Below are 288,358 nucleotides of genomic sequence, written 5' to 3' on the forward strand. Positions count from 1 at the left end.
TACATGTATTTGTAGTGGTGAAGTAGAAAAATGTATTTTATCGCCACCAGAGGCAGAAAGCGTTTAACCGCATGCAGCCCACAATCGCTGAATCTGAAAAGTCTAAGAGTCACATTAAAAGCATCTAATCAGTAATTTCATACTCCACAGTGACACTGTCTCTAAAGTCATATATCATATGGTTATGATAATGTGCACAAAATATAATCCCATACTTCATGTATTAATAACAGTTGCCTTATATTTGTTTACATCTTTGCGTATCAGGGAGAACATTCAGCGCCTCACCAATCACCCATGAATTTAATTCATGTGACCGTGTTTAGATTTTAATGGCAGCAGAGCTCAGAAAGCTCAAACGTGTGTTGTGTTCACTGGTGACCACCAGGTGGCGACAAATATCTATACAGGTGTTGTTACTCACGACAGATCCAATATACACTGAGTATATAATATTAAACTTGTATCATATCTCTCTGTTCAAACACGTCTGTCTCACAGCAGCTCCTCACCACTGACGTACTCACTGAATGCCTCATCCACTCATCTGTTTCTAACATCACCCCGCGGTCCCCTCATTGTTGGACTGTGGTTTGGGAAGTTGTGTTGGGTGGATGTGACAGGTGAGGGGGCGTCGCTGATCTGAAACACCCTCCCACCCTCAGATTTACCTTCATCCATCACCCTCCCTGGCACGCTGACACGCCCCCTCTCCAGCTCTTATGGATATGTGTGTTTGTGTGGGCTAACCCACTGTCCTTCCCTTATGGAGATCTGAAAGTATATGTATGCGCTCTCAACAACGGGTTCATTTATATTTCATGCAACGTTTAAATTAAGTGAAGGACAAGACATAATAGCTGCAGTGTTAACAAATAAATAAATTTCCTTGCAGCTTTGAGTGTGATTCTCCCAGTTTGTTCTGAATAGTCTCAATATTTTAGTTATTTACTAATAAAGCTATTCATTGAAGTGGATATAATTAACAACAACAAAAAAAAAAATCGATGTTTAAAAAAATAGCAAGAAAAGTATCCTTCAAAGGATGCCTTGACATTTTGTCCAAGTGTATACTGTTTCATATATTCCATGTTTTACATTTCTACTTTATTTCTCTATTCATCATCAGAAAAATAAAATAATAATCTGTGTTCTCTTGGAAAGAAAGTTGGTTTAGGAGTTTCAAAAACAGGTAATGTCAAACTTCTTAATGCTGCATGTTAAAGAACAACTCAAAACTATATATATAAAAAAAGAAAACCTTTAAAGATGGAAGGTGTAAACAAACCATATGTTCACATGTCAGCAGAGACGCCACTCAAACTCCGATGAATGAAGGTTTGCAGCGAGAAAAAAACACATCAGTACAAACAATGCTTGAAACAGAGGAGAAAATGAGCAGCTGCGTGTTTTAATTGACGGTGCAGTCTCAGTCACATCTCCACATGTCAACATGTTCTCATGAACACACGGCTGGCCATGACAGGAAGTATAGAAGATGGGACAAATGGCAGCTTGTTGGTTTGCAAGAGGCCACATGCTTTGTTTTGGCAGTGGGACGTGCAGATCAGGTGTGCAGGTAATGTGCTGCAGGTGAGCAGCAACACCTTCATTTAATCAATTAACTCCACAGACTCCTTCCTCTTCCCCGTTCCTCTTACTTTCCCCTGCTCTCTGTTGCAGTCGTCCCAATTGCAGGTCTTTTACCTTTCTAAATATATCTTTGCTATGAGCGGTTCTGCCTTCCCCACCCCCACCATCCATTGATTCTCCTCTGGCGTTGATCTGAAATCCACTATCTTTGTGTGTGATTGTGTGGGCTTCAGTATGAGAGTATATGTGAGCCTTTCCAGTTGCGTGTAGGTGTGTAGGCCTATATATGCACACAAACCTGATGTTTGTTTGTTTGTGTGTGTGTGTGTGTTTCAGATTGAGTAAATTTATTTTTTGTTTTGCTTTTGGACATTCATAGTGTCCCTTTGGTTTTGCTCTGAAGCTCAGAAATGTGAATGTAAATCCTGAGAGTCTTTAGACTCTTTCTGCTCTGCTCGTATTTTCTTCTTTTAGCAGGACACTGCTTCAAATCAATTAGAGTATTATAAATGTGAGCTGCCCAAATCTCGGTAGCTCCTTTAAAAGAGCTACTGGAGCCAACAGGATTTTAATCTAACAGTCAAATCCCATATCTCCTCCTGTTTTAATTATAATATTTATAATTTGAAGCACAAACAGAATGTGTGTTTAAGAGTGTTTACCAGGATATTAAATTATTCAGCAGAAATGACAGTATGATGTATATCTTTGGAGAATGCAAACATCATTTTCATGAAACAGAGTAACACAGCATGTGACTCAGAGCACCTTTTACTGCCATGGCCAGTTTGAATTCACCCTTCAGCTCTTTTGTCCTGTGCTGGAAAAAAAAAGAGCCCGTCCTTGTGTGTTTGCAGGCCGTCAACCTCTGATGGATTAAAGAAGACATGGGCGGGGAATGGGAGGAATTCCCCCCCTCGCTCTTGCCCACCCCTCCTTGTTGGGGATATTGAGAAGAGACTGAAGGCTGAAATTAATTTTTACCCTTTCCACAGTCCTCACCTCAGTCTTGTCCGAGAGACGATCGATGCCAAGGAAATATAGTTCTGATATATGCTGCTGCCAGTGGGGCCTGATTTATGTCTGCTCTACTGTGGACACGCTGGGTGCACTTGTGCTGGTGCCAAATTTCCTAAAAAAAAAAGTAGAGTGATTAGGGAAATCAATTGGAAATGCAGATTGTTTCTTTGTGCTCCTGCTTTTCTTAGAGTCGACTCAGGGTGTAGATTCATGGTGTGGATGGATTACAGGAGGAGCTCATATTTAGTGATAACACACTGCAGGTGCTGTTTTACGTTTGACATTCATTCTACTTCCTAAAACTCTTCATGGGGCCTCAGCACAGATTTCAGGACTCATTTTTCCTCTCTGCAGATGAAAACACTGGCCGACATTCAGTTTCTCAATGAACAACAAATGGAGATACGAGGCTGTGGTTTGGTTCAGTTCCAGTTCCATCATTACCTACTGATGTGTGAGCGGGAAGTCACGACATAATCTCTCAGAAAGCAGTTATTGTTGTAAATCTTTTATTGACGGTGTCTTTGTTGGCGGTGACAGCTGTTCATTTCAGGCTGTCTTTGACACTTTAAAGATTCTATTTAAAATGTCAGGTGATCAATAAAGCATGCATAAATCACAGCGCATCAAAACGACGGCAGGAAGCTGAACTGAAAACGTGAAATTAACATAAATGAAAGACACGACTTCTGTCTCTGGGAAAGGGTTGAGGTGAAATAAATGGAACGTAAGGTGTGTGCAAATAGTGTGCGTTTGTCAAAATGTGATTTTTTTTTTTTTACCTTCCTTTTAACTTTTAAAATTAAACTAAATAGAAAGTCCACCACAGTGTGTAATTATTGTCCTCCTCATTGATACGTGTTTATTATGAAGCAGTCCCACACTGCGTGCTGTATGACTCAGTAATCGCTGCCAGTTGAGTAAAGCACCTCAGTCTGGGATTGAACCTATTCCTTCTGCACAGCAGGTATGAGGAAGTACCGTACTGAATGAAAAGGTAGTTTGAAACGATTGGGTGGAAGTTGCATTTAACATTTAGTTAACGGGGTGGAGGCGGAGACCTTCGGAGAATATCGACAAAGCTGTATGTACAGATGTTCACATTATTTGAAATATATTGCTGGAATTTGCGATCAGAAATTCAGTTAACTGAAATCCTCTCATTCACAAACTTCCTGTTTGGCTCCAAAATCTATACAACACACAGTTAAGCAATCTATTGTAAGCTAATTTAAAAAGACTGCAATTTGCAGAATGCAATTATCATGTACAGCCATCATCAACCGTTATGCTGAGATGAGGGAATCATAATAGGCTCTATAATTTCACAATTGAATTCACCTAATTTCAAATCTGTTTATCATTGTCTATTCAGTTTTGTCTGTAATTCAATTAGTGTTTTTGCAATAATTGTGACAAAGTGGAGTTTTCTTTTGGGTAATTACATTATTCCAGTCTGGAAGACTGCAGTCATTTCACAGGACAGCAGTCCTCACTTCTTACATCCCAGATGGGTTCAGAAGGGATGACTTTGTGATTGACACAACTTTAGTGAACATGACTCTCTCCTGATAATAAGTGGGGCTTTGAATAGATCATTCAAATTAAAGGAGGTGTTGGTGATGTGTTGGGTCACACTGAATCTCCAGTTTCCCAGTTTAAATGCTCCGTTTTATAGATTCTTCTGGTGTGAGGAGCTCTCCGGGAGAGTTTCTTCAGGAAGATATCCTCTCATTAGGTTATCTGACGATGTTGGTGAAGAGTTCTGTGTAACCTGTCGCTCCAAATCTCCCACAGCTGAGATCTGTTTTCTGTAAAGTCCACAGCGAAGCATTCGCAGTGTTTTCATACCATTCAGTGACTCCTTCCTTATTAGAAGAGATTAATCCCATTAGGATAGAGATATTCTAACAGAGCATACATTTGATTACTCACAATAACTTAGTATTGATTTGCAGTGTCGTTTCCCTTTATGGGCCCAGGTGGTCCCAGACCTCCTGCTGGTCGAGTCTTCAGGCTCATCTCTGCCTGCTCTGTTACAATATGGTGAAGGATTACTCATCTGACCATGTCACATTTATCCCACATCTCCAATGATCAGTTTTCACTATTTAACTTGCAAATGTTTTGTTTTTGTACCTTTGCTTTTGTAGCTTTTGACAGGAATGTATTTTCATTTTATTTATGTTTTATTCGTTTCGCTATTGTTCTTTTTTTTAATTGTTTTTATCGAGTCTAGCTTTCTTTAATTGTTTGTTTCATTTTTGTTGTGTATTCTTAACTTTTATACATTTGAATGTCCTCTAAGCACTCTGGAGCTACAACCATCTTCATCTTGCTTTCCTTGAACTTCAACACATGTGAATATAGCTGTTTGGTCACTTTTGTTCTCTTAGCGTTGTAGCAGCTATGTGTGCTTTCTCAGCCTGATTACTAACCAACCTGTTTATTCAAATACCTCTCAGTCTGGGTTAAGTTAAAATGTTGGGATATTCATTCAGGGGTTAGATATTCATTTCTATGACAGCAACAGGAAAAACAGCTGACTGACAGTGAAGACATCCCCAGGCTTTGATTGGTGTGGTTTAGCTCATGTTTTTCTAAAAACCCTCGTGCTGCCTGCATGTTTGCAGGGTTCGCATCATCTGTTTTGCTTCTCGTATAATTTAACAGTTGGATTGTGGTTGCATCTTCTTCACAAATAGTCTTTCCTTTGAACCAGTTATGTTAGCTAACATTACCGCCATCATGTTTCTGAGTGGAGAATTCTGTTAACTGGTCGAGCAGCTAAATCAACTTCTGAAGAAGATCCTGTTTATTTTATTTGTTCAGTTGTTCAATTTGTGGATTTATTCTTATTTTCATCATGAAATTGAATTCATCAATGACTATTTTTCATTTATATTTAATTCATATGTAAGTGCAGCTTTTTGCTTTTTGCACTGTAACAACCAACAACACCAGGACTGGTGATTTGGATTTTACAGATTGTTTGGTGGGTTACAGATGGTCATCCAACTGGTTTCTACTGAAATTAAATATGCTTCAATCCCTATAACTTCACCATGAAGGGTCCACACTGCTGGGAGACACATTGTGTTTGTGTGTGTAACGACAGACCGAGGGAAGAGGTAATTGTAATGAAGTGACCAGGTGTTGAGCGTAGGATGCAGGATGCAGGAAGGATGGCAGCTGTTTGTCCTGGGTTCAAGCTTCCTTCTGCACGTCTGTGCGATGAGCATCCTTCTACATCCTGGAGGATCATCGGATCCTGCTTCCTCTCTTCCAAACACCAAGCAGGAAACGGAAGTCGTCTGTTTCAGACATTGTGTGTCCATACTGCTAATTGAAACTATAAATGGTAGGCAGGAGGACACTTTTCACAATTAACTCAGCCTCACAAGGCACTTCCTGTTTGTTAGTTAACTCAGGATTAAATGAATGACATCAGCTTTTCAGACCAGTCGTATTCACATGGGAAACACAACGAATCCCTCCAATCATTTTCTAGAGAAAGAAAAGAAAAAACTGAATAAAATGAGCTCTATGAAAGGTATTAAATTCCATAATAGATCGTCTTCCCACCACAGAGGTGCTATGTAGGGGGATGCACAAATAAATCAATACAACAAAGTGGGCTGTGCAGGGAAGGGAGACAGCAGGCTGAAATATTAACCAAGCACCATAGGAACAAAAGCCAAAGCCTATGAAATAGAGAATCCATTACGGACAAGGCTAGAGTTGTCTGTGGAATTGGATTCAGTAACAGGAAAGAGGGGGCGTAACACCCGTTCACCGGTTTTATTGAGAACTCATTGCACGGCAAAATTGAGAAGCCATTGGTATCGATCAGCAACTGTAGAGACGAGAACACGGCCTTTGAAAACAGGTTACATACGCTGAAGTTATGTTTTTCTGTTCTCCTCAGCTGTTAGATGGAAAACACACTTCCTCACACGCTTTAAAAAAATCTTTATAATCCCACATCCAAAGTTTATCTCTTTTTAAATTCAGTTGCATCTTTTTCCTTTAAAAGTTCTTTCATTTTCTCACCTTTTTATATTTCAGCCAAGTTTCATATTTTACTGTGCTGCTAAGGGTGTCTGCAAGTTCCCAATTAGAGCAAAATCTGAGGTCTAAATCTGAGTGACAGGACGACTGACCTTGTTAAAACTAACTCAAATATATACAACATAATTTAAAAGAGCTCTGCAGTTTAGACACTTCTCCAGGACAATATTCTGGATATATCAGCATTAATTTTTCACATAACCTTGGGATATGATATTATTTACACCACCTGCATACTGTATATGGCTCTAATTTTAAAACTTAATTGTCTGATATCTTCCTCCTTATTTTCCTAAGTAATAGTTCGATACTAATGTGAAAGTGTCTCGCATTGGTTCGCCTGTTGGTTTGAGTGAGTTCTGGCTGAAAGACAATCTTAAATAAATTAAATAAAAAGGTTTTACTTTAGAAAGTAAATGTTAGTTGTCAGACAACCTTCCTGTTTTATTGTAGTTCCTGGATGACACATTAATAAGGTGATCTTTAAAACATGTAACCGTTTCATGATCCTTTAAAGGCTTTGAGTATGATTTTTTGTTTCAGTAAACACTAACAGGATGTCAGTTCATATGCACACCACTCCAGCTCACACCCCTCCTCTCCACCCAGATACACTATCTTCGCCTCTCCTCTGGTCCCCTGTTATTCTGTCCCTCTTCAGACACCTGAGCCCCCCTTCGTAATAAATTTGGAAATCCCCAGCCACAGGTAGTGCCGACACAGCTCTTCTGAGAGCGCCTGAATACAAGAGTCGGTCTTGTAAAGTTATATCGCCGGCAGAGATGGAAGGTGAGCGGGAAGGAGAGCGCGTCAGAGATGAAATGAGATGGGACGGCGGAGGGTGATTGGAGGGTAGCGTTGTTGCTGAGGTCAGGCAGAACTCTCATTCCCTGGATTTACACCCATATGATGCTTGCACTACAGTGTAGAGCAGGATTTGTGGCTGCACTCCTGAAATCCATTTTCTCCTTCTGAGTCTGCAAACTGCATGGACACAGACCTTCATTTACCTCGGTCTGATATATACATCCCCATATTGTTACAGCATTTCCTTATATATTCTTTGAATGTGTCCAAACACAATTACACAACCAAATTTTCTCTGTTGAAGAATAACATTCATTATTCTTCCTTGTGTCTCTTACGTACAAAGCCAATTAATTGTGCACAAATATTTAGTTTTTTTTTATACTGTATGTCAACTGATGTGATGACACAATGCGCGCCATGTCACATAGTGTTCTCTTTTTGTTTTTCTGTATTTCATTTTCACAAAATAGAGAAGCAGTTATTACCTTGACGCAAACTGAAACATGATCACAGCAAACTATCAAGACACCAGTAGAAATATTTGTTTTTTATTATTTGATTGCGAAGAAATTTTCCATTGACAGATTTTCTATACAATGCAGATAAACTGCAAGAAAACCAATCGATGACTATACATAAGCACATACACTGAGCCTAACATATTTTTAGTGGATTGTCAAATACCTACAAAAACAGTAAACATATTTAGACATGTAGTTGTAAAAATGTGTAAAACTTCACAATAAAATCAAATAGAGAGTCAAAATGAATCATCCGCTACCAGGATGAAACCGCTGTAAAGCTCAGAGTACAGAGAGGCAGCTGTTATCACTTCAAGATGAGAGTTTCAGGGATGTCAGACTAAGATGCCGATGCTAACAACAGCATCGTCGCTCTTCATGAGAATAAAAGTTGTTTTACATGACTCATATTTGAAAATACAGTGTGAAGACTAATCCAGGATCAACCACAGTGGATGAGCTGTGTCATATCACTGCATAGACCTCATCAAGCAGATGCCATTCACAAAATACTTTTGAACTTTTTTTTTATATATAATTGTGTGTGTGTGTGTGTGTGTGTGTGTGTGTGTGTGTGTGTGTGTGTGTGTGTGTGTGTGTGTGTGTGTATGTGTGTGTGTGTGTGTGTGTGCATACAGCCAGTGAGTAATTAAATCAGATTCTGTGGAAATGATAGTCAGGCTAAATTGTTGTTTTCCCTGGTGTTTCCACAAAGCCGTGGTTCCACATTTAACGAGGGGGAGGTATTAAACAATGTGTGCCAACAACAACAAAGCCTTCCACCTCCGTTCACCTACTGTCTACGGTGTGAGCTGGTCTTTCAGCCTGGCTTCTCGGGGTTCGCCACAGAAGTACAGCTACAGAAACGTGCTCTGAATACCGCCACGTGGATCGCTGCAGACAGAAATACAGACATATACAGCCGAGTGCTGAAGCAAGAGATGCATTTTAAAATAAAATAGGATTTCTACAGAAACACTTTAAAGGAAATTCAAGATTCCAGGTAGATAGAGACATATTGTTTTTGGTTGCCAGGAAGTGTTCCTAGCAGCCAAGGTATTGTTTTCATTATTCTTTTAAGGCTCTCAAGGCTCTTGTATAAGGTTGATCAGGGAAATATGATGGTCAAAGCATCTACATATGTATAGTAATGTATCAAATGATAATATGACCATGGCAATGCAAAGAGATAAACCTACAGAGACTTACCAGCTGAATCTGCAGCTCTCCTCAGCTTTACGGAGCTTTTTAATGATTTTTGGCTCGTTGTTTCTCTGTCCAGCCCACAGCAACGCTGTTAACAATCACCGCTCGCACAGCATCAGCCTTGGCAGCAAACAAAAGCTGCATGAACTCACTTTACACAATGCTCAGCAGTAAACAGCCGACAGACCCAGTTACAGACTGGTTGGACAGACACAGTGGAGCATAAAGCAGGGAGGAGCCATATATATTGTTCAGGGGTTTACTGAGACCAAAAACAACGCTAAAAGCAAATAAATAATGGATTATATATGCCAGGGGTCTAAAAGGTCAGATTAATATCTGTGTGATATCACCAATATCAGCCTGATTATACCATAACTCCAAAGATGTGGGTGTCGGGAGCAAAACTGGATGTTGGGCACAACTGATGATTGATTTAGACGACTTATATTGTCCTCAGTCTTCCTTCAGATTGCATCAATTGTTTACATCATTTTTTACTTCTTGATGACATCATGCGGGTGGTGAAGGATGACAAGTTATGATCGGTCGAGACTGTCCTCCTCCAAAAAACATCCCCATAGGTCTTTAGTGCCAACAGCTCATTATGACCCACAGTCATGTTTAGAAGTTTAATGATTGCTGGCAGTTTTGACAAATTGGCATAAAAATATAATTTCCTGTAACTGTTTAAATGCACAATGACTAAAGACTTCATCACTTTGCCTAAGATGCAAGTTGTGATAAAGATACTGGACACACTTTTTGAAAACATGGTATAAAGTTGAGCCAACGCATGTTTAAATCCCAAATCACAGTAACAGATGATACAAATTTCCATAGTTCCCCCTTAAAGCTTTTAAATTAATGCACTCGTGCTTTATTAAGAGCGACGCGGCACACGCTACATCTGAATGACAATGCTGAGGCCATGTGTTAGTCCATCTGGCCGGGATCCACAGCCACACAGCACCACGCTTTGACTCCTTTAAATAAAATCATAGTCCTCATCTGACAAGGCCCTATATACAAACAGGGGTCACCCTCCAGCACCCCTCCCCCCTTTTTGTCAGACGGCTCTTTTCTTCATTGCTGTCTGGGTCCCAGTTATACGGCTGTGCCGGGGTCACTTCACTTACATTTCCATTCATTTCAGGAGACTAATTGTAATTTTGCCGGGCAACATGGCGACACATATCCATCACAAGTCAATTCATGTCCAACCGAGTCTGTGTTTTTCACAAATCAGGTGAAGAATCGGCCAATGGGGTGAGATCATGTCAGCTGAGTGCAATGCAAGCCAGTTTGTTCCACAAGGTGCGATGGAAACAAAGGAAATTATCAGGAAAGATCTCACAGTATATTAGTTGAACTTGCTTTGAACTCGGTTTCATAATTGATTTGAGAGTAAATCGCTTTCCTTTCAGCATCCTGTTCACCGTATTGGCAGAGTGAGTACTGAGTGTGGGGATTTCTGGTAATTTCAGAGCTTTCATGAGGGATTTCCTTAACATTTAAATAACTTAGGGCTGCATTTAAAATAATTTAAATTGCTCCCTTTTTATGGTACATTGTTGGTGGTCTGACTGGTTTATGACCATGTGAAATAAACACAGTAAGAGGGTCTTTGTGCAGAGGGACACATTGTCTTTGGGATCTGGAGATATGAGGAGATTAGATAAGAAGCTAACAGAGCTGCAGAATGAACTGTGTCTCACTGTAGTATAAACAGCCCTCTGCAGGTCAGATGAGATATGCACCCTCAAATATGCTCCATCTATTATCATGATGTCCAATTACAAAGTCATCAGATCAAAGTTTGCATGAGTCCTCCGGTCTTGCTATTGTTGAGACAGTCACCCCGTCTCTAGCTGACGTCAACCATTTGTGTTTCATTTAAGTATTTTACCATTAAAACCGTTAACTAGAACACAGTAAAGATGTGTGAGTCACACACATTATACATCAGTCAGTGCTCAAGTGAGTTCAAACCTGCCTTTATCCTAAGTGTGAGTGCTTCTAACAGCCTGACTTGCATGTGTGTGTGTGTGTGTGTGTGTGTGTGTGTGTGTGTGTGTGTGTGTGTATGTGTGTGTGTGTGTGTATGTATGCAGTGGTGGTGAACTGTATTCACTGTGTCCTTGAAAGAGACCGAGGGGGCGTAGCTGTGCAGCTCGGACAGCTCTCCCCTGGGTGCCGGGGGTCATCTTCCATGTCTATACCGTTTTTATCATCACTTCATAGCCAGGTTAGTTGTGTCAATGTTTTAGCAGTTATAATACTGTAAAAAGGAGATACTCTTAAGTCTACAAAGTTATTGGATGATTATATTTTATATTTTGGCTGCATTATTTCCAGTTTACAATAATGGCTACGCTACTTTGACAACACATGACGGTGTTTTTTCTCTCTCTCAGGCTACATACAGATTGCCGACCTCTGATTGGTGGAAGATGTATCTGCACATTTTCCAGGTTAAAAGCAAAGTTTCTAATTATCTCTACGTATATTTTGATTTAAGATAAACTGCAACTTTATCAGGTGATAAATTATTTCATTGCAGCAAAAGGGAAAAGTATCAGTGAGTGAAAGCGTGATTTTAATGTCATTAAAAGACTGATATTGCGATGCACAGAGCATTTCTAATAAAAAAAATTAAAAAAAACTTTGTAAAGGCTGATTTTGTAATACTGCGTCATTTGTCGAAAACGGCATTTGACTTTTTTTTTTTTTGGTTTGTTTTTCTCAATCAATAACATCTAACATGATTTGTGTACTCTCACCCCCCATTTACATCCACTTCTGCAATCAAGCTAAACTCAGCTATGATCTGACCTTTGAAAATATGTTCCTGCAGCTGCTTTAACTTGATGCTCGTCCTGGACTGTGACCACGTTTAAGACGTACTTAAGACTTAGGTGTTATTCGTACTTGCCTGTTTCGACTTTGGCGGCACAACCTGAGAGTCGTGACTTGCAAAACAATGACTTGTGTCTCTTTGAAAAAGAACAGGCTCCCGTAAAGTTTTACACTCCAACACCAGATGACATTTATGTGACGGAATGGCAAATGTAATTGCCTGCCTGTGACTGTAGCTTCACCTGCCTTCGTGTTAGTAGCTTGTTTCTCCTTCGTGCCGTCACTCCCCTTCCTGTATGAGGACTGATGGATCATCCAGAAGCTGATCACAGGCACTGACTCCACTTTGAGGCAATCAATCAAAGTCTCTGTTATTCTTGTCTTTCTCCTCCCACCCCACCACCCTCCAACCTCCAACCCCCAACCCCTCCTTCACTGAGCAGGTTTTATGTGAATGTGGAAGTGAAATAAATGAGTGCTGTGCAGACGTGACAGCTACACGTGAACAAACAAACAACCCCAATGTATGTGTTTAGAGGAGGAGAGCAGCAGTGAAATGGAGATTAGATGATTGCACTGACAGACATGTTTCATCTGTTTCATGTTCAACTGTCTCTTTTAAATACATTGAATGTTTCATGATTGACATCGAAACTTTGACGCTCTGCCATTATAAATTCCATCAGCTGATTCTTGAGTTCATACATCACTTGTGATTGCTGCTGTATACTTCTACTCCTCTACAGTTCAGAGGAAGTATTGTAACTTTTATTTTGCTGCATTCACTTCTCATGGTATTTTGCGGACTAACATTTTTCAAACCTATTATGAGAATATAAAATATGATCCACTGTAAACCGTGTAACATTATTTAAATAAGGGCCGGATTTTTTTTAAGTGTAAAACAAAATTGAGTGACGTAATAGAATAAATGTTTTAGCACTAATACAATGAAAAGTGTTTTTCCAGAGCATAATCTAAAAGATAGAATCCTCAGAGTCCAGACACTGGTGGTGGTGAAGTTGAGATACTTCATTTGAGACTCCTTGGACATCCAAAGGGTGAGGTAGTTGTGATGAGATGGATTGAACATTGGAGGGTCTGAAAAGGCAGAAAGATGTAATTACAAAGATATTTAAAGAACAGGATCTGCCTGGTTTGACGTCTCAGGCAGAAAGATCATTGGACAAATGTAATTATGTCCAAATTGTGAGTTTAATTATTTTGACTGCATGGGAAAACAGAAGTGATGGAGACGATAGAATAGCAGGAATAGCTAGTACAGTATGACACTAGAGCGTGTGAGACACTCGTCAGTCCACTAAAGGACACAGTGTCAGTGTAACGTTTATCCTCGTCTCGCACTGTCAACCTGGCTCGAAGAAGGAGGCCGTGTGTTGAAGGTCAGGTGACAAAGTATAAAAGTGATCCAGTAATTAGGTCAGATGGTTGCGTGGATCACACACAGGAAGCCACGGGTTTGAGTCCGTGAGAAAGCAACATGGATTTCTGAAAATAAATCTCTCCACCCATTTGGTGGCTCAACCCAACTAGGTTTGGGAAAACCAAACCATGTAGGCGAGCCAAAAATGTGACACAGACACAGTATGCTGTTTGGACTAATAGGCTAATGACACACTTTGGTGTGACACTGGGTTGGACTGGCACACATTTACCCATAAAGACAGAATGTGAGGGACCAGATCATCCTTACTGAACGTACCTGGGCTTCGTATAGAGTCGGTCAGATCAAAATCAAAAGCCAGCTAAAGCATTAATATGCTGCTTACATGTGAGTGCATTTAATAATTCTGAAATAACATAACACGAGGAGTACAATACTTACTCACATCTACTCCAGAAACAGTTTGAATATAGGACTTTTACGTGAAATGGAGTATTTTGAAATTGTAGTGTTTTTACTTTAATTAAAGTGAAATATGTCAATACATCTTCCACCCCCTGAACCATTTTCTCTAGGTTATAGGTTGAATGTTTTGTCAGTTTTAACTTTCAAGAGATTAAATGCATAATGAAGAAAGAAAGTGTAGAACTGAAAGAATATCAGAGGAATTAGAAAAGAGCATCCACTTTGTAAAGAGGGAGCTAATGATGTTCTGCATATGTGGAAGAGTGTAATGAAGGCCTGCAGAGAGGAGCTACATTTTAAATATCACTCTGAATGAATTCGTTGTTCGAGTCTTCATTTTAAGAGCACAATCATTCGACAATTTCGTAGCATTTTGTTGCAATTCATTTGTGAGAGTCGGGACAGTCATTCTGTTATTTCTCTTATCTGCCTCCCTGATAGTCTTCTTGAAGAAAAATGTTGGGGAATGGCTGTTGCTGGGCTATCACAAGTAGCTTATCAGTGCTGCATTGAATTGAAATGAACCACGGTGCCACATCCATAAATAAAGACACAGGGCTCCCAGCATGCTCTTTGATTGTGGCTTGTTTGAAGGAGCCTGAAGGGTTAATGCCTTTCGCACACGATGGCCAAAGGAAAGGTGGGGAAAGGTCATTCCCTTTTGATGGCAGCTCATCAGCTGGTCTCTGCAGTAGTACACACACAGGTCACGCACACACACACACACACACACACACACACACACACACACACACACACACACACACACACACACACACACACACACACACACACACACGCACACAGTACACATGCAGCAGATGAAAGCAGAATTAAATGTGTTCAAACATTGTCACCTTTCAATTATTGACTGTTGAGATTTGTAACCACAATGTTCATCGGATGTCGATGAGGTTTGGGTTTTTATATTTTTTTAGGTTGGCTTGTACAATATTTGAAACACTGTCAAATTATTAACAGATAACTTAAAAAAAAAAAATCCCAACCACACAATTACATAAAGAGGAATTGGCAGCAGATAGAAGAACAAAGAACCTTGACTTACTCCACTGTGAATAGATGGATGTAAAGAAATGAACACACTATTTCACCTTTATTTATTTTATCCATATTTTATTATTTTATGAAATGCAAATGTTATTATAGTGCACTAAGCTAACTCCTCATCTGCAGTATGCACATATTAGAAAAGTAAAACAGCACATTTCTATTCAAATTAAATAAGTGCAATTTTTTCCCCCAGTGGACAGGCCCACTTGTTGGACTTGCAGTCACCAGGTAACAGCCAATTTGTTATTCATGAAAAGCCACTTGTATAAAGCCGCCCTCAGCTGCAGCAGCAGCAGCTAAATTGGCCAATTACACTAATGGAAGACCATCTCTTTGTTCACAACGGCCATATTGGCTGCGGTGGAGGTGATGGTGGTGGGAATGTGTGGGAGGTAAAAAACTAAAGAAAACAAATGCACGTCTACACACAGACACACACACATAGCAATTTTATTGATGTCTGTGTTGGAAGGAGGCCTCCATTATAGCTCCAGAAGGGTCGAAGATTGGCCTAAATTACTGTTCGTGTGTTTGAAGTGCTCTGGCTGCAGCAGTAGTTTGGAGGGACGCTGGAGGTTCAGATGAAGTGCAAATGTCACTGAAACAGCTGGAGAGGGCTAATGATGCTAGCAGGGATTGCTACCTCCATCAGTGCATCTCTCGCGTGACTCGGGTAAAACTTGGAGGCAATCATCTGGAATTAACACCCGTAGCTCTTTGGGTCGACTGCACAGCTCCCAATGTTTATTTTTCCTTACCTGAATTTTTTATTTTCCCTTTTTAAAGAAACCTATCTTACCCTTATCTCTGTATTCATGCTGTGTGGTAGCCCCCGTGTTCCTGCTACATCAGAGTATTTTGCAGTTATTAACATGGTAATGATTAGTGAAGGTCTCCACAGGCAGCTACACTGTTTTTTAATCACAGTAGAGGGAAAGTAAATAAAAAGCTACCTGCTGGTGAGAGATGCTCCGCTGGGATATATAGAGCTTCTGTGTGCGCATGTCCTTGTGAATTTAATTTCTTATACATTTTATTTAATACACAAAAACATGTTGCAATATACGTTTGTTTGGGACCGTTTCTGTCCATACAGAAATGACACTCATATTAAAAGTTTGGGAAACATGTTTGTAAGTCTGAGTGTGCAGTATCTCAGCAACTGACTCGTTAGTCATCAGTTTCCATCCTCACCACAGTACACCACATATGGCAGAACATAATTGGCAACATTCACCTCTTGACCTGTACATAGATGCTGACATTTAATTGCTGTTAGAACTACGACCTTAACGAGCATGTAATACGGAGGTACATGTTCATGTCTCGTGTAAACAAAATGAAAGCAAGGAATTTTAGGGAAAAACCCAGCCCATCAAGTTTAGTTGCTTTCTGTCCTTCAGGGTCTAAATAAAGAAATTACAATTATAGAACAGTTTCGCCACACTCGTCATGATGTTTTGTAGTTGGCAAAGCGTACCGACGGGCCTCGTGTGACAACTGTTCTCTTCATTATCATTCCCCGCTCATATCGGTTTATTATCATCCCAGAGTTGTGATGGTGATTGACGCACAGCCGCGGTGAAGTCCAGGCCTCTGGTTTTATGGTTATTGCTGCACAGCAGATGAAATCCAATTGATGCAATGAAATCAAATTAAGCTGGCTACATCTGGATATGCTAATTTCAACTGGTCTGCTACTAAATCTAATTCTTTCCCAAAGGTCATTCTTTTGACATGCCCGTAGCATGTTAACATACATTTCTCCAGTGGCCCCCTGAGGACATCTTTGTGGGAAGTCATTTGGCGAAGCTGTGAGTTTTTATTGGCTAAATTTCAACTAAACACAATTACAACCTGGTTTTGGTAATTGAATGACACAAACAGCAGCTCGGTGTATATCAGATTGTGGTCTCACATATGGCAGCATTGTCTAATACATTTTTTTGCACCTGCTGACATGCATGAAAAGCCAGATACACTATTTCTCTCTCGAGCCAAATTTCCACAATATAATTAAATTCATCAACAAATGTGATACACAAATACACTGTGATATGCACTTTGTATTTCCCACATGCTTATCTTGGCCTAAGAATTGAAATTGAGATTGAAAATAAATATAATATTCTGTGCACATATGGACACATACTGTACATACAAATACAGGACATGCACCCCCATCCTTTTCATTCAAAGGCAGCCTGGTCAGGATTCAGCAGCCTGAGATCTGCTGCAGGCCGCAGTCACAATCCATCCCCCTTCAGGAGAGACAGGCAGAGAAGAGGCGACGAGCAGGCCCAGTAAGAATGAAATATTAATGCTTTCTCTCTTGGTCGCTGGCCTTACAAGGTCATCTGCTCACTTTTCATTGTTGGAAAACAGGCTGACGGCTGAGGCAATTGAAACTGAAGAGATTTCCACCTTGTCTTCACACAAATTAAACCGAGGAAGCCATGACTCTTTGTTGCGTGACCTCGGCACACATTGTTACCTGGAGGGACGGAGGGAGGGGAAGGGACGGACACAGAGAGAGAAGGAGGAGGATGTGTGCTTCCAGACAGGGGAGAGCTTTACCTTCATTTATTTGCTTCCATGTACCTGCGACACGTCATGCTGTCATACAAGCGTGTTGTTGTATGAGGTGTTCCTGTCTTTGTGCGTGTCTGTGTGTTTTATGTGAATTGTCTGCCTAATGTTGAAGGACATACACAATCAATAGAAGAAATCAATGTTGCATGAAGGCTGGAAGGAAGACAGTTTCTCAGGTCCTCCTATTTTTGTCTGCTATACACACACATGCACACACATACATACATACATACATACATATATGTGCATGTACAGTACAGCTACATATGCAAGGTTTCAAAGCAGCACAGTGGTACACAAACTGCTGTTCTGTTTCTGTGAGGATGCTCGCATTTGCATTCATATCAAACTACAACGATTTCCTCTCATTTCTGTTCCACAATCCTTTAATCTTCCCTCTCTGTGTGCACACAGAAAAATAAGCCCAAACCAACAGCTGATTACAGCAGAGGGAACCTGTGTTCACTGCTTTATACTTCCAGCAGTGATGTATGCAGCAGTACAGCACAGAGGCTATTCACACACAAGATGACAGTATGTAGTAAGTAGTAGTAGTAGGTGACAGTATGGGGGTATTATTCCAACTATATTATTTTCAAATGCATGTTCAGAGTCATGAAAAGTGTGCACACACTGGAGGTATGTGTGTATTCAGATTGGTGTGTAAAAGGAACTGTTATGTGTACACAAATTTATAAATGTGTTCACACATTGTAAACGTGCATAATTTAAAATTAGAAGGCTGCTTTCACTTCGATCAAATCAGATTTTTAGGCGTGGGCCTTCGAGCGTGATTTGTGAAATCACAAATAGCCTGGAAATAAATCCCGGTCCAATTCATGTATGCAAGTTGAATTAGAAGTATTAGTTATTTTGTGTCCGACAGTTATATTTGCATATCCATATTTACATGTTCATAGATTCTGGGATTTTTAAAGAGTGAAAAGGAGAAGATTTCCCCATATTTACTAGAGAATTGATTTCTCTACTGTGGAAAAAGCACATCAGACACAAATTGTTGTTGAAAGTAGAACACTTTATATGCATCTGATATACATGTATGGTGGGGGTCTCTTAATTCTTACTGTTGGTATGAATGTCACTCGGCTATCCTTTTGCGTGACTTTTGCTACACTTCTGTTGTGCTTGAAATCTGTGTGTCTGTTTGTCTGCAGCTGAGGAGTCTCTTTGGCCTTTGCTGCAAAGAAACATCTGTGAGGTCACAGATTCATGTACACATTTACACATTTAAAGTTACTTTTGTGCATTCACAAATCTCAGCAGACATCACATTTCATGTTTGAAGATTTCTTTACACATCCACAAATTTGAGAACATGCATACAGATTGAGATGTACTGTAATTTCATAAATCTTCATACTCATTTGCAAGTAATAGTCCTACAATAATACCCCCATGGACAGGATTAGCTAACAAGCAGCCAACACAAAGCATATTGTTACACTCAAGGCTTAACTAATTATGGAGGACGAATTAGAATGAATATAATACTCATTTAAAATGAAGAACAAAGAGTTTGAAACACGCTGGACTTTGTGAATATACTTTGTTACTTCCCTGCTAGTTTTAAAACATTTATGTTAATTTGATTGTTCAGATCATGCAGTTAGAGCCAGTACTTTCGGCATCTGTCGGATGTATAACCGGCCGCACCTCAACTATGCTTCTAAGATGGACTTTTTTTTGTTGTCACTTTGTTAATGTCGGCTTTGAAACTTAGATCTGAGCCTAAGATTACACCAAGAGTTGTACAAAAATTAATTTAATTAAATTAATTAATTAATTGATTAAAATTAATTTAATTTAATTAAAAAAATGTGTCTGATGTGGTCTTACCCACGGAGTTAGCTGCCCAAGATCATTTTATATGATTTTTCTTTTTGTTTTGGGGCCGACGAGGAGGATTTCTGTTTTATCCTTGTTTCATTTTAGTAAATTATTGCTCATCCATGTATTTATTGCTAGAAGACATTCAGTGATGGAGCGCATAGCTGCATCATCATTTGGTTCAGAGGCGATGTACAGTTGTGTATCATGTGCATAACTATGAAAGCAAACTCTCTCTAACGCTCTCTCATGACGGAATGAGTATGCGTTGGAATCATATGTGTGCTTTAGGGAGCGGCCACTTGAAATGATAATGTTTGATGTTTTGGGCCTCTCTTCATGTGGGTACACTCTCATTCGTGCAGAAGCTTGTGGGAAATGAGTTAAAAAATTCCAACGTCTTGTATTGTGAGAATCTCCACACCTGGATCTGGATTCAGACGAAATACTAATTACTATTTGTCTTTTGGACTAAGTTTTCACCCAGTTTCCCTGAAATCTGTTGTTAGGTTATTGTTTTTTTGAGATATCACGCTGACCAGCAAATATAAATGGAACCAAAAGCATAAGCTTCCTGCAGGGGTAACAAAATGAGACATGGAGGACTTGGAGCTGACCATCAAGGCGATCTGCTTGTGTTTTGTGCCTCTTTTCCAGCACAGTGCTCAAAAATGTGTTGTGTATGGAAATATAACGCCTGATGCATGTTACATTCAAAACCCAATTTATTTGACAAATTCATGAATCTAAGCTGGCCGTCATGTGCACGTTTGAGCTGTGTGCATTCCAGAGCTGAGCTGAAAAACAGGACAATAATGACACCCACCAACATGTAAATGTGCTGTAAACAGCAGGGGTTGATGAGAGGAGACCGATTACTAGATACTAGATGAGAAAAACATGTCGTAATGTCAGTGTGCTCCCTCAAATAACAACGTTTTTCTTCCAACCTACAGTGAAAAAACACTGTAGGTTGGGAACAAAGGAAACAGCTTTGTCCTCTGTCTGTTTAGGAGAATCTAAAATGTGAAAGGGCGCCTTTTCTCGTTGGCTTTAATGATTCTCCAGTTGATACTGTGAAAACTGTTGATAGAGAAGTCTTTGCCTTGCTGAAGCATGGCACCGTTTGAGCTCTATTACATTTGGCACATGAAGAAACAAGGTTTTGTCTCGATAGAATCATTAATGACTTCACACAATGGCATCTGTAAAAACGAGGCTTTGAGTGCCTCACTCCTTTCTGTTGCACAAAATAGTCTGTTTCAGCATTGCTCCAATATTTTTCTGTTTGCATGAACTGAAGTGCAGATTGAGTTCATTTTGGCTGAGTCATTTGTAGAGAAACAGCCGAGAAAACAAAGCTTCTAACATCTGATGAGGTGACAACTAGGAGGCTTTTTCAAGTTTACGATAACATCAGTGGCCTTTTGTGTTGCTGAGCTCTTCAGTTTTCTGCATTTCCTGACAAATGATACTGAAAAGCCTACTTTGACTCCCACGTAATTAACACGGTTTTACAGCACCAGCCTTCAATATTCCAAACCATTTCAGGCACTGTGCCCGTGCAATTTTAGACCGACATAAGCGGAGGCGGTGAGGGGAAGAGCTTTGTGCGACGGCTCTCTGATGTTTTGCGTAGAGATTTATGGAGCTTCATTAGATTTAGCTGGTGTACATATTGTGTGAAAATGGGATGTTTAATGAGCCTTCCTTAAAGACAACGACATTCGCCTTGTCTCAGTCCTGTCTCAACAATCAGCCCCCAACTGCACATGACATCTTCTTTGTTGGACATTTATTTTGTTTGATCTTGTTAATTATCTGGATTTTTTTTTTCTTCTTCCTACAGTTCTGAACAATTAGCTGAAAGGGATTGAATTTCTTGGTGTCAGAAAATGAAATTAAGAAGCACAATGGCTTGCTGTTACAGTACATGACAGCAGGAGCTGCTGTGAGCTGACCGATTTGTCGCCTGATGGGATCCAAAGGCATTTGAATTCCCTCAAAAGGTAGGAATTCATGCGTTTGGAAAATGGACACCGACATTTGATAAGAAAACATCCAAGATTTTGATGACACAAAGACAAAACCCCAAAGACAGCCGCACCACTGATATGATTGTCAAGCTAGTTTCTGTAAAAAAAAAACCTAAATTGCAGCAACCACCCTGGTAAACGAGTGAATACCAGTTTAACTGCATTAAAGCCTCATTCCACAGCACAAATTATCCATTTGATATCATAAATATCCCCAAATCTGCTGAATAGGCTCAAATATAAGAAATGAAGCACTATACGTTTTTGTTGCACTGTAATCACCACACCCAGATAGTGTATGACCTGTATGATCAGGCCTGCCGACAGCACAGGAGCTGGGTAGCAATCAGGAACTTGTTCAGGGTCACCCGAGTAGGGCAGATGTATCCTGACACAAGGATTGAACACAGGTTACCAAGACTAACAGGGCAGGAAGTATAGGAGTCAACAGCACGACTCAGAAACACAGCTTTGGTTAACAGATTTTACTGAAAACAGTTCAGAAAAACCACAGGCGACAGTGTCGAGGGAATAATCCAAAAGGCAGGGTCAAAAAAAAACTTTCCAGAAATCAATCCACTCAGGCAGAAGTACAGGCAAGGGGCACGCAAAGACAGATGCAAAGAGACAAAAACTCAGGTCGTACACTAACAAACGCCCAGAAAGGAAACGCTGGAGCGGAGAGCTATGAACTGCAACAAACTGGCAAAGAAGTGAGAAGAGAAACAGGTAAATATACACAGGAGGACAGAGCGACGATAGGACGCAGGTGGAAACAACCAGAGCGAGGCGGACAATCACAGAAGGCGGGAAAACCCAGGGACCAGAAGTGAAGTGACCTGAAATGACACAAGATGTAAGTACCAAAATAAAACAGGAAATAGAAACAGACAATTGCGAAATAAGAGAGAAAAAAACGTAACAGACAGGACGAGATGTGACAAAGAAAACCTCCAGGACACATTGTTGTCCTTTACACTGTCTGTTGTCTCGATTTATTGTCACTGCAGCAGCTCCAGATTCGTATCAGTAGAAACATCACTGGGAGCCGGGAAGTTTTAAAATCAAGGAGGATTTAATGTTGGACATTACATTGAATGGAGGTCACATCTAATGTGTTCAGATATGGCCAATATGGCCCTCATAATTTCAGGTGGTTCTGAAACCAACAAAAATAAAACTTAAAACTAAGGGAAACATTTTTCTGCTCTATTAAGTTATTTAATAACTGCAGTGGCATTGTTTGGCATGTAAGTTAATTACATCACAAGATGTATAAGTCAGTAACCACTTTATTAAAGCAGGAGGTTTAATTATCCAGTAGGTCTAAATTATTCAGGTCCTGTGTGCAGTTCATCTGGTTAATTATGTTAAGATCTTGTTTACCTGCACACTCCTATAAACAACAAAATAATAATAAAACTAATAATAATAATACATGAATGAGTGATTTGAATGGATTCACACTGATCAAATGCTTTCACAAGTGTAAATTATCATGCAACATGTTCAGGATGGGATGCATCAATGTTCCCATCTGCACATGACTGCTTTGTTTTTTTCACCTTATATTGACCACTTGAAGGAACTGCACTCCTAGTGAGATGGTAGCATATATGATGTTCATGCTGGCAGTGGGATAACACAGGGAAGCCACACACCAAACCTGCAGCCACAGAAGTTCTTGTGAAACAAGAGAGAAAACAAAGAGGAGGAGGTGGTGTTGTGAAAAAGATAATTGCATCTTTTAATTGAACCCCTGGAGAACTGAAATGCTCGGAGGGTGATTGGAATCAAATCCTCCTCTGCCTTTGTTTCCTCCCCATTCCTAAAACTGGAGCAATGCACTCTGGGAAGGGATCCTGTAAGAGCATGAATGGTAAATCCAGAGCTGCACCTCCATTACTTTGCCCTCTGCATTGTGTTCACACCTCTCATGTCTTCGTTCTCTCTCCTATCTCGTCACATGTGTGCCTCCCTTTGTTGTTGCTTGTCTGCTCTGTCATGTCGATCCATTGTGGAGCAACAAGTCAAACTGCCTCTTCGCATTCTCTTCTACTTTTTTTTTTTGTCTCTTCCTTTCTCCCCTCCCCGGTGTTTCCTTCCCCCTCACCTCATGCTGTCTCCTTCCTCAGTTCAGGCCTAATTAGGGAGATTCCTCTCTGATCAATAGACCCTCCCTGTGGGAGCACGAGGCAACCGCCGCGAGTGACGACATGTGTGTGTGTGTGCGTGCACAGATGCATGCAGAGTGGCGTGTCAGGGGTTACATACCTGCTTGGCAAACACATATTGTATGCATGCACATGCCTTTGTTTTTGACAAATATCCTGCTTTTAACTGCAACTGAATTTTTAGGTATACAAGATCGCTCTGTTCCTCAACGGATTGTCTACACTATGAACCAGATGGTTAGATGTTTGTTATACAGACTTGTGCTGAGACTGCAGAATATTCTCATGTTAGCATTTTTGGGGAATTATGGTTATTGAACTTTATTGGAGCACTTGAGAGAGAAAGAACTACCTTATAATGATGCAGCAATAAGGCCAAGATGTGATAATTGACATTTTGCTGAATAATCAATCAATCGTTTGCTTGGTCCAACTCAACATACTGATGTGCTTCATGCTGGCACAGAACAATTTAGACCAACAAGTTTGGCTGTTGAATTATACAAATATACGTGTTTTCTTCAAGTATAGGAATGCTTGGAACTTATGTAGCTCCAAATAAATGATTCTATCCCAAAACAAAGCCTGCCATTCTCTCTATATCCATAATTAACAATACATTTGTGCTAATATCCCTTTTTAAAACTGACAAGGGACAAATTCTCCCTCAAGGTCACAGCAGTATATTAAAATTTAATCGCAGTCATACACAGATTTAAAGTGAACAGTGAGGGGAATTAAGCAGCGAAGGAAAATCATAAAAGGGAGGCTGAATCTAATGAGTCAGGAGTGAATGATGTGAACGTGTTTATGTGCCACTGATGTGGGAGCAGAGGGCCCACGGCCACGGAGGGCCATCTGGGACTCCGAATTTGACAATTACACTCAGCACTGTGGCCACAGGCACATTCCCTTCGGTGCTGTCAAAGAATATATGTGTGTGTGTGTGTGTGTGTGTGTGTGTGTGTGTGTGTGTGTGTGTGTGTGTGTGTGTGTGGCTCTTGTCGTCTGTTTCTTCACAAAAAAATCCCTCGTAATCTTGCTGAAAAACAACAGCCAATTAAAATAACTGCAATCTGTATACATAAGCCTCAGCCAATTCATCCAGGGAGCCTTCTCAAAGTACAGGGATTCAATATGCAATGTGTTTGGGTTTGGCTGTGAGTAAGCATTAGCTTTGCACGGCGTTGGGGAGACAAAGCTGCAGAAAGTAGCCACTGCACACAGACTCCAGAGATCTTCAGTCCCCAACGACTCATTAGTTATTCCACCAGTAGAATACATTTAGCCCCCACTCAGTTAATGAGCAGGGTGAGACACACTTTCGGTTATTCATCATGAAACTTTGGCATTAGATTGGTGAATATCATGCATCCGTATTGCAATTTTAGGCTGTGACTTTTTTCTATCTGTAATTTCTTGGTGAATTTGTTGCTGGAGACCAGATATGGCAGCACATCACCAGATCAAACATGTATTGACTTAATATGTAATCTGGTTATTACCATCACATATAATACACACTTTTAGCCCCATCTCATCCCAACCATTTGTGTGCTCCACCTGTGTGTGTGTGTGTGTGTGTGTGTGTGTGTGTGTGTGTGTGTGTGTGTGTGTGAGCTGCTATCTCTGTGCTCTGCCGTCTTTAGGCTGATAACGACCCTGCCTGAGGGGAGTACACCATTGTTTATGTTATTTATGAGCTTCTTTTAATTGGGCTGAGAGTAGTGAGGCTCAGTCAGAGGTGGGCTTCTGTTGGATTAAGCACAGTACATTGTCAGTACTGCAGGCTGTGTGGAGGGTGAGCCTTTAATTAATGGAATTTATTTTAGTGTTGCAGCCAGGTTAGATGCACGATATTACAGTTCATGAGGACCAGCTGACTGTGGGTCATCAACCCAATCAGTCGCCTTAGCGGCTCCTTTTTATATGAACCCTACGTACTAAATCATTTGCTCATTTCAGCGGCTTAATGATTGCATGCGTGGATGTCTCTATTACAGAAAGGGTCACGTACAAGGCCTTACCTTGGCTACACACGTGCCTTGAATCAATACCAGTGAATGAATAAATACCAGTATCTCAGTTCATTTAGACGTTTTATCAGAGCCCTGCTTTCATTCCACATTCTTGCCACGTCTTTCAACACGGGGGAAATTAATATCATAAACCTCCAAAGTCAGCATGAAAGCACTATCATAACTCAACACTTACGAGTTGGTTTCCCCAGTAAAATATATTCTCAAAGAGAAACGGTTAGTTCTTTAGTCTTTAGACAATAGAAGTGTAACAATTAGTCAATTCATTAGTCAGTCGATACATCAATTCACAGAAAAGTAATCATTGGGAATCGATTAAGTCTTCTGTCAATCAAAAACTCCAGCCACTCTCTGGATGCAGCTTCTCCACAGTGAGGCGTTTTCCTTTATTTTATAGCACTGTTCATTGAAATGTCTTTAGCTTTTGGACATTTGGTCAGACACAAAACATTAGACTCTTTGAACATGTGATGAAATGCTGGCTTAATTTGTAGATGTCAGATGCAGGCCTCAATGGAGGGAAATACAGAATATATTGTCTTCCGGTTACTTACCGATCTTTAGTAAACGGATGAATGCTTACAGTTTTTCTGTTTTAATTTTGTATACTTGTATAACCACTCAGTTGGTCTGCATGACTTGTCTGCTTATTTGTGCAATATAATGCTATTTCTTGTTGTCTTTCACTAAGAATGCTTAAAGTATATATAATCCATATATGTAAATACATCACGGTGCATTAAATAGCAGTGACAACGTGAAAGGGGTCATTCACACTGAGCTTTATCACTTGAATTATTTACAGAGCAGGAAATGCAACAAAATAAGTGTTGTAGATTTGGATCTGATCCTTTGTAACTGAACCACTTCCACACTACTGTCGTCGCTTTCCTGTTTGGAAGAAGCCGCTCCACTGCGGAGCTGCTCTAAGACATGCTTGTTGCTCTGCGTAAATTAGACACAATGTGAATTTGTATCATATTAGAAATATACCGATATTATCATGATTACATTATTGAACACCCCTTACAGTGATATTTGAAAAAAAAAAATTAAAACAGCTGGAACTCATACTTCAGCTGTACTAACACACCTTTTCTGTCTATGAATAAATATCAAAGTGAAGGTGAAACTTGCAACCAACCACCAACAAAGTTATCAGTTTTCGTAAATTAATACTTATCACAGGACATGACGTTATATCAAAGAATAATTCTTTACTCTGGCAGAAAGTATTCCCATGCCTTGCTTTTACATTTCTGTATATTATACTTATATATTTAGATAATTCCAAGCAGTTGTACAAGATGAGGATTGAAAGCCGATCCATGGTGTCCTTGCTGTGAGAGCAGCTTTGAGCACAGAGAGCAGATTTTTACAGTTTGATGTTTGATGTGTTCCCTCGTGTTTCTTTTCTCAAATCTTCCAAACAACTCTGTACAGTATATACAGGAAGACAAAGCTTATTACTTTCTTCATGTGGTGTGTCATCTGTTGGCAAGCACACCGTTGGGGATTTTGTCCATTTTGCTTTCTCTGACAAATTAAAATGACCCCCTATGAAGAAGATTCAATATGACAAAGAAAAAAATGAAGTAGCTCCATTTTTTTTCCAACTTTATGAATCAAGCGATGGCCCCCGTCACATTTATCTTGTGACCCTTGGGTGCCTCCCAACCCTCTCTCGAAGCTCATTCACAGGCAATGAATTCCAGAGGCTTCATCAGTTGTTACTTACCAGAGGAATTACATCATTGTTTGCAATCTGAGATGTCACATTCAGCACAGCGGATTGAGTTTGCTCACCCAGCCTTGTTTTGGATATCTAAATGGAGGACAGCTCCGCAGACGCAGCCAGTCACTTCCTAATGAGCTGTTGGCAGACCGGCTCTGTCTCGCCTGTCCAGAAAGAAAACAGTGGCAGATAATTGGCCAATTTCATAGCTGGGATGTTTTCTCTGACTGCAGATTCTGTGAATTAACGAGCTGACCATCACAATATCATGGGTCAGTTCAGACGAAAACAAAGAGACAGAAACTGATGATGCACTACAAAGCTAATGAGGCCTGCAATTAGCAGAGGGAGCTTGGCATTGTCCCAGTCAGCTCTGACAGAGTCCGACAGGAGCTGCGCTGGCTGTTTGACTGCATCAAGAGTCAGCTGGTGTTACTCGAGAGACAGAGAATAAGAGTTTGTTTGTTTGTTTTATACCTATTAAATATATGCATTTCAATTATTGCAAACTCTTAACAGTTTGTTGCACATGATGGACACAACAGCTGAGTCTTTAATGTATTCAGTTCTGAAAAACTAGCACTACATGTAAAATTGTCAAATAAAAACAAAGTAAAATAATAACACACAAAGAAAGCGTTCTGGTGTGCTTTAAATTTGGAAACGGTTTCAAGGTTACTTTGACAGCCTGTAGCAGCGGTGAGTGTTGGCTTTGTTTCAGTTAGGAGCTGGTGACTGACAGCAAGTGATTCAATGAGTGGTGGCTCTGCTCTAAATCAATGAGTTGCTGCAGTGATAGACTGTTTCATCCCTTGAAATGACACAAGGTTTCACTCACATCTTTGCGGTATCTAACTTTGCTATATGTGGTTATGTATTTAATGTTTAACTTATTTCCTTGTCTTGTGAATGTGTTGGTTGAAATCTGCCTGTCACACTCGGTGTATGCATGACAGGTTTTAGCGTTGTTCGAGGTCAGGTGTTAACATATGAACTGCTTTTTGTCAGAGCCGTACGAGGTACCTCTGCAGCATGTTTGGAATATTTAATTCTGTTCTTTAATGCTACTAGTTTGAATAGTGCTGGTGGGGGTATGAAACAGAATGAGCTGGCCGCTGGGCAGCTGCTACTGTGCAGCACACTGACTCAGTGAACCTGAGGCTTCAGAATGAACTGCACAAGGTCAAAGTGATCTTTCACCAAGCAAATCTCAAGGCAACCGTTTTCTTTATACCCCACACACAAGTTACATTGGAGCACCCCCACCCCACCTCCCCCCTTTGTTCAGACCTGCACAACAAGTTACCATACAATTTAAATTCAGTGTCCATCAGTTTTCACTGGATGCTCTCTAAATGTCTGAAATCGTCTGTATGGAAACAGCTTTCAAACATGTTTTGGATTTGAAAAACAAATACTGCTGACATTTTGTTGACTTTCTACAATAAAAAAAAAAAAACACACAACAGTATTCATGGAACAATTTCTCACCAATCCATGTTTCACCCGGGTCAGCTTTTTAAACTCCCACTGCTGTGTTCCTCTTCAATGCCACATTGGAAAAACAACTCTCAAGATGTATCTCATCTCAGCAGAGACCGTCCATTGAAGCAAACATTCAATGAAGGTTCATTTGCAATTCTCTTCGCCCACGCAACTTGGCCTCCGTGCAGCGAACGCTCTCAGGACTTGTTCACAGTTTGCCCTGCCATTTTTATTCCATCCTGCCGCAGTGTGAAGTGGGAACGATAAGAAGGAGAATTGCAGTCGTTGCATGCCGACACTCAAAACCTCCTCTTAATTCCACTTCCAGCAAATCAACGTTTATCTCTGTTTATCATCCATCTGCCGGCAGATGTACATTTTACAGTTGACACTGACCTTACTTTGTGGAGAAGCATGCAGAGGCTCCTTTTCCTTCCATTAGTTTTAAAAAACAGTGCATACGAGTCCTGTTTCAGTCCTGTTTTGTGCTCTTTCGAGTACTTATGGCTTTTTAGGCGTCACAAAGCACTTTGAGTGGACACAACTGAAGAATCTGCTTTGACAAGTTAAGTGTACTGTTGATGTAAGTGTATGTGTGGTTTTGATGATGATAAAAACAGCCTGTGATGCTTGATAGCCAGGTAGTAACTCAAAGTTTTGAAGTGACAAGGAAGGTTTTGGAAAAAACTAATTTCAATCTTGATCTCATCTTGTATTCCTCGTTATGAAACAAACAGTTTGTGGGTCTGCATCACAATGAGGATACATTTAATTGGAAAGTCCTCATCAAATTCTAATATCATTGTATATCTGGCATTCTGCAATCATTCTCAGATGGTTCTCTCTGTAGTTTCATTTCCTTTTATTAAAACCAATTCCTAGGATCAGCTATTCTAATTCTCAAACTTGAATCCTTTTACAGTGAAAGTTAGACCTCGGGTTCTTTATGACAGTAATAAATACCAAATATAAATATATTTAAATCATGAAATCAACACAAGAAAAACTTTAATTTAAGCTTAAAATATTCATTTGGATTTCTGTGAAAACCTCTAAATGCCTGTCTGCTGCAGAGATGAACCTCGTCTGGCCTGTGGAACTGGATGTGTATACTCTGTAATGACCATAGCCACAGGACTGAGGAAGAGATAACAGAGTGGAAATAATGTGCAACAACAGTTGCATGAACAGCTGTAAGGTTGATTCATATCAGTTGTTGAGTTGTCGTTGTTTACTGAGGCCGCTCTCAGCTCCGTTCAAAGCTCCACACAACAACAGGTATGAGTTGCTTCCTCCAGACTGCATTCAGGCCTTTGCTCTTTGGCCTGCCCACCTGTTCCAGAGCTCCGTCAAACAGGTGTGCAGGCCACTTACTGCTCTGATAGCCCATTACACACAGTCTGTTTAACAACTGCAAATGGGTCATTACCTGCATTAGCTCTTTGTCAGCTCATGTCTTGACACGTGTTGCTGAGTCAGTGCTGCTGTGCATGGTGGGCCTTCCTATCTGAGGACAGTTGCTCCCGACAAGTGGAAACTCCAGGTCCCTTCAAATAACTAAACAATTAAAACAGACTTATATAATAACTTCTAACGAATCCAAAGGGGGTCGAAATCATTTCTCTGTACGGCATTTGTAATACAGAAATAATGTGCAGGATAATTATTTGATGGTATTTTCCAAAATTAGAGTTTAGCGAGTTCATCTTGAGCCAGACTAATGAAGTAAAAACTAAAGTGCGTTATCAGGCAGCACAGAGCCGTCGCTCTTCAGTCGTTCTTTTGCACAAAGACACAATGAGTAAACATCTTATAAATTGATGTTCATTTTTAAGGGTAAATAGTTAATGTCCACAGCTCAATGTGAAGAAGACAAAGATTATGACAACAGGAAAAAAACCCTAACTTTTCCATTGACGAAGAACATGTATAAGTGGTGAACAGCTTCTGCCTACTGGGATCAATTTTTAACAACCAAGAATCCAGCAGTCAAGAGAAGCGTCAGTCAGCAGGGCAGTAATGGAGGAGCTGGACCTTTTCGTGGCTCAACGTGCAATTTTGGTGTCATTGTCAACCTTATGATTCAGTTAATCATATAAAGATTAACATGACTCTTCTCTATTGAATTGGATGTGAATGACACAGTAGCTAATCTCAGCCATAAAATATAAAAGGCACTTGGGAAACTGCACGTGAACTGCATTTAAATGACACATAAACAGGTATGACTGTGACACTGTGTCATTTACTCACTAAATATTAAGGCAATTTATGCACGGAAGTTTAGGCCATTTAATTAATGATTGGAAAGTAAATTAGGCCCACTCAAAGCTCCCGATTCAATTCATTCATTAACACCACAACATCAGTGACCTTTGGAGCACATTGCTCTTTATCAGTGTTGTTAATAAATGAATTTCATCGGGAGCTTTAAGTGTCCGTAGTTCACTTTTTCTCATTCATCAACATCGTTTGAGCACCTGATTTCAGTATTAAATGAGTGTTTTTGTTCACTTTGACATTTAATCAATGGCAGTGTTTGGCATTGATTAAATGTTTATTTTTCATTAAACCGCTTCCTCTACTGGGAACTCGCCTAATACCAGGGGAAGAGCCATTTATAATATTAGTTACCTCTTCACGAGCTGATTTAACGTCATCCGCCCATAGAGGATGACTAGCAGTACCATAAATTAGGTGAGTACGAGCCTAAACCTGCAGTGTAAAGTTCAGCTGACGATGGTGGTCTGTTCCTTCTTCAGCCATTATGAAACTGACAATACATAACACATTAAAGGGAATGAGAGAAAGTAATTTGATTGGCCATGACTGAAGTCAGCTGTGACACAGCGTTTATCTGTGCCACAGATGATCCTGTGTTTGTGTTCACCAAATTAACAAAAATGTCGGCCACGCCTACATGCTCTCCCAGCGCACAGGACTTAAACCTGCGTTTGCGTTGTGTCGCAATTCACGACAATAAAGTCCATCATGAGAAGAACCAATTCATAAAAAAAACGAATAGCTAAAGGAAAAATAACAAGAGGTCAACCAGAACCCAGATAGATGGATTGACAGTAATTATTGCTGCACCTCACATGTGTAGCTGCAGCTGAACATCTTATATTAAAAAAGGCTTATAAGCTGCATTTAGCTCTGTTTGCTAAAAAACGGATTAGGACCCAAACTCATCACACCACTGTTATAACTCCTTTTCAGTTTTTGTATTTCTTGCGTGCACCGCAGATGTACACACACACACACACACATGCACACACGCACACACACACGCACACACGTACACACACACACACACACACACACACACACACACACACACACACACACACACACACACACACACGCACGCACACACACACACACACACACACACACACACACACACACACACACACACACCTACAATTGAAAACAAATAAAGACGTGCACACAGAAATAAGCATGTACATGATGTTGAATTTAAGTTGTTGTGATCCCAAACGTGTATGAAGAATATTCATTTTGTTATTGTTCACATAAAAGAAGCTTATTCAGCTGGTTTGGCTGGAGCTCAGCTTTGTGAATAAATGTTACTGAACATGAGTAGCTCTCGGACGCTTATATTTTGTCAAAGTAGAGATAATAAATGTCAGTGGTCCTTCCTCTGTCCTTCAACTGTCTGCTTTGGAAGCATCAGGGTTGCTGTTTTCCATCAACAACATTGGACAACAATGCAAAACATGAGACACACTTCCCCGAGGGGACGATGTCAGACCATGCCGGCAACACTCATTGTTACGCTTTATGTGTTAAACCTCCTGCTCCCCCTTTCACTCTCAAACATAACCATTATTCAGCCCTCATGGTCCAACCTTGCGTGCGATCCCGTGATAGCCTTCATTCACCCAAACTTCAACCCAGCTGACTCCCTCAGAGCGATGGGCAGGGGGGGCCTTTGTCTTCTGATCATCCAAAAAGCCACAACACTCGGCAAGGTCTGCCTTTGGAAGTAACCGTCACCAGTGTATTGCAGGCTGAACGTTGTCCCTGGGGTCACTGCGTGTCCCCGGTCATGCTGGAGGTGTCATAAATAAAGAGAGACAGTGAGAGGGATAGAGAACAATGAATCCCCCCTTTTGCCTGCTTCCAGCTCTGTCTCTCCTCCCCGTCAGCCAACAGGGACGTTGTAAATCAGAGGGCAGGGGTGGGGAGAAACCTGAGCCGAGAGCAAGGGAGTAAGGCAAGGAGACATTAAAGTGGGAACCTGGCTCCCTGGGAGCCTGGCCATTCCTGTCATCATTAGGGAGCGTGGGAGACAAAGGCAGGAAGAGATGATGATGAGACATGGAGGGAAGGGTGGGTGGACACTCGGAGCTGGACGTATACAATGAAAACAGCAAACAAGAAAACGTGTAGGTCCTCCTGTGCTTTCTGTGTCACTCCTGCAAGTCATAAATCCAGGTTGGGTAGGTTTATTTCTGACAGCGCTGCTGCACAGGGACAAAGGTAATCCGGCAATAATTTTCAGCGAACAAGGGATTTTGATTTCTACCCCGTCAGGGAGGAAGAAAGCCGAAATCATCTGTGAAGGGCTTTCTTCTAGTGCAGAGCTGCCTAACCCACAGCCAAGTAATGTCCTTGCACTCACAGGGATAAAGCCATCTCTGACAATGATGGAAAAAAAGGAATTGCTGATGGAGAGGGAAGAGTCTGAAGTGAGGCAGTGATGAAAGGGATAAGACAGAGTGTGTGTGTTGTGTGTGTGTGTGTGTGTGTGTGTGTGTGTGTGTGTGTGTGTGTGTGTGTGTGTGTGTGTGTGATGACTGAATAGTTTCACCTTTGTGTCTTTGTGTCTCTGTGAAACACTGTGCTCCCATTCCCATTCAAGCCACACTCATAAAGTAAAATTAATGTGTGCTACAAATTCAATTATCCAGACCATAATTATTGCTTTATATTTATTTAACCTTTAACTCCTAAATCCATGGCTGGTTTCTGAAACACTGAATGCGTTTTGCTGTTAGTGCTACAGCACTTAGTTATTTATTATTCATTATTATTTCATATTTTTTTTACAATACATACAAAAATAAAATGGGTGTTGGTTGCCTCAACTTTTTATTTTTCTCCTGCTGCTGCAGCAGCTGAGGGCCAAAGTTCTCCACAGACTAAATGTTTGAGATCTTCTTGCTAGGTTGGAAGTTATGAACTGGAAAATGACGTGTGCATTAATAGCAGCAGAGTCATGGCAGCTGAGGTTACTATTTGAGATTAGCACATTAAATAAGAAGTTTCTTAACAGTTGTCCTATTAATTTATTATTGTGACACAGTTTGTTTTTAAAGTCTGTCCTGACATTGATTAAATGTGCAAACTCATTACTGTCCATCAAAATTATATATATTTTTTTTACTAGAAAAAATATGCTAGTGCCTGAAGGTGACTTAAGTAACTCTCCACAATTGTGTTTATTCCCGGATCTTTGAATATTAAAATTCTCCCCGCCTCTATCTCCATCCAGCCTCTGCAGTCTGCCTGCAGCTCGATAATCTGGAAAGCCGTCCCTCATAAATTGATGGGATTGGTTCCTTCAATATGTGACATATAAAAACCCTGGCTGTCTGAATCTGTGTATTTTAAGCTGTCAAACTATCACTGGCAGCACAGTGGTGCAGTGGTTAGCGTTGTCGCCTCACAGCGAAAAGGTTCTGGGTTCAAATCCGGGCCTTTCTGTGGTGAGTTTGCATGTTCTCCCTGTCCTGCGTGGGTTCTCTCCGGTACTCCGGCTTCCTCCCACCATCCAAAAAACATGCACCTCAAGTTAATTGGTGGTTCTACAAATGTCCATTAGGTGTGAATGAGAGATTGAATGGTCTTTGTTTCCATCTGTCTCTCTGTGTCCCTGTGATGGACTGGCAATCTGTCCAGGTGAACCCTGCCTTCACCCAAAGTGAGCTGGGATAGGCTCCGCCCTCCCGTAAAGCAGCTATAGATAATGGATGGATGGAAACTATCACTGCAATTCCAAAGCAGAAATGCTCAGCCATGTTGTGGACTATTTATTTGACTTATGACATTGATTGGAGCACATTGGAAAAACACAACTTTGATATGTTAACAAGATAAAAGGAAAAGTACTTTTACTGAGAGGGATCTTTACATGATCACGTTCATAAATTGGACATAAATTGGACAAAAAGTTCTTCATTATCAGCAGGTTCAGGTATACCTTCATGTCTCAAGCTTTTACCACCAAAACCCTCCAAAATCACAGAAAATGCTGCTCTGAATGAACCTGACACTCAGATGCTGCAGTTATACTGTAGTGATAAACAATGCCAATATAATAACAACCTTCTTCAATCATTATTTATTCACAATAAGAATCAGACAACAGTGTCTTCAAAAATTAAAAATAAAAAAAACACTATTCATTATCACTTGCATCAAGTATACCATTAAAACCAAAACGTATATACTTCAGGTTGCCCGCAGCCTTATAGAAGATTTTTAAATGATTGTATTGTAGTTTGTTGGTTTTTTTTAATCATTTTTAACATCTAACCAGCAGGATACTGTTAAAGAAAAAATGTTGGCAGAATAACAAGGATCTGAGGGATTAATAGAGTTAAATTAATGGATAGTACAGAGTGTAACAGGTATTCATGGGTTGAAAGTACATCCTCTGACATCCAGCTGCACTGGTACAATGCAACTAATGAAAGAAGACAGGCGGAAAAGAAAGACTGAACAAAAAAATCTGCAATCCATAGGCACTAAAGGTTTTACATTAAACCTCCCTGATACACCCCCAAACTGTTTTTTTTTGTTGATATATGCTGCTTTGATGCTCTCCTGTTCATACAGGCGGTGAAGGTAGGTCAGCGTTACCCTGCTCTTGCTGACATTGATCACTTTCCCTCTGGGCTCAGGTATCTCTCTTTGCCCCTCTCAGAGGTAACTAAGCCTTGTGGAATGTGTCGTGCCCCTCTGCCTGACCCCTGTGAGTGTTTGGACTTGGCTTTCACCCATCATCTCACATTTTCCCCTTGAGGTAGTGAGGCTTAACCCTCACAGCCTATGAAGAGGGTTGAGGAGAAAAGGCAGTTCACTGGACTCTTTACATTTGCTCACCAAAGAGGGGAGGGTGTCATGAAGGAAAGCGCCGAGAGGCATGGAGTCCAGTGCCATGTAAAAAGAGAAAGCTCCGTGCAGGACCTTTAGAGCTCATTCAAACTGGAGCTGCAGTGGAGCTTCTGTGGGACTACTGAGAAATCACCCTGCATTTGTGGATTTTCAGCACTGCTGTTGGTTAATTTGATAAATCTGTTGAAGGTGTGTGGATCTCAAGGTTTCACAGGTTTGATTAGGAAATACTTGACCTAATTAGCTAACAAATCAAAGCAGAAACAACTATCCAATGTACTTGTAATTTATTGCTCATGTTTCATGCTTGTTTCACATTTTCAGAGCATAGTTTCTCCTTCGGACCAATCTGTTTTCTATATATTGAACAACCATAAACCGTCAACTGTAAGTCAAGTTACGGCTGCAGGGCTTAAAACTGGCTCAAACTACTACACCTCTAATTTTGGTACTTCCACTCGAACAGTGAACTGAGCAAAGTGGTCCAAATCCAAATTATTATCAGAAGTCACCTCACAAATAAATACCAGATAACGAATGTATTTTATATTCCACATCATAAAATTATCCAAATCATTTTCTTTTCATCTGCTTTTTCATACCATATTCAACATCAACACCATCTGCTAGCTAGACATGTTTTAGTATGTAATGGCTGTTATAAATGTCATGCCTCTTCACCATCTTTTTTTTGTTTTGTTTTTTGGTGCTACTTTCTCCCCTCTCTTCCTTTTTCACTCCGAGAGCCTTTCTTTTGAATGTGGGACACATTGCAATCTAAAAAATGTCATCATCATCAGCAGCAGCAGCAGCAGCAGCAGCAGGGTAATAGGCTAGAGATAGCTCTTCCTTTTCTTCTCTGTGAAGTCTGTATGTCGGTATACAGCTGAACACTATTCAGCTGTCCACCAAGCAAACTGTGTCCTAGCAGACAGAAATGTGATATTTCCATCAGTGCTGGGTCTACATTGGTGTGCACTACTTCCAGGAGCTAACCTCCCACTCTAATTATTACAAAATTCTCCTCACCATTTGGTTTTTAAACCAAACTATCTGCCAGTCATACAGTTAAAATTGCTTTAAGCAGTTTAGCTGAAGACTGTTCTCCCCTTAAAACTTACTGTAGTTCTGGAAACTCGCTGTTAGAGACCATTCAGTACTAGAAACCCATAGTCTCAACTCAACCTGACACTGATACCAGCTCTCATACAGACCTGCATCCCTCCGTACATGCCCGAGTGCAGTTCTATGCCCAAAAATATCAAAGAGATGGTTTGGAATATTCAAGGCTCATCAGATTTGTTAATGTGCAAGAGTCCCAGTAGAAGTCCTGCTCGATAGTCTGTTTGGTTGCTGAATGAGGCTTTATCTGCACTATGAATCACTGACCATGTGTTAAACTCATCTGTCATGAGAGATTGAGAGTTGGGTTATTTTGAAATAGTTGCATATGTATGACAATTATTCTTAAGAAACATGCCTGTAATTGTAAGTCGGCTGATGTCGTTATGACCAATGCAACAAGTGCAACAGCAGCTTACGCTCAGGCATCACTGGCCTTCCACACAACTGTTCGTCACTAAGGAAACAAACACAAAAACAACAATGTTTTTTAACTTGTAGATATTTTGTCAGAGCCGAGTCCACAAGCAGCTGTGATCACTGCAGTCTGAACCCAGAGTGGCCTGAATTACACTAACCTTTCCCTTTCTTTTGTTTTCCTGAATTTCACTCATCTTTCACAAGGACATTTAAATATATTTATACATAAAAAACATAATTTAATTTGTCATTGAACCCTTGTACTAAAGACTGCTATATGTGCAGTAAGTATCATATTATATTTTACCATCTCCCATTGAAAGGACAATATCTCCTCTGTTAGTGTTATTTTGGTTTATTAGATCAATATACAATACTTACAAAAAAGCTAGTCATGTATATTCGTAGTGTGCTTACTTTCCCCTTTCCAATTTGCCAGACACAACAGCTCTGTCCTGGAAATATAATGGGCTATTTTGCATCAAGCACAGCTAAAGTAATAACAGAATATTAGCTTACCTCTCAGCAGGAGTCCGATGAGATTGGGGTCAAATTCAATGCAGGAGACAAAGCTTCTGCCATTTTCTGTTTGCAATCAATGTCTGAAACATAGCATTGTCTGATTTGTGTGAGATAATTGTTCCCTAGGAGTCGATAAGACAAAACAATAGTATGCAATGTTAAATTGCATCAGGATGAAATCTCCTCTCTGATTTCAGCCTCAGCGATCATCTTTTTTCTGTATTCCATGTGCCTTCATCACATCTTGAGAATGTCAGTAAACTTTTCCGCAGAATTCTTGATGAAAACTTGTCATACATTTCATTCCTTAAAACCAGTCTACAAGGCTTTACATGAATAAACTCATATGCAAATTAAATAATCACAATTACTTTAACATATGGAAATCCTACATATTTTATTGGATGAATGCCTTTTTTTTCCCCTTCTTGTCAGTGGCATTCCTTGTGTTCCTACAGAAAATACAGCATCTCAGGCACTCCCACTAACTGCTAGGCTTGAATGGCTCTTGTCACACTATAATGGCTTGTATGAAAGGCCAGGGCTGCCTGTTAGCGCCAGGTGAGAGCAGGAACGGAGCCGGAGGAGCTTGTCTATGGAGCAGGGACAATTTTGTTCAGGCTCTCCAGCAGCTTTGTCAGGGTGTGTGTGTGTGTTGGTGTGTTGGTGTGTGTGTGGGGGGGAGGGTGTGTGTGTGTGTGTGTGGGGGGGGGGGGGGGGGGCATAATTGCAGCCACCACTCACCCCCAACCCCACCTCCATCTCTCCTGAGCCTCAGTGCAGACTGGGAGAATAGGAAGAGTCATTTCATCTCGGAGGAAACAAATGGATGGGAGCTGTGTGGTGTGGGGAAACGCAGGAGGCTGAATTACAGAGCAGCACAGTGCGGCGGCCAGCTGGGAGCTCCGACCCTCCGTACTGACATCGTACTGACATCACTGGGAGCCTGACAGGAAGTCTATTTCAAACAAGGTGCACATCTTCTGCCGAAAACTATGGGGAGTGGACTCAGTAACATGACGTCCTGCACAATGTTATACAATCCAGTACTGCAACCATGCAATAAATACTATCTTTGTGATTATATTGCCCAGTAAACAAACAAAGATAATTGTGTCACAGTTGTGCTCTGGACCAATTATTCTGTTGGACCTATTATGTGCCAGCAACAGTTTCAAGCAAACACAACATTGGCTTTAAAAATGTCCATAGAGTTGAATCCATACCTCTTTGTCATGGTCTGAACAGAAACTGAAGTCCAGACTTTAAAAAGAAAAAGAAAGCGCCTTAAATAAAACACTTATATACCTGTGAGATGAAATAGGCTGCCTTCCAAAGTGACCCTGGTCGCCCTCCTCAGTGGGTCAGGTTTGGATTGATTTACACACAGATCCACTTGTTTAGATAAACAGTGCAGTCCTACAGAGGAGGAACGGTTGCGGTTGCACAGACAGATGCCTGTGCACCCAAGCAACCCTACTTCTGATCTACAGCTGTTTACAGAAAGGTAATTGCGACCTTTGCCTTCACTTCTGACAGTAATTACTACAACAAGTCCTCCAAACAAAAAAACAAAACATCTCCTTTCTCACTGCCTTCTCTAATGACACAAGGAAGCATTCTCTGATCTGACTGCCCTTTCAGTATTTATCAACACCAGTACACAGTTTCTACAATAAATCATGACCATGAAGTATACATTTAATGGTTAGATTTTAAAAGATTTGCTTTACAGAAAGAACATCAATGCTGACTGTTGGAAGAAAATAGGAAGTAAGCTTTTTTTAGCTGATGCAGGAAAGTAATAAAACCGAAATCAAATTAATATTTGACCTGATGACCCTGGTCTCAATGCAGTTACAAGCACAAAGATGGAGAAAGGAAGCAGTGAATAAGAGGAAATTGTAGAAGCTTTGAAGTTGCTTGCAGAGTCAAATAGCAGTGAAGCCTCTGTCTGACATTTACATTCAGCACTGAAAGCCCACCACAATATAATCAGCCAGAAGCTTATATTCCACAGCTATCAAGACCAAAAACACATTACTGAAAGTTCCTCTCATTCATTTTTCTTCCTCAAACCCAAAATGTTCAGTATAAAAACTTAGTTCAGAGTTTGTAAATCCCATGAAAATTGTTGGCTTTTTTGATATATTTCAGCAGGCAAACATTTGATCCTGTGTGATACAGAGCCGACAGCTTTTCCAATCATTTACTAAACAATTTGTAATTAGTTACAAATTACTTCTGTCAACAGTAATTTAATTATTGTACCTTTGCATATTCACAAAAGTAACTTTTGCATTATTTTTATACGTCTGCTTCATATATCTGCATTGTTATTTTAGTTCAGTTTAGTTTAGCCTGCCTTCCTGCGCTGGATCGCTGAGGGTCTCTCAGCGGATGCAGAGGCAGATACAGAGGTGTTGATTAGTTGTTAACTTGCCCCTCTATTTCTCGGGTGTAGGGAGGGCAGCTTCGCTTTCTAATGCACTCACCAGCTTCCTCACGGGTCCTACTGCCTGGGCCTCTTCAAGTAACGTCTTGGAGGCTTTTTGCACAATTTTCCAGTCTCTTACATCATTGTGTTAAAATCCTTATCTAGTTTTCTGTGCAAAATTTCATTAGTTGCGAGATGTTCCAGGTTTTCTCGCCCCACCTCAGGGAAACTGGAGAAAGAGTAAGAGTTGTGCCTGATGTGTTGATGCTGAGAGATCCGTCAACTGATTCCGATGTTCTCACTGGTCAGGTTGAATGTTCATGACCAGACAACATGTCTCCCAGGTTAGTGGGAAATATCCGGGTGTTTGTGGTTCTTGGAGACTTCTTTTTACATCAAATGATCTGCTCTACGGGGGAGTTTGCTGAGCAGTCAGTCCCGGATAAATCGGAGGTCATTTGACAGACTCATTGGCTTCCACAACCTTCTTTCTCAAGGCCTTGGAGAGCTTTATAGATGTTGACATGACGACACCACACACTTTAATAGTAAAGACAACATTGGACCTTAAATGTCAGAGGTTTGAATAGAACAGGTTCCACCTCAATCAACCACAAAGAGAGTCCACGTGTTAGTTTTTACAGAACTGCTAGGAATTAGTGTCCTAAAAAAAAGGAAACCTCATGAAGCACATGTCATCTATGTTAACACAGCCATCTTTGTTGAGAGTGTGGAGTAACTCAATTGCTTGAATGTATTCCAAAGTGCACTGAAGCTCCTAAAGCTTAGTGCTTAAACACATGCAGGATTCCTTCATGTCCTCATCACCCTGGAAAGTCAAAAGACAGCCAAGCCTCAAAATGAAAAATTATGGTCAGACGTCCAAAATAATCACTTTTATCATCCATTTAAGTCCCCTGTCATAAAACGGTTTCTGTTGTTGGAAACCCACTCAACTGCTGTCTTCAGACAGACGTCCATACGGTGTGAGTGCCAAACCTTATCCCCACTCATTACAAAATACAATCAGTGTAGGAAACCAGTTGAATGGTTAAACCCTAGTAGATAGACAAGAGCTTAATGTCGCCTTTGACACTCCAATCTGCCCTTCTCATCATGATGTGTGGTGGCAAACAGACGGGGACGCCCCAGCCCACTCTGTCTTCATACACCCATATCAATTCGTACATTTGCAGAGAGGGTAGGGGGGAAACAGAGGGCGCGTCTCGCTTCACAGACCCAAAATTAATAGGGGGCCTCTCATTATGGAGAAATAGGAAAGACAAAGAGGTCTCTGAGAAGACGGGAGGGAGCGATAGAGGTGGCTTCTCTTATAATGAGACGGGAGGAGAGGGTGTGAAGGAAGCAGGGAGAAATTAGATGATAAATGTGAAAGAGAACAGTCTGAATTGCAGTCCGCTGAATCTCTCCCTCATATTTCCTTGTTCTCATACTTTGGGACTGAATCCAAACTGAGGGAAGCCAGCAAGAGAAACAGGAAATTAGTTGCCCCCTTAATAGCAGTACTGCTTTACCGCCTCCCCCCTTTTATTTTCTTCCTCTTTTTTCCCTCCATCCCTCTGGGAGGTTGGGTAACAGCCAATCTCATTGAAAGGCAGATCAATAAAGAGATATATTGTCATCTCAGAGCGCCACCCTCTTAATCAATTAATCTATAATAGAATCCATTCACCGGAGCCTCTTAAAGGGCCCGTCCTCCCATTACCAGCTATGGGTCAAAAAAGGTGCAGACATATGGGGGTCTCATTATTAGTAATGGAGGAGAAAACTGGAATAGGTTCAGATGCCTGGCTATAGATACAGGTGATATTCATTTAATGGATGTTCAAGGAAACAGTGCTCATTTCACCGAGAATAAATCGACTTGCCGAGCAATACTTCCATGCTCTGCTGCATGTAGGGACACATGCATTAGGCCGCATGAGACTCTGAAACTGTACAGGGTGCTTACTGCACAGTATGCTGTTGATGCTATCTTAATACGCTGTTATTTTTTCCCTCAAGCCTTCGCAATGGTGTTGCAGTGGCTATAACCACACAATGAACTTTCCAGCACGGTCAGCCATGCGGGGATTGGATACTTCTCACAACGAACATTCACTGTTAACAAAGCAGTGTACGAGGTGTGAACCAGACCTCAAACTTGGTGCAGCTAAAAAGCAATATTTGACGTATTTGCACATTTCATTGTGTGCGCTTAACAAATTAATTCATTGAAGGCTAATCTTTGACTTCAACAGCCATGAGCACACATCTCTGCGGGACTTTTGTCCGCCCTAAACTTTATCTGCTCTAATTGTAAGCATGCAAAATTACCTCTTGAATACTCCCAACGATATCGGAGCTGCCATCAGTGTTGTTCATACATGTTAACGGTGATTTATAGCCAGGAAGGAAGTGTTTCTAGCAAAGGATGTTGGCTGTTCCTCGTTGGGCAGAACAGTACATCGTTTCATTTTAAGTACAAAAGAATCTTGTTAGCCGTCCTCCACTGAACAAGACAACCTTTGTTTGTTCTGGTTTTTCTTTTTTAGATTGGAGGCTATATTTTATTGCTCCCTCTATATTCCATCTTCACGCTGATTTACATTAATGAGTGTTTGATTTCTGTTTCTGTTTCTTTGGCTTTATACTCCCATTTGTTCATTTTAGTCAATTCTACATTTTAAGAAAATATCTATCATGTTTTTTATTCTTTACATAGTGAATATGTTCACCGTATAATGTTAATTTGCCACCGGGTTACACCGCTGTGGTGCACAGTACAGTACGTGACGTGTTGCTTCAAAACACATAATGGAAGCTTTTGTTCTTGTGCTGGATGGTCACCTTTTAGAAGAGAACACATCCACTACAAATCATCTCTACACACAGTTACAGGTTATTTTCAAACCAGTAGAGAACAAATTAAATGTGTCCTTTTTCATTTAATGAATACATCCAAGGTCACAAGTTGCTCCATCCTCAGAGGAGAGGAGGTGAGCCACATCTATAACTAACCCTGGATAGGAAATAGCACTGTTAGTTCACGAATTGTGGATCACCAGTTTTGACCGACACATGCTGCTAAGAGAAGGATATCTTGAAACGAAATACTAATCTTCTTGAATGAGTTTGTTTTCAGAGAAGCTTGAAGCTCCTGTAACCACCACATTTTTTTAAAGCACATATTAAAAAGTGCTTCATGCTGTTAAGTGCAAGACATATTTATTTTCCTTAAAATTATAAAGCAATTATACTGTGATTTCTGCACAAGGAATATTAGACAAGTGGCAAATAATAAAATGAATAAGCAGCTTTGTAAAATGAGGACTGTCTCATCTTGATTTAATAACACAAACGCTTTCATTTGATTTCCTCCTTTGATAATTTTGGAGCCGATATGCAGAGTGAGATGTGTGTAATAAATCCAAATGGCATTCTGAGTCACTCATATTGTCTCCATTGCAACTGGGAGTTGATTTCTGAGGAAAAGTGGACGCATGATATTTTTCTTTCTTTCCATGACGCCATTTAATCAACTCTAAACACTGGAATAATGAAATTGCTGGTCGTAGCGGTGCAGCCAGCAAAGAGAAATAAGCAATCCAGGGGGCATGCATACATCATAGTCTCAATTCACTTACGGTCATTTGTTTATTTATGAACAGAGGCTCCGTTGCCAAGTGCTTAAAGCAGCGATCAGGAGTTTTGTTGAAAATGTTTTATGTTAAATGAGCTCTCAGTGGATTCCTGGTATTTAACAGAAGTTATTGTTCAAGCATGCAGTGTATTTATCAGCTGGTAAAGCTTTCAAATACATATGTCTCTGTCATTGTTTCAGCAAAGAATGTATCCTCTGACTCCTTTAGAATAAAAATACTGACGCCTGATTCATCTTTTTTGAATTCCAGAGACTTAGCTCAAACATGTGTATGAAAGATGAGGCCATAGCTTTGGAAATGAAAACTCTATGACCACACAAACGTTTTCCATTAGTTTGACTCCATAGATCATCGAGGTTGTCTTTACCTATGCTGCCAGGAAATATTTTAATGTTGGCATTTTCCAAAAGCTGTCCCTGGAGACCTTTACAGTACATTCAAATGCATTGCAAAAAAACACCTCATAAAACCAGACCTTTGTGTGTGGAGAGGGCATAATTCTATGATCTATGGCTCAGCTGCAAGTGTGTTGCACAGCAGCGATCCACACTGATGGGCCGCCATTGTAATTCAGAACCTAATGTGGATAATTAGTCTAAATTCATGGAGTGCTTGATTCCACTGACAGCTACGCCAAATGTTTGACGAAGGCACCAAAGTAGCAGCATCAGTCACAGACGAGCGGAAATGCATTTAGTGGAGGGCCTCATCATGTTTTATTCAATCACAGAGTGATGCTCAATTAATCAGTTTCTGCAATTAAATTAAACATGTACATGCATAAAACATGAAAGAAATATCAGGGGTGTTTAAGTGCTGCTCGGTCCTCGTTCCTGCTAAAGCAAAGCAGAGAATTTATTCTCAGTCCTCCAACCGGCTCTGTGACTGTAGTGATGTGGAATTATTTCTATTTCTCCCAGAGCTGAGATCAGTGGGACAAACAATGTGTTGAGGCTCATCTTAGTATGCACTGCCTGGCGCATACCACCACCCAATGCATTTCTATAAATGTCAAGAGCTGTGTGTTTACTAGATCTGTCTGAACCCTAATATTTATTCAGCTCAACAGCACTCTACCCAATCATGCCTTATTGCTTCATTGCAGGATTGTGGCTCTTGCTATGTCAAGTCTCATTGGCTGCAGTTTGCCGTATCTCCTGACACATGTAATATTGCTTTTCGCTTTCCATCAAGTGCAGGCAGAGCCTGTGCCCAGATAAATAGTGACATTTCGCAGTGGTGTGTGAGGTTTGTTTGTGTCTCTTAGTGCCCGAGTCATTTCCATTGCCTGATTTGTATACATAGCACCACAGTCGGTACGATCAAAGGTCTTTCACATGTAAGACAAATTTGCATTAGGAATCATACCACTGCCAACATAATTTATGCCTCTATGGTGAGATTACAGCTTTGAGATAAATGTTGACATTTGCACCACATCGCATATTGTGACTTCAATAAAAAAAGGGGATGTGTGCAAAATTATTTACGTAGAATCTTTACATTAATTTGATGCAAATGATCAGACAGTATTCCATCAGCCATTGGTGATGGGAATAGTTGAATATAGTATAGCATGATATAGTACAGTATATAGTAGTTATGGTGTCTGTAATATTACCCACTAAAACTGGGGAACTTTTGCAACATTAAAGATAAGTTAACATTGAGTTAAATTAGAGTCACTGAATGTGAATTTAAGGTAAAAAACGTTTGGGTAAATTGAAACAAATAAAAACTAAAATAATAAGATAATATAAACTGTAATCTATTTGTTTAAAATTACAATTGAAAAGTATCACCGCCATTACATTTAATAGTTACAGTGTGCGGTGTGCTCTGACTTCAACATCATGATTTTATTGATTACATCTGTGCAACAACAACAACTGATTAGGAATCATCTGTAGGTTATTTTGAGTTTAGATAAAATAAGATACTATATACTTTAGCACATAAACTAAATAAGACCAATAAAGTACCAAATAGGATCATCTTTAAAAAGCCTTGGTTTCAGTGGACATGTGCGTTGATGTTGAGTGCACTGGCCCTTTAAGAGAGTGGCGCTGGGATGTGAAGTTAGATCAAATTAAAAAAAAAGAGTAAACCGGAAGTGTGGTGAGGGCGCCTTCAATATGCAGCTACAGTAGGCTGCCACAATGGAAACAAAACAAAACAAAGACAAACAAAACATAAAACGAAGATAAACAAAAAACTAAACAACAAACAAACAAATAAAACTAACCAAAACAAAAGCAAAAAAGAGCAGAACTACAGATTAACAATAACTCCAATCATTATTGGTAAAAAAATAGATATAAACAATGCGTACCTTTATCTCATCACATAGAATAATAACGCCCAATTCACTACTCAAAAAATCTTGGATTTGATCTGATGTATTAAATAATAAATCACTGTGAATGTTTAATCAACATTATTTTAAAAACGGTGGCCTTTCGGGAATCTGAACAATAACAACAAAAGGTAGGTTAACATCCTCAGAAGACAAAACCTCTCCGAGACACGTGATAGAAGTGGTAGATGAAATAAAGTTGTGTTCCTGCCCAGACAGTCACTGGTACAAATATTACCCTCTAAAATGTGTTGCTTACATTTATTCATTTATAAATCGGGCACACGTTGGTTTATCATAGTTTTATTTTGAAAACAGAACCGGAAACCATCCATGCTACTGCGGCGGCTCTGACTCTGGTGTGTTTGGTCTCCGGGTCCGCGTTGTTTTGTGATGAGGCTCATAATTCATTCCCAGTAACGGAGCGGAGCGACGGGCAGCAGCCGGACAGAATAAAACGGGGTGTTTCACAAAGTGGACTTTTCCTCCGAGCGCGATGCCCTCGTGCACTCTGGGACCGCTTCACTCTCGGAGGAAACCGGTGTGAACATTTCTCTGTGATATTCATGTGAAATCGGGAGAGAACGGGACTCGGTGACCGGGCGCTGCCTGCCAGTCACCGCCGCCTCTCCGCTCGTCACCTGCGGCTTGCTTTTTACGGACTACCGGCGGGACGAGACGCAGACTTTTGGAGCCGGTGCTGAGGGGAAAGTTGCTGTGTGGGATGTTTGAACTTCGGCTTTAAATCTACAGCGGCTGAGATGCTGCCTGTGGAGTTTGATGCTGGCTGCGGAGATTTCATCCCATAGAGTGGAGGTCATTTGCTCCGTTTGGATACATCACTGCTGCTGGACAGCTCGGCTCATAAACTGAAGACTGTGACCAACCTTATCTACCTATGAAAAGTCGGAGTGGAGCCTATAATGGAGTACCGCCCGGCTCTGGTTCCCCTCCTGATTTTGTTTGCACTCACAACTTTGACATATGGTAAGTTTGATTTGGCATGCTGCTGGATGTTTTGGGTTATGCTTGCACAGATGGAGCCTGTGTGCTTCTTAGTGGCTCCCAAACAAGGTCTCATAAAACTCCCCAGATCTCTGACCATCATGGAAACGAGAAGAAATCAATCTGATTTGTATTTAAAAAAAAAAAAGTTTCATACAGTATCCCTTCTTACATACAATATATCAATCAAAGAACCCTTCAGGAACCCCCTGCATTTGTGCATAACTGACTAATCCTCATGGATGATGTCATTTAAAAGGCCACTTAAACCAGCAGACAACAGAGTAGCCCATATGCAGCTTAACTGTGTGACTTGCCCAAGGGACGTTAGATTCACACCAGCATCTGCTCCCCACAGTAAAAAAAAAAAAAGAAAAAGAAGAGTGTGATTCAAGCCTGTTCATTTATCTCTATTATCAGGCCCATTAGGTGAAGACATGTATTCGGGACAATGCAACCGTGAAACATAAACATTCAGTTTCTATTCACTGATAGGGTGTACTGTAAGTGAGCATGGCAGGGTTGAGAGTTCAATTCCCACTGTTGGCAGCAGTGCTAAAATATGCATGATATGTTTTGACTGAAAGGAGTTTTAGATAAAAGCTTTCAGCAGCTGCTGCATGTTAAATGTAAAACTGCTTCTATGTGTTTGCATTCTTGTGTAGATTTGTGGCAGTGAGCAGAGACAAAACAAGAGATGCTTGATGAGGCCCAGTTTCCTTGAGTTTAGCCTTCACTGAATCCCTTGAAACACACGTCCAACTCACAATATTGGCTTTTGTTGTTTAATTGTTTTTACATTCAAAGACATGCATGAGCCGCTTTTAATTTCAGCTGCTACTTTGTGCACATCATCAGCTAGAGTGAGACTCTTTCTTGTTGACAGAAACACCTCTGAGATGATGACAACCTGCCTAAATGGTCTGGAAGCTGGATCCTCAGATCCACCATCAATCACACATGTAGAACTGGTAAATCGCAGCCATTTGGCTACGGGCTCGTACCTACGTCTTTGTGTTCAGCACAGACAAAACCCCCGACTGTGATGTACAAAAGCAATCTTTTTGATGCAAGTGGGATGATATAGTTTGTGACAGTATGGTGTCTTTGGGCTCGGCCCCAGTGCTGAGGCTCCTTTTTACAAGGCTGTAAACATTGGCTGTGAACCCAGAGCATATGAACTCAGCATCTGTGAAAGTGCTCCTTCAGTGACTCCAGATGCTCCTCTGGGACTACAAAGGCTGGATTAAAGCTACTTATTTTCACTTTAGCAAAAGACAGTGACTTATAAAAAACTTTCTGCTTTTAGACACGATACTTTTTTATTTGTTGAAATTTATATTTAAATGTGTCTATGTGTCACTTTCTGACAGTTATCTAGTTACGCGGATTAAAGGCAGAAGAAGCCTCAGATCAGGATAAGCACGGATATGTTGGCAAAATAAATGGGATGAAATGAGCCTTACACAATGTGATGAGAAGAAATCAAGCCTCATGCTTCATCCCTTTCCTCTTCACATCTGAAGGGCCCATTCATGAGGAGCCAGAGTCACGTTTCAGGATTCTGGTCTTCAGACTGTTTGTCCAGTAAGGTGACACGGGAGTGTGCCACTCATGTCCATCACTATCCGTCAACACGGCGCTCTCCCCAACGGCTGTCAACGGGCCTCGTGTTTGCCATGCGCTTTACTGAAGTGACTTCAAGGCAGTGGTTGCAAACAGCTGCCTTGTTGTCTCCTGTTTGTCCCCAAACAGACCAGTAACCAGATCAAATGGCCCCGGACCAAACCGTGATACCCACACTGTAATTGCAGTGTGAGCATACAGCTCCATATCCGTCAGGGAGGGAAGTGCTGCGAGGTGTAATGTGGCTCAAATAGCACAATTACCAAGACGTCTCATTGTTTAAAGGCCTTTCTTCTGGTGCAGGCAGTCGTGCGTTTGCACGAGGCATTTCAGACACGCTGTCATCCACGGTGACTTAAGGTGGAGGAGGCTGGACGGGCTTTAATGGATTGGTCAGGGACAGCTTGACAGTTATATTTCAGAGTTATTGCTGCTGCTGGGATTGCACTGAGACTTTCCAGTAACTGTTTGGTCTTTTTTTTTTTTTTTTTTTTAACTTGGGGTACAAATATGCCAATGGGGAGTTTTATTTAAAATTAACAAACTATAACCATAAAAGAAACATGAGGTGTGAAGATGAGTAGCATCAGTGTTGAATGTAACGCACGGATGGATGAGAAATGTGTGTGCAAGTGATGGAGGTGAAAGGTAAAGTCAACCCAACCAAAGCAGGAGATGTGGAGCCTCGGAGAGAAAAACACAATGAAACCAGGCTGGTGTTTGTAGCTCAGGTGGAGGCCTACACAGGTGCTGCCACTTGACCTTACCGACCCTCCATGACTGCAAACTCAAGCAGGAAGAGGCCACTGCAGCCACAGCAGGTAGAAAGGAAGGGGTCCTAACAATCGTGAATTCCATTTAAAAAAATGTCTTTCTGGGAACAATGTCACAGATAATCCATGGACCTGTTTAAAGGAGGCTCTCTGGTAGAAAGTAGTTTCTATTAAACATGATTAAATAAGACAACAGTGTTTCTAGAAAGAAATATCTGCATTTATTTTGGTGGTGGCAGTAATGAAGGCTCATCATCAACACAATTAACCACAATGGAAAAGGTTAATGCACATTTGTTACTTATTTCACTGTTATAGTCGTCTCCATGAAGCTCCACGTGCAGATGGCTCATCACAGCACAGCAACGTACTGTCGTTCAGGTTTTAGCTGTCGACATATTGACATGTCCATTTTCTTTTCCTGCCGAGGGACAGAAAACACACAGAAACCTTTGTAGTCCTTTTTGAGAAGAAACACGCACTCACACACCGAGCGTACCTTCCTCCTCCCCCACCTGCCTGCCCATCTGTTCTTTACTGATCAATTAGGCTGTCAATAGCTTTGGTATGATACATTGAAATGAGCGATGGTATACGTCCTGGAAAGCATTCACGGTACAAGAGCGTCCTAATTTACTCTGACTGAAAAATAAGGCTCAGACGTCAGGGCGAGGAGCTAAACATCCTCTTCCTCTCATCTCAGAATCATCATCTCAGCAGCGTTAGTCACGCGTGCAAATTTCCTTTTGAAGCTTAGTTGCCTATTTCTGCCTTTAAAAAATAAAACCATTGTCTCTGGACTGCTAAATTTAGAAAAAAGATGGTAGTTGAGCAATATTTCTGCACGCTTGTCACTGAACAAAAATGATAATACAGTTTCACCGTCCCATATATTCATTACACAAGATCTGATGACGACCCATAATGCATTATTAACAACGTATTTGTGCATTCAGCTGTTGTAAATGAAGAAAAAACATGCACCGCCTTTTCCTCTGTCTAAAAGAAACCTCGTCTTTTCACTGCATCTGCAAACCGAGGCTTGCAATTCATCTCTTCTAGGTTATACCTCATATCTGCACATTCCTACCACAGAGGGCCAATAACACAGGATGGGGCACCAGACACTTCTCCACTGGGCATCAAGGAAAAGGGACCAAATGGGCAGGAACTCTATTTAGCAGCGGGTGCTGACAGAACAAGTCAGCTCACCCCTCGTCGGAAAGGTCTCAAGTGTGAGTGCCTGAGGGGCCCGATACAATCCGGCCTGAGCCTCCCACCTCGGGCTGCAGACAGATGGATGGCCCCGACATTAGTTCCAGTGATTTTAGGAGTGCTGACCTCTCCATTGCTGGTCATAATACTGAAATAGACTTGGAAAGAGGCGAACCGGGGGCCGCTGCCGTCTCACTTTAATGAAGTCTCAATCACAGAGCACGAGGTTTTTGTGCTGCATAAGAGTGTGGGATAATCCAGCCGGTAATTGGACAGTCTGCTGGCAAAGGTGTTGTTTTGTGAAGCATGAACAGAATCAATATTAGAATCGTTTTGGTCTCCCAGTGGAAGAATTTTCTTTGCTGTCATTGGCGGAGGATTAAAGTGATTGGAAAAAAAAGTGACATGCAAAAATTCCCATGCTGTGTCAAAATGTCGCTGTCAAACGTTGACCGCATCACTCTGACAACTTCATCCCCGGAGAGGCCTCTCGCTGCTGTGCATCCTCTCTGCCCACAGAAATGGGACACATCCGTGAAGTCTACAACGCCTTCAAAGAAGCTTTTGTGTGGGAGAGAGATGTGGTATAAAAGGGAAAATGTGTATGTCATGATATACAGTAGATAATATCACATGGGGATGAGTTTGTGACTGTGCACAAAATCTTAAGCGTTACGAGGCACAATGGATGATAATTTCCCCTCAACTGGACTAAAATACATGAAACGAGGTTTACAAAAGTCTGTAATCCATCACAGTTGTTAAATAATATATCTGTGGTACATCCCAGATGTTTAAACACATGGGTTTGTGCGCAGGTTTTGCAGTATAAACACAATGTTTGAGCCTCACTAAACATTATAAATGGACTGCAGAGCTACTGCAGGTACGGGGGAAGAGTTGTCTGCTGTGTTATGTGTTTCTGTGTTGTTTCATTTTGAATTAGTCACCTCTGGTAAGAATTGAACTCAGAAGGTGAATGGAATCAGCATGAACAGGTTAAACATTTCATATCATCCTAATTATATCTGGAGAAACACTTGTTCACAAATGGAGAATACTTATGATTTACCAGCATTTGTTTGCTTTGTTATTAACTGAACTTCAACAACCTGTCCTGGTTTCCTCAGTGTTTGACCACCATCAAACACAAGCATGTGGTTTTCATCAGGTGGACTTTTGAGACTGAGATCATGTTGTTTACCTTGAATTGATTGTTCACCAACTTTTCTTCAATGCAGTTTGAAGCAGCAACAACACTCTGCGGCAGAATCAAAAGAAGAAATGCTTCAGCTCCAGCTGTCACTGCTGTGACTTTGTCGGCGGGTTGGATATATTTGTGAGAGTCTGGCACTTGAAAGCGCAGCATGGGAAAGAGCCAAATGATAATGGATCGTTTTCGGGACCGGCGTATCAAGGTGATGCAGTTCGGAGGGATTTTGACAGTCTAGTCGGTGATTTAATGGCTGGCTTCCGAGCGGACGGGGACAGCTCTTTTTTTGGGGAAAGTGACAGTCACTGAGTACCTGTTATTGTGTGATGGGAGTGTTGATGCACAAGAGTGACGTGTGGATAAGAGGCGGTTAGTGCGTCTCTTCGGCTGTTTGTTCTCTGTTGTAGCGTCTCAGTTTGATGATTGACAGGTCTGCCCGATGGTATTAAAGAAACAAGACTTACTTGACGAGTCAATCGGAGCGCCTTCTCTTCTTGTTATCTTATGACGAGCAACTCACCTCAAAAAACTCCAAAGCATTAATTTGGAGAAGTGACAGCAGCTGGATTAGAATCCATCTCCTAAACTTCCCCTTTTCATCAGTCTCTCTTCTTTGTGACTTAATTAGACGTCAGAACCATTGTTTCCTGAAATATCTGCAACAATATGTGAAGGGCGGATTTATCTACTTTTCTCTTTCATGGTAATATTATCACACTCATAAATAAGAAGTCTTTCACTACTGCAGTTAGACATTCTCAGTGTTTCACATATAATTGGAGAACATTCCCATTTCTGTATCATTATCTAGTCTCGTTAGAATGCCAGCAGTGTGTCATGATGAAACATGATCAATGAAACATTATATTTAGTACAGGCACGCTGTACTGGATCATTCAGCTGGAAGAAAAGGACCGAGCAGCCCGTCAGTGAGCTGAATTTCTCAGAGCTCTCTTGTCACTGTTCATTGTTGAACCCTCAAACCCAAATTATAGGTCTCCCCATCGACATTATTTCAAGTTTAAGTTATGAATGGAAAATGAGCTTAATTTTCAACTCCAACAAGCAATAGAAGACATACAAATACCCCATAGTTTAAATTTTTTTTTTTTTTTATGGTATCTCCAGTTTCTTTCGAGTTATGGACTCTGTTCAGGAAGTCCCCGTCTCGACCCCTTCCTCCCTTGGAGGGCCGTGTATGATGTATGTGGTCAGACGGATAGGAGCAGATAGCAGCCGGCACAACTAATAGGAGCTAATCTTGAAATATGCAGCTGTGGGACAGGAAACCGATGGCATTTCCCCACCGCTGTGTTCGGCCACCCGCAACCAGCGTTGTACCAGTCCTGGCGCCCCTCGAGGATTCTCCCCCTGACATGAGTGAGAGAGCAAATATACTGCGCCTTCACTGGTGAACGCTAATAGACTGATAATTAGTGATGATAAATAATCCACATACATCATCACCATACAGCCTTAATAGAGATAATTTTTCCATCTTTAACTTCTCTCTTGAAAGAAGAATCACTACAGCCAGTATCTCCTCTTCATCCCTGCGGTATTTTCCCCTCTAGTTCTTGTCTCTTCTCACTCTCATCACACTGGGCACTTTCAGCAAAATTGAATGAAGAGTGAGAGTCCAGTCGCCAAATACAGTTGCTGTTCTCTCGTTTTTTTTTACAGCCTCTCCGAAACACCCCTCGGTGGAGTCAGTGGAGAAAATCAATGCTTGTTACTGGCGGGTTACTGGAACTCACACTGACAACTCTTGGCAGCATCTGTGATAACTTGAGGGATGTTGGACTGCTTGAATTTAAGTCCTCAGGATTGCTGTTGCATTCAAAGTTCTCTTAAATGTTCAAACATAAGAATCGTTAAGCTGAACCATCCTCCGCATTATCAATGTTGATATTTGATGTTTTACAGAAACCAATACTTGATTATTCAAACCAGAATGTGGTGCAGAATCTTGAGGAAAGTGCATTTCAAAGTCAAAGGAAACTGTTGAAATCTCCACGTCAAAGGGACACATTGCTGCCCCCTCTGACTTGTTTCTGGAATTGGAATTAAATCAAAGCTTAATCAACTCCCAAGCCTCTCGGCCATGTTTTACCATTAGGGACTGTTTTGTCTAAAAGTGGCCTTGAAGACTCAACTGTCTGTTCCTGTTGGACCAGAAAAGGCGCCACTGTTTGCTCTCTATCAACAGCAAGCTGCTTCTGCATTGTCAATGTGCCCAAACATTTAGCCAAACCTCATTTCAGCAAGAGGCCCGACTCAGAGGGAGCGTGAAACACAGTTGTTAGTGGAAAGGGCATTTTTTTTGGAGCTGCCGTGGGAGTTTGGATCTTTGTGCTCACAGTTTCCATGATCCCTGCTTCTCAACGAAAAGAGCAGACAGAAGCAGCTTCGAGCTGTTCACGGCCCCAAGAGAGACAAGATAAAAACACCCCATTTCCTTTTCCAAAGTTGACCCTACCCATTTAAATGCTTAGCGTCAACACAAGCTCAATTAAGGAGGTTGTCTCTTTATGGCCGGTACTTTGTATTCACATGCAAGTGTCTCATTTTGTTTCCCCCACAGGGTCAAAGAGTAGGAGGCTGCAGAGAAAACACTCCAGTCTGCCTCCCTCACCGCTGCCAATTTAACTTTGAATGCACATTTGCAAATCAATTCCTGTGGCTTTGCTGAAAATGGAGAGAGAAGGAGGAGGAGGCAACAAAGCTGTAAAACAACAAATTCTGCAAGAGGGAAGCCAACCCGCTAAAAAGAATTGCAGATGAAGGAGGAATAGGAAGAGCAAATTTGTGTGATTTTCTTTGATCGCCATTATCTGCCCTTCTCTTCTCTCCTCTGTTCCTTCTTTAAAAGATTATAACGCTCCCTCCTCTGTTCACCAGCTGCAGGTACTTTATTTCTGTTGTACTGGAATTTCAGCTTAAAGAGACTTTTTTTCACCATTAACAGCTGTCCTTTAAAATAAGGATGTGTGTGTGTGTGTGTGTGTGTGTGTGTGTGTGTGTGTGTGTGTGTGTGTGTGTGTGTGTGTGTGTGTGTGTGTGTGTCGGGGAGAGGGGGGGGGGGGTTATCTTGAGTGGTCTGTGAGGGTTAGCTCAGCTTAGCCTTAATTTTTTTGTTGCTAAGCCAGAGCATGGCTTAATCTTTCTACTTCACCACAACTCACCACAGATTGATAAGAAGTAGAGCTTTTGATGTATTGCAGTACTTTGATTTATTTTTAAGTCCTTCACATGGAAATGAAAGACATTTCTCACCCTGTCTGGGTTGGAAGACTTGATAGGGCTGAAGTGCCATCCATGTTTTATGTCCTTCTCCCTGTGGGCTGTGGTGAACCAGATATTTTGATCCTACGTGTGATGACACAGTGGTGGAATGAAGCTAAGTACGATCACTCGTGTCCTGTACTAGCAAATACAGGTCCGAGGTATTTCCCTACCTACGTGAATTTTCAGCCTTTTTTAAATTTTTTGTTATTCTTTAATAGGTTTGATTTATTGATAGTAACTTGGATCATTGTGATGGTAACTTTGTGTTGTAGAGAACTGTGATAACATCGTCTCGCCATTTTATATTTTTTGGTGACCCAAACAGTTAATCAATTAATTAAGAAAATAATCAGCCGATTGATCGTGATGGAAATAATCATTAGTTGCAGCCACCAACAAAATAATTGAAAACTAGGCGCGCCTTCTTATATAATAGTATGTCGACATGCAACCCAGGATCACGTCACAGTAAACCAGTCAGTCCACTACAGGACAGACAGGTATCCTCTACAGGACACTGTATCCTCTACAGGACAGACAGGTATCCTCTACAGGACAGACAGGTATCCTCTACAGGACACTGTATCCTCTACAGGACAGACAGGTGTCCTCTACAGGACACTGTATCCTCTAATGGACAGACAGGTGTCCTCTATAGGACACTATCCTCTAATGGACTGATGAGTGTATTTCACGATTTCATGGGATACCACTGTGGCACAAAGGCCATTCTCTGCACATCTCCTTATCGTAGTTAAACACTTTTAAATGATGATTTTCAGTGGGCTTTTAGGACTTTTAACGGAGTATTTGTACAGTCTAGAAGAAGTAAAGGGTCTGAATTCTTCCTCCACTTCTGCATGTATGGCTTGTGTGAGCCGGTTGGGTTGTCTCGGGGTTGAGCTGCATGTTGGACTTCCTGCAGTGAGACAGTTGGTGAGCAGGTGTGAGGATCTGTGTTGACCTGAGGATTCAGCCTTGTACAAATGTCAGATAAAATGAGCAACCTTTCTCTCCTCTGAGGTTTAATGGCAGTAGGACAACCAGCTTCCAGGTGCGTTACTTCCACCCACTTCACTGGAGAGTGGAACTGTAGATTGGCAGGGAAAATAAAAAGACTTTCCGTGATGTCTTTCTACCACATCCCCTGATGTTATATTGTGTTTTCCATCATTTTAATACTGATGGTAATTCTCAAATGTATTCATCATACATGTTGCAATCTATCGGTACGTGTTTGACATTTTCCACTTCAGTAGTGTGTTTTCTACGAGAGTGCTTGGCTGTTGTGTTGGATGTTGACTTGTATTTCTCGTTGGGATGAGTAATGACCACCTTCTGCCCTGTATTCTACCAACGCCTCCATCTTTTTGAACACTGTAAATACTTCAGTTAAGTCCCCGCATTCCTCAGAGGTTTTGTATGTTGTTTAACGATAGTTTAAACCTCTGCTTTACTTAATAGAACTTGTGTCAGTGAACTGTAGCTTCAGTGATTGTTTAGCTGATATGTCTTCCTTCTCATTTCCACTCCTTTATAATGCACCCTGAAAAACTATTTTTATGAAAAACTCTTGAAATATTTAATACACAGTATCCTGCCTGCATGACAACTTTCTAGATTTAATGCTTGAAAGCACCAACGAGCTATCAGAAGCCATGACGACACGTTGGTTTTAGATATTCTTTTCCACCCATTATTCCGAGTAACTCGGCTGTGTGCACCGCTAGATGGTCTGATATTCTCCACAAATAAGTACCCTTCCTGGATTTATTGCATGAGTCAAACCATGATCTGATCATTACACCATCTGTGTTTGGAAAATACTGTCAGAGCCTGAAATGCAGTCTGGGAAAGATGCAGAGGTGAATGCATATTTACATTCAGAGCTGATAGGTGCAGAAAAAGGGTCTAACAGCCTGTCACCTAAAGCAAACAGCTTGTCAAGTGAAATTATGTTGGAATGAACTTTTCTCAGCTCTCTGTATATCAAATCAAAAGATCTACATGATAACATCTCTTGTACCTCATGACTTTTTTCTTAAAGTGCTCTGTTTTTGTTTCAACTTTCGTTTCTTCTGATTACCTGTCAAGGCATTTTGTCTCAGACAGCAGCATCATGAGCACATCTGAAATCACATACTCCACACGAGTTGACAGTCACTCAGTTGACCTGTGACTTCTTGGCAGGGGAGTATTTCTGGATAATTGGAGTGGAACTATTTTAGCGTCAGAAGATGCTGCAATTTCAACCCTTCTCAGCGGGAGTAACTTTAAATGCAGGTCTAATTTAGTATCAGAACAAAAAAACGTTGAAAATTTCTCTATTTTAGGACTTTTTTTTAAAGATGATCTTCACAATCACAAGAATTGATATCCCTCTGCTTCATGTCTTGAAAGATGTCAACAGTCTGAAACCTCCTTTCAAATCAATCTACAGCCTCTTTCTTGTACCATTTCAATGCAAGCCAAGAGTACTGGATAGATATGTTTCAGCTACTCGATGCCTTTTCATTGGGAGTAAAGCTGCTTACGACCGAGAACCCACATGTGTGTTTGTGTTGGAGGAAGGCTGCGGCCCGACAGGATTGAGGCTGGGAATCAACCGCAGATATCTGGCAGTGGTCCTCTGGACTTGGTTTATTAGCAGGACACACCAAGTCACTTGTTCTTGTACTAAATGAGAAAAGGTTCCGCCTCAGCACTTTGCCATTTTCCATTATAGAGAGGACATTGCAGCAGGACTACTGGCTCCCTGTGGCTGTTTCGTTCCAATATTTCTTATTCAGATTTTGTGCCATACACACTATTTCTCTGTCACCCTCTCAGGGTCTATTCTCTCCTCCTCCCCTTTTCTCCTGGTGAAACCACTTTGAAGTTGTTTGACAGTAATGTGTTCTGTGTTTGCATTTGTCCTGAAGTTTACATACATTCTAAATACAGTGCACCCCACATGAGTCTTTTTGATTTGGAGTCCTGAGTTTAAACTCATCATACACTGAACTCCGCTTTACTTTCCTGGAAGAACCAGCCTCATAATTACTACAGGAGGAAATCAAGTGTGTATTGTTTTGAGAGATGTAACATCATTGGTGTTAATGTCTGCTAATGTTGACATGAAAGGCTGCTTCTATATGGACATATTAGTACAGAGCTACTTTGAGATCAGTAAATGTAACATGGCAGATATTTGCATCAGCTTGCAGTCTTTCAACCATCAGTTACAAAGAAAATGAAATGATAAATGGTTTGCACTTATAGCGCTTTATCACCTCAGTGCTCTCAAAGCGCCTTACAGTTTGCCTCCCATTCACCCACTCACACACATTCACACACCACTGGCGGCTGACCTGCCATGCAAGGTGCTCGCCTACCATTGGGAGGCTTCAATGCCTGGCCCAAGGACACTTAGCATTGTTTGCAGGAAGAAACAGGCATCAAACCATCGACATTTTGATTGAGTGAGTTTTGAAAAGTGCAATGCAGGAAAAGGAACCTTTTCAAGAACTTATTTCCCAAACCTGCATCTCCATCAGATGAACCAAGATCTTAATGAAGCTGGGGAGGGAGAGTTTCACCCCCCACAGAATTCCTCAGTCAGGTTCCCTTGAAGGTTCAAGGATTTTGAGGGCGGAGTTCGCAGTGCTGAATGCGGCTGATGGGTCGAACATGCTCGAGTTTTTTTACAACATTCATTTACATTCAGTATTTTGTTGACATGTTGCTCTGTTTTAGTTTGTGGCTGATATTTATCAGGGTAGAGCAGCCCAAGAGATTTTACTGCTGATGCACCGATGCCAAAGTCCAGACTTTGTTGTTTGTTTGCAGAATATGAAATTCAGAGGGAACTTGAGAAAGCTGCACTTATAATGGAACATTTTATATCATCATCTTCTAAATAAGCACCCGGGAAATCAAAATTCCTGGAATATAAAGGGACTATTTGAAGAAGACAATTTTCCTGCCATTAGTGTAGCAGAACAACACTGCAGAAAGTTCAGCCCATGATAACCCCTGCTATTAATAATTCTGTGCTTTACCAGTGAGTCATATAAACATTGTACAGTTTCACATCTATTTTCTGCATCAGTGGAATATAGATTGAACATGTTTCATCTCCCACATTGACTTGGAGTTTCTCCCGTAGGTGTTCATTTGGGCTGCTGGGATCTGGTGACTGTAAAGCTTCAAGTAGTCTGATATTCTTTTTTTAGAAGACGTGACACTCCTTATGTTTTCACTTTAATTGGTCACAAATCTGTAAGTTCGTACTGTGAAAAATTACACACTGGTCCTTTAAACATAAAAACATTTTCAGCAATTGGATCTGCCAGGGAAATCTCACACAAATCACACAGGTGCTGTCTTTTGGCTCGGTGACGTATGCAGTAACTCACCATTCCTTGTCAAACAGAATCTGTGTCTCTCCTCCAGCATCCCGGTGGCTTCATTAACTCGCATGCATCCATCCGGCTGTAGTGCACCATGGGCAGGAGCTAATAGGTCCTTAGAGGGTCCAGACATTCCTATTAGAAACCCTTCTGAAGACAACCAGTCAGACTCTCCAGACTCCAGCTGTCCATTTAACCTGACTGAGTTCATCTTTTCCAGCCTCGCCCTTATCTGTTACACACATCTACTTTCACTTTGAGCTCAGTATCTTGGGATTACTGTCCATTTTAGAAATTTAAATATGGTTGAGCTGCACCAGCGTAGTCAGTTTCTATCATCATACAGACCTGTACCTTTGCAGTAGTACAGCCTGCTGCAAAGATCAGTATCATCACAGTATAGATCCCTACATTCACACATTGATCATAATTCTTACATTTTCGTATCACACGTCATACTCTTGCATCATTTTGGATGTAGCTTTTTTTCCCTTCCCCTCAACCGAACTGTACATCTGTGACATCCCAGATTAAGATAGCAGAGCATTTCTACCTGTAGAAAACTGTAGCTGCAAGAGCGTTTCATCAGGTCTACATTTCCGTGGATGCAGAGGATGCATATCATGTTTAAGAGCCGGTGTTCAGCGGTTGCCACCCGGGTGTTCTTGTGATATTTAGCTCAGTCCCACTCGGTGGTCTCGTCCTCTTTAAAAGCCTTTACTTTACATTTCCACATGGCTTGTTCCAACCAGCTTGTACTGTAAAATTTATGAGTCAGCTCTTAAAGGCTCTGTCCTGCTGAGCTCTCACTACAGACCCCCCCCATCTCCCCTCCAAATACCTCCAGCCAGACAGGCTCAGTTCAGCCATGATACATATGCTACGTTAAAGCTATTAGATGGGCTGTCTGTAGCTGTAGCTCCGAGACCTTGAGGGTGGAGAGGCACTTAACAAAATGACAACTGTTTTCACTTTTTATTCCTCATGAGAGCAGCCTTGTCAAAATATTGCTCTTATTTTATTTATTTTTAGAAATAAATCAAATAAAATGTTTTTTTCTGGTAGTGCTGTGCTGTACATTTTCATAGATAATTGTAGAGATTAGGGTTCGAGGTCCAAGGACCAAAGATGGCACCTAATGTATATTGTCTTTTATTTATGTGGCACCGTGCTTGGAATGGCCTCCATGAATGTTGACAGTACAGCTAATATACAGACACGTAAAATGTTTAGATTATTATCCATCATGGGGCACCAGCAGGAAAGTCTCTGATTGGTCCAAAATAAAAATATCTTTAGCTGCGAGAAAAACAGTGCATTATGACCCTGAGTTCAACATCATGGAGTCAGTCCGGGGTTACATGAAGAGACACACGACACTGAGACAGACTCAGAAGAACCAAGTGTTCTGGAGATCAGGTTCTGTTAAGTACCTTAAAAACTGTAAGCAAGTGTAAGAAAACTGGTTATAATGCAGCCTCTCGAATAAGGGAATGATTTGGATATTTGTGATGCATCTACTTCCTTTTTTAACATCTCAGAGACTAATTATGAGTGATTAATAAAAAAAACAACTTAAATGAATCAGTAATGAAAATAATTACGTCAAAAGGAGCACACAAAGTATTATTTTTTTAATTTGAATCTGGCTCAAACTTTGTATACACAAAAACTGATTTGTATGTAAAGCCCCAACACATCATTGATGACAGTATTCTGACTCTACAACTGTGATAGTCAGCCGCTGGTGGTATTTGGTACTCGGAAACTTTACATCTGACACCTTAATCTGGACCTGCTTCGTGATCAGATCCATTTCAGTTTTGATGGTAAATGTATATTATTATTATTATCTACTCTTAAAGACTCAACACATGCTGCTGTAGATTTTTACTTTTTTTTGTTTTGTTTGACACAAAAATGAGAGGGAATTGCAGTGATGGGTTTGTGGTGTTGATAGCTGTGAAATATAACTGTAGGCATTTTTGTATCTTGTGATGTGCTTCCAGTACTTGAAAGTAGGAGTTGTAGTCAGGCAGAAGCCCAGCTGATATTTGATTCCAACTTCAAAGTCTCTGTACCATTTCCTCCTATTCAGAGCTTCCTACTTCTCCATCTTTGTGAATCTAATTGCATTAAGAGCAGGGCCATCAGACGGTACTCTATATCCTCATCAGAGGAAAGCACTTCAGTGGAGTTCTTAAACCCCCAAAACTTTATAGCGGATTTGTTACTTTGAGGGCAGGAATTTTGGCGGCTTTTCTTATCAGGAAAGTCTGAACCTTTGAATTCCTTCTTATTCAAGCACCTGTAGGATGAACCATTACAACCATTTTCTTATGTCGGGCCTGCACCACAGAACACAAGTGGCTTTCCTGGTCACCTCCTGGAGGTTGGAGATTTATCCAAACTGCAACAGACTTTTGTTTCTTCATCTACCGGTTCACTTGGAGCTCCATTCACTTTAAAAAAAAATATTTTTATTAGTCTTCTTTGTTAAAGAAAAAAACAAAACTACTGTGGTTTTCCAATTCTAAATTATGTTTAGTTGCTTTTTAGACATAACCTGTTAAAGCGAGTGTTTTGTAAATAGTCTGGACTTGTATAGCATATTTTTACATTAGTGGTCTCAAAGTGCTTTAGCGTTTGCCTCCCATTCACAACCAATGTTGGCAGAGCTTCCATTGATGGTGCTCGCTTGCCTCAGAGCAACTTGGGGTTCAGTGTCTCTCCCACAGACTGGATATAAAAGTGTTCGTAGCTACTGGCTCTGAAAAATTAGGCTGATACAGAAGTGCCTTAAGCTGTGCCACTACAGGTTGGCTCCACAAACACTCCGGCTCTGTAAATTCAATAACATTTCTCCACAAAATACTTCGGTGTTGTTAGCTAAAGTCACTCCTTCTTATTAGTTTTCTGGAGGTCCATCTGAAAATAATCCCTCATTTATTAGAAAAGAAGATTCAAGAAGACCTGTGATGAAGGTGCTGGAGAGGCTGGTCTTGACACACCTCAGGCCGCTGGTGAAATCTTCACTGGACCTGCTGCAATTTGCGTACCAGCCTCATGTGGGAGTGGACGATGCCATCATCTACCTGCTGCAACGAGCTCAGTCTCACCTGGATGGAACCGGTGACTCTGTGAGAATCACTTTCTTTGATTTCTCCAGTGCATTCAACGCCATCCAACCACTGCTGCTGAGTGAGAAGCTGCGGGTGGAGGGGGTGGACACGTCCACCGTCTCCTGGATCAATGACTACCTGACAGGCAGACCACAGTTTGTCCATCTGGGCAGTGTGCTGTCTGATACAGTGGTCAGTGGTATTGGAGCTCCTCAGGGAACTGTTCTGTCTCCTTCCTGTTCACCTTCTACACAACTGACTTCCAGAACAACTCAGAGTCAAGACATCTGCAGAAGTTCTCTGATGACTCTGCAGTGGACAGTGTATAAGGGATGGACGGGAGGAGGAGTCAGTGGTCGGTGTATAAGGGATGGACGGGAGGAGGAGTCAGTGGACGGTGTATAAGGGATGGACGGGAGGAGGAGTACAGGGCAGTAGTGGAGGACTTTGTGGAGTGGGGGGGAAGAAATCACCTCCTCCTGAACGTGGCCAAGACCAGAGAGATGGTGGTCGACTTCAGGAGGAAGACGACGGCTCCACAACCGCTGAGAGTTCTGGGAGAGGAGGTGGACATGGTTGAGGAGTACAAGTACCTGGTGTCTCCATGACAACAGACTGAACTGGAAGACCAACATCAACGCTGTCTACAAGAAGGGGATGAGTCGACTCTTTTTCTTGAGGAAACTTCGATCCTTCAATGTGTGCAGCCAGATGTTGGAGATGTTCTACCATCTGTTGTGGCCAGTGCACTGTACTTCGCTGTGGTCTGCTGGGGGAGCAGCATTGGAGCCGGTGACACCAACAGACTTAACAAACTGGTTAAGAAGGCCGGCTCCATTATTGGCTGCAAACTGGACAGTCTGGAAAAGGTGGTGGAGAGGAGGACGCTGAACAAACTATTATCCATATTGGATAATCCTGTCCACCCTCTCCACCACCTGCTTCAGGGACAGAGGAGGACATTCTCCAAAAGATTCCTCCAGCTCCGCTGTCACAAGGACAGATACAGGAGATCATTCCTGATACAGGAGATCATTCCAGATACAGGAGATCATTCCAGATACAGGAGATCATTCCTGATATAGGAGATCATTCCAGATACAGGAGATCATTCCAGATACAGGAGATCATTCCTGCCGACCGCAATAAGACTGTACAATAACTCACCTCTGGCAAAATCCATCACACAACAATAACACTGTTGACTGTGTTTCTTGGTTGTTTGTATATAATATATATAGATATATACTGTATTGTATATACTGTGCATTTTATATTTAATATTTTTTACTGCTATTTTACTGCTATTTTATTGCTTTTCTATTATTCTATTATTATCTTATTGCTTCTGTATGCTGCTGTAGCGAAAAAATTTCCCCTCGGGGATTAATAAAGTAACTACCTAACCTACCTGTTTTTGGGGGCATGTCTGTTTGATTGACAGGCCTGTGGTGCAGTCAGGTTACAGCTATCGGTGGGCGGGACATAGTATCGTCAGGTTTCCAATCAGATTAGTCAGATCCACCGCTGGCTCCTCCCCCAGCTTGTCCAGATATGGTCACTTCCTGCTCCAAACCGCTCCGAACTAGCAAGATGGTGACGAACAGAATCTGAACTGGAGGCTTCATAATGGCTCAATGAAGCCAACGGGTGATGTTGTTGGTTGCCGGTTGGTCTTTCCCAAGGACGCACATGGACAGGAGGAAGCGGAAATCGAACCATCAACCTTTCAATCAGTGGGCAACCTGCTCTATCATCTGACCCACAGCTGCCCATTAAGTCCCTGCTTTAACTGAGCAATGAGTTATTCTACAACGAAAGCATCACAGGAGTGAAACAGAACTCCTGCAATGCTAAACTCTGTGTAATATTGGAGGTCTAAAAGTCCAAAACAGTGAACAACAATCCAACAATTCATGTTTTCTGTCTCCCTGTGACATGCTCAACTGCTTCCGCCAATCTCCTGTTGCGAATGTTCTGAAAGCACAAAGCTGAGTAATACAGCCCTGTATGGCACTGCTAAATGCTGCAGTACCGTGACAGTGAGAAATGGTTTTACTTGAGAAACAGCAGGACTTGCCAGTTGAGTGGGAAGGCAAGACGAATCAGAAATACACTCATGAATGCTGCAACAATCATCACTGGAACAAAACTGAAAAACACTGACAAGGCGCATCTCCTGTCGTTGTTCTTTCATTTGCTCTCCAGGGGGAACTTTCACTTGTGCCTCACGGTGCTTGACTTTGTGTTATTGCTTTTCATACATAATTGTACCGCCAACATGCTGTCATTCAAATTGGAGGAGGAAAGATAGAAGGTGGGGGTGGAGAGAAAAAAGTAATTTTAGTGCTTGGCAAAAATCCTGTGGGAATAACCCCAACTCCATCTCCGTCTGCTTCTGTCTTCCAATCACTTTCTGAAGAGCTGTGTGCAGAACAGTGGACAGAAACACAATACATTTACCATGATTAGTAGTTAACAACAACATTGCACCATGTAGAGCTCTGTAAACCGTTCACAAAACCTATTTAAAGGCTTTGAGTATTTTCTCAAAAGTGAAGTAGATGGCTGTATGTTTTTGATATCTTAATAGTTCTGTAGTTTTGTCAGTCATCAGCTTGTGATCTGCAGTTCTACACATTTACTTCTCGCATGCTTCCCCTCCATTGCCGGGGAATCTGGTTTTAGTTTCATAGATGCAGGATTTCAGAGCATGCCATTTCACACGTCCTCTTGATTTATACTTTGAATGTAACTGTTGAGCAATTACATGACGTGCTCATTTCACACAGCCATGCTGTCAGTGATAAAACAATGTGTTTTCCTGCAGCCCTTCACGCACACAGCTCAAGAGGGTTGGAAATAGAGCCACTAAGTGTGTTTTTGTAAGTTGTGTCGCCCACTTGCCTTTTGTGTTTCATGGCCAGAACTTAAAAAAAAAAAAAAGGCTCTGGATTTTTACGCTCGGTGTTTATGATGGTCCTCACCCTTTCCACACTCTTTACATCCAGAGCCTGGGAACTATCCAAATATGTCACGCTCACACGGTCCAATGTTCAGTTTATATAAAGGTGCTTGGAATGATGTTTCTGCATCGTTTGGCATTATTGACTGAGCAGATACTGAGCTTTTTATAACACTGTTAATTCTGCATATATAGGTAGGTAGGTTTAGGTTTGCTGTAATTATAACCTGAATTTCACTCCTATTGCTGCCACTAAATACTCATATTCAAAAATTATTGTAGCACCATCATTATAACGAAATCCACCACAAATGGGTTCCCAATGATAAACACAATCTTAACCCTTTCTCTCCCATGTGGTGTTGTTTTGTCCTCCAGGATCCCGACCCAGGTTGGAGGATGCTGCTCCTCGGGTCGTAGAGCATCCGTCGGACTTGATTGTGTCGAAGGGCGAGCCGGCCACCCTCAACTGTAAGGCCGAGGGACGGCCGACTCCAATGGTGGAATGGTACAAAGACGGCGAGCGGGTCGAGACGGATCGTGAGGACCCTCGTTCCCACCGGATGTTGTTACCCAGTGGCTCCCTCTTCTTCCTGAGAATTGTACATGGACGGCGGAGCAAACCTGATGAGGGCGTCTACGTGTGTGTGGCGCGTAACTACCTGGGCGAGGCGGTCAGTCGCAACGCATCGCTGGAAGTGGCAAGTAAGTCTCATTGATTTTTATTTTTTGCGAGAATGGCTCAGCTGCTTGGTCATGTGTGATGATATGAATGATTGAAAAGTCAGAAAGTGAATTCTGTACTAATAAAGGTGCAATCGGCAGTTTACATGAGACACTACAATGGTAGAGAAGGAAAAAAGTTGATCCCATTAGAATCCCTGTTTTCATGATCAGCCAGTAGGCACTGAGAATGAGGGTGATTCAAAATATATATAAGTATATGACTATGTAATGTAAGTAGACTGAAATGTGGTACATGAAGGCGTTTCACACTTTAGAGGCTTCACAGTTCCCAGAAATGCAGAGCTGCAGAGAAAAATCACCCACAAAGAAAACAAAAGAGCACGAGAGTCACTGACATACAAGTCTGTGTCAGTCAGAGAAGGTAGTAGAGATCGTCCACTGCTTGTTCACATAACAGGTGTGAAACATCACGCAGTGTGAGAATGAAATCAGAGATAGAGTTCAAGAGTAATAACATGATCTGCACTATAGAAGCTGAGCGGTGCAGAGGCAGCTTCAAAGACTCTGGTCTCTTATCATCGCCTTCACTCGCCTGAGTTAGCTCGAGACGCCACCCCTGACCTTGGTGTCAGATCTCCTGGCAGCTTTCACCCTGAGGCCCCCCAGCCCCCACCTCCCACCCCTCACCCTGCTCTCCAGACTCCGACGCCGCGTCCTATCTCCTCTTGCTCCACAGAGCCCGGACTCTGCCACGCTGTGACCGGGCCTCTGCGACCGAGCCTGTTAATGTAGATGGATGACAGCTCGCTCCAGCAGCAGAGATAACAGTTGTCGCCACCGGACAGGGAAGCTGAAAAAACTGTCTTGCAGGGAGGGGACGAAAGGCCACTGTTAGTTGGCAGCTTCTCACTAGCAGATGTTAGTTCCTTAAAATACAACAAACTCCTGTCAGATGAGGTTCCATCAGACACCTTTTGATTATTTTTTTGTCTTCTCCATAGCAGGGCTGCTTGTGAACAGTAGCTTCGGTGTAATGTAGACAGGGCCAATTAAATGTTGGCTGCTATGAGTCCATTACCCTTTAGTTCTAAAAAGATCCCTGTTAAGTTTAACTTTGTTTTGACAGCAGTAGCAGGTACTTTTATATAAATACAAATATATCTGGGGTATAATTTGTAAAAGTAATTCATAATTTAAAGTAATTAAATGTAGTGAATATGTACTGATCATGATATTGATATCAATAACCAGGTCATACAGGTGAAATACTAAGGAGACAATGAACTTTTGCCTTTGTTATCTTTGCTTATCTTTTGGACACTTTGGACAGAACTGAGTCTTGACAGAACGCTGCCAGCAGCTTTTGCAGGAACACCAGTGAGAGATAAAAACATTTGCTCTAATCCATTCACTCTGGCCTCCCTGAATATTGCCCAGCCTTTAAAACTGAAATCATCTCAGGAATCTCTCATCGTGCTAACACAAACCAGCTGAATGTGCTAAAAGGAACTCCATTCCCAGTAAAAATCGGTGAAACTCGAGACTCTTGTCGAGCACCTTGCGGTCAGGCGTCACATTTTCCTGAAAGGTTTCAGCTCCAAACTTAATAATCAGGCAGAATCTCTCCTGATCGCCTCCTCAGAAAAAAACAGCCCGTGAATCATTATCCATCCCAGCTGGGACCTGTGCAGCTCGCCCGTCACTTTACCTCAAAACGTTCCTCTAGCAGGATGAAGAACGACCTTTCACCTCAGCGTTGCTCTGTTTCGGTATCAACATGAGGAGCTGCAGGGGATTTGACGTACAAGCCGTATGTGGGAACCAGGCGAGCAGAATAGGTGGAGGTGTTGTGAATCACAGAGCTGCTTATGAAAAAGAGCAAAGGAATGGAGCAGCGATAGATGCCAAACATTTCTCGCTCCCCATGAATAATCCCTAATGTTTTTCTCTACAGTTTCTTTGCTCTGTGCTAGTTTTGAGCTCTCCTTTTGAGTTACAGAGACACTCTCCTCTTAATTTGTGATGGGTAGTGCTTAACTAAAACCAAGGACACATTATTTATATTACTTTTGCTGGCACCCTTGAGATATATCTGGCAGCTGCTGCAGGTAACCACAGACTGTAAGCTCCTTTGTAGCCCAACACTGACAGAATGTGAAATACGGCTCTGTTAGGTTGTGCAGGGTCATGTTTGCAGTCAAAAGGGATTCTTTTTAATACCAGTGGACTTTCAGTCTGCAAGGTCATCAGCTCATCAGTCCATCCATGTTTCTGTTTCAGTTTGTCCAGCTTTCTCTCTCAATGCTGCGGTCTATGGGAAGGTGACATTTTCTGCAGCTGTCTGTAAACAAACACACACAGGGACACAAACTTGGCAAACAATAGTTGCTTTCACAGATATGAATCCCTAATCCATGCTGGTAGAAGAAAAACTGTGTGCCTGTCAACACAACCACACTTTTGGAGTATTGCCTCCAGAGAGAGTCAGAGAGAGAGGTTATATAGAACAAACAGTGGCCGGTGCCAAAGCCGAGCCGGTGCCAGCTCCTTCCAGCCCCCTCTGCATGGCACCAATGCGGCCGGAGATAAAGCCAGAGGCACATAAGTCGGCCCCGGGCTGCCAGGGGGCTCAGCATGGCACCAGGGAGGCACAAGATGGCACTTTGTGGCATGGTGTCACTTTGCTCCCCAGCCTGTGACTTGGAATCACTGGGGGCAAACTGAGAAGGCGCTGCACTGTGTTGGTGTGTATATTTGGTATCGGCGTGGGAGCCAACGCAGTGGGAATGGTGGAAGGTTCAGGAGGTTTAACCCCTCACAGTCCATCTGCTGCAGGCGGAGAGGCGTGGAAGGTGATGAAGGCCACTGGGCTGCAGTATGAATGAACTAGCAGAATTGTCCAGTGCTGACAAACATGGAAGTGATTCATTTTCTAGTGTTTTACGTTCGTCTGAATGTTTGTGTATTTACCGAGAGGGGGCAGAGCTTTCCCCATGTTGAATTGAAGCAACAGCCCTTCATATTATCTGTAGTTTAAACATTTTTGATTTTAGCTTTAAAGCGTTACGCCGTCTTAAATATATCTTTTGAAAGTTTGACATCCTGTTAAGGTTTAAAAGATGGTTGTGAAATTTAGATTCCTCACTGACATAGAATATCTGCTGAACTCGGCTTGAATTCAGTCTACAATTCCTCTCCTCCCATTGGATGATTGATTACTGCAATAAAACAACATGCAGTAGTGTTACATGATGCAGAGGTTAGACCTGTTGCCAATGCAAGATTATAAGAAAAAAATGAGGAACAATCTAGAGATCATGAATGTCATGAATGAACATTTTTGGCATTCTTTGAGAGGGTAGTTTTTGTGGACCAACATGTTGGACAGACAGACCAAGAGACCAACTTCAAAATGGTGCAATTCCCCAAAAAATGAACAAAACATAATTTTGTAGGTAAACATCCTTCGAAAGGTGACCTTTGAAAAGGTGTCTTGTAAATCATGAACATCGCTTAAGGGAAGTAATATGCAAAATATTTAGTAGAAAACAATTAATCTCTTTGCACTTAAATCTATAAAGTATTCTGAGAAGTTGCCAGAAGTCTTGGTTGTAAAGAGAGAGGCCATTCTCTCTTTTTTTCTGGATTGTTCCAGTAATTCTTTTGTCTGCTGTGTACTGGCAGATGTTCCTTTCTAAGCATTCATACACTGACAATTGTGCACTCAATCACTGAGGGATAACTTAGGGACGGTTCTGTAGTTACCTGAATAATAGTTTAGTCTTATTAATGATGATATATTTAATGCATTTTTAAGGAATTGTCTTTTCAAGCATCAGCAGATGTAGCTTAGCTCCTGATGTGATGTACAGTAGCTAGTGATAAAGTGGTTCTGCACTTTTAGAACAATGTTTTAAGATAGATGGCTTTTACATGGTACTAAATATTAAAGGAGAGCAGGCAGAAAATCACATCACACTAACTTTGTGAGCTGTTATTTTGTTGTAGAATCAAAAGGGAATGGAAAACACAAACTGATGCAGAGTTTCATCAGATAATTTAATTTCTGTAAGTCTAGCTGTCATCCAGCAATAACCCTAAACATTTCTTCGTTTTCTTCCTTTGCCCTTTTCAGCCTGTATGTTACATTTCGTTACATTAAGAACAGATCCGACATCTCTTCACTGAGTATTTCTGTCCAAAATATGCGACGTGCTCCTCAATCCTATTCGATTTCACGCCTTAAAAGAGATTCTTTGATCCTGAAAATGTGGCGTACACATTTGCTTGCCAGGCGCAGAGGCCAATTCATGTCAGATGCATAAAAGTCAGTCAGGCACAATGGACCTAACAGGCCAGACAGCCATGGGTGGGGATTTGACATTCAGAGGGACTTGCCAGAGCTCCTGGCGGCTTTTTCTTTGAGTGTTTTACACCTCTGACGTTTTTATTATGCCTGCTACGTCTCTAGCGCCTGGCTTTATGGCTCATGAATATTCACGCTGACAGGGGAGGGGAAGAGGTGCTTTTTTTTAAAGGTGGTGGGGGTGGAGCAAAAGGAATTTCAAGTAAATCTGACTGGGGTAACCTCTCGGGGGGTTTTGAAGCCCCCAAACCAACTCACAACGCATTTTTAAAGGTTGTTTGGAGGTCAAGCCTCCGAGGTTCAGGAAAGCAGCTGCCGAGTGGAACTCAGTAAACGAACAGGTGAAGATGTAATGAAACGCTTGTCTTCCTCTGGGTTTGTGTGAATTTCCTGTGTGTGCCTCTGAGTGTGCGTGCGTAAGTCTTTGTAATGGTCGTCTGGACCAGTTTTCTCACCCGTAGTAATCCCAGACACCGGTGTGGGAGAAACAGCTGACGAGCCCTCTCATCAGCTAGATCCTCCTTTCTCTTTCTGTCGCTCTCTCTCTCTCTCTCTCTCTCTCTCTCTCTCTCTCTCTCTCTCTCTCTCTCTCTCTCTCTCTCTCTCTCTCTGTCTCACACACACACACACACAAACACAGACACACACACACACACGCACACTCACACACACACACACACACACACACACACACACACACACACACACTCCTGTCATACTGGTTTTGATCACTGTGCCCCTCTGCAGAAAAATGCATTTCAGGGTTTAGGGATTTGGAAATGAGAAAAGGATTTGGGGGGTTAGGAAAGAGTTCTGGTAGGAGAAAAGTTTAGGTTGGGTGGCTCTGATGGAGGAGATAAAGTGAGCCCCCCCCCCCCCCCCCCACACACACACACACACACACACACACACACACCTCCTCCTCCTGCCCCTCGTCCCTTGCTGCCTGTGCTGTCCTGGAGCTGCCCTCTGTCCCTGTTATTAACCTCAGTGATCTGGACCCATATGGTCTGTTATAGGAGCTCTGCAGGGCGCGCTGTCACACAGCGCAGTGCAGTCACGCTGCTCGGTGCATCTCTGCAGCCGGGACACATACAGCTAAGTGACGACTGACCTGTGATCAGTCTCTGTTTACAGCTGAGGTCACTGCTGCTCCAAACATCAGACAGAAAATAGGTTTTTGAATGAAGCTGTCATGCCACTGAATCAGTAACTTAATGTCACGCCACCGTATCAAACTTTTACCAAGGGAGAAATAATGTCTCTTAATGTGATGAAGGCAAAATGAAGCTGCTGCCTTCACTGTTCCTATTAGCATAAACTGAATGACTGTTAAAAGCCTTAAGCTCTTAACAACAGTTGACGTATTGTGAATGAGCCTTTCTTTAGCTGTTAGCCCACTTTGAAAGAGCTGATATTGTCTGTTCAGCTATTTTGAGATTCTATCAGTTTGTCTATTGACCTGTTAAGGATACAATGCTTTGTCAGAGTCTGTCGGGAAGAAGAAGAGGCTCTTGACCTGCTGAGGTCTAAAATTGAAAATGTAATTGTTTGATGCTTGTCAGCAAAAAGACATCTCATCCTGCAATGAGGTGATTCTGTGGGCAGCAGTCTTTGTATTATTATGTGTATTTGCTCTTTGTGTTTGCTTCTTGCAGATAAGGGAAGTGGACATTAGTTGTAAACAAGTGCCGTCTTGTCATGATAGGACACCAGAATCAGATATTGCATGAGTTAAAATGACAACAAAGAATATTTCGGCATTGATCTGTGAGTAGAGTACACATCCCTGTTGTCGAGTTTTACATTCAGGCCTCCCAGCGTCTCACTGTGCGTCCACAGCAGCATGCCGATGTTTTCCACCCTCATGTCTGAGGCACTTTGTCCAGTCAGATCTATTTGTCAAGGCAGCTACTGTCAGGTCTTATTTTACGGCGATCTCCTGCTCAGGTGCCTTCTGAACAAATCTGCTTCTCACCAGCTGAGATACTGAATGGATATCAGGATACGTGCAGCACATACTGCCCATGAATCAGTTTGTATTCAGCACACTGAGTGAGAGATACAGTAACTCGTTCACCTCTCCCCCTGAACTCTGCAGCAGTGACTCTCTCAGCTGCTTGATGATAATAAGCTCCTCCTGGATGTGTTTGTGTGTGTGTGCATCTGTGTGAGCTCTGAGGTGTGTTCATGCTTCACTAATAGGATTGCAGGTCCCGGCCTCGTGGAGGACAGAGCTGCTGGTGATTCTGATCTCAGAGAGGGGGATCAGATGGCCGGAGTGAGGCCACGGGCCTCTGGCTTAACCCCCTCTGTATGATCCGGCCGTCTGCCGGTCATTGAGCCAGACCCACCAGCCAAACCCTCCTCCAGAGGATAGCCATGAATTAATTAGACCATACTAAAGGCGAGTGCGACCAGCGTGTGTTTGTGTGTGTGTCATAAAGAGTCATCCTCCCGGCTTTTGTCCCACCGACAAAAGCAGAAGGATGAGGGGTTAGGGTGGGTGGTGGGGGGTGGTTTGGGTGGGGGAGGCATTGACAACAGGTGGTGTGAGGAAGAGCATTAACCTCCTCCCCCTCTTTAACGGCAGTGTAGCACAGGGGCCACGGGGCCACGGAGAACAATAAAGGCCCCTTGCTCGAACTGTTGGGTCCAATCACGCCCCATTATCTGTCTGTGCTGCTGATCACACACACACCGTCACACACACCAGACCCCGGCCTCACACACACCGTCACACACACCAGACCCCGGCCTCACACACACCGTCACACACACCAGACCCCGGCCTCACACACACCGTCACACACACCAGACCCCGGCCTCTGCTACATCACTGTGCTAATGGTTGTCTGAAGCTTCTCCTGTGTACTATCGTATCTTTATTTATAGACTCATACTCAAATATATATGAGGTTACTTCTGCAGGGAGCTGCAGTTTGTGATGTTGTTGTATTAGATTGTATTCACGCACCTGCCCTGCAGTGGGGGCGGGACCAGCGATATAGGGATGTAACATCAAACCTTTTAGAATAAAAGTAAATTTGAAATACAGATTTTTATTTCTGTCGACAGTAAGTCTGAATGCATTTTATGAATATCTATGTATTTTTTATGTTTCGATAAAGAAGTTACTTAATTGGGAGTCATTAATCAAGGTGTTACAGGCTGCAAATGATCTCGTTTGGGCTCATTGAGGCAATAATACAGTGTGTGTGTGTGTGTGTGTGTGTGTGTGTGTGTGTGTGTGTGTGTGTGTGTGTGTGTGTGTGTGTGTTGTCTTGTTTCTGGATACAGATTTAGAAAACAAAATTAGAATCAGATTTATTGCCAAGTAAGTTTTCACATGCAGAGAATTTGTCACAGTGTAACGTTGCATAACAATCAAGCCATAAAGAGCAAGAGTTAAAATAAACACGTAACTGTACAAAGTGAGAAAAATACAAAACACTAACTTTACACTAACAGTAACTTACTCCAGTGTGTCAGGCTGCATGCTACAAGATTTTCCTCTAAAGTGAACTTGCATGTGTCTGAGCTGCCGTCTCAGTGTGGCCGGATGTTTCACTGCACAGAGGCAGAAGCTGAACGAGGAGAAGACTGCTATGCTTTTTTCAGTCCTTTGCGGCAGCACCCCTACTGCACCAATGCAGCAGGCTCATTGAAATGAATGAGGAGCCTGTGTTTTTTAATGTGCTCCTAATGTCGGTCTGAATGAGTCAGTGGGGGGTTGAGGGTCCAACGTGATAAAACACAACCAGTACTGAAGAAAGTAGAACAAAAAGGAGGAACGACAGCTCTAATGAGATGCAACAGTGAATGTCGCACAAATATCAGACACAACAATGATGGAGAGAAGAAGGTGTGGTATGAACACAAACATGCAGAGGGGATAGCTGGAAACAAGACCTTCAGTTCATCACAAATAACATGAAGCAGGATCCATCTGGGGAGTTCCAGGCATCATTCATGACAGACAGTGAGTACGAGAGCCCAACACAATCGATGTCTGGTTCAAACAAATCAATCGAACGCAATCAGAGCATTATTGCAGAGCAGAAGAGGAGGATATTACAGCAGCAGAGGGAGAAGCCGCTGATTGCCAGTCTTGTTACAAAGCAGGAAAATCAGTGCACAAGTGGATGTTAGAGCCCCAAATGGAGGATTTGAGGAATCAGAACGATCTTCTATCAATGTTTTCAGGTCTTTGGGCAGAGCATTGTAGTAACTGATCCAGTGAGGGGAGTGATTGGCAAAATCATCGTGTTTATTGAACAACAGATTGTGGTTATTTATGAGCTCCTCCTATTTAATGGGCAGCTCAGTGAAGAGTAGCTGAGGGACATTTGACTATGTTAACCGGACATTTTGTTCATATCACTGGTCAACCTCATTTAACTACCGTACAATCCAATTTATTATGTTCCAATTTATTGCGTTCGTAGGAAAACTCAGTTGAGCCATGAGACGACAAATGCCAATTCATGTGAAATTAATTTTAATCGTTGTGTAAGCCATTCTGCATTTGCCAGCTCATTTTCATCTCTGGACAATTTATTATTGCAGTTGGATGAGTCATCCCTGTTACTTAGCAGTTGGCTCTGCTTGCAGCACGACTCATTCCAAGAAGTTGACATCTCAGCCCAGTAATTGGACATCTTCTCATTGGTGCTGCCCTCATGCTAGATTTAAGTTAAAGTTAAATTTGATGAAGTATATCAGCTATGTCAAGAGAGCTTTTCAACTCTGATGCAGCAACTTGTAAGGGCTTGGTGAGAAATTAATATTTGAGTGACAGAAATAGCAATCTTCTCCAAATCACTGGTGTTAAATGTTAAAACAGCGTGTTATTGAACAGGCTTCCCTCTCTGCATATGAATGAGGGGCTTATGTTCTTCCCTTGAATGCTGAGGTGTGTTTTCTGCTGTAGTTTGTCCTTCCTCAGACCACTGACTCACAGCTGCTGACCAGGAGCAGTCAGTCATTTCTCCATAACCATTTGGCTCCGATCCAAGCTGTTTAAATCTGTACATCCGCCCTTCTCTCCCACACCCAGCACTGTTCACTGACAGGCTAATATATCTCAGGTCATGATATGTGCCGTTGTTAGAAGATAATCAATGTTATTCTCTTCATCTGTGGGTGGTTATATTGTTTTGGCTTATCGCTTTACATCTTTGTTCACTACGGTTTGTCTGGTCTCAGCTTTGCAGTTTCCTGATTGCTAACAGTTGAATCATTGTTCCAGAGGTAGTTTCTCACTTAAAATTAACCTCTGGAACTTTTCATTGACAGAAGCATTCCCCTTTGAGTATTTGGTATGGCTGCAGTAATACAAGCTCTTTGCAGTAGAAGAGGTGTTTCAGGGGGATTTGGGCATATTTGACCTGCCTGCAAGTGGTAAATATGAGGGCAAACAGCTGTGGAGAATGCTTATTGATTTCTACTTGTGTGTATTTGCACAAGATTCATTTCTCCTTAAGACGTGCTCCCACCTATAAGTCAGAAAAGGTCAGTGAACAGGGGCTTAAGTCATTCAAGTGGAGCTAAATGGATTTCTGCTCCAAGATCCATCTGTTTTTGGAGTTTGTTGACAGGGTGGAAAATTGGAACTGTTGCTCTTCCCTCCCTCAGTCACACCACCACCACCACCACCACCACCACCAGCGCGCCCCCACCCCCCACCACCCGTTCAGTGCAGGGGTATGATCAGGCATTGCACACAGGGTAAGAAATGTGCTGGGCGCAAGGCAGGACACAAGGCCAGACCATCTGCTCCAGCCATGTGAACACATTTGCACATTTCTGACAGGAAGAAGTGCCGCATCGGTTGGGCTGTGGCCATAAGTTGTGTTAGTGGACAGAGGCAGCTGACAGAGGGTCAGCTGACACAGAGACTGGCTCGCCTCCACCACAAAGATGCTGATGTCAGAGCGACAATTCACCTTCTTCACCTCTCAGGCTGGCGCCTGAGTGAGGCAGGAAAAGTGGACGGTGTCAGTGAAGCCGCAACTATGCACGAAGTGACAGGACTGTGTGTGTCTGTGTGCGTACGAACGACACCGCTGGCAGTTGAGATAGTGCAGAAAAGTGCTCAAAAACACAGATGCGGAAGCCACTATTCTCCTGTTTTCTATTTTGTTTTAAGCCATTTGTTTCCCAAGGAACATGTCGTGGAATCCCCCCACCCCACCCCCCCAAAAAAAAAAAAAAAGATACAAGAAGGAACACTTATGAGGGCAGACTTGAAATTCAGCATGACACCATGTAATCCTAAAGGAAGTGGGCATTCACTCCGAAAGTAGTGTCAGAGTAAAAACACCCACAGGTGGCACTATTTAGTACAATCAAAGAAGTTTAGTACGCTGTTGGTACTAAGTGTCCTTGGAGAAATTAACGCTCACGGATACTTTGCGTTATATAGTGGCCATCGTTGTTGTTGACAGCCCTGTATCTTTGACGCCAATGCAGTGGTCTCAATGAGGCTGTTGTTTTTTTTACGTAGTGCTATTGTTGGTCTGAACACAGCCTAAATCACCCCGATACTATTTCCCCTGAATTGCCTTATTGTTCGAGTGGAATTCTTGAAGGTGGTCATTGCCACCATCCCACTGCAGTGGTCAATAATTAATGGGTGCAGGGTGGGAGCACCCATTGTCTATGGGCGCCTCTGTCCCCCCCGTTCCTGTTGAGGTCGAGTTAAAGAGTGTTTCTGGTTTTCCAGATGGGTGAACTACAGTAGCCTTGATTGGGCTGGAGGGTAACCTGAGGGCAGGACAGGGCAGGCGGGCTGAGGGGGGGGTAATAGGCTGACGTGGAGCTTCAGTTGCCTTACAATGGGCTTCTCAGCAATTCTCAGTGACCCTCTTACCCTGCCTCTATAGGCTGCACAACGTCGGCCATTACTAGATTAAAGTAATCCTCTTTTCAGGGCCAGACAATTGGTTTATTAGCTGACCACACACAGGAGCTTCGACCACCTCTGTAATGGTATTGTTGTGGGGGACCCTCGGGGTCCTGGGGTAGGTCTTACTGGTGGTGGGGGTGGAAGTGGGGGTGTTGTTTCAACTCTTAGCAATGCTATGCATACATTACCTCTGTGCTACTTCTCCTATAAAAGACTTCACACCAGCCATGTGCTGTCTGTGGTTATGATTTGGCAGAGGACATTTTATGGATATTTGTATGGTGTATACACACCTCATATTCCATATCATATATTAGTTAACATATTGCTTGAATTACAATCAGATTAAGTGCATGTTTGCAAATCCCCCCACCACCCTGTCCACCCCCCTCCTCTTCTTTATGGCATTTAATCCCGATTTTTTTTTTGACTGAATCTCCACTGGTTTGTTTTTGCCAAATGACTCCCATCAAAATGTCGTTTCATCTCTTCTTTTTCTCAGTTTCTAAAGGCATGGCACATTTCCAAGTGAAGCAAGAATGTCCTTTAAAATCTGCTCCAAAATGTCTGTGTTTTTGCTGACAGATCTTTCTTTGTCAAAGAGGCATAAGCTCTTCTTTTTTTTTTTCTTCTTCTTCTTGCGAGCCTGTCAATCAGGCCTGAATGGCTTCGCCTGATAATTTATTCAGCTTTATGAGGAGTGGGGAAACACACTCAAACTAAATTAAGTATTGTCTAACAGTTTGAATATTTCATGAAAAGCTGGTGTAATTTGAGGAGACATGGCGTGTTTCTATCACTATCATTTACATCCACGTCCATGAGAGAAGCTTACATTGGCCTCTGGAACAAAGAGTTGCGGGGCTTCGAGATGCTTTTCCTTATACTCCCTAAAGAATAAATGCCAGATTGAATTGAAGAGAAGAATCATAGAGGGCAAATTCATGACATTTGTATCTCAGAATATATGACAATCATTCTGAAATCGCCTTCGACCCGGTTCTTTCATCATTAAACGCACATTTTAGGATTAACACCTCAAACCAATAAATACACAGACTCATTAAGATGATAGATTTGACATGGAGCAAACATTGAACAGCCATTCACCTTGACCTAACATGTCTTTCCTCTCCAGGGGTCATGGACCCGCACTGTAAATCATCCATTCCTGTTAAGGGACTAAAGAGGAGGAGAAATAAATCTTAAATACCACTTTTTGATAATGTGATATTATTGATCCAAGCCAGGAAATTGTTTTTTCTTGCTCCTCACTGCAGGTGAGAGGTCAGAGGTCACGGTCAGCTGCACAACAGCACCGAGGAGTAGGAAACCAATCATTGTCTTGCCCAAGGACACTTCAGCAGTGTTACCTTGGTTCTCTGTTTGAGGGATGCCTCTCTTGCATCCAGTCCACCCTTCGGCATCTTTTTACTTTCTTGGAGGAAAATCCAAAAGTCTGGAAGCCGCAGTGTTCGTTTAATTCCCAGAGAATTAGAGCGCATACTCTGCTGAGTTTGAGTTGTTAGGGGTCAGTGGGGTCGTGTGCATCCCACCAGGAATTGCAGCGATGAAACACGTAGATGAAAAATTGGCAGGAAAACTCATGGACACACACACACACGCACACACTGAGCCAACATGGCATGCCATGGGAGGTTTGCGGTGGATTAACCTCAAGGTTGCTGGGTGGATGAGCACAGCCAGCACCAGCTCAGAATTGGGATGGGAACCTGCAGCTGAGCCACACATAGGTGAACACTACCCATGCTAGCAGATTGGAAGGATTTACACTGAAATGAGGACAAGTTTGTGTGTGTGTGTGTATGAATATACAGCCGTGTTTGTGTTAACAGTAGACTGGCTTTATCCGTGTCTGTGCACCAACTTTTGAGTTTCATTTTCAGTTGTCTCGGGTTAAAGGGAGGGGTGGTGTTGGGCGGGGGGGGGGGGGGGGGGGCTTTGATTGGGGGAAATTTTTCCTGCCAACCAGTATTTTAATACAGCCTCCCTCTTGACTTGAGATGTGGCTATTTCAACCAAACGGGACCGCCAGGCCTCGGGTTGGTTCTGCTCTGTTTGTATGTGTGTGAAAATGAATGTCTGTCATTTTAAATGTGCTGTTAATGTCATCTTTTACTTTATCATTGGCTTGACTTTAACCTATACACATCACATATCTAAATCACATGTACAAGATTTCTGCTGTCATTGCACCTGTCTAATCTCAGAGCCGGGCAGCGGCGTGTTCTTCCTCTCTTCCTTTTTGTGTTTAATGGTGTTTGACAAACAGCTATTAGGTGCATCACTGCCACCTTCTGGCAGTAGTAACACTTTACTTCCCGGTGCCAGTAAAAATAAGGGAAATAAGACAGATGTATAGTCACATAAACTATTAATTTTTTATTTGTACTTTTTAATGACCATTTGAAAATGTAAAAATCATAACTAATCCATACTTTAGATAAGATTAAATACAATAAGCCCAAACTGACCAATCACAGTCCATGTGGCCATCATGTTGTATCTGTGTAGCTGCTGTAGTTTACATTTCTGAGGATGGACATGCAGCTACAGATTTGCCTTCAGCATAGTCACAGAAGGGTCATGCGTAGTCACCATAGCTATGCTGTAATGAAGTCCATAGCTGTGACCCCGTAACACGAGGCGCATGAATGTAAACATTTAAACATTATTCCAACACCTCAGAGTTACTTCTCTCCATGACAACCCATGGAGAGTGATTGAGAGGGCAGCACAGTGATATCTGCGTTGTATCATACACGTAAATTATTGCACAACCTTGTAAGATTTTCTCGCTCCCTGTCATTTTCAGCAGACTCACATCATTTTGACTTCACACAGTCGAATGAGTCTCCATGGAAAGCGTGAACTCAATTTAACATGTAAGCTTGTTGTCACATGACTGCAGCTCCATGCTAACAGGGTTAGCTGGTTACTTGGCCCAATTGTCCTCAATATCTCCACTTCAGCATTGCAGATGCCTTCCCCCCCCCCCACCCCCCCCCCCCCCCCGCCCCCAATCACCATCACCATCCATTCTTTCCTGTAGTGTCTGGGTGTGATAATGAGCCCTCTTGTGCTGTCCCACTGATGCATGTGGGGCCACAGTCGTTCCAGCTGCAGTCTTAACTGTTGCTAAGTATTACCCTCCCAACCACTGCTTCCCCATCCTTACCACACACACACACACACACACACACACACACACACACACACACACACACACACACACTCACACACACACACCGCCTCCCCCCCTCAGCACGTCTGGGTGTGACAAGACACTGCTGAGGGGCCAGGAGCATTTATGAGCGCTTAAACAGCGGTGAAACCTCGCACCTTGACAGAGAACCTCTATTTTGTTCTTCTGCAGCAGAGGAGGGAGGGGGGTGGGGGGCTTTCTCACATTTCATCACTTAATTCAATTTTGGCCAGTTTTTACATGAATAGACATGATAACATATTAAAAAGCATCGTAAACAAAAATCAGAGCGTGACATGAATATTGAAGTGAAGTCATTTTCTCGGGCTCGCCTGCTGATTATGTTGTAAGGAGAGGTTTATCTATGCTAACAACAGGCTTATAATCTGCTTGTAATGCATCATGGTGACTTGTGGATTTCATTTCAGTGTTATCTGAGCCCAGTGGCTAATAATTGGTTTTCCTGAGGTCCGCTGTGAGAAATGCCAGGGCTTTCACGTAATGTTCATTTGTACTGCAGAGATTTTCTGTCAACTTCTGGCCAGGATCAATTTGGCAAACACTCCAGTGCTCCATCAAACTGATGGTTTGAATTGGGATCATTTTAATGCCTGATCTCACCTCTAATCACACTGAAAGAAAAAATACCGAACATTAACGCAATCTTTAGGGTCTCATTTTTGCCAGCTAAGCATGGAAATAATTTTTCATGGTCTTGTCAGTGTAGCTGGGACCAGCTGCCGTCAGCCCAGGTTTGGTGGCAGCATGGAGGGAGGGCTCTGGGTGAGGGTGCTGGGATTAGGTGGGTGGGGATGGGGCAGTGGCTGCTAAATGGACTCAGCTGACAGGACTAAGCAGCAGCGACAGTGGCCGAAAGGGCTTCGGCAACAAACACGCTGAGGGACAAAAGAAAATGGAGGGAGTGAATTTGAAGGGAAAAGTGCTTCGGACATCGATGAAGAGTGTGTGTGTGTGTGTGTGTGTGTGTGTGTGTGTGTGTGTGTGTGTGTGTGTGTGTGTGTGTGTGTGTGTGTGTGTGTGTGTGCGTGCGTGCGTGCGTGCGTGCTTGAAGGGTCGGGGAAGGCAGTGGAGCTCGGGCCGAGAAGGTGACCCGTCTGAACTCTTTGGAGTAATTGAAATGTCCTCTCGATGTGATTCCCGTTCATTTAGCTGTAATGCTGACTCAATTCTGCTTTCAGCCACACGAGCACACCCAGACAGCCAAACCGTGGTATGCCATTTGCTCAAGGCCATCAAATACTCTCAAGACCCAAATGACAGTGGCACGAAAGACAATAGAATTACACTTTAAACCAGGTCGTTTTTTAGGAGGCGGGATGTTTCAGGTCAACTGTCACAAAGAGTTGCTGAAGAAATGATGAAGGCTTCTTCACAATGTGTGAGCGTGAGTGTGAGTGTGTGTGAGTGTGTGTGTGTGTGTGTGTGTGTGTCGATGCTCTGCAGGGGGGTTACAATCTCCAGTCAGCTTGTAGATTGCACTGAGCCGGTCATATCGGATTCAGACTGTGTTTTTGCTGAATTTGCTGCTGCAGCTGCCGTGCAGGGTATCTGTGCAAGTGTCTGTGTTTGCATTGGGTGGGGCGGGGGTGGGGGAGGAGGTGGGTGCTTAGTGGCAGCTCGGACATCTGTCTCCAACTGTGAGACCCCCACCTCCCTTCATCCTCTACCCCCCCCCCCCCCCTCCCCACACACACACACACACACACCAATATCCTGTGTGGCCGTGTGGTCGGGGTGTGATGGTTGATAAAGATCAGAAGGGGTCCACTCTGGATAATGAGAGTGGCTGATGGAAGGTGGCTTCTAATGGGGGCCCCTGTTGAGCCCAAGGGCCCGGGCAGTTATTGCCTCAGGGAACAGGCTACACCTATAGAGAGAACAGAGATGTGTGTGTGTGTGTGTGTGTGTGTGTGTGTGTGTGTAAGCAGCCTTGATAAAGTGATAAGAAGGCGGTTTGTATTTTGGCAAAAGAGCAAAAAACATCAGTGTGTTTCTGCGTGTGTGTTCACACCAAAGCAGACCGCCGTATGTCAGGACAAGATGTAAGCTGACGGATTGACAGATGACCAGCTCAGTCCCCCCACAACAGAGCTTGAACCTGAGGATGCTTCCCCCCCTTCTCTCTTTGCTCTGCCAGCCAAGGGACCATCCGTCATTCTCTCGCTGCCATCTGAATATTTATTGGTGGGGGGAGGAGGTGGGTTATTGTCACACGCATGCAGCGCTTGAAACATTAATGACAGCGATAAAGCCATTTAATTAAAAGTGAACTGGAGCTTGCCCCAAAGGTGTTTTTTATGTCCAATTAAAGGCTGAAATGATGGCCTGATGTACAGCAGGGTCCTGATACTCTGCACGTGCTAAATCACAGAAGTGTCGCGGCCAAAGATAAATATGACTTCCATACAGTCGCAGACTTTGTTTGGACCAGAACAGATTACTTTCTCAGATGGTTTCATTTTCGTCATGATTCAGTGTAATTTGCAAATCAATCAGTTTACATCACACCCTGATAAATGCTCCATGCATATTGGTGTCGTTTGTTTTTGTGGTTGTCATTGTGTAACGATGCAGGCTGACACCAATCTGATGAATGTGTGTAGTAGACGGTGATGACATATACATTTATTACATTCTATATATTGTGAATTGTCTCTCTAGAAAATTAAACAATGAATAAAAAAAACTATGTTATGGCTTAATGGCTCACTTATACTTCAGCGCCAAAACAGCCTGTTTAAATTTCCCACAGCACACACTGTGTTGATCTATTCCAAGAGCTCGTTCACTCCACATCCCAAAGAATACTACAATAATGCTATAATATGCAACAAAGACAGGCATCAGACCATCACGTCCGAGAAGCTGGAACCAGAGAACGTTTGTTTTTACTTTTGCTTGCAAAATCACATTCACATTAACTGATTATCCAAATAGTCGTTGATTTATTATTATTATTATTATTTTTTTTAATCAACTCCCCGATTCATCAGCTCAGAAACGATCAATGCAAATTATTACAAATCTGCCTGTTTGACTATCACAATAAATTGATATAGATGACAAATCAAATAATTTGATCAAATTGATTTAATAATCCTGTGAATCTCACGTGACACTGTTGTATCTACATGTGTCTAAAGATACAGATACTGCAACACCAATGATATACCAAATCTCTACTGGTAGACACATCTGTATTGCCGTGTAGTACATTTTTCATATCATCCAAAGACTGAGGCACGTGTACTTCACTGCTTCAGGGTTTCAGTTCCAATCAGGTATATCTATATATTAAATATATACACTTGTGCTTCTTATCTCTGTGTCTGTCTCTCATTAAAGCTCACCGTTAAGGCCCAGTGGTGGGGATTACTCTGGCTTTGTTGAAGGGCTTTAAAGAAAGGGTCAAAGTGCACCCATTTAATATGGGCCCCCAAGGGCCTCATGGGTAATTGCCAGTGCCTAATAAACTTCTAGAGACCCTCTTTTCGCTCAGATTTGGTGAAGGGCAGAAAGCGAAAGATCAGGGGCCCCTGGAGCCGGGATTTCAGTGTGGTGTGACAGGTCATCTCTGCAGTCCTTTAACCCCACAGCATGCTAATTCAGACCCGGGGTGCAGTCAGCTGTCCTATTTCCTCCCTCGCTTTGCGTGACGGGACAGGTTCCTGAACAATTTAGTAAGGTTTTTGTAATCTGCTGTGAAGAGTGGTTGGAGGAAATGTGGGCAGCTGGTACAGATAAGGTCATGGGTGTGGTTTGGCATATCATTCCTGGATTGGAGGGGCCAATGGGATTCAGAGTATCCCGCAAGCTCTGTGGCAAAGTAATTGGCCATAAGGATCTGGGTCTGACCAGGGCCATAAGCAGAATTTTCATCCCTTAGGAGACTCAAATAAAAATAATATAACTTAGTGGTTCAGGAGCCAACAGTGAAATGTGTTTTATCAGGGCAAAGGCAAGCACAGGCTCTGTTAGCTAATGAGGAAATGAAAAATATCCTCTTTCCCACTGAAGCACTGATGTGCCCGTCTCCCATGACCTTGATTACAAACAAAACCGGCTGATTTATCCCCTCACATCCACACCCACACTCGCATTGAAAGAGGACGCCACGCTATCTTGACAAGAAGAGAAATGAGCGTTGGTGGCGTGGAGCCTGGCACCGAGATACCGTGAATCCACCACACACGCCAGGTACTCCAGATAAAGAAACGTCCTCAGAGGTCCCCGTGTAAATAGGGTCGTATGGATGGATGGACAGATAGATGTATGGATGGTGATGATAATGGTAATATCCTGGGGCTTTCTCGGCCTGTCAGCGCTGTCATGATGGGAGCTGTGTCATTAATCAGATGAGGCAGTGACCCTCCCCTGCTGGCCTGTGACATTACAGCGACATTGCTGCTGTCTCACACAAACATGGACAACATCCTCGCGTGCATACCCACTCATGTCCAAAGATAAAATACACCAGTACAGATGTAAATATTCCATCGTCTATCAGTGTCGATACGAAGGAAAAAATGTCTCAAAGGACATTTGATGGCAACCATTGAAACTCCTTTATATGACCATAAAATCATGAGTGAGTGAGTTTCCAGCAGTTTCACATTACACTGAAACAAATCACATGTTCTCCTTCTTCATTTGCTCATTTAGTCCTCAAGGTTTCTCAGATCAAACAAATGAGTGTGGGAGTATGTCTATCAGAGCTTTGAAAACAATCCTTTATCCTCTCACATCTCAGGGAAAACGTAAACACTTGTTAATTCTACCAAAGACACATTTGAAAAGGACAACGCAGTGAATGAGATGAATCAGGTTTGAAAGTTACAGGATATCGCTCTTTGTTTCCTCAGGACTCAAAAGAGTAATAGAACACCAAAGTATGATCTTTGTTCCATTCGTTGAGCCTTGACGTGACTATACCCATGTCACTGTAATCTACCTGGTAGTTTGGGATCATGTGTGATTCTATTTTCAGTGGTTCACACTATACACTACAATAAACAAACAATATTGACTCAGGAAATAACAGGTGTTGATAAAAAGCTGCTGTCACAGTAAAAATAACACATACATTATAAGTTAACTCCCTCCCTTGATTTTGACTGTAAATTTGTATTATATCCTATTATAAGTATTTCATTAGACAATTCTATCAAGCTGTACAGACCTACACGTTGTGTAATAAGAAGACAACACTTTAATATCTATTTTTTCCCCACTATGTCCAACCGATGTGTCCAACCAACAGGGCGTTTTAAAGCTTTTTTAGTAGCAATGTAGAAAAGTGTGTGAACAGCCGCCAGTCTGAATTAAGACGCCACTTTCTGACATGACTTGCACTTTTTAAAGTGAAGAGGCAGATTATTCTCCGCTCATCTTCATGACAGTCCACACAGATCTTTGCATGCTCAGGAGAGACTTGCATCGAGACACGAGTGGAATCTTATTATATTGATATGACTTATTGATATCATCAGCAAGATCCTGATTATATATGCAAATCAGGCATGGTATCCTCTTGCATTAATTAATCATTAAGCAGCTCCTTGATGTTCGAATCTCTCATCGAGCCATAGCTTCAAAGGGAGCTTTATGGAATATTTGAGGGTTGCTGCTGGATTTTGGAATTTTTTTTTTTAAGAAATGGTTCAGAGATTGTGACGTGAAAAGGAATTTTTGGTGGGCGAAATGAGAATGACAAAGAAACTATCATTGTTTTATCACCTTTGCAAATCCCTGGAGTGACTCGGGCCAGACTTGTAGCCTGCAGGCGTGCACGGCTTCATCCTGTTCCTGGTAGACCGCTGCTGTCAGTACATCATCTCAGACTACAGAACCATCCTCCACATCTGTAATCTGAGAGGTCACAAAGCTCCAGGGACTGAAATGAGAAAGAAATAGCGTGATGCCTTCAGGTAACAGCCACAAGATGTTGACCACAGAAGGATACATTTGAAAGGAGGTGCTGTGACCTGAAGACAAATCTCAATTTTTTTATGAATAAACTCCAGCGAAGTAAAAAAGAGGGAGTTATTTTCTGAACTCTGCATTCAGAGTGGCTTCCTGCAGTTGATAGCGTTGCTTCATCTGATGTACTTGTTTGAATAATTTTTCTTTTTTCCTTGTTCATATTTATGCATGTGCATTTGCCAAGGGAATGTGTGTGTGTGTGTGTGTGTGTGTGTGTGTGTGTTTGGGTCAGATTTAATAATTCATCTACTTAGTGTGTGTCAGCTTTATTATTGATGTGCTGTGATGCTGCACACGACATCAAGTCAATGAAGACCTCAGGGATACATGCACTTCATGTTACATCCACCGTCCTGCAGGATCAGAAGCCGTGTCCTCTCAGGCTTTGTGTCAAACAGTGAGAGATGATCCTAATTTTTTATTTGCACCTGTTTGGCATTCACGGTGCTTCTTTTTAAAGGCCTAAAGTCAGAATAATATAAGCTGAATTTATTGCAGAACTACAAAGCCCGATAAATGACCGAATATCATCGACGTAGAGGTGTACACTCATTACCACCGTTTCTCTGAACCTTCACTGTTTTCCACAGTTCTTAGAGACGACTTCCGTCAGACGCCCAGCGATGTGGTGGTAGCAGCGGGGGAGCCGGCTGTCATGGAGTGCATCCCTCCCAGAGGCCATCCTGAGCCGACCATCTCTTGGAAGAGAAACAACATCCGGGTCAACGATCGAGACGAAAGGATCACTGTAAGTTGTTTTTATAAAGATACCTAGAACCGTTAGAACAAGTTAATAAGCAGAGGTTTCCACGGTGAAGTTATTTCCAACCTATTGGGTTTTTACTTTGTGGCTTTTGGGTCAAACTAGCGACTTTCCTGAATTTCTCCGGTAAACTTTCAAATGAATGATTCGACATCCACTGACTAAATCAGACTATTTTTGATCACTACTGATGAAAGACACTGGTTTATTATTATTAATGAGAAGCCCCTGATTAAGAATTGAGAATCAAGGACTATTGAACTGCACTGATTGGTATTTAATCGAATCCCTCAAGTATGTTTGTCAGAAAAAAGCCACCTTCTATAAATAACTGACACAATCACTCGAATATGATAAAACCAGGTTTGCTCTCTTCCTGTTTGCAAGCAAGTGTGTACACACTCCATCCACTGTACTGTCCATCCATCATCAGATGATGAATCAATGCAGCAACTTATTGCAAACTGAGCAGTGGAAGATGCTCCGATGGCGACTGGCCTGCAGCTACAACCGTTGTCAAATAATGTGAGAAGCAGCAGGAGAGCATCAGTTACTGAGGATGACAGAGAGGTCCTCTGACCAACATGCCTCAATATCCTCTTTCCAACCGCTCTCCATTTGTCTTCTTTCTCTCTCCTCCTCCATCTGTCCACCTCTCCTCCTCCACCTGTCCTCCATCTCTCGTCCTCCATCACTCTACCTCAATCTCTCCTCCATCTCCCCACCTCTCCTCCTCCATTTGTCCACCTCTTCTCCTCCACCTCTCCTCCATCTCTCGTCCTCCATCACTCTTCCTCAATCTCTCCTCCATCTCCCCACCTCTCCTCCTCTATCTCTCCACCTCTCCTCCATCTCTCGTACTCCACCTCTCTTCCTCCATCTCATCATTTTCTCACTTTGCCTGTTTTTTTTCAGATCCGTGGAGGGAAGTTGATGATTTCGAACACCAGGAAAAGTGACGCTGGCATGTATGTGTGTGTTGGAACCAACATGGTTGGAGAGAAGGACAGTGATCCTGCTGAACTTGTGGTATTTGGTGAGTCATTTTTACTGTAACTTATAAAAGTACAACCACAGAGCAAATACTGTATGGAAATGAAACATAAGGGAATGTTTGTAATCTAATACAGTGAATACGGTACTGTAAGATGTATTAGCATGAATCGTCCTGAAAGCATGCTTATTTGTTGTTGAGGTTATACAAACAATTGTGATCAAATATATTTAAATAAAATTGTCAATATTCTATGTTTTCTCCTATATTATCCCTTTATAAACTATAAAACTATTATACAATGTATGCTATCGTAAGCTTCACATATCAGTAAAAGTCTCCTCAGTTTTCTGCCTCTAGGTTTATTTTCCTTCTGGTTGTGTTTTGTCTCTCCTCTGATGTTGGAGCAGAAGATGAATCTTTGCCTCCCAGCTGCCCTTTACTTTGCTCTCTTGACCTTTCTGCCTCTTCTGTTCTCTCTGATTCTCTGCTTTGCTCTCGGTAGAGCAGCAGGACAAGTATTCTCAAAGTGTGTATTGATTCCAGGAAACAGATAGACTATTGATATCCCCCTACCTCCCCCTCCCCTCCCCCTTCCCACATGTTGCTCCTTCTGCACATTATTGTTCAACAGTAAACTTAAGACACCAAATTTATCAGTTTATGACTCCTGAAAAACCCGACACTTTCCCGAATATTTCATATTACTGCCATCTGCGTCATTGAAAAGATAATATCAGAACATCTGAACTTATTCTTCGACTCGTTTTCTGCCTTTTATCGTCCGGACATCCAAGAAGCTTTTAACAGCTTCACCCGGGAATTTCTGTAGCCGGAATAACTTTAAGAACTAATTATCGTCATGATAAAAGATCACTGGGTGTACTTGTCTCTTCTGAGCATACTGTATGTCTTAACATGTTATGATTTTGGCTTCAGTATTCATAATTTGTTTCTTTGCTCATCACAGAAAGCAGTCTGTGCTGCTGCAGCAATCTAATTACCCTAAAAAAATACTACAAATAGTAAGTCAATGGATTATCAGGTCCTGCGTGTGCTTGAGTGTGTTTTGATCCATTTTCTTGTTCTTTTGTCTGAGTAAAAGTTTAATAAGAAACCTCTCAGGTTTAGATGAGGCTCAGATCAAATATTAAGACTCACCGTGAGGTCTGTTGCAGTGCAGTGGACATCCACTCTCCCCCTCATGTCTGCCTCCATTACTCCCCTCTTTGTGTCTGTTTTACAGACTCTGCCTCGCTGCTCTTAGTCTTCTCTCTTTGATTCTTTAAACGTTATATCTTTAAATTTATAAATGGCATTTAATATGATACGTCTGAAAGTAGGGCAGCACAGTAGTGCAGTGGTTAGCATCGTCGCCTCACAGCGAAAAGGTGCCGGGTTTGAATCCGGGCCTGGGCCTTTCTGTGGGGAGTTTGCATGTTCTCCCTGTGCCTGCATGTGTGGGTTATCTCTGGGTACTCCGCTTCCTCCCACCATCCACAAACATGCACCTCAAGTTAATTGGTGATTCTACAAATTGTCTTTGGTGTGAATGAGGGTATAGATAATTAATTATACCCGCACAAGACTCTGAAGAGTTTAGTGTTGTGCATTCTGAGCTGATTTTCTGCCCAGCACAGTGGAACAGGGTGATTATCTGAGTTAGTGTAAGCTTTTCTGAGTAAACTCCAGAGGCTGCTGTGCTGAAAATCTGAGATCACCAGTTTCAGAGTGAAGACATTAAAAGGAGGAAATGTTTCTGATCATTCCAAATGTGTCCACCCTTCCATTACAGTGAAGGCCATGTTATGAATTGCTGACAAATATGAAAAGTCAAACTGCAGTTTGAAAAGTAGCACTCCAACACTTTTAATCATCTCCCTCCATTCTCCATCTGTTTTAACTTCAGAGAGGCCGGTGTTCACCAAACAGCCGGTAAACCAGGTGGTGCTGGCAGACGATATGGTGGAGTTCTTCTGCGAGGTGCACGGAGACCCGAGTCCGACTGTCCGCTGGCGGAGGGAGGAGGGGGAGCTTCCCCGCGGCAGGTACGATGAAGCAACACTCACGTAGTGTCTGCTGGTACTGCATGATCTATCAGGACAATGTGAAATCACTCCACCAACATGTTCCACTTCCAGGAACAAGTATCACTTCAGCTTCAGTCAGAGAGCACTTCCTGTCGGCACGCCTGCTGTCCTCAGTCAGTTGTTCCAAATGATAATGAAGTAATTCAGTGATTGATTGAAGAAATTATTTTCTGATTAGATGAATTTATGCTGTTTTTACTATTATTTTGTAATTTGATTTTGCAAACAAATTACAAATGAAATCTTTTTTCTTTTTTTTTAAACAAAAAATGTTATGATAATATTTGGATGTTTAATGAACAATAACTGAAACAAACCAATTCTCTTATGGAGGCTGCAATGATTGTTTTCAATTTGCGCATTAGGTCCGGTGCTGCTTATAAATATATATTCTAAAGATTCAGAGCACTGCAGGTGAAAGAAATCCAAATTGTATGCCTCATATGGCACAGCAACTCGTGTCTGTAACATAAAGTCATGAATAACAAGCTACTTATTTGTTCAACAGCTGTCGAATGTGCCATGACTGTTTTTGTACTGCCTGTGCTACCACAGAGGATCATGTTGTGTTTGCAGCATGACACAGATACTGCGTTACCGGGAGAGTCACTCTCTCTCATTTGATTGGATGAAGCTTTAATGATCCCTCAGGGGGAACAAGGTAAATTGTTCCCTGGTTGTCAGCGCGATTCTGATCAAAACACAGATGGATTTTTTTGTCTCAGTAAGCATCAACAGCCCTCTGCAGTGATCACATTAACTGCTTGTATAAACTTTGATTATAATTTTAAATATGTTGATATTAATGTTAGAAAATCTTATATTGCCAACTGCATTGCATCAGCTTTATAAATAGGGAGAAAAAAACATCCCTGTGCGTGGTCAGGTAGTAAAAACAATCACACACTTATGAACCTCACATGCATTAAAACAGTTCAAATCACCACCATCTGGCGTTTTGGGAACATCTATTTTTTTTTCTAAATATTGTGTCTATATTTTTCCAGATTTGAAATCCGCAGTGACAACAGTCTGCGTCTGACTCAGGTGCGCGCTGAGGACGAAGGCACGTACACCTGCGTGTCAGAGAACAGCGTGGGCAAAGCCGAGGCGTCGGGTACCCTGCAAGTGCACGGTGAGACACGACACTTCCTCATTCACTACACACACAAAAGACTGACACAATAAATATTTCACTGAAATTTCGTCTCTGAAGTTTTCAGCTTTTATTCCGTTTTGCTGAAATTGCAGCTACAGTCACTGAGGTGCCAGCTGGCTGCACAGTCACCGGCCTCGTATTCAAATTTGAAAGCAAGAAAAGTGATTTGCAAAATGTGCAAATCTTACAACAACTATTCTTCTGAGCATCTCATTTCATTTATATTATGTGTGAATAATGGGAGAAGATGAAAAAGTGGCAAAAGCCTTTCCGTCTTCAAATATGTTGGTAAATAAAATAATAGATAAATGTAAAAGAAAATCAGCTTTTATTAAATTGTTGTGAAACTTCACTGGAGGCACTTCTGCACTGACAGAATCTTTCACTTGGATTTTAACACTGAATACATGAGTAAATTATTTGCACAGATGGACGGTTTTGCTATGATGCTTCACAAAATGCCCACATCCCGCCTCCCTGCCGTCTGCAACATTTCACCGTCTTTTGTCTCGTGATTTCATTTTGGTTGTTTTTGTTGGACAACCAGGACTTTAAGAACATGTTGAATACTAGATGATGCTGCCTATTAAGAAGTCAGAAAAATAAGTGAGTAGGCAGTACCGTGGCTGGTCAAAACTGCCCATATTATTCCACTGGTAACACACTGTTAACTGAAACTAAAAGAGAGATAAAGTGAAAAATGGATTTTAAGTTCCTTTCATACCTCCACCCGTCATCCCCGTGGAGAGAGAGCGAAGATCAAAAAGCAGTGAAATTGCATTAGAATAAAGTCAGTCCCTTGGAGAGAAGCACTCCAATGAGAAATCTGTCATTTGTGGTGATAAAAGAGAATATTTAGAGTTTGCATGTGTACCAGTCAGTTCAGTGAGCGGGCCCTCCGGCCTGCAGCAGCAATACTGACATGTGTCAACACACCGATGCTCACTTACTAAATCTACATGAATGCACTGACAAACAGAAACAATGTGTTTGTTGGTGCACAAGAAACACACACTCATGCAAAAATCACACATTGTGCAGAAACACACATCGTGCACTTAACTAATAGAACTTTGTAACAAAGTCATTCCCAGCAGCAGCTGTTAGGCAAATGGAAATTGATTGTGGGTTGGTGCATGCAGCCGCGGTATCAGGGATAATAGAAATACCACACACACACACACACACACACACACACACACACACACACACACACACACACACACACACACACACACACACACACACACAAAGGAAAATGACCAGGTATCAGACAAAACCACAGATCAATAAGAATCTGACCTCTTATCTTCACCTGTATGTTGACATCCAGTCCATAATTCCTCCTCCTACCTAATGGACCATCTCATTTAGGCTGCTGCCATTTTCACGTTCCGCTCACTCATGACTGTTCATTTTAAGTAGAGTTGAAGAAATGTGGCGCTCCAAAGATTCAAATATTTCATCCACTATCACCATTCATTGCCAGCTCATCATCTCATTCATCTTTCTTTTCCTCCCTTTCTCGTTTGCATCCCTCCATCACAGTCGGCCCATCCTGTAAGTATTCCATTTCATCCCATCTTTGCATGTTTAAGTGTGTGTTTATGTTTAGTTAAGAAGGGATGATGCAAATTCATTAACATGAGTGCTTGTAAACGTACCAGATTTCACCATCAGGGATCATTTTCAGCTGCAGTTTTGTGGATGGCGATGGCATATAAAAAAAACCCAACATTCTAAAAATCAATTAGGAATAGAGACTAGTTAGTGTAGAAACCAGGGGGAGGGAGCTTTAGCTCATCTGCAGGTGAAGCTTCCATTAATACCAGGACTCTTTCATTTAGTACACTTTCTGTAAAATGAATTAAAAGTGGATAACTGTCATGCTGATTAATCACATATGTGCTGACAATTCAGTCTCCTCTTTGAAAAAGAAAATACTTCTATACTGTGCCACTGTGTGTCGGTGTGCTTATGACGATGGCAAGTCTGTGGATGAAGTGGCAGCTTCTTCTCTGACTCATCCAGGCCACGACAGTCGAGCATTTACCATGCAAGTGGAAATATAGTCTCATTGCTGCCATGTATTAAAGTGTCCGGCACTTTTCATTGGCATTTCTGGAAGACAACCATGTAATTGAAGGAGGTAGTTCCATTTTTTTCACAGGTTTCAGACTTCTGCTGTTTCCAACATCTAAAGTAGGACATTTAAATGATGAGTTTCTGGAGTTTCTGGATCATCATTACAATATCTCCTGTTCATCTCCTCTCAGTCACCTGATGTGCGTAGGCAGGGTTAGTGGACAGGGGTGAAATAGCCCTTTTAGGCTACGGCACATACTGGCGGAGGGCATGGACAGATTAATGTCCATTAGAGAAACAGTTCTCTGTAGAAGAGAGTGGAGCAGATACGGGCACAGTTTATGAATTAAACAATCCCTCATCGGCCCACATGACACAGAATGAATCCATTTCAACTAGTTAGTATTAATTCTTCAATCTGCTCTTTCTCTTATAACAAGTGAAAAACCAACAAAAGAGATGATTTCCAAGCTCTTTATAGCTGGCATGCTTCACACAGTCCTTAGCTGTTATGAAGAAAATGAAAGAAAGAAAATGACTCAGTACTTACCAAAAGGTCTTGTTTTCATTGTGCACTCACTGTGAAGTCAACATACTGTTACAGATAAATGAGCTGTGTTGAAAACCCTGATATGGAAAGGTGCAGAAATGAATGAATGTTTTGCTTCGATCATAGACACAGGACCAGAACTGTAAACGTGAGTGTCTCTCTGAGTGACTGACTAATGGAGGCATTTGACTGACGGCATCGGTCGGCCGAGTGCCACGACCTCCTATATTCGTTCCAAAATATAAAGTCCTCCAGCTCGTCATGCACAGTCCAGTCATACAGTAGGTTTTGACCTTGTCCTTTTTGATTGAATATGACAAACAGTGACCCACAAATACAGTACATGTTGGCAGGCCAAATGGAGAGAGGGACATTTGACACCATTTTGTCCAGAGCAAATATCACTTTAAAGATCTCTAACATACCAAACAGGCCTGACGATGATCAGGATGTCCCGAAGAGAGCTGAAGAAAGGCTGTGGCACCAAAACTGGGACACGCCAGTCCTCTCACAGCAGGGGGCTGCAAGGACAATCCCAAAAACTCATCTGGTCTAGTTTGCACGTATCTAAAGGCATATGTCCCCTTTGTAATATATATTTTTTTGAAATCATGTCCCATTTCTCAGACATAATTTGCACCTTGATGCCAGTAGACACACTGGAAGAGTATGAAGCACATATGTATGACACACATGATGTTTGCTAGCATATGCAGATGTTCAGAGATCCGTTATGTGTTGGTTAAGCCTTCATCTCTGTCAATCCTCTAATTCCACACTTGATTGAAGCCATTTGCTCTAAGAAAACAAAACTGAACAGAAACCATTTCTTTTTTTGTCTTTCGTTGGGATGTCTTACGAAATGTAATGGTTTGGATGAGATTGCATGTGCATTCTGAATATTTGAGTCGAACGTAAGCCTGACTTGAGTCAGTCCCATCTGTTAATCTTGCAGATAGCTTTGGGAAATAAAGAAACAGGGATGGAGCAGGAAAAAAAGAAAAGAAAAATATTACAGGGAAAAAAAACAGCTGCAACTTTTACCACAAATTTAGATAACTGATGAGGTATGTACAGACAGAAGGCAATATGCGTTTTCTCAAAGCTTTACCAGCCCTCCAATTCATATATTGACATTGGATATAGGCGGGAGTTCTGGGCACTAACTTCAAATTAAAAACAAGCACAGATGAATTATAGGCAAGCTATGATATATTACGGCCAGGAAATAACCACCTCCTCAATCATGGTTTCAGACTGGAAACAGTCTCTGGAAAAAAAACAAAAAGTGTTTATGTGGGGGGGAGGGGGGTTATATGAAAGAATGAAGCAGCGGCAGCATGCGAGTGTGTTTACTCTTGCGTACATGTGTGAAACACACTGTCTGCATCAGCGTGGGACTGTGACAGCTGCCTGTCACATGGAGGCCCCCGAGGAACTCCTGCTGGGACGACGTGTGTGTATTTGTGTTCCCCCGTGTGTGATAGCTTCAGTATGTTGCTGCAAATCATACGTCAAGTGTGCATGTGGGGGAGTCGGGGAAGTAAGATGCTTTGGTTGTAAGCACTTTGTCTGCCTTTGCTACGTGATTGAGCAACACGGCATGTTCATACAGCAGCAGTGGAACAAATGGCGCACTGATCTGTCTGAGTGGGAGCACAGTATGTGGTGAGCAGCTGAGACCATCGAAACGCTTGTGTGCATCAGTTTGTTTATTAAGGATCTTCCATTGATGGTGTTCGCTGCTTAAACCCGACTAAAGCCAGGATCAGCCGCCCTGTCACCAGACAGGAACATTAATATCAGAGTTCAGGATTTACTGAGTCGTTGGGTGGATTTTGTTCTCAGGAAACTGATTCATGTTTTATTCTGCAAAACCTTCGATTACATCCAGTCACAACATTTTAAATACTGTGGTTTAGGTTTGAGAAGATTCCAAATAAGCAGTGTTCGGGAGTGACATGATCAAATTATACTTCGTTACCAATACTGAGAGAAAATGTGTAATTCAATTACAGTTACTATTCCAAATGTAGGGGATTATAAAGAGGTTACGTCTGAGTACACTCCTTTCAATAAAAAAAAAAAAAAAAGCTTCTGTGTAGAATATAACATTCACTCTGCTTTTTTTTGCCTTTTGTCAACATCAGACAGGCTCCATTCATTTCGCACTATGAGCTCAAATTTTGAGCCTTGTTTTTGATCGGTTCTCTTGATTGAATTTGCCCCGCCTCTCACCTGCCAATCAAATCTTTGTACATTGAGCAACCACACCCAGACAAAAAGACACTTTGAAAAAGGGAGTCATTCAGGAACCAGTGTCAGAAACCTGTGAACAGCAGCAGCCCTGTTGATGCTTCTGTCATCACTCAGCATGGAGTCGACAAAATGTTCCAGTTGTGATCAATGTACTTTTGATTTGATCTGGGGGTTGTGCTTTAAAATATAAAATATTCCAATCCTGGTTCAAGTTATATTAAATAACCTGTAGTACATAATAATGTAAAGTTTAACGGTAATTGGAGCTGTTCTGAGGTTTACTTAAGATGAAATTACTCACTTATTTTTCAGGACTTTTTTAGGTTTATTGCCCATTTGAAAACATTTGTTAGAAAAGTAATTAAAATGTAAGCAAATGCAATAAGTTACATTACTTTGATGCAGTGTGAAAATTGACACTGAACTTTGGCATTTGGACATCAGTCCATAAGTGCAGAATATTCATTCAGTTCCTAAGAAGGTGGACTTTGATGAAACAAACACGTTTGCCTGAAAATGGTCCAATGTGACAAGATAGGAATTGTTGGAACTGAAGCTGAGCAGTATATTGATATGTTTTCAGTATCAAGATGTGACACTAGATATCGTAATATCATGATATGGCTTAAGTGTTGTCTCTTTCTGTTTTTAAAGACAGTGATGTGATTATACTTTTACAAATATACCAGACTGTTATAGCTGTTCAATTATGTACCTATATTCACTTAGTTATTATATCCACATCATTGATTATTATTTATCAAAAACCTCATTGTGTAAATGTTTTGTGAAAATATTAATAGTCTTCATTGTAATAGTGTTACAATGTTAACATAGAGGTACATAACACAGCCCTATAGGAACTGAAAAAAGCATCAGGCACAATAATGTGTCTCAGTAGAGGACCATCTCCAGTTCTTTGAGTCCTCATGAGGCACCAACAGAAAGACTAGAATGTTTTTTGTAAGAGCTCTGGGAAACGATGGGAGTTGAGATTCCTGATCCTGGGAGGCTTCTTAAGTTCTTTGTACCAGGTCACCTCTGCACGCCATGCACGTCAACCCCGGTTCAGAAACGCACGCCTGCCCATCAATCTGACAACGATTTAACAGACCAATCTCATCTCTAAATAAACTATTTAATGTTTTTTTTCCAAGAGTCACCACAAAAATATTACATAATAATACTTCTGCATCAGTTTATACAGAAAAATGTCAATGAGTGTTGCCACAATGACAGAGAAGCACAGACAAAATGACTACCAGTCACGAAAGTCGACGAAGTGATGGGTAAAAAACTGCGACCTAATTGCAGACATCCTTTGGAAGCATCAGAATTGACTGTAAAGAAGAATTGTTTGCAAAAATGACAGGAAATTTGTCCCACATAATGATCAGAGAGCTCACATTCATCTGCCGTATCGTATAAGCTCTTCTTATACCACAGTGGTTCACCATGCTGTCTGAGCCTGGTTCTGTCAGGGGGGTTTTCCTGTTAAGAGGGAGTTTTCCTTTCCTCTCTTGGAGGTTTTTCTCCCTTAAAGATGAGTTTTCCCCTCCTAGTTTACGTGGGAATTGTTGAATTGTTGAATTGTTGGGTTCCTTTGTATAATGTTGTAAAGTTCTGCTGTAAGGACTTTACTGTATTAAAGGCCATGAAATGATCTGATTTGACGCTATATAAATAAAACTGACTTGACTTGCCTTAATGTGGAAGAGATCTGAAGTATCTGATCCGATCAAACACGTACGTCACCTCCAACCTAATCTGGACTTTTCCCTTAAACCCAAGTATTAACCTTAAATGACCTTTTAACAATGTAAGAAGTTGCCAAATACCAACAGTTTTCTTCACTAGGGTTTTTCTCTTCTTTGAGAGAACATTTGGCGCTCATCACACACACACACACACACACACACACACACACACACACACACACACACACACACACACACACACACACACACACACACACTTTCAAAGAGAGCAAGCACTTCACACTCAGACCAGACTCTCCTCCTTGAGTCTTGCAGTTCTTATCGTAAAAGCTGTGGAAATTTAACTTGCAGCCCTTGTCTATTTTTGCCTCCCTCTTGGCATGTTAGCCCTGTTATGTGTTCTCCAGCTCTGGCAATATCCAGCATGTAAAAGAAGTCTCCAGGCTCCTTTGAGTTCCTATCTCAAGTGTGTCATTCTTTATTTAGACATTCCCCAATTTTCCTCCCTGACACTGCCTCCTGCAGTTATCAGTTTATTTGCCAGAACTTCTTATATATTTCATAAAATTGGAAAATAAATGTGCTATGGTGTTTGACAAGCAGAGTCAGTCTCCTATCTTTTTAAGAGTACTTTGAACAGTAGAAGCTGTCAGACCAAAAACCCAGCAGCTCAGAAAGCTGAATTGCTGTACAAGCGTCATGTTGTTCAGATCACTTCCATGACATGCAGGCATTGTTTGCTGATTTTTATCATGTATATTTCAGCTGCTCCTTTACAAACCATACCCTCATTTCCATCCCACATGAGGATGCAAATGTTTCTCCCTGCCCTAAATGTGAGGCTCAGTGTCGCGCCGAGTGCACCCATTATTGCTAATTATTTATTACAGCCGCAGGCGATGTGTCGGCTTGCCTCCTCAAATCAAACATTGTTATTCTCCAGACAGGGCTGTGTAGCGCACCAAAAACGGCATTTTAATAGCCTGAATATTTGGAGCTGTCACCGTATTTGGGTCAAAGTTACGGCACCGTGTTCAGGCGTGAGGGGAAACTGTTCAGGTGGTGACAAGCTTTTCTTAACTAGCCTGCTTAACACGACATTCTTACATGGCGGGTTTTTTTTTCTCCTGTGTGTTCATCTCGTGTGTATGTGCACTGGCCTGCAGATGCATTACATAAGAAGTGAGTATTTCACTGCATTTCTTTAATATTTCAGGCCTTGCATCAGCCCTGACAGGAAGCCTGTCCTTGGGGGGGCAGCCGTGAAGATGGGGGGGGGGGGGGGGGGTTCCTCACCACTGGCCCATGTTCAAATGCAAAATCCCAGGATGTGTGTTTTAGCATTGACCTTGAGGGTTAGAGGGGGCCTGCATGTTTGATCTCAGGACTTGACCCCGATCAGCTGTAATTTATCCGGCGGTTGACACACGGATCCCCTCCTGGTGAGCGAAGGGGCCCATGATGGCAGCGGTCTTTAGGACAGGGAAGGGTGGGGAGTAAAATGTGTATACAGGGCATGAAATGAAGCAGAGGTGAGACATCATGGGGAGCAGGCGGTACAGATTGGAGAAACTTCAGCACTTCAGTCTTATTTGTTTTTAGTGTCGCTGTGTTTTTCTGACTCGATCCTCCAACTTTTCTCTGTTTATCTCAGTTTCTAAGCTGCTCGTTTAAGCACAAAGTTGAACTTTGTAGTTCTCAACAAAGTGTTGGACAGACTGGTCTCATCTGAGGGAACCCATGTCAGCAAACATTTCTCAAAGTGTAACTGAAAGTTTAAAGTTAAGCTGTGTTTAAACTGAACAGATAAACTAAAGACCCCAAACTTAAAGAGGCAACATTTCAGTCAGTGATGTCGTGTTTTATTTGTGTCAATCATCAAATCTAAATAAAAGATGTTGTAAGGAGGGTGTGATTATGACACGTTTCTTTCTTCATTCAGGCTCCTCTTTCACATTTACAGAAGGAACCGTGGCTATAACTCAGTTCTTCATCGTCTCTGACTGTTCAGTGTTTCTTCTGCACTCGCCGTGCTGCTCTGTCTGAATGTTCTCCTCCTCCCCTCCTCTCTCTGTGTTTCTCTCAATGCTAATGGAGAGTGTGAACGAAAGAGAAGCCCGAGATCAGGTGGGAAGATGAGAAATCAATTAGGACTGGTGGAGGGCATCATTATGCATTCACACACCCCCTCTGTGGAGGAAGGCCTGTCACTTCACCACGGAATCAATAGAAATCAAAGAGGTGTGTGTGTGTGTGTGTGTGTGTGTCCACGCTATTTGACCAGTTTCAGTCTACCACAGACAAACACAAAGACACACGCACACACACACACACACACACACACACACACACACACACACACACACAGTGGCATGTAGCAGCAGAGAGGAACTGAGACAGCCCACCATTTATTTGCAGCAGTTTCCCCTCCTGCCTTCTATATATGCAAAGACATCTGATTAGCTCGATGCTCGGGATCACAAAACTTGGAATTTGGGCTCCTGTGGGTTCTGGGTTATGACATGGTAGATTATCAAGACCTGTAGCTCAGCCAATAAACATCTATAGCAGGATTCATCAATCAAAGCCAAACAAGTTCATACAGGATCTATTTTATAGTCTGTTCCTGGTGCAGACAAATTGTCATCTTTGACCGAATAGTTTCAGGTACTTTCACATTTCTCGTTTTTATCTGAATATCCATTAAAACAAATGAATTCAGAAAGACTGTGGTGATAACACACAACCATCTATCTGTTCTTTATACTTGGAGGTGTATGACTCTGATAAACATACAGTAATTCATGGATAGGCGCAAAAGGAATCTGAATCTTTATTACTTACTTATTTCTGTTTTGTTACAAAACCCCCATGAAGCAATTAGCAAACGAAGCTGTTTGTTTTTTATTTATTTACTTGTTCATGCACTGTTTTAAAATGCCACAAACATTATTTTTAAATGATGAAGACGACAGGAAAAGTTCATTACTCTTCCTAATATTGACGCTAGCATTTCCAAGCTTTGTGAGTGAAGCTGCACACATGCTGCAGCAGCTGCTGGGTTTCTGTTTGACTGGTGAGTGAGGTCACGGACTTCCCCTCATATTTTCTGGAGCACTCTTGAACTGTTCTAGAGGAAGTAAATTTGGTCTGTAGTTCCTCCAGCTTAAAATGTATAAAAGTAGAAACAGAAAACAATCTCAGCTCAGAAACGTAATGTCATTAATGCAACTGTATATATTATTATTTTTTGTCCCTCTTGTGTCTTAATATGGTGTGTTGTTACCTGATATTTTGACACAAAACCCTCTTAAAATGTTCAATAGTGGAATGTCGGCGGAAAATGATTCAGGCAAAAGAATGATTTTATTTTTCTATGTTGAAAGAACTGAATCACTTCCTGAAACAATCCATTCTGTTGTGTACGTTCACCCAGTTAGGTTAGGTTAGGTTAGGTAGTTACTTTATTAATCCCCGAGCCGCTAATGTAGCCCGGAGGTAGCACAAGATAATCCATCCCTCATGTGGTTTCTCTTACAAAGCCTCGTGAACACAAACGCACACACCTTAAAGCTCTCCGTCATTTCAACAGACTTACCCGACAAACACAAACTTGAAATGTTAGGCAAATGTGTGTGAGAGAGGAGTGTAGGGACTCGGCTCAGACGGTCTCAGATCCTGTGACAGCGAGGGAACAGTGCACACTCAGCGATTCATTCGCTGAACCAATGAGCCCTGAGTGATGGTCAGTGGCTTGAACTCCTGAAATCAGCCTCAACAAGTTCAGGAGTAACGTGGAACTGTTTAAAAACATGAAAAAGTCATTCAAAAAACATGGTTATCTCCGATGTTCAGTAAGAAGGCTTTTAAAATATCAAGAATTATAATGAAGTTTAAGAAGTTTGTCAAAGCAGCAGCCCTTCTGGTTCTGTAAGATGATGAATACGTCCTCCGATCAGTCGTGTTTCAGGTTTAATGTCTGTGTTAGTTGAGAAATGTTGGAGGGAAAAGCTTGCATCATAAAAAGCATATTATAGATATAAAAATATATCATATTAGCTTAAATGTTTTTACTTATATTAATACCTCACTTCCTGCAAGGAATAGCAGAGATTTGTATTCTCTGTTTTTTTACTTCCAGTCAGTACAGATGTGTGTGTGTGTGTGTGTGTGTGTGTGTGTGTGTGTGTGTGTGTGTGTGTGAGAGAGAGAGAGATGAGAGGAGACGAGGAGGGCTTGAGAGAGTTGTCAGTCATGGGTTGTTGTGATGACTGACAGCCTGTCACAGCTTCATGCGCTCAGCGTCCGTGCTGGACATTCCCACTGTATCCGTTCAGCACACACACGCTCACTTACACACAAAGAATCTGCACATTAAGACCTCATTTCAGTTTTACGCTCATTGTCGCGTCTCCGTATTCTCTGCGTTGCAGTGCCCCCCCAGATCGTGGTTCGGCCGCGGGACCAGATCACAGCTCCGGGTCGCACCGTCACCTTCCTCTGTGGCACCAAAGGAAACCCTCCGCCGGCCGTCTTCTGGCAAAAAGAAGGCAGCCAGGTGAGAAACTTCCTGTGAAATGTATGAAACACCTTCTGTTTCCACCGACTCTGCTGCGGGAGGCATCCATCTGGGTCTCATGGTCAGTTTGGGGGATTGGAGCGGCAGGGTGGGCTCGTGGTTTGCTGGTCTCCCAATCTTGATGGAATGAGGTCATTTTACAAATGGGCCACATCACAGTAATATACTGTTTTTTCATATACTATATAGACCTTTTTAATAGGTTTTTATGGCGGTTGTCATTTTAGCACAACTTCCCCGACACAATAAAGAGAGAGAGTCAGCCATGAATTATGAATCAGAGCTGAGGCGATACTTTTATTATCGTACAACCTACCTCACACTCAGTTTGGGAAGTAGTTTGACTTCAAACTGCAAAATAGCATGCAATCATCATTCATGCCACAGAAGTGTGGCTGCCATATTGACTGCTGTGTTTACTATAATATACACTCAGTTGGCAGTTTATTATTTCCTCCCAGGTCCCAGTCTAATAGAACACTCCTCAATCATTTCTATATGAAGGGAATAAAGTTGTAAACACTGAGGTGGATCTATTTTTATTTATATTATTCATATTTAGTTGTGCAGTATAAATGGTGATGGATGAAATAATAAAAACACCAGTTAGGATAATGCAGTACGCTTCAACAGCACCAGAAACCAAAGCCTCCAAAATGACCAAACAGTTGAATCATCTCAGACAGGAGCAACTAAAAACTGAACATTATAACATTCATGAAGGAGGAGAGTATTGGACTTTAGCTATCTGCAGTAAATAAACTGCGAGCAGAGAGTATGCCGTATGCCTTTGCTTTTTGTCTATTTGTATCCAACTATTTGGAAATAACCTGTCATATAAAGATCAATGAAATACTTTAACTTATTTTAATCTTGGAAAATGTCATAGACTTTTTACAGAATGTCTGTAATAATCCTCAATTTGAATACTTTATCCCTCATTATTTTATTTCACATTAAAACAGATATATATTTACGGATAATGTATTTAAAAACATTGTATTATTGATTACCATTATACCAGTACTAAGTATACTTTCAACAATCTGTCTTTTCAAAGATATTATTTTAATTTTTGAGACACAATTCTTTAAAATTATACTTGTGTTTTTTTTTTGTTTTTTTCACCAAAAACTAGTAAAAAGATCACCTGTAACCACGAGGTCTGTTGAGATACTGGAGATGATCAGTGTGGAAATTCAGTGTTTTGACAATATTTAATAACACAGGATGTGAGAGGCATAAAGAAAAGAGTGTTAAGCCGTGACATTCTTCATGAAACATGGTTTTTATGTGCTGCTCGTTTCCAAATTGAACATCTATTTCACAACTCCACATTTTTTTAAGACTTGCGAGCTGTGAATGATCAACCCAGAAACGATGTTGTGTTTTCTGTTAACTGTCGTTTGAAGGAAAGCTTAAATCTGATATCCAGTCTTTTCGGCAGAAGCTCTGCTAACACTAGCGCAGCATTAAAAAACAGCCCTCTGAGTCATTTCTGTGGGAGAACTGCATCATCACAATGCAGCCACAAAAAAACAAACAGCTGTGATGAAATTATGTAACATCATGCGGCATAAATGAGGCAAAACCCAGTTACAGTATTGGGCTAAACTACATTTTTGCACTTTGTGATATGATACTTTAGCTGATTTCACCCGTTTTTAAAATAAATAAAAAAATACACTAACAAAATCAAATAAAAAGCTCTAATGGTATCCTGTAATGTCCGTATGCTACTTTAAGATCGTTCCTTTGGATGCCACTGTGACACGTGTGCTTTAAAGCGAGCCGGCATCTTTTTTCACTGGCATGTTCTTGACTGTCACCCTTTGCTTTCATCATCCTTCGCTGGGACTCTCTCACACACACACACACACACACACACACACATTCATACGCACCTCATTTTACCATCATCCACACAGTATTATTCACCAAAATGTGTGTGTGCGCGTGCGTGTGTGAGAAAGGTGAGCGTATGATAAGTATTTCAGCCTGTTGGAATGCGCTGAAAGGCCTGATGAGAGTGCGTGGGCGCCTGCAGCGTGGCTCCCAGGTACAGATTAGAGGGGGAGAGCGAGATTGGAGGAGGCCTGGAGAATGTGTGTGGGAGAGAGAGAGAACAAGTGTGCAGGAGAGAGATAAAGAGGAGAAAGCATGGAGGAAGAGGAGGAGGAGAGGAAGTGGGTGGGTAGCATGTTGGGAATGGTGGCTGGCTGTTCAGAGAATATCATGGTTTTAAACAGAGACAAACGGAAAAGAAAAGTTGAGCAGATTTGGGAGAAAAGCTCTCGTATTGTATGACATTATAAAGAAACAGCGACCCAACAGAGATCTCCTTTGCACAAGGTTCAATTTCAACTTGGTTTTAGAGTCCAGCTGAAATAAAAGCCACGTGTGTGAAATGGTTATATGAACACTGGTTAGTACTTCTGAAGTTCACTTTAGCAATGACTTGGAGCAGGTTACACTTTGTCAGTGGTTGAGGAGGGCTGCCAGAAGGTTTTGGGTTTCCAGAAGCATTAGCCTGACCTGTTCTACAAAGCTGAGCAGCTGAGCGCCTGCATGGTGGAAATGTAATGAAAGAGAGGGCTTATAGGCACATTGCACTATTTGTTTCCTTCTTGTTGTTTTTTTGTTCAATACTGAGTGCACACTGAGGCCCAAAACTGATAATTAGGTTTTATCTGAAATTGACTTTTCTTTCATCTGTCCTGCTGTCTCCATCCATCCTTCAGCTTCATGCATCTTTTTCATGTGATGGATTATTTTTTTCTTTCACTTCATTATGTGTGTTTATTGTCAACGTTTGAGGACTTTGAGTTCTTTTTGAAAGAGCCATGTTGAATCTGTCGTTTGACTGCCAGACTTTTGAGTTGAGATGTTTCTTGATGGTCAGTCACTGCTCTCTTTAGACTGTTATCTAAACAGCTGTTTTTAATGTCCTGCATCTTTATTTAGATTTTTTTTTGGTGTATTTTGTTTGAATGAAAAAGCCCTTCAATCTTATAAAAGATCTCATCCTCAAACATTCAGGAGGGCCTCATTTATAAACTAATTATATGCACAGCTGCACAATTAACTTTCTTAGTCAAGCTTCAAGTGGAACAACTTACATGTCAGGTGTTCACATAACTGTGTCTGTGTTGTTACTTTAGGATTTCAGCTCTATCACAGCTGTATGTCACACTAACTATTACAAAAATGTATGCAAGTTAACATCAATGAATGATGAACCTGTACATCACTCCCATGCCAATTACAAACTGAATCAATGAATATATATAAATGTATATTATGAGTAAATTATGTTAAAAATGAATCTGAATTATGTCTTTGCTTCTGCAGATCTTGCTGTTTCCCATCCAGGAGCCGTCACAGTCTGGTCGTTTCTCGGTGTCGCTCAGCGGCGAGCTGACCATCACCGACGTCCGGGTGGACGACTCAGGCTACTACATCTGTCAGGCCATCAGTGTGGCCGGCAGCATCCTGACTAAAGCTCTGTTAGAGGTGGAGAGCGGTGAGTGGGAACACACAGGATCACAGTGACCTCATTACAGGAAACAAAGAGTGATTGAAAGGGCAGTAAACAGTGAGGACAGATGCAGTGATTGTTCGCTGCAATATTCATGGAGAGAAAAAAATCCCCTTGACTGCTTTCATATTTCATGACTCCATCTCTCAGTTTTCTGTTCATACCCAGTGGTGACACTTTTGACAGGAACTTACACCCATTCTGTATTTTCTCATGATTTAAATTCAGAGTTTGGAGTAAATGCCGCGTTGATGTCATGACATTTCCTTTGTGGTACTTATGAGGAAATACACCTCCAAAATAAATATCCTAAATACAAATTCTGTTCTAAAGTGCTTGAAAATTAGCTATAATACTTTCCAATAACGTGTTTGTTGGTTTTTGGACACTTGCATTTCTGTGAAAGAAAAGCTTATTTTATGAACAGAAATCTCTGATGATTGTGCAACATTAGCATGACTGACATGTTTACTGCAGCCAGTTTTGTTCAATAATGAAAGAATGAATCCCTCAAAATGAGAAAAAAAAGTCATGAAATTAAAGCTAGCCTCGCTCCTGACCGGATGACGCTTTGACGCCCCAACCTACGTCGGAGCTTTTTCTCAACGCATTTGTATAACAGTCAGTAGGAACGCCTTCTTTCTGAAATGGCCTGTGATTGGCCTAACCTCTTCATCATGGGCTCGATTTTCTAATATCTGAATTTAGAGCTAAAATGAAGTGCAATATAATAAGCTGAACGGTAATGAGGAATTTTTGCCCAATGACACCAAAACTAACAAACAAAGAACCTGCTTTAATACCATGTATGTTTTAAATCATAGAAACTTGACATTTTATACTTCAGATCTGATTAATCATTCCTCGCAATCAGCCCTGGATGTGTGCTAGAAGTTCAAAAACCTTTCAAATCCATCTTAGATTAAAATACCCCTCCTCCCAAATGTGCAAGCAGCAGGAGGCCTTATCTGATGTAATCAAAAGGGACAACTGGTGATGGTTCTATGCAAATAACCCTGCTGCAACATATGCTCCCCTCCCTGCATCCCTCTCTATCAGGGAGTAAACAGGGATTTTGTTCTGCTCCATCTACACTAACTCCTGTGTTGACTTTTCACATTTTCAGTTTAGCTTCAGTTAGCTGATTATATCAGAGCTTTTCACAGCTCAGAATACAAATGAGGGTTTGTGGTTAAATGTTAAATGGCAGGGTGAGTGAAATGTTCTGTTTCTGCTCGGTCACTGGCTTTGTGAGCACCGTCGTCACAGAAAGAGAAACAGAAAAAACTATGCCCTTCAGTTCCAGTCTGCTCCATCTGCTGCCGGCTATGAATGTGCAACAATATATTTGACTTGTCCAAACTGAGCATGACTCTGCCAGTTGGCAACACAACCACCGCAGTGTTTACATTTAAGACTGAACTTATAGACATGCAGACAAGAAGCATGGCCTTATATGTCCAGGAGTTTCAGGTAGCTGACTGTCTGGGGAAAACAAGATGTCAGAAAGGCTGTGAGCGTACGAGGGTCAAGGAAAAACATGCTAAATCTTCAGAATAGTTCTTTAAAGTTTACTAGTCGTAGCTACAGCTGTACAACAAATAGGAATGTGTGTGAAAGTGTTCTTGTTGCTCTGATGTGGGAAAGGACTTTACTCTTACACATCCCAGAGATAATAAAAGGTCATACAATCGTCTTGCAGTTAACTTTCACACATTGATAAGTTCAAATCCACACTCAGTGTTTGTCAGCATCCATCTGTCCTTCTGTATCCTGGATGACATCCCCCCCGTTTAAAAGGTCACAGCTACAGCAGATAACAGAGGAGTGGGGGGTTTCAATTTTAATGGTTAATAACCAGTCAATTGGAAGTAATTAATAGCTTATTGATCATTTCATTGTTGGCTCCACATGACAGCACAGGGAGCACAGATATTGTTTTTTGGTCATGATCATATGTTTTTATTTCAGATTTGATATTTTTTCAGTAAAAAGGAAACACTATAGATTTTATTTAAAGGAACTTAATTATTCACCAAGTCCATATCGTAAAGCTTCATTGTTGCCCAAAGATACTTTGAAATACAATAAATAATACATTTTCATTGAGCCTCTTCTCAACATCATGCAGAGTGGTCTGTCACTCTTCAGGAGGGAACTGTATCCACATATTCCTGGCTGAGAAAATCTATGTCATTGATTTGCATGTAGAAGTGGGGCAGGGCCACAGAGAGGGAGACCTGAGAGCCTTCGGGACGGGATGTTCACTTACACAGTGACATCTTACATTTCACTGCAGGACACGCTGTGAACATCTGAAGCCGACGATCAAACACTCGACTGTAGTGTTACTATCTCTATAAATGTGACTTCCACAACAACACTGACACGAGTTAGGAATGATTATTCATTATTGGTAACCAGATTATGGATATTGGTGTTCTCCAATTAGCCTGCAGCTGGATGGTGGTGCTGTGCACTAAACTAAAATCAACCCTGGTTAACAGTCTTGTTCTTTGTTCTTTAGCAACAATTCACCTGCAGATGACAACATTTTCCGTGTAAGGTGTCGTGAGAGATAAAAGAGGAAATACGTTACGGCAATATTGTTGATTGTAATTTTGTGTCAGCCTGTGACAACTTCCAGAGCTTCGGCACATATACAAATGTTACCCTGGCACTTGTCTTTGCACATGCACATATACAGAGATCTTGTTATTCCCTGTGTATACATGATAGAGACCTCTACGTTCTCCAGAAGGAATCCGTCTGGAGAAATCAGACTCCTCTAACCCGCTGCCCCAATGAATGTAACCACATTTCTCATTTTATAATTCAGTGCATGTTCAGTAAACACACTGAATGTCAGGCCTGTCAGTATAACATGTAGTGGCTCTGAATCCTAATGAAATGCAATGTTCGCTTTGATTTAAAGGAACAGTTCAACATTTCAGTAAATGTGCATATTTATCTTGCTGCCAAGAAGATTGATTCGACTCTGTATGGTGAACGTGAAGCTACAATCAATAGGCTGTTAAGTTAGTACTCAGCATTCAAGAGACAATCTGTGTTTTTATGTGGAGTTTCTGGAGCCTTCTTATCACTGAGCAAAAACACCAGACCCGTCTGCAGCTTCACATTTTCCATTTACCAATAGTATCAATCTTCTCGTTTAACTCTTTGTGAGAAAGTGAATAATTGTATTTCCAAAATGTTGCTCCTTTAAATCGCTGTAGTTTTTGTGAGGCTGGAAAACACTGGAAAGGATGTTGTTGCTTTACTGTAAGCCAGAAGTAGTCAGATAGTGGCCTCCATCAAATATAGCTAAAGCTCAAGTTTTCCCTATTTATAGTTTCTATAGGCTCGAGGATTAAACAGCAAGAAAAGAGTCACAACTCATCATTCAGATTATTTTGGGGCAGATTCTGATGCTTTGGGGAACTAATAAATACAGCTGTGGTTTCATTAGGAAGTAGAAGAACAGATTTTTAGTTCAGTTACTTTTTAGTTCACACCTCATCATCATCTGACTGTTCTGTGTCCCTACAGCACCCTCAGACCGGGTCCCTCCCATCATCCGCCAGGGACCTGCAAATCACACATTAGCTCCCGGTTCCACCGCTCAGTTACACTGCCACATCCTGGGCAACCCCATCCCCAGCATCCAATGGGAGAAAGACGGCCAGAGGATCCTGGGAAACGACGGTCGAATAAGTTTGATGGAAAATGGAACTTTCCAAATCACCAACCTCCAGGTATGACGATAAAAAAACTTCTACATGAACGTAAATACAAAGATTTACCACTTGTACTCTGCAAACAGTTTATTCAGAAATCGAACACTAAGGAAACAAGAGATCTCATGTTGCCTTTTAAATTCACAGCTTCTCTCTGATGACCTTTAATCGTATATATTTGCTATTATACCTCTCAATCAATGACACTACACCTTCCTGTGGGCTCATTAGATTCACAGTCTGCATGTATTATTGTTTGCACATCAAACGTGATGCAGTTTACACAAGATAAACGTATTCCACATAATACAACAGCAGTTTTAATCACCGGAAAAGTATGAAGCACTTAAACAGAGGACATTTTTACGGTTGACTCAAGTGATGAGTTTTTATGAGAGGCGGAGAGGTGGGGAACGGTGAGGTGTGATCACCATGGTAATGAGCGTGTGAGGCCATTAACAGTCGTTAGCGCCGACTTACTCCTCGCTAATGAAATCCATTCTGCCCAGAATTCCCTCCTGGGTACAAAGCAGCACCTGAGGTCACTGCAGCCCTGACAAAACTCGAGGACGCTCCCGCATTAATTGATTGTGGGTTCTCAATGATTAACGATCGCTGAGACTTGTAATTAAGTCCTCAATACATCAGTGTGTGTGAGGACTGGATGAACGAGGGCGATGGAGGAGCAGGAGGCTGAATGAGAGGAGAGGATGGAGGCAGACAGAGCTGGGAGTCAGAAGCCTAAAGTACACTTTATGCTGCATTCATGTCATGTGGGAATAAAATGGAATGACTTGACAGCTGAGAGCAACTTGGAAGTGTTCAGACTGTGGAACCCATTAGAAGCTGTCAAACAACAGGTTGAAGTTCTCTGTAGACTTTGGTCGAGTTTGATCTGAAACATAAAAACATTGTATTTTTGGCCTTGGACTTTAGAGATAAGGTCACAAAATTGTTTGTTTGTTTCATTTGAAATGTTGCTGCATATACTTCAAACCCTGCTTGTCAGTGAAGTCTAACATTCGTCACCAGAGTCCATCACTAAAACAAAGGATCGCGTCATATTGAAATACATCCTCCATGTTGCTTTAAAGGCAATTTGTTAAAACTGGAAGGACAGCATACAACAACACAGCAGGTTTACACCCATGCAAGCAACTCTTTGAGAGAAATACTCATCCTGACATGCTGATGTTTGGTAGGTACAGCCCTGTGTTGTTCACCATTTTCATTTTGCACAATTGCAAGTAAACACAAAGTACAGCTGAGGCTGAAAGGAATGTCTTAGTTTTGCAGGTATTTGGTTATAAACCAAAGTACTGGGCGAACGTTTGACTCATTGAGGGTGCTGAAAGAAAAGCTAAGGGTTCACTAAAGTTCTCACACGTCTGTATCAGATTTCATTGTAATCCATCCAACAGCTGTCGAGACATTTTTCTCAAAGCCACATTTGTCAACCTGCTGTTGGTGTATAGATGAAAAATCACCAGAGAAATAGACCTTTCTCATGACAGACATTTGGACTTGTCACACAGCTAGACAGGCACAGGTAAAACAAATGTCATCAGTGATGGCCCGCAGGTGTTGTATTGTACACATGAAGAGAAATGCTGAGATCAGAGAAGGTAGGGACATGACTGATGAGATAACGGGACAAGAACAAACTCTCTGACGTATTTGGAAGACAAAAAGAGGGCAAGTCAAGTAAATTCACCACAGTTTCATGGCACTTTACACATTAAAGTCCTTACAGGAGAACTTTACAGCATTATACTGAGAAACCCAACATTTCCCACATTAGCTTGGAAAACTCCTCTTTAAGGGAGAAAAACCTCCAACAGAAGGAAGGAACAACTCCCTTTTAACAGGAAGAAACCTCCGACAAAACCAGGCTCAGAGGTGGGCGGAGCATTTGTTAACAGAACCGGGCTCAGAGGTGGGCGGAGCATCTGTTAACAGAACCGGGCTCAGAGGTGGGCGGAGCATCTGTTAACAGAACCAGGATCAGAGGGGGGCGGAGCATCTGCCTTGACCGGTTGGGGTGAGAGGAGAGCAGAGAGAGAAAAGGACAGCATAGAGATACAAGACATGAACTGTTGGTGGGTCGACAATCACAGAGCAGAGACATGCAGCTCCATGACGGGACATCTGACGGGCCAAAAAAAAGGACCGAAACTACACGAGTGAAGGAACTTTTTATTTTTTTTTTTATTTTTATTTTTTTTTTTATTTTATACACTTTATTAATCCCCGAGGGGAAATTTCTTCACTACAGCAGGGGGTCTCTCAGGGGGGAGATGCTGCAGCAGGCTGCCACTAGCGCGGCGCCAGGTAACCTGACCTAAGGTGCATGTTTTTTTGGAACTGAATGGAGACAATGAGAATGGAGACAATGAGAAGAAACTATGGGAGAGAAAAAGCATGCAGTTATTAAGATGTAATGTTGTCGTATGAGTGCATAAAGAGTGAAAGACTGAGAGGAAAAGAGCTCAGTGCATCACATGAGGTCCCCGAGCAGCCTCAGCCCATAACAGCATGGGGTGAATGGGAAAGTTATTTTCCAAAAACTAATTAGCCGCTGCCACTTATCTGGAGCTGGTTGCGGAGGTAGCAAAGTGACGGAGGCGTTGCGATCCTGAGTCACGTCCTGCATCTCTTCTTGGGGGACCCCAAAGTGTTTCTTGGCCAGAGGGGATGTAGTATATAATATATAATCCCTCCAGGGTAACCTGGGTCTGCCATGTGGTCTCCTCCCGGTTGGATGCACCCAGACTTCCTCACTGGGGGGCAAGTGGCATCCCGATCAGATGCCTGATCCACCTCATCCTGCAGCTGCAGATTCTGCTCTGAGCTCCCTCGTAATGTCTGAGCTCCTCACGCCGTCCCTGAGTTTGAGTCCACAGACCCTCCGGAGGAAACTCATTCTGGCTGCCTGTAACTGTGATCTTCTTTCTGTCACCATCCATGCATCATGGAACATATATCGACTGGTAAATTGTCGTATGTTTCCAGCTTCATCTTCATCACCTCACTGCAGACACAGCTCCACCATCCAACCCGATGGTCGACAGCCTTCACACTTTAACTCACAATACTTCCCATAGAAAGGACAATTACATTATTCAGTGTGTTGATTTTCAGATTTACCGTTAAAAAGAATTGTGCTGTAGTTAACCAGACTAGACTGACAATCTGTTCATAGCCGGTCCAACCACTTGGGTTTCTGTTCCCTTAGGACTCCTTTTAAGGATTATCACACATCTTGGCTGTTATCCTGATGCCAAAGCTATGAAAATATGTTGTAATTAACATTCCCTGCCTTTATTCTCAATCTGTGCTGTAATACTACCAGCCTTATTTGATAAAAATGGATACTACTGAAAAGGTAAATGTATGCTAGCTTACTCTAACTTCTTATATGCTGATTTGAATGTCAGCCCGCCTGACAATAGTCCAAACTGAGAAAAGCTGATAGTTTTATCAATTCTTTAAATACCCCTTTCTGTGTGTACTGCTATCAACGTTAAAGTCAAAATCTGAAGAGCATGAAATGCATTGGATATAAAACACAAATTCTCTTAAGATAGGAAAACAATGAAATCAGATTTTCATAAAACACATTTAACCCTGAAATAATCAGTATAAATAAATCCATTTCATGTGGGCCCCCGGAGCGGAGCAGATGGTCTGTTTGTTCCTCGTTCCCTGGCAGTGAGGAGATGCCATTACCCTGGGATGTCTGCCAGACGCACACTAACGTCGTCCCTCACTCTGGCGCCAAGACGCCCTGGACGGACACACAGTGTGTGTGTGTGTGTTGCTGCTAAATGGTTGAGATGGGCAGGGGTAGAGGGTGGGTGCAGCTACTGCAGGGTAACAATGGAAGGAGAAACAGAGGAACCAAAACAAAGCTGTAGGAGTGAGAAGAACTACATGGACACAAGTAAACAGATTACTGGGAGTAATCAGGTTAAAGCAGGAAATCGAGTTCAAATGTTGACTTTAAATCCCAGTGTACAAGTGTTAGAGTCACTAATCAGATTTCCCATCTGCACCCACCCAAAAAAGGATCTGACATCATTATCAACCTGCTGTGGGCTGGTGTGCATACGACTCATACCAGTAGTGACCGGGTAGTTAGCAGGTCGAGGGTGACGGAAAGGAAAACAGTCCACATCACTCTGCTTGACTGGCAGGTAATTTCTGGGAATTGCAGTGCAGAAATATCCCGAATATCAAAGATGTGATCAAATTATTAAAAAAAAAAAATATATATATATATATATATATATATATTAACATGTTCCCTATTTAAATTTGGAGCTCCTGCCTCCACCCCTCCTCCTGTTCTCCCCTCTTCCTCTTGCCTCATCCATTTTTCAGCAATCTGCTTCACGCAGCGCCCAGAGCTGCCGGCCTTGATTAATAGTCAGGTATCCCGGCTGTTTACCCCACCCGCCCTCTGTGCTGAGCTCCCATCCACCGATCAAACGCGACCATCTGGGGACCCGCTTTTTTCCCCCCTCAGACAGACGCAACATCAGCCGGTCCACAGGTCAACTCAAGGTCAGGGTCTATAGAAAGAGAGGAGGAGCAGGGAGGGATGTTGTATGGGATGGAGAGTCACCTGTCCCGGGTCCTGCAGGATGCTCTGACAAGCCACTTAGGCCTGAGTAATTCCTCTGTCAGCGTTACTGATGAGCCGGTCCACAGATGCAGGAGAGGAGAATGGCCGGGCCCGTCCACGGCGATCAGCGAGGCATTAGTCATGATAGGTTCTCCTGTGCACATCCTCTGCATAATGCATCAGGTTTTCAATGGGAGTAAAATGGGCTGCGCTCGCAGAATAAGTGAGTAAGGGAAGGCTGTGTTTGCTGTGGATTTGTGGGTGTGCATGTGAATTGATGAACTACAGAAGACTTAACATTTTTCAGCAAAACAGGTGAAACACTAATTAAAATTCCCAGAAACTCTCCTACGCACACACACATGTACAACCACACACACACACACACACTCACACACACCGAGAGGGCAACATATCTATTTATAGAGCCAGCAGCCCTCACAGGTGCAGTTCATATTAAATACAGTCATCACGTACTGTAAATGCAGCCGGCACATTTTATGTAGTTTTAAACATGACCTGGCATTTTTATTGTAAACATATTGTTTTGTTTTGATTTCTCACCAAAACACGTGTATGTCTTCCAAAATTTAGGAATATTGTGAAGTGCATGTTTTCTTCCCCCCTAAAACATGTGCACTGTCATTCTTTTTGAATGTCTGCCGTTTTTTGTTATCGTGTATTAAAACCTTCCTCTATCTAAAGGATCCATTCAGGTATTCGGTCCAGAAGTTACAGAGCAAATCAGATGACAAAACACTCCAGACTGGTTTATATTTGTTGATGTTCCAATCGTTATAGTTTATTTGGCTTTCATGTTACAATGTCACTTACCAGCAGTGAGTGTGTATTTGATCAGCCAGTGTGTCACAGCGCAGCAGCTTTACCACCACCAGCCGCTAATCAGTGGTGATTTGATTACGTTTTTTTCAATTCAATTCCGTTGTTCTTCATGTTTTATGGCTCACACACAGTTTGTGTTACAGCCCCTTGCAGTCATCATTGTGTATCACATTTCACATGTACTTGCATGCAAGAGAGAAACGAAAGGGATCGATTCATCAAAATATTGTTTCATAGTGCCAATGCAACATTTTACACAATCATCATTCTGTTGAATGTCTTTTGTCTTCTAATGCATATTTATAGTTACAGAACAAAGAAAGAAACAAAGAAAAACAAGAGAAATAATTAAATACAATTAGTTGCAAAAGGTTTCTGTAGTGCCAAATCAAAAGAAGTTATCTCAAGGCCGTTAACATAAAAACATTCCTAGAAAGAAAGAAAGAAAGAAAGAAAGAAAGAAAGAAAGAAAGAAAGAAAAGAAGAAGTGATTGAATGAGTGACCTGGAGCGATGAAGCTGCAGCAACAGGAACATGCTCAGAGGCGCTGCTCTTGTGAGTTGTTCCCACCTCAGTGTCACATTGAAAGGTTCCCCAGCGTACAGACCCCCAACATCTCCCTCTGTTGTAGGCAATTTCACAGCCGTCTAGCTTTTGGCTTGCCTTCCCAAATATCTAATAGCCAACATTCACATGTGCACACACCCAGGCACATTTATCACACACCTCTTAATTACATCTGCTCATAGCCTGTCCAGAATGCTAAGTAGCTGTTGAGTAGAAAGACTGGTGCCTCACAAATTTCGAGACCTCTAGCTGATCATTAAAATTCTGTCCTTTGATCCTTGCTTTAACTCTCCTCCTCTGCTGTGTAGGAATCAGACGAGGAACATAAAAGCCACCAGCTTAACTTCAGCTTTGACTTCAAATAGGTCCACTGAGAATATGTCATTTATGGAAAAATAATTGAAATAACTACAATTGACAAAATCTCCCCAGTAGAAGCAGTTAATTAAAGCAGATGTTATGTTGAGGTACGTTTAATTAAAATGCAAAAATCCACGTGCAGTGAGCAGTAATTGATTCCTAGAAGCATTTTTTTTTTTAAAGAACAATATAAGCATATGACATTTATTATTATTTAAAATTCTGAATGCTGAACTTTGATAAAAATGTAAATATTAATTCCAGTTTACTGATGTATAAGGAGAGGACATAGCAAAGTCATTCACATGCGTGATGTCACTTCAGGTCCATCTGCTTTACCACGGTGGCCTTTCAAATTCCTCCGTCGCAGGGCTAAAATGTTCACATTTATTTTATTATATCAATCCACACACCTGCAGTTCGGCCTCTATTGTCAGCAGCACATGCTCAGAGTTCACCTCAGATACATGATGTGATTTTTGGGTTTCACGTGTGTGGAGGTGAGAGGTTTCTTCCTTCCATCACGATGCTCCAATCAGACAAAATAATAAACAGAGATAAAAGGTGATGACTCTTGGTGCCGTTTCAGAAGCACTTTTAAACATACTGGCACCAGTGGGAGCTGCAAACTGCTCTAAAGCGATACTAAAAAGCCAATCTTACTTTAATGTGAGAGTGAACTGGAGATGGAGTCACCTGGTCGGCTTCGGGTTAATAACAGCTCTGTGTTCTGCCAGATTTTTGGTCCGTGCCAACTTCCCACTGCTCAGTATTCTGAACAAAAACATTCTGCTTTGAGAGATATGACATTTAGTCTCAATCACTGTTAATGGATGCATTAACATAGTATCATGCTCTCACACACACGTGCACACTAAACTAATGATACACATGTTACTGTTGCCAGGAAACAGACTCTGGAGTTTACACCTGCCTGGCTTCCAGCTCCAGTGGAGAGACGAGTTGGAGTGGAGTGCTCACAGTCAAAGGTAAATTGTCTCCACATGTTTTAAATACATGCAAATGAAAGCTCTGTGAAGTAACCGCTCGGAGAGACTGTACGGAAGCATCACTGTTATTCATTTGGGTAACTTGGGTAATTAAAACTATCAGGTATGAATGAGTGTGACTGTACAGTGTGACATTTCTTTAAAAACAAAAAAAGGTAGGTTCTTTGTGACCATTTAATTGATTAAAAGAAACAAAGAGCTGGGTTTAATTAAAGCTTTTAACCCCTGCTGGTCCTGAGAAGACCTCAAATAGAAATGTCTGTAACTGTACGCATGTGAAGCATGATGTTGTTGAAAAAGAGCAAAAGGGGATCAGACAAGATGAAAACATGCTAATTACCACATCTGGTATGAAACTGTAAGATATCGTCAGCCGCCGCAGCTCAAAGCTCAAAGCACACCATCAATTTAAGGGCTTAGTGAGGCTGTGCCCTTTCTCTTTTCTTTACAACCCATCAGGCATTGGTACATAAAATATTTCATGCAGTAGAGATTTCATTAGTGGCATTAAATGAAGGGGTAACGACTTAACAAGCTGCTCTGATGACACCTAAGTTTGTTATTTGACTATCAGCGCGGTAATGGTTGTTTAAGATCTAGTAGCGAGATTGTGGAGTCTGTTAGAAGTGAGGAGCGCCGCCTGCAGCGATGCTGATGCAAATGTTCAGTCAACATTAGCGGGATTACACAGAGGACATAATGAAACGGTGGCACTAAAAGCGGGCGTTAGAATCAAACATCTCTCCTCCTCCATCTCCCTGCCTCCCCATCCTCCTCCTCATTTCCCCCCCTCACCATCCAGAGAGCGCCGACCCGTCCGTGGCTCAGACCACAGAACCCTTCCAGCTGCCCGGTCCGCCACACAAACCCATCGTCACAGATGTGTCGAAGAACAGCGTCTCTCTGACCTGGCAGCCCAACGCCCACGAAGGAGGAGCCGCCGTCACCTCCTACATCATCGAGGCCTTCAGGTGAGTGAAGCTACAACAAATCCAGTTTTTACTCCTTCATGGTCATCAAGGACAAATCAGACAATCGAGTTCATTCCTTTCGACCCGTATGGTTTTTTTTTTTCATTACATTATGTTGCCGGTCCTTCTCCTTCTTTAGTGAGCAGTGAAGGCTGTCTTCTTCTTTTCATTTTGTTTTGGTAGTTTTACTGCAGAAGCATTGGTCTCCTGAGAGCTGAAAACCTTTTGGGTTTGGGACACTGAACCTCCTTCACCGATGCAGAGAATAATGAAATCCATTCACTGTTTGCAGGTCTTTAAAATGAAAATCTGTTAATTAATATTCAACCTTGAGAACAAGATCGAATTCACAGAAAAACTGCAGAATACAAAGTATTTTGGTCTGTTAAGAATTCATGAATGGATGAATGGATTGAACAATCACAATATTTTTACTGGCACTCACACACGTATGCACAGAGACTTGGCTCGCGTTGTCCTTCGTGGCTCCTCTGAACCTGAATGGACTTCATCAGGACCCCTCAGGTACGTCCACCTTGGATTAATTAGGACTGTAATAGATTTATCGGAGCAGGATGGGTGGCTCAGCGGATGGAAGGAGGCCTCGAGATAAAAATAGCTTGCGTTATGAGGAAATATGTCCTTCCAATTCGATAAAGACGGGAACACTGGCAGGGCCTAATCAGATCCAGACGTCCACCTCGGCCCGTGGCAGCAGCTGAACGTTTCCGAGTAACGCAAACTGAATCTTCATACAGCAGCTGGATGGGACCGCCGGGACGTTGGCAATAACATTTCCCTGCCTGAGGTGCTACGGTTTGTTTGTAGAACCACTGAGAAGAGCAAAGGTTGGCGAGTGTGCGTGTGTGTGCGTGCGTGTGCCCATATGCAACATGTAATAGTGTAAAGGCAGAGTTTCCATTCTCCTGGTGAGACTGCACTCGTTCTCTTTCAGCACTGTATGTGACTGTGAACTCTTTCTGATCATCTCTTTCACAAAATTACCGGGCGACCTACACACACACACACACACACACACACACACACACACACACACACACACACACACACGAGCAACATGTGTATTCATGAGTGGTTTTCCTCCTTGGTCTAATTGCAGTTCAACACTGAAACAAGTTCACTCCAAACACTCACAGCACCCTTGGGGGAAATCTGAAAGTGTCAAACAAACGGTTGGTCGGGCCTTTGTGACTGCCGCTCTGCCAAGGTGACAATAAATTCACACAGTAAAAAGGGGGTGGGGGAGGGGAGGGACATGGCAGAGGGCTGGTGGGATGATGCAGTTCGGGGATTGCCACAAGGCCAAGAACATGCCCTAATTTCCTGTTGGCAGCTGTGCCGTCTTACAGGCATCATTACATTATTCATCAGGACAGCAAATCGTATCATTTGGAGGAGATCTTCGAGTGAACACAAACTCGACTCAACTGGGAAACTTTGCTCACATCTGCTATTGTTTGTTAGACAAGAAATATGAGAGGAAGCCAAACATAGGTCCTTATATTGCCTGGAGATCCTCCCATGCATCGGTTCATCCTGAAGCTGCACATCAAATCAGCATGGGAAAGCACTCCTGCATGCAGTGTGAAAGTGGTGCAAACTCCCAGGCTTCTGGATGTTGTCTTTCAGTGGTGTGAAATGTAACTAAGCTCATTTACTTATTGGGGGTATTTTTGTTTTTCATACGACCCTATACTAAACTATACTTAACATTGGAAGTATTGTAGTTTTCCCCCAATACATTTATTTGACAGGCATTTTCTATAAGCCACTTTAGAGATGAAGATTTTAAATAGAAAATATATTAATTTGTTTTGTTACTGATTAAACTATCCAGTGTTATTAGAGCTGAAAGGATTACAAAATGATAGTTTAAGTGATTTTTTTTTTTATTTTTTTTTTCATGCAAAAATTCAAATATCAAAAATAATTTGAGTTAAAACACCAGGTAATATTCATACAGTCACAGGAGACATGCAGGCAGAGCCAAACAGCCTGACAGTTTGTTGGGTAGCTTCACAAGAAAAGAATCATCCATCATCACCACAACACCAACACATTGTGTGAGGAAACACACACACGCTGAGCATTCATGTGCTCCTCCCAGAAGCTACAACATTATTCACAACAGAGAGGAGCTGAGAGTGGAGGAGGAAGCATTTATTAACATGTTAAAAGAGTCGAAGTTTACAAGAGTAATGGGAGATGAACTCCAAACTTAGAAAATGCATCCGAAGCTGATGACTGTTCCTGATTTCTTAGTTTTAAATAGATCTAAATGTGCTGAAATAATTATTAAAGACAAACATATTTTGTAAGAGGATGTCAGACCTTAAAAAAAAAGTATCTACTCGCCCTGTTTCCCTCACTAGTTAAAACTCTCTCTCCTTTGCTGTTTTGTCGGGTGCTCACTCGCCCATGCAGTATGAAGTATTGTTTTTTTCTATTTCTGTTAATAATTCATGCATTTTTGCTGGAGTCACATTGTTATGTGATTTATAATTAAACGTATCTAGAAAAATTGAAAAACACATTTTCTACATGTATAGATGTATAAATGTGTTTTCTCAGAGAATGACATTAGTTTTTTAACATAGTGATATTTATCTAAAGCCATTTTGATTTCATCTTCATTATGTTAAGTGGAAGTTGACATTGACATACTTCCAACCATCCATTATCTATACCTGCTTTATCCTGAACAGGGTCATGAGGGGGCTGGAGCCTATCCCAGCTCACTTTGGGTGAAGGCAGGGTTCACCTGGACAGATCGCCAGTCCATCGCAGGGCCAACACACAGAGACAGATGGAAACAAAGACCATTCACACATAAGGGCGATTTGTAGAATCACCAATTAACCTAAGATGCATGTTTTTGGATGGTGGGAGGAAGCCGGAGCACCGGCGAGAACCCACGCAGGGACAGGGAGAACATGCAAACTCACCACAGAAAGGCCCGGATTTGAACCCAGAACCTTTTCGCTGTGAGGCGACAATGCTAACCACTGCATCACTGTGCCGCCCCACATTGACACACTGTCAACCAGTAAGCGTATTGTTGTCAGAGCCTGAATGTCACTTTTATTCCTTCTGTCCTTTTCCAGCCAATCAGCAGGCAGCACATGGCAGACTGTAGCCGACATGGTCAAGATGGAAACACACACAATCACTGGCCTTCTGCCCAACACCATCTACCTGTTCATCGTCCGAGCTGTCAACGTCTACGGCCTGAGTGACCCGAGCCCCATCTCTGAGCCCGTCAGAACACAAGGTCCGGCTGCACCCGTCACACACCAAATAAAACATGACTCGCGTCCAGAATGGTTAAAAACACCTCCGTGGTGTGTGTTAATGCACTGACAGCAGCACTCAGCAGAGAAGTGAAGATGTGTGTTTCTCCTCAGATGTGAGTCCTACAGGTCAGGGAGTGGACCACAGGCAGGTGCAGAGGGAGCTGGGAGAGGTGGCGGTCCAGCTGCAGGACCCGATCACACTAACAACAGCTTCCATCCGAGTATCCTGGACTGTGAGTGGTTCTACTCTTTCTTTTATTTAGGGAAGAAACATGTAAGGGATCATTTAAGGTGAGGGCAGGGAGAAAAATACTCCTTTACCTCATCTCACTTCTTTCTCATCTTTAATCAGTTTCCCTCAATGCTGACATCAATTTGTTTCAGGTCGACCGTCAGTCTCAGTTCGTGCAGGGCTACCGCCTCTTCTACCGACCCAGCGGGGGGACCTGGCTCCTCCAGGACATCAACTCCCCCTCCGAGCGAAGCACAGTCCTCACCAGCCTGCTCAAGGGAACCGAGTACGAGATAAAGATCCGTCCTTATTTCGATGAATTCCAGGGCAAGGACAGCTACACGTTACTGGTCCGAACGCCAGAAGAAGGTAATAAATGTGACGACTTGTGAAACACATCTGCACCACGGAGCGCTTCAAAGAAAAGTGCTGTTAATAAACTAGGCCAGGTTGTCTGTGACACTGTAGGCTCTTGCAAATGGCTGCTCATTAGCCTGTATGACACCACATGAATCTCAGTCATGGTATCTCATTTTGGGGTTAATTTTATATCCTCTGGAATTTGGGTTCATTTATATCGATCACTATTTTCATTAAATTCAACCTCCGCCCAGCCGTTTTAGCAGCCGGGGGTTGATATTGGTTGATCCAAACTCCAGATTAAAAACAAGGAGCAGACAGTTTTTGCCCTCAGCACTCTCGGACTTTGGATCGACCTGCCTGAGTAGCTTTGTCTGGCAAAACACATTAATAACTTGAATAACCCTCGATAAACCATCATTTCCTCTCTTCGCTTTTATTGCCTTGAGCTGAATTCGTTTTTGCAGGTTTTTTTGTACTTGTTAATCATTTTTCTGCTCAGTATCGCAATCTTAGCATGTTGATGGAATGACATGAACGCTGTCCTCCATCCCACACAGTCCCCAGCGCGCCGCCCAGAGCTGTTACAGTGGCGACAGTGAAGCTCAGCAACAGCTCCAGCATCAGTGTCTCCTGGGAGCCGCCGCCCAGTGAAATGCAGAATGGCATCATCCAGGAGTACAGGGTAAACACTTCCCGGCCTCGTCACGTGTCTTTTATCTGAAGACAAGAAGTTCTAAACGTGTGCACACAAACAGAGCACATATGGCACAAAGGGAGCCTCCATTCACACACACACTGCTTGACTCTGCTCTGATGTGGTTGTAAAGAGATGAAACATTGCAGAAACGTTGAAGTACCTCAAAATATCACTAAAACAGAAAGCAGCTGTTTCACACATTGTGCCCAAACAGGTTTGGTGCGTGGGCAGCGGCGGTGACAACCAGACGCGCTACTACATCAACAAGACGGTGGACGGTAACACGTTGTCCACGGTGCTGAAAGGCCTGATACCCGGCGTGCTGTACCAGGTGGAGGTGGCGGCGGTGACCAGCGCTGGCGTCGGCACTCGCAGTCAGCCGGTGTCTGTCCTCATCAGTGAGTCTAACACGGACTAAACCAGCAGATGAATAAGCCGCAGTCACAGAGACAAACGTTGTTCTGCAGGAAGGTTAAGACGAACTCCACTTTTTAGTCCCCACAGGATATGCTGCTGACTTTTTGGACTCCATGACTTTTCCTCGAGCGGTCACAGGGCAAAGATACTCATAGTTCCCAGAGGATGAATCCTACTCACTTTAGTGATTCTGTCAGTTTATCTCTTGCACCACCACCAACTTATTTTACTAAATATGTGGTCCAGATGTTCATGAGGATGAACCCTAATGATATGGGTTAGCTAGTTAACACCATGCAGGAACCCAGGTCCAGCCTCAGAATGCTATGTTTTATAAGGGTAATGATTAAGTTGCATTGATTGCTGTTTGGCTTTAAAAATGTTAAAACTATACAATATTAATTACATAGAATAAAAGTAACAAGTGATCCACGAAGAAGATGTTTTTATGTCCTTGTCTTATTTTGCCCTCCTCTCCTTCCCCCAGAGCTGCCGGCTGAGCAGCCCTCGGTACCGGGCGGGGGGGGGCAGCGGCGGCGACAGCGGTGAGGAGAGCAGTGTGAGTCTGGCCGAGCAGATCACCGACGTGGTCAAGCAGCCGGCGTTCATCGCGGGCATCGGCGGAGCGTGCTGGGTCATCCTCATGGGCTTCAGTGTCTGGATCTACTGCCGTCGCAAGAAGCGCAAGGAACTGAGCCACTACACCGCGTCCTTCGCCTACACACCAGCAGGTCAGGAGCGGTGGTTAAGATCTGGAGTTTCCCATTATTACTAACCTGAGGCTCTCCGTGTCTGCTGTCTGGGATGACGCTCTGCACTTATGAAAGTCATGGAAATTACCTGTGGAAGTGCAATTTAGATTGTTGCCAAAGGCATCTCTTTTTTAAATACCTTTTTGTGAGCCAGTATGATTCTTCTAAATTAAAATAATGAACAGTAAAAGTCTTCACAATGTAATTCTCACGTCGGCTAAAGTTGAGCTTCAGTACTGTTTTAGTACTTTCGTGTATATTTTGTGACTACCTGCTAAACAGAAGGTCCTACTGTAGTTTACAGTGAGTCTGTTCACTGCAGCAGAGATCTCCGACATGAGTGTGTCAGCACAGCTTGTGTTTTCTCTGCTGTAACATTTCCACTTCTTTACCATACAGCAGATACATTTCACTCTGTGGAGAATTGAACCCATTTCAGGGGAAGTGAGAACAGCTGACTCTGGAAAGTACAAGCGGAGTCGAGATCGAACAAAAAGAGCAAATGGAAGCAAAGTAGTACACGAAAATGTAACATGCATGTTTACCCCTCTTCACTCCCCCCCGCCTCTTTCTCTCTGTCATTTGCAGTTGGATTCCCTCATGGAGAGGGATCAGGGCTCAATGGAAGGTAATTGATTTTTATCCTACATTTATATTCTGTTATGGATCTGGGTCCCGTCGCCTCTTATTTTGAATTCACATCACGTCTTCGATGTGTTTAACGGAGTAAAATACAGGATTTTCCCTGCTCGTCTGTATTTCCATCTGGACAGTTGTTGCTGCTGCATTGTTTCCCACCATGTGTTAAATTAATGCCAGAATGTCTCTGTAGGCCCGGCGTGCTGGGAGGCAACATGGGCAACTACCCGTGGCTGGCAGACTCGTGGCCCACCACCAACCTGGTCCACAGTAGTAAAGATGCTGTCAACTGCTGCACCGCCAACCACGACACGGCTGAGAGATACTACAATGGTAGGAATGTCTGTTCTTGGGTTGTTAAAGGAAAGCAAGACAAATCAAAGCAGGAAAGCTGAGCTAAAGAAAACCTCCATCTGTGTGTAGAAGCCGGCATCTCCAACTACCTGAACCAGACGGAGAAGTACAGCATGGGAGGCTCCACCGAAGGTCCCATCTACAGCACCATCGACGCCACCAGCGAAGACCTGCACAGCTTCACCTACGCCCAGCACACCTCCACCACCCCCTACGCCTCCACCTCCATCATGCCTTTCACCAACAATCAGACGCAGGTGCCGGCGCACGGTGGCGAGCAGCAAGACGACGGGCACTGGATCGCCCAGCCGGGCCCCTCTGGAGCGCAGTACGCCCAGCCGGACCGCTGCAGCGGTGAGGACGCCATCAGGGACCCATCTTTGTTCTGTAGCTTCAAGCATGATGATGTCTTTATATGCTATATTTTTTTATTGCAGTCTCATATTTGGCTATTTTTTTTACCATTTGTATATTTCATATAAACATTCTTTCGTTCATATTAGAAGTGAAATAATTTGTCTATTAATTGACAAACAGAAAATGAATCAGCAACTAATTTCATAATCAGTTTGTCTTTCATGACTTGTTTTTAAGAAAAAGTATTTGACGGCACACCTGATATTTTGGAACTGTTGGTTGGATCAAAAGAAATTTGGAGACTTAAGGAAACCATGTTTTTCAGTATTTTCAGACATTATATAGATAGTTAGTTTGAACCCAGTCTATCATCACTTTCATAGTGTTGTGTGTTTTATATATGTGTGGAAGCAGTTTGGCCAACGTTGGTTGTTTTTAAATTGTGCTAAATGGAAAAAGGTTTTCTAAAATTTGTTATTGTGTCGCCCACATATTCATATCTGTGAGCCACAGGCCTCCTGTGTCATGTGACGAATCAGCTCGGTGTGACGAAGCCTCTTTTTGAGTGAATCACTGCATTTCTTTCTGTCTCTGTTTTGCTCTTTAGGTAAGCCCAAGCAGAAGGCGATGGGTAAGGCTGTGAAGACTCCGTCTCTGACCTGGATGGAGTCCTTGCCTCCACCTCCCATCGGAGAGCTGGAACAGTGTGAGCAGGACGAGCAGCTCCCAGAGCAGGAGGACATGGACATAGGGTGAGCCAGACTCCCTCGCCTCCTCTCTCTGAGTCGTCTCTGTAAATTAGTATTACTCTGCTGCATCATCACTTAGGCTTAGCGTCGTCTTCAACAGGCACATTAAGTATCGAACCCAACGTGTCTCTTAAGGATGTGGCCTTAACTCGGTTATCTCACCCTCGCTCAATTGCGTTTGTGATTTAGCTGTTTTCGCCACCCTCGAAACACAATTAGTTGTGCTCGTGTTTACCACTCGCTCTCCGCAACCTCAGAACAAAACTGCCATTCAGTCTCACTCTCGCTGCAGCAATCCCACCCAGCTGGAGGTTTAGCCTCCTGCAGTTTTGCCAACAGCAAAGCCTGAAAGAACAACATGAATGTTTAAGTAGCCTCATAGCTAACTGGATTTAAAAAGCTCCACTGAACAAACAAGCTGCTCCTCGACTACATATTTTAACATCACATGAAGATGAAGTCCACCCGCTGCTGTACGCCGTCGAGCCGACCGTCTTCTTTTTTTCTGTGCAGCTCGGAGGAGGAGTGGTGTCCGCCCCTCCCAGAGAGGACCTACCTGATGGAGGGCTGTGAGGACGGACCCCCTCCCCCTCAGAGGAACCACGCCTCCTCTCCGGCCACCTCCTACAGTCACCAGTCAACAGCCACGCTCACCCCGTCGCCCCACGAGGAGGCCAGAGCCCCCCACGACCACCCCCGCCTCAATCAACTCGACGGCCAGCAGCTGTCACGGTATGTGAGCGGCTCGGTACCTCGTGGTTGTGTTCATATTTGAATGACCTGTATGAATCTATCATGGTCGTAATACACCAACCTCTGGTCACATTATGGCTTTTTAAAATACATTTTTGAACGCCACCCATCGATTTTACTATCCACCTTTTTTTTCCTTGGACTTCTTACAGGTCATAAGTTTAATTCATTACAAATGAAACGCACCCTTTATCTATTGAGTAGTGTTATCAGATTTGACTGACAAAAAGTAACAATATCAGAATTATTAAAAGGTTTCTGTGTCTATCCAAAACATCTCATCTTAAATATCAGCAGGAAACTGAAATTATTTAAATGTTAGAAGTTTTCACTTTCAGAAACAACATATACAGATTTAGTGTTTTATGTCATGGGCTACAACTTTGGCCAGTATTTATTTACATTTAAGAAAATGTGCTAATAGCATTTCTTAATAATGAATTTTGACACCGCCAATCAGGCACTGTCTTCTAAAACTTCTGTCCCTCCCTTACAGTGTGAAAACCTCTGAAATACAATGTTTCATAATATATATATATATATATATATATATATATATATATAATAGTATTGTCCGGGGAAGCCCCTCCGAATGGTACAACTACCGCCATTAACAAAAACCCAACCAAACCATTTTTTCCTGCCCAGTTACAGTAGCCCAACTGTTCTGGCAACACTGGACTGGTATCTTATTGTGCATAACAATGTCAGCAAACGTATAGAGACATACTGTATAGTCTCATTTTAATCATTTATTTTTTACGCTTCTGCTGCAAAACTTCATATTTATCACATTAATTTTGTCATATTGAGACAAAATTGCATTAATGGATTTATTGATTTTATCTTTACAGCAACACTGCACTCTTTTAGCCCAGTGGCTAATGAGCCAAATAGCCATTTGGTCATCAGCCAAATGGCTCAGCCCTCAACCACAACTTAAATAATAATTTAAATAACAATAAAACAGACAACCATTAAAATCACAAGAAGCCAGTCAAACTTATTACACAGCCAAATAGAATATAAAAATCATGCATGCAATCTGTTCTTTTTCACTTAAAATGAAAGACACCGTGCACCAAGGATTTAGCTTGTGGTTTTGTTGATTTGTTCTCTCCTGTAACACGCTGCCCTCACTTCCCATAGCAGAAGGTTACCCTGCGGTCCAGTGCCAGTTCCCCAGGCGCCGAGCCCGCCGCTCACCCAGTCCAACTCCAACCTCTCTGGCCAACAGCATCACAGCTCATCAGAAGTTGGCACGCTGCAGTGCCAAAGTCCTGCCCACCGCTGCCTCCACAGCCAGGGGCCAGCTCTCAATGAAGACAACGTCAGCCCGACTACACCCGGTAAAATGACTGGTGTGCTCACGCATGCAAGCCTGACACACACAGAAATGCAGAATAACAAACAAGAGCCTGAAAGCTGAACATACAGACATGCATCTGCCTTAAAACTACCTTATTCTACCCTTTTCAATCTAAATAATCCATCTGTGTCGTCTGGTTGTTTTTTGGTTTTTTTATCTTTCCACATACAGTGCACAGTCGCTCGTCCCCAGCAGATACATGCACTCCTCCCAACCAAAAATCAAGAGTGAAAAAAAAGGTGTCAAAGAGTTCAGCATACAGAAGAGATATACAAGGAGGTGAGGGGAGTCCTTCAAATATGAGCTTTTCATTGTCGATATTTTCTCAAATTCACTGAGCGTTCTTGAATGCACAGAGAACAGTTCATTATTAGAACAGTATTATTTTGCATGCTAATGACAATGACACTGTCGGAGGGCATTCATGAATGACAGCTCAGTAGCTGAATATTCAAGTCATGTTCTTTGTCGGTAAGTGAAAATATTAAAATCATAGGAATCCAGCATATACACACATATAGTTTACACCATCTGTGATTGAACACAACTTTGGTACAAGTGTGAGATCTTAGGCAGGCGTTCCTGATTACGGATTTGAGCTGTAAAGTTGTAATCTTATATTACAGACAGTTTTTTTCTGCACATCCCATATGTTTACCCGATAAGCATCTCACAGATTGGATATGATAATAATCTAAAACTGCAGCGTTCTGTGAATCTATAACCTTTGAATCAACACAACACACGTGGCTGCATGAGAATCACAACAATCACAACACACATTTTAGCAAGCGGCAAGTCAGAGGTCATTTCAATTAACACTTTTTCTTAAGGAACATCAGACTGTAGTCGTATCTCTGGTTCTTTCAACTGTGTGGCAAGAAAGAGACAAGAAAACCAAATTCTCTCAATCTTTTCTTCAAAATAAAGCTACAATTGAACAGAAACTTAAATGCATCCAGTGAAACTGAAAGAAAAACTTCTCTACCTCACAAACATTATTTGCGCCTGACTTTTCTTTACCTCGGTTCAGACCTGCCCCCACCTCCGGAGCCGCCCCCAGAGGACGGCAGGCTGAAGGGCCCTCAGGCGTGCATGGAGGCCGGCGCTCTGTCCTCCCTGGAGAGGATCGAATGCAGCAGTAACAGCCACCAGCGGAAGGGTTCGGGACAGAGACACGCCGACAGTAAGACGCAGTTTTCTGCAGAGTCATATTTCAGTCATAAAAACAAATGTAGGACAGAGTGTACGTGTGCCCGCTGAAATAATTCACTCCTTGCAGAACTGAGAAAAATAGATGAAAAGACAACAAAGATGAGGGCAGTAAATTCTGCTGAAACAGAGTAAAATGTCCTGATGTAACCACAGTCAGACGAAGCCTCTCTCACATAATGCTGTATCATGCCCTTCTACTGCACTGCAGTGTTTTCTCCTCCAGTAACACCAGTAGAGTGAAACAGGACTGGCTGGAACACGTCGTTCCTTATGAAAAACTTTAAAACATGAAGCTGTAACAAGCGCACGCATCACAGCTTCTTGGTTATAGTTGAAAACACAAATTATGCCTTTTAAAATCCAGAAATCCTGCAACACACTGTTGCAGAAAATCACAGATTTTAAGAGAAAATGTCCTGTTTTGCTTCAGAGGGCAGTCACCCTCTCATGACCATACCCAGGTCCACAATACGGGCAAATAGGAATTTACTGCATGCATTTCATCATGAGGAAGTACCCCGGACTCCATTATTTTTCTTAACTTTCTGTCCTGTTGAGGGAATGTGCTCACCCCTAAATTCACTGTGTGGCTTTATGGGTCTGGGTACCCTCCATAGGGAATCGTTTGCATCCAAGTGGACGAAGGGGAAACACAGAATGTTCCACTTTTCAAACCAGTTTGACCACACGGGAGCACTGCAGAAGGAAATAAAGAAATGCATGCAGAAAAAAGCATGCACATGCTATTGAATTTAAGATGCTTTATTAGAAGCTAATTCAGCTGGTTTGAGTGGAGATCAACTATGTGAGTAAATGTTACGAAACATGGTTCTCTCTCCATTCTCTTGGACAATTTCATTTAATTTGGTCAAAGTAGCTCTGAGAGGAAAAAAAAAAAAGGTTGGAGACCTCTCTATTGTTTTTACTATTTCATCAATTTCATTTAGCTATTATAACCATTTTTTTTGTTATTACTATTTCAGCATTTTTTTTTTAATGAACTTCTAGCTTTACTTGTCCACTAGCCTGCTTTATATATTTCACTCACTTTGTTTCTAATTGTGATATTCAGGCGTTATATGCTGTGGATTAATTCTGTTTTATTAAATTACTTTAGCTGCTCCATAATCGTTCCAAGTCCCCTCTGAGGAAATACAACACAGAGTAAACTGGTTTTAAGCTAACACCGAATGCACCAAAGATCGTCCGTTCAATATGATATCTGTGGTGGATGTGGCGTCGACACGTGTTCCCAGCTTTCACAGATTTGAAGCAGACTGTGTGAAACGACCTGGACTGCAACTGTTTCCTGTATTTACTACAGACAGCAATGAAGTCAGGAGACAAAAAACAGATACGACTCTCATGAAAAAACGTGTGGCTGCATAAAAAAAAAAGTCTCAGCCTGAAAAAGAGTTGCCTAGAACAGCTTTGAAATATCTAAATGAACCTTCTTTTTCCCACCGAGACACTCGGCTGTGTTTAGACCGGCAGGCTAGAGGCCTTCACTGTGAACCTGCTCCCCGTTAATCTCCTCTCCTTTATCTTTGCCTCACCAGGTGAGGAGATGATGGCGTACAGCAGTAAGGCTGGTTACATTTCCAGGAGTCAGATATCCAGTAACTGCTCGACCACAGGGAGCTCCTCGTCCAGAGGCTCCACGGGCTCCAGGGGACTCAACTCGGCCAGGAAGCACAACGAGGTAGAACACAGCATGGCTAATTGTTTTATCACCGGAGAGCGGCTTCGTTCAAGGAAAGAAAACAAAAATGTCACCTCCAGTGGTTTTGATTATTGATGTGTTCAGATACTCGTGGGAACGAAGCCCTCTCTTACCTTAGAGGTTCATGTGGTTCAGTTTTATCTGCACGTCATTACTTGCGCTCCATAAAACACGTAATCTCGTATGTGCAGGTACATGAAGAGAGCTTCACACACCATCATGCTCCCAGGCTCCAACATACAGATCTACCATTACCGTCTACTCGGAAAGCTTTACAGGAAGAAACAATGTTAAGCGCACACATGCCCACTGCTCTCTCTGGAGTGCACACTTCACTGTGGGAGCGCTCCTTTAAATGCACCCCTGCAGGCTCCCGCGAGACCAGCCGCTGTCTTTTATGGCAGAGCAAGCTGTGCCAGCCGAACGGAAAGCTCTGCAGGGATTTTGTGCAAGTGAGGCAACACTTACAATGTTTGACATTACTGTACCTGTAGACAGTAAGCTAGGAGCCGACAAGGGCCTAATGAAAAGTGATGGAAGCTGGTAAAAATACAAATCATAACCAAGTCCAATTTGGAATCACCGTCCTATATTGGAGCAGACAAAAAGATCCAAAAGTTTGTTGGTTTGGTGGTTTCTCATGAAGAATAACTTTACCAAGGGATGGAAGTCAAATGGAAAAAAGAAAAGGTTGTAAATATTTCAGTCTACTTCTGAGGACAATCAGCTCATTAGTAAATTCATAACAAGCATACAACAAATGGTTTTCCACTGTTAAACTGACATTATCACATTGTACATTAAAATATTTTAAAATGTACGTTTTCACGTTTCTTTATTTAACATTGTCTTTTGCTTTACTGAAGTTAAAGTAAAAAGAAAATTACAAATTTACAAATTCAAGTCCTGCACTGAAAGCTTGACATGAAGAATCTGAATTACTTGACAAACGAACCTGCATAAGCGTGGCTGTAAGAGGAATGGCTCATGTCGCAGCTTTGATGCTTTTTAGTGCTGTAGTTGTTAAGTTTAAAGCTGTAACCCGAAGCGTCACCATAAAGCTGCATGTGTGAGGAGACAGAAAGACGGTCTGGTCACGGGTCACTTCTCAACACACATCTGACATGAGAATGTAACAAAGTGACCAGTAAAAGTGACACACACACACACGGACAATTACTCTTTTCACTCGTTCTGCAAACACACACACCCACACACACACACCCACACACACACACACACACACACACACACACACACACACACACACACACACACACACACACAGGGCTCCCTTGTATCCCAGCTCAACCCCCCTGTGGAGCAGCAAGTAACACCTCGCCCCCCCACCCGATACCCCCATCTGACCCTCGCGGGCCTTTTCACAGCTTTCCAGGGACATGAAAGCATGAACCTCGTCTGCAATAAAGTTCGGGGTGTTTCCACAGGAAGCCTGGTTTAGGTTACCTCTTCCTCATGCGGGGTTCCTGCCTGCTTATCTGGCCTTTAACCCAGGCGGTCAGTCTCGTCTGTCTGTCCTCGGCCCTGGTACATCTGCTCTGAGGCCGGGAACTGCTGCGATATCGCTGTCCCATGACAGCCGTGTCTGAAACAGGGAGGGAGACACACTAACATTAAACCGAGGGAAGATTTGGGTCAAACAGAAGACTCTAATTTTGAGAGGCCAGAACAAAGAACGTTAACTTGTCAGTCAGTTCAGATTTAAGAGAACATGATACCCCCGTTAGCGTCATGTTGCAGCCTCATTATTGAGACAGAAAATCTTCTAAATACACGAAGGATGTGTTGGTGTTTGACTGACAAGCCTTTTATGGTTTATTGTAACAAAAATAAAACATGACTTATGAACTCCATCCGTTCTGTTCTTTTTTAACCTGCAAAGCGACAGCATCATAATTTAAGAAACTCAGGAATGATTGTAGATTTAAGAGTGCTTCCCACCTACCTGCAGATGGCTCTTGGGACCTCTTTCACAGAGCTTTTCATTCATATGTGTATTAAAACATGGATAAAATGTTGCTGTGGAAATGGTTGCGGTGCATCATTGAGTCACTCTGGGGTTGCAGTCAGAAGACGCTGAGGCAGCTCAAATCCAAAACAACCTACCTGTCAAGTCACTTAAAAAACTGTACAAGTTTGAGCAGAACAGCTGCTTTCAAACCAAATATTCATTTGATTGAGGTTTGTTTGTTTGTTTGTTTTGTTTTTCCATTTTCTGCACTTTATATGAAGTTAATTGCTTAAAAAAGCATTTATGCTATTGTTTTTGAATGCACCCTCAATTTATTTTTGAAACTTTGCAATTGAACACTGAAATCAAAATAGATGGTGTATATTCTTATACGAAGTGTGACTGAAACAGAAGCTTCATTCTCTTACTGAATGATCCCAGTATGAAATATTTACACTTATAAGTACAACACACTTATAATCCCTGTATTTTTGATATGTAGCACGGCTTACAGAGCTACACCTTGTTACTTGAAGATGTATCAGAAGTGGAAATGTCAAGAAGCATTTAACACGTACCCTTTCTCTCAAGTGCTTCCGTATAAAACTTTACAACATCCATCATTACGGGGGAAATGAGGCCCAGATTGAGAGGAAATAGACTGAAGCTCTCACCGCTGACAGCACAGCAGTCTGTGCAATTGACTCAATCTTCATGATATGAATAAAATTGACCAATTGTGATATGAAATTATGGCCAGTATGAGTCTTGTGGTGCAGTCTGCTCCCGGTTTAATGTCTATCAGTTTTCACTTTGCTTTGATGTAGTAAAAAAACGACGTTTTTATCTGCCTGTGGGATCCGTGATGTGGAGCAGCGTCACGCTCGGCCTTTAGTATTTCACTGTTTTCTCATTCAGCAGACTGAATCTGTGAGATGTGATTGATCTTTCACAGCACTGATGGGATATTTCTCTCTCTTCAGGAAATGAGATAAGGACAGCAGTGGTTTTGTGACCTTGAATGCCTCCATCGTCCCTCCCCCTCCCCCATCTTTCCACCGTGGACACAATGAGCTGAACAAAAGGAGAAGTGAACAGTTTCAGGACTCCAGACTTGTTGCCATGTCAGTGCTGTGAAAGACAGAACAACGGACTCTACATGCTGTTTTTGGTATTACTATTATTATTTATGAGCTATGGAGTTCACTCCTCCCCCTTGCTTTGTAAATACCTGTGTCTGTACTGTTCTTTTGTGGGCTCTGGATACAGGGGAAGAAACGTATATTGTATTTATGAGGGTTAAAAAAAAATCACAAATGTAACAAACAAAAAAAAAAAGTCCTATAAAAAACATGTCTTCTTGAATGTGCCAACTTTTTTGTCAAAATGTATACTTTTTGGAAAAGCATTAACTACTGTTGCACTCTTGTTGTGATGGCAAAACAACAGAAAATATGAAGCACAAAGTGTGTTTGCTGGTTGAAAGGGGTTGTCGGAAAAGCCAAAACGAGCGGGTTCTCGCTCCCGGACGGACGCCTCGGCCCTGAGCACCCCCTCACCCTCTCCCGTCGAAATCCCTGCACCCACATAGTCCGCTGAGAATGTCATACTTTTCTATGTTTCCTCTGGTTCATCTGCAGCTGTTGTGTTAGCAGACTGACATACAGACAGGCTTTATGAAAGTTTGATTGTAAACCCTCCCGCTCCTCTCCGGTCTCTTCTTCCTGTCTGTCTGAGAGACTGTTGCTGCAGTTGTGAGATAAGATTTGCATATACTCCACCTCAAACAAAAACACGACTGTGGACTGACTTTTTTGTACTCTTGTTGTTTTGTAAATGTACAATAAAATACATTTGCTGATCTGAGCGCGTTCTTGTTCTTTTCAGGAGGTGTAGCAGAGTATGAACACCATCCCTGTGCAGTTTTCTGAATCATGTCTGTTCCCTCCGTGACGTGTTGCCTTCCATTATCTGGCATGTTTAGTATTTGCAGCAGTTTGTCCCCCTCATGACTCACCTGACGTTGAGGTCACGCAGGTAAGCACACTGTTGTCAGACAGTAAAATAAAAGCCAGGAAAATAAAACTGAGCTCCAACTCGACCAGCTGCAGCAGGGAACTCCAGCTTTCACATTAACACGTGAGGAATACTGGAGGAATAAATGTTATAACATAACTGTATGACTCTACCTTTTTCTGCATCGAGTACATTTACTTTGAATGCTTTCGATATATTGTTCTGATCATTATGGTGGCCTTCAGAGCTCAATGCACAGCGATGATAAAACACATGTAAATAATGCATTATATATATAAAAAAAGAAAAAATCATTTGAAAACTAAAAATGCTGTAAATTCATAATATTACATTAAATTACAACAACGAGCTTCAAACAGCACAGACTACTAATGAGATGTTTTCCAGGGGACAGTAAAAAGTGACGGACACAGCTGGAACATTGTTAGTTTTCTATCGGTGCTCTTGTATTGCACTGCTATTCTTATCAGATTTGCCCAAATCTATACAGTACATCCAGCTCTGAGATTCTTCTTGAATCACATTAAGTCGGCTACAAACTTTGTACTGCTGTGCATCAGAGCCAACTTGTAAAACTTTCTCAACACATCCAGCATCTAAACTTCGTGTAGCCTCGAACTCCCCTACCACACTTTCTAGCAAAAACCCTGTGCCCTATTGCTGAAGTTCTGTTTGCTTCTTATTCACCTAATGCCTCATTCTTCCCCGGCTTCACAGAGCATGGCACCTGGGTGAGTGCTGTACGCGCCGAGGAGCATGAAATTGGCCGAGCTGTGTGCTGTGAGAGTGCAGCACACACTCCCTCCTGCTGTCCACCTGAGACGAGGCATGCGTTACCCTGCAGTGCTCTACAGATGCTCGGCACGTCTTGGCATACACAGACTCCCTCACTCCCAGGCTCGGGCTTACACTCAGCTGCACATGAATACAGTAGCCCAAGGTGTGTTTCTTCTCTCAGCGCTCTGTGATCAGCTGAAAGCTGCATGATGAGATGCTGCAGCACAGCTTTGTTGCCGTCCACAGATAGAGATGGACACATTCGAAAACCTTCTGAATGCACGAAGGATGTGTTAGTGTTTGACTGACAAACCTTTTATGGTTTAGAGACACTTTAAGACTAATTGACACACATTAACCTTCACCCTGTTGCAGTATATTAATGTTTCATGCTAACAATACACACAGCCTGAGGGGAACAGAGGCGCTAACTGCATTTATTTATTATTATGATTCTACATGTATGAAAGGTTGTTGAGATGAGAACAGGCTCATTCTCTGTACTCTTCAGATAAATTGGATTTGATGCAACACAGCACAGAGAGTTCTACAGCTGTCCTTTCAGATGAACTTCTGTGTATGTGAGGACCTGATTTCACAAAACACAATTACAGAACTAAAGTGAAATGAAATGAAATGGGTCCACTGAGGTGGCCTCAAAACCAAAATATGCTCTGCAAAATTTCCCAGCTGTGTCAGATAAATGAAAATCAGTCACTGCCAGTTCACCTTCTCTTCAATCCGCTGCCTGTGATGTGAGCTGTGATAGGACCGAGCCCCCTGCTCCTTCCTTCCTTCCTTCCTTTCTGTGTCCCTGGGAGTGAGACCCTTGTGTCCTGCTGCTTGGGTTTTTAAGGGAAGAGAAGGACAATCAGTCATAGATTTTAGCTGGGGCTAATTAAGCCCCTTCCAGGCACCTTTCCCTGAACCACTCCCCCAATCAGTCCCTCCTGCAGCTGAGCTAAACCACGCCCCGCCACCACAGCTACATACTAAACTTTTTATGTAGTTGTATTCAGTGGTGAAAACAAAACATTTCCACTACTACAAATTTAAAACACCCGTATTTTTCACTTTCTGCTGCATTCCAAAGTGAAATAATGTACTTTTTACTTTGCTACATTTGATTAAACAGCTGTACGTACTACTTACGTTTCAGATTTTACATTAAAGCATGTGATAACCTCAAAATGTTCAGCAAGTAGTTGTGAAAACTCTGAACTTTTCTATCTTTTCTTCTTATTTCATAAAGAAACGGATCATCTCAGATTCAGGATCCATCTGTGGGCCGGCCTCCTCGGTCGGGCACCACTGAACTAAACCAACAAACTATGTGTGAAGTAGGTAAAACTATAGCTCCAACTTTTCAGAGCTATTTTTGCTCTGTCATGATGAACCAGTTTTATTTGTATTAAGATGTATTTTGGTACTTTAACCTTCTACCTAATTAGGATATCATTTTTAGATTGTTGAATGTGTACCTTTACTTAAGTAAAGAAAAGCCTACTTCTTCTACCGGCTGTTTGTCAAACTCTGATTTCTTGCTTCTTGCTTGTTTGTAGTTTAAGAAATAATCAGGAACAACCTCTGCTCATATAGAATCCAAGACGTCACCCAGAAACTGACAAATGTTCATCTCATCACTTGACTGTGGGCGGCTGTGGCTCAGATGGAGGAGCGGGTTGCCCGGTAATCCGAAGTGTCCTTGGGCAAGACACTGAAGGCCAAGTTGCTCTCGATGGCGTACCATTGGTGTGTGAATGTATTCCTGATGGCAGCTAAGTCTCATCAGTGTGTGAATGTGTGTGTGAAGGAGTGAATGGGAAACAGTGTAAAAAGGGCTTTGAGACCGCTCAGGTGATGAAGCGCTATACGAGTGCAGATCATTTACTGTGTGGGATAAAACGTTTTAGGTAAAAAAGTAATGACTATTGAGCGACTTATCTGTTCATTTAATATTTTGGACGACATACTATACTATGACTTCTTTTTCATTATTTGGACGACATGCCATCATCTGATTTTGACTTTTAAATTGATTTTAGGCCAAAATAGAAAGGAAGGTTTTTAAAAAGCACTAGTCTATTTTCTCAAAGGATAAAAAAAAAAAATGGCTTATCAGACGCTTGACTGCTGCAGCAGTAATCTCAAGAGGCAATAGACAACATTTGGTTTGGGCCATCATTAAGATAACTGCCATGATCAGATGGAGATTAGATCTTCCACTAAATCATTTTTCCCCATTAGTGGGTACCTGGCTCGGGGATGAAGTCACACGTCCTCATGTGTCCTTCCACAGAGTGTAATGCAGTTTTTTTTGCAGGTTGTTGCGTTCATGAGTTCTTCCACCAGTGAACATGTTGAATGAAAAAAAAAAAAACAAGAGCAGAGGACAGCAGATAAGACAATGGCAAGATTTACGTTACTGACCTTCTGCCACGTGACCCACACCCCTTCCCCTTTCAGTGCCCCCCAGACTTCCCTCTGTCCTCCCATCCCTCCCTTTTTTCCACTCTGCCTGAGCTATAAATCACCTCGCTCATTCATTAGGCCGTTGTCAGGGCTGAAACGCCCACTGGGCCTGGAGGAAGAGGGGCCGGCGGCCTGAGAGGAGACGAGAGAGGCAGACAGAGAAAGGAAGGATGAAAAGACGGGACGGCGTCATTTAAAGCGCCATCCCATCCTTCCAAAATGCAACACACCAATTTCCATGTTAATTTGCTTTGTGACACGCGGAGATGGATGTTTGTGACTTCTTGGGTGATGTGGTGCATGCATAGATCAAATGAAGCCATTAAGCACGCAGCCAGGTCGCTGAATGTATGAATGACTGTGTGGTAACAAAATACTCAACATTTAGGTTACAAACTGCTCAACATATCAGCACATGTATTTTTAAAAATAAAGCATATAAATAATATAAATAATATAGTAAGTATAGTAAATAAAGTATTCACTGTCCGTTGCAGCTTTATTGCAACAACAGGGTACACGTATCATCCAAAGTGATCTGACAACATTTAGTAACACCTTTTGTTTTTTATGATGATCACTACTTAACTACCTCCAAGCATAGCTGCAGTGAGAGCTATATTTTTCTATGGATATTAGAAATAAGTTGTTGATTACTATTTAACAAAGAGAATAATAATAATTTGTTTTATTTTTTGGTGGAAAAAGTAGTAAAATTTGAATTTGGATAGATTTATTATTACCCATGTGTAAAGTCACATGTGCAGCTATTTTAGATCATGCAACATACAAGGAAGAGGGTGTTGTGATAGTGAGTTGGATAAGAGTGGGCAAAAACAGTTTTCTGTCATAGCAAAATATCAAAGACAGGTTGGACATTTTCAAATGTCATCCCTAGCAGGACGCTCAGCAGGTCGTAAAAAACAGATGGAAACAGAAGACCTTGTCTCTAAAATGCAAGTATAAATAAACAGAAAATCCAGAGAGGGTCTTCTTTTGTAAATGTGAGTTTCAGAAAGAAAGAAAGAAAGAAAGAAAGAAAGAAAGAAAGAAAGAAAGAAAGAAAGAAAGAAAGAAAGAAAAGAAAGTCTCAGTAAATGTAAAAAAAAAAAAAAACATTGTCAGTGAGTGTCCTCAAAAAGATAGATCCTGACGTATGTAAGTGTGTGTATGTGTGTATGTGTTTGTGTGTATGCATGTGTATATGTATGATGCACGTGTGTGTGTATATGTGTATACGTGTGTTTGTGTGTGTGTGTGTGTGTGTGTGCGTTCGTGTGTATGTGTGTGTATATATGTATGTGTGCGTGTGCGTGCGTGTGTGCGTGTGTGTGTGTGTGTGTGTGTGCGTGCGTGAGTGTGGCTGTGTGAATGACAGTCCAATACTGAAACACCTCACCCAAATGGCTGCCATTGATTTCCAGTTAATTGAATGATTAACACTTTAGCATGCAACACCACGACTAAGCGCCGCTGTCAATCAGTGTGAGCGCTCCACGGCCACCTGAGCAGCTGCCTGCCTGACAGTGAGAGCGGGTTCACACCAGATACATACTGTTGAACGCAGGACACACATTTATGCGGAGTGGTGCTGCTTGTGTTCGAATGTACTTTTAAACAAGTTATTAAATCAATATGTTGTGATGCACTGTGCACACTTTTCTGCACTGTTTTAGAAAATACACATTTGACTAACTGCTTCGCCAATATTGTCACAATATCTGTTTTCTCCTTGTTTTAGATTCTATTTGTGTTCTTGTACTCTTTATGTCTCACTTCCCCGTAGCATCTTATTACAGCTGCAGCTGTAAACAGACTTCATTTCCCCTCAGATCAATACAGCTCCATTGTATTCTATAAATACAGGCGTCAATACAATAATTGGATGTAAATGAATGGCCGGGGGCTCAAACTAGAACAAACTATGGATTTAAACACAATCCCATAAAACTGCGAAGTGATTTAACAAAGACAAGTTGCAGATAAATGTGATATAAAGTCTAGCCTGATGAGCAGGCTCATGTTGTTGGACAGGCAGGTATAATAAAGTCCAGCTAATAATACGCTGCTTGTGTTTGCATGCCTGGTTTTAGGGTGGTAATTATCCATTTGGTAAAATAACAGACTAGACACTAGAGGAAAGGCATGCTATAAATCTACATGTGTATGTGTTCGTGTGCAAGTATGGTTTCAGGCCATGTCTAATATGGGTCATTGGCTTTCTGACATGCTATATAAAGCTGGTATTTTGGCACAGACCAAAATCTGTGAAGCACAAATCCCAGAGGCCGTGTGAACATGTTTGTGTGTGTGCGTGTGTGTATGTAAGCTAATAAGACCAGCAGATATACAGTAGTGCTTGATTCATTACTATGTGAGTTGTGAACTGCAGTGTGTGGTCCGCTCTGTCAGGGAGAGTGAGTGAGTGTGTGAGTGTGAGTGTGTGTGTGTGTGTGTGTGTGTGTGTGTGCATGCGTGCGTGCGTGTGTGTGTGTGTGTGTGCGCTGCTCAGTGGAGCTAGAGGCCTGATGTAGAAAACATATGGCCTTTAGTGAGACAGATGAAGGATAATCCCTTTGGAAATGTAGTACACACACACACACACGCACGCACACACGCACGCACGCACGCACGCACGCACGCACGCACGCACGCACGCACGCACGCACGCACACACACACACACACAAATAACCCAGTACTTGAGCTGCATATGCACACAATGTGAGTCTAACACAGTTTAATGTGTGATTTTTGTTCTTGAAAGCCAGTTTTGTTTTCAGTATTCATGTTTTAGTCTCCTTTGACCTGAAGGTCTCCACTTCATCTGACAATACCTGCAAATCAAGGAGGCTAAGAGCAGACTTTTAAAAAGTGTATTCCATATGTTTGCACAGAAACAAAGAGACTGCTACTCTTTTACAAAAAGAAAAACATAAATGACCTCTGCACCTCACATCCCTGTTTTTTTTTGTTTCAGCACCATAAATACTCCACACATAAATTGTGATCATGCTGCGACTGCTCCCGTGCAGCTTACAAATTAAACAGACAGCAAAGCAATTCTTAGCTCCCGACATTCCCAGTCTCGTTTAACTCGAACAGCCCAGATACAAGACGTGGATTACTTTTGGAAAAAAAAAAAAGGAAACAGAGCATGTTGTGCTTTACAGCTGCATGACAAACTCTCATCCAGAACACAAAGTCATTGAGGAAATCATATTAGTTTTAGAGGAGGAGTCACAGCCTGGCCTCACAGCTTCTCCTCCTTAATATTCGTGCAACTGAGCTAAAACATCAAGTCTGAATTGTGGGCACATAATCTGCTTTAAACAGGGAGAAACAACCAGGGAGTGCCGCAGAGTTAAAAAAAAAAAAACAAAAAGAAAAAACAACAACACACTTTTCCTGTTTCGGTCTAAACACAAACATAGATTAAGGTTTAATTATTCTCTCCAGCGGGTTTGTAATTAGAAGCCATTATCAGCTACAGCAGCATTGTTAGCCTTGATTAATCAAGCCCAACAGATGAGTTCTGAACATCACCTTCCTGCTCTGCAGCCATTAGGAACTGTAGGGGTTAATTCAAATCCAGCCACAGGCCACAGATGGACGGTCTGTAATGTAAAGACTCCTCACGTCCTCCAGCCTGGTGTCAGCTTGAAGAGAGTCCCGGGACAAACTGAACACCAGCTGCTTCAAAGTGCATATACATCCTGTTAGATGGATGTTTCAATATAGGATGTTCTCCTGATACCACTAAAGAGGCGCGTTTGTCTACTATCGGTGTCACAAAAAGAAATAATTGAGCTTCAGTCATATTGAGTACAAACTGTAACAGAACAGAGGCTTTTATCTCAGTTCAGCAACTTCATTTCAGTTGATACAATGATTTTATTCCAAACTATAAAACTCTCTGTATGTGAAGTGTACAAAATATAATGCAAATTATTACAAAGTGTTAGAGTCGACTACTATTAGTGAAAAAAATCTGCAAGCAAACAAAGACTAAGCTATGCATACAGCACTTCAAATACTTCTTGAATTCTTACTAAAATTCCAATTATTTCAATATAAAACCTCCAGTTAGATGCTTTAGGATAACTTCCCCTACTGCTGCTTGTGTAAACTACAGTGTAATACAAACTCTGTGAACAGGGTATATAAAGACAACAATAATCTTACAATATAAAATAATTTCCAGAATGTAATATGAATCACAGAAGAAAGTATACAGGGCAGGAAATGATTTGGAATGAGTTTAAAATTATTTAAATAATATTTGTTGAATATGTTGTATATACATTTGATTGCTCTGTTTGGTAGGACTTCAGCCCAAATAAAATCCTGCAAACAAATACATGAAACCCAGAAACAGACGTGTGGTGTGAGAAAACCCCCAACTCTGGAGTTCTTCTGCCTAATGACTGCTTTCTCTCCATCTCGCATCCTGTCTTTGTGTCTTTCTGGCCTTTTCAAAACACACTGGGTGAGAACATCCCGAGGGAAGTATCTCATTATCCTCTTCCCTAATGAGAGGAAAGGATACGCAGAAGGAAAAAAAAAACTTTAGCAACTTAATGGAAGTCATTTCAACGATGCAAAAACAGTAGCCGGACTGCCCTGAGGTAAAGTGGGAAAACTATTACAAACAACATGAGACACGCATCTAGTGGCAGAGGTGTCCCAAACCAAATCAATTATTATATTTATTGTAATTATATTTCAAAGCCAGAAATGCATCTATTCATAACTGGAAATCGTGAAACCCTGAATTATTCAGACCTTAAAACTGTTTCCAACACTTGTGAAAAAGTGAATCAATAACTGTATAATAACAGCGTCTCGTCTGTCCCCTCTGCCGGTCCTGTGAAGTGTTTCTGAAGCTCTTTCCGTCACCGTCCTTGCAGAGCGCCTAAGTATCAAAGGGTTTGGTGTTTCTGCCAGGCTGGTGCGCTCTGTACTGAGCCTCCATCTCTTCCAGCCAGGCCACGCTCCAGTCCCACGCAGGAACCGGCTCCAGCTCCCCGAACGAGTCGCCCTCTGCACAGAAGGACGGGTACAGGCCGCTGAGGGGGGAGGCCGGCGGAGAGAAGTCTGAACACAGGAGAGGACGACACGTCGACAAGCATTTCAATATCAAGTGGAGCGAGGGGAGTGGAGGTTTTAACACGCAGACAGTTTTTTGCCTTTGGAAAAGAATAAATAAACATTTGGAGGCCTCTGAGGAAAACCTTCCACGCTGATTCTCAGGGGAAAAACAAATTTAGAAGCTGCTTTGAAGCAGCTGTATGTCGCTGAAAATAAAACGATTCTAATTCGTTTAGGGCACCAAAAACAATCAAAATTCCCCCCAGCCAATTTCTGGATTCTGAAGGAACCGGCAGATTTCAAAGACCTCTGAAAATGTAGCTGTCCGGCAATAACAACTAAATATTTAAGCTGAAGCTTTGAACCTATAGAAACTCTCCAAATCAATGTGAGAGTGTGAAATAAATCTGTAACAAGCCTGTTCCTGCTGTTTTCATGTGAAGAGCTTCCACTGCTTTACCCTTCAAGCCAGGTGGGTAGTTAAGAGATCAGGGGCCGGATTCACAACTATTCTGAGGATCATCTCCTAAAATAGACTGAACATTTCTATCAAGGACTCTGAGCGAAAGAGTTATTTGGGTAAATTCTCTGAGCAACTTTAGGAAGGGACACCAACTTTCATCGTAGTGAGGACGTGTCATGTGGTTGACGCCGCTGCTTTAAAAGGTGACACTTGACCTGATTCCTGATTCCGTGTCGGTCCTCATGTTACAGATGAAGAGTCGGAGCTTGGGGACGACCAGCTGTCAGTCAGGAGGTTAGCAAGGCTTCATGTGATTCACACTATTAAACTTTAATGTCAGCCATTATAAGAGCACATCATCCGCTACAGAGAAAACACTTTGAGGTTTTTACACTGTGCTGCTTTTTGTGTGAAAAAACTGTCGAGGCAGAAAACAGCCAAAAGTGAGAGTTTGGTAAATGGAATAAAGCGGGATGTGGCCTGCAGAGGGAAGGCAGTGACTGATGAGGTGACAAAGGGGGAGAAGATGACTCATCTGGAGGTTCAATTTGCTGAAAGGTCTTAAGTAATTGCCCGGTGCCACCAGGTATTAGACTGAATGTGTTTGTCTCTTGAAGCAGCAGAAACATGCACAACCATCCCCGAACCCAAACAGAAAACCTACTCAGACATGCGTACGCACTCACTCTTCAACTCTTCAGTGAGCGCGCACACGCACACACACACACACACACACACACACACACACACACACACACACACACACACAGACAGTGTCAGACAGTCTGCCTCCACGGCTGCTGCAGCAGATCTTTCACAGATGAAGGGCTCCATCTAGTGGAGGACAGTAACTGACACGACAGGGTACAAACCTCCACCTGAGGATTTTATCTATGGAATAATACCACTCTAAAAGCAGTGGTTTCAAAGCTCTGCAAGACAAATCACAAGATGATTATCAGCTACCAGTTTATGGTTGTTTTTCTGATCTGCTGAATAACTGTACCTCCAATATTGTAATCAAAAAAACAAACAAACATGATTTGTTCTTCTTATAACTGATGAGGTGATGAAGAGGCAAAGGCAGACGCAGAGTACTGTAGCTTTGTTTTAAGGGTTCACAAACCAAAAAAGGCTTGGGACTCCTGTCTTTAAACATACGTCTGGTAATATTGCATATTTTTCTTATTTTTAACAAATCCTATGAAAAAACAAAAGCTATATCTTGTTCCTTTGTGCCACAGTCTTCATTGGTGTGCAAAAACTATTAAAAACACAGCAGATGGTTACACTTTTGCTCTAGTTGACATATTCCTTCATTACCATGACAACACAAAGGGTAGTTTATGATGACTCAGCTAAACATGCACCATCCTGCGGCTGAACATCAAATGTGGATTCATCCGTCTGAAAATAGTCCTTTCCTTATCGGACTATTATCCTTATAAAACTCCTTTGTCATTCATTCTTACATGTGCAAGAAAACGAACTACTTCATCCTCTCTCAGCATTTTCTCGTCCTCTGCCTCTGTGGAAATGGTGTCCTTGGGCTCTGCATTATGTGTGCCCGTTGTGTTTGATAGTGGTCCAGCTTCTACCGGTGCCTGGTGGCACCTGGATGTTGCATGACAGCATAGACTGCATATAAACAGCACCCCAGAAGTGAAAGCAAAATATCCCGATGGAATTAATACATCTGTTGCCAAAGAAGCTTTAAGATTTAAGAAAACAGAAAAAAATACAATGTATAAGAAATAATCAGATAATATTATGAATTATGAAAAAAATATTAGGTACAGTCATCCAGACAAAGAATTAAGATAACATTTAGGTCTGCTCTTGTAACAGTATTTCAAAGGATTCAGAGGTCACTATTAATCCCTCCTGTTTGCAGCTGGAGTCCTTCATCACCGCTACATGCTCCTGAGGATGGAAACGCTGAGTGTACAAGACAAGACAAGACAGAACCTCAGCGGGCAACTGAGGCTCAGATGGTAGAGTGGGTTACCGACCCAGTTCCTCCTGAACCCCAAGTTTGCTTTTATGGAAGCTCTGTTGGTGTGTGTGTGTGTGTGTGTGTGTGTGTGTGTGTGTGTGTGTGTGTGTGTGTGAGGGGGGGGGGGGGGGGGGGGTAAATGAGAGGAAAATGACTGGTAAGGTGAAGGAGCGTTTTAGACCATTTACCATCATTGTGGCAGACACTAAAGCTAACATGGATAACTAAAGTGAAATAACAAATCTGAGTAATAGATATTCATCTGTTCTTTATAGACTTTACTGCCATCCTCAACAGTCCCATCTGATTTCCCAGATTCAAAAGTGTTTCTCCTCTGCTTACCTGACAAAGAGGCTCCACTCATGGTCTCTGCTGCCGCAGTCAGCAGGCGGGTGAAGTTGGCGCTGTCATTAGTGTAGCAGCTGTCCACTGAGCTGATGAGACTGGTGCGGGCGCTGGCCAGGTTGCCATCCATGACTGAGCTCCAGGTGTTCCACAGCGAGCTGTCCCAGTCGCTGTAGCAGGACGAAGGTGTGCTCTGAAGGCGGGCGCTGCGTAAGCCGATCGGCGGAGGTTCAGGCTCGCTGGTGGCGGTGTCATCCTCCAGCTGAGTGGAGCGGACCGGCCCGCAGATGTAGCCCATGGCGGGGGCAATGTGGTAGGAAAGGGATGGGTGCTGCTCAGGTAGGGCGCCGCTGAGAGACGGAGAGCACAGCTGGTTAACTACATACTGTGTATGTAAATGTAAGGCAAGGCAAGTTTATATATATATATATATATATATATATATATATATATTGCACATTTCAACAACAAGGCAATTCTCGCTTCACATAAAACCATTGAAAGCATCCAAACACAAGGCAAAAGAAAAGGATATTTAAAAAGAATTAAGAAAAAAAATGTAGTCTGATGCAGTATAAGCTAAACTAATAGGAAAACACCAGCACATGTTCACCTGTATCTTTTGGGTTTCGGACTGAGCTCCAGGTACTCCGTGGCCTCCTGTGCAGTCAGCGTGCCGTTCTGATCTTTATCCCGTGACATACAGTATGACAGGTGGCTGTAGGACAGGCAGCTGCTGCTGTTGGTGAGTCCGGCTGGCCCCTGGTGGCCTGATGCTGGATATACCGACTGGAGAGAGCCCATATCCACTGTTAGCTTTGTGGAACGACTGGAGCTGAGAGAAATGTAAACGTTTTTGTTTTTTCTTGTCAGCTTTCTTTTAAATTTTAAGAACACAAAAGTCTGTTAAGTAAAATAAGTCAGTTAATGTTAACTTAGAATAGTGAAGACTCGATGGAGGCAAAAAGACTGGCCAACAAAATCACTTTAAAGCATCTTTCATTCCAAAAACATCCAAAGATGATAACTGGCCATTTTCCTGGGAGTTATATGGCAGGCTATTTCTTCATCACTGCTTCAAGCCAAGACATATTCAAACTATCAAAGGTAGGTTTTGTAGAGATATTTATTGTGTTAATAAATTAACTTTAGAGGTGCTGGTAGGTGGCTTGAACAAACATAAGAGTGATATTGTGATATCTCTGCCTGAGAGCAAATAGGCATAATTCCCAAAATGTTAAACTATTACATTGAATGGCTCACACCAAAGAAAATACAAAAAAATATAAAATATGTCTTAAAAAAAATAGAAATCAAACCTTGTTACAGCTTTGAAGCTAAATAATCTGAAATGTATTAACTATCAGATAACACAATTTATGGAAAGGACAAAAACGTTATTGAATATTTTGGCTCTCCATAATATTTACTACAGTTCACTGATGCCATCAACACCCTTTCTACTCCTTTAATTTTAATTTCCTTTCTTTTCTGTTTGATAAATAGTGATTATGACATACTTTTGGACTGATATGGTCATACTATGAGATGGGGCTTTTTTTGTAAAATTAAATAAAAGAGGGGAAAAAAAACCTATTATTTCGCTAGAAATTATAAAAAGTAAGAAAATATAATAATAATAATAATAATAATAATAATAATAATAATAATACTGCACCTGACAGGTAACATGCTAACAATTAAAGAGTTAATTAACTTCAAAAGCATTCGTTTATTTGTAGAACTATGTATCAGTTGCACTCCCTGGATTAGTTCAATTGTTAAGTGCATTACCACCAGCCGGGGTGATGAAACCTACTTAGTAAATGTTCAAATCACTCAGGTAGATACAGAGATCACTACAACCAAATTATACTGATGACTTCTAACATCACTGGTTAATATTCTAAACTCTTCCAAATCAAACCACTCATCTGTCTTGGGATAGATGGACTTCCTTGACACTTTCTCTTGGAAAATTTGTGCACGTGGGTCTGAGAACTACCAGGCGTACAGGTCAACTTTCTGCAGTGAAAATGTGCATTTTTCTGTGTTTAAAACAGAGACAAGCTTTACATCCTTTGTTTTTAACTGTGATATGGAGGTCAGCAAATAGGATTCAATAGGTTTTTCCCGTTGGGTGTTTCCACTAAAGCGGACACGTCTTGGGCCTCAACAGGACAGAAACACACAGAGGAAGGAAGTTTAGGTCATCACTGACCCTTAATGCAAGACTGTAACAAAAGAGGATGCTAAGCAGGAAAGCCTTCCTTTTGAAACAAAGATAATGGATGGATGTATAGATAATGGATGAAAACATCCATCCATTATCTATAGCTGCTTTATCCTGACGGGTCACGGGGTCACGGGGGGCGGAGCCTATCCCAGCTCACTTTGGGTGAAGGCAGGGTTCACCTGGACAGATCGCCAGTCCATCACAGGGCCAACACACAGAGACAGATGGAAACAAAGACCATTCACACCTAAGGGACATTTGTAGAACCACCAATTAACTTGAGGTGCATGTTTTTTGGATGGTGGGAGGAAGCCGGAGTACCAGAGAGAACCCACGCAGGCACACGGAGAACATGCAAACTCACCACAGAAAGGCCCGGATTCCAACCCAGAACCTTTTCGCTGTGAGGCGACAACGCTAACCACTGCACCACTGTGACAAAGTATTCAGTCATTTTAATATCAAAAGAAACAAACAGGTCAATAGTGCAGCAGAGCTAAACTCAGCTGCACTGGAATGAACGTGAGGGCTGAAACACCGCACAGGAGTGTGAGTGTGTGAACAGACATTAGATGCTACTGTAGTGGTTATAATCCAAAGAGACAGGATCCTCCACAACAGCTCTGAGAGGATGTCAGGCTCTTTCTCTTTGAAAATTAGCTCCTTGTTGAAATTTCCAGCTGTTTTATGATCTGACTGCAGAAGTTTGTGGTAAAAAAAACCTTCACTCTGACAGAACTGAGGAATGAATCAGAAAACTCTGGTTGTGGTTCTCTCATCTGGGAAATGATAACTTTGTTGGTTTCCCATTTATCATTTCATGATTATCAGAGAGTGAACAATGTGTCACCCACTTGTGGGTTGATGTCAAGGCTCAGCTCAATGAATGTATGTGCAGTTTGAAAAGCCTGTTGTACAGTTTCTTTTATAATGCTATGAGAGGTTACTTTGGTGGGCCTAATTTTAAAACTGCAGATAGGGAGTAACAATATTGTCAAACTCATACAAATGTTAAATGTTAAAATGCGTTTTACAAATTCAGATTTCCATTTTTTTTTTTATTATTATAAAGCAGGTCTAGGTGCTACGTAAATACTGAGAAGGTTTCCACGGAGAAATGGACTAAGCCATTTTCAGAAACTATGTCGTTAGTACATTCTTAAGTTTGTGATGTCATAAACTCAAGCTCATGTCCGCCCTCAGCACAGCCCACTGTCCAACCTTTTATGTGGAAGAAAACACTGAGCAGTCATTCAGTTGTCTGAAGACTGAAGAAAACCTGTGGTTGGCCTGGCTGTGTCTCAATCAGAGAAGAGTCAGTCAATCAAAAGATTGATATCAATGCTCCTTAAAGACACAGACACAAAACAACCTGTTCTTCCAGCCCATTCTTATTCCCAGGACGTCAAATACTGATGTTTTATTACAGCCGTTGGCATAAGAGAGAGACACACAAGGTGCACTTTGGTGTCTAAGACAGACATGTATGCCCGAGGTATCTTATGTGTTATGCACCATAACAATGTGGCTTCAAAAAAGTCCTGTGGCGAAATACAAAATGGGGTATGTGCGTGGTGGAAGGAGGTCGGGGGTTGTTGGCTTTGATAAACCGTCAATATTTGACACCCTGGGAATGAATGAGAATGTGTTGGTTCTTGATGGAGATCCAAAGAGAAGCAACAGGAAACGTAAAACTGCTGATACTTCAAACCATACAAATATCTTCTAAAGATATCAAGACGGCTAATAAAACACTGGAAAAGTGTCAAATATGGGACCTTTAACTACTGTTACACTGGCGGCTAGCAGCTGTCTCCCCCAGTCGGAGCTATGTGCTCTTAGCTTACCCTTCGTCTGACGAGAAGCTGTGTGTGTCTGTGGTGTCCTCTGGGGGCATCGGTGGTGGGGGAGGCAGCATGTCCACTAGGTGGAGTGATGCAGAGTAATGCAGCACACGGGGACACTCTGGATGTCCACCTGGACACACAAGTTAATAATAAATGAGTCATAGTAGCTAATTGTAACTGCACACTCATAATTATTATTCCATGTTCTGGCTCAACCTTGAAGATAATCACCAGACATGTTTAAAAATGTAAAACAAACTGTACTTCGAGTAATAACTTGTCTGATATGGAAGAACTAGAGGTAATTTAAATCCTTAAAATATTTCTTCTCACTGGACAAAAGTCCCATAATAAGTATTTAATTTTCTAAAGTTTACCTGCTGAAAGCTTGGAGCGATAGGAGTGCCATAATAAAGAATAAATCTGAAAAAGAATGTGGACACATAAAGGGGAATAAATAAATTAATAATAAAAAAAAGAATACGTTTCCACATTTATTTCCTTATTCTTTTACAGATTTATTCTGTATTGTGGCACTCGTATCGATCTATAGGAAACAAGATGTTTCATACTTCACTGTAAAATCTATTCTTAGTGTACGTACAGCAAATTTCCACATCGTATTTGTGCAAGTTAAGTTGGACCACGATCGGCTTCCAAAACTATCCGTGATGCCACAAATCATTTTGGTAGGCCCGTCCAATAAAATCACATTCACACTGAGCAAAGACCAACTTTCCCCCTCCAGCATATGGAAGTGAAAACAGCCTTCTACTTTTAAACTCTGCACTTACATCATCCACACAGTGAAGCTCAGACATTCAACAGTGAGAACGTGAAGAAAAAACTATTTTTGAGTGGAAGGGGCCTTAAAGAACCATTTCAAATTGCAGGATTACAATGAAGTGTGAGGTGAGCGATTTACATGTTTCTCTCACAGGTACGTGGACAACAGTGACAAAGCAAAGGTTTTGGCGTACCGTGCCGACCTGCAGGTACGTGACTGAGTCTCTGTTTGTAGACACTGGATGGACCGACCTGGTTCCTGGTCGACAGTACGGGGACACTGTTCACCGCATGCAACTCTGGGGGGGAAACAAATGAGCTAGTCTAGTGTTGATAGACACATTATCCAATATTCTACATTCATAATGTAAAACATCCCAAACAAGGTGGACCGCGGGTCGAAACAAAGCTGGATGACTTTGTTTGAAGGAAAATAAACATCACGTTCACCACTGTTCACCTTGCTTGCCGTGCTTCTCCCATGATTCCCTCAGCACACCCATCTTGGGCTGCGGTCGGATGGCTTGTTTCCACGGCAGCGCCTCCCGGCTGCTGAGGGGCGAGGACTTGGAGGCCGGCTGGGTAAATATCTGGATGGTCTCGGCTCCTTGCTGATGGGGCAAACCGTGAGGCCTTTTAGGGCAACGCCCCGGACTGTTGAAGGTCTTCAGACCGTTGCCCATCAGGTCCACATAAAACGTGCCGTAGACACCGCAGCTGTCAGTCACGATGGGGACAGCTGAGTCCAGGCAGCTGTTGTCCTTCCTGGATGGGACTGGGAGGCCTGATGAGACACAGAGTATTAAACACAGATAGTCTGGAGGATGCCGCGGGTCATCCTTGGTAATCAGGTTTGATATCCGTATCTGTAAGTACAAGAAACTTCATCAGAAAATATAAAACACTGAATAAACTGTCTCTATCAAGGCCGATTCACACCTGTAGCTTAGTTCACTGGATGTGGACCAAGGAGAAAGAAAAATGTTGTGTTTTCTTGCCTTTTACTTCTGATCCATTTTATATTCATGGTGAAGTTTTTACAAAAGAACCAAGAACTGTAAACATGTCCTGGGATGGATTTCAGCGCCATATTGTTTTATTCACAATAATATTGATTTTTCAATATGACTAAAAGGCTATATTCAGACTTGTTGACTTGCTGATAATAACATCATACTGTTGCGCAGCGTCGCAGTATGATGTATATTACTTATGAAACAGGCAGGGCAGAAAGTGGCTCCACAGTGGAGGAGTTTCTTCCTAAAGGGGTCTGACTTCAGTAGTGTGGTGGTGGTTTGATTACAAAAGACCAGACATACAACAAACCACAGTAATATGTTGTATCTACGTATGTATATGTATGTATGTATGTATAATGTAAAAAGTATATTTTGCTTGAATATTTGAAGGCAAACCGTGACATTGTCACTGACATTAAACTATAACACTTAATGTTAATAAAAACAAAGAAAGAATGAAACAATTGTAAGATGCAATATTAACAGGAGGATAGTTGAAAAGTTGTGTAGACATGGACACAAAATCTGCATGACAATCAAACCTGATCCTCACCTACAGCCTTGCAGCTGGATAGACCTGCTTAAAGTCAAATAAGTCTGAAACTCATCACTCTGTCACTCCTCATCTGTGTGCTTTTACTCACGGGTGCTCCTGGTCCCTGGATGTTTCTGGCCTTGGGCCCACAAGTCCTGGTACTTCTGGTTGAAGGCGGGTCTCCAGCCTCCGGAGATCCAAGGTGAATCTGGAGCTACCATCCTGTGGAGGAGGCAACAAATATCACTTTAAGGAAAATAAAGACAAAATGAACTGAAAGGTGAAACCTAATTGGAATATCTGGGATGTTTATAATGTTTTTGTATTATCTTTGATGAAAATACTAATGAGTTTGATTATCTACAAGTACCAGTCTTTACTTTAAGTCACTTAAAATGTCTCCGATAAGATGACTTTGTAAATGAGACACATGGTGAGTGTAATCAGGGATTAAAGAAACCTGGTTGACCATGTTGATTTCTCTGCCATGGATTGTATTTGGGTAATCAGGTTTCTAGCTGGCTTTTAGCTGTGAGTGGAATAAAGTCAGCAGACAGAGAAGGAGCATGAATATTATTACAATATAAAGTAGGTCTAAATACTGTGACCGTCAGTGAAATACTTTCTACATGTGTTTTTTGTATTTTGTTATGAGGGAAGGCTTCCCTCTGTCCGTCTGCTCTCCTCTTATAGCAGAGTCAGCTGCTTGAAACTGACACATCAAATTAAGCTCAGAAGTTTCTTTCATCTGTAGTTAAAAAGAGAAAGCCAAGCCTTCAAAATAAGTTCACGTAATTAACATCTACTATATGTCACAGTGGTTTCAGGGGATCTCAGGTTGGCAGGAGCCCAAGACACTCACTATTTTTACATTTCAGCTTTAGTGAATTTGATTCATTCTCATGACTTCAGTGTCATCCATCATAGTACATACAAGTTCTTTACATGTTACCTGTGTTTTATAATGAGATCTTCATTGGCAAGTCTGCGCAAACCTTCAGAAAAAAATAAAACGTCAACAAAATATTATGGAACAGCTGTTTTTTTACGTCATTTAATCACTTGAAGAGAACATAAGTCCTTCAGAGAATTTTTAATACAGAACACTTTTTAATGTGATGAACATTTCTGCTGTCTGCAGACACACCTTTAGCTTTGCCATGTCCCGGTATTAGGTGGCCCGTCCTGCTGTGGCATTTGAAAAGGTAGACAGCTGCAACCATCAGAATACACCACAGGAGGGCGCCGGTGATGCCGATGAACACCGGGTCCTGGAGCAGGGCCAGGACCTCAGACAGATCCACCCTTTGGCTGTCTAACTCAAGGCTGTCGCTTAACTGTGGGTCTGAGCAGCAAATCAGAAGCAGATGTCAGTTAGAAGGTGTCTGTGTTCATGTGGTTACAGCACACATCGCATCTCATCTGTCCACAGCTCTCATAAAGAAATGAACAGCTCATAGCCAATTTGCTCACTGATGACAAATGCATGAGGGTCACTCAGCAGGCCCACTCCAGCTCCATTCACTGCTGCTATGGCGATCCAGTATCGTGTCCCCGGTTTGATGGTCGAGATATCCAGGTTGTGTTGGCCACTATCCACCGTCCAGTTTTGGTACTCCTGCGCCTCAGACTCCACACACCAAACCTGGAGAAACAGTTCTGGATCATTCAGAGAGAAAGGGTCACGGATTCCTTTTTAAATAGGCTACAAAAATGATTCCTATTTTGGAGTATTTATACCAGGGCTATATAAAATACTGGATTCTGATTGAGTGGAAGCTGTGGATTCATTTGTAGTGTCTGGACAGTTTAACTGTAGACCTGTGATGTTTACCTCTAAATAAATGTGCCGGTATTAGACTGTAGATAAAGACAGAAGCAGCGGTGCCTCAGCTAAAGACAGAGCTCTGGTTAAAACCAAACAAAAAGATCAGTAGATATTCAGGAAGAATGGTACAAACATTATAATAACATCAAAGTTTGCATCCTCCATGAGTTTAATGGATGACGTGGGAGCAGAGAACAGGTCTCCCATGAGATGTTTAATTTTCCTTGTATTATCCTGTATGTATTGTCATGAACTATGTTTTCTCATGATGGTTTACGAACCAACAGTTATTTCCACTCTGCTCAGGAGGTGATACGACACCGACCTGTGGTGCTGTGATTACCTGGTACCCCTGTATGATACCATTGTGGGTTTCATGAGGAGGAGCCTCCCAGCTCAAACTGATGGTGTTATTCTGCTCATGGCTCACTGTTATGGACACAGCCAGCGGAGAGGCACTGGGCACTGTGTAAAGAGAGTTTACTGTTAGCTCCTCAACAAGTTTATTAAAGCATGTAAGTACCAGAAAGTAAAAGAAAAGATCTGAAATCCCGTCATGTCTCACCTGTCTCGGGGACTCGGAGGTGCCGGGTGTTGCTCTCCCTCCCGTACAAGCTGCTGCCATAGGGACGAACTTTGAACTCATATTTGTAGCCTCTCTTTAAAGGGCCCACCTGAGCCTGGAAGCCGGGCGGCGTCACCTTCTTTTCTGCCCAATCCGAGTTTGCAGGCAGCAGAGAGCGATAGAGAACCTCGAAGCCGTCGAGGTGATGTGGCTCCATCGGGAGAGACTGGAGCCGGTGAGAAAACACACGATGGGTCACACACCTGATGTGCTCCTGTTCTCTCTGAAACACTCTGAAACAGCGCACCCATACCTTCCACTGTACGAGGGACATGTTCGACCCGGGGCCCGTGATGCTGACGTTCTCCAGAACCACTCGCAGGGCTGACAGCTCCTTGTGGAGGTCTTTCTGTTTGGTGCTGGCAGCCTCTGCAAACACACACGGTTTATTCATTTTGACTTTACATTATTTTAAAGGATAGACACACTACTTACAGAGCATTCTGATATAAATGTCACCTTTTATTATGTTTGTTGTTAAGTTATTCTTAATGCTACACACATTTTTCATTTGGACAAACTCTCACCTTCAACTATGAGCTGTGCACTGGCGGAGATCAAGCCCACATCATTGACTGCAGTGCAGGTGTATTTCCCAGCATCCTCGTCTGTCACATAATGGATCTGGAGAGTCTGGTCTGGGTTTACAAGATACCTACACACACATATAGAGCATATTATTTCAACTTTACCATCACACTGCTCTCTAATAAATACAAATATATATATATATATATATATATTTAGCAAACATTCTAACTGGTTTCATTTGCAACCCTGAATATCAGGAAAGTAATAGTCCCGAGGAAACGTATTGTCAGCTTAGAGACAAGCTATGATTTTGGATTTCCATGTTCAAACTAATACTTGGAGGTAGCCTGCAGCTGGTTAAATCGGACTCATTGAAGGCAAACTTTGAGTAAATTGTAGTCTTGCTACTTTTCAATATTTGCAACACTCTTAAGTTGCATGTCGAACCACAGAAAGCTGAAGACAAATCTTTTGTTTCCAGTTTCTTACAAAAAAGGAAAAGAAGTTAGCTTCTATAATCTGTATGTTACAGCAAACTAAAAGCAAACATGTTTTTCATAAATCAGTGTTGACCAGCTGCACTCATAAAGTACCTGCCGTTGGGTAGTGGCCCCTGCTCCCTGCTCCAGACCAGAGCAGGTGGAGGGTCACCTTTAGCTCGGCAGTAGAACTGGGCAGACTCTCCCGTCCTCACTGACACATTTTCTGGCTTCAGCACCAACGCAGGCTTGGCTGCAGTAGAAGAGAAGAGAAACTCAGCCCTGTCTTTGCTGTATAACACCTGGAAGTTGTTCTGTTTGGAGGAGGATCGTGTTGTAAGGGGCTGATAAAGAAACTCCAGCGTTGCGTTGAACATTCGTTGTGTTAAAGAAGTGACACGATGTTTGTAGGATGTGGTCTCACCCAGCACAGAGAGCCGAGCCGCCCTGCTCTCTCTCACCCCCACAGTGTTGCTGGCCACACATACGTAAGCACCGGAGTGGTTCTTCTCTGCAGGAGCGATGATAAGCTTCCCACTCAGAACCTGCAGCACAAACACCATGCAGACACAGGACCCACAGTTTAATGACAAGTATATCAGAAGTATATCCATATACTAAGAGTATGGTTTTATGCATTTAGTGTAATGTGAGATTTATGAACAGGTACCATATCTAATTTGTTTAAAATCAAGTTTTCCTCTATTGTGACACTTACAATATGAAATATATACATGTAGTGAATCATGGTCTGATGTCACATCAGTTATCTTCCTGCCTGCTGATTTTTAATGTCCTTTTTTCATGTCACTAAACTTGGGACACTTTGTCTCAAGACAATATCAACAGTTATGAGCCAAAATGTGAATTATGCAAAAGACAGTGAATTCAGTTTAACTATCTTTGATTTAGATTGTATTCATATCTTCAGGGTGGTATAAATGTGTTACGTGTTACATAATAACTATCAAAGTACAACAGTAAATGATTCAATAAAGATAGGAGCGGAAGTTTTGCAGTTTTTCTATCCCTAATGGGATTTTATAGTATTTTTCATCACTCACCCTAATTTGATTCAATGTTTCTAAATTGTGAAACAGAAATATTTACTTATTGGGTTGTTTTTCAAACAACACCAGCAAGCTATAGAGCAGCTAACAATTAGCCGCCTCACTTTCAAGTGTTGGAGTAGACGGCGCCCCAGTGGAGGGGAACGACAAGAGCACTGTAAAAGACATGGCACCCATTTATACTGTGGAAGTGCCTGAGTTTACTAGGATGCTGAAACCAATTCTGATCTGTCTTTGTTTTGTTGTTCTATCACTGTTTTATACTGTTCTGTTTCTTTAGTACAATTATTGTTCTGTTTTTAGTTTTTTTTTCTTGTTAAGTATTAAGGGTAACCACCGTGAAGGAATTTCTTATACATTGGCACATTTTACCTTAAAGATTAGATTTTGGGGTCAAGATCACTGTCACCTTACAATAATCAATTCTTTTGTACGTGATGTCTCGGGGACGCCCGGAGGGAATCTTTGGCACAAATGTTCACCACGGCCAAGAGATGACCTTGGCGGTCAAAGGTCAAGGTCACTGTGACCTCACATCTCTCCTACTCGCCTATTCTTTAAACATCTTGAACAGCGATTACATTCAAGTGTTAGAATTTATAACTTGCTTGGCAAAGCATCTGATCAAATATAAGGATTTGTTCAAAACGTTCACTACATATATGTGACTGGACAGACATCGATGTAAACCGCAACCGGACTGGTTGGTGGAGACGGAACCATGAGACGGTAATCCTCGTTGATATTACTTTTGATTTGGGTGCTGACTAAAATAACTGAATTGATTATTGATGAATTGTTTTGTTTTGTGTTATTGGTTTTTAATTTGGTAGCGTTTGCCTTTGTGTGACCCATTTAAAAAGGGTCTGTTAAGCCAGTATATATGTCCCCTTTTGCAAGTGTTAGTTGAGTATGGATCATTTTATTGTGGACCAATAAACGTAAGAAAGCCTGTCGGACAATCATATTCAGTTTTTCTAAGGTGTCAGGAGATGAACTTGTTTGAGCTCTTTTACGAGGGTGGATCAGTAAGTTCTGAGATTGCTCCTGTTGTGCACAAACTGTGTGCAGCACCGTGATGTACACGGCAGGAGGAAGCTATAACCCTAAAGAGTAACTGTTGCAAATGTTGTCGCTAGATCAAAATCAGCACACGAAGTACCCACTAGTACGGACGCACTGGGATTACTCTGCAGACATTACAGGAGGGCACACATCAAATGTCGTGTCAATCTCTGGAATCGGCAACGAAGACCGTTAAACTGCTTCAGGAGGCCCACGGAGCAGAAGCAATGAGCCTGGACAGTTTCGTGTTTCTGAGGGGCGGAACGTCACTGTCCAGAACCGCATCAGGTCAGGTGGGCAACCAGGTGGGTTTTTGACAGTCACGGGGTTGTGCGCCGTGAATTCCTCCCACAGGGTCAGACTGTCAACACCAAGATCTACTGTGATGTTCTGAACCGTCTCATGGAAAACATTCAGATAAATACCTGAACTGTGGTGCGATTGCAGTCGGGTTTTTGCCCACAATAAAACATTTGTTGCTCCCAACCCCCCCGACGCACTGGATTTGTCTCCCTGCTACTTTTTCTATTCCCAAATAATTTGTCCTAAACTTAGAGTTGTGCTCTCTGCTCAAGTTTCAGGTGCGCAAAACATCACAGACGCACCTGAACCACTGCTCACAAAGCCATGTGTAACTCAGGTGATGATTTAGATCAATTAGTGACTTACTGTAACCAACTTACTTACTTACTCATTAACTAACTTACTCATTCGGGTTTATACCTTCCTCCTGCTCCGTGCATTTCACGGTGCTGCGCACAGTTCGAGCCCAACAGGAGCAGTCTCCGAACTTATTGATCAACCAGATGAGTCCAGAACTTTTGATGCTTATTCTGTAAACATTTTTTTCTTTTTCTTTTTGCGGCTTACAGTGTAGTGATGATCAGCGGTTTTGATGGGCAGGCCATCCTTCTTCCAGATCACATTAGGTTCGGGGTGTCCCGTGGGGGGGGTGCAGTTTAATACCGCTACCTCCCCCTCTGCCACCTCCACATCACTGGGCTGCACACTGAACTCCTCCCGCAACACTGCAACAACACAGAGTCAGGGTTCAACTCAGTGGGAACACAGGTTCAAGGTCCTGTCATAAACACAGTGAACTGTCTGTGGACAAACAGTTCTATGTAGGCGTCTGTCCAACTATCAACTGTGCTGAAGTAAAACAAAAAGAATCAAATTGAAATTTCACATGAACAAATATTCAGCCACAGAACCCCCAGTTGTCTTTAATTTGTCTCATTTACATGTGAGAAAGACATGCATGGCTGTTTTGTAAAGTTAAAGTACAACTTATGAATCTGCAGTTTACACCCTCTTTATGTGCCAAAAGCATTGATTTGAACTTCCCTACATGGTGTTCTTGTCCAGTGCAGCTTAAGTCTGTGTGTCCTGTAAAGACTTTAAAACAAGACAAAAGGTGAAGTGCTCACTACCACAGATGTGAACCGTTTTTTGAACAAAATTTAAGAGAAATAAACCCTTCGTGTGCCTATGAGAAGTCTTTGATCTTGTGAAAAATGGGAGCAAAAACAAAAGTTTTGCATTTATCTTTTTGTTGAGTGTAATAAAACGTTGGAAATTCAGCAATCACAGCAGTAAAGTTAAGTTCTGTGTGTGTCCTGTTTCGGATGATGTTGCCGGGTTTTGGGAGTTACATGAACATTGTAACAGTTCATTGCAGAGCAGTTGGCTTGCTTCTAAGAGTATGTTTAAAAAAAAACCTCTATCATATTTATGCTGCTCAGATCAAGGACTGCACCGTTCAGTGAAATGAGTTTGTTTCTGATGAGCTCTGGGATGGATGAAGATTAGAAGGGAACCTTTCCGGTGGAAGACTATAGAGAATAATACAGAGACTGTTTCATTTGTTGCGTAATTTAAGACTTTATGCAGATGTCTGACACAGTTTTTACTTTAGCATCATTAGTTTGGTGTCTTATGAGTCTGTGTGGGCTGGGCATGACATCATGTTTTAATATTAACTGGTGAGATGAGCTTCATCAGAGCTGGCTGTTGATGTCACCAGTTTGTTTTTAAGTCTTTCGGTGAAAAACCCTGCAGCAGTATTACACCCACACATGCCTCAGTCTCACCTGCGATGTACAGCGACGCATTGCGGCTGGTAGCCTTTCCTGCGCTGTTCCTGGCCACACAGGTGTAGATGCCCTCATGCGACTGACCTCTCTTGCCCCCTCCCACACTGAGGAAGAAGAGGCTCCCTTCTGTCAGAACCAAGGCCTGCAAGTGGCCATCTCCCCTCTTCGTCTCCAGGGGCTGACCGTTGTGCATCCACTCGATGGTTGGCGTCGGGCTGCCGTCCGCGCGGCAGGAGAGGGAGGCCGGGTTGCCAGGTCTCACCACCACATCAGACGGCTGGTGGACAATACGGGGCGGCGTCTCCTCTGAGCGAACTTTGGAACCTGACAAAGACAGAGACATGTCGTAGAATGTAAAGACGATCCAAATTTGTATTTGGTGGCAGAAGAAGTGATATCTGCATGGGACGAAAGGAAAATGAAGATGTTCCACAACTACCACGCAGGCAGTGTGTCGCAGACCTCAGCAACACACTGGATGCTGCAGTTCTATTTAATCAGACGTAGCACAAGAAACCGTTTCATTAATTCAGTGAGCTGCTGCAAAGAGAAAATGTATCCCTCAGATAAGCTTTGATTCTGTTTGTTTTCATACACTGCTGTGAGTGCACAAAGCCCTACGTATTGTATTGCATATGTTTGACTACATAATATTAGGCCTGTATAGTACTGCAGTATATCTTTTATTTATTCATTTTCTGTGTAGAAGAGCCACACCCAAACAACGACCCTGAGCACGATGCATCAACACGTCGGAGTTCAGTTAACTGGCAACAGAACACCCACAACAAACAAATTGAAGCCCTGTTATCAACAAACAATGCCTGTTTGCAGCCATCTGCGGTGGAATGCCATTGTTTGAACTTCCCATGGAGCTGGATGACCACAATGGAGGAAACGGAGAGACTGTGATCAGCTTCCTGACAGGAGAGGAAGCTGGAGGGTCTCAGGAACATCAACTCCCCCAAAAGCAGACTGGAACTCCCCCCTCAACAGCAACAGCACAAAGGACTCTCCTCAAGAGAAGGTTCACATTGACTCCTTTTGCAAAGAAAATTTCAAAATAAAATGATGATGCTCTCACATTGGCATCTTAGGGTAAGAACCTTTGGGAGAACTAGTCCTGTCCTTGCTGCTTCCTGTATCATTCATACTGTTAATGTTTGTTAAGTCTTAAACTCCATGCCGCGTTGGTAATTTAGAACAGAACAGAAAGAGCTTTCCTCACAAAACACCTCCAAAAGTCAGACAAGCAAAATGTTAAAAATCAAAAGTCTGGACATATTCATGAATTGCCTTCACCTGAGAAATGTATTGTTTCACTTTTGAACTAAATATAATACTAAGTTGACTAAATATGTTTAGCTAGTTTAACTGATCAGGGACAATCGACAAACAGACGTGTACCTTTTGAGCGGTTCATTTGTTTACTATAGCCGGAAATGCCTTCAAATCTCAGCTAACAATAGCCCGTTTCATTGCCACTGTGTCCGTTCAGATTCAAAGTAAAGACAGGATGCAGCCAAAACATCAGCGAGTCAAGGTTGAAATATTCTCTGCAACTGGAAAGGTTTTACCCTCAGGAGGAAGGTTGTGCTGAGGATGAACCTCAACCTTCAGACCTCATGGAAACTTGGAAACAAGAACAATACACAAACAACTGTATTCATTAAAACGTGTGGAGAAACACGGTTCCAGATAAATACCTCTGCCAAGTTGGCAAGGACCATGTGTCCCTGAGCAAGACACAGAGACTGTGTGACTGACAGACAATTCACTGGCAACATATCTGAAAGCTGTTAGCTTCATCTTTAATACCCCAAAATTCACTGTTTACTGATTTCTAAAGAATATTTTCCGGCTTTCCGTTTTTTACAGAATATCTGTAGATTCTGGACTGTTGGTCAGACAAAACAATCTACCAGCCATTTTCAGATTGGGCCTAAGAAAAATGTCTCTTTACTTTTACCAGTTATTTGGACAAATCAAACCTTTAAAAAAAAAAAAAAATCAAATTTGCTCCCACTGTGTGTTTAAATTACGATATTGCCACTGTTTTAGTTTTTATATAATGTCGAATATTTACGACCTGCTACAATTCCAAAAAGTGAAAGTAAACCTGTGAATGTGGGTAAATTACCCCTGAAGGTTTCAGTTAATGATCCATAAGGAGTCCTCAAAATCCCTTACAGCTGTAGAACAGAATGAACACGGAACATTTAATGTCTTTCTCTTGAGGAATATAAAATGAACACATTTTTGGCAGGCCAGTAAAACACCTTTTCACAGTTTGTTGTTCACAGTTTGTTTGAGCTAAATGAGTGATAATTGAACAGGTCGAACACAGACTACTTACCTGACAGAAGAACTCCAACCACCGATACAAATATGCTCCTAAAAACACTTCTGTTCATCATCAACAGCATCAAAATGAACATTCACCCGCTGGCTTCGAGGAATATTCTAAAGTAACTATTTACATAGCCGAACGCGTTTTTACCTCATTTAACAAATGTCTAGATTTCATGTGGAAATAAGTTTTAAGCTACAACAACATTTTTTGTTTTAATTCAGGGGCCAGCTTTACTTGAAAACTGCCGCTCCATAATGAAGCTGACAGCCACACGCTCCTGCGACAGACCCACTAAAGGCGAGGACGCGCTGCGACATTTCACTTCCTGTCAGTTTTCAAAATAAAAACCATTTCGACAAACCTGACAACCGCTCAAGATAAGGTTTACAATATAAATCAAAACACTTCATTTCAACTTGGTATTCTAAATGGGTTTTTTTTTTTTTACATTTACATTTCACCTTTTATTCCGGAAAGGTAATTTATTTTGTTTTATTTTAATTGTTTCCAAAAAAAAAAAGGTCTCATCTTTTTAATTTGGAGCTTTGATCGTGAGCTTCCGGCACTGTTTTAACTTCCTTTACCAAACTTGACATAATTTCTAAAGGGCTGTCATAACTCGTTGTGGGTGGGACATTAAATCACTTCCACAAAATGTGAAATGCAGAAATTCCTCATAACAGTTCAGACTATTAGTGCAGAAAGCTTCATCTTTGTCTATCCATCCTTAGATCTTTTATAAATGTAATGAAATGTTACTGAAGATTAAGTGACAGCAGGGAAGGTTTAAGCAACTCTGTAGGCCTCAAAGGGAAAAGGTGGAAAAGTGTAAAATTAATCAATAACATAACACTGGCATTGTTTCACTTGCAATACATGTTTTACAAGTTACATGCATAGATGTGCCTTTAAAAAGTTACCTGTATGGGTAATTGCAGAACGTCCTGCTATGATATGCCACAGCAGAATCATCCAGTTTAAAATATTGTTTTAGGTTAGGTTAGGTTAGGTTAGGTAGGTTAGATAGTTACTTTATTAATCCCCGAGGGGACATTTTTTCACTACAGCAGCATACAGGAAGCAATAGATAATAATAGAATAATAGAAAGCAATAAAATAGCAGTAAAAATATTAAATATAAAATATAAAATGCACAGTATATACAGTATATACAGTACAGTATATATATATATTATATACAAACAACCAAGAACACAGACAACAGTGTTATTGTTGTGTGATGGATTTTTAGTGTAATCAAAGTAAATACAGAGCTGAGGTAGATGTATTTATTTTTACTGTCCTAATACTGCTTGCGGCAGCAGCTCTGTCACCGCTGCTAAGAGGCAGGAAGTCCAGACTGCATGTTTGTTCAACAATAGGAGGAAATCGTGCATCTATCACTCATTATGTCCACAATAATTCAACTGTTAGTGAGCAGCCTGTCTTATGGGGTTCTGTTTGAGGGTTCATATTTCATAGATGAAAGACCTGGCTTATGACAGTATGACTTAAAGAAAGAAGTTTGGTTGAAACCTTTAAATAAAAATATGATGATACAAATTCTACATTATTTACTTTTATGATTATAAAAGGTGATGGATTTTAGCTCGGGAGAAAAACCAACACTCCATCCAAGTGTCTGCGGTGAGGGTGAACCAGAAATAAGTGAACTGCCACTAGTTCATTCCCTCTAATGGCACACATAAATAAAGTATTGTGTGGTGAACTGTTCATTGTGAGGCTCAGAAAGGCCCGGGGCTAAGTGATGGATGTTTATATTGATCCAACAACTTGGGCTTGATGGCCTCGGCATCGGCCAGCTTTCAGTCCGCAACAAAAGCTTTAGAGAGGATGAAGGATGAGTCCCCCACTAAAACACAACCCATGGGAATGGTGCTGGGCCGAGATGTGCCGAGGGAAGGGACCTCTTTCAGGCTGCAGACTGAAAGGTCAGGAGAAGTATTGGAAATGGGAAGAAGAGGGCGGGATGGAGTAAGAATAAGGAAGAATGTGGCAGCTATAGTGAGGAATGTGATAAAAAGTGACTTCAGAGTAAATTCTAAGTGTAATTCAAGGGAGTTTTGTTAAGGAATTAACAATCACTGTCAACATGAATGACTGCTTTAAACTAGTTTGAACAAAAATGTGTTGTGCTTTTATTTCTAGTGACTGATGAAATAACTGAAGACTGAAATCGACAACAATATGTTTACATGAATGATCGCAGACATTCTGCAGCTACATTTTGATTACATTTTCCCAATTCCAATTAAATTGTTAAAATATTTGAAAAATATATATTGTATAGAATAGTTGTTTTCATTTTTCACACAGTTAGAGCATGTTTATGATTCTCCACTTTGAGCTGATGGTTTCCACGTGGCATTAAAAGGACATCTATACATTTGGAATACTGTGAAAGATTTTACAAAACACATGTTTCTTAAAGACAATTTAACTCTGATGTAAAATTCATGTTTGGCCTGTTTAACAGCTCAAAAACACACCTCTCATTGTTGATGTTTTTCACCTTGATACTTCAGAACGTTTTCAGATGATATAAGAATTGCTAGTAAACATAATTTAGAATTGATGACGTGTTTCAGAAATCTGCGACATAAAATTAAATAGTAGCTTTGTTTGGGGATTTAGAGATAACAGATTAAACATACATACATTTAATTTCTATCTGTCTGTGATGATTGACAGTCTAAAGAGATTTTAATAACATATAGAATTATAGGTTAGTTTAAGTGATTCTTGCTAATATTTTAAAGCAAATATACAGTATAAAATACGGTCCAATATTTTGGCAAAAAAAAAGGAATACACTTAAACATTTACATCAATTTATTTTGTGTAACAATGTCTTACGATCGTCACGCTATTTTGTCATTTTCATTCAATGCACAAGATCAGTTTGTGTCAAAGGTTTCTACTTTATTACTTTTGCACATTTTAAGTTAAAATATATTTAAACATTATAAAGTAGAAAGTAAAGTTGGTCACTGTCAACAAAACAGAAGACCTTGTTTTATTAATATTATAAAGTCCTTTCATACTTGGTCAAATTACTGGAATTAGTGAGTGAAACACATTAAAAGTCTGCCTATTCTGTTGTCACCTTCCATCACACCTACATGCACAGGCCCTGCATGAAGAGCATCAGCTGTCCTGCAGCAGGTTGCAGCACGTCAGCAGTGTGAGATGAGGGCTCACCTTTTCTGCGGTGTGGCCTGCTCCTGTGAGACGTGTGTTGGTGTCCCGCGGTGTGACGAACACGCTCCTTGACCCGGCTCTTTGACCTCTTGTCCAACCCGGGCTCTGTTGGAAAGATGTCTTGACACTTGCACCGTTGGGAGTATTCTGCACAGGTGCAGAACCAGGACACCCAGAGGAGCCACGCACTGACCCGCATCTTCACTCCACAAGTCAACGTTTCCTGGATGCCAGACCCCAACCTCTACTGCAGCTCTGCTGTCCCACCCATACCCTCACACAGGCTGCTGTGGTGCTCCACAAACATTCAACATGTGACCTGTCCTCACCACTTGTTGTTTGGAGATTGGTTTAACACTATGCTTTCTTCATATTCCTTTGCTGCTCTTCCTTCCCTTTCTACTCGTGCTGCTCTTGGTGTTCTCGTCTCCCTCCTCCTTGGGTCCTTTTTTTTTCTCCAGAGGAGGGAGAAGCTGGGGAGTGTAGGGGTGAGGTGTGTGTGTGTGTATGTGTGTGTGTGGGGGGGGGGGGGGGGGGGGGGGGGGCTGAGCAGGGGGGGTGCGAAACAATGATCAAAAAACAAGTTTCAGACCTCATGCTGAGTGAATAGTGAGGGGAAGGGGACCAAGGGGTGCTGTCTTGTCCAACAACATCTGTGCCATTCATTTTGCATGGGATAAGGGGTGACAGAAAACAAGGCTCAGTGTCAGGGAGGAAGGAGGGGAGAGGAGGTTGAAATAAGGGGGAGGTAACAGAGAGGGGCCTGTATTCTCCAAGTCAGATCAGTTCCATTAATCAAATGTCTTCATTGTGACTGATGAAATGCAGAAGAATAGTTTTTGAATTATGTAGCTCATTTCATAAACTGAGTTAAATCTATTTTGATCATTCTTAATGCTAATAAACACTAATTATATCTACAAAAAATGCCCAGACAGACAGACAGAAAGTTACTCTGTGGTATGTTTACTTTGTCAGATATTAGTAGAATCTTTATTTTTGCTGAATTAAGAACAATTTTAATTTTAATTTTGACTCACATGCTCAGATATAAATCGTCAGAAAAGAGAAATGCTGCGTCTTTTTTTTTTTTTTTACAAACAAAAGCTTCAAAACAGACAAAATGAGTACAAAGGCTCCTTTCTCTTTCACCGCATTGCTTTAATGTGACAACTTGCCGCCCCCCGTTCCACCACCACCAGAACCACCACACACCCCTCCCCAACCTCCCACCAGTCAACTAGCCAAGCAAATTTGTAGCTCCCTGTCTACACAGTATGAGTCTCATACATCATCTTGGCTCGCCCGCAAGAAGCAAATAAAAGTACAGAGTCAACCCTGTCAGAACGTTTGGCTTTCATCTCAAACTCAGTCAGTCAGTCTGGTTTGAACGGCCTCTGATGGCACAGAGATTAAACTTCGGATTCGGTCTGAGTTTTACCTGTAAACAAAAAAGAAGACTCCAGACAGGTTGCAGCTTCCGCCATTTGTCCTGTTTGGCACCAATTTGTGCCGTCACTTTGAGTTGGCTTCGCATTGCAACTGAAGCTAGTCATTTGGTTGTGCTTATCTAATGCTTCTTTTGCAGAAAGATCACGTCTTGCCTTTCCCAGTTAAGGCACAGACAGGAAAACATAAAACGTTGATGAAAATATAAAACTTCACCGAAAGATTGATCAAACAAACTCCTGTGTTAACTGAGGACTGCGTTCAGATACATAGTGCAACAAAGCGCTTATCTTGTTGCACGTGTCGTACATACATGTCATCTTTATACTTTGTGTGACCAATACATTCAGGCAGCTTGCACAAAACAGGCTCAGTTAACTGTGGTCATTTTTTGTTGTTGTGCTTTTACCACCTGGGCTGTTTAAGTATGTATACTGACCTGTACTATTTACCAAAGTGTGCACTAAATATAAAGGTGAAATGAATTTATTATACATCGACCCACAGTGGAATAAAAACACTGCTATAGATGGCATGTACACTATTCTGTCAGGATTGTGGGATACAGATGCAAAAATTCCACCCATGTGATATTACTCCAATCAGTGATGATGAATGCAAGTAATGCTGTAAATTCCGTCTGTGTTTAATCAATCAAAATGTCTTGTGCATGCTTTCGTGTAGTCTCCTATGATCCTGTAGCACCAGGATGTTTACAGTTAAAATTTTATTTCATTAAATCTTTGGGCTGCAGAGGGAGCCCACTGAACTTAATAAATGCCTTGAAGAAATGCATGAAGACAGCAATACATCATCTGTAATATTTTAAAATGAACATCACATGGTGACAGCGATTAACATGGTGAAGACTGAAGTGAGAAACACAACTGAAACAAAAATGTAGTGATGGAGGATTTATATTGGATATTAGAGTGAAATGTGTGTTTCATACAGTGTATGAAAACCTGAGGAACACAGAAGACGAAAAGGTTTAGTTTCAATCCTTCCATCCAACCATCCACCCACCCACCTACCTACCTACCTATCCACCTACCTACCCACCTACCCACCTACCTACCCACCTACCCACCTACCTACCTATCCACCTACCTAACTACCCACCCACCTACCTACCTACCAAAATCTAATCCTGTGCTGACTCCCAGTCTGACTCTACAAGCCCTCTGAAGGTGCTCTGTGTATCTTGCACCAAGATGTTGAGGAACAGTTGATCTCAACCAACAAAGCATGTTGTTGTTGTTGTTGTTGTTTTCCTGTTTGTTTGAGTGCTGTTTTTTTCCGAGTGTATATGTTTTTGGGGGTGTTGTTCGAGACCATACTGATTTGTGTGTGTATATACATTTATTGTTAAAAAATTAACTAAGATATTGTTGGGAAAAAAAGACGTTAACGTTTGGAGACGTTGGGGATCAGGACTGTTCCACCACGTTCACCATCCCCTGTGGCCGGTTCATGGTTTGTCCCTCATTGGACCGCTGCCTGTCAGTATCTACTCACCACTGCTGACCGGGGCCACAGATCCTCTGAGCCAGTCCTCTGACCATAATAACTGGCCCCTTGTCAAAATTGCTCAGTTCTTTACACCAGTGTTTTGGCAGCTCAAAGCTTTGACTTCATCTTTTGCAAATATTGCATTTTGTGCCAAACTGTATCTAAAGGTAGGTCTATCCTAGAGCTAAAATATGAAAATAGGCTACTTGGAGCCTCTGTACCGACGGAGCGAACTCCGAGGACCAGTGAGGCCACCCATGTTCAACAACTGTGACCGCAGTCTTTCATCAGTGTAGCCATTGGCTTTCTAAGCCCGGCCAATATTCAATCATGTCTTCAACACTGTCAAAATGGAACCCCTATAGCGCCAAGCTTCGGCCCTCGATGGGACATCATGTCCAAGCAGCAGACGGCTTTTGGCGAGCAACCTGACCCCTAATCTGGGCCTTCATCATCCCCCCAAGAGACAGATCTTAAGGGCAATTCTTTCCAGAGAGAGAGGTAAAAGGCCAAGGCAACACCGGGACCTCAGTTTGAGGATTTTGCCCCCCTAGTGTGTGTTGCAATCATAGCATCCCCTATCTGTATACAAAAGTGCATAATAGAGCACAACCAGGCGGCGCTGAGAAAAAACTCTTTTTGGCCCCAAAACCGCATACTTTGTTGCTCGGGCAACAAGGCTTTGGTTCATTTTCACATTCTGGCATTAACTCTTTCATAGCTGAGTAAAATACTCAGGCGGTGGAATCTGGTGTCTTCAGGTTTGCCAAACGCCCACTCGTTGGCTAATAAACCCTTATCTGATTCCAGCCTGTATAAGGATTTAAAATTACCCGGCTCATTTTAGTTTTACCCCATGGAGCCCTCATCAGGTTTTATTTACCAATCTTTTGAAAAGATGGTAAACATTGCTATCTGCTTGATTTAACATGAACTGAATCACATTCTTTTGGGATAAGTGCACCGACTTTGCCTGAAATCTTTCATGGATGTTGGGTGTTTTGAGAGCTGGGTGGGGCGGTGACGGTGTCCATATCACAAACAGAGAGCGGGATGGCTGAGGATGTGAACGGCAAGCCAGAAGTTCTGCTTGAGTGCATCTGAATGAAGGATCTCCCAAAGAGGAGCGCAACCCGTCCCCTTCGCAGTTTCAAAACTAAGCACCCTGAGCTTTCTGCTCACACCTCCCTGCCCTTGCATTGCTCTCTCTTTCTCTATCTCGCCCGCCCCCATCTCTTTATATGTCCAGCTGGCTGTGCCACAAAGACTGCGTCTCCCAGCTCCAAATGATCCTCAAACCCCCACATGCTTTGTTCTGCTCATTTTCCCACTCCCATGAGACTGAGTTTAGCAGCAAAAATTAAAATGAGGGAAGGATGGAGGGAGAGAGAAAGATGGGGGAGAAAGATTAAAAAGGTGAGGTAGAGTGAGAGAGTGTGTGAGACGAGAGAGTCTGTCAGATCTTCACAACTCAGGCTTCGGGGATTGGAAAGACCTTGAGTTGGCAGACTGTAAAGACAGCGAGGAATTGCTGTAAACACCTTCTGCATCGTGACCTTGAAATAGAAACTGCAGTGGATTTTCACAAAAAGGCAATTTTGTTGATATGTCAGAGTGAAAGAACCAAGAAGTTTCCTGTGAAGCCGAGGGGATGTCTTTGCCAGCTGAACCTGGCCTTCAATTTCACTGCTCTTAAAGCTTGTTTCTCGGTGCAACTTTCTGTGGGGGCTAAGATCATGTTTTGCGGTACTGTGGTCAATTACAGGCAACAAGTCCCTCCAGGTTGAAAGGTTTAAGATCCCCTATCCCACCCTGCTGAAATCCCCCAGTTCCCCAGCTTGTGTGAAATCATGTGGTGGATTGTTGTGCAGAAAAAGGACCACAGTATGGAGATGTGGGCCGGAACTAATAGGATTGGTTTTGATTCATTAGATTCTCTTTCATCATCCTGGTTGGAATTCCACTCCACGTCTCCTCGGGCTTCACACTTTTAAAATGGAGGTTGGAGGGGGGGTAAGTGTTTATAATTGAGCCTCTAGACTGCAAAAGCTCATTACTCTCTATGGAATCATCTGCTTATTGAAACCCCATTGAATCAGCATCAGGACCATGTGAAGGCAGCACTGTGTTTGTCACAGTAGTGACAACACAGTACAGGATATGATTGAATAGCTGTTAAAATGTGTAAACAAAATGTAGAATAGCAGTGCATAATAAAAAAAACAACACAGTGATGCCTGTTGCTTCTAAATTCAGCTGTTGGTTACATATGTAACATCCGTTCTGTGAAGTAAATGGGGATTTTGAATCAGGTACATATTGGATTCCTCACCTGCGCAATCGTCAAGAATAATTCAGGATTAGTTTACCCATACAGTTCCCCTTAATGAGTCTATTGTGGCTCTAAGGGTCATGCTTGATTCTCACATTTGTTGTGGAGATTCAGGGAGTTGCACAAAACAGACTGCAAACAGCGTACCTCGGGTCAAACAGTCAGATCTCCCTGGAGCTTTCCAAAAAAGACGTTTTTTCCAACAATCATCACCTGCACATTTTAATGCTGCTGTACTATCTTCTGCATCACTTCCGCTTTCCAACGAACGTTCATAATCTTGTTGTCACCATATCTGCCCAACGATCTCTGCCCACGCTTTTGAGCCGATCAGTTTCTCCTCCCTGTTCTTTAGAGATCATCGTACTTCTGTCATTCTGCCTTTCAGACCTCCTCCTGCGTTACCCTCCTCCTCCCCATCACCACCTGATACATCTGTTTTTTCTGGGAATCTCCACCGACGTTCCCATCTCCGATCTCCGATCTTCCTTCGCCCCAACCGGTGGAGGCAGATGACCGCTCACCTCTGACCCTGGATCTGTCGGAGGTTTTTCTTCCTGTTTAAAAGGGACTTTTTTCTTTCCAGCTGTCGCTCATGTAGGATTTATTGGGTTCCTTTCTTAAGTGCCCTGAGATGTCCTGTTGTGATTTGGCACTACATATTTTGAAATCCCTTTATTCCACTCCACCTATTTATCATACATTACTTCAATAAATTGTTTTCCACTCATGATCTCTCCTTATTAAACTGACATTTACAAGGATTCATGTAAAGATCTTTTTGTTTTTTGGGAAGCTGCTGGGAGCATCCTGATTTTGCCCAAATATAAGCTTTGTTTTGTAACTCCTCATTTATCTGAGTATCTACTGCAGAGATGAAGAGCGCAAAGTCAGCATCACTCATACAGCCACAACAGCCACGCTGATTGGAAATTCAACAAATTGAAATGATCCTACAAACTAACTGTACACACAGACTGATTATTTACATCCTTATTCTCATTATTCTTTTTGGTCTTGTCCTGCATGTCTTGTCCCTTTTTGTACATTGAAAGAATAATATACCGATATGCTGCACTTTGCATTGTGCATTTCTGTTTTTGTTTTTTAAATTATACTTGTAGCTATTCTAGTGGTGTAGGGATGGTGATGTCAGTCAGTTAGTCAGTCTGCCAGACTGACTGTAGGCTCAACTTTCAGATGAATTACAAAGGAATTAATGCTGATTCATGGTTTCTTGAAGCTTAATTTACTGACCTAACAGCAGCTGTAAATTAGTGGATGTTTCCAGAATGGGGTGAATTGTCATTAATGTCATTCTCAGGATGAAGTGACATGTCCTCCAGCTCCATCTCCAAGTTAATCTCGACTTGTCCAACACTTTGCTTGAAATACCTGCAAAGCTAATGACAGTCCAATGAGAAACTGTTATATTTGGTGCTGTCTAGATAATGTTAGCATGCCAACATGCCAAAATATGAAGGTAAACATGATCACTAGGATTGTGGCATCTCCACTGTTTTGCACATAATATTTCATCACTTGCTAATATTAAATGCACGTGTGGACATGGAATGCTCTAACAAACACATTTAATGTGACTGCAGCATGAATGAACACCAGGTCGGCTGTTATTCAAGGCAAGAGGACAGGAAGCAAAGATAATTAATGTAGATTATTAGCAAGAATATAAACCTGGAGATCCCATGTGGCACTTTGGAATATAATTAAATGGACGGGGTTTCAACAAATGTAACGCATTCAACCAGGAAGATAGTTGTCAATTACAATGAGTAGCACATCTTGCATTTCATAAAAAATTATAGGATAAATTTGTATTGGCATTCAAATAAAATAGATAAAAAATAAAAAAAAAATCACTGTTCATCAGTCAGTCCTTTTGAAGAGCCACACATTCAATCCCACAGCTTCAGACGGCAGTAAATGGCACATCACATAAGATGCATGTAGAATGTTAATGAACAACTTTCACTTGGCGTATGAGAGCTGGGTTAAATCATGTAGTGCTATTAACACCATATGTTACCTCACATTCACAATGTACAGAAATTAAGAAGAAAAACAACTACGTTGCAAATATATTTATTGATAAAAAAAAAAAAAAAAGGGGGGAGGGTGTGTTTTAATGTTGGTGGACCAAGATTTATTGTAGCACTCTATACACTTTAAATAAAAAACTACAGTATGTATACCTTGCTTGTGATTAAATAATACAAATTATAAAGAAAGAACCCAGATACTGTTGTTTGTATGTAAACAGTAGTCCATGAAGTCTGTAGTCTGTTTCCACATGAACGGGGGCTTCTGCTCCCCACCAGCCTCGCCTGTCTTAAGTTGTGTACATCAGTGACGTGATCCCGGTGCCAACTCTGACCGTGACCAGCTCTAGTGTGTTCTTAAGGCCTTGGCATACACCGGCTCCAGGAAATGGAAGGGCAGCAGCATGAAGAGCGCTACCAGGAAGACCGCACTCCCCACGGCCAGGAGCACGTACCGGCCGATGAACAAAGCGTCCACTATCTGGAGAGTAAAGAAAGAGGGAATCCATTAGGAGTCTGTAAAAACACCCCACTGAAGTATTTATACCATAACTGTATCTAGTGCATGAGAAACGCATGGCAGCTCATGAAGTCAGTATTTCTTCTGTTGACCACCAGATGTCAGGAGAGGGCTTCAACAGAGGCTTGAGGACAAACAGGGAAGATGTGGCCTCAAGTGGAACTGGACACGCATTCAGCATACAGATTCACACACCTGGACAAATCTAACATGCCTTCTTGGATTTTAAACTTATTTCGTTGTGTTTTGCTTCCAGAGTTTGTTGAAGGAGGAAAGTTTCTCTGTGGTCACCTGAAGTCCCGAGTCAACATATGGACGTACCAACAGGAAGTGTGACATCACAGCTAGTTTTGAAGCCAGTTGTGGTGCAGAATGCAGCTTGGACAAGTGTGATCTGGAAACTTAAGACCTCCAAAGACCTCCAGGCACACGACGGTCTGAGTCACCGCATGTTGAATGTCGGTATAAACCTGTTTCGACTGTTTCAGTTGGCTTTGCTGTGCTATTATTTTCAAAGCTTGCAACCTACACGCTGAACATGGAAAGTTTGGACCAAAATTTGGATCACGCAACAACGCAGACGTGCTTGGTTCTCCTCAGTATTTTCTTTTCAGTTTTAGCCCCTTTTTTTTGTCTTGACTCACCTCCCCATGTGCAGATGTTCCACCGAGACAAGTTTAACCTCCAACTTTCTTTTTGAAGGGCTCGGTCGCTGCATCCTCAGCTCTGCATCGACCACAATGTTTGTGAATGATTTAAAGAAATACAAAGAAGCCACAACGATCGTTCTCCAGCGGTGGACAGAAGTCTGGCTATGGAAGATGGGGAATACAGGCCAAAACTTGCGTCTAGTAGGTTAAATTGAAAACATTTGTACATGCAGTTCATGAATTAATACCAGTAACCGCTGAAAAGGCAGAAAGTCCTTTAGGAACGGTAGGAAGACACTTCAGGGACGAACAGCATCACCACTGACGGAGACCGTTCTGTAACGTTGAACTTTAACTGGCTTCCCTTTGAGACAAACTAGTGACTTCTGTCAACTGTAGAAGTTGAGAGAAAAGTGCTGCGTTCAGCAGACCTGCTGCTCTCAGCCTGGTTTCAGAAGATTTACAACATGGAAGCTGTGACTTGCAAGAGACGAGATTGTTTTCAAAAAGAGCACAGCGCCATGATGTGCGTGGAGCAGGGAAAAGCTATAATCTCTGGGAAAAACAAAACAAATCATGTACCTCAGGTCCTGATGTTAATCATGACATGACTTACTGAACGTCCGTCCCTGGACACATTGCTCTGTTTGAGCACAACGGGAGCACTTGCTGAAGTTATGAGAGAGTTATGAGATACTTTAAATCAGTAAGCACTGTAGGCCTCAGTTTAAATTGGAAATCATTATTTACTAAAACTACAAGATTACTATTTGACACAATAATGCATTGATTCAATTCAATGTCAGACATGAGTGTCTGCACAAACTGTAGTTGAAATTGAAAAAAGCCTAAGTATAAAGCCTCTATGTATATTTACCAGTTATGTAGGTAAAGCCTCTTTTTTATTTTTAACATAGAAAAATGATCCCAGACACTTCCCAGGAAGAGAGAAAACAAGTTCAGTAATTTGAAAGCAGTGTAATAAGTGTGTGGACTGTTGGTGTGCAGAGTACTGATGCTCTGAGAATCTGATATGCAGCATACATTCAGCGACCACTTGATAAATGGATCTGATTGTCAAACCTCTGACATAAAGTTTGGAATCAGCCCGGACACAAACAGAACTGCAGCCTCAACAATGTGTGGATGAAGGAAAGTCAAGATGAACAGAAACAACTGGTCTTTCACACTGATGTTCTGTTTCTTGCGTTCGGAGGTTGTATTTTTTTTTCAAGTTGCCATCGAAAGATTTACACTTTTAACACTTCACTGATGGCTTTGAGTTTGTGTTCATATTTCAATCATGAGCCTCCCATGAAAACCAGAACACAAACTGAGAAGACGCCTTCAGCCAAATAATAGAAGAGCATCAGCCCTACTAACAGAGATTTCACAGGGACTGTTGTGGAATGAGGGGAGGTGTGTGCGTGTGTGTGTGCGTGTGTGTGTGTGTGTGTGTGTGTGTGTGTGTGTGTGTGTGTGTGTGTGTGTGTGTGTGTGTAAACCTGCTGGTGTCTAAGAGAGCTGGGGATGATGTATGCCGTCTCTTATGGATGCATTTAACACATCTCACTTTTTAATTTGCCAATTACGCAGCAAGCAGGAGCCCAAAGTGTGGGCCATGTTTTATTAATGTGCCACTGGGTGTACGGGTGGGAGCAGGCAGACGGGGGGGGGTTGGAGGAACCGGGGAAGGGGGTGTGTGGTATAAACTACCCCCACCCTGAGTCTGGGACTGGCCTAATTGGCACTATGATATTATACTTTTGTTTAACAGCAAGAGGTTACACACACACACACACACACACACACACACACACACACACACACACACACACACACACACACACACACAGTCTCTCTGCTAGCAAACTAAGTCTCAGATTTTGATGTGTTTGCAGAGAACAAGTCGGCTCCGAGGGATGTCGTGAACATAAAATGTCATTGGCTGTCCCCAGTGGAACAATTTGTCTGCTTCGCATGTACGTTTGCTTTGTTTAAATACTGTTTCTGATCATATAGGGGGGTTTAATACCTGCAATTTAATTTTTTATGGTCCGGTATTAAAACACTGATTTATTTCCGGTAAAAATTTCAAAGATGAGTCAACGAGGAACATTCACGTCCCCGACTACAAAGAATGGACATAAAAAGTAATGTATCCCTATTTTACATTATTTGAAGGTGTTTTTCTTACATTTTGTGTTTTGAGAAGCCAAAAACTCTAAACATTGTATTTTATTGTATTTTATTGTCTTCTATAAAACTACCCTTTAATATAAAGCATGATTAAATGATAAAAGCATGATTACTGTTAAATCATGATGTGAAAATACACCTTCTGTTTCCTTAAAGTAGTAACAACACGATGTGACCTTTTTTCGAAATGATTTTTTTTTTTATAACAATGTCTCTGCTTGAAGATCCCATTTTCCTGGAAAAAAAGAACTGGAACTGTATTTCTTTAGATAAAACAGATGTTGATGAAGTTTTCCTTTGGATACATCATTTGCAGTTCAAAAGTGTAATTCTTGTAATTTATTGTAATATATCGGACCACAATATCACAAAATCTTTCAAATCGCAATACTATCCTATTGTGACTTAACTATAGAGATAATATTGCATTTTGGGGCCTCTCGTGATTCCAACACTCATTATATACAATATTTAGAGAAACAACACCAACTAAAGAACAAACCATTTGGTGAAAGTCCCAATTTTTCCTGATGTGATTTCACATGTAACCTCTTTTTAAAACATTGGAAGCTCTTTCCAAAGCAGGCATGCGTACATTTCTCTTCGAAACCTTGTACAAAAAAAAAAATCCAGGAAGTCTCATTTAGCTGCCTCCCTCCGTCTCTGTTGCTGGTCTGGTATCTGCTTTTGCACAAAGGCTGTAAAACATGAGCTGGCCAGAACGAGGCTCTGCTCTGCTATTTCTATGGGGTGGCAGCTTGCTTGGCAGATCTGGACAGCTTATTGGCACGACCCGCAGGCAACATGGGGGAGTGTTTGTTCTGTGTTGCTGTTGGACTAAGATAAAGCAGAACAGGCCTTTACGACAAGCACATGCACTGAAGTGCACACAGTGACACTATTTACAAGCACACAGTGCTGTGGATACTGGCTAACAGTACCGCACAGTTAAGGTTTCATTCGTTGTTGAGATGTGCCTACCTTAACTAGTCTTTATCCTCGATCCATACAAATCAAGGAACACAATTCTGCTAAATAATTCTCAGTTACAACCCTGCACGCTCGGAGTTTTGTCTAATAGGTTTTGCCCATTAAACACACACACACACACACACACACACACACACACACACACACACACACACACACATAAAAATGGGTTACTTTTTTAGATGTTAAGAGCATAAATCTGTGATTAAATGTTCTATTGTATTCACTAATCATTTTGTATCAGGAGAGCGGGCACTATTTGTGATTAAATATAATTTTGTGATTTCATGAGATGACCCTTCAGCTAAAATTGAGGGATTATTTGTGGTCTCTGAATCCTAATTTTTAACTCTGAACCAGAAACATTGGTGGAAACAAAATGCCAAATGGCCTTACATCAAGACAGAAAAACACCCCGGGCCTGCTTTTATTTTGAAATGAATTATAGTTTCATTAAGCATCAGCCACAATGACAGAAGACACCACCACAAGTTTTTAAAGGTTCTTTGCGTGGGATTTGGGGCCCGAGATGAAAAATCATACTTATTGTTATTTTTTATCAGTTTATAATCACCGTAAACTAAGAATTGTTGTGTTTATCATTCTTCTTACCTTTCCTCATATCTACATAGGAAGCAGGTCTTCTTCAAGTTTCTACAGTAGCCCAGAAAGGACAAACCAAACACTCTCTCTAACAAAGGGCCGCTTTTCATGAGGGTGTTCAGCTGGTTGCAATCTGCAGCCTCACCACCGGATACATCTAAATCCTACGTACTGCTCCTTTATTGCAGTATATAGTTTGATTTGGGATGTTTTCTTGTCATGGATTTGGCAGTGTTATACGGTAAAGTTTAAATTGTCTCTTCATTAACCGAATGAAGTGATGAGTAAAAACATACCCGTTTATCTATGTGATGATTTAGACGAGCAGACGTGAGGAAACTGAGCCACTAGTTTGAATTTGTGAGTGTGTGTGTGATCAGTGAATAGAGCTCACCTTTATCTCTTCGAACAGTGGTGGCGTCTCCGGGCTGCGAGGGAAAAACACCAGTGTCAAAGTGATGGTGAGAGCCAGGAGGAAAACGGGGATAACACCCAACCTGGGAGGACACAGGTCGAACAAAGAGGACAGAATGAGGACTCCCACCACTAAATGATTGCTTTCTGTACATGCAGTGAAAGTAGGATTATCTGTGGGTGATGTCATTATGATGCTCCAATTTAAACAACGCTGGAACCTTTATCGTGCTTTTAAAAAGTTGTTAACTTTCCAATCGAGTAAATAGCACCGTGTTTCATGCATTTAGGCTTTACTGTAATTGCACAGTGTTTGGTATCACGTTGCAATCTACACAAAAACACACACTTACTGACTTTAGTAGTATGGCTTGATGTGAGTGGTTGCACAAGTGTTCAGTGGGGGCTGCTGGGTGCACAGACCCAGCAATGCATCAGCACAGCAGCATGCCAGTATAATCTGTTGTTTCACAGAATTTAAGAAAAGCGGAAAAAAAAAAATTGTGGTCTTTCTTTGTAGACAACAAAATACACATGGCGAAACATATGATTATCACTAACAAATGCATATTCCTGCCAGAACACACCTGATGATGTTCTTGATGTTTCATGAATCTGGATTCACTCTAAAATTGTACACTCAGCATCAATTACATTACATTGCAGCCTTTGAGTTCTTTCTTTCCCCTCTCAAAACAACCCGCTGTGGACAACAATGATACGTGAGCCAGTCATGTTTTATGACATTATACTGTAATACATTAACATACGTCAACTGATGAGTCATGAATATGCCGAATTTAGCACAAACCTTACTAATGCCATGGTGTACGCCATCTATGTTCCAGATCATGTGTGCTTTGATCCACAAGCAAAGACAATTTAAGAGGCAGGAATTCCACAGGAGTTTGGTTCAGTGTGTCGGTGGTGCGTGTCGGTGGTGCGTGTCGGTGGAGCGTGTCGGTGGTGCGTGTCGGTGGAGCGTGTCGGTGATGCGTGTCGGTGGAGCGTGTCGGTGGTGCGTGTCGGTGGAGCGTGTCGGTGGTGCGTGTCGGTGGAGCGTGTCGGTGATGCGTGTCGGTGGAGCGTGTCGGTGATGCGTGTCGGTGGAGCGTGTCGGTGGTGCGTGTCGGTGGAGCGTGTCGGTGATGCGTGTCGGTGGAGCGTGTCGGTGGTGCGTGTCGGTGGAGCGTGTCGGTGGTGCGTGTCGGTGCAGTGTGTCGGTGGTGCGTGTCGGTGGAGCGTGTCGGTGTCGGTGGAGTGTGTCGGTGGAGCGTGTCGGTGGAGTGTGTCGGTGTCGGTGGTTTGTGTCGGTGGTTTGTGTCGGTGGAGAGTGTCGGTGGTTTGTGTCGGTGGTTTGTGTCGGTGGAGCGTGTCGGTGGTTTGTGTCGGTGGTTTGTGTCGGTGGAGTGTGTCGGTGGTTTGTGTCGGTGGTGGGTGTCGGTGGAGTGTGTCGGTGGTTTGTGTCGGTGGAGTGTGTCGGTGGTTTGTGTCGGTGGAGTGTGTCGGTGGTTTGTGTCGGTGGAGTGTGTCGGTGGTTTGTGTCGGTGGAGTGTGTCGGTGGTTTGTGTCGGTGGAGTGTGTCGGTGGTTTGTGTCGGTGGTTTGTGTCGGTGGAGCGTGTCGGTGGAGCGTGTCGGTGGTTTGTGTCGGTGGAGTGTGTCGGTGGAGTGTGTCGGTGGAGTGTGTCGGTGGTTTGTGTCGGTGGTTTGTGTCGGTGGTGCGTGTCGGTGGAGCGTGTCGGTGGAGCGTGTCGGTGGTTTGTGTCGGTGGTGGGTGTCGGTGGAGTGTGTCGGTGGTTTGTGTCGGTGGAGTGTGTCGGTGGTTTGTGTCGGTGGTTTGTGTCGGTGGAGTGTGTCGGTGGAGTGTGTCGGTGGTGGGTGTCGGTGGAGTGTGTCGGTGGTTTGTGTCGGTGGTTTGTGTCGGTGGAGTGTGTCGGTGGTTTGTGTCGGTGGTGGGTGTCGGTGGAGTGTGTCGTTGGTTTGTGTCGGTGGTGGGTGTCGGTGGAGTGTGTCGGTGGTTTGTGTCGGTGGAGCGTGTCGGTGGTGCGTGTCGGTGGAGCGTGTCGGTGGTTTGTGTCGGTGGTGGGTGTCGGTGGAGTGTGTCGGTGGTTTGTGTCGGTGGTTTGTGTCGGTGGAGTGTGTCGGTGGTTTGTGTCGGTGGTGCGTGTCGGTGGAGCGTGTCGGTGGAGCGTGTCGGTGGAGCGTGTCGGTGGTGGGTGTCGGTGGAGTGTGTCGGTGGTTTGTGTCGGTGGTTTGTGTCGGTGGAGTGTGTCGGTGGTTTGTGTCGGTGGTGGGTGTCGGTGGAGTGTGTCGGTGGTTTGTGTCGGTGGAGTGTGTCGGTGGTTTGTGTCGGTGGTTTGTGTCGGTGGTTTGTGTCGGTGGAGCGTGTCGGTGGTTTGTGTCGGTGGTTTGTGTCGGTGGAGCGTGTCGGTGGTGCGTGTCGGTGGTGCGTGTCGGTGGTTTGTGTCGGTGGAGCGTGTCGGTGGTGCGTGTCGGTGGTGCGTGTCGGTGGAGTGTGTCGGTGGTGGGTGTCGGTGGAGTGTGTCGGTGGTTTGTGTCGGTGGTTTGTGTCGGTGGAGCGTGTCGGTGGTGCGTGTCGGTGGTGCGTGTCGGTGGTTTGTGTCGGTGGAGTGTGTCGGTGGTTTGTGTCGGTGGTTTGTGTCGGTGGTGCGTGTCGGTGGTGCGTGTCGGTGGTTTGTGTCGGTGGAGCGTGTCGGTGGTGCGTGTCGGTGGTGCGTGTCGGTGGTTTGTGTCGGTGGAGCGTGTCGGTGGTTTGTGTCGGTGGAGTGTGTCGGTGGAGTGTGTCGGTGGTGCGTGTCGGTGGAGTGTGTCGGTGGAGCGTGTCGGTGGTTTGTGTCGGTGGTTTGTGTCGGTGGAGTGTGTCGGTGGTTTGTGTCGGTGGAGCGTGTCGGTGGTGCGTGTCGGTGGTTTGTGTCGGTGGAGCGTGTCGGTGGTGCGTGTCGGTGGTTTGTGTCGGTGGTTTGTGTCGGTGGAGTGTGTCGGTGGTTTGTGTCGGTGGAGCGTGTCGGTGGTGCGTGTCGGTGGTTTGTGTCGGTGGAGTGTGTCGGTGGAGTGTGTCGGTGGAGCGTGTCGGTGGTTTGTGTCGGTGGTTTGTGTCGGTGGAGTGTGTCGGTGGTTTGTGTCGGTGGAGCGTGTCGGTGGTTTGTGTCGGTGGTTTGTGTCGGTGGAGCGTGTCGGTGGTGCGTGTCGGTGGAGTCATCTCACTCACTTGGCTGATCCAGATGCTCTCAGCAGCATCATCCCGAACACAACAGCCACAATCCAAACGACCCCAATGATGAAAACTCCGGTACCGACCTCCAGCACGGTATTTGCCATGTTTGTCCAGCGACGTTTGAAGACAGCTCACTCGACCGACGGGACAGTTAATCGGCGTTGAGGGTAAATATCTCTTCACAAGCGATGCTCGAAGCTTCATCAACATTACAGTCAAACACGTTGAACGTGCTAACTGGTGTTAGCTACCATCGCTAGCGGTAACCGCTGCATCTCCTGTCGGTAAGTTAGCTGTCCCTGCTAGCACTGCTGTGCTGAGACCGACAGTCGCCTGCTTAGTGAAAACTCACGCTGCCGTTCGACACAATGTTTAATTCCTATAAAAGTGACTCCTTGCTGTCAATACATCCGACAGTTTTCAAGTAGTAATGAGTTCGGTGGATAAGTTAAAACTCTCTTCAGCGCGTCCCGTGCTTCCTGGTAACAGCAACGTAGTGTATGATTGGTTAAACAAACGAGCCGACTAGCCAATCAAATACGTCGTTACTGCAACACGGAGAACACGTGGGAAACAGGCACACTTGCACAACTTAATCAAGCTTCATCCCGGTTCTTCACCGCTCTGCTGTAGAACCAAAACCGGAGGCAAAACTGGACCTCATTCAGCCGAGAAGTGGCTCCTAATGCAATCAAGCATGAACACATTTAGTCCAGGCTCATTTCTACTTTCACCACAGATGTTATGGTGGCTTCGCATGCGTCTGCCTGGTAACGGTGGTCTGTGACGTGTGTTTCAGCATGTGTTCTTTTTCACATTTGCTTTACACATAATTCTTAACAATTCATTTGAATTACTGCAACGATGTCGTTTAGAAAGTTCTTGTGGCTCTAACTTGTTCTCCACTGAGCCAGTTAGATCTGTCCATAAGTTATTACAAAGGATATATGTCCAATTCTCATTTTATTTTCCCATTATTCTCTTTTTTTTTTTTTTTTAATACCAAGTCAGGTCTCCTGTGTGTTTAAGATGAACATTTTTGGTCTCCATAGAAATCTCTGCCTGTGGCTCTTATTTGCAACGTGGGACTCTTGCAGCATTGCTTCTGGGATCCCAACTGTGTTTTGGGAGCACGTAATGATCAATGCGAGCCGACAGGGGTCTGGGCAGATCCGCGTTTCAAAGGCATGTATGATCCAACACGTGAGTGCGTGCGTTTACGCGCTCCAAGTGGCGGTGCCTCTGGGTGCTTACTGGAACAAGGCATGTTGCTTTTAGGTTACCCTTGTAAGATCCATGCATCCAACGTTTAATAATGATTCTGATACAAATGTCAGGTGATGGATGACTGAACGTTTAAACATGTAAAAGTTTGGTGTCCTCCTTTTGCACACCTCACTTTCCCTCAGGTGATTTGATATTATGTGCACAATCAAGCAGATTAAAAGTTAAAGAGCAGGTTATACAGCGTTTTCCTCTCATTCTTGTAAAACCTGGTGTCCAGGTTCTTCTGATTGCGCTGTATTACTGAGCATATAGTGGGCCATAAAAAAACAAAAAACATTGTGTCATCACACACCACCAAATATGAAAATCTTGAAGTCTTGAATAGCCTGCCTGTATTAGACGAGTACATAAACAAACAAACCTTGAAGGGATTTCATACAGCCGGTTTTGTCTCAGACTATAACTGAGAAGTTTAACATGATTCAGGATAAAGTTGTCTGCAGTTGCAGTGACTGCAATTTGAATAGGCTACTGAACCTGAAAATGATAATTTTATTAAATGGGTTTCAAATTGATCATGGACATTATTACACATTGTTACCTTGCCCTCAAATATGCGGTCATATCATATTTACCAGGGGAAAAATGAAGCTATTATTTGTCAGCCTTTATTCCAGTGGAAGATAATGAAGGCAATTATTGTGCATTTTCGGTTGATTGTGAAAAATCCTTATGAACTAAAAAAAACTATAATTTTGTGTTATCCAAGCTGATCAGGAGCAGCCAAATAATACGAATGATAATAATAATAGTAGTAGACTAATACTTGCAATTGTTATTTCTTTTAAATAATTGATTTCCTTTTTCTTTTTAGTTGCTCTGAGCCAACAGCATCAGTGCAACCTGGATAGAAATGCTGTCTGTTCCCAGGCTTGCTGCGTTGCTCTCGTGTAGCCCGACGTCTGATTGCCGTATTTCCCATGAACACTGGAAGGCATCAGCAGCCCGGTGTTGGGAAAACGGGGAGCGGAGATGAAGATGGAGGTGGGAGGGGCCTGGCATGGCTGACGTCACCGGCTGTGTGGAGGAGTATAGGCTGTGCTGTCAGCCCAGTGTCAGTCTGATGAAGATTGGCATGCAGGTAAGCTGTCATTCATTTTCAATGTCAGTGCATGGGAGCAGGGCTTTACCACTTCAGCGTCCTTTTTTTCCCCCCTTTCCCCCCCTTCATTACAAAAGGCAGGACATTATTCATACAGTCAGACAGCAGCCAGGCCAGAGTGAGGGAGAGAGAGGGAGGGAAAGAGAGAGACAGAGAGTAAGGGAGGGAGAGCGAGAGAGTGAGCGAGAGAGGGAAGGGAGGGGGGAGTAGAGGAGGGGGAGAAAAAAGAGAGAAGGAAAGAAGAGGAGATGCATTTTTGTGCTGGACTGAGTGGATTTTTTTTTTTTTTTTGTCTTTTACTTGATGCGGCGTTTGGAATTTTAGAAATGTCTCGGTAATGTTTGTGATGCAAATATCAAGGACGTATTTTTCTTCTTCGTTTTAATATTATTGTGCGGCGGATGCTTTTGTGCCGGAGGTTGTAGTTTAAAGAATGAGAATAAAACTGAGAGTGGATCGGGCAGAATGCGCGCGTTGCCTCGCTGCAGGAAGCTGACAGTCTTTTATTTTATTTTATTTTTTCCACTGCCTTGTCGGAACGCCACATCGCATTCAGATTAGTTGCAAATTAACAATGAATACGTAGTGGTGTTAGTCAGTGCAAAAACCGCGTTGTGTTGTTTTACTGCCACTCCGATTTTCTTAATGTTGAAGTTCCAGTAGTGTGATTGTAAATAGGTTTTTATTTTGACTGGCGGAGTGGGTGGTGGTTTAACTTTCAGTGGGAAATAACTACATTTTTATGTCAGTTAATTCACTATTTTGTTTTCATTATAAAATGTATTGTATACAGTGTGTGTGTGTGTGTGTGTGTGTGTGTGTGTGTGTGTGTGTGAGTGTGTGCTTGTGTCTGTTTTTGATTTTGACCAAATAAACAAATGACCCCCTCATTTTAATATCAAACTCAAAAGAAAAAAAAAAAAACACCTCCACTCCGAAATGTAGCTTCTTTTTTTTTTTTTTTTTTAAATGCATCGTTAACATTTTTCTTTGATCATTTGAATAACTAAGCTTTTCTGTGAACATATACCTAAGTTATAATTTGTGGCAGGCGTCTCTCATTTTCTGTTTGCAATTCATAAACAGAATTTTTTCAAATTAAAACAAAATCGATATATATATATATATATATATATATATATATATATATATATATATATATATATATATATATATATATATATATAACTATATAGTATAACTTTGCTGTTTTTATATATATATATATATATACAGACACACTCACACATAAAGCCATTGTCTGGTATTTATTTTTCAAAATAACACCTATTTCCCTCCCCTGTCTGTATTTTAAAAGGTCAAGTCTGCGGAGTTTATTTCTGTCTGATTTTCTTGATGAAGTCTTGATTGAAGTGTTTGTGCATCTCACTGAGGTCTAATGTTTACTCTCAGCCTGCTGCCCTGCAAAACCTCCCCAGTCAGAACAGGGGCCTTCTTTGTGCGCCACTCACCACTTTTTATTTCAGATGACTGGTTTATTCCACAATTGCCTGAATGACTATTTGACTCCGTGTTTGACTGGCACCAAACCCTGTGAGTGATTTGTCGGAGCCGGCGTACAGTTGTATGTCTTCAACACTCAGGCCCTGATTTGTTCTTAGAACTGGAAAGACACAGATTCACAGTTAGTTTGCTGTGTTTTGGTAGTTTTGTGGTTCAAAGCAAGTTTACTCAGGTCATGGGTGATCTGTACCCCTCAAATATTACATACACCCACTGGAACACATGCATATTTAGCAAATACAAGAATTAGAAAAGGATATTGAAAGTTGTTAACTGTGAAGTTCAGGAGGTTTAACTTTAGTGTTAAATTTTTTGGCATCTGTCAAACTAAAGGCCCCTCATAACTAAGACCCTAGTCTGAGCATCAGGAGTACATTAGCTTAATTAAATATGCATGAGCCATTTGTTTACTAATCATCTGCTTCCCTGAGAAATCACAATGGCGATTTGGACGATTTTAGCTCTCTCCGTCAAAAACATTCGGCAGGTGCAGAGTAAAATCCCATGAGGAGCTAAACTCGCGTCCCCTGTGAAAGTAAATGCTTTGAAAGACGCTGTTGTTGTTGCTGTGAGTTGCTGTTGAAAGAGCAAAAGAAGGTCTGTTACCTTTTACACTATTCAAATGGTTGTGCACCTTTGTCAGACTCAGCTGGGTATGAATTTCGACAGTGTACACACGCAAACACACACACGAGTGGAAACGCATCACTACCAATCACCCTCAGAGATATTTGTTCTTTGTTGTGATGTACACCACACAGCTCTACATATTGTCAGAACGGGATAATGCCAATTTAGTTTATCCACCAAACCCTGCTGGGATCTTAATTGATGATTTGTGTCATTGGACAAGCAGCCCTGGGGCATATTTGGGGCTGCGAAATACTACGACACCATTTGCATATTCCCATTCCTCCTATATGGGTAAATTACATGATGAGGTGTGATGCTGTGCATTCCTGCAGCTTTTGGGGGGATAATCACTAATAAAGTGATTCAGTCACACTGAATGAAGGAAGTAAACAGAGCGAGGAGAGCATATGTTACAAACCAATTTAAGCATTTATGTATGGCCATAAAGCAATTGAGGAAATTAAACCATGAGCAAATGTCTTGTCATTTCCTTCGCCTTTGCCTCTAATTCTGCCCTGCATGGTGCCGCAGAAACCAGTGCATCATTTCTTTTAGACTATCTAAGGTTTCTTTCTTTCTTTGTGTTGCATGTGTAAGGGTGGGGGTGGGTGGGGGTGTCTTGTAAGACTAATCGGACGTACTTTGCACGATTCTTTTTCCTAGAAATCAGATTGTGAAATATTTAATTAGTTATTTTTTCGAGGGTCTTACTTTCTTAAATCAGGCTGGAAAACATTGAGGATGTTCAGAATTATTCATGAGGCTTTAGTCTGCTGGGTATCCTCAGCGGAGTGCATCTCGGTCCTGTTCCTGCCCGTGATGTAGGCTAGTCTCCTCATGTTCAATAGCGCGGCAGTCCTTAAGACAGTTCTGTTGCGTTGCATGTTTTGGCCTTGTCTGGGCCCTCACAGGTCATGCCCACTAAGCCCTCTTGATCCCTGTTGCTCTCAAGAGAAGGCACAGGCCTGTTTATGCCGGCAGACAGCACAGCTTAAGGACAGCCATTGCATGCTTACCCCTGCTCATTCTGCAGCCAGTGCTGCGTTGGCATGGCTCTAAGTAAGCCACCAGGGAGCGGGGTCGGAGAGATGGATTGGCTTGATTTATGCTTAAAGAGGAGCAGCAAGCAAATTCAGTGATTCTTTATATACTGTCAACATCACAAAGCTTTGGTTCTGGAAGGACACAGATGTAATGAAAATACATGCTGCGGAGGACTTTAACAGGTTTGAGGACCGTAACTAAGCAGTAATGTTATTGTTTTAAACGTTGAAATTATTGACGAAACCTTGAAAACCTTTGAGATAGATGTACAAACACTTTTAAGTCCTTACACATGGCAGAATACAATTTGCTTTGAATCAGTTAATTTTAGAATTCCTATCGTTTGCTAATAAAAATCTAAATGCAACGTGATTTTACCGTTAAATTCTCCAAAATGTTGTGATGTATTTCGCTCTTTGGTTTCACAGAGCGCTTTCTAACATTAGCCATGTGTGTTCATGATGTTCCTGCAGGTTTAGTCCTTCCAGTGCCTTGATAGTGGGCATTTCCCCCCTATCTTCTAGAAATTATAATTCAATAAAATGCAACAAGAAATATGTTTTCATAGGAAGGTCATTGCAACCAGATTATATTTTCTATCAACATGCTGAGACAATGTTGTTAATTACTGTATGTTGACTGTTGATATTGTTTTCTGGCAAAATAAGCAGCCTTTCATGCAGCAGAATATTTACTTCCAGTGAGTACACAATTTTTATGGTTATGTTTACACTTTTGTTCATCAACACCATAATCTTTCCCTCACTTTGACCCCAAGTGTTTTTGTTGCCTGAACCACAGACAGGAGTCTTAATGTGAACCCTGGTCTCTGGTGTTACAGTCATGGTCTTCCCCCCACCGAACCACTTCCTATAAACATAAAGACGCATAAATGTGTCACCTCGGCCATTCAAAAACATACTGCTTCTGAAAATAATCCACCTGTACGCCTCCCCACCACCTCAACCTCCTGTTGGCTCAGATGCGTGAATTTGATTCTTCATTCGTTCTAAAAATGTTGTCTGACAGTCAAACAGCAGTGATTAAATCACGGCTAAACATAATCGGGGAAACTATTTAATTACATGGAAATGCAGTCGTAAGATATTAGGTTGTTTTTTTTTTTGTGTGTGGCTTTACTACACAAATGTGATCACATGTTGTCTTAGTATAACTTCTAACAGCTCATTATGTGTCATCCAAACATCTTCAGCTGAAAAAAAAAAAAAAGTCAGAAAAATCCATGTCTGTCTTCAGAATGTGACTCACTGATTGAAGACAGCCCTCAAATGAACTTTTAGAAACCACATAATAATTGGAGATGTGGGCTCGAACAGTGAACGCCACAGCATGGAGGGAGTCATACAAAGGCTTTAGTCATTAGGTAATGATTTTAGCATCAGTGCTCTGATTGCACTCCTTTTTTCAGACAGAGGAAATGAAAACCCAGCAGGGACACATTCCCTAAAGTGAGTCGAAGTCCTGGCATGGAGTGGAGTCCAATACAGCTTTGGGTTTTCGTCAGCAGGATGCACACACAGATACGGTGTTTACTGGGGGTAAAGTGTATCTCCAACACTAGGCTGCTTCCACTCTCTAATGTCTGCAGTATTCAATAGTGGTAGTATAAACTGCTTTTGATGTCATTATTTTTGCAGCGAAAACAATTAAAACACAATATTTTTAGACCGCAGCGGTTTACTATTCAAGGATCAAGCACACAATCAAATTAGTAACAGCTTATTATATATTCTGCATTTGAAGACCTTTAACAAGAGTCTGAACCTCATTGTGCCTTTGGTTCTTATCTCTGGTGGAATGTAGATAATCCTAATAAATGAGTAGAGGTTCACACAGAGAAATATGAAGCCTGCCAGTAAATCCTGAATTTATTATATTTTAGAGTCCTGGTAACAGCTGAGCTGGGTGAGGTTCAAAATATTTGATTTGAATTCAACAGCAGATCATAGCAGAGAAAATCCTACCAAGCACTGTATGGCTGCATATTTGTTCTTCCCTTCAGAAATGAATAAATGCATGGGCCAAAATGTTGTCGCCGCTGTTGAGAATTTCCCACAGAGTAAAACGCTTTAAGAACTTCCTTTAGTGACATGAGGGCTGTTTTTTTTTTTTATGCTAACAGCACTGACTTTGCACAACGCAGTAACATGTTAATACAATAGACTACGGTAGTGGCTTTGCAAAATACCAATGTATTTTTGCAGCTCAACACCTTTAGTAAAATGGCTATTATGCTACCACTGTTTCTTCATTTATTTAAGCCGCAGTCATTCAGTGCTGCAGGTACAGTACCAGCTGTTGTTCAGCCCTACAGTGCTGCTGCTAGCAGGAGAGCTGTTGTTTCTCCTCTGAGTCAGAGCAACTTTTATTACAAAGATGAAGACAAACAGACAGCGTTTTACAGCCAGGTGCACATCGACAAGCTTTTTCTATGAACACTAAGTTGACTTATATCACCGTTCTGAAGTGCTATTGCCTCTCTGACCACCTGAAGTTTTTATTTTTTCTTCACTCTTAATACTATTAATACACAGGTGAGCTACAGAATGAGACAAAAGGCAACTTGTGAGAAGGGTTCACTGGAGATGAAAAATTTGCCTTTTTGAAATGGTGGTAGATGGCCTTTTGAGATCACCTTACTTTGATTATTGGCAGTGCAGCCCATTGAAGTCTGCTGCACTGTGAATAGAAATGCACCAGTGCTGAAGTTGTGACCTCCAAAAGGCTATTTACTGGAGCACGCTTCCATTTTCCACAATCCTCTCCAAAGATATTATTCAAGTGTGTTACTCTTTCTGCCACTCACATCCCATCTGAATGTTTCAGCCTATTGCACTCCAGGACACCATTGATCTGAAGGACGTTATTTTCCCTCAGTCTATGGCTGTTCCTTTATTTTTGGTATTAGACTTCAACAAAAGCGGCTTTCTCTTCAAATCCATTTGTATACCTTGCTGTTAATCTCAAAGTGGTCTTTGCAGATGCCTGCTGAAACACTTGTTCGTGTATAAGCTCTTGGGTGACTTTAGTAAAAGTATTGTACAGTGGCAAGGACAGAATAATTTGCCTTAATGCTTTTTAGTGATCACTCTTAGCTGCAAATGACTCCCTTTATGTAGTCCTGTCCCCTGCTATAAATGTGTCATGATTTTATGACAGCACAGGCTTCAGTCAAAGTGCATTTCATTTTCCATGGGAAGGCTACATCTGTTATGGTGTTTCATTGGACGTGTCACTTTTGAAATATTAAAGGAGGACCACGCTGTTTTATTCCTGGATTATATTTCATTAATACTTGCGGCATCCAGGATGTTTCCGTGCAACTGGATTCATATGAGAGGTGAAAGGATCAAAATACCTCAGACACTGTAGTACAAAGTCCCATGTTGCCCAGGACTGTTCCGTAGCTTTTGACTTGAAGTGATCCCAATGCTAAATTAAAGGTAATGTTTTATTTATTTTTAAATGGTATAAAGCGTACATTTTAGGACAAGTATACGTTGAGTATCGAGTACCAGCAGTGCATATTATGGTCTGGGATTAATTATACGCCAAGCAAACAGTTAGTTCTCATTGTCAACGTTTTGCATGTCGAAGAAATGACTTCGACGAGGACCACGGTGTCAGGTCAGACAACTGGGTCGGAGCATCTCTCAAACAGCAAGGGTTGGGGCGCCGCCAGTCAGCAGTGGTCAGCAGTGTGAGGAGGGACAAACCTTGAGTGGCTGACAGAATGTCAGAGCATACGCTCAAACCAGTCCCATACATAATGACTCCAACTGGACTGAGAGGATCTGCTGCTAACATCTTGGTGCAAGATACCAGAGAGAAATTTCAGAGCTCTATTTTTGGTCCATGCGCAGATCCAGGTGCATTTGCATTTTAGTGCAGCGCAAGTGGCTTTTTTCCGCCCTTGTGCCGAGTTGCTCTTTTTGTGGCTCAACGTGAAGCCAGCTGTGCGGAGATGAGTGGAACGGCGCGACAAAGGGAGTGTCGGTAAAAATGCACTGGTGCAGTGTGATTTTTGTATCAATTTTGAGGTTGAACTGCATTTGCTCGATCGCCAGCTGAAACCAGTTCTCAGTACAGAGCATCTGATGGAGGGCTGTTTTCGTAGCTGCAGTGTGCAGAGCGCACGTGAACAGAACGATTCAAAATCCCACAAACAGGTGTGGTGGATATGCTACGTACTGCATCCCACTTAGATAAATGATTAAAATAAGATTTATGAAATACAACCTTGCGATTCAGTTAATCATATAAATAAACTGACTCTTGTCTATTGAATTGGACGTGACTCAGGCAGTTGACGCATGTCATGACGCAGCAGCCGATCTCAGTCACACAATATAAAAGGCAACCTGGGTTTACAACAAATGACTTGCAATTAAATTACACATAAAGCAGAAACAACTTTAAATCTTTTTCACCTACTCATCTGATTTAGTAATCTAGGCAGCTGTGCGAGGCCACGGACTGACACGGCGTCTTTTATGTACAAATGGTGTGGCTAATTTACACACAACAGCTCAGGCCATTTAGTTATTAATCGGAAAGTATATTATGCACACTTAAATCTCTGGATCAAATTTATTTATTAACACTATAACATCAGTAATGATTGGAGCACATTGCTCTCTATCAGTGCTGTTAGTAAATGATTTGCATTGGGGGATTTGTGTGTGTGTAAATTACTTCTGCTCACTCCACAACATCGTTCCACCACCTGATTTCAGTATATTGGATGAGTGTTCTTTTTTCATTTAATTAATGTCAGTGTTTGCCATTTGTAGGAAGCAATTTGTTGTTTTGCCCTTCATCTCATCATTGAACTGCCTTCTACACTGGACAGCAGTTCTCATAATACCAGAGGAAGAGTTCTTTATAATATTAGTTACCTTTTCCCAAGCCAATTTAACATCATCAGCCCGTTGAAGCCCACTTGTAGTTCCATGAATTCTGTCATTATGAGGCTGAAACTAAGAGAAAAGTACGTCAGTTTCCTCGTGCATAAAGTTCGACATTACAAACCTGACAATAAGCTGATTTGATTGGCCATGATTGAAATCAGCTACGGCCCACCTTCCAAAGATCTATTCCTCCTACTTTTCCCTTGCACCACGCTGTGCCACAGATGTGCTTGCATTTGTGTTCACCAAATTTCCCACACATTTTTACTACATTAATGAAAATAGTCGTGGTGAATTGGAACTGTTTTGGCATAATGGGAAGAACCAACAAGATAATGATTTTCATGGTTATGTTTTAGGAACAGAAGCTCTTACAGGGTTAGAAAAAGATCATGGTCTTGGCTACATTTTGAAGAAGTCAACAATAACTTGAAGCCGAAAACAGGATGTGTCTTCTTTATTAAAATTAAAATCTTTCCCAAACGTTAGCCAATGTCCTGCGCTTTGTGCGACCGCCATCCACCCCAACCAATTCAAATATACACTTTGTTCCCTGTGAAAAACGTTCTTTGCCATAATGTTGGCTGACATGATAAATTATATTTATTATAATAATAATTACTTAAATGATAACCAACTCAGCACACTCTATCTACGCTGTTGTCTTCCGAGGGTCCAATTAAAATGGCCTCGAATCATTTACTGTACGTCTCTTATATTGTTGTGTTGTCAGGCCAGAAAACGCACTGTGCGTTGTTTCTTTTAATGTTTTTCGACAGGGAATCTTGTGAGGTAATATTTTTCACTGCAGACATGTTTTGACATGGTTTAATGTCTGGAGAAACACGTCTGTAAAGAAAGTAATTTCTGTAGAATTATACAGTAGCTTGATTATTCTGAACATCAGCTGTTCCCATAAATGCACGGTGATTGCTGTCTTGGCCGTATCCATCGCCCTTGCTTTCTCCTCTCCTCACTTCATTACATTTGAACATTATGACTTTGCTGAGAGTGTAAGGAAACATGAGCGCTGCTGACATTAACGTCCAGTTTAAAGCTACACAGCACACGGAGAGCTGATGGTTAGTTTAGTCTCTTTGTTCACATCTGTGTGTTGTCTTCTGAATGCAGGAACAACACCTACATAAAAGCATTTCTTCCAAGAAAATGTTCCTGGTTGTGGTGATGTTTGGTGTGAATTTGAAAACCTGACAATCCTGTTAGAAGTGATGTGGTATTGTTTTCGAGAGCTGTCTTCTGCTCAGTTCTGGGTTTTGTTAACTGGTCTCAGAGTATCATGTTTGGCCTGAAGCTTAGACTCTGCAAGTAATCATGAGTCAACTACAGTGATCCAAGGGAGACTTGGACAGCGAAATGGGGGACAGAGGTTTCCGGATGAGTGTGACGATGACGTGTGTGCTCCTGAGTCACTTAAATGTGGTTTTAGTTAGATGTCACTGAGACAAAACTCCTTCAGATAGTCTGTTTATGGAGCACAAATTCGGCATTAGCACCTTTAAAAAAACAAACAAAAAAAAAAAAACTGAAATCTGTGTTTATATGTGGTTATATAACCCCTATTTACTCCCTCTATGAAATGTCCTTTCATGTGTCTTTTTCTGTGGCCTGCAGCAGTGACTCAGTCAAGTTTGCGTCTTATTCAACGTACCCAAGAGCAGCTGGGAAACATTTCTTGCCGTGCCAATGAGTAAAATGCATGCTGACATATAAAGCCCTGTTAAATAGGCTGCCACGTTCCATCACATAAAAGTTTAATTTATAAAAAAAATTAAAACCAAAGAAAACAGTCAGAGAAAAATGAAATCCCTGCGGAGGCTCTGTTTCCTGTGACTTGTGGTGGCAGGCACATAATTTGTCAAAGAAAGCTGTACTGTGTTAAGTGTGTTTGTGTAGCGGTGTGGGCTAACCGCACGCCAGCTCTGATTTTAGAAGTGGTAATATTTAATGATTCTTCAACACGTCTGATTTGTGAGCGCTCGACTGAAAACACAACTCCTTCCTTTCAGTGTCCTTTCTGATTTGCTGCTGCCGACGAGACTCAAGACATCGAGTCACGTTGCCTTTCAAGTCCTAATGTAAACATGTCAGATTTCTGGAGTGTGTGAAAAGGCTCGAGGAGTGAGCTTGCATAATTATCATAACAGACATATTGCTCTAAATGAATCTATGCAAAAAAGCAGTTCATCTCAGCTGCTGAAGCAGGTTCAACTGCAGGTCATTTTTTACAGTTTGGTCACTCAGTGAAATGCTACATCCTTAAATGCTTAAAACAACAGGGCATATCTGTGGATACTTAATCAAGAAAATATCCCTAAACATTATCAGGGAGCACAGACATGATTCCACATGTTAATTTTAGAGCTGTGAACTGAGTGGAAAAAAAGAAAGAAAAACAGGCCGAACCCATTTTCTGAACCGAGACTTCTTTCCACTACAAAGAATAATTACTTTTCCCAACTCCCGTGCCATAATTGGTTACTACTCTTTTATCTTATCTGTGTGCGCATAATTATCACAGTCATCATATTAGATTATTTCATGCATAATAAATGAACTCAAACTGTGTGTGGGGTAATTAGCATGTTAGAATATGTGCCACGATAAAGAGGTTTGCTCTCAAAGATTGTATTGTTCAAGACGTTCCTGAAAAGTGAGAAATTCAGAAAGAATTGGAATATTAGAACATCACTCTGTAAAATATTAAGGAATAGTAAAGTTATCTTTTGTTAATGCAAACACAAACACACACACACACACACACACACACACACACACACACACACACACACACACACACACACACACACACACACACACACACACACATATCTGGACTCAGAGCAGCCAGTTGTTATGCAGAAGACATAATAAGACATGGCAGCAAAATGGAGACTACTGTGAAAGACGGCCCGATGTGCTACTTGACTTTGGCAGCTGTCCGCTGTGCAGATCTTGTTCAATCCAAATGACAGATGTGCAGCACTTTAGTTAAGGTTTCAGTAAGCAGGTCTTAATGGTGTGCTGCTGATTGTGTTAGTTGTAACATTTTCATAAGCGTCTTGACATCTTAGATGTTTTTCAAGCAGATTTTCCTCAAACTTTGTTAAAGCCTCTATTATATCACATTTTCTTCTTTCAAATATAAATAACTTGGGATAACAAATATTTATTATATTGTATTTTACAAAAATAAATGCAGGTCAGTCAAAGGCTGATTTGAAATAAAGGCAGGTCAGTCCCAATATGTTTATTATTAACTGACATCAGCAGCTCTTCTAATTCAAATGAGGTAATCCCACTACTGGATGCTTTTCTAGTGTAATGCTGCCCTGCTTGGAAACCGTTCAGCAGTTATTTAATGAGGGGAGACAATCAGGACTGAGTCCAGTTGCAAAACCTTGCCTGCAGTTACTCTGAACAGCCTATAAAGAAATGGGCATTTTTGAAGATGCAATAATTTTAAATTTGACTACTCAATTAAATATTCACAGTGTCTTTATTGTAGATATGTATAAAAATAGAGAGAAATGTGAACCTTTAACAGAAACCATCAGTGAGGCCAGATGTATAGTTTGCATGTCAACAATTTCATTTGAGATACCTTAAAACATTTTAGATTTACCTGAAGATTTACCCAAAGGAAACCTGTAACAAATTGATTAACCTGCAATAAATCAACCTATTGAGATGTAGCCTGTCAAAAAATAAGGACGACCCATCAGCTAAGTAGTTAGAGCACAAACTGTACCACGTGGGCGTAAATGTCATCAGTAAGTCCTCCGTTTGATTTCCCTTTACTGCAGGTCATCCCCTGCATTTCCCCACATTTCCTGTCTGTTCACTCTGCTCCGTCTGAATAAAGGCAATCATGAAAAACAATATTTAAGTTTGGTCATACAGTAGAATCATTCACCAGAGATGGAGAGTTAAAAGCTGTCAGCAGTGTCGCCAGATACTTGCATATTTTTCCCTCCAAATAAGTAACAAGAACAACTTCTTTGACGCCAAATGTTTCGGTTGCACTCGTTTTGGCCCCGCAGCATTTTTGGCAGTAACACCTTTCACTAACCTGTGCCAAAAGTCTGTAAAACACAAACATAATGAGCTATTTTCAGCTTTGAAAAAAGCTTTTTTTCATCCAGTGACTTGTTCAGGGGAAAAAAAAGAAAAACACTTCTCCTATCCAGATTGTGATGGCAGCTATTATTAAAAAAAAAACAAAAAAAACTGATGGTGGCAGTTTATACAATTAATATCTATGTGATTCCTGATATTATCAGTAGCACTGACACATGGAATTAACACCATGTAAGACAAAGTTTTGGAGAACTTTTGAGCAAAGTTTTGTTCTGCGTGTGTGTGTGTTGACTAAAAGGTAAAAAAAAAAAAAATCCCTTTGCCTCTGTGTTCCTATCAGACACACCATGACAATGTTACAGTACATTATTCCCACTGAGTCTCCACAGATACATCAATATTACCTACACTATTTCAAATAAATATAATAGTTCATGAAAATGATCAAAACTACATCGAGATCCCTCCAAATATGAAAGTGTGCAGAGTAAGTGGTGAGAAATCACAGAGGAATTCATAAAAAAGTGTAGTGCACTTTAATTATCACAAACTGAAAAGATATTGAAAAAAGGAGTAACAAATGACGCAGTCACACACCCACACACACCTCCCACTCCCCGTGTAACTTCGTAAAGGTTCATCTGCACAGAGTGATGATGGTTGTGTGCTAAAAGTGAGTTATAAACAGCTGTTGAGCTGGTGGGTGGGTAAATACGGCAGCCTGGAGGCGGTGCAGTGTCGAGTCTGCTGCTCTGTGACGAGGCTCTCGCTGGGCCGAGCCCAGACAGCTCTCCGGCTGCTCCTCCCCTTGGCTGCTCTCCTCCGGTCAAGGTCTCCATACCCCCGTGGTATGTCTGCGTCCATCTCTCTGCTGGCACCGCTTTGGCATTGCTCTAGTGTCAGTGTGGTGTAAATGGAGTTTGAAATGTGATAGTGCTGATTGAGGCTCAGATATTTATTTTTTTTGCTTCAGAGAAAAAGGTTTTGGGGGAGAAGTTAGTTGGTCAAGTTCCTAAGTGAAATCATCTGCGTGTCCTATAAGTGCTCCATGCTCACACTCAAATATTGTTATTGTGGTTATGTTAAGTCATAGCGGGATCCACGCTAACACACAGTTATAATATGTGATTAGCTACCCAGATGTGACCTTTATCTCCCGAGTGGTCCGGTACCAGAACCTCCATGTGGTTTTCCAAAGCCCTCCAAAAGGCTCAAATGCAGAAGTTGCGTACATTTACTGCACAGAGTAAAATGGATGAAGCATCGTTGCGCTTTATTTCTGTTAGGAGTTACGATTGAGCGTTTTTAGAACTGGTTATGGTTTTCAGCTCTTCTTCTGGCCCATTGATGTAGACAAGCAAACTTATTGTATTCCAGGGGTTTCATTTAATATCAATCATATTTGTTTTCAGTCGAAAGCCGTCAGTCTTTAGGCATCTTTCAAAGTGTCATTTCCTAGTGACTTCAAGTAGTTGTATCAAAAACAAATGTCCCAGAAGCAGAGCACACCAAATTCAAACCATGTGTCACTGAAAAAGAAAGCAATGTATTGACTCCACCAAGACCGTCTCCTTCTCTACAAACAAAAAACACATCATTTATTACTCAAGATAATTTGAGAGATCAGAATCATTTAAAATAAGTCACTTTTATCAATTAGTCCAATGTGAATATTTACTACTTTTCCAGTTTTCTCGCACTGTAAATAAAGAAAGAAAACGACAGTGAGGTGCACTGATAATAATAATTAATAATAATAATAATAATAATAATAAAAATAATAATAACAATAATAATAATAATAATAATAATTGTTAATCATTGCCTGTGATTGATTAATATTCCCTTGCCCCAAGGTTTTCTTTGTGGTAAATACTTGGAACAGAAACATAAATGAAATATAAACTAAAGTAACAAAGTCGTAGGCATAATTCATTTTCTATTCCAGTGGTGCAAATTTCCAACAAACATTTCCAAGTATTAATCCACTTGTTTTGACGGAGGGATCTTGAGCAGTCGCCTACTTTGGTAATCCTACCTTGAGCATACAGTAAGCACTGGTACCGTGAATATTCAGAGAATTGAGGCTTTGACTCCACAAACTTTAGTATAATCACTCCCCATTTAGACTGTGGGGTGTAACGTCCTACATGAAGGGACTTCCTGGAGCTCTGACTCCAGTCAGTACTCCCACACAATATACTGCAAGACGTGAGTTACTACTACCGTTTTTCCAGTCTTTATGCTAAGCTAAGCTAACGGGCTCTGTCTCACAGCCTGATGCAGATAAACTAGTATCAATTTTCTCATCTAACTCTTGGCAAAAAAGTTCAAATGAAAATATCTCAAAATATCTGACTATAACTATGTAACCATTCATTTATAAGAGTGAGGACATATGGAATTTTTGCGGTTTTTGTTTTATTTTTATTTTTTTTACTTTGGACCAAAAGACCAATGGGCCGGTTCTTTAAAGGTCAGAGGAGTGGTGGGGAAGAGCTTCTCTAAAAGTACTGGCTTAGAGAGTGCTGTCAGTCAGACTGTGAAGGGGAGCTCTGCCATGGCAGGAGATGAGGGATGACTTGCACCTGCCTTCTTGACGCCCACTTCAAAACAGGCCTACTTATCTAGCTAGGAGGGAGAAATTGATTGACAATGTGCTGCCTGAGTTTTTTTCTTTTTCTTTCAAAAGCCTGTGTTTGTGTGAATCTGTCGTTCTCAGTGAACCGGCACACTGCTGTCCCTCCTCCCCCCCTGTGGTCAGTGGTATTTCTAAACCACCACAGACATTTTATACAGATGGCGAAGCATCTTAAATTTAAAGACACTATTTTCTGTCCTGGGATGTGAACAGAAAGTACTTTGTATTTAACTACCTGGATATGGAGCTTAGGGGGGCTGTGAAATAAGTGGTGCATTTCTAATGTGAGGAAATGCATGGTGGTGACTACAGAGAGTAACCGACCATCAGTAAATTCTGCAGGCTCAGTCTACAGGGATGTAATGCATTATTATGAGAGCTGTGCATCGAACAAACAACTGAAGCAGATATTCAGCGTGCCACTTAAAGAGTTAACTTTCCTCCTTTGGACTCTCACCAGGAGGGAAGAGTCAGAGAGAAAAAAACGCAAGGTTAGCTCACTTCAGACACTGATGGGGAATTCCTCACTGACTGTTCTGCCTCGGCCGTCTCTGCCAAGTCCATTGTGCTTCTGCCTTGCTGCCTACCCTGAGTGTTTCATGCCCAGACAATGAAAGAGTGTTTAAATTCACTGGAAAAAAAAAAAGTGTTACCTTTTATATAAATAATGAGGACATAGTGGGAATAACGGGCAGACACTGGCTTTTTAAATTCACGACACAAAGAGAAGGAATCTGCTTCAACTAACGCTTTCTTTGTGCTTTCAGAAAAGGGCATCATTTATCTGCTTTAATTTACATGTTGGAAGCTCGTTTTCCTGAGAGCAGCTGAAAGGTTGTGTCCAAAATTTACTGTTGCTATGCAGCAAGAGACACTAAGAAGTGTCCTATAGTGCACGGCAAATCCACAACACCATTAAGATGTTGGTAGCAGATATTTTTACCCGGGGATTCCACTGGACACGGGTCTATCATGTCCCGCCTGCTTCGCTGTTTTGTTGCGTCCTGCACAGATTCATTCTTCACCAAGAGGTTTTGAGAAGTGAAGCACTTTGTCGGCATGATTTTGTCCACTTCTGATTTCCTAATTTTTTTCATTCCTCAATTTTTATGCTTCAAGCATCGTCGACGACATTGTTAAAAGATGTCTTTCTTGTCCGTTTTGTGTTTATTATTTGCTCCTTTGTTGTGGTGTAATGTTTTAGTTGCTAGAAAGTAATTTCTATATTCATTTCATATCTTATTTCACATACAGTTCCTGTCAGCAGGAGCAGAACGCATCTCTTCTCCTTCTTGAAGGACCAGGGGGTTAAACGGTGATGTAGTGATCTGATGCAGGGCAGTCGTGAGTCTGAAAATTGAGCGGATCTCTGCACCGTTCCTCTGTCCGACTTCCTGCCCGGCTGATCTGCTCTGTGTAGCCTGACACGGCTTCTGTCAAAAATAGACTTTTTTTTTTGCAAAGCAGGGTTTTCTGGGATGCTTCTGAAATACACTGCAGCTCATCTGTAACAAGCAATGTTTAGAGTGGGTGCGATTAGCTCCCGTTGCCGTGTCGGAGCCGGAACGTGAAGCAGCCAGTCCGGAATCAACCCATGCAAATTGCAAGTTGTTTTTGTGAAGATATATTTCAAAAGTGGTTCATTGAAACTGGAAGAATCTCCATATTGACAGATGAATTCATGTAAAACGGACACTGTGCAGAAATACCTCAAGATGTTGCATAACTGTCTGTCTGGATTGTCTTGATTCTGTTTTAGAGAATCAAAGCAGGTTTCCACCTGGGATATTTCTGCAATGTGGCGTCCGTGTGTCAGATCTCACAGTCTAAACAGCTGGTTCAGCTGGTGTGAACACATCCTTCGGGTTTTCTGCATATGTCTCTGTACCAGCTCATACTGTATGTAAATACAGTTCTAAGTTTTCCATAACGTAAGAACAAAATGTTTACATTTGTCTGCCCTCAGTATGAGTTGTTTTGGTTTATACAGTAGAGCTGTTTACACCAAATCGAGATCACACTGTAAAAATATGCATCACGGCAAGTTAGGTAGGGTCAGAATTTTGTATTGATATCTTTAAAATTCCACCAGTATTTTGAAAATATCTCCAGTACCTCATCTCCAATGCATTGTCATTTACAGGTCAGCTATGGCAGAGTTCTCCATCAATATCAAGAAAACATTAATATCTGGGAAATTAGTCATTTGTGGGTTTTGAGTCATGCATGTGCTGGTCTGATGGTAAAGGCAAAATATTTCAAAAGCGCACTAATAAAAAAAGAAAAAATACTGATGTCTTTTTAGCTGTTCCTCTACCCATTCCCCAACAACACCACACCATAATGACAAGTGGGCACACCAATGAGTGAAGGAATCTCTGAACAAAACGAGTAGCATGCTTTAAAACCAAACTAAACTCCTCAGAAACTTTGGACAGAGAGCTTGCAGAGGCCCAACGGAAATGCAGATCATTGTATTGGTGTAAGTGAAAGCGCATACGAGTGCAAGAGTTTCAGCAGAGCCTGGAGGGGTTTAAAGAGCATGATTCAGATGATTGATGCTATTTGCAGTGGCTCACTACTAACCTTACTTTTATTGCATTTGGGAAGTTGGGTTGGAATGCAATAACTGCACCAGCCAGTGAGAAATATGCAATATTGAAAATTGTACAGAGTTTCAGTTGTGTTGAAAGGTTGATGTATGGGGGAATAGATGTTGGCACGTGCAAACAGGCTTAAACTGACAGTCATATTCATGATGAAACTGTTAGTAGAAGGTTTTTGTACTTGTTTAATATTTAATAAATCAAAAGATAAATTACCAAAAACAAAGAATACAACCTTTTTCTTTCAGATGATGAACAACAACTTTTTATCTTTCACTTTCTCATTTTACTTTTGAATTTCTTGATTTTAGAGTTTTTAATATTTATATAATTTAAATATTTTGGCCTTAGCACATATGTATTTAAACATTTCTCTACTCCCCTTTTTGCTTGTTAAAGATTCTGTATTTCATCACCAAATTTACCAAATCAGTCTGGAGCAATGAGATGACTGAATCGCTCGCAAACGTAGGCTACATGTTTTGGACCAGGTAGCCTCGCTGAGCTGTGGGTGTATTAGATAGAGCTGGCCACTGTGATTGAAGATGACTCCCAATACATTTCTATGAAGGCCACTCGTGTGTAGACCTACGCTAAAAAAAAAAAAAAAAAAATCTCTTCCATGTTTCTGCGAGCTTCTTCATGCATCTACAGCTACTTGATTCTTGTTTTTACAGATAGCTATCTCCATAGTCAATGTTGTTACACTACAGTGTGTGAAATGTTAATCAAATTGCATACCGTGTTTAAAGAAGACCATGTGAAACCATGGATGTATTACGGTGAGCTGAATGCTGTATTCAATGATTCCTGTTAAAGTTATTTTCAGGTGCATGTACGTAATTAAAACAGCTAGTTTGTCAGCATTCTTCCCTGGACGAGAGGACTGACTCTCTATTGACTCCCTGTGATCAAATAAATCATTCATATGGCTCTTGTATATTTCCAAATGTTGTCAGGCTGAAGTTGTAGTAAAATGTTTTAAATGTAGATTTGGACACTTTGCCAAAATCACCAGACAGCCGAGAGCTGTTCCTGCTGTGCTTCAGCTAAACACACTTAGAGCCAGCTTTCATACAGGCAAAAGTACCCGTTTAGATTATGTTAATCAAATTACTTTCAATGTATAAACTCTTGTAACAGTAACTAAATCAGTTTGGCCAAATCTTGTTGCTACAACTACGTACTCAACCGGTTCTCTTGCTCTTTGGTTTGTTTTAAATTTCAAATATATCAATTGTGCAGGATGCTTGGTTAAAACAAAAATTAGTTTTTATGCCAACATACTTTTTATTGCATCGTAAAAGGTTTCCCCGTCACTTGGTTTCTTCTATTAGAACATCCAAAAGCAAACGTTTTTTAAATCCATCTTAACAAAGTTATCTGGCTATGAGTTAAGTCAGTTACATATTCATGTATTTAAGCAGCTAACGGAGGTTCAGGAAATAATTACAAATATTTAATCTCTTTTTTCACAACTGACTGGAGGTTAAAATCAAAGTTGCAGCTTTTGTATTTTCTTTTTCTAAATTCAACTTACAAAATTATTTACTTATTTTTGGACTCCTTTAATAATGTTTGGATAAATTATGTTGGTTTTGTGCCTCCATACACGGTTGGGTTTGAATGTGTTTGCATCCACCAGTTTGTGCTTGACAGCCAGAATATACAACATTCAGTAATTCCGTGTCACTTAACACCCGCAAACATGTCGGCACAAAACACTTTTATGTTCCTGCACCTTTATTCCATTTTAATCTGCCAGTCTTTTTCACATCATTAGCCTCCATTTGGATAAGCTCTCTTTTATCCCACTTGTCTGCGGATTCTTATTTTCCCTCTTCTTGATGGAGCTCAATTCAATAAATAGAGGAATCCACTAGTGGCACTGAGGACTGGAACTTTTTTTCTGAGAGTCTTTACCAAAAGCCCAGACTGGGGGAAATTAGATTGCTCTCTTTTTGTTTGCTCAGTCCATCCTGACTCATCATGACGTGGGTATTTTTAGCTGTGGATTCCTGTTTGGTTTCCCCTCACTGTTCATAAGGGACTATCGTGTTCTGTGAGACGGGAAGGAATAATCAATGTCAAATATCAGCCAAGAGTTGATTAGTGGCAGACACAGAGTTAGAGAACCTTGTGTCATGCAGGAAGTTTGATATATTGTGCATATAGCAGCTGGATAATATGTTCACGCCGGAGTGTGCAGACTATACAGTATGTGTGTGTTTGTGCTGTGTTTTGTCTGGCACAGCTGCCTCTATCAGCTGCATGCTCGTTAAATGTTGGGCTTAAACCTTTGGTGACGCCATGCCGGCTCCGGTTACTCCTGTGGGAATACCTGCTATTGTCATCGTGAGCCCTGAGTAATTCCCAGGAATTAGCCTCAAATGGTTGAAGTTTCGCTCGCCAAAATAAAAGCTGCAGAACTAAGCTCTAACTAACTGTTAAATACATGAACAGAAACAGCGAGTGCACTATTATTTTATTAATAAAGAGAGATTCCATTGTCCTACAAGTGTGAACCTGAAGTAGAGCCGAGGTTAGTTCTTCGTGGTCCTGCACAATACTGTAAATCCTCCCCATAGAGTGTAATCCTCACTGTTAAGGTGGCCAAGTGACCTGATATCCTGTTTGTCAGGAGAACAGAAATATTTCTGATTGTTGCACATCCTGCCGGCCAGTGATCTGTGGCACATACAGCTGCCAGGCATGGGGACTTATTTAGCCTCTATTGTATGAGTTTAAAAACAATCACACTCTGTACCGAGATAATCTGCAACGCCAGAGATTGGTTTGGAAGTGTGAAGTTGCTAGGTTGGTTTGTCAATATGCGTGGGAGATCTTTGCAAGTTTTTGGCGTACGAGCCACTCGCATTATCATGCAAAATTAATTATTTGCTTCTTTTTAATGTTCCCCTGAATGTGATTGCAGTAAAAAAAAACCTGCCTGTGTTTTATTGATATGAAATTATGGCATAATGTCACTTTCGCTATTAGCATCGAGAGTCTGTGCATGCCAATTGATCCTGCTGTTGTCATAGCAACATGAACCACTAAACCTCTGCGCAGCTGTTGTTATGGAAGCCCTTGAACAGCTGGGGGGCTATAGCAGTGGTGGGATTGTGGGAAACAGGTCTTTAGGTCCTCCCTTTACACCTTGACCCCAAAACTCCCACTAGCAGCAGAGGAGGATTTGGAAATCTTAAAAAGATGTCCATCTGGAGTTCTCTTTCTCCTATAAAAAGATTCAATACGATGAAAGAGAAAGTTTTGGAAGGAAGTTGTGAATATTCAATTATTCCTGTGTCTTCCTCAAACCTCCTTTGCCACGAAAGCGAGCAGTGAAATTGAATTAATCAAATGAGGCTACATTCTCTCCCAGGGTTTGCCGGATGCATTGGAGCATATCCCATTATTGATATGAGCAAATGTTGTACACAGTGTAACAATAAAACAATCATTTCACAAGAAGCACAACTTGTCCAGGGAGCAGCACTCTGTGAGTCCAATTCCTTCAGCCATAATAAAGCTGGAAACGCAACCCAAGGGGAAGGTCTCATCCTCCCACTCTTTGCTTTAATGAAGAATTCACTGACTGAGGATGTGTGCATATGAATTATCAGTACAGTAAATACATTTATTGTTGTAACCGTACCGTCTAAGAAGTACTCAGATACTTTGAGTAAAAGTAGACCACACTTTAAAATATACTCCTTTACAAGTAGAAGTCAGAATCCTATAAAAAAAAAATACGATCAGCCAAATACACTTAAAGTACCACAAGTAAATGAAATCTTCCAACAGACGAGCTGATATCATCACATATGAGTGTTTTAGTGTTACCCACAGGTTGAGAATTTACTTGTGGTGGTGGGTGGCGGAGCATGTGACTGATGTGTATGCAGAGACTCATGCAATTTAGAAGGGGAGAGTGTAACACAGGTTAGTTTCTATAGTTTACAGATGTTTCCCTCACTTGCACACATCAGTAGATGCTACAATTTACAGATCTTTCTTAAAACAGTTCACATGCAGGTCATCAGTAGATGCTAAAGTACACTGATGTTCCCTAACTGCCTCATATGCAGGACGAGTGGTAAACACTAGCGAGGTGGCGGCGCACAGAGAAGCCTCTAGTTCCCACTCAGTTCCTTCAGTGCATGCAACTCAGACAGATGTGTGGCCAAAAATGTGTATAAAAACGGTAAAGGAAAGTAGTCAAATATATAATTTACTGAAGGTGAAACCGAGGGATTTGTTCTACCTGCGTGGGTCTGGATATACCTTGGTGGGCTGTTTAAGGCAACTTTCATGCCGCAGAAGGCAACTTGTATGTCGCCTGAGGTCTTTGGTTTGGATGAAGCAAATATTTTAAAACTGCAGCTGAGGATTATTTTAATTGTCAAATAATCATACTACATCAGAGAGCAGTTTGGGCATCCTATAGCTGATTGGTTAATGCACACACACACACCACATGACCAAACATATACTATCTTCTAAAGGAAATGCCCCTAAAAAGGAGACCGTATTTCAGGGCTCAAGATGACATCTTCATATATCTCCAGAGAAACTGAATTTTCCACACAGGAGATTCACACAAGATGGTAGAGGTAGGAGAAGGGTTTATTTTGCTCTACCCCTCAAGCCCTACACACAGTTTTGCAGTTTTACCTGAGAAAACATCCCCAAACTTAGTCAGCATCACCTGCAAAACTGTAAGACAAAATGAACAGCATTGGGCTCTATGGATAAGAGATCATATTTGAAATAAAAGTCTCTTTGTACTGAAAACTGAAACAACATTTTTTTAATTTTTACCTTCACCTAATCAACACGACGAATTAGATTGTCAACGGCAGCCTTTGAAAAGTGAGTCAGTAAACACTGGTGTTATTGAACTCGTTCTAAAATATCTCAACTGCAACTTTACAAAATCTGATGCAACATAAATGAAGCATAACAAAAGCAAAAAACGTTTTAATAATAGCAGTACTAAGCAGCCTCTTCACTGAATGTGCCACACTCAGCAACCTTAAAAAAATAGCAGTGATTGCATTTTTTTTTTAACAGATACAGCCTAGTACCAGTACGGGGACCTCCAGGATGAACGGGGTAACAAAAGGATTTAAAGGAGCAATCTGTAGCAATTAGTGGGCTCTATTGGCATAAATGAAATACGATATTCATAGTTTTATTAGTGTTTTATCATTGGGTTTTTGTTAACTTAAAATGTCCTTCATATGTACATAGGTAGCAGGTCTTCTTCCAACAGAGTTCCCCATGTTGCATCGCTGTGTTTCTGCAGTAGCCTCGACCAGACAAAGTTAACGATGGCTCGAGAGATGACCTTTCGGATTTTCCACGATTATTACAGCCACCATACTTTCTCGTACATGCTGGGAAGGGGAGCCTTACTGCTGGATGCTGATAAATCCTGCACTGCTTCTTTAAACAATTAATAATAAATAGTTGCTGCGAACTGGAATAATTGACTAAATGGCTATTTGTTTAAATATACCCTTTAGACATTTTTAAATAAAAATACTTCTCTATGCTCTTTCTCTAAGTTCAATTGCCTGATTAGAAAGCAATATGTGTGTGTGTGTGTGTGTGTGTGTGTGTGTGTGTGTGTGTGTGTGTGTGTGTGTGTGTGTGTGTGTGCGTGTGTGAAATGTACACTGCAGGTCTCCACTTTACATAAAGTAAAGTCTCTTAGACCATAACTGACTCCCTGACTAGTTGTGATAAATCTTGCTGCTGGTCAGTGCTTTTGGTGAGCTCAGAGAAAAGTTTTCCCTTTCACCAAGATAAATTGACAACAGTCCTCTATAGTGTCAACGTCTGAACATACATCATTCAAAGTAACAGTGACTAAAACACAATCTATCCTGAGTGGAGAGGAACGTTAACACCTGCAAATTGTAGTTGTACAACTGAAATGATGTCTTTCTGCAGTAGCCATAGGTCATTAACCCCGCCTCCTCCACATTAGCTGATGGCACGTGAGTGAAAGTCAAAAGTCAAGTACACCTCAAATGAATGTTTGACAAATATGGTTTCTGTGACATTAAGTACTTATGATCACACTACCGCACAGACAATGGTTGAAATTGACCTACATGAGACGGCAGTGCCCGTTTCCACCATGTACAGTGGGAGGAAGTTGTGACATGTTGTCCATCTTTATACAGTCAATATATATGGATAAAAAGCTGAGATCAACATTCAATTTTTACTACACTCTTTAGGTAATATGTATTTAATTTCGATATGCCATATGTCATAAAAAAGAGTGCTGTTGTGGGGAAACTGAGATGATCAATTCTCTTGCAGAAAATTAAAATAGAAACTCAGTGTCTTGACTCTCTGTATCTGCGTACCTGTGTACACATGCAGCGGCTGCAGTGTGAGCGATGCTGGGCAGATTCAGGAATGCTAATGTTTCCTCTGTGGTTTCTGCGAGGAACACGGTGATTAGACCTCCAGCCCCCTGGGTGGAGCCCCTCGCTGCTCCGGCTCCCGCTCTGATTTACTTTGACGTCGACAGGAAGGTCAGCTGGCTCCCAGAGGGGTCATGGAGAGGAATAGATGGTGAATGGTGTGTGTGGCGGGCTTCAGTACACAGAGACGCTCCTCTCGGATCCCAGACGGGGGCTGGAGGGATGACCGAGGGAGGAAGGGCCCTCGGAGCTTAGGGAGGGCTTCGGGAAGGATTACTGAGAGGCTAAAATGTTTTCTTTGTGGCTGAAAGAAACCTAAGAAATGCTCTCTCCCAAATCTCCTCTGGTCTGAGTGGTCTGTTTGGCAGGGGAACTCAAGCTACATCCCAGAGACTTCTTGGGTTTCTTGGGCTTTGAGTTTCTTGTTACTATCATTGGTATGCCCAATTTTATTAGCAGTTTTGATCTCTGAATCTTTCATAACAGGTTCAACTATAGTTGGGATTCCCTCCAAATAAAGAACATGTATTTGAATTATCAATGCTGGAAATATGAGAACAATATGGGAATGAACATTTTATTTGGTTATGTGAGGATTTGTTCAGCAAGTAATAGCACATGCAACTAACATGTTTTTAAAATGCTGTGAATTCAATTCAAATATTTGTACATGTTCTATTGCACTTAAATACGTGTGTCAGAATTCACAAATTAAGACCTCATCGCAAACACTTTTCTCTTTCTGTTGGGCACATGAAATATGGCAGAAACCCCAAGAGCGACAACGTGTTTGTAATTTCCCCCTATTATCATGTTCTGTTCAGTGAGCCACTTTATTTGCCGTATCTCAAAACATGTACTCACTCCTAATCTGCATGACATTGGGTTAGGATGAATTTTTATAAGCGTTTTGCTTGCCCCACCCTTAGGGAGCTCAAAACTCTAAAACAGAGAAATGTTTGGGCTCTTCTCGCTAAATTTCCACAGCTTTCATTCCATTCCCTCTCCCCTCCCCCAAATCCACTTGTGGCCCCTGGTAGTACCCAACTACCACACACACAGTAGTCCCCACAGAGCTGTGCTGAACTGGATAAATACCATCTCTTCAGAGGCTCTGTGTTAGCAGATTGCTGGAGGTAGGCGGCCTGCTGTGAGGCCTGACCACACTCCCACTGTTCTGGAGGAGCTTTAAGCGAAAGATCAGGTGTCCAGCCCTGAATGCTTGATTGAACTTAAATCTTTTGCATGTGCGCCATAACTCGCTACGCTCCGTGTGGCTCAGACACGGCCAGCCAGTCAATTGCTCAATGGAATTTGAGTAACAGCTTACTGACCTCCCCGTTTTATCTCATTGAAAATTATAATCAGATGCATTTTGTTTGTTGATTAACTGCAAATCAAGTTAAGATTCAATATAAGACAATAACAACCTGAAACAAATGAAGCACTCGTAAATAGGCTCTATTTATATCTTCAAAAGCACCTATGACTTATACTACAAACCTACACTTAATATACTCACTTAGATTATTATGGATTTATTTATTGAGGATAAATATACCCAATATATTTTTTAGACCTACATCACAACTTCAATTTTAAGTTTTCAATGCCATGCATTCATTTTCAGTTTGACTTCAAAAACAGTTGAACATGAATGTCAATTTTTGGCCTTGACCCATTTCTCAAATGTTTAAAAAAAAAAAATCCCCCTCTCCCCCCAGAGCTTCTTCTGAGGATAAATGTGGTTTGTCAGAAGTGGTTTTTTTTTTATGTGGCCTGGGTCTCAAATGATACACACCACGTTACTGTCGATCCCCGCGAATCCTGCAAGGGTTCCTGTTGCATTTGATATCCCCTACATTTACTTTTCAGTCAGTCCTATCGGTAAAAAGAAAACATAACAAAAAGCAGTGTATTAATTTTGACAATCTGAATTACAGATTGTCCTGTTGTCCCACCTCTTATTCAGCCTGGGCTGCTGCTATGCCCCCATATCTAAGCAGTGACACTGTAAAGTAAAGGATGAGTAGGAATGATCGCAGTCTGTCTCCATTACATACGATGTTTACTGGTCCAAAGTGTGAAGCTGTTATTATATTTTATTCCAGAAAATTCTTAACAAATACCAAGAAAATATCAAAACTGCTGCTGAATGTATCTTACTAACAAGTATTGTGTTTGTGTAGTCTGATAAATCTTCCCTCTGAACCACTGAGCTCCACTAATGTCCAAAAAAACACTGAAACCACATCAGTGTGCACACTGTTGCAAGATGTGACCTGTTTCTTCATTACCATGAACACACACTGTGTTTATTTTAACTCAGTCCCACACACACCGTCCTGCTGCTAGAAATACTCCGAGTATCCTACCAAATGTCAATAAATCTGCTGCTGAAAATACTCCCTGACACAAACAGAATTTCTTTCTGTTTGAGTAACTTTTAATAAAAACTACACTGACCAGCTGCTTTAGGAACTTACCGAGCATTTATTCAAACAAATAAAACTACATATGGATGAGTTACAGATTTATATCTTGAGTAGGAACCAGGAGTCTCAGGGCTGAGAGCCACATATAGAGATGGACTGAACATTTGGTCTTCTCATGTGAGACAGTAAGAAAAAAAGAAAAATCTGGAATAACACCAGCTTTATCCTTTGAATGTACCATGTTGTAATTTATTAACCTTATTGACTTGTTGTTTTAAGGGATTGCATCAGGTGTAAATAATACTTTTCCGAGTCCCCCATAAACTGCACCCGGGCATGCATTTTCTGACTGATCCTCACGTGACAATTTTTATTAATAATGATTACTTTATTACGTTGTTAATCTTGACCTTTCACTTCTCTCAACAGGTTTTTACAGGAGATCTGGACACTTGCTGTGGGCAAGCTAACTGTAAGTTGCCGTACATCTTTTTTTTTGGTATATAAACCTTATGATGCATTCAGGTTGTGTCATCTTGTATTATCCTGTGTGCAGTTTCTCAGTATGTTGTATGAACAGAATGTTCATTTTGCACTGATATACTCACAATTGATACACTCAAAGTAACACTACAGATATTATGTTTATGCAGAGGCTAACACCAGTCTAATAATTTAAAAGCGCACAGTTAAAAACCAAATGATCCGCAGATTTTCTTAACATTTCTTCAACCTCTAAATGAGAATTTTTATTTCTGTGCTCAATCCTTGCGGGAACTTCAATCTATAACTGTGTGTGGTTTTTTTTATGATTGATGATTAACTTTTCAGCATTTGCATCTTGGATGAGAATTAAAAAGAATATAACCATTTTTTTCCCCCCGGAAACTGCTTTGGTTTACTATCATTATGTTTTCCTTAAACAGCGTATTCATGAACAATACCCTTAAGGCCAGGTGCTGAACACATGTCCATCTGTATGTTGTTTATGATCTTGACATGGAATGGTGAGACAATAGGAACCAAAAGGGAATGTAAACAGACTCGAATGAAAGATGACAACTGTCCCTTTCTAATTGTACCTGGTGCTTCGGGACTGAAAGTAGGCCACTATACTCATTTCTAACCAGCAATTATGTCGTCATTCAATGTTGCTTAGGATTCAATAGTGGTACTATATTTCATTGCCATTACAAAGCGGGCCATTAATGTCCTCAAAAGTTCTGTTGATCCTTGTGACCGGAACTTGAGTTCTTCCCACAAAAACACTCAGTTTGCTGCATATGTGATGCTGAGGTGATTGTTAGACTGGAAACACCAGGGATAACAATATAAATAAGTCCATGACCTTATTATTCTGTCTTTTGAAAATATGATATGATCTACAGGTGTATTCAAAACAAAACCAGCGGTAAAACAAGTTCATATCATCAAGATAAAGCTACACAAAATAAACTTGCCAGACCAATGACTTTTGGGCACTAATTGCTTCCATAGAAACCCTCTCTGAGCTCAAACAGTATTTCCCAGCCAAGATAATGAAGTGTTCATGTTGCTGTAGTTGCACCAGAGTGTAGCTTTCTGTGATGATTTTAAGTAACAGCAACTAAACATGCTCAGTGTGTAAGTAAGGGGGAGTAAGGGACTCCCAAGGATTACAACCAGTTATTATTTTTTTTTACAAATTTCACTAATTTTGTGAGTTTATCTCAATAATGTGTTGATCAGAAGAGTTGGGTCCAGCAGGAGTTGGTTGGTACAATTGTCTTGCTGTTTGTAGTTGTTGCCCATGTCAACCCCCAGAGACATGAATATTAGAAATTGGCATTGTTGTCTTGGAGCATTTGAATATTACTGCATGTCCCTATGGTTTAGATTGATATAAGCTAACGGACTTTAATGTCCTCTGCTCCCCCATATTTGCAATTAATTGCAAATTGATTTGAAGAAGTGAAAGAGATGTAGGCGTTTAAGCTGAAGTGAAAACGATTTAGATTTTCTTTTTCATATCTATTTTTTTTTCTTTTTTGAATGTATTCATCAGTAAGACACAAAGCCACTCTTAAATCTACTGCCAAGTCAAGTCAGTTAATTTACATTCGTGGATGATTTTGTTCGTACCCTTACACAGCTTATTGTAATACATTCTTAATTTCTCCTGAAAAGTAATGACATTAAAAGCAAAACCAGACTGAAAAACAATTTAGTTGTCATTATTACTTATAAAAGAAAAAAAAACAAGAAAATTGGTGTAAAATGTGCTGGATCTGTAAGGTCCAAATGAGCCTTCTTTATTAAGGACCCACTGTTGTAAGTCAAAAATACAGTGGGGCTGAAGCGGTAGCCAGACAGCTAAATAAAATTGTGAACTTAAATGGCCCTATTATACAAAAATGTCTTTAAAGTGACGAGAGGACTGACGCTAGAGCTGAACTTTGTGGTTTTCATGTTGATCTTCGATTTATGTTTTTATTTTTCACGTAGCGTCAAGTGAACAAACCCATCGAATTTATGCTGGTGCTGGCCGCCATGAAGGCACCATTTTACAGCTGTAACTGTGTGCCCTGAAACCTCACCTTTGCACTGCAGTAGAGGTCTTCACGGGTCCACATGGTCGATCTGGTAGCCAAGTCAGGCCAAATTCCAAATTCTATTGAGTCTAATCGGGTCTTTTTTAATGCGTCGAATACTGTGTGTGTGGAGTATCTGCTGTCAGTGTTTGGTCTGGTCAGGTCACTAACATTTACCTGATGGTCCTCAGGCTCATTTTTGATTTTGTCTCTTCATTGAAGAAAAACTTTGGGTCTGAAATTATGTAACCATTTTGGAAACTTCCACCACAGCATGCGTCTACATTCATTGGTAGCTGGCCAGTGTAACAATAGTTTAGTGCAGGCTATTTCACACTCTATCAACTCTGAATTAACTATTCTTTATCAAGCAAATAGTGGCAGTCATGTTGTTGGTGGATGGGTGTTACACGTTCATTTCTGACACAGCTCAGTATTCCAAGAAATAGAAGGATGGGATTATAGGATCTGGGGTGGCACGGTGGTCTTGTGGATAATACTGTCCTATTACAGCAAAAAGATTGTGGGTTTGAACCTGGGCTGGGGGCTTTTCTGTGTGGAGTTGGCATGTTCTCCCTGTGACATGCACTTTAAAGGTGTGAATGCGAGTGTGAATGGTTGCCTGTCTATAAATGTTAGCCCTGTGACAGACTGGCGACCTGTCTGGAGTCTACCTAGTGTGACCTGGGATTGGACTCATCCCCCTGCAACCCTGAAAAAGGATAAGCAGATATAGATACAGAATGGATTGCATTGTCATTATTGGACACATTTGCGCCTCATAATTTCCATCCAATGACAGTGTTCGGCGCCAGCGTGGAAAGTAGCCTCCCTTGACTGGATTTAGCAAAAAGAAATGTGAAAGTTTGGAGGTTGAGGTGGTGGATTGGTGTGAAGCGCTTCTGACTGGCAGGAAACCAAAGTTTGCATGTTGTCACAAACCGTGCTGTTTTCCATACCGTTATTATGTTTTAAATGTTTTTGTGCTTACCACATTCTTTACCGTAGCCTTTATTTTATGCTCAGAATGTAATCCAAGGTTTGTCCAGAATCATCTGATGAATTTTGCTACAGTTAATTAAGAGATAGAAGGACTCAAAAGCCTGATGCCGAGGCAGGTTTAGGCATACAGAACTTTACTTACAAAGAAAATAAGACATACAAAGCCAGGCGACTCAGACTCAGACTTTGTTGACCAGTGACAGGGCTGTTCCACGGCAACACTGTCCCGCCAGCTCTGGGATTCAAACATCTTTTATCCTCCATCATTCTCCTGCTCTTATAACATCAACCCTTTTGTATTTATGTTGTGTGATTATAAATCCTAATTACTCCTAGTATCAAATTCTGTAAAGGTCCTTACATTGGGAAAGAGCTGTAGACAAAATAAGAGCCGGGACAATGGGGGATTTGTACACAAATGGAAGTCTCTAGATGAGTGCCAGAGGAGGTCTGGTTATACTAAGCCATTTGTCTCTTCCTACACACAGGCCAGACTAATCGCACAGCCAGTCTCCATGTCCTCTCAGCCCTTAAGTGTTCCCCACTCCTGCCCTCCCTCTCCACACCCAAAACCTCCACCACGGTTCCCCACCAAGGATTGTTTTACGCTTAATTTTGTTAGACTTAATGAGATTTCACTAATTAAATCTCCTCCTGGTTGGAGACTCCCCCCTGCCCTTCCCTTACCATTGCCCCCCTTCAACTCACAATCACTTTACTCCATGAAGTGATTGCTTGTAGAGCTATTTTACACAAATAAACTTTTTTTTTTTTTATGAAGAGCAGGGACAGTGGGTTGCACAAGGACAGGCCTGTGTAACTCTGTGGATTTCCAATTTCGCGCCAAGATGCTCTGTTGCACCTCTGATAGCCGATAGCTTTTCAATCTGATTTGGTCTGTAAGGGCAGGAAGTAGCTGTCAACTACATCTGTCATTCTATTATAAACACGAGGTCCTACAGTATCGAAAGTTCTTTGTGATATCATTCTCAGTTTTGGTGATATTCTTACGTTAAGTTTAATGCTGGTGTTGGTCAGTCATATGTTGCAGCACAGTAGCCAAAGCTCTAAAGCAAACCCAAGTGACAGGACTTCACTAGCAGAATGCACACATGTTTCAGATACATGTCCTTAATAGTAATCCCTGCATTAACTGTGTGGCAGCTCTAAAAGGGAAGTGCTGAAGGGTGGAACCCGCTTCAAGCAGCGAAGCCTTGGAGGTCATTGTCGACAGCAGCCGCTTGCTCTGGCATTGTGGACGACCCTCTGGGACTCTCGCACTGACTATTGTGGGAGCCAGCCACCAGTTTCCCGTTTGAACCCTGGACACCCAGTGCCAGCTATGCCGCTCAGCTCCTCAGCCAAAAAGTCCATTATACCTCTCACACACACCCCTCCCTTCTCTCCCATGCCTGTGTCCATTGTAGACCCACTCCCCTCATCCCCTGCCTCATTTATGTACACGCACTCACTCAAACACACACAAGCTCCCCGTTCAGCCTCAGAGGCCTCTGTGCTGTGGCCCTCGGGTGGGCGAACGGGCAACGTGCCCATTTCAGATGGGAGTGCTTCCTTGATGAAGGCCCATGCTGATCGGGTTTCTGCCACCTGTCATTCAGCTTAGGAGGCAGGAAAGGGGGCAAGAGTGGTGGTGGGTGGTGGGAGTGAGGGGGTGGGGCGGGGGCTAGACAGCAGAGATGCCATGTCAAACTGGCAGCGAGCCTGCAGCCTGCTGTTGTTTCAGGAGTCTCAGAGCCTCCGAGACTTCTCGAGTCGTCCTTTTGATTCATACAGTGGCGAGGTCCCGCTTTAATCAAATAATAAAGTCAAGAATCAAATTTTGTTTAAATTAATTTTTTTTTAACAAAATAAAATAACATATTTTGTGCACTTTGTGGCCTCTAAGGTCAAACCCTTGAAAACGTTAATGCATGTAGTGCATTTGTTGTTGTATCTGCTACAAATGGAGGCCATACGGCTTTTTATTAAACCACACTGCATCTGATTATATCTTATTTGGATGCATTTTGCAGATTCTATTTTAATACTCTGTTTACTGGTTTCATATTCACACTAGCACAGAGCGCGCATACCTTTGCCCTTTGGGAATATTCGGGCTTTGTTCAAGGATGAATTGTGCAAAATTTAAATTCAAATTGTTGGCCACTCACTTTGACTATTTGACCATAAGGCTACTGCAGCGCCATCTGTCTGTGAAATGCTATTAAATGTTGCGTCACAGTAATGTAAAGTACTGGAAAGATCTGTCAAATAATCCAAACCTCGAAAAATTTAGCAAACAGCTTTCAGGAAATGGTGTTGCATACAAAAAAAAGGCATGTCATCTTGATTTACTATGTATTAAATGATTAAAAAAAAAAATGTAGATTGAGTGTTGAAAAAGATTTAGTCTGTACAGTCAAAATGAAGATAATGAATATGTACAGGTGCATTATCATGTTCGACCCAAGTCTGCAGGAAAAAAAATACAAATATAAAAGTTTGTGTTATATATAGTTATGAGTCGAAAGGTTAAAAAACAACAACTTTCTACCACTTCCTACTTTTAAGATATCCCACCAACTAACACACAAACTGACTGAACCAAAAACATGCCGGGGTAATAAAATGATGTAACCAGTTAAATCATCACAGGAATTCATCTGACAAACACAGCATGTTATTACATGTTAGATGCTGGTGGAGTGCCGGCAGTAATGTGTTTAGGGTCTTGTTTAGCCTCGTTCACGGAGAAAAATTCATGTGCCTTTACTCCTGAGTTACAGTAGCAGGTTTCCTCAGTTGTGATTTTAGGCCGGACAGACTTATGTGTTCATTCTGTGATGTTTTAGTTTAATCAAGATGTCTGGAAATACATATTACTGATAAGTAGTATTCATAAGTCCTTTTACCTTTGGTATAAGGTAGTTACAAATACAATGGTGCGTGAAAGCTTTCCTATATTTCTGCATAAATATGACCGACCATTCTCTTCCATTTTCACACAAGTCCTTAAAGTAGAGGAAGACAACCCAATTAAACCAATGAGACAAACATATAACAGGTCATATATTTATTGATGCAATGGTCCAAGATTACATATCTTCAAGTGGAAAAAGTATGTCGACATCTATTATTAACAGTTAATTTGAAGGTGAAATTAGAATTGGGTATCAATGGGATGACAATCCGGTGTGAGAGGGTTCTCTGTTTTACTTAATGAACAAGGATCTATAGAAGTCGGAGCTTCACAACTCATGTTTGTGGAAGTGTATCATGGGATGGACAGAGGAGACTTCTGAGGACACCAGAAATAGTTATTGAAAAGATTACAAAAACACCTTTGCAAAGAGAAAGCAACTGGTCTTCAAAAAGAACGTTTCTGTCCATCTGCAGTTCGAATAAAATCCCGTGGATGAGCCAGAAGGCTTTTAAAAAAAAGTTCCGTGGACATGTGAGACCAACTGGAACTTTCTGGTTTAAATGAGAAGTGTTTAGTTTGGTGAAAGGAAACCACTGCCATTCATCTTTTCCTATTTGTTGTTGTCCACGTGTGGTGGTGATAGTATCATGGTTTGGGCCTGTTTTGCTGCATCTGGGCCAGAATAGCTTACATCATTAATGCAATGAATTCTGAATCACATCTGCTAATTCTAAAGCAACATGTCTGGAGATTTGTCAGTGAACTTAATCTCTGAGAAACTTTCCTACAGTAAGACAACAACCTTGAGCACACAAGTCGTTCTATCAAAGAATGGTTAAGGAATAATAAAGTGAATGTTTTGGGATGGAGAAGTGAAAGTCTTGACCTTAATCCAAAAGGACCATAAGTGAGAAGTTATGGTGAGGAAACCAAAAGCATCTCAGAGCTGAAGCTGTTATACAGATGCATTGACTAAAATTCCTCCAAGCCAGTGCATGTTTTATAGGTATATAGTGCTTATTTTATATTATCAGACATTAAATCATGTAGGCTGCCATTGCAGATTCCTTAATGGCAACATGACTTCTTTAGGCTCACTGATATGAATCAAACCACCTTAAACAAAATTCAGATTGTAAGGTCAGCAAATGGGCCTTTAGTTTGTGGGTTTTTCTGAGATAATTATATTAATACAAATATAAAACATTTAAGCTACCTTTGAACTTGCACGTGCCACCATACTGTGCCTGACCTCTCGGTGACATGAATTCGAGGTAACACTTATGTTCTTCATTATGAGCCTCACTGTGTGATCCCACATTTGCCTTCTTCACACTCACTACCTCTGTGCTTAACCATCATCCTTCAATCCATCCATATCCATTTCTCCCTCACCCGGGCTCCTTACCCTACCAACCCTAATTGTAATTATGTTGATTTAACTTAGACACATGTGGCTCCCTCCCTGCCATCTGAATGGAAGCTTATTAGTTTGAATTTTTTTTATTTTTTTATATTTATTTATTCCCATTTCTCAGGGTCCCTGTCGGCATTTCCAATTACTCTTGTCGTGCGGCTGTAATTGCCTCCATGCTAATGGCCGCCAGACAATCGTGCTAAATGAGGTGAGGCCGAGAGGCTAGGAGCCCGACTTCATTAAGAGCTAATGGGATTTTATAAGGGGGACTGAAGACCCAGCTCATCAAAAAGAGAGAGATGGAAGGAAAACAAAACAGATGGAGGGGGAGAGCCAAATCACTACCATACTAACTTAGCCTGCTCCTTTTCCTGGCACTCTGATAAAAAAGAGAACAGGTTACTCTTCTTCTCGAAGAATACTACCTAATTATGCAGAATGACAATACCGCTAAGAAACTGTACAATTTACAGTAGAAAAAAGGCACTGCTAAACAGATAAGTGTGCATAATTCCTCTGACTATCCAGTTTAACATGAAAAGCAGCTATTTTATGTGTCTCAGGCTGTTGGGCGCAGTCTCAAGGCAACTCTTTCTTTTTTGGCAAAGTAACAGTGATAGATGTGTATAAATTATATATTTTGGAAGAGAGTGGACATTCCAGGCCAAATCCTCCCACATTTTTCACACGTTATTTAGAACGGGAGAGACTTCGATGGCACAAACATAGATATGGATGCATGGCTTGGACACAACAGCATGTTATGGGACTGAGCAATGATACATTCTGCAAATCTGCATGTGGGTTAAAGGCCAACCAAAGCAAGCAGAAACCGATGAGGTCAAGCATAATGAAAAAGTTTAGCGTGATTATTATCTGAGAAATTCTGTTTTAATTACTGTAAAAATATGTGTTCTTGTGAACATTATGATGCAAACTCAAAACAATAAAACACCTCTTAAAAAGTTCAGAGTTTTCCCTCCCATTATAATTCTTAGCTGCTGCACTTAAGCATTTTTTCACAGCACCTGAGCCACCATAGCTTTACTGTAATCCAGCGTTTACTAATGTTTGGTGATTATTATATTTTTAATGGCCAATTATTTATTTTAAATAACTTTATAAATCATGTGAAAATGCATAGTTTTTAGGAAAGTGATAAACAAAAAAACAACTCACAAACCCCTGAGCCCACCACCACCACCACTACTACTACTACAGCATCTAAGGCCTCCAGAAACCTACGGAAAACCCTGCGAAGCTCTTCCTGTTCAGCACAAACAGCACAGCACAGTAATGCGCATGGAGCATGGGGAAGCAATATTTCAAATGACATTGCTTGATCAATATTAGTACCTGTGTTACGTGTGTTTTGTTCACCACGGACTTGAGCAAAGAATGCGCGTCAAAGTTTGAATCAAACTCTTCAAATATGTCAGGAAACCTATGGTGAGGAAGCAACGAGCCAGACGAGGTGTTTTATGTGGCATTAACATGTCAAAAGGGGCAAAATGTCACCGTCCAAGACCAAAGAAGGCGCGTCGGGTTTGGTCTGGAGCGTGAGTGGGTTTCTTTGACATTTGCGAGGTCTTCCAGGGTCAGACTTTCAACAACAAGTTCATCTGGGACTTTCTGAGATGTACGAGGTAAAAACATTCAACACAAAGCACGTCAGCTGCGGCGCGATGACACTCGATTCTCGAACATGACAACATGCCTATGCAGCGCTTTGAAATCGCCAACATTTCTCACCTGCAACAAAATAATCACCAGCACCACCTGGATTTAGCTGCCTGTGTCTTTTTTCTGTTCCCCAAATATTTGCCATAAAATATGTGTGCTCTCTGCTCAAGTTTCAAGTCCATCGTGAAATGGATACGTGCCAGTGGTCACAAAAACGTATGTAATACAACTGCTGATGTTGACCAAGCACTCATGGAAGTTCCTGCTTCCTCCTGCTCCATACACACCACTGTGGTGCGCTCCGCTCTAGCGCAACAGAAACAATATATATAATAATAATGATAATAACAATAATAAATAAAAATATCAATATTTATATTGAACATGAATAGAATCATGAACAGGATTGAAGCAAAAATATTTTTCTTTATTATTTAAACTGAACTTAAGTTGAATAAATGCATGTTTAAATAAAATCTGTAAAATATATAATTTAAAAGTAGTTGAATCAAGTAAAACCACATGAATGTGGTAATTCATTTGATGTTTTAAAAAAATAAATCATTATGATTAAATTTAGCTGCTCTTATTTAATAATGTATACACATTTCTCTTTAGATGGTAAAACACCATGTCAATAGGGCAGATTCAGGTCTTTACTCAGTTTTGACGCAATATGTAGCATTTAAACTTCATAGGGCAATAGCTGTGCTCTTTTTGCCTCCTCCAGAGAAGTTCTCAGTGTAGAACACTAAAGCAGCCTCTCACAGAAGTAATGGTCCTGTACGGATCTGTCTGCCCTTGAAATGCTTAGAAAGGTGGCCATCTATTTTGTGGGGATCTCTCTGTCTCCTACTGGAATATATATGTGTGAGATCAGTTGGCCTACACTTTAATTTGCCACGCCATCTTAAAGGAGACACGGTTTGCCGGCTCTAGGTTTCAGCTCAATGGCCTTTTTGGCTCCTGTGGATGAGGGACCTTCCAAATTCGATTACACGCTGAATAAACCAATGTGTTCACTTATGAGCACCAAGCATTATAGAGTCAGTGGAGGAGACCACGATGCTATGGCTGTTATGTATCTTCTGGTTTGTTTGTCAGAGTAAACTGCTGCAGTTTTTATTTGTATCATCTATTGGCTGTGAAGTTACAACGTAATCAACAAACACATCTTGACTTTTTGCAGCCTTAACATTAACAATGATAAGTGAAAAGTATTTTCTTCATACTTTTACTCCACTACAATTGAGAAGTTGCCTTTTACTTTTTGCTGTATTACATTCATCTGATGACTTGATGTGGCCGTTGAGGCACACACAAAAAAAAACTAGTTAAAGCCACTGGCAGACATTACGTTTATTTATTCTTTCTCCTTTCTTTGCTAGAGAATATGTATCATGTTGTCTCATCTTGTAGTTTAGATTGATTTATTTTTTGCTTTGAAAGTGGACAAGTGACTAAAAAAAAAAAAAATAACACAATAAAATGTCTCTAATTTAACTATCCCTTAGCTAGTACAATGATTTACAGCTGTGCATGGTTTCTTTTTCACAGTGAGGCCAAATGGGAGGTAATTATCTCTTTTGGGGACAACATGCAAATAGGAGACGCAGAGTCGGTATCGAGGGAAATTCAGTCATATAAACAGTGAGGAAGCGATGCACAGCCCGTCTCCACACAGAGGAAATCAGACCAATTATCCACAAGCTATATCTGCTGTGGGCAGTGAGCGGAGGTAAAACTATATGTCTTCTGTCACAACATTTACAAAGTATTAAACTCTCCCCCAAGTAAAACCACAAGCTGCAGCTTACTATAGTCGTCTGAGCCAGCACATTATCAGAATTATTAAGTAACACAGGCAATAAAACATGTTAATATTGTGCTAATAAGTCTACTTGTAGTGATTTTGTAAGCATGCCTCCGCAGCAGCATCAGTACTGGCCTGAGGCGTCTATGTGTTCAGGTTGATCTCTCATGTTCGTGGAGACCGTAGAGTCCAACTATTCCCATGTGATGTCCAAGAAAGTCCTTTTGGGAATGTCTTTAAATTTGGCACAATTTTGAGATCAAATATTAAGTCAAAGGACAACATCACTGTGACATCATAATAATGCAAAATAACACTTGTGACCGTATTCCATATTTGGTCAGCTACTGAATCGGTGACCTTGTGTGTCCACCTTGAAACCACGGTGACTGTATGGATCTGCTTGCTGTCGGGTTGATTATGTGACTGAATTTGTTGCTTCTTCGCAGTAGCATGCTTATTTTAAGCATCGTTTTCTGTCGAGGCTGCAACGTTGGCCAGTAAAGCAGAGCACCAATGCATATTAGGTTCTGAAACTTGGTCGGCGGAGACAACTAAAATTGCCAATTCGCACTTGTCTGTGACATGGATAAATATACAGGATCAAAGGAAACCACATCCTGTTTCGAAACAATAAATTACATCAAATGAAGCATGAAGCTCTGCAGCCTCTAGACAATTGTATGATTTACTCCAAAGTATTTTCCAACATATTGAGCAGATGACCCCACAGCTTTATCCTTCTATGTTTTGATTGATTCAGAAATTTAGCCCATATCACCCTGAACAGTCAGAATAGGAGCAAAACTTAAGAACGCTTAATGAACAGCATGCAGCTCTTCTCTGTATAGAGTCTGTGTTTTTACATTCTATTCTTGATTCAACACATCATGAAGATGTGCATTAAAATACCCAACATCTTCACATATTTTAAACTAGTTGACAACATACCCTAATGTTCTGTCAGCCAACAGTTTAATTATCATAATGCTTACTTTGCACCTCACCACAACACAGCAGTGATACAAGTTTTTTTTAAGTATTTGTGTTCATTCTTTATTCTTGAGATCTTGAACATTGATACTAAGTTGAACTATTACATTCATTATGGTACGTCTGAGTAGCTAACAAATTAAACAAACCTAACAGGATTGTTTTGTAGACAGAAAAAAAAAAAAAAAAAAAAAAAAAAAACAACCCTAGGCTGAAATAAACATACAGGAAACTCAGTCCGGTCTAAATCTGGTGTCTTTCACAGATTTTTCCTGAAGAGGTCTGAGGCAGATGTGTGTAATCGTTTGGGCTGCAGGCTGTTTTTGTCCCCTAATATGCTGCTCGGTCTGCACTGATGGTGGGATGATGGTTGTGGTTTGAGGCTCGGCCCTGGTAGGAACAGCTGTCCTACAGCTGCCATCTCTCCTGCTTCAGAGGGGAAGGGTGGGTGGGTCGTTGGGGGGAGGGGGGGTGTTGAAAAACAGTCCCAAACCTCCTGGGTCAGAGCCCTGGTATGGCGGTCTCCCTGGCAACTGGAGCTAAGACTGTGGCCGTGTGTGTGTGTGTGTGTGTGTGTGTGTGTGTGTGTGTGTGTGTGTGTGTGTGTGTGTGTGTGTGTGTGTGTGTGTGTGTGTGTGTATACAGTATGTGTGTGTGGGGAGAACAATCTGGCCAGTGAGAAGCAGAGTACTGGGGGTTAAGGGTACAGAGTAGTTCCCCACTTTATATCCACCTCCTTTAATTTGGAGACTGTTGCCATCGACCATTTCCCTGAGAAGATGTGGGCCGAGGCCGAAGCAGTTCACAAAGTGTTTTTTTCCCTCCCAAAACCAACAAACAATCACATCCAAACCACACAGAGATAATTAATAGTCTGCTTGTCCCTGTTTTTCTCAAAGTACTCAGACGAAGACGTTAAGAAAGGGGGTCGGGGAGGACGAAGGGAAATCAGTGAAAAGAAGAGAACGTGAGTTTTTGGGAAGAAAGAAGAGCAATAGCAGGAAAGAGAAAGAAGACTGGGGGATGGAGAGGAGAGGGAGGTCTCTGGAGATGGAAAAGCAGGGAGGACAGGCGATGAATAGGAAAGGGAAAGTGGATATGTGGAGATACTTGGCTTTGGCCCCATCAAAATAGCGGTTGTCATGCTAACTCAACCCATTTTCCTCTCTGTCTCTCACTGAGACGCTCTCGTTCACCTCCAGACCCCAAACCTCTCAGACACTGTCTAATCACACGCATTACTTATTACCAAAACTGCTTTTAGCTTTAAAAAGCGATGTATTGTCTTACATTAGTTTGTTTTTAAGACTTACTAAAATGTCGTTTTGAAATGACTTAAAAATACATTGCCTTTTTCACAGAATGCACAGAATAGGTCATTCCAAAGTTTTAATCATCACTGTGGTTTTTGAGAACTTTTTTGATTTAAATCCAAGCCTGTGCCCACTCCAGCCAATGTATATTGATACAGTGGTTGCTCAGTCCTGGCAATTATCCTATACAGTGCATTCTCACACTTCAACTTCAAATTATAGCGCCCACCAACCTTCTGTGCAAACACGAGTTTGTGTTGTGTTCAGTGAGAGAAACTGTACAGACCATTACAATAAGCTCGCAAGACAAAGGCGCAGTAACAGGTGTTAGCAGTGACACATGAGCAGTTAGTGTGTACTGGCTCATCAAAGTGTGAGAGGAGCATGCGTTTGTGTGTGTGTGTGTGTGTGTGTGTGTGTGTGTGTGTGTGTGTGGCAGAGTAGAGCTTTTTTATTGACACCAGCGGTATACACTCTCCTTTAAATCCCACCAAGTTCTGATGCTATAAAGAAAGAACCACATTTTAAATCGAAATTGGCTCAATGCTCAGATAGAAATGGAAATGTATGCAGTGGCTAAGACAAACATATTTAGAAACATTCATTAATGCCACCCGAACACAAGAGCACTGATATTTTTGAATCTCTGTGGTGTGAGGTGCTGCTTGATAGATTTTTGTTAAAAGATAATCTCAACAGATATATTAAACCCTGACATAAGATCCTATCAAACTTGAGACATCGTTAATAAAGATGTGAGCTCCACCTTTTTTGCCATGTGGCTACATAAAAATGGAAACCAACAATTTGATTTGCCATATTTTTTTAAATGAAAGCCTTGAGATAGATTTTTAAGCACCAAAGTTATCGTAGAGAATATTGATGTCCCTGTTTGAGCACACTATGCAGGACTTTTTTTTTTTTTTCCAATTAGACTTTGCTGGATTGATTGAGCTTTTGGTCCAAAACCCTGGTTAAATTATCCCTGGTTAATGCAGGGTGACGCTGCTTCCTTCCAATCATCCACAGAGGAAAGGCTACCTAAATATGTTCAACGTGAATCAATTATATGTGTGTGTGGAATAAAATGTGTTTGGCACTACTGTCTCCTTGTTAGTCACATCAAAAGTCCTTTTTAAATTGTACTTGGTTATTTCTGTGTGAATACATGCTTCCTGTGTGAGGGCTTCTGGACTAATGAGTGTGTATATAGGTCATGGATTAATTAAGGAGTTTTGGATTCTGGATTAGTGTTTCTCAAACATTAGAGATGCATCTTTGGTAGGCTGCATTTCTACGATGTAATGTCATCCAATCCCACTGAAGGTCTGATTTCTGGGATCCTTCAGGATTCTATCGAGGCTCAAGTCATTTGTTTCGAGAATTTTGGAGGCACCATCACGCGTCTCCTCAGCATCCTTAATCGTATGACTGTGTGGGGTGGGAGCTTTTTAATGACGCGCACCTACCATACAAGGAATCTTACACAGCAGCAGGTGGTGTTAACGCTCTAGTGTTTCAGACTTTTAGATCTGTTGGTTGCGTATCAGCCTCAACCTCATGTGAGCTCAGTTCCTGGAGTGGTGCTGCGCGGGACTAATGTTCATGCAGAAGCACTGAGATTTCAGTTTGGGCAGCAGCCAAAATGTAAGAAAGGAAATCCTGTTTCCTTACAAAACTAATATTGTTGATAATAAACCAACATCAAACTCCTTCACTGATTTAAAAAAAAAAAAAAAATTCTGTCACTCGGATACCTGTGAATTGATACGTGGACAGATCAAGCAATTTAAATTGAGAAGTGGTTGTCCCGGTTTTCTTTTATTCTACAGACCAAAATAAAGTTATCAATTAAAGGAGAAAATAATTGGCAGATGAACTACAAACCAGATCTTCTAGATTTTAGATTTCTTTTGATATTCCTCGGAAAAGCAGATATATTTGTAAATGATTATGATTATGTACTCCGATTTGGACTTTGTGCGTGTCATTGCAGCAGCAGACGCTCCGTGCTTCATCCTCAGCCTGTCGGTGCACACGAGCGGAAACACAAAACAGAGGACAGATCTTTAAATGTGATGCTTTCTTCCTCTTAGTCACAAGTGGGCCAATGTTGGCCACAGAAAAACACCAAATGTAGAGGGGCTGGACATTGTTTCCATAGAAACAGACCTCATGCGAAAAGGTCACTGTCAGAGGTTTTTCTCAGAAAAAAGGCAGAAGGATTATAGGCAGTGGAAGGGGGTGGGGCGGTGGGGGGTGGTGGTAGTGGCGGTGGAGGGTTGGGGGGCAAGAACAACAACAACAAAAAATAACCAACGCTGTTTTACGATCCATTTTCGTACATTCATCTCTCCCCCCAACCAATATTCCAGCAATGATAAAAAATGTAGCATTTAAATAGCGCAATTACATGGCTGCAAATGGTGAGAGCCCCCTCTCTTTTTTATTATTATTTCTTTATTCTCTTTTGAAGTCGGGAATTGAAAAGGGAGAGTGGTCGACAGCCTGCGCGATGCCTGAGCTTTGTGTTTCAGTGCAGATACGTCGCCTGCCTGCCCCCTCAATCACTGGCAGCTCCTTCCTCTCTCCCCTCCCTCTCAAGTCATTTTAATTAAGTCAGTCTCACTGGCATGGTAGGCAAAGATAATTGGAGAGGGTTTTTGGATGCCATTTACTCTAAATGACGCCTGTTTCTTCCCATTCTCTTGCCTTTTCTCCTCTCCCACAGCTTCCCCCCACCACCCCCTCCCCCACTCCTCATCTCCTGGCAAAGAGTTACCTATCTTCCCCTTCCTTCCCTTTTTCTCCTCTTCCATCTTATATTCAAACGTGAAATATGGATTAACCTCTTCTGTGTGGCTGAGGGGACGACTTCCTGTGAATTGCAAATTTTGGCCAACACTGCAATTTATTTGAAATGGCAAATCAGGCAAAGCAATTTACTGGAAATGAGGAGCTTCTTTGAACTTTCCTCCTTTGAAAAAGTTTGTGTTTTCTCGTTGCTTAGGGAGCAGCGGATCTTATAGAAACATCTCTTCCGTGCTTTTCGGAAAAAGTACAATTCTGAGAAACAAGATGGGCTTTGATTTGCATCTTGATTTCTGTGAATGAGGTGTTGGGGAATGCTTTGAAAAGCTTTAGACATAAAAGATCAGAGTATCCATGTTCCCATTTTACTGCCATATGTCAGTAGCTGTTTATTGTCAACATGCTCGTCTTAAATTCCCTTGTGATATATGGAGTTATGCTGTAGGAATGTACTGCACATAAAGCATATCAATGCATTACTGATGGCCCAAAGTACACGCAGCAAAAGGTTGAAATACACGTGTTCAGTCTAATCCATGCTAACATCACCAGCAATGTTTCAGTGTTTCATGCTGTATGTCAACTGAGTGGGATTTATCAGTATGTGTGAGTAAAGTGTGCATGTGGGGCTCCCTCTATCAATCAGGAAGGGCCGGGTCCTGCTGCTGAAAGGGGGCTACAATGGGCCACCCATCCAGTCAAGCGCTCTGGGGAGATCCAATGTCCTTACAGCTTTAACGCGCTCCAGATGTCCCTTCAGCTGAGCGAGAGGTGGGGGGAGAACAGGAGGCTACAGTACCTCAAAGCAGACCTCGATCAGGCTCACAGTGGAGCTCTGGTTTGACAAACGTTCTCCTCGGGGGAATCGTTGTAAGTGCACCTGCAGTTTTGTGCTTTTCGACAGCTGAAGAGATTTACATTGCCATTTAAAACAATGCAAAGTGGCATTTATGTTTGTGTCTTGAAGAAGTCTTTGTATAATACTCTCGCAGTCTGCTGTGACTTTGTCATCAGAGAAAAATAAAATGCTCAGTATAGAGTTACAAAGGGGGAGGGGCTAAATCTGAAACTGTTGCTGTTACTTAACACAGGACTCATCACAGGTTATATAACGACCCGATGAGATCATTTTCTGTTCACCAATTTTATTGGCATAAACTTTGTTTACGTGCAGTTGTGTTTTGTGCCAGACAGCAAGCTGGAACTTTAGGGATCCTAAAACACCTTTTTACACAGCAGCTGGTTTCTGTCAAATCTGAGCCAGAGTTTAAAAATGAAAAGTATTATCAACAGAGTAATCTGTAGTTCTTGTTCACCATTAAAAATTCACGTGACATTTTAAGTTTGGCAATTTCTTACTGAAATGCTCATGTACTCCACACAATCTTGCACTTTCATTACTTTTTACCCTTTTTTTTAAATTTTTTTTTTAAATTATTTGTACTCCAGATTGAATTGGGAGAATTTAATACTAAACCAAACCAAGAAGTGCTCCAGCCGAGAGTCACGCAATTTTTAGAAATGTATGAAACCAGGGGCCTCTGAAATAGCCCCTCCCACTCCATTGACCTCTGTGAACCACATGTTTTTCTCTGTTTTGTCTTTTTAACTTTCAGCTGTTGTTGTCAGAAATAGTAAGTTAATGTCAAAAGTGTTGTTTATGGTTAATTTTCCGAACCTCATCTCAATTTCTCAAAGGTTTTACAAGCGTCCGTGTTTTATGAGGAGTTTGTGACTTTACAACAGCACATCCACCGCAGATATCAGATCAAAAAAGAAAACTGTGCGTGGAAGCAGTGAATTAAACAAATGTTGTATTAACACATAATCAGACAATGTTTTTTTTATATGTTGTAATGAAACACACATCAACACATTCTGCAACCTGTCACCTCACTGAAACAAACAGGCAGTTAACCAACATGACATATATGACTGTTGGAGAGTACCAGCAACAGGCCTTCTGGACCTTTGCCATTTTATAGGTACCAGAACTGCGTTGTACTTGGGTAGGTTGAGGTAAAGACCATAGTTTGTGAGTCATTTGGGCGGCACGGTGGTGCAGTGGTTAGCACTGTCGCCTCACAGTAAAAAGGTTCTGGGTTTGAATCCGGTCCTGGGCCTTTCTGTGAGGAGTTTGCATGTTCTCCCTGTGCTTGCGTGGGTTCTCTCCGGGTTCTCCGGCTTCCTCCCATCATCCAAAAACATGCACCTCAGGACTGTGCTGACAGGTCATCATTGTAAATGAGAATTGGTTCTCAATTGATATTACCTGGTTAAATAAAGGTCAAATAAAATTAGTTATGCGATTTAAATAATGTACGTTAAATAAGTTTAATACATTTACTTACCAGTGTAAGCTAAAACAGGTCAACGTTGACAGTGGTCTTTGTGAAAGTCCTGTGTTCGATCCAACCACCTCATGCCTTTGCGGACTCGCTCACTCTTTATGCTATTTCACCTGACTTCTTCCTCACGTTACGTTTATAACATTAAAAATGAAGAAATGTAAATGTTGGTCTTATTAGCTGTACACTATACGACCGTGTTTTAAGGGAAGGGCGATCAGCATTCTGACCGACAGAAAGAGACCAGCTGATCCCAGAGCTGTGCAGAAGAAATGATCGGATTATACTGTAGCTGTTAAAATTAGTAGGCAATGTTCGTCAGTATATTCTGTTCTCCGAGCTCTGTCACTCCTTCATATTCTACATTAGATTATGAAACTACTCAGATATTAGATGAAGTGTATGGGAGAGCAAAGTGATCACATCCAGACAGGAAGTTGGATAATAAAATAATAGAATTGGAGAACGTTCTTGTAGCTGAAATACAAGGTCAATATGACCGCACTGAGGGGGTTTTCTGCTCCCATATTTAAATGTCTCACTAAGAGGGATCATTTTACCAATATTTATCAGGTTTGAGTTGTTACTTTGCCAGAACTAAAGTTTACATACATTTCACAGCTACCATCACACATAAACAGGACATTTGCCACAACATGAAAAGCACCTCCCGAATATTGTAAAGGTTCTGTTTGAGCCACCAAAACAATTCTGATCCGTTCAGGTTTGGACTCCACAAGACCTCTGAAGGTGTCCTGGTCGAGAGGAAAAACCATGAAACCATTCTTGAACTATGTTTGCTGCGTGGCAGGGCACATTATCATGCTGGAGGAGGCCACTGCCGTCAGGGAATCCCGTTGCCCTGAAGGGGTGTACGTGGGCCGCAGCAATGCTTAGTGGAATGTGTCAAAGTAAAATCCACATAAAAGCCAGCAGTCAAAGTTTCCAAGCTGAGCATTGCCCAGAGCATCACACTGCCTCCGCCGGCCTGCTTTCTTAGCATAGTGCATCCTGCTGCCATGTCTTCCCCAGGTGAACAAAGCACACACACCTGACCATCCTCACAATCTAAAAAGATAATGTGATTCATCAGACCAGGCCTTCTTTTCTCATTGCTCCGTGGCCCAGTTCTGAGGCTCATGTGCCCATTGTAGATACTCTCCACAGTCGGCGTGAGTCACCGTGAGTACTCTGACCTGTCTGCAGCTATACAGACCCGTTCACAGCACGATGCAAGGCACTGTGGGTTCTGACACCTTTCTATCATAGCCAGCAGTTTCTGTGTGCCACAGTCGCTTTACTGTGGGATCGGAGAACAAAACCCAGCCTTCACTTCGCCGTATGCGACAATGAGCCCTCGGCAACCCGGTCATCGGTTCGCCAGTTGTCCTTCCTTAGATCTCTTTTGGTCGGTACTAACCACTGCAACCTGGAAACAGCTCACAATGGCCGACATTTAGGCGATTTTCTGACGCAGTTATTTCATCATTGCAATTTGTCCATTGTCAAAGTTGCATCCTTACACCTGCCCATTTGTCCTGCTTCCAACACATCAACTTCAAGAAGTAATTGTTCGTTCACGGCAAGAAACAACCTTTTGATAGGTGCAATTGTAACAAGATAATCAATGTTATTTCCTTCACCTGTCAGTGATTTTATTGTTGTGGCTGATCGGTGTATTTTTCCTCTGTGGAAATGAACGACAGACACTGCCCAGCTTCAACCTATACCATCGAGTATTCCACTTCATTTGGCATTCAAACCTGATGGACAGTAACATTTGCTACTCCAAGAGCAGGGCTATGACTATGTTTGTCTTGTTCTTCCTTTCTTTCACCCTCTCACCGCTACTCCTCTACTTCTGGCATGACCTTGCACTTTCCATTTGCCTGTGAACCTTTTTCCATGTCCTCTCTTTACAGCCTGCAACATCTTTCTTTGCCTCTCCTCACCTTCCTGTTTCATTTATTTTAGTTCTCTATGCTCTCAACCTCAACTTCTCAGTGCGCCCTCCCCTTTCCTTGTCCACCTCTGTCAATTCCCCCCTGCCATGTATACTCCACATCTCTCCCTATAGCGTTTCCGAGGAAATTTAATATGGGTTTGTTTGGTGTTTCCGAGAATTCCATTCGGCTGCTGGCTCTCTTTTTGCCCCCCCCCCCCCCCCCCCCCCCCGACACTAAGACAAACAGAGTCCATCCAGCCAAGAGCAGTAAACACCGCTGGTGTTGGCCTCATTGTTTGGTCTTCACATTTCAGACGACTCCAGCTTCACTTCATTGTCTGTTTGTTGGAAAGCTTCAGTCTTGGATCCACTACACCTGCGTGTCTGATGTGAGTTCATCTGAAGCTTTCAGATGACATACAGTACATCTAACATGTAACGATGTACTATTCCAGATGGATATGACAAAGTCACCTGTTACCTGCTAGGGATGTCAACACAATTTGTATCCTCAATTTCCATTAGTTTGTGTTGTGCAGTGCAGCACAAGGCTTGGCTAATGATACTCATCTGTTTTTTTTTTTTACCTCATGATCTGATTTCTGACACTTTGTGTGATTGAGATGGAAACTGATGGCATAAGAAGTTAAACACTGTCCCAAAAGTGCACCTAAAATGTAAAAGAAATAGCCTTCTTTTTTTTTTAAATAGACACTTCTTATTTGAATTCCAGTTTTTAAAAGAAGATCATGCAGTTTATCTCAGTGAGTTTTAACACATTTCCCTCTTTGTTAAAACCTTATTTAGTTTTGCTTCCACAGTTACACAGCTTTTTTTGGACTTCGTTTTTTAGGTTTTTTTTTTCAATATATGGTTCATGATTTACTTGATCAATAGTTTTAATTTATTCCTTTTCATTAATATTTTCAATCTGCAAATAAAAGTCCCAGACGGGTAAGAGCGCAAATTAGAAAAATCCTTGATGAAAAATAGACGACAAAACCATCAGATCTATGAGGCGCTCTAAAGCGAAGCTGTAACTTTCCTCACATTAATAAATGAAACAATTGGAAATGCTATGTTTCTGTTATGATTTCATGCTCAGCTTCGACTGGAGTTCTTTCAATGACATCAGCTCTACACGGATTTATTAAGTCATTCAACTTCCATTTTAGCCCCTCTCCATGTAAATCCAAACACAGAGACAAGAACAGATATTTTTCTGACATAAACTCGTACCGGTACTTTGTGTCAGACTGTTGCCTACAGTCTTCACAGTGTACTTCAGTTAGAAAGCTATAATAACATCTAGACAACATAAAGCACTGTTAAGAATAGGTAAAAAGCAACGTTCTCATGAAATACAAACAGTATAGTTTTATATGTATGCACAGAAATAGCATTTAGTGATATGCAAATGAACTTGGGCAGCTTTTATAATAAATAACATGGCTACCATACCTCTACCAAATCAAGTTCCTAGATGTCTCATCTTCAAACCCTGCTCTGCAAGCTCAAAGAGTGACCCGTCATTACTCTGCCTGAGCTCCTCAGTGCAGACTTGTTGTACATGCCAGTGTGCTCAGTCATCCTCTGGTTCTGTCTGGCCAGCAGCTTCTTTTAAACAGACTCCTGCCTGCCTGCCTTGTCCCGCCAAGACAAACTCAGCACACTCCCCTCCCCTACCGGAGCTCTGCTGACACTCAAGTGGTTAACACTACAGACACAGAGACGCACAAGCAAACACACACATGCACAGAGAGCGAGCCACCCACCTGCTAATCCCCTTCTCATTAATCCCCCATCACTCTTCTCAAATATTCCCTTCTGCTGATCTCATTGTGAGGGAGTTTGTGCATGTGTATTGTGGGGGCGGCGGGGTTGTGCAACAGGGCCCTCTGCAGATGCCCAGGTTCATTTAAAGCGACATGAGCTGAGCAGCTCAGACAGCTCTACTGAAAGTAACTAGCCTGGCTCTGACAAACTATTGCTCATAGCCTAGTTTTTCATTCGCTGTAATTACCATCTGGGAACCCTGCTCACATTAATATTTGCTCAGCCATTCTAAAAGGCGACTAGTAACGGTGACGCTAAATGTTCTGGCATTTTTTTTTCTGGTCAACGAGAGTTGAAAAATAATAGCACTGCGCTGGTCACTGTCACCAGCCGTCCAATCACAGTGAAGGACAGGTGGGACAAACTTGGTTAACCAGCGACACTGCTGGCTGATTGGTCCGCCTGTCAGAGTGGCTGTGCAAACACTAATACGAGCTGAGTTGACAGACCGTAAGCACAGCGAAAACTGAAGCTATGAGCCACAGTCGAGCCAGGCTAGAGTTTCTGTGCTTTTGGTGGTCAATACCGATTGGGTTAAGCCTGCACTTATAGTTTCAAAATGAACCTGAGGTCTACACGCAGTAGGACGCAACAACTGGAAACAACTCCCTAAGCAGTGGTCCCACACCCGCATATGACCATACCCGCAGTGAGTTTCAGTCTGGAAATACCAGGCAAGCAAGTAACGCTGTTTGGGATTTTCTTCCCAGCCCTGCCTGTATATTAATACATAATTAACTACCTGTTAAAATTACAGATCCAAGACAAGCAGAAAACATCACTCCTACATGGAGGTAGTTTCCCTTTATTTACTGTACAGCTGGGGCTACACATTTTATAAACGGAATACAGATATTTGGGTTGGACATGGGACTAAATTGCTGCCAGTTACATCTCTGAAGATGAAAGGTAACAAAACAATTCTTCTTGTCTTGCTAATTAATTTCATATCTTTAAACCAAGCTGACTTCCCAGTAAATATATATAATATTTAGACAACAAAAAACGAAATCAGCAGAACATTTCAAGTTTGTATATTTTAAGGAAAGTCTGACATTGCAATCCTGTATATGGATGTGTTGCCTTGGCCTTCCTTCTTTGTCTTAATTATTACGGCCACATGAAGGCACTGCCTAATGATCATAAACATGTCATTTTGGGTCATTGGCTGAAATGACTGATGCAGTCTCACATGAGAATCTGAGGTTCCCTAACCCCATGAAAACATCTAAAGAAATACACAAGTATTATTTTTAAGGATTGGCTCTAGCATGTGTAATGATGTTTGGGGAAATTTACAGCCAAGTGCCAAAATATGTATCAGCGCCCGCTGTGATGAGAAACCACATTGCTGTCTAGATTGTTTCTTTAGGAAATATACCAAGAGGAAGTAACTTCAGAAGCACTGGCAGAGGATTGTTCACAGAACTGTGCTTCCATTAAACTCTTTAGTAATAGTCAGAAGACTTTAGATTTTACAGTAATATGTTGTAAGACAAAAACTTCTTCCACCACATAGCCATACAACCCTCTTCACTTTATCTACTCAGTTCAGCAAGCTTTGCTGCCATTGATACCAGGATAAAGTGAATTGTTGTCACGTATTTTTTAGTTTTCCGCTCTTTGCTTTAAAGCATTCACTGGTTACACACCTGACGATATAATTTATTCTGTAAAGCGTTAAATGTTTAAGCAAATATGCCACCACTCATCCTGTATCATTCACTTGTCGGTCACGTCGCCCCACCAGTCGTGAAAATTGTTCAGTGAGTGACACGGATGACACTCACTCGCTGTGATAAGGAGGTATCCATTTAAAAAAAAACAGGAACTCGCAGATGCAACAGCAGATAAACTGCACAATGTAAGTGCAAGCGAACACGACGGCGCAGGAAGACGAGGAGTGAGGAGGTGAGAAAAAGAGCAGAGCAAAGTGTCGGGAATGATTCAGGGGGGAAACTCTTGTAGATTACATTTCCTCTCCGTGAGCCTGGCCGTTCCAATTTCAGCTTGAATTTTTCTACCTTCAGCTTATCAGCTTAGAGGAAATGCTCCTTCTGTGGACGACACACACTCGGCCCGCGCCATCTTTCAACATCAGAATGCCTCTGCTGCTATTCTTAGGGTTGGCTCAACACAGGTGAATAGATCACGCATGTGTTTACTGTCTGTACATGTTTCATACTAAAACCTCCATGAATATCATGGAGGGTAGAACGAGCAGTTTGGCTCAGATAAGCCTCCGGTCATTTCTCTTCTGTGCTCCGACTCTGGAGTTTAAGTGTTACTTCAACATTCGTGGTGCAGTGGTTAGCATTGTCGCCTCACAGCAAAAAGGTTCCAGGTTCGAATCCGGTCCTGGGCCTTTCTGTGCGGAGTTTGCATGTTCTCCCTGTGCTTGCGTGGGTTCTCTCCGGGTTCTCCGGCTTCCTCCCATCATCCAACAACATGCACCTCACCTCAGGTCGGGTTACCTGGCGCCGCGCTAGTGGCAGACTGTTGCAGCAGCTCCCCCCTGAGAGCCCTCCTGCTGTAGCGAAGAAATTTCCCCTCTGGGATTAATAAAGTGAAATAAAAAAATAAAAAGTTCTTACAAAGAGAATAGTAATGAAGCATCACAAATGTGTCATTGACAGTTTCTCTTATATTTGGATGAGGATGCAAAGGACACCTGTCACACTCTACCATTCACTTTAACGTTAAAGACGGACGTGTTTTACGTACATCTGCATGTCAACAAATCCCATGAAAAAACTGAAACCAAAAATGTGTCAGCCTATCTCAATATATTCTGACGTCCCCCTCTGTGTCTCTCAGCCTTTGTTTGTTACTAAAGAATTAAGAATTAGTGAGTACGTCTGAAGTGCTAATTGCAAATGGAAGCATACCAGCACTATTGGGGGAGGAGGACATGCCGAGGACACAGAAAAGATATGAAGTAGTGGGCCTTCCTGGGAGTCCACATGGACAGCAAACTGGACTGGACCAGAAAATCTGCAGCTCTCCAAAGGAAGGGCCACAGTGGGTTCTTTTTCCTCTGCTTCTAAAATGCACATGGCACAATGCTGAGCATGTTTTATCAGTCTCTGGTGGTCAATTCCATATTTTATGCTGTACTTTTCTGCTGGGGCGAAAGTCAAAGGGTGGACAACTCCAGAAGATTCAACAAACTTGTTCTGAAGGCCGGCTTAGTTGTGAGAGTGGACGAGGAAAGCCTGCAGTTGTAGAGTGGAGGATGTTGTAAGAACTTCTCTCCGTCCTGGCCAACATCTCCCACCCTCTAACACAGTGTTCTTGGCACAGGTAGAGAGTCAAAATGACAAATGCTCCTCTGAACGTCTCAGGAGGTCCTTCCTCCCTGTGGCCATCCAGGAATTCAGTTCTTCCAATTTGGGTGGAATTGTTCATTTTACAACTTCCACAATCTTTAGCAGCTGTTACGAAGCATTTTACAGGCATGGAGAAATGACGTTTTTCAGATTATGCTCAGATTTCCAGCAGCAAGACTGTATATGGGACTGACGTAAAATAAACTACAACACCCATGTTCCTTCAAATAAATAAACATGTTACCCAGTGCAACGCTCTGGCTCAGTGAGCTGCATAGCACAGACAAATACGATATTAGATTAAACCTGTACCGAAAGGGGCTTTGGCCTCTTGATTGGACCAATAAAGATATAGAATATCAGACTTGTCATTAAATTAAAAGAGATCTACAGCCTGCTAACCATCATCTCATCCCTGATTGTCTGAGACTTTTGCACCATACAGACGCTGTTGCAGTGCTATTTTTGTTGGTAGAGGGGAGCGCAGTGTTGGCACTCTCCACCCACCCCACCCACCCTCTTCCCAGGAGTGTGTGTGCGTGTGCCTGTGCATGTGTGTTTGTTTGAGGAAATGATGCAGCGCCAGTTTGTGTAAATTTATCTACGACACAGCTGAAACAAAAATGAGTTCACTGAGGCAGGTCCGACAACCATTTGGTGGCCACTTGCCATGTTTGCCATGTGTGCATCGTATTTGTAGTGGAGCATGTCCATGTTCTTATTATCATTTTTTTATGTTGGAGGATTGAGGAATGTGCTGCAGCCTACCGGGACAAAACAAACCTTCATGCTGGCATATTTGAGCCGTAGCCAATGGGAAGCTGGTTTCACATTAATGAGTGCTCATTCGGCTGTTTGGGCATTTTACTTTAAAGTCAAGAGGACGCCTTTAATACATATTGATTATTGTAATAATCCTGCGATGCAGAAATCAGTCAAAAACCACAGTTGCTGCTGAGGCCGTAGAATCCCTTTCATAAATATGCACTGATGTGATGTCTGGGTTGAAACTTACAGTATACTGTATCTACTCCTTTAGTTCTGTGCTCCTTCATCTGCCCCCTCCAACCCAGTGCCTGTGCTACAACTACCGGGATGCAGCTTGACATATACAATGGGCCCCAACAGTCTGGGACTGCATTTAAAGATTGAGATACAAATGATAGTATCAGCTTCACAATTTGAGTAAAACGTTGAACCTCTGAAAAATGTACAGCCACAAGTTTGTTTAAACCTGATAGCCCATGTGATCTGAGCACAGTCAGACAATGTTCTCAGTCTTCATCATAATTGTTCAGTGGGGGTTGAGGTTGGGTGACTGTGGGGGGAAGTCCCTGACAGTCAGCACTCCTTTGGTCTTCCAGTACTTCTAAAGCTTTGAGGGGTGTTTGTGCTCAATATCCTGCCACTGTATAAATCCTTCCCCACAAAGGTGCAAACCAGCGGGTGGAGCATGTCTCCAATGACATGCAGTGCTATTTCTCCTTCGTAACAGTAGAGTCCAGTTAGTCCAGGTGTCCAGCTCCAGAGTAGCAACCCTCCCCCCAACCTCCCTGGACTTGAATATCCCCTCCATACTGTGGCACTGTGGGTTTGATGCACTGTGGTATCATTCTCTATCCTGTTTACAGTCATTCCTCTGTTACTGAAAGCCAGCCTGATGTTACCAGACACCTTTCCACCATGAATATATCGGTCAAGGTACGTTCCACAGGGAAACATTTCCAGTTGTTGAACCCAACTGGACGTATACCTTGGGTTACGTTTGAAACCAATGGTGCAGCTTTTAACCAATTGACCATCAATTTGCCAAAACTGCATCTACATTGAGAAAAAAAAAACGCTTGAATTCAATGCCATTGCACTCAGCCACCAACAGCGGTCACTGATTAGTCCACCCTTCAGAGTTGCTGAGCAGTTGAACAAGGTTTCCAAAATATAACCACATCAAAGAAAACTGAAGCTGTGAGCAACAGTCTGGCAGAGCCAGGATAGAAAAATGCTGATATGTGTTAGCCCACCCCAAGTGTTTGACCTCAGTTTCCCTCCTGAGAAGTGGTTTAGAGATGCTACTTGTTTTTAGAGACCATGACTAGACTTTATTTGATATGACTTTTGCTGATTTAAGTCTTGCTTTCTTCATTTAGCAAATTCTGCATCTGTGATGAAGTAACTTTTGTATCCCTCAAACAAAGTTTGATTTATTGATCTTCTGATGGTGTGATCACTTTTGGTCTGCATGATCAGACTGTAGTTACAACTGATCCAGTTTCCACAATGTGTTTTAGAGCTGCATGCACTTCCCCCTTAGAAACCTTCAACCAAGCAATGAGTTAATACAGCGAAAGACCCGATTTTGCTCAGAATAACTATTAGACCTCTGACACTTTCACTTAGTTCTGATGTCAGATTTTCCATTATCGATGTTTAGTCAGCAACGTTCTGCTGGAAACTTGAGGCACAACCTGGCTGCAGGTTTCTTCACTTGAACAAGCCTCTGATGAGTCGATCAAAACCACCTGAGTCTAATCTGAACTCTGCTTTAGTAGAAGAATACAACTCAAGAAAATCTGACATTTTATACAAAGGAGTTTAGGTGATAAATGCCATTTATCTCAGTTTGATTGATGACCAAGAAATGGTTCAGAATCTTAACTGTTTAATCTTCATTTTTAAATGAGGAATTATTGTGTTTTTGAAAGTAACCTTCTAATAACTTCGAGGTTTATGTGAAAATATGACAGATTTTCAGTCTCTGTCTCTTGGACCTCACTGTGTATCATCTGCCACCTTGCTGGAAACACTTAAATAATCATTGAAATAATCAAATTATTAACCATTTGAAGAGAATGAAAATGTATTTAAAAGTTTTTTTGTTTTGTTTTTTTTACTAAAAGAAAAAAAAGGTTAGTAAAGATGGTCCAATCATTTATCTGCAACCGGAGTGTTCTTGTAATCTTCGTCTTATATGTTTAGCATCTCAAGAAAAAAAAAATCACCTCATCATAATGAGGGCTTTTAATTATTATTTTTTTTTTAATTCAATTAAATTTTATTTATATAGCGCCAAATCACAACACAGGTTATTTCATGGCACTTAACACCTTAAAGTCCTTACAGCAAGACTTTACAATATTATACAGAGAAACCAAACAATTCAACAATTCCCACATAAGCTAGGAGGGAAAAAACTCCTCTTTGAGGGAGAAAAACCTCCAACAGAGGGAAGAAAAACTCCCTTTAACAGGAAGAAACCTCCGACAGAACCAGACTCAGAGGTGGGCGGAGTATCTGCCTCGACCGGTTGGGGTGAGAGGAGAGCAGAGAGAGAAAAGGACAGCATAGAGATAGAAGATGTGAACTGTTGGTGGAGACGACAAGCGCAGAGCAGAGACATGCAGCTCCATGACGGGACATCTGGAAAAGAAAGAACAGAAACTATATGAGCGAAGGAACTGAATGGAGACAACAGATAATAAGAAAAAGCTATGAGAGAGAAAAGGATGGTGAGGTATGAGTCAGTTAAAGAGTAGGAGGAAAGAAAAGAAGCTCAGCATGTAACGAGGTCCTCCAACAGCCTCGGCCTATAACAGCATAACTAAGGGTTGATTCAGGTCTACCTGAGATAGCCCTAACTATAGGCTTTATCAAGAAGGAACGTTTTGAGTCTAATCTTAAAGCTAGAGAGGGTTTCTGCCCCTCGAACACAAACTGGGAGCTGGTTCCACAGGGGAGGAGCCTGAAAACTGAAAACTGAAGCTCCGCCTCCCATTCTACTTCTGGAAACTCTAGGAACCACAAGTAGACCAGCGTACTGAGAGAGAAGTGCTCTGCTAGGATTATATGGTTCTATAAGATCTCTAAGATATGATGGAGCCTGGTCATGTAGAGCTGTGTAAGTCAGCAAGATAATTTTAAATTATATTCTTGATTGAACAGGAAGCCAGTGAAGAGAAGCTAAATCTGGAGGAATATGATCTCTCTTGCTAAATCCCGTCAGTCCTCTTGCTGCAGCATTTTGTATCAGCTGCTGGGTTTTTAATGAGTAATTTGGACATCCATTGCTTTATATGGTGTCTAAAGGACAAGTCCTCATCAAATATGACTCTAAGGTTCCTCACAGTTTTGCTGGAGGCCAAGACAACGTCATCTAGAGTAACTAAGTGATTACAGAAAGAGTTTCTGAGGTGTTTAGGACCAAGTACAATAACTTCAGTTTTGTCTGAATTTAGAAACAGGAAGTTTTTGGTCATCCAGGCCTTTATGTCTTTTAGACAGGCTTCAAGTTTTACTAACTGATTCGTTTCATCTGGTTTTATAGAAATATATAGCTGAGTGTCATCTGCATAACAATGGAAGTTGATGCAGTGCTTCCTGATGACATCTCCTAATGGAAGCATGTAGAAAGTCAAAAGTATTGGGCCTAACACTGAGCCTTGTGGAACTCCATAACTAACTCTTGTTTGTCTGGAAGACTCATTGTTGACATGAACAAACTGAAATATATCTGATAAGTAGGATTTGAACCAGTCTAATGCAGTTCCTTTAATCCTTGTAACGTCTTCTAACCTCTGTAATAAGATCGTATGATCAATCGTATCAAAAGCAGCACTGAGCTCCAGAAGAACAAGTACAGAGACGAGTCCATTATCTGAGGCTAATAAAAGGTTGTTAGTAACTTTCACCAGAGCTGTTTCTGTGCTATGATGAACTCTAAAGCCCGACTGAAAATCTTCAAACAGATCATTCCTTTGTAAATGATCAAAAAGTTGATTTGCAACAACTTCTTTAAGGATTTTAGAAATAAACGTCATTTTGGAAATTGGTCTGTAGTTTCCTAAAACAGCTTTTTAAGTAAAGGTTTAATTACAGCCACTTTAAAAGCCTGCGGTACATAGCTGGTTACAATAGATAGGTTGATCTTATCTAATATGGAAGTATTAATTAAAGGGAAGACTTCCTTTAAAAAGTTTAGTTGGGATGAGATCTAACAGACAGCTAGAGGATCCAGATGAAGAAATAATTCTAGTTAACTCAGAGAGCTCAACAGGAGAGACATTTTCCAAGTTTACATCTGGTCCTACAGTTGCTTCCAGGGCTGCTGTGCTTAACATCACATCAGTGATGGTGGCAGGAAGGGTCGGCCCGATTCTCTCCCTGATAGTAAGAATTTTATTGGTAAAGAAGTTGATGAAGTCATTACTGCTGAGAGCTGAAGGAATAGAGGACTTAACAGAACTGGGACTCTTTGTCAGCCTGCTACAGTGCTGAAAAGAAACCTGGGGTTGTTCTTGTTGTCCTCTCTTAATGATGAATAATATAAAGTTCTGGCCTTACGAAGAGCTTTCTTATGTAATATTAGTCTATCCTTCCAGACATGTGAAATTCTTCTAAATTAGTGGAACGCCATTTCCTTTCCAGCTTTCTAGTCGCCTGCCTAGCAGAGCGTAGTTCTGAGTTGTACCATGGAGACAACTTCCTCTGGTTCATTACTCTCTTCTTCAGAGGGGCGACATCATCAAGAGTTGTAGCAGAGATACTACAGTGTTTTCTACCAGATGATCCACTAGTGTGGGACTAAGATCAACGTAGATGTCTTCCACTGCTTTAACACACGGCATCGAAGAGGATAAGCATGTAACTGCTTCCTTAAACTTGGCCACGGCATCATCTGACAGACATCTACTGTTGTGGGATTTATTCCCACATGCTGTGTAGTCCATTATTGTAACTTCAGATGTTAATAAGAAGTGGTCCGACAAAACAGGGTTTGGAGGAAATATAATTACATTTTCAGTTTCCATGCCGTATGACAGAACCAGATGGAGGGTGTGGTTACCACGGTGACGGGGTTTATTTACATTCTGAGAAAAGCCTATAGAATCTAATAATGAGCTAAAAGTAGAACTGAGGCTGTCGTTGTCCATGTCAACATGAATGTTAAAGTCTCCCACTATCATCACTTTATCTGAACTCAGCACTAAATCTGATAAAAAGTCAGAATTCAGTTAGAAACTCTGAATAAGGACCAGGTGGGAGATAAACAACAACAATACAATCCGTTTCTCTGCTTTCCAGTTTGGGTGAGAGACTAAGAGTCAGACTCTCAAATGATTTATAACTAAGTTTTGGTTTTGGATTAATTGATAAACTTGAGTGGAAGATTGCTGCCACTCCTCCTCCTCCTCTTCCTCTTCCTCTTCCTCTTCTTCTTCCTCCTCCTCCTCCTCCTCCTCGGCCTGAATCTCTAGGAATATGATAATGAATATGACTGGGAGGAGTTGCTTCATTAATACTGACATATTCTTCCTGTTGCAGCCAGTTCTCTGTGAGACAGAGTAAATCAATCTGATGATCAGTTATCAAGTCATTTACTAACAGAGATTTAGACCAGAGATCTGATATTTAATAGTCCGCTTTTAATTGTCAGATTGTTTTAATCCATTAATTTGGTAGGATCAATTTTTATTACATTTTTATTGATACATCTTTTCTTGAGTTTCTTAAATATAGGTGGTCTGGGTACAGACACAACCTCTTTTGGTTGGGTGAGTGACAGCTCTAAAGAAGCTGCAGAGGAGCTGTAAGACTGCAACTCTGCGTCCTGGCCTCAACCCTGGATGTCAGGTTTTAAGGCTGTTAAGAGCTATTAGCTATAAGGTTATTTGCATGCAAAACAGCTGTCTTTGGGGAATTTAAAAAATGTTTCCACTATACTGTAGTTTTACCACTCACCATTTTACTTGAGACCTTCTAATCTAATTTTAAAAAGCAAAAGCAACACAATCAAACTGGAATCTGTGACATCCAAACAAACATTTGCATAAATACAAAGAAAACAAGAATTGCAGTCAGATTGGAGCGCAGACACCATTGTCAGTAGTTAGAAAGAAAGCGGGGAATCTTGCAAACTGTCATACCCAGGGGAAATCCTTGTGTCTTCATTAAGGCTGCAGGACATATTTGAATATGTGAAGGACATTCATTAAGAAGTTTAGAATGAAAGAATAAACTGGAAAGGTTATAGATTTAAATTCAAGCATAACATGTCACTGGAAATTGATAATGACGAGTCAGAGGAACGTTTGGAGTGAAGTTAGTCCAGTGAGGGGGGGAAGAGGGGGAAGAGAAAACACCAAAGGACTTGGATGGTCTTCATTGGAAGAAGCAATATGTTGACAATTACATAGAAGCTTGGTGGTCTTAACAACAACACAGATATGCTGAAGGGTGAAGCTGCCTTGTGAAGGTCCAAACTTGTGACACTGTTATAAATTCTGACCATATTTGTCTAACTAAACCTCTTCAGTGAATGTTTGTGGCTGAGCTGCTTTCTGCTTTTTGTGACTGAACATGCTGGACCAAGCAGTCACTGCAGAAGCATTCAGTTTTATTCCAGCAACAGAACAACTACTCTGTATCTCTCACTGCATTATTTGCATTGAAGCAAGACTGAGCAACTTTCAGAACTGCAAAGATACAGAATAATATCCAAATGTATTTGTCTTTGACCCGAGAGAAAAGTGCTTTGAAACAACAGCGAGACATCAATCCGTCATGTCTCGCCACTTTTGCCATGATCTTAGCGAAACCCTGAGTTAACAATGTCCACACCAGTGCTGAGATGACCTTCACCTCGCTTCAAATCCATGCCTTATCTATCTTGTGGGCAAGGATGAGTCCAATCAACAAGAGCAGATGAATAAATGATACTAGTATGAATTGTAAGTGTGGGCTGGTGAAGCGCAGAGTGGAGCAAGGTTGGTTGGGGGGAGGGAGGGCTGCTGGCTTGGGTTAATGAGGTGGTCTGGGAGTGTGGACTGGGTCCTGACTGCAGTATGCGTGGAGCTCACTTTAGCCTGGGGGGGATTTGTAGCCCTAAGACCACTGGTTAGACTCTCTTTGCCTCTGGCTGTGTATGTACTCAAACCTTTCAGTGTGTTTGTGTGTGTGTGTGTGTGTGTGTGTGTGTGTGTGTGTGTGTGTGTGTGTGTGTGTGTGTGTGTGTGTGTGTGTGTGTGTACAGATGTACATGTGCTTGTGTGCTGGGCAGGAGACAATGGCTGTGATATTGCCCTCAGGATGACACTGGTTGAAGCTTTGCAATCTCTCTGTTTAGTTTTGGCATTTGTGCATTAACATACATGTGTTTGCATGCATGGCATTCCCATGTGTCTGCGGGGTGTTTGAGTTCTGATCTGTGTGTTTTCCGATTTTCTGCGTCGAGTCCAACCACAAATGTGTACACAAGACCCACCTCCCCGGCTCCAGTCTCATTACCATTCTGCCCTTCCCTCCACCGTTTTACTCAACGCCATCAAGGCCTCGCCTCCTGGTGTTTGCATTGTAAATCAGGCCTGACAATAGGGCGATGATTAGATCCTGCTCATATTCAAAAACACCTGATTTATTTATTCATCTTCCTCTCTTGCAAGGCATCAATATGCATAATATCTGACCAAGGTGACATACTCACTTCCAAATGTTATTCATTGCATTTGCAGGTTAACCTCTTAACCAGCAAATTCAAACAGCGCAGATTAAATGATATCTGGATGGGTGGATGTGCACAGTAAGGCCAGTTGAATTGGTTCTCTCTTTCACTCAAGTACACATGATATAAGATCGGGTGTCAAAATGTGTGAGAGCATCGCACTCTGTCATGGTTTAAACATCTGGAATGTGGTTTTGAATCCCGCCTTGAATGCAAAGCTGTAAAACACTGTCTCTGTTTTCATGAATATTCATAATATTATTTATGGAAAGCCTCCAAGAAGCAGATCAGATTGATCACTAGTTAAGTAAGACAAGCTTTAGCGCTGTTGTTGTTCTAGTTTTTAAGAAACTGGAATCATTGGGTCGGGCTAATTTCAATCGCACTGCCCTTGTGAGGTTCTTTCATTATTTCTTCTGATAATTTCTAAATGTGTAATGAGAGCAACTGGACTGTTTCACATGTGACTCTCACAGGTCTCTACAAGCCTGTTGAAATAAGCATGGAGTTAGTTAATCAATACCAAGTGTATAAGCAAGTAAATAAATTAATCCATACATATCAACAGGATGTAGCACTCTGACAGTGCTTTAATGAGGGTCAAATGAAAAAGGAATCCAAAGGGCTCAGATGAGCTAGCACAGCTTTATTTTCTGCCTCTGCATTGCCAGAACAGACATTATCAACACATCCTTCCTGTGCGCTGAACTCATTAAGTTAACAGTAGTAGATATGATTAAAAAAAAAAAAAAAGCAAAGACCTCAGAACAAAACGGAAACCCACCCAGAGCACAAAGTATTAGATTGACATCCATGACATTTTGTAAAAACTTGAATGTTTCCCTCATCATTAATTGTAAACTTTGGTGATTTCTTGAAATGGTACTGAGCTGATTTAACATTGCAGTCTTACAACATTGTCAGACCCATTATATCTTTTTATTTTACCAATAAAATCTATGTAGCACATCCAGATATATTTATATTTCCTCAAAAACGTGTAAACTGTAAATGTTTTTTTTCTCTTCCAGTTATGCAGATACAATTATCCGGTGTCAGGAAATCCTACATTATAAAGTTCTCAATTTCTATGGTGAAGGAAATATACTAGCAGCTATGGCTTATGTCTCCCCCCCACCTCCCACCCCCACCTACACACACACACACACACACACACACACACACACACACACACACACACACACACACCACACACACACACACACACACACACACACACACACACACACACACCTATAGTGGAAACCTGACTGCAGCCCAGGCCTGTCAATCAAACCTGATGAGGCCTGATTTCTATTTAATCCTGGAATTATTTTCGGAATGACTTCCAGAAACACAACTGAAGGAGTGAATTTAGCTTATGACACCATAATGACTTGTGGAAAAGTTTTTTTTTATTTTTTTTTAATTAATTTTGTATTTCAGAGAAAAGCTAATGCTTTTTAAATAAGAGTCTATTGAAGACATAAAGTCCGAGGACTTACTTTTAAAACATTTTCATCTCGGGGCATCATTACTTTAAACATATGACCTCATATGCCTGAAAAACTAAAGACATTTCCATCGGCCTCAGTTGTATCCTAACAAACCTTTAGTATGTTAGGACATGGTTAACGGGGTAAAACTTCTTTCTCTCCGACAGTCATCAACCAGCTTGATTGGAGACTGAGTTGACTCGTGCTTCGCAGTGCGTTTAAAAAACAGACCATCACATCCTCAGTCAAACAGCCAACTCAGCAGAAAGCTTATTTTCTGTTTACTGGAGGACTCCTCACTCTATCTGTTCTCCACATCTCGTGCGACTGTCAGCCCCGGCACCTCCGTTCACTGCTTTGCTGTGAAGTGTTGATAATTCAACATGAGAACATCACATCTTTGTCTACCTCATGTCGGCTTTTATTAATGAACCGGTGCTGTAGCCCTGCCAGGTCACAGTTTGGAGTACAATATATTTTTTGTGTCTTTCCTTTTCACCACCTCGGTCTGGTGCAGGAAGCATTCCCTCCCCATGTTTGATAGAAGTTGAACACTGTATAATAGATTCACCTTCATACCAAAGCAGACAAGAAAAGGCTTCGTACATAGTTGAAGTGTGGAGGCCACAGGCAGTGATCACATCACATGTGACCAGATATGAATTTTTATTCCAATGCCGGAGGTAACCAGGGTGAAACTGCAGCTACGCTACTGACTAACCTTACATCAATACAGCAGAAGCCCATTCTATGCCTGAGAATTGTTGGAAAATTGAATGCTGAATGGAAGTGTTTCTCACTACACAGAACCCGATGAAAGAGTGCGACTGCCTCCAATCCAAAGTCACAAAACCCTTTGATGTTTGTTGGAATAATTTTATGCCTACTTCTCATTTTCCATTTTATGCTTGCTTTTGAATTTTGATTGCGACTACAGGCAGTTTTCAATTGATATGCATTATGAACTCTATAATAATTCAAAGGCCTTTGTTGAGGAACAAACATGTCATTTGTCCTCAAAATGAATTTTACAACTTATTGTGTAACTGAACACCTTTGGTGAGTTCAGAGAAAGTATTTGCCAGACAGTTATTGACTGCTGCATTTCTACTTTCAGATTCATGAGGGACGTTTTTTGCTGTATTGAAATCAACTCTCTTGTTTGTTGGTGTTTTTTTTTGCAGTTTTCTTGTCATTTCTTTTCGGTACATTCACGCCTCAGCAGCCACGGTATGGCATGTGTTTACGCACACGTTATATGTCTCTGGGTGTATTTACAGTTGCATGATTGCCTGCTCAAATTTGCCGTTTGGTGGCTTGTTCCTTCGAGGGATGGCGAAACTTGAGAGGCCGCCTAAAATACTGTGCGGTAATTGGAATTGCTTTATCTTCAGTCTCATCAATTAATGTGCAATTTTCCATTTAATCACTAACACGCTTGCTGCATTTGCAATTAAAATGAGAACTGATAACAGAGAAGATGCCTTTCAGCTGATACCAGTTGGAATGAGAACAGAAACCAAAAGACGTAATCAGTACACAAAATGACTCGCACAGACATGTGCATGGCACACAAACAAGTGTGAACACACGCAGCGCAAACAGTCATGCTCATATAGTGCTACACTAAATACATACACATTCATGCACAGCACACACAAGAACAGTATGATATGATACAACATGCAGCTTTGCAGCTAAAACCCCAAATTAGAAACCAAACCACCATTTTACATCAGAATGTTGGCAGCAGCGGAGGATTCAGATGCCACTCAGACGTAAAAGGGTCTCTGCCAGTTATCTTGTCTCTGACTTTTCCATTCAGAGACATTGGCAGGGTCTGGGTCTCAGTGGGTGATGAGCTCGGTGGCGGAGAACGTCTGTCATGTATTGTCCCGAATCAGGGGGGGGAGAGAAGAGATGGTCGCATCACTTCCTGTCTGGCTGCAGAAACCTAAAAAACGAGCTAGAAAGAGTCTTTTTATTTGAGGAGTACTGGGCTCAACACATACAGATGCTAGAGAGGAGGCTCTAAGGGGAGCCGGAGCAGGAGCTTGATAGTGCTGGATGCAGCACTGCTGTGTAATGCTGCTGTAAATGTGTTCACTCGTCAGAATTAAAAATGCAATCTCAGTCTCCTACTTAGTGTGTCTCATTGTCTCTCATGGTATACCTATACGTGATATTCCTTTTGTAGTATATCCGACATCCTTGCGTGGTGCTCTTGTGAAGCATATTATGTGATTATCATAGTTCTTTTTCATCAGGCCGTAACCTCACAGTCACATACTGCAAATCCTCAGCTTTAGCGGTCAGGCGGATTTACTGCACATTTTTATTTCCTGGGGCAGTAGCTCTTAACGGATGTTGCAAACAGTGCAGAGATTTTGCTCAGATGTTCCAGTTCCATTTCACTAGCTTATAATCAAGAGCTTTCCTGCAGGTCAATATCATTCAGTCCAAGTGCACCGGTCCATTGTAATTGCTGCCTGCCTTTCATGACCACACAAGGCTTTTTGTGGCATTATAAGGCATTTTTCCAATAACTCCAGTGGTTCGGTGTATCTCGCAGACATTTGGACTCCAAAGAAATGTTGATTTGATGGTCCGCATCGGCGTTTCTGTATCAATCGAATTATAGATCAGGGCTTCAGATTATTTTTGATATTGGTTGAAAACAGTAACATATGAGAAAAGGATCCAAGTTTACCCACATATTTCTCCAAACAGTCTTTTCTGTTCCTCCGCGGGTCACATTTACAGGCTGTATATGCACATAGGTTATGTGTAGCTTCAGGTTGGAGATCCAGCTGGGCCTACCTATAGTAAGCAGCAGTGGTCGGCGGTGTGTGTGTGTGTGTGTGTGTGTGTGTGTGTGTGTGTGTGTGTGTGTGTGTGTGTGTGTGTGTGTGTATGTGTGTGTGTAATGTAATCCCGAACCAATTAGCTGCTTTAGTGGGGGTGGGGGTGATGGTTACTGCGGAGTTCCACAGGGTACGGCCCTCAGCCCGGTGGGGTCCCGGCCAATAGCAATTAGCCCACCAACAAGAGCCCTAATTAGCCCTCTTGATTGACCTGGTTACAGCGTAACAACAACACTAGCAGCTGACATATCGAGTCGACCAAGGTGATTCCACTATGATGCGTTGCTTTAAAGCCCCCTGTAATTAGTAAACAAGCATAGCTCTCTGTAATTGGTAAACAAGTAGCCGGGTTTGTTTGTGGTGTCATTATGAACCTGCTGCTATGTAAAGTATTTCTGTAAAGGACTCCATGATTGAGTTTGTGCTGCTTTGTTTTCTTTCTGCTTGGTAGCATTGTTACATCACTCAGTATTAATATATCATCCTGCCTGTTTCTGTCAGGAACACATACAGAGGCAGACTGAGAGGAGATAGAGCAAAGAAATGAATTAGTAGGTGGAGAAGGGAGAAGATGAGTGAGATGCTGTGTGAGAATCCCATCTCCTATTATTTAATCATAGCAGCACCTGGTGGCTGCTGCTGTAATAGAATTCACAATCACTGCTTGCACTGGATTTATGTTCTTTACTTTATTTTTATTTTTTTTATCTTCTGTGTCTTTCCCAGTCTCAATGTGAAGCTGTCCCATGATGCAACATGCGTCCCCAGCACCTGCAGTGACAATGATGGCCACCCAGAGCGTTCCTCCACCATCGTACCAGGAGAGCCAACAGGTTAGAGTCCCACCTTACACACTCAACATATGCTTATAAAGGAACAGTCACAGTGTGTGAAGCTGATCAAACAATAATAAGTCATTGTTTAGGGTCTGTAAACACAACATTAGGTTAAGTACAATTAAGTTACAATGATGTCATGATAGAAAATCTAAAAGTGAAAATGACTATTAACAATAATATGAAATGTTACCAAAGATTACAGTAAGTGATCACCACAAATACAAAGTCTATATAGGTACATTTATCATAATTCAACTGCTTATCATAGTTTTGCAGGTTTATTAAAATGATTTTTTTTATGACTTTGAAGTACATATTATAATTAAGACATGAATGCAGGAGCGATGCAGAGTATATATCAAGGTGGGAGAATAAGAGGTCAAGTCCCAATCTGCTGTGTTCAGCACAACATGTGACGCTGCCCACAGGTCAGTGTAATGAATGTGCTGCAGCCTCGCTGCGGTTGGACCAGACTTTTTGTCTTCCGCCGCGGACCATCCAGCAGAGGTGAAGTAGAGCAGGTTCATCCGACCAGTGAACCCTCCTCCTTGTCCACACCACCTCTGTCTGCTCTCGCCCAGAGGATTAGTGCCAGGGGAGAGCTCCCGAGCTGCAGCCTGCGCGCTCGGCAAATGCAAATGAGAGCTAGTTAAGTGTGAAGAAGCTAATTTATTTCCCATTTGGAGCTGGGATTAAGACTTGAAGCTTCCTCACACCCCACCCTGACTCAAAAAAAAAGAAGTGGGTGGGGGATGTTCGACTCATTTTCTCAAGAAGAATGAATGACAGAGAGGAAAGTGGGGTAAAGGATGAAGAAGGCGATGCGTCATGTTTGTACAACATGTCACTGTCCTGCCCGGCCCACAGTACCAATACACCCAAAAAAAACATAAACACATCCTCCAGGGATTTCCATCAAAGGTCCGGTGGTCCTTCACAGTGAAACAATATGGTGTGGAAAGTACAGCAGTACGTAGATCAAAGTAAAAGTTTGACAGTTGCTGTTCAGCTTCTTATTACATATGAAATACAATCCATCTATGACCTGTGCGTGCGTTAACAGCTTCATCACGAGGCTTCTGACCCGTCAAGCCGCGATGACTAATTTTAGCTTCTTCCTCATTTGTAGTCTGACAGCATCAGATGCATGTTGCATGTTATTGCTTAGAATGGTGATTAAAAAATTACTTTGACGTCATGAACAGCTGCGTGCACATGACAAGAAGCAGAAGAGATCCATGCAGTAATTTTACATAATTGATAAACATGTTAATGGATGTCGGGGACCAGGTAACGGTGACTGAAGGGTTTAGTTGTCAGGTTTTTACCAGGCGACTTTAAAACACATTTATGTTTTTTATGTTTATTTCAGTCAATTTTATTGTGATGTCATCTGTTAGTCTGTCTGTCTGTCTTCCACATACAGTGCATCCGGAAAGTATTCACAGCGCTTCACTTTTTCCACATTTTGTTATGTTACAGCCTTATTCCAAAATGGATTAAATTCATTTTTTCCCTCAAAATTCTACACACAATATCCCATAATGATAACGTGAAAATAGTTTGTTTGAAATTTTTGCAAATCTATTGAAAATAAAGAAGGAAAATATAACGTGCATAAGTATTCACAGCCTTTGCTCAATACTTTGTTGAAGCACCTTTGGCAGAAATTACAGCCTCAAGTCTTTTTGAGTATGATGCTATAAGCTTGGCTCCTATTCTTGGGCAGTTTCTCCCGTTCTTCTTTGCAGGACCTCTCAAGCTCCATCAGGTTGGATGGGGAGCGTCGGTGCACAGACATTTTCAGATCTCTCCAGAGATGTTCAATCTGGTTCAAGTCTGGGCTCTGCCTGGGCCTCTCAAAGACATTCACAGAGTTGTCCCGAAGCCATTCCTTTGTTATCTTGGCTGTGTGCTTCGGGTCGTTGTCCTGTTGGAAGATGAACCTTCGCCCCAGTCTGAGGTCCAGAGCGCTCTGGAGAAGGTTTTCATCAAGGATGTCTCTGTACATTGCTGCATTCATCTTTCCCTCCATCCTGACTAGTCTCCCAGTTCCTGCCACTGAAAAACATCCCCACAGCATGATGCTGCCACCACCATGCTTCACCGTAGAGATGGTATTGGTCAGGTGATGAGCGGTGCCTGGTTTCCTCCAAACATGACGCTTGGCATTCAGGCCAAAGAGTTCAATCTTTGTTTCATCGGACCAGAGAATTTAGTTTCTCATGGACTGACAGTCCTTCAGGTGCCTTTTGGTAAACTCCAGGTGGGCTGTCATGAGCCTTTTACTGAGGAGTGTCTTCCGTCTGGCCACTCTACCATACAGGCCTGCTTGGTGGAGTGCTGCAGAGATGGTTGTCCTTCTGGAAGGTTCTCCTCTCTTCACAGAGCAACGTTGGAGCTCTGTCAGAGTGACCATCGGGTTCTTGGTCACCTCCCTGACTAAGGCCCTTCTCCCCCGATCGCTCAGTTTGGCCGGGCGGCCGACTCTAGGAAGAGTCCTGGTGGTTCCAAACTTCTTCCATTTACAGATGATGGAGGCCGCTGTGCTCATTGGGACCTTCAATGCTGCAGAAATGTTTCTGTACCCTTCCCCAGATCTGTGCCTCCATACAATCCTGTCTCGGAGGTCTACAGACAATTCTTTGGACTTCATGTCTTGGTTTGTGCTCTGACATGTCAACTGTGGGACCTTATAGAGACGGTGTGTGTCTTTCCAAATCATGTCCAATCAACTAAATTTACCAGGTGGACTCCAATCAAGTTGTAGAAACATCTCAAGGATGATCAGTGGAAACAGGATGCACCTGAGCTCAATTTTGAGTGTCATGGCAAAGGCTGTGAATACTTATGTACATGTGATTTTTTTGTTTTGTTTTTGATTTTTAATAGATTTGCAAAAATTTCAAAAAAATGTATTTCACATTGTCATTATGGGGTATTGTGTGTAGAATTTTGAGGGAAAAAATTAATTTAATCCATTTTGGAATAAGGCTGTAATATAACAAAATGTGGAAAAAGTGAAGCGCTGTGAATACTTTCCGGATGCACTGTAGATCCGAACTGAAATATGAAAACAGCCAGGGGAGCCAGACTTTTCCTCTTTCCTCCTAACCTTTGTGCTTTTCAGTGACATGTCCCAACTTCTAATACATGAATTGCTATTACATTTAGATACACATAGTCATTGTCCCCAAATGATCAACGAAATTAAACTTTGACCTCTCATCTAGCGCCATCATCAGGTCTAAATTTGACTCTTCCATACTCAGATTTATGTGAAATTACCTACGAAACCAACGTCATTCCCATCAGCATGTTGAGGTAGATGCACGGACCGTTTAATAAGATTTGATGTAGCTTCCGACCAAAATCCGAACTTGGTGCTTCAGAACCAGTGGGTGACATCCCAGTTGGTTACTGCTTGGTAATTAGCAAATGTTAGCATGCTAAAATGGTAAACTAAGAGGGTAACCATTACACCTGCTAAGCAGCATTTAGGTCAAAGCTTTAGTGTAACTAAGTTCAGCATCAATGAGTTTCTTGCAGGGCTGAAGACTTGTACTCATCTCTGTTACTGGAAAGGAACCAACATATCTATTTCAAACATGAATGCTTTAATACAATCTTACAAGTAATATCATGGTATTTTTTGTGTCCCCAGATGACGGGCACCAATCAGCAGAACACCAAGACCCCACAGGTCCATATCCCAGCAGCCTCTGCAACAGGAAATACCCCTGTCAGTGTGACCCTTGACCCCCAGGCCCAGCTTGAGTCTGACAAGAGGGCCGTTTACAGGTTGGTTTGAGGTCTTTGTTCTAATATGCAACAATCTTGAGTGAATGTTAAAGCATGTTTTAGCATACTTATCACAAGCGGTGATGCAGCATTTTGTTTTTCAACTGTTAAAACTTTTCAAACAGCCATATTTTAAAAAAAAAATAAAAATAAAAATAAAAATAAAAAAAAAACGGTTGAATTTCCTTCACTTGTGCTTCAAAAATCAAATTTTTCTCCAGCCCCATGCTGGCTTCAAGAAATTGCATTAAATTGACCTGATTTGCTCCTCACTGATGAAGGCCACAGGCACTACTGTTGTTTTTAATATGTTCTCTTAAACTAGCCATGACATAAAAGCTTTTGAAATCACACTTGAAGGGTGCTTCTTTCAATTTTCACTCCATGTCATTCATAAACCAAAGAGCACCTTCAGTAAATGCTTTCAGTCATCAAAGGCGGCTCGGTTTCCTCCTCTTTGAATTGACTAAATAAGTATTTAATACAGCAGCAATTCTGTATATTGGGATTGGCTCTAGCCTCTTATGATTATTATACTGAACCAATGAAGGAATGAATCCCAGTCGTTGTTTTGAGTTATAAAAACCAAAGAGGACTAAAAGAAACCGAAAAGGGCACACAAATAAAAAAACAAAACATCTTTAAACTACTCAAGATTTAAATGCTGTCAGAAATGATGTATACGTTTCATTGGGGAAGCAGAATCATTTTGTGTGAGGTTTTAGGATGATCCAGACTAAAATTGTAAAACATAATTTATTTCTCTTTCATGCCAACAGTCATTTTCAAAGGTAAGCATCACTCTTTAGATAGTAGAGAGCATTTTGTGGAAACTACTAGTTTGCAAATAGATGTTGGTTTTGGTAACGTCTCCACACAGAAATGAACCACACTGACTGACTGACAAACAACATTTATCATTGTTGTTATGTAATTTTCAGGTCCTGTGTTTTACAGCAAATTTTCTTAAAGTTGTACACATAATTTTCAAAAAAGTTTCTGTTATTTAGCTGAAATTATTTGGATATTTGCAAAAAAGTCTTATACAGTTTAGTGCAGTAATTATTTTCCTACTTAATCTGGATTATTCCTGATTTTGCAGTACAACGGTAAATATTCATTTAACTGACATGAACTGACTGCACATTGCATTCTTACCTTTTCAGCTTCAGTGGAAATTCTTTAGTTTGTGGTTTCAAATGATCTGATCATCAACAAATCAAACTCAAATCTCACACAAATTTCTCTCACTCAACACTTACATTACTAACATTTTTCTTCCAAATTTGTATAATCATTACCTGGTAAATAAAGGGATTTAATGTCACTCATTAATTAGTATTTTTTTGTTTTTTTTGGAACCCCCCCACTGATATTCATGTCAGTTTTATAACTATTTTTGTATTTATGTAATTTAAAATTTACAAGATTTGTGGGTGCTCCATTTCACAAATATTTCTAAATATTATTTGGCATCTTTCCTCTTTCTTTGATAGCTGCAGTGGTGATAGAAAGGAAGTGTAGCCAGAGATTGGGCAGTTGTGTGCATGTGCAAACAGCTACTGTATGTGCACCTGAACTGTTAAGCTACTGTGGCACCTGCCTTTTTCTTGTTATAATTACCAACTTCTGTCTGCTTTGTTGGAAATATCCTCAAAATTTAACCAGTAAATTCCCACTCCAGTTAAAACAATGGAAAAGATTATATAGGAATTCTGTCAAATATTTTTTTTTTGATGCAAATGCAGTTTTGTTAATTCAACTTAAAATGTCACATTTTTATTTTCAGACCACATTAGGACTAATGAACACGAATTTGTCTCACCTAAACAATTTGTCTTGAAATGAGTTGAATAATTAATCTGACAGTTCTCTAATCATATAATTCAGGCAACAAGCAAAATATTAACACCATATATACCAGGCTGCATTGTTAGAGTTAAAATCGCAAATTACTTTTCTTTTTGTAGTTTGAAGAAAACATTGTTGTTGTTTCTTTTCAGAACAATTCTACAAGTAACTATAACAAAATAATTTAGTTTCTACCTCCGACTTCTGTCCCGGAGAGAAGCTGGCAGGTTGTCCGCATACAGAGAAAATGTAAACGGAAATCAAGCAGACCAACAAATGGTACGGAAGGTGAACATACTTAAAATGATTAAAAAAAAAAAATAGTCAATGTTTATGTCGTGTTTATTGATTAAACCTTTATCTATTTATTTGATTTCTGTTTTGTTTGGAGAAAACAAGTAAACAACATTACCGGTATAATTATTCTAGTTAATTGAGTAATTGTTAATGCATGTTACTAGGAAACTTCACCGTACATCACGTACATCCGCGGCAGTAGCCACATTGACAGGTTTATGTATTTTTACCAGAACAGGAGATACCATCATTATTTGTTTGTTTGCTTGCTGAACTGGTAAAATAATGATTGCCTGGACAATTAACATTTTTTTCTTGTAAAAGACTCTTCGTTGGTTTCTCATCATTTGAATTTGATTTTTTTTATTTATTTATTTTTTAATATAGTTCAGTCATCACCACAATATAGACCTACTCTGTAGGAAATAAACTGAAGAAAAAAACAAGACCCATAAAATAAAATGTCACCAGATAACTCCATCGAAACCATCCCTGTAATTCAGAGGTCATTTTTAAAATAATCTTTTTTTTTTTTTTATCTCCAAAACGTTCAGTGCATCTCCTGTAATGTGTTACACAGTGGTTAGTCTGAATAATTGTACCAAATTTTATTTAGCTATTAATTAACAGTAATTCCTGATTTAAAAGATTGTGAAATGTTGTCTGATTGTTAACTATAGACAATGTTTTTCCTTTTTTCCTACTTTGTCAGCCTTATTTTAGGATGTTTACAAATCACCCTACAGAATTTTGCTCAAAATCTCTTGCATTTTATTTAGTGTGTAGAAGCCCTTGAAGGCACCACTTTATTAGGTGTAGAAAATAAGAAAGAAAATCACTACTGGAAATCCAAAACACCAGTCGAAAACTTGAAAAAAAACCACACCTCCCTCCTCCCTCAGCTCATCGCTAGAATATTAATGCACCCTTATAATGAGCTTGTATTATCTATTTATGAAGTAAATTATTCAAAAAATACAGACATTTTTAATCGAGCCCGGCGATCTCCTGATACAGGCAGAACACCAACATCTTGATTTGTTGAGTTAAATGAGATGGAGGCTGCCCTGCTCGGCCTGGCGCAGCCCGTCCTGCACCGGTGACACTGCAGACTGTGTCAGGCCGTCTGTCCCGGCTCCTCCGGTCCCACCCGCGGGTATCCGCTGCTGCTGTCTGAGGAGGTGCGAGCCCCCACACTCAGACCTGAGGCGAGTCACTGTAAAGTCTTTAGCGGTCCCTCTGAGATACAGGGCTGCCTTTGATGTGAGCAGCCATGTTTGGAGCTGCTGCGGGTGGTGGTGATGGTGGAGGAGTCAGCCCCTTTTCCTCTTCCACTCGGGGCTTTCCTCCTCTTCTTCTCTTCTTCTCCACAACACACACACAGGAGAAACTTAGACTGGCAACAAAACAGAACAACAATGTGTGTAGCTCTGACATATAGACCTTGTTATTTTTAAGTTTATTTAAATGTGGTCTCATCTTTCCAGCTCTCTTGTTGTGTTCTACAGAGAATTCATTAATGCTAATAATGCTAATGTACTTGGTAAGACCTGGGATCTGTGTATCCATTCTTAGGCATGTTAATTAATGTAAAACAGTTTTTAACATGCACAGTAAGAGTAGAAGGTGCACAGCCATACACATGTGAATGACTCACGAGTTGTATTGCCTAAGTTGCACTGACTGACTAGATTAGAGAAATAGTGCATGTCTTGGGAAAAGCTAATTTACTCACTGAGCGTGAGGTATGTCACCCTAATGCCTCAGTGTTTAGTGTGGAGATGGAGTCAAAGCATGGTTAGCTTAGCTTAGCACAAAGACTGAAAGCAGGGGAAAACATCGAACCTTTCTCTGGCCAGAGACGGCTGAAATACATCAAAATCTGACTAGTTAACATGTTTCTTATTAGTGTACACAAAAGTATGAAAATAACGTACAGCAGTGGCAAATAGCAGCCTGCTTGTGGTATTGGCCTTGCTTTCTGGTTGCATCAAAACCTTTGCCTGCTTTTTTTAAAAAATAAACTGAAATTGTAGTAATATAAAAACGCACCACTTGTGAATCCCAATAAACACGACCTTGCATTGTCTTTACAAATATTATTCTCTCAACTACGACAATCTGTAATATTAAACTTTTATTCATACTATAATTACAATATTTATGTCAATCATTGCTCAAATGTGAAACGAGGCATTTCAATTCCAGCTTTTGTGTCTCACAAACACAAATGGGAGATAGTCCATCAGATATACCGTATGCTATGTGGTGAACACATCATTTATTTAAAGGAACAATTATAGCAGCCGTAATTTAGTTGAACCATAAATTAAGCAGCTTTTTGCTGTTTATGGACATCAATTAAATCTCTCAACCTGATATAACCTAATACACCAAAAACTGCACAGGTGAAACTGACAGCTGCGGTCAGATCCTGTCTTAAAACATATTTTATTAAATTAATTGAAATAATACTCAAACCAAAATACTGCATCTCTGCCACGTAACACCACGTTGGCCTCAGCCGAACTGTGCTGGAAAGAAATGACCCATGGTTGGACTTAATTGCAAACCCCTGACGTCTTTGGGAAAAAGTCAACACCAAATTGCTCTTAACATTCATTTCAGTACTTTGTGTGGTAGCTTGCAGCATTGGTCTGTTTGTGTGTATATGTGTGTGTGTGAGAATTAAAGGCAAATTGCAAAGTGCTCTGGATAAAAGTGTTCATAAATTTTCATTCCATTAACCCTTGGTGAATATCCACCAGGTTAATTATTAGTGTAAAAGTGTATTTTCCTTTTTTAAATCTATACAGAGCTCACCGAGGCCAACGGTGTCCTGATGCTAGCTCTGTGTTTACCACACGTACATGAAATGAATATCTATCTTCTTATATCACTCACATATAAGTATATGTATAGTAAAATGTTAAACTATTCCTTACATACGTTCTTCAGTGGTAAACAAACACGATGCCAAAAAGATACACTCTGAGCACTTTATGAGGAACACCTGCGCGATCTGGTGCAATCCAATACAACAGTTCTGCTATAAATTCCACTTTTATTGAGCTTCTACATTTTCAGTTTTCCTAAGGATGGCCACCATATCGTGGTTTGAATGTGTCAGTGATCTTGGGAGGTGTGTTGTTGAGGGTATCATCCCCATGGCCAACTGGTCCCAGGGGAGAGGCCAGACTAACAGCGGTTCAACATTTTATTCACATTTTCCCCATTATTTAATTGAGTGGACAGCATAATAGGAGAATGCAGAGTACACAATTAATCATAAACATGAAGTCATATTATTAACATTCTGACAATGATGACAAAAAGTGAAAATGCCACCCAGTATCCCTGTATCACCGCCCCTCTAGTGGACTGGCGGGTGTATTACACGCTTTTCTGTGATACTGAATAGAAACTCTGGCAGGTCAGTGCTGCACTTTCACAAAGTTCGGTGGCTTGAAAGAGACACATCGAAACTTAAAATCCAAGCGGCAGAGATGTTCTGACTCTAATGGGCACTAAAACAAAAAGGATTCTACAGCATCGTTTGTGATACCTTGCCGACAAAACAACATAACACAACAACAACAACAACAACAACAACATATTTCAACCTTTACACCTGGACTGATGAAGTGCAGTAAGTGATCTTTTAGAAAATAGCAGGGTCTAAATGATTAAGTTTTAGAGACAAAGGCAGCTGTAGATGATTTACATAACACATTATTAGCACTGGGGTACAGATTAAAATGAGATCTTGAAGTAACCTACCAGTTAAGTAGTGCTGTGAAGAATATGCCTGTTAACGTGTATGACTATCCGTTAAGCTATTGTTATTAACAGTGTGAAGGGATTCACCAGCAGGTGCTTTTATCTGTAACTCGTAAGTGAAGTCCTGGTCGTTCAGTATTCTCAGAACTTTCCAGTGATTTTTGCCCATGCAAGAAGCTAAATGCACCTTGTTACCTTGTTATAAATACAATTAAATTTGATTTCACTTCCATCTCCCACAGTGACACAAATTATGCAAAAAGACACAAATAGCACTCTAATTCTGGTAGAAGCCTGATCCGCCGCTGCTCCTGCCTGTTCATATGGGGGCTGTCGACTTTGAAAAGAGGAAAGCATTGAGAATCAGCATCTCTGCCATTTTTCTTTAATTATTTTTGCAGGAAGACTGTGTTGGCTTTAATGTTTCTTTTCACTAATTGCTGGAATGACAACTTTATGAGGAGATGTGTGGTTCCTTTTCTCCCTTTCTCTGTCTCTCTGCCTACTTTGTTATTAGCAGCAGAGTAAATGTGTGATAGGGTAATTAGCCTAATGAGATGTGGCATTTACTATAAAGATCTCTCTGGATTCTCTGCATCTTATTAAAAAGCAGGCGAGGCTTTTGTTTTTCAGGTTGCAGATGTAGTGTTTGCGGCTGATGGAGGCTGATTCGGCACACAGATAGAAGCATGCGCTTAATTGAAAGAGACATCATAATAGTCCTCTGTGTTTGAAATGTCCTTGTGATTCTCAGAAATGAGTCGCGGAGAAGAGCTGTGTTTACCAGAACAAACTGTTTTAAGGTGACACTTTTATGAGTTTGCTCGACTTAACAGCTCGCTTCCATTACATGTAGAGAACTGACAGTAGGGAATCGATGATTAACAGGAAGGCAAGTGTGCTCTCAGAAGTGTTTACAGGCTGTATCATACATCTGTTGTATACAGGAACACATTTGCTACATTCCTTAATCTCTACACATTATTATAGTAAGAAATAGTGTAGAATAAAATAATAAGAACCAGTTCATCAAACATATTGAACTATGCTTCGCTCACAAAGCGTTTCTTCACGATACGTAACATTTTATTTGCAAAAGGAAGTGAGAGAAAAAAAAGAGTAAAACTGGATTTAATGTGTGTTTTGACAGTGGTGGATCCTTTTTACAATGATGCCAGCGTTGCAGTGCAGAGCCCTGTATGGTGCATATTACCATTCACTTCCCTCCATAGTGGGTCTTTGCTGAAAGCCCCTCTCATGCTGGTCATCCTGGGTATTTTGCATTGAGACCGGATTTAAGATGTTGTGTGTGTATTCATGGGAAGGTTTGCATGCAGTCAAGCCAAAGTTACAGGAATTTATCGAGCCTCGGGTGTGTTCATGCTTGTATATGCATCTGTTGTTAATGGCATAAAAGAAGTGAAGATTTGAAGACCTCTCATGTTGTACGCAACGGGAGGGAGCACTTTTAATTTGAGATGTCCAAGAATGGCGTTCACCACATTTTGTGCTCGCCTGTGTGTTTGTGTGCCTCTATAATGCACCATAAAGTCTGTTTATCCTCACTGCCACAATGCACCAATGCATTCTCCACCACTGTGCTGCTCTTCCAGCGGCGCAGAGCCTCGTGCCGTCTGACAGGCTTAAAACAGGCCGTGCCTCCTCCATTTATCAGGTCAGCATGTGTTGGTGCTCGGCCGCTTCTGAATGCAGGAAACTGTGTCAAAGCTCAAGTGGTTTTATTGGCTGTTTTTTTTTCAGATACTCCTTTTTATGAGTTTCCTCACCGCTTGACTTTAGATGAGAAAGGAAGTCCAAAGTTTATTTCTTTTTTTTTACTTGGTCAATTTAGTAATGCGTGTTATCTTTTTTTGGCACAAGAGTGGCCGACACCGGAGAACACATTTTGTAATTTACATCTGTTAAGCAATACAACAACAACAACAACAACAACAACAACAACAACAACAACAGTCATGTAGTCGGACAAACAGTCAGATGCAGAATATCTGCACGTTTTTATGACTTTTTTTTTTAACAACATCCTTCTCTGATTGGTTAATGCAAGGGTGTTGTTTCTGCTGAGGATACAGGGAGCATCCCCACCTCTTACCCCCACCCCATAATGTACATAGTGTGCTTCTCAGGCAACATAAAGGCAAGCTTATTGATGAAACTTGTTGAAGCTGCATACAGCCTCAAATGCAAAACTGCAGACACGAGTCAATGCTGAAAATAACAATTATATATATTTAGACTTGATAATATCCTAAAAAGACATAAGAAATGAGCATCTGTCAAAAACAATAGATAGATAGATAGATAGATAGATAGATAGATAGATAGATAGATAGATAGATAGATAGATAGATAGATAGATAGATCGATAGATCGATAGATCGATAGATAGATAGATAGATAGATAGATAGGCTGTCTTCACATAGCTTATATAATACAGGTTATAATGATTGGAGGGATGTTGTACAGACCAAAGCCTGGATGGAGATTTTTGGTTCAGGAGCGCTGACAGAAACAAAACCCCGAGTGAAATTCAGGACCAGACATGAGAATGAAAAGGCAAGTTTGAAAAGTGGAGAAAAGGGAGACAGGATTTATTCAGATAGTGCCGGGGGTTCTTTGTATGTGTGTGTGTGTGTGCACCCTTACCCCCCACACACACTCCTCTAAAACAGGGTGTGCTTCAGACATGTAGCCTGGGGAAACGGGGGCCTTGTCAGGAGCAAACGCAGCAGGACTCTACCACAAACTGGCTTCTAATATATGGGGGTGCAGCAGGCCTGATTAGACTGGCAAACAGTGGGGAGCAGCGCGAGTGAGGGAGAGACCTCCATCTCTCTCTCCAACTCCCACACATTCACATAAACACATACCTTCAAACCCCACCCCCACCTCTTTCTGCACCCCCTCGGTGGCCTGCCAGAGTATTGTGAAAGCAGGCAACATGAATTGTTCCTTAGATGACGACGCTGCTTTGATTTGAGCTTGTTTTCATACACTGCTCTACATCTGCAGGTTTAATGTTTTTCATTGTCGGTAGAAAACCTGGTTACTCCAATTCTAGTGATAAAACTCAAATTTAAAGAATAACTCCAGCTGAGATTGAAAGTTCATTCTGGATCCTTGGAAGACATCCGACCTCTCACTGCAGCTGTCCTGGAGCTTTCCAATATACCACACAATCCTCTCTCTCTCTTTCCCCTCATGATTAATTCAGTTAAAGAGCAACTGCATTGGCAGTGGCATCATTTAAGTTAGAAATTCCCAACCAGGGTTACTTCTACAGTAGCCAAAGTTAATGTGGAAAAATAGTTTGAGTGATCTGAAAAAAATAAATAGATTAATATAAATGAAGGGATCTGAGACTATAAGATTTGCAATTGAGAGTTTGTGAAAACTTACCAATTGAGCAGAAGTCTTGACCGAATACTAAATGTACTGTAATGGATAAACAGTTGAAATAAAGAGTCAGTTATGGTTAAAACAGATTACAGCAAAGGTATATAAAAGTGATCGTAGCTTCTGGGTCTGAAAAGTGAGGCCAAGGCGGAAGTGCTATGAAGTGCAATACCACTCGTCAGTAGGTGCCGGCTCAAAAACAAGTCAATAAATGCTTTTCTACAAGTCATAGTGGTTTCATTTGCTAAAATTATTCCTTATTAGATTTCTAATTGTCCATCTGAAAATAATCCCATCATTAATTAGATATTAGGCCTCAAACAGCAGTATGTTTGGGAGAATGATTAGCTTGTCCAAATATGGTCACTCTGGCTGCAAAATAGCGAGATGGCGACTAAAATGTGACACTCTCAGCTCCAAGTCAGCAGTTCACAAACCAATGAGTGACAAATGTTGCCAGTAGTTGATGAATGTTAAGTTAAAATTGAAGACAAATGTTTTAGATAGTAAGCTAAAAGGTATGGATAGACAGGTAAAACAATTAGTTAAAAGTAATAGATAAATAGTGAAATGTCATGGAAAGAGTGATGTATGAATTAAACTGATATATTAATAGCTACCACTCCAAGCGGTGGCAACACAACTCCAACCTGTACCAATTGACCCACATTATTCCAGAACAGAATACAAAAAATATGATACCAATATATCAACTTTCATTTAGTTAATATTGTTAAATAACATCTAGTTAAAATGAATTAAATTTATTGAACGTGAGAAGTATTGTTGATGAAAGGACACTGAAGCTCATCACACAGGCTGTGAGGGTGCGGCAGACAAAAAAAACAAACATTGGGAGTGTTTGAACTGTTTTCCACTTAAGGACATGTCAGGTTTTGCCTTTTTGAAGTGTCGTGTTATCTATTCACACATCAAAAATCAAATGGCACCTGATTTCCCTCCTCAGACTCACCGGTCATAAAGCAGATGCCACTAGTGCTGCAAAGTCCCTCACCTTCATGTTTAAGTCATCACGTTCCCCGCTGGCCTCTGATTCTCCATTTTGGGCTTTTTGTTGGTGACCCAGCACGGTGCAGCGCTGGAGGGTGGAGGGACCGTGCTGACTCCACTCACTGGCCATCCTGTAAATCGCTCTTTTATGGCCTTTGTAATGATCCCCCAGCCGGCAATATCCACTTCGTCGCACTGCAGATAGAACCTGACGCTTCTGGCTGTCGGCATGGGGGTGCACAGGATGGTTGGAGGAGGTAGTGGAAGACTGGAAAACACACATTGCATGAACATGCACTCACATACACACAAGCAGACACATGCGGCTATGTTCACGTTCATAAAAATGCATGCCTTTTCACACCCCATCTACCTTAATCCCGACTTCCTGTGTAAAGGTCATAGAAAGCACCAAAGGGTGGTGTTTTTACCTCGCTCCGAGATGGTGAGATCCAACTGTGCACATGGCAGCCTATGTCATCAAGGATAGACATTTCCTCATGCAAACACTGATTGCCTTGATAGCTTTAGCCTTTACTTCATTTATTCAGAATCTGCCCGTTAACTGGAGAGAATTGGTGACAAAAGTAAGTTTATAATTCCTATAGAGCACCAAAGCTAATTTCAAAACCCTCACATTATCTTAAACATGTCCGGTGAACACCTACAGTTCTGTCAAATGTTCTAAGCTTAGCTTTTAAGACAGGAGAGAATGTGATTAGGGATGTAGCTTTGTCTCACTCAAACACACCAACGTGACAGAAATGATTTCATTTTCCCAGTCTAACTGCAAAATGGCAAACTATGTCTTTTTTGTTTTAAATAATCTGTTCGTGAAATGTTAAAAAATAAATACAGATGTATTAAATTCAGATGAATCCAAGCTTTTACAAAGCTGCTTTTGTCTAAATACAATATTCACCATGTACATGAACAACTTTTCAGCTCAACAACGTCTGTTGCATAAATTCTGTTTCAATTTAATGGACTTTACTGTTTCTGAATGTTAATTAGAGTCAGTGTCATTAAACAAGGAATACTTTTATTGTTTCTGTTTTTAGAAAAGCAGCAGCAGATAAATGAGATGACCCAGTCTGTAGATGTATTATTAGCTGTAAAAGGTAGAAAAAATGTATAATTTACTGTCTTTTAGGGATTTTTGGTCAATCACTTAAAACATAAACTCAGCGAGCAGGTTATTAGAAATATCAGACTGGCTGGGAATTGTATTGTTTTATACAAAAATATATGCTCATTTTGAATTTAATGCCAGCAACACGTCTCAAAAAAGTTGTAACAGCGGCAACACAAGACTGGAAAAGTTGCATAACGGTAAAAAGAAAACACCTAGTCAAACATCTCACAACTAATTCAGTTAATTGGCAACAGATCAGTCACATTGGGTCATAAAAAGAACATCAGAAGGAAAGTCTCTCAGCAGAGAAGATGAGGAGAGGTTCATCACTCTGTGAAAGAGTGAAACAATTTAAAAATAGCGTTCCTCAACGTAAAATTGCAAATAATTTGGGGATTGCATCATCTATAGTCCTAAAATCATTAAAAGATTAAGAGAATCCGGAGAAAGGTTGAAAACCAATATTGGATGGTGGTGATCTTCGGGCCCTCAGGCAGCACTGCATTAAAAACAGACACAATTCTGTAGTGGAAATCACTGCCTCGGCTAAGACACACTTCCGAAAACCATCGTCTGTGACACAGTTCATTACTGCATCCACAAATGCTGTTAAAACTCTACCATGCAAAGAAGAAACCAAAAACGCCGCTGCCCTCTCTGGGCCCGAGGTCATTTAAGATGGACTGAGGGGAACTGAAAACTGCTGTTGAAGTTATGTTGTCGAAACAAGAAACATTTTCTTATTGTAACACAATGAATATATAGAGCTGATGAAACTTCCATATGTTGTTAAAAAAAACAACAACAACATATAAAGCTTTTGCATTTTTGTTTTTTGTTGGCATTGTCAGAAAGGTAATTATTCTATTTTATCTATTTATTATTCAGGACATAGCTGGTGGTTGAGGCATTGGGTTGCACTACATTTCACAGTGTTCCTGCACACATCACTTGTATGTTAATGAATAATGACAACGTTTGATTATCTTTAAAGGGTTGTGTGAGGCAACAGCTTGAGGCACAGTGTTTTCTTGTCTTGAACACATAAGATATTCAGCTGTCATCTGGTTAGCACCTTTAATTGATGTACTTGCTTTGTTTTTAGCTTGGCTACTGTCTGTGTAGTCTGTGTATTTACCAGCCAGTAAAGGTGTTATGTACTCTTGAGCTCTATTCACAATGCCCCTGGGTCTCCGGGCCCCGCAGTGCTACAGACATCCTTGACAGTAGATGTCTTTGAATAGATGTGCTAGTTAGTTTGTGTATGCACTTCTGCCCCTGCATGATGTTTATAAAGCAAATCAACTTGTCTCAAGAGTCAAGCAAAATGTAATTTTGTTGACACCAGTGGGCTGTGATGTCATATTATTTCTTATTTATAGGTATTAACACTAATATAAAAAAATAGGAGGTTAAATAATCTCAGTCCAATTGGCAGACTCAATCACTTTGTGCAACGAAAATAATGTGAGTAAATAACTTAAGACACCATCTGCAGTGTTGAGAGTCACCCTGTTTGCTCTCAGTTATAGTCCCTCTCTTCCTCATCCCCAGCCGCATTCTTCTCCACTCCACCACAAGCTGATATTAAAAAGACAAGGCAGAGGCTCTCCATTCTGCACGTGACCCTCCTGCTTAGTATTCCTGCCACGTCTGGCTGAGGGAGCGGCATTAAATTGGGATCAGGCAGATTAGAGTATAATATAGACGACTATTAAGGGCTGCAAATGAGAGCCATGGGTTAGAGCCTGAGCAGGGGCCCATCCTGCATCCACGCTAGTGCAGTCCCCTGCAGTATGCATTCACCACACACATGCATATATTCACAACAATAACACTGTGTGAAATAAAGGTGAGAAACATATCTCTGGTTGATGATCATCATTAAGTAAACAATACAAAATCAGTCAGACCCTCAGAACAAACAGACTATTCAATAAGCATGTGTTTTATTCAGTTTATTAAACCTTTGTACCACATTGATTGGTCAAGATTCATAGTGACACCCACTTTCATTCACATATTCACACCAGGAAGTGAAGGTGTGCAAGTGGACAAAAGCTGCATGGGTGTTCCTGTGTAGAAACATCAAATCAAGTCTGTTTTAAACCCGTGTCAAACAAAGGCAAAAAGCAGTGGCTGCATTAAAACCTGAGTTTTGGATATCTTACCTGATCATAACAATTATTATACCAAGGGTTCAATGTGATAAACAGTATTGAAAATTCATGAGAACCAGAAAACAGAAGTAAAAAAAAAAAAAAAAAATGTGAGTCACCACTGACCTATGGTTAGCTAGATCTATAGCAAAAGCTCATTTAATCACTTGTAGCGGTTTCCTCAAAATAAAAAGCTTTTTTTTTTTATCACGTTATAACACAGTAGTTAAATAAACCAGTGCTAACAGACCTAGCTAGCAGAGCAGCAATAACTGCTATGTAACCCTTGACTTGGTATAATTCACATAATTTGATTTGGTTAATTTACTTACACTTTTTTTTCAACCTGTATTTCATTACAGACTAATTCACTGAACTAGTTTTTATTAGTTCATATGTACAAGAGAACTAAGGACATTTGATTTGCTGATGCTGTTTTCTGATTTTGCTTGTAAATGGTCTGCACTTGTATACCTTACTTTGCCATATTTTCCTCCCAAATACACATTAGCACACACACACACACACACACACACACACACACACACACACACACTCACACACACACACACACACACACACACACTCACACACACACACACACACACACACACACACACACACACACACACACACACACACACCAGTGGCAACAGAGCTGCCATGCAAAGTGCTCACCTGCCCCTGGGAGCAACTTGGGGTTCAGTGTCTTGCCCAAGGGTACTTCAGCATGTTGAAATGTCCTATGGAGCATACAGTATCTAAATGTTCTATCTATGTTTCATATAGGGTCTGTGACATAGACCTTTTTCACGTTGGAATTTTTGACACAGCAGGAAAAGCAGAGCTGGAATGAATACCATTAATGATGGCTCGGTTCCAATAAAGTGTCCCAGTGAGCCCTGACAGAAGCAGCACCATGGAAGGACGTCCCTTAAGTGGAATGCCCGCCAACATTAATGCACCAGTGCTTTTCTCTGTATGACATCTCTGACTCTGCTTCAGTTCGTTTGGTCTGAACCAAGGAAAAAGAAAATCTTCACACTGTTTTTTGTTTGTTTGTTTTTGTTTTTTTCAAATAAACCACGAGCTGTGAACATGAAGTCCTACCGACTGACAAACACTGAGCCAAGTGGGGAAACTGAATTCTGTTGCACAAGTAACCAAATATAAAAACTGACAGAGGGAGACTTCAGTTACTTCTGTATAAAATGATCTGACGGAGACAAAAAGCAAAAAAGGTGGAGCAGTGTAGTTAGTTTTTGAATTGAAGCTAAAATCATATGTTTACTTTCAGACAATTCTGCAGAGAATCTGCTTTGTAGTCACACCACAAAACAGGAGAGCCTCGGCCCGCATGAGAGACGACTATGCCCTCTCTTTGTAGGTAGTCACAGTCTGACAGTTTCGTCTGGATCAGAGTCGGATCGACAGCCTTAACACTGGCAGAAACAAACCGGAGCAAACAGGCAAATGCACCGGAGTTCATTCGATCAAACCAACAAGGTCAGGCTAAGAGTTCTTTTAAGATGATACATGCCTGCTAGACTGCATTTGTTTTACCAAGATTGCGTCATTCTTCTACAAACAGAAACTTGTGCAATTAAAATAATTGGAAAAATAATTTAAAAAATGCACAAAAACAGGGTTTTAACGGAGAGATAGGCCTACTTGAGAGCTGTCCAAGAGATTAGGAGATGCCAGACCCCTGAATGTGCCTTTAGCTCCAAGAAGTATTTGCATGCCTGTGTTACATTTGTTTGCCGTTTTGAAAGGTAAAATCCTCGTCATTAAATCTGGCTTCATCCCTTGAAAAAGCCTTCATGTAAGTCGTTTTTGGGTTTATTGTGTCCTTATCTCCTCATCATAATCCATTTACAGAGACATACTTTGAGTTCCCTCGGGGTTTTCCTGGAGTTTTTTTGAGTCAAAGGTAACACAAAGTGTATAAGTGTAGCAAAGAGATCACCACTTTGAAACACAGCTTTTTGGAAAACATATATTCATGAGTTCCTGGACTTTTTCTTGTCAGTCAGTATCCTGTTCAGGTTGTTCTCAGATTTGATTGCTCTGCAGTTCTCTGTCACCCTGGCTATTAGGGCAGGGGCTTCCTTCCAAGTGGAAATACTCAATAATTTGGCATATACTACATACAGCAGCGCAGTATGGGCCATTGCACAGTGAATCTCAGGGATCTTATGTGAGTGACATTCCCTATAAAAGGCAGATGGTAAGAATGTAGGTGACACTCTGAAGCCTCGCTGTCACTGAACCATATCCTATCCACTTACAGATCTTTTTTGAGCTCCAGCTGAACCTTGTGCGTATGTTCAGCATGTCCTTTAGGGAATGTCATGGAGCTTCCACACTATTAAAAGTACAGCGAGGGTGGGAGAAGTGCCTTGGAGTGGAACTTATACAGTACGTCTTGAATTATCCTCTCTATTGAGAGTCCCTTAATGTGTCTGCATATGAGACACATTAATGTCGAGAAATTACTACCTGGGCAAAGTAGGTCTGTGCTCGGGCACAGTTAAGTTAAATGTAAATATATGTGTTTATTTGATCGCAGAGTGATGTGTCAATAACACGACTTAAGTCCCATTTGGACTTTATTATTATTATTTTTATTGTTATTTTCCAAGATAGTTGGGGGAATTTTATTATCACGTGCACTGGACAGTGATTATAATCCTGTCCATTTCAACTCCAACCCCAAGTTCGGGGCAAAATTCTACTATTGGCCCTCTTCACAGTATACTCAAATGGACATGGGAAAGTGGTACCATGGGAAGTGGGGCCCCTCTACACCAGCAGACTATTACTGAATACTAAAGAGGGATGTTCCCGAGGACAAATACAGGCAGCAATCCTAAACGTGTACATTTTTAGCTTGAAGTTTACTCATGACTAATTGTAACAACAGCGTTAAGTGAAAGTTCACAGTGTTCCTCTGGGGTGATGGAAATGCTTTCTGGGAAATGTAGGACATCACTAACTGAGGAAAAGTAGAGACGAGTAAGCGCCTGCAAAGGCTCCCAAAAGACGTTTGAAATGTACTGAAATGAGGATTTTCAAGCACCAGTTTTTGGCTTTGTGCAATATTTACTACTAAAACAAAAGCTATAATGAGGAATGCCCTGACATCCTCTGTCCCTCTCTCTGTCTTTCTCCGCAGACATCCGTTGTTCCCCCTGCTGGCATTGTTGTTTGAGAAATGTGAGCAGGCCACACAGGGATCCGAATGCATCACATCAGCCAGCTTTGATGTGGACATCGAAAACTTTGTGCACCAGCAGGAGCGAGAACACAAACCCTTCTTCAGCGAAGATCCCGAGCTGGACAATTTGGTAAGACAACAATTGTGACCACTAACATATGAGAAAGTCCAGTTTAAGGAAGCTGCTCGACTGAACTGAAACAGAAAAGCTGCAGCTCTGGACCGGGGGGCCACCGTGAGAATCCAGCTTCCGTTTCCACCAATTTGTAGAAGAACTGTCATTACAACAATTTTTACAGTAAATGTATGTCAAGGAAAAACAAGTACAAGTGCAAGCTGTTAGCACCCCATTGCAAATACTGTATGTATTTCAGTTCAACAGTGTTATATGAGGTGATTATTGATATCGTGCAGAATTAGACAATTACGAGATGAATGGTATGTCAGGTTTTCTGTAAAATGTATTTACATTCATTTTATATGTTTTCTTTCTTTTTAAATAAGATACAACCAATGACGATGTCATAGGTCATGCTTCAGGGCCTTCTAACGTGTGGTTCCAGACAGGAACACATTTTTAAGGTTCCAAATATCTATTAGGTAAAACACACACAACACCTCAAAGTTTGGTTTATAAACCGTAATGAAACCAGCTCTGCGTTGAAAGAGAAAAGTAAAGCTGTAGAAAAAGCTGTTTGCGCTATATCCCATCATTATAACTCCTGATCATTCCTTCCTTTTGCATGACATCTTACCCATCCTCCCCCTGCCCTTCTCCATGCAAAACAGCTAGCAGTAATTACAAATTAAGAGGAAGAGGCTGATCATGTTCAATGACAAAAGAGGGGGAGGAGTTCAAGCTAGACAGAGACAAAGACAGAGACAAGGAATAAAAAAAGGAAATGCACTCTCTGTCATTACAGTACTTGTGATGGCAGGTTGACAAGTGCTGAACAGTCAATTAACCCTGCATCTGTGTGTTTTATGAGGCACTGGGTGCAGCGTCCCTCCCAGAGGGCACTAACTCTTCCACAGAGCAGTAATGTTACGCTGGGCCTGACTGGCTGCGATGGGCGCAAGAGTTACTGGTCCCCTTGATTGGGCGAGTGCAGTTTAATTAGCTGATTTATCTCCTCCTTGGCCAAGCACTTTTCTGACCACTGTTGACCTTGAGCAGTGACTTTGAGGGAGTATGCTACAGTGCCGCACAGATTGGAAAAAAATCCAGGCTGTTGATGGTCAGATAACTGTTGAAAAGAAGAGAATGTAGACTTCCATGTGTACTGGGATTCCTGTTATTTTAAACCTGTCATCATGACCAATATAGAAATACTGTATATACCAATATTGTAGTTGTCAACTTCTGCCTCTGTAATTATCACCAAGTTAAGACTGCGATATTTAGAATTGAGCTATTTCTAATTTTGGGTAAATGAATGGTATTTTAAAATAAAAAAAACAATGATTCTTCATACGTGAATGTGATCCATTTCATGTTTTGCCTGTTTGTTGTAGATGGTAAAGGCCATTCAGGTGTTGCGGATCCACCTACTGGAGTTAGAGAAGGTCAATGAGCTCTGTAAGGATTTCTGCAACCGCTACATCACTTGCCTCAAGACCAAGATGCACAGCGACAACCTCCTCCGTAACGACCTCGGAGGACCCTATTCCCCGTCACACACCAGTCTCAGCATGCAGCAGGTCAGTCATGGACCCACTGTGGCTCTTACAGTTCTACGAAGGTATCCCTGTATGAGTAGCACTTCCCAAGATACACCTTGTCATTTATCACCAGGTAGATTTAGCTGTTGGGAGTTTTTCACTCACAAATAGTAGCGCTCCCTCGTTGCAGTTGCTCACCAGCGTCTCCCTCTGTGATCCCCCAGGAACTAATTCAGACCTCCTCTCCATCCATGACCTCTGTCTCCAGCTCTGTTAACCCTTCAGGGATTGTGGTGCCCGCCGGGGGTCTGCAACAGGGCAATGTCGCCATGACCACCATCAACTCTCAAGTGGTATCAGGTAAGCATGTCATTACGCACACAAACATCGGAACCTGATGAGCCTATCACACGCACATGATACAACTTCATTTTTAAAATTTCACATTTAAAAGCTGGAGTGGGGATTATTTGGATTACTAATTGAATTTCTCTAGTTTACTCTTCACAGTAAAATCTGCCAATACCTGACATCCATGAGACTTGAAACAGTTCAGGCTTTTTCTGGTCAGGCAAGCACATTAAGTTTTTACAAAAATGTGGAGCCTCCACATTAAAAAAAAAAGATAATAGTTTTGCAAGCGTTCATGGTCGCATTTTGCTTTCACAATGCACCAATTTTTTCACTTTGTCAGTATTATCAGTAAGGGGAAATACATGTCTAAAATTGATTAACCTTTGCTTTACTTTTCCAACATTTCATAATTGCATTTTGTAACACCGAACTACACGATTTCAAACAATTCTCAAACCCGAATCCTTTTAAACTGCAGCTGTGTGTCAATGAAATCTTATGTCTGGCAGAAATTAAAGGCTGGACATTACAAAATGTTTTGACATTCTAACTAATCGATATTTAGAGATCCTTCTATTTGTCCCACCATCTTTCACTCTTCCTGTTCAGTCACAATGGAGTGACATGACATAGAGAAGTTTTTCCTAAAACAAAATACAATTCCCCTAACGCCTTGAAGTGGATGATATTAACCTTGATACCTTTGCCACTATTCAGTTCTCACAGATTTGTGCATATGCAAATAGTCCCCACCTCTATCCCCAACCACCTCTCCACTATTGACCAGCAGCTCAAGCTGGCAGCTCCATGTTATGAAAAGCCCCACAGACTGGTGGGAAAAGGTCCTTTGGGTTTCCTGATGAAATCTTGGATGTCTGCATCCATATGTCATGCGGCCACTGCAGTTCCACAGCAGAAATGTTCATTTGTGGTGTTGCCTGCTTATTACACAATGATAGCCGATGTGTTTTAGCATACAAAAACACAACACGGATATGTTGGCAAGGTTGAAAAACGTTATTGTCATTGGAGGGTGTCTTTAAAAGATGTCATCGTTCACAGTGAAGGATAAATCATGTTAGACTTTGTGAATGAGGGTGCTTCATTTCATTCTGGCTCTTTACAGCTGACGACCAACATGTTGTAATGTCCAACGGTCACATTTTCAAAAAAAGACACCAGCCTGTTCAAAGTAGTGCTGTCTGGGTATTAACAAATAACATCAGTTTATTTTTAAATTATTCAATTCAGTATTTTTTCCAATTAAGTGCATGCTTATTAATTTAAATAATCTGATTATTTTTTTAAGAATGTGACTATTTATTTCTGTTTTTACTGACAAAGCTTTTTTTTTTGAAGGAAAGTACTGTAAAACAAGTTATGATTAATGTTCTGCAAAAGACTTGTGATGAAATTGAATTTGACACATAAAATGCTAAAATTACTTTTCATACAGGCTGACCCTCATGAAACATTTCAGGCAGTTTGCTACTATGTAACATCACTTCAAGTATTAACCATAATCTGACTTTGATAATCAAGACTGACAAATACATATAAGCATATCCTGACAATAATCAGTATGATTAGCTAGTTTTTTATTTCCGCCATCACTCAACACAAAGACACACAGTACACATCATTCTGAAACAAACTATAACATTTTAATGCTATTTTGGTTTTGTGTATCAGAGGGCCGTGCAAAGTATTCCCCACAGAGTGCTTGGCTGATAGGTTCTTATAATGTCAAGCCTGTACAGTGAAATGTTAATCCTGCCCCCTGGAAATCCCTTTTAACCCAAAATAAATCAATGTCTCTGCCTTTGATCACTACACATTGAAGAGCTCAAACAGACTGTGATAAGAGTGTCTTGATCAAGGCTAATTAAGCCAGAAGCAAAAAAAACACTCCTCCTCCTCCTTCTTCTTCTTCTTCTTCTTCTTCTTCTTCTTCTTCTTCTTCTTCTTCTTCTTCTTCTTCTTCTTCTTCTTCTTCTGGGTTAAAGGACATTAACACACCTTGAATTTAATCATTTAGTCTCTTGTTTGCCATGTTTTGATTGCGAGGCTGAGAAGAAGTCAATCAGTTAATAAGGCTCTGGTTGTATGCAGGATGTGGCTGCCAGTATAGCTGCTGAAACCACTCGATACTCATGGAGGCAAATTGTCCCCTTAGGTGGGACCCTGTACCAGCCGGTTGCCATGGTGACATCACAAGGGCAAGTGTTAACACAGGCGCTGCCGCCGGGAACCATCCAGATCCAGAACTCGCAGGTAAAGCCATCTGAGCGTTGATGCTTTGGCCGACACATTCTCTCCCTGTTTGTGCCCTCACCTCCCACGGTCTCAATTTGTTATTATTAAAAGGGCCTCTTTACATCTCACAGAACCCCCCCCCGGGTTCCTTTTCATTGTGCCCGTCTGAACACAGCCCCCTGCTGCCAAACAAAATGGAAATTGTTTATTCCCCTGATGTTTAGGGAGCTTTCATGATCCTGTCAGGTTTACTGCAGATGAAAGTCATGTGAGGACTTACTTAATTTATCTAAAGGCTTTTTGATGGTGTGATTTTGAAGGATTCAGGAAATATAAGTCAAACTTGCTACAGAAGATTCTCACTTTAACGTTTTGTTTCCTTTTATTCAACAACCTTTTGACAACCTTCAGCCCACTTTGAGATTTGAAAAGAAAGTGGGTAATGCATTGCAGAATTATTATGAACAGGAAATATTATGACCACAGAGTTTTATCTCCTCTCCGTAGAAGGTTTTAGAATAGTCAGGCTGGCGTGAATGCCTGGGATTGGATTTTTTTATGACACAAGGACACATTTGAGGTTTTAATATTTCCCCTTTTTTCTAGTTTAATTTTCAGCCTCAAAAGGCTTCTGCAGTTTCTCTAGTATATATGGGGCTTCCACTGTATCCTTCCTCTTTGAATGTTTTGTAAATATGAATTAGTCTTATAAGGATATAAGCCGTTAAACTTTTAGCTGGAAGCAACAGTAATCAAAAAAAAGATTGCTGGTCAACTGCTTACACAACATTTACAACACAGAGCTTCTGTAGTAAGAGTGCAGATACACACAGCAGTAATGAGCAGAGATTTCAACAGCAAAAGAAGCTGAGTAAAGTCTGTCAGGATAAATGTATCATATCAGTGAGCTGAGCTGCATGGTTGAAGCCATTACAGCTCAGCAATGCAGTTATGAACTGAAGTAGTTTCTAATTGATGCTGTGTTTAATATAGTTAAAGGTGAACGACCAGGTTGTAAAACTACTAAACTGTATTCATGCTGATCTCCCAGCACAGTACATTTTCAGTTTTGAATTCCTCTGGTGTGTCTCTGCAAATCCTGCCCACTAAAAATGTAATGATTAAATCACTACATTGTTTTTCCAATTGTGGTAGTTAGGAGTTGGTTGGGGTGGATGGTGGCCATTCGAAACACAAAGATAATATTTCAGTGCAGGACAAATTAAATACATTTATATTCTGACATGTTACTGATCATGTCAGTATCAACAATTTTCAAATTGCCAAATACGTTGATTATCAACATTTCCTAATTACATTAATAGACATTATCCAGATAGGAGCACTATGGCAAATTATTTGTGTACCAATGTTTCTATTTCTAGAAGACTTATGCAGGAAAACATTCTGTTCTTGTAAATACAAGAAAACCAAAAGTCATTATAATTTTTTGAGCCATTAGAAAGCTATGTAATTGTTTTGTGAAATGTTGGATGGAAAAAGACCATTGCGATCTTTTGTTGCCCACAGGCCCTACTCTGTTTGGAAGGAGGAGAAGGCTTCCTCTAAAGGCAGAGGCCTCAGGCACTTGAGCCGTTGTTCGGTCTGCGCTCAGCATGCAGTCACAATGTCTTTGTTTTGTCCTGTTCGACGGAAGCACCAGGGGTCTGACCTGGATAATTGGTAGTGACTCTTTAAAAGACAGTCAAAACAACTGACTGAGACACAAAGAGATGAGGAGCAGGCAAAATATCCTGTGTGGAAGTTAGATGAACATAAAAACACACAAAGAAGTCAATTTTCAAGTAAAATATGGTTCTGTGTCTGGCAGGAGCCCGTGTAATGGTTATATAGTAGATAGTGTTATTATTTAACTACTAACAGGAACTATCAGTGGTGCTTATAAGATGTTCTAATTAACATGTGTTATTTAGCTGAGTCTGTAGTGTGAAATTAATATCTTTATGCATCAGAGAACAGTCGTCTCGATTAAAAGAAACTGTTTTAGAAGCACAACTTAGATTTGCAAAGCATTTCTAAAATATAGTGAAACAGTTGAAACTGTCTTATTTTGAAATTGAACTTTATTCATCAAAGGGGAATATGATCCATTGCCCAAAAAAATGTTAAACCCTAAAACTGAAAATCTAAAAGATATAAGTAGAAATGTGATTTGAAATTTGAATTTGGTTTTGGATTCAGATTTGCAATCACAACCTTTTGTTTATTTTCTGGAAATCTCAAACACATTAATGACTCAGAAAAGTAGCAGGCTAGGTACAGTTACCATATCTCTGTTAAGGCCGGTCTCCCGTATAAATAAAAACCAGGAGGCGGAGTTTAACGGTGCTCTATGTGCAGCAGTGCTGCCTTCAACAGCGGCTCAGTTTCACAGGTAATTCTGTGCTTGACAGTCAGAGGAGGCCTCGGTGAGTTGCAGCGACCCAGCCGAGGCTGTGCGCTACATGTGTGCTGGGAATTGAACGCAGCCACGTCGCTACTTTGCCGACAAGCCCCGAGTAATCACACTCTCGAGCTCGGTGCCGCCAATTAATTCAACCTCGCTTTCCCCCGGAATACATGCACTCCCAGGGCTGAGGGGGGATAAGAGAGAAGGGTTATCCACGCACCGCCCTTCTGCAACTGTAATGAGTCTTGTTTTGTGTTGGGAGCACGAAGCTGGATCTGAGTGCATGTGAATGTGTATTTATGGGCTTTGTGTGTGTTAAGGGGGGTTCTGCATGTGTGTGAGTGCATATATGGTTGTGTGTCTGTGGATTCTTTCCAGGTGTGTGTAAAACTAAACAATTCCATATCCTTTTGCAGACTTCGGTCGTTTACTTGTCCATGCGTATTGTCCTGCAGGCCGAGGCCCATGAAGTCTCATAAGCTCCCCTTCAAGGTGTTTTAAGCTTCACAAATGGGTAGCTTGTTAAAAAAAAATATTATTATTAATATTATTTCCTGCGCACAGAGAAAACACTTGTTTTTTTGTTTTTGTACATAGGAGAACCTTACATTGACTTGAATCTGTTCTTTGGGAGCTCTCCCACCCCCAACCCTTACCTTTTTTGAGAGAACCTGATCTTAAAACTCACCTTTTATTGAACCAAAAACAAGTCCTACACCTAAACTTTAATGGTTTACATTTAAAACATTTGTCCCCAGTTAGAGGTGAGTCCCCACATCTGACAGTGTGCAGCAATTTTACTCCATGCACATGCTGTTCTGTTAAAGTGAAGACCACATCACTTTAACTGGCATTAAACGATCAAACCAAAGCCAGTAGCTCGGTTCAGACATGGCGAGGTTCATGGAAACTAAGGAAAGAAAACCAAACACCTGCCAACCCGTCGTTGTGTTACATCAAGAGAACAGTGTGGGTTACTCTTTCACATGAAAACATTCTGGCAGGCTGTTCTTTTTGTTGGGATGTCATGAGGCATCCAAGATGTGCCATCAGGTGTTGTCCACCATGATACAGAACATCCAACGTCTTTCAGGTCAGGGTATTATCAGGCTGATATGATGGCGGCAGTACTCAGCCCTGCTAATCTTGACTCCAGATGCAAATCTTTAGAAATGACACAATAATATAGTTTCATTTTTAATGTCTAAAACAGCTTAACGCAGTGGTTTTTAGCAAGTCTCGTTCAAACAGGAGGAAGTAGTTCTTGTGTTGAGGACTATTTCAGGCAGATTAAGACACATTTGATACCCTGTTGAGTGTTTGTGGCAGCAGGACGGCGTATGTGGGATTGAGTCAAAGTAAGCTACAGTGTGTGTGTTCCTGGTAGCAAAGAAACATGTCACACAGCACTTTCATTTGTTTGGTTTGGGTCTTTTTATGGATTTGCTGATAAAATGAATAATTTAGAGTATGAGGACACTTATCCTGAAACATCCTTTACCAATATATACCAAACTATTTACAACCTTCAACTTAACCTGGACAGAAACCAAATTATTTTAGCGAATTATACTAAACATCTCTTGATTGCAACCCTAAATGTCCTCATAAGAATAGTGAACTAAGTGGAATTAAGTATGTCTCAGCCAGACTAAGCACTTGGACTGACACACACACACACACACACACACACACACACACACACACATCCATATGTACACCGCAGGCTGTCAAAGATTGTCAATAGTCTGAGAGCATTTCGTCCTTCAGCACTCGCACTCCAAACAATAACAGCTGAATAATGATTTCTCACTGAACACAAAGACAAACTTAGGTCAACACGAGTGAAAAAAACAAACTAACAGAGTCCCGCTTCGTAGCAGCTCCTCACTAATTCAGTGCCAAACTGTGAAATTCAAACTTCTGACAGAGGTCTCACCTGACCCTCGGCTCTTTAAACTGCTCGTGGAAGCACAGAGCAGACAACAGACTAGTCAAGGGTGCTGTTTTTTTTTTTATACTTTAAGTATCATTACTCAAATTCAGTTACCATGGTGACACTTGAGGAGGTGTTTCTGCCCTTGCCACAGAAAAAGATAGGTAATTGGTAGTCTCCCTTTGTTTCCGTGGCAACAATAACTAAGCCCTACCATCCGCTTCTTCTTTTTTTTTTTTCTTCCTTTCTCTTCCCTTCCTGTTGTCTGTTGCAAAGGTAAATGTGGACCTGTCCTCCCTGTTGGACACCGAAGACAAGAAGTCCAAGAATAAGCGGGGGGTCCTGCCTAAACACGCTACCAACATCATGCGCTCCTGGCTCTTCCAGCATCTCATGGTGAGGCAGAATAGGGAGATTTACACTGGATGTGTTCGTGCATGATTCTGAAATGGTCATCTGTTGGCCCTGTCAGGAGAAGTGTATTGGAGTGGCAGCTATAGAAAGGAGAGGATAATGTGCGAGATGCATAAACTGTTCGTAGGAGGAGGTTTACAGAATGCTCATAAATCAGGGATTTACAGTGTTTTAACATAAGACATCGGAAACACAGATGCTATCAGTGATGAAAAAACTGCTTGAAAGCTGAGGTGCTGTTTTTTTCCTTCTTTCAGCACCCATACCCAACAGAAGACGAGAAGAGGCAGATTGCAGGACAAACAAATCTAACCCTTTTGCAAGTGAACAACTGGTAAGATGGTGTAACCCTAAAACCGTCCCATGAGAACAATGACTGTCCCATAAAGCCCTTGCGTACACACATAGAAAGAAAGACTTTGCTTCATATTTATATTTTGAAAATATGAGCGAAGGCTATGCTGAAACTGAGTTTGAATATACTGGAGCTCCTCGGCACATTGCTGATGCTACGGCGCCATCTCCTTGTCGGATGCATCAAGTACACCTGATACCAAATTGTGTCTCTCTTTTTCACACGCTTACATGTAAATCTGTGTACATGATGACCTCCCCGCTTGAGTTACTGTTGGTCCTCCACATGCTGCCAAAACAGCTCCGACCTGCTGAGGCATGGAAGCGACCACACTGTGGTCAGGACATTAGCAGCAGATCCTTTATGTCCTGTTGACCGGCAGCACCTCACAAGCCGTAATGTTCCTAACTGATGTTCCAGCGCTGTCGACTGGCCATGAAAATTGTATCATTTCAATTTTCGACCTTCCCATTTCTTCCCAAACCAACGTCTTAACAACAAGAACCAACTGTACATATATAGTGATACATCCAAGATGTTGGTAATCTGTTCTTATGAGAAAACCAGCTTCATCTGACAGTTTCAGCTCGTAACTGGATTTGTTCTCAAGTACCAGCGTTTCTTCTGGAATCGCAGACAGTTTAGTCGGAAGATATCTGATTATACTTGTGAAATATGAGTTTGATTAAGCTGAAAGAGCAGGATTTTTACTTTATATTGAAAAAAGACGTTCAATCTTTTCCAACGTGATGGTTTGAGTTTGAAAGTATATGTACAGTGCAGAATATTTTGAAATGTTGACAGTAATATTGCATATTTTGTATTTGCTGTATGGTCATTTTTTTTTTTTTCTTTTATACATTTTTCTACTAGCCCAAAATATGAAGTAAATACTTTGAAGGGTTGGTGAAAAATGTGGACTTGAATTGAAGCTGGCACTGGTATTGATCTTCCTGCATATATAAGATTCATTAAAAACTATTGTATTTTCACTTTTTGCCAATTTCATTTCTTTTCAGGAAGCTGTTTTATGATGATCCTAATCTATATCAATGAGTGTCTTTTTCCCTAAAATCCCGGGTATCTTCCCTCGTCCCTTTTCCCTGTCTTGTTGCCACAGGTTCATCAACGCTCGTCGGCGTATCCTCCAGCCTATGTTGGATGCTAGTAACCCAGACCCAGCCCCTAAAGCCAAGAAGATGAAGTCCCAGCACCGTCCAACACAACGCTTCTGGCCCGACTCCATCGTGGCTGGAGTTCTGCAGACACACAGATCGCAGACAGGAGGCAACTCAGACAGTATGCCAACACAAAACATCAACACAAACACACTCTGAGGAATCCTGACTTTTTATATTTAGAGAACGGATGCATGAACAGTCAGGAAGTAAACTCTAATCTTGTTTGTTTGAATTTTCACCACTAGGTGCCAGTATTCACTTTTTATTTTTGTGAGAAGATGTGAAGGCAAACGTTAAACACAAAGAACATGATATTCTTGAAAAAGTTGTGTCGCAAAGGATTCATAAGCGCAAGCTGACCTTGTATTTAAAATGCTTAAGTTTGTTGTGAATAGTTAGAAAAAGGGACTGTCTAGTTTTCATGTCAAAGCTCAGAGTAGATTACAGACTTTAGTCAATTTATTATCACTTGTTACTGCAGCTGATGCAGGTAAAGACAGAACAACGTGGAAAAGGAAACCACTCTGTCTATCATCACTATCACTTGTATTTGATCAGTTACATAAGTCATTAGAACGGTTTCATTTATAATCATATTTGGATAAGATTTTCTGCACACAATAATGCTACGGTACAGTTTCAAAATTACATGTAATAAGTAAAACTGATAAATAATCCTGAACTTTTTTGAATTAAATTATGTAAATAGATATAACTTGGAATCTGTGTGTCTGGCAGATAAAAAGTACTGAGGGTAAATGTTTGGTCCCCTGTTAGAAGATTTAAGTAATTCATGAAGTTACCATTGTTGTTTGATCCGTACGTAAGCATCGGTTTGAAAAAAGTTCAGCCCATTCCTCTGTACAGATCAGCTTCAACTGTGGTGGTGGTTTTCTCTCATGAACTGATCCTTTCAGGTCTTTCCACAATTTGTTTTATTAAATTAAAGTCAGTTGCTTTAAAATGGTTAAAAGACATTAACTTTATTCTTCTTTAACCATTTTTTAGTCGGACAAGGGTTGTTGTCTTGCCCCATGACCCACTTTCTGTTAAGATTCAGTTTACTGACGGATTTCCTGACATTTATTTTTAGGATTTGCTGGTATGGTTCAGAATTCGTTACTCCATCAATGATGACAAACAGTTTGGGACCAGATGCAGCAAAATAGGCCGAAACCATGATACTGCCACCCCAATGTTTGACAGATGGGATGAGATCCTCATGCTGAAATGCATTGATTATCTTTCTCCAAACAAAACAATTGTCACTGAAACCAAAAACTTCTGTTTTGGTCTCATGTCCACAAAGCGTCTTTCCAATTTTCTGCAAACTGCAGACAGAGTAGGAGAGCAGTTGCTTTCTCCTTTCACACCATTGTTGTTCAGTGTTCTTCTGATGGCTGACTCATGAACACAAACATTAACCAATAAGAGAGAGGCCTTTAGTTGCTAAGAAGTTACTGTGGGTTCCTTTGTGACCTCGTAGACTATTCCACGCCATCTGTACACAGTCTGTCTAATTGTGGATTGGTGGAGTCTAAAGTCTTTACAGAAGGCTTTGCAACCTTTCACACCTTTAAGTGCTTCAACAACTCCTTTTCTGAGGTTCTCAGAAATCTCCTGTGTTCGTTCCACGGTAACCTTCCACAAATATGTCTTGTGAAGCTCAGACTTTGATAGATCCCAGTTCTTTAAATAAAACAGATCGCCCACTAAACCCTGATTATCATCTCACTGACTGAAAACACATAACTCTGAGTTCACCCTCAAACTGACTGGTATTCTTAGAGGTTCACATACCTTGGCCACTCACAGACATGTAATATTGGATCCTTTTCCACAATAAATAACTATTAATAATATGTTTGTCTCATTTGTTTAAATGCAATATCGTTATCTACATTTAGAACTTGTGTGCAAATCTAGTTATGTTTTAGGTCATATTTATGCAATAATATAGAAAATTCTAAAGGATTTACAAAACTTCAAGCAAGTGTAAAAGTTGTGATGCACACTGTAAAAGGAGAGGACTGTTCTGGAGAGGTGTGGGAGTAGTGTAACAACAAAATGTTGATTCAAGTGATCAGCTGTGATTTCCCCCCTTCCTCTCCTCAGACCCACTGAGTTTGGACAGCCTCCAGTCGCTGTCCTCAGACTCAGCCACCCTGGCCATGCAGCAAGCCATGCTGGCAGCCGACGACTCCATGGATGGCACAGAGGAGGAGGACGAAGAGGAAGAGGATGAGGAGGAAGAGGAGGAAGGGATTGAGGACGAAGAAGAGGAGGAGGATGGAGAGGAGGAACATGACAGGGGGAGGCAACTGTCCAGCAGGGGAGGGGGACGGAGAGATCTGAGCATGGAGCACAGAGAGGAACTGGAGTAGTCCAAAAGGGAGACGACATGAACTTTGACCTCAGTTGTCAGCTAAATACGGCCTCATTCAAACTCAGTACAGCTAATGCTGATTGAATCTTGTGAGCATTTAAGGGCGTATAAGGTCTTCGTCAGAGACTCTTCTGCAGAGCATTTTCAGAAACAATCACCATCACAATCATTATTCTAGAGGACAAATATTAGTTTAATGTTGAATTTCTGTTGTTGCATTTTGTTCCCATGCAGTGAGTTCTTGAAATAATTGGAGAGTAGCACATTTTTGTACTTCATAGCTCCAGTTATTTATGGAAATAAATGACACAGGAGCTGGAAGGTTGCAAAGATTACTGTCAGTTTTAAATTGAAGATATTTTAACCATTTTAAAGCAACAGGTAAATATGTAAAAATAAAATGCTGGACAGGATAGTGAAGAGTAGTTTCACATGCATCAACAAACTCAAAAATATTTGCACAGTAAGAATTTTTGACTGTATGTGTAAACAACTACTTAATTGAATGTAATATTTTGGCACCAGAAATTAGTAAAAAAAAAGAAAAAAAAAGAAAAAGGGCTGCTTTCTTTTTTAAATTTCATATGACTGAGAGTCATCTTTGCTTTTCAACTGACAGTCCACCTGTTCACTTTGCAGCTCATGTGTCATTTCGTTTCCCACGATAAAAGTGAGCAGCCAAAAGACGGGGGGACGGAGTGGGGGGAGGGGAGGGGGTTGTGTAATGCTGTCCAAATATCTGCAGAAGTGACTGTATATGTTGGCTTCCACTGCACGGACATCACTCACACCTTTTTAAATGACTCATCGGTTCTCAGGTCGAACAGTGCTTTCATTCGACGTGTTTCTTCCTCATGAGCGAAACACTTGACTCACTGCTGCAGCAACCATTTCGAGCATGACTTTTGAAACAATCTTAGTTATATTTTTTCTCTTCTTCCATGAGCAAAAAGACAAACTGTAGTAAACCAGTGTGCACTGACTGCACATATAGTATGTATATTGGATTTTCCATCTGTTTGCATCCCGGTGTTGAAGGTTTGCATATTTATTCTGATTTGTGTGTGTATGTGTGTGTGTGTGTGTGTGTGTGTGTGTGTGTGTGTGTGTGTGTGTGTGTGTGTGTGTGTGTGTGTGTGTGTGTGTGTGTGTGTGTGTGTGTGCGTGCGTGCGTGCGTGCGTGCGTGCGTGCGTGCGTGTTTGTGAGTGTGTGAGTGTGTGTGTGAGTGTGGCTTCAGAGCTCAAGGAACAACAGTTGGGTGCTGTTGGATTAGCTGTTGACCATGCACATCCTGCATGACTCCAACTGTTGACTCTTAGACAGTTACGTGTGTAATTGTGTGATCTCGGGGTGATTCTGTGCCACGATAAGCCCTCCGATCACCACAGACTCAACACGCAGAGACGGCCGCCGACTTTGGAGCCAGTGTTCTGTACTGACAAACTTTTTTCAAGGAAGAAGACATTTTCGAGGAAAACAAGAAAGAGAGGAGAAACTCAACAGTAATGTCTCTTTCCATTTTATGTGAAGGCTTTTGAAGAAACTGTGAATCAATTTCAGCTCTCTGTTTTGTACTAAAACACACAAATGGAATTACTTGTTTCTAATGTGAAGACGTCTAGAAAAAGAAAAACCCATGTTATATTGAATGTTCTGATTGTTCATTGTGAAGTATGTTGCTCATTAATATTCTTTTCTCTATTGCTTTTTTTTTTTTTTAAATGGATCTTCCAGAGCAAGTGACAGACTAGGGGAATATTTCTATTTCATTTGTATGCTTTGTTGTCATATTCTATTGTGTTTCAATAGACCAATTTTAATAATTAAAAGATGTAAAGGTATTGCTTTTGACTTTTCAGAAGTTCTGCGTTTGTTTAGGCTGAACAGACACATTCAGGGCTTTGAATTCCCGCACAGGAAGTTAAAATCATGCAAATATTTAGATATGAAAAGCACTCAACAGTTACATTATATGTAGCTCTGTTTGCAGCTACACAGCATCACAAAAAAAGCACCATTTATGGGTGTGACACTTCCTCAGGCTCAGCTTCATTTTCACATATTTTCAGATTTAAGCAGTATAAATATTGGTCTAACTTCCCTCATTTTCCTGTCGCATGTGTAGCCTCCCACCCACTTGTTAATGTTCAAGCCTGTGATTTAACTTGCAGGGAGATGGTTACCCAAATGCTCACCCACCTTTTCAGCCAGCTTCCATAAAATAACCCAGCAGAGCGTTACACCTCACATTTCTCTTCAGAGTAACCAGTAATCACTATTGTTTTCTTACACGGCTTGTATATGTGTAATTGCATCCTTGCATTGTTTTCTGACACTTTCAAAAGGTCAAATAGGAATTGCAGCACTTGTTATATCCGTTATCGTCCACCTTTATTACTTTTCTCCTCCTTCAGCCATATTTTCTGGGAGGAGGAATGTGAACTTTTGCAGCCATAAAGGGGCTATGCTGCATAGGCAATCTGTGCGTGGTGATTAAGTACTTGATATTACTGTTAAGAAGCAACGCTCAACATTTATTGTTACGTGGGAGGCAAATCAAACATATTTACACAAGTGGTCTGATAAAAAAAAACTTGCTTGAGACTGTGGACATCACAGCATTTCTTAAGTAATTATTCCACATGGACATCATGTGCAGCTGGTCCGATGAGCAGAGTAGTCAACGGCCCCGTCTGAACAGTAAGAAAACCATTTGGAGCACAAGTTAGATTAGTTGTGATTATAATTAGCTATTTATACAATAGTTATTGTTGGCATTTTAATTACTCAGGATGGCACTAGACAGCAGGAGGATTGGCCACAAGTCATTTACTGTGTATTCAGTCAGGTTATAATGGCGAATGGTTTAATGAACGCAATACTTAATAATGCAAGATTAGTAAATGCCAATATTTTGTTTTAATATAAAAAAAAATATGACACGCGACAGATGATGTGTTTCATGACCTATTTTTTGTTTGTGGCACATAATGGATGTTGGATGGATGAATAGGATGAAATTGTATGTAACAGTCCCTCATAATGACAAACAGTCCTGACTCTGCATTCCCCCCAACTTTAGGGAGCCTTTTAGCATTTTTCAGCTTGTTGTTTTGGTTCCTGCACTTTGTAGATGAGTATCTGTTTGTTTAAAAAAAAAAAAAGAATAATGATTGTCTGTGATTCTCTCAGCGGCAAAGAGCAGAAGTTAGCGAATAACTGATGAACACGGAGCACTAAAAGTAAAAAAACTAAAAAGCCGTGAATTTCTGCAGTTAAAAGTTAAAATCATACAAATATTTAGATATGAAAAGCACTCAACAGTCA

At 41.5% G+C, this 288,358-nt stretch overlaps 4 protein-coding genes across 7 annotated transcripts; 2 read left to right on the plus strand and 2 right to left on the minus strand.

Moving 5' to 3' along the window:
• Nucleotides 1-46,990: 46,990 nt before the first annotated feature.
• Nucleotides 46,991-136,010, plus strand: robo3 (roundabout, axon guidance receptor, homolog 3 (Drosophila)). The gene is given in 28 exon segments (XM_069165162.1): nucleotides 46,991-47,585; nucleotides 66,575-66,901; nucleotides 87,979-88,136; nucleotides 89,067-89,187; nucleotides 91,055-91,193; nucleotides 92,243-92,370; nucleotides 103,440-103,564; nucleotides 106,937-107,108; nucleotides 110,673-110,878; nucleotides 118,165-118,246; nucleotides 119,070-119,238; nucleotides 122,364-122,530; nucleotides 122,664-122,785; nucleotides 122,937-123,153; nucleotides 123,705-123,829; nucleotides 124,059-124,242; nucleotides 124,749-124,786; nucleotides 124,788-124,992; nucleotides 125,602-125,641; nucleotides 125,846-125,985; nucleotides 126,076-126,360; nucleotides 126,971-127,115; nucleotides 127,626-127,844; nucleotides 129,015-129,214; nucleotides 129,406-129,513; nucleotides 130,268-130,420; nucleotides 132,009-132,151; nucleotides 135,128-136,010. Coding segments are annotated over 28 exon segments (4,194 nt in total). The 5' UTR covers nucleotides 46,991-47,521; the 3' UTR covers nucleotides 135,140-136,010.
• Nucleotides 136,011-142,152: 6,142 nt separating this feature from the next.
• On the minus strand, nucleotides 142,153-167,400 carry robo4 (roundabout, axon guidance receptor, homolog 4 (Drosophila)). Of its 2 annotated transcripts, none has more exons than XM_069165089.1 (19): nucleotides 167,017-167,400; nucleotides 161,439-161,765; nucleotides 160,216-160,373; nucleotides 157,635-157,755; nucleotides 157,325-157,463; nucleotides 156,728-156,855; nucleotides 156,454-156,569; nucleotides 156,141-156,366; nucleotides 155,919-156,040; nucleotides 155,221-155,392; nucleotides 154,895-155,092; nucleotides 154,700-154,742; nucleotides 153,857-153,969; nucleotides 152,654-152,977; nucleotides 152,388-152,492; nucleotides 151,408-151,537; nucleotides 147,938-148,159; nucleotides 147,322-147,674; nucleotides 142,153-144,526 (listed from the first exon to the last, which is right to left on the minus strand). In XM_069165089.1, the coding sequence occupies exons 1-19, from the start codon at nucleotides 167,213-167,215 to the stop codon at nucleotides 144,345-144,347; spliced, it is 3,378 nt and encodes a 1,125-aa protein (XP_069021190.1). In that variant the 5' UTR covers nucleotides 167,216-167,400; the 3' UTR covers nucleotides 142,153-144,344. The 2 variants fall into 2 exon arrangements, with proteins under 2 accessions (XP_069021190.1, XP_069021191.1); XM_069165090.1 differs by lacking the exon at nucleotides 167,017-167,400 and adding an exon at nucleotides 163,798-164,040.
• A 6,483-nt stretch (nucleotides 167,401-173,883) lies between these two features.
• On the minus strand, nucleotides 173,884-183,458 carry tmem218 (transmembrane protein 218). Of its 2 annotated transcripts, none has more exons than XM_069165049.1 (3): nucleotides 182,976-183,458; nucleotides 179,726-179,759; nucleotides 173,884-174,850 (listed from the first exon to the last, which is right to left on the minus strand). In XM_069165049.1, exons 1-3 carry the CDS (start codon nucleotides 183,083-183,085, stop codon nucleotides 174,716-174,718), a joined length of 279 nt encoding a protein of 92 aa, XP_069021150.1. In that variant the 5' UTR covers nucleotides 183,086-183,458; the 3' UTR covers nucleotides 173,884-174,715. The 2 variants fall into 2 exon arrangements, with proteins under 2 accessions (XP_069021150.1, XP_069021149.1); XM_069165048.1 differs by having other exon boundaries at nucleotides 179,726-179,828.
• A 1,648-nt stretch (nucleotides 183,459-185,106) lies between these two features.
• On the plus strand, nucleotides 185,107-286,872 carry pknox2 (pbx/knotted 1 homeobox 2). 2 transcript variants are annotated; one of them, XM_069165050.1, is made up of 13 exons: nucleotides 185,107-185,349; nucleotides 212,158-212,200; nucleotides 251,292-251,398; nucleotides 255,069-255,205; nucleotides 255,985-255,996; nucleotides 272,035-272,206; nucleotides 273,592-273,777; nucleotides 273,963-274,098; nucleotides 276,269-276,366; nucleotides 280,971-281,090; nucleotides 281,366-281,442; nucleotides 282,584-282,762; nucleotides 284,760-286,872. In XM_069165050.1, exons 3-13 carry the CDS (start codon nucleotides 251,312-251,314, stop codon nucleotides 285,026-285,028), a joined length of 1,473 nt encoding a protein of 490 aa, XP_069021151.1. In that variant the 5' UTR covers nucleotides 185,107-185,349; nucleotides 212,158-212,200; nucleotides 251,292-251,311; the 3' UTR covers nucleotides 285,029-286,872. The 2 variants fall into 2 exon arrangements, with proteins under 2 accessions (XP_069021151.1, XP_069021153.1); XM_069165052.1 differs by lacking the exon at nucleotides 255,985-255,996 and having other exon boundaries at nucleotides 185,108-185,349.
• Nucleotides 286,873-288,358: the final 1,486 nt, after the last annotated feature.

Source organism: Embiotoca jacksoni, unplaced genomic scaffold (genome assembly GCF_022577435.1).
Source record: "Embiotoca jacksoni isolate LCO1_2020_lvr unplaced genomic scaffold, fEmbJac1.0.p SCAF_33, whole genome shotgun sequence".
Lineage (NCBI taxonomy): Eukaryota > Metazoa > Chordata > Actinopteri > Embiotocidae > Embiotoca > Embiotoca jacksoni.

Bases quoted from the DNA above. Each gene is read 5' to 3' on its own strand.
- pknox2 (XM_069165050.1), top strand. From the start codon at position 251,312: ATGATGCAACATGCGTCCCCAGCACCTGCAGTGACAATGATGGCCACC. The intron at 273,778-273,962 runs GTCAGTCATGGA...GTGATCCCCCAG, and splicing joins CCAGTCTCAGCATGCAGCAG to GAACTAATTCAGACCTCCTC. The intron at 281,443-282,583 runs GTAAGATGGTGT...TTGTTGCCACAG, and splicing joins CTTTTGCAAGTGAACAACTG to GTTCATCAACGCTCGTCGGC.
- tmem218 (XM_069165048.1), bottom strand. From the start codon at position 183,085: ATGGCAAATACCGTGCTGGAGGTCGGTACCGGAGTTTTCATCATTGGG. The intron at 179,829-182,975 runs GTGAGTGAGATG...GTGTCCTCCCAG, and splicing joins AGAGCATCTGGATCAGCCAA to GTTGGGTGTTATCCCCGTTT. The intron at 174,851-179,725 runs GTGAGCTCTATT...TTTACTCTCCAG, and splicing joins CACTGTTCGAAGAGATAAAG to ATAGTGGACGCTTTGTTCAT.
- robo4 (XM_069165089.1), bottom strand. From the start codon at position 167,215: ATGCGGGTCAGTGCGTGGCTCCTCTGGGTGTCCTGGTTCTGCACCTGT. The intron at 153,970-154,699 runs GTAACATGTAAA...CCTCCTCCACAG, and splicing joins GATCTCATTATAAAACACAG to GATGGTAGCTCCAGATTCAC. The intron at 148,160-151,407 runs GTAAGCTAAGAG...CATTTCTCTCAG, and splicing joins AGCTTCTCGTCAGACGAAGG to CTCCAGTCGTTCCACAAAGC.